At 44.7% G+C, this 236,124-nt stretch overlaps 8 protein-coding genes and 4 pseudogenes across 23 annotated transcripts; 5 read left to right on the forward strand and 7 right to left on the reverse strand.

Moving 5' to 3' along the window:
- Positions 1–1,285: 1,285 nt before the first annotated feature.
- On the reverse strand, positions 1,286–17,320 carry MFSD13A (major facilitator superfamily domain containing 13A). The gene is made up of 9 exons (XM_080912708.1): positions 17,272–17,320; positions 8,925–9,167; positions 8,458–8,540; positions 7,579–8,031; positions 7,354–7,477; positions 6,232–6,328; positions 3,850–4,021; positions 3,580–3,773; positions 1,286–2,033 (listed from the first exon to the last, which is right to left on the reverse strand). The coding sequence occupies exons 2-9, from the start codon at positions 9,090–9,092 to the stop codon at positions 1,771–1,773; spliced, it is 1,554 nt and encodes a 517-aa protein (XP_080768834.1). The 5' UTR covers positions 9,093–9,167; positions 17,272–17,320; the 3' UTR covers positions 1,286–1,770.
- Positions 17,321–34,615: 17,295 nt separating this feature from the next.
- On the forward strand, positions 34,616–42,918 carry CUEDC2 (CUE domain containing 2). 3 transcript variants are annotated; one of them, XM_080913178.1, is made up of 9 exons: positions 34,616–34,695; positions 40,783–40,857; positions 41,450–41,593; positions 41,692–41,753; positions 41,836–41,963; positions 42,044–42,223; positions 42,358–42,419; positions 42,492–42,552; positions 42,636–42,918. In XM_080913178.1, exons 2-9 carry the CDS (start codon positions 40,784–40,786, stop codon positions 42,780–42,782), a joined length of 858 nt encoding a protein of 285 aa, XP_080769304.1. In that variant the 5' UTR covers positions 34,616–34,695; position 40,783; the 3' UTR covers positions 42,783–42,918. The 3 variants fall into 3 exon arrangements, with proteins under 3 accessions (XP_080769304.1, XP_080769303.1, XP_080769305.1); XM_080913177.1 differs by having other exon boundaries at positions 34,623–34,695; positions 40,778–40,857; XM_080913179.1 differs by having other exon boundaries at positions 34,623–34,695; positions 40,778–40,857; positions 41,890–41,963.
- Positions 42,919–43,093: 175 nt separating this feature from the next.
- On the reverse strand, positions 43,094–45,221 carry FBXL15 (F-box and leucine rich repeat protein 15). The gene is made up of 4 exons (XM_080911774.1): positions 44,922–45,221; positions 44,603–44,756; positions 43,827–44,332; positions 43,094–43,374 (listed from the first exon to the last, which is right to left on the reverse strand). Exons 1-4 carry the CDS (start codon positions 44,960–44,962, stop codon positions 43,185–43,187), a joined length of 891 nt encoding a protein of 296 aa, XP_080767900.1. The 5' UTR covers positions 44,963–45,221; the 3' UTR covers positions 43,094–43,184.
- A 3,173-nt stretch (positions 45,222–48,394) lies between these two features.
- Positions 48,395–60,458, forward strand: PSD (pleckstrin and Sec7 domain containing; the record flags this gene model as incomplete). Of its 2 annotated transcripts, none has more annotated exons than XM_080912850.1 (16): positions 48,395–49,150; positions 49,413–49,515; positions 49,934–50,288; positions 50,937–51,377; positions 52,480–52,674; positions 52,814–52,894; positions 53,058–53,170; positions 53,686–53,744; positions 53,839–53,928; positions 57,207–57,250; positions 58,416–58,606; positions 58,687–58,757; positions 58,865–59,022; positions 59,424–59,568; positions 59,732–59,875; positions 60,228–60,458. In XM_080912850.1, 16 exons carry the CDS (start codon positions 48,497–48,499, stop codon positions 60,456–60,458), a joined length of 3,075 nt encoding a protein of 1,024 aa, XP_080768976.1. The 2 variants fall into 2 exon arrangements, with proteins under 2 accessions (XP_080768976.1, XP_080768975.1); XM_080912849.1 differs by having other exon boundaries at positions 48,497–49,150; positions 50,916–51,377.
- A 705-nt stretch (positions 60,459–61,163) lies between these two features.
- NFKB2 (nuclear factor kappa B subunit 2) lies at positions 61,164–68,422 on the reverse strand. Its single transcript, XM_080911244.1, has 23 exons — positions 68,328–68,422; positions 67,127–67,221; positions 66,790–66,871; positions 66,628–66,668; positions 66,297–66,395; positions 66,071–66,222; positions 65,673–65,779; positions 65,424–65,582; positions 65,100–65,204; positions 64,881–64,966; positions 64,651–64,789; positions 64,379–64,504; positions 64,060–64,269; positions 63,839–63,980; positions 63,386–63,500; positions 63,089–63,302; positions 62,767–62,936; positions 62,545–62,647; positions 62,266–62,417; positions 62,063–62,132; positions 61,690–61,862; positions 61,479–61,590; positions 61,164–61,399 (listed from the first exon to the last, which is right to left on the reverse strand). The coding sequence occupies exons 2-23, from the start codon at positions 67,145–67,147 to the stop codon at positions 61,278–61,280; spliced, it is 2,700 nt and encodes an 899-aa protein (XP_080767370.1). The 5' UTR covers positions 67,148–67,221; positions 68,328–68,422; the 3' UTR covers positions 61,164–61,277.
- On the forward strand, positions 67,754–73,451 carry LOC308416306 (large ribosomal subunit protein eL31-like; annotated as a pseudogene). The gene is made up of 2 exons (XR_013975680.1): positions 67,754–68,043; positions 73,073–73,451. The product of XR_013975680.1 is annotated as a large ribosomal subunit protein eL31-like (transcript).
- A 6,540-nt stretch (positions 73,452–79,991) lies between these two features.
- Positions 79,992–80,508, reverse strand: LOC308416304 (nucleoside diphosphate kinase B-like; annotated as a pseudogene). Its single transcript has one exon. The product of its transcript is annotated as a nucleoside diphosphate kinase B-like (transcript).
- Positions 80,509–82,654: 2,146 nt separating this feature from the next.
- GBF1 (golgi brefeldin A resistant guanine nucleotide exchange factor 1) lies at positions 82,655–216,070 on the reverse strand. 8 transcript variants are annotated; one of them, XM_080912520.1, is made up of 41 exons: positions 215,836–216,070; positions 198,008–198,113; positions 192,392–192,458; positions 125,189–125,320; positions 121,102–121,220; positions 119,813–119,921; positions 119,283–119,343; positions 118,162–118,216; positions 117,388–117,486; positions 114,723–114,870; positions 114,180–114,403; positions 113,251–113,416; positions 112,342–112,553; positions 111,611–111,709; positions 104,423–104,617; positions 104,015–104,204; positions 103,613–103,753; positions 103,227–103,315; positions 102,010–102,212; positions 100,279–100,402; positions 99,892–100,017; positions 99,547–99,629; positions 98,440–98,676; positions 98,069–98,162; positions 97,562–97,738; positions 96,839–96,903; positions 96,628–96,751; positions 96,366–96,437; positions 96,167–96,261; positions 95,779–95,932; positions 89,587–89,812; positions 88,951–89,111; positions 88,600–88,846; positions 88,292–88,485; positions 85,928–86,078; positions 85,695–85,825; positions 85,427–85,528; positions 84,832–84,945; positions 84,521–84,701; positions 84,079–84,207; positions 82,655–83,488 (listed from the first exon to the last, which is right to left on the reverse strand). In XM_080912520.1, the coding sequence occupies exons 2-41, from the start codon at positions 198,101–198,103 to the stop codon at positions 83,208–83,210; spliced, it is 5,673 nt and encodes a 1,890-aa protein (XP_080768646.1). In that variant the 5' UTR covers positions 198,104–198,113; positions 215,836–216,070; the 3' UTR covers positions 82,655–83,207. The 8 variants fall into 8 exon arrangements, with proteins under 8 accessions (XP_080768646.1, XP_080768644.1, XP_080768645.1 ...); XM_080912518.1 differs by having other exon boundaries at positions 88,280–88,485; XM_080912519.1 differs by having other exon boundaries at positions 113,251–113,419.
- LOC308416921 (vasculin-like) lies at positions 106,574–109,795 on the reverse strand (annotated as a pseudogene). The gene is made up of 2 exons: positions 109,776–109,795; positions 106,574–107,267 (listed from the first exon to the last, which is right to left on the reverse strand). The product of its transcript is annotated as a vasculin-like (transcript).
- Positions 159,669–160,498, forward strand: LOC308416924 (E3 ubiquitin-protein ligase CCNB1IP1-like; annotated as a pseudogene). Its single transcript has one exon. The product of its transcript is annotated as an E3 ubiquitin-protein ligase CCNB1IP1-like (transcript).
- Positions 216,071–219,490: 3,420 nt separating the features above from the next.
- Positions 219,491–232,533, forward strand: PITX3 (paired like homeodomain 3). Of its 2 annotated transcripts, XM_080913153.1 has the most exons (5): positions 219,491–219,514; positions 219,991–220,133; positions 230,433–230,564; positions 230,718–230,920; positions 231,314–232,533. In XM_080913153.1, exons 3-5 carry the CDS (start codon positions 230,447–230,449, stop codon positions 231,899–231,901), a joined length of 909 nt encoding a protein of 302 aa, XP_080769279.1. In that variant the 5' UTR covers positions 219,491–219,514; positions 219,991–220,133; positions 230,433–230,446; the 3' UTR covers positions 231,902–232,533. The 2 variants fall into 2 exon arrangements, with proteins under 2 accessions (XP_080769279.1, XP_080769278.1); XM_080913152.1 differs by lacking the exon at positions 219,491–219,514 and having other exon boundaries at positions 219,903–220,133.
- A 256-nt stretch (positions 232,534–232,789) lies between these two features.
- On the reverse strand, positions 232,790–235,838 carry ELOVL3 (ELOVL fatty acid elongase 3). Its single transcript, XM_080911282.1, has 4 exons — positions 235,580–235,838; positions 234,632–234,763; positions 233,758–233,909; positions 232,790–233,547 (listed from the first exon to the last, which is right to left on the reverse strand). Exons 1-4 carry the CDS (start codon positions 235,681–235,683, stop codon positions 233,120–233,122), a joined length of 816 nt encoding a protein of 271 aa, XP_080767408.1. The 5' UTR covers positions 235,684–235,838; the 3' UTR covers positions 232,790–233,119.
- Between the last annotated feature and the right edge of the window lie 286 nt (positions 235,839–236,124).

Consider the following 236,124-nt stretch of genomic DNA (forward strand, 5'->3'; position numbering starts at 1 on the left):
TTCTTAAAACTAATTTAAGACATTTGAACCAGGCCTGTAATCCTAGCTACTCGGGTGACCACGGCAAGAGACACATGTTTAAGAGCTGTGTTGGTCACAGACTGAGTTTTGAGCCGGTCTCCACAACTTAATGAGATCCTGTCTCAAAGTGAAGAGAGCTGGGGTTTATAGTAGCAGAGCACTTGCCTAGCAAGCATGAAGCCCTGCTTTCAACCTCAGTACCCATCACCCACCACAAGTCATTCGGGAATGGAAGATGGAAGAGCTTGGTCTAGTGAGATGACTGCAGACAGAGGGCAGATACCAACAAGTCTGACTCCCAGACCCACATAGAACTGACCATGCAGCAAGCTGACCTTTGACCTCCAGTCTACATACAAATAAATGAGATAAGGAATTCCTCTTTAAGTTAAGGGAGCTGGGTGCAGTGGTAATTGCCTTTTTATCCCAGCACTCAGGATGCAGAAGCAGATGGATCCCTGATTTTGAGGCCAGTCTGGTCTACAGAGTAAGTTCCAGGACAGCCAGGGCTACACTAAGAAGAAACCCCCGTCTCAAAAAAAACAAATTCCTATATCTAAAAGGAAGTTGCCAAATACCTAAACAAATGTTTACACTCCCCAAATAACTATACAACATGGGTGTATTGATTCATTTCATAAAAGACTTGCAGAACCACAGAAAGAGAACCACTGCTCTAGAAAGTCTGCTCCCCTGTGCAGACCCTCAGAACCCACACGGAGGCCTTCAGTGTATATAAGGGCTATACCACTGTTAAGACCTATCCAACCAGAATGTTGGCGGAGGCTCAGGCACTGGTGTTTTGGAAGCTGCTCAGGTGATTTCTGGGCTGAGAGGTCCTAGGCAGCAGAGGCTTCTTTTTGCAACTGTTCTGCAATGGTGTGTGGGAAGTGTGCTGAGGTAACTGGTTCAGGGCCTGATCACCCAGCAGTCTGCAGGATTCATTTGATGGTGGTGTCAGTAGTTTTTTGTGGGGTCTGTTGGTTGCTTTTTAGGGTAGCTTTGAACTTGAGGCAATCCTGCCTCAGCTCTCCAAATGTTGGTATTATAGGCACAAGTCACCAATTCAGCTTGCGATTTTCAATTTTATCCTAGTATCTCTAAGAAAATTATCTTGGGGAACTTTTCCTGTTTCCCAACCCTCCCCCCCACAACCCTGCCCGCCTGCCTCCCACACAACAGCTCAGACTCAAAGAATCGGAATGACTGGCTTTACTTGATTTGAAATGAGATGAGCCTTTTTAGCATTTAGAGGCCTGCTGGGCTTTGGGGGCCTACAGTAGGGAGGACATGTCACTTCAAGCTCAGATGAAGTAGATAGAGAATCCTCTGAGAGAAACTACTAGAAGAAGAATAGTGGCACTTTGAGTCAGCTTCACCTGAGTGGGCAAAAGGGGCGGTCACAGCTTCAGAAGCTCCTGAGCCCACCAAGTGGCCATCCCCAGCTACAGGAAGCTCCTGGGCACCGCACCCACCCCTACCCTTTCTGGTCCTCCTTTCTTCCTGCCCCACAGGAGTCCCAGGTACCTGAACACATATGACCCAGCCCCTGCACAAGCTGAGTCACATGACTAAAGGGCAGACCTTGGTGATGTTCCTGGTTCAGTCCCAGGAGCTCCCGACGCCATCCTGACGCCATCGTTCCTCTGGGCTGAACCCAGAGGAGGCAAAGATGCAGGATGCTAGCTGGCAAGAGAGGCTACTGCTGGGACTAGGGCAATGCTCCCAGCGCAGGCCCTGCCAGACCTCTCACACCATCTTAACGTCCAGTGTATGGATCTGGGCCAGGTTCTGACGCTGGGCCTTGACCATGCGTAGGCGCCGTCCGTGCAGCGTGAACTGGGACCAGGTGAAAAGCTGCAGCAGTGCACAGGTGATGGGGACAAGGACCAGCAGGTAGAAGCAGCCCTGGCGGAGGGTGGGAGCCTGCGCTGGGGCTGGGGCTGGCGGCTCTGGCCATGGCCGAACACTCCCCACAGAAGTCATTGGGGGCTGGTGAAAAAGGTCATGACCTAAAGCAAGAGCACACGGAAGGAGCGTGGTCAGCGAGTTAACCCTCCAAAGCCCACAGAATGGCATCCGAAACATTGCAAGGGTCCTACACCACAACTAAAAATTTAAGACAGGCCAGGTATAGTGGTGCACTTTTAATCCCAACACTCAGAGGGCAGAGGCTGATGGATTTCTGTGAATTCGAGGCCAGCCTGGGCTACAGAGTGAGTTCCGGGACAGCCAGGTCTATACAAAGAGCCCTGTCTCAAAATAAAAAAAATAAAAAAACAAAAACTTTTTAAACTGTCGTCATTGGCTGGCTTCAATCTTGCAGTCTCCTGCCTCAGTCTTAACTGAGCTGGGCATTATAGGTATATACCACAATTCCTAACTACAAATCTATTGTCTATATTTAATTAAAAATATTTTTTTTTGAGACGGGGTCTCTCTAGTAATCCTGGCTTTCCTGGAACTCACTATGTAGACCAAATTGGTCTCAAATTCACAAAATTCACTTGCTGACTCTGCCTCCCAAGTTCTGGAATTAAAGGTATATTGCCACCATCTCTGGCTGTGGCTGCTGCAACTGCTAGTCTTCCATCACCCTCCTCCCCTCCTCCCTCTCCCCCCTCCTCCTTCTCCCCCCTCCTCCTCCTTCTTGTCAGGGTATATAGTCCAGACTAGTTCTAAATTCCTTTTTTGTTTTTTAAGATTTATTTAATGTATATGAGCACACTGTAGCTGTCTTCAGACACATCAGAAGATCCCATTACAGATGGTTGTGAGCCACCATGTGGATGCTGGGAATTGAACTCAGGTCCTCTGGAAGAGCAATCAGTGCTCTTAACGTCTGAGCCATCTCTCCAGCCCTCTAAATTCCTTTATGTACTCAAGGATGACGTCAGTTTCTGATCCGCCCGCCTCCACTTCCCGAGTGCTGGGACTGCAAAGGCTTCACACACTGGCAAGTGCTCTTCCGCTAAGGTACATCCCAGCACATTTTTGTTTACTGAGACAGTGTCATGCACCCTAGGTTGTTCTCAGTCCATTGTAGCTGAAGGTAACCTTTGACCTCCTCATCCTCCTGCCTCTATCTCTTAGATGTTAGAATTACTAGTCTCTTCCATCTTCCCAATCCCTAGCATATTCCTTTTTCTATTTGTTTGGTTTGCTTTCCCTCCCCCTTTAATCATTTAATTTTATGTGAATAGGTGTGAGGGTGTCATATCCCTGTGTAGCCCTGGCTATACTGGAATTCACTCTGTAGCACGCTGGCTTCAGACTCACAGATCTGTCTGCCTTGCCTTCTGAGTGCTAGGATTAAAGGCATGCACCACCAATGCCTATCTAGAATCTAAGCTCCAAGACGGCTAAGATTTCACACACCTTACCATGTTACTTCTCTTACACATAGGACCCAGTCTATACAGGTCTATGCTGATTTGTTGAATGAATCAATTCACTTATGAAAAAATGGAGGGGTGGGCCAGCAAGGCTTAGCATCCCAAGGTAGCACAGGCCTAGACCCAGAGCTGGTACAAGCAAGCTATGCTCCACAAACCTCACCTGTGTAGAAGCAGAGAAGCCAAGTGCCCAGCAGTGGGGCAAAGGTCTGGCCAGGTTTGGTCACCAGGGCAACCATGCCAAAGAGGAGCGCCGAGGCTGCCTGTTTCCGATGGTTCAACACCAGGTCCTCATCCACCAGGTCAGTGACCACGAGGGTCAGCAGCTTACAGGTACCCTCAGTGAAGACACGGTTGCTGCTCAGAGCGAGAGAGAAGCAAGAGTAAAACAAGTGGACACAGAGGTGTGGGGGCAAGGGTAGGCAGGGCGTACCTGGCAATGAAGAAGCAAAGCAGGCCAGGGCGGTCTGGGCCAGCCAGCAGCATGAGGAGGCTTAGGCTCAGCTTGAGCAGGAAGAGCCCCCGCACCACTGCATAGACACCCCAGCGCCGGCACAGGGGCAGGAAGTACAGGTTGTTGAGATGAGGAGCAACATAGGAGATGCCTGGGGAGGGAAGAGGGTCCCACTTCTTCAGGAGCAATGCCACAGCCTCAACAGTGGTTGGCAACTAACGTAATAATCGGAAGTACAATTTGCCTTCATTGCAAACCGACAGCGTCTGTACTTTCTGAACTTTATTATCATATTTTAAGTGTACACATTTTGGTTGCATGTATGTTTTATGTGTACTCGTTTAGATTGCGTGTATATATACATATATACATGTCTATTTTATGAGTACGCATGTGTTGGTTGCATGTATATCTGTGCAGAGGTCAGAAGTGGGCACTGGACCTCTTGGAACTGGAGTTACAGACAGCTGTGAGCCACCATGTGGGTAAATGGAAATCAAACTCAGGTCCTCTGGAAGAGCAGCCAGTGCTCCTAACCACTGAGCCATCCCTCCAGTTTGCTTCTCTCCCCATAATTTTCACAAGTCCTCAGGGTAGGCACTGTAGTCCCCTGGGACCATGGCCATTGACTCTGGGACATTTCGTGGACAGCAAAGTCTATGGATTTTCGAGATCAAATGGCATCGAATCTGCAGAGGCTCTATATACTTACCCCATATACGGTCATTTTGTTTGCTTCTCAGTTTAGTGTCAAGCAGTTCTACATGGCCTTAAACTCGTTTGTTTGTTTGTTCGAGACAGGTGTCTCTCTGTGTGGCCCTGGGTATCCTGGGGAACTCCCTCTGTAGACCAGGCTATCCTCAAATTCACAGAAACCTACCTCCTCTGTCTCCTGGTGCTGGGATTAAGGGCACGTAATGACACTCAGCCTATTTTGTTTTATTTTGTTTTTTTGTTTGGAAACAGGATCTCAGTATGTAGCCCTGGCTGGCTTGAAACTCATAATGCAGACCAGGCTGGCCTCAAACTCACAGAAATTGGTCTGCTTCTTTCTTCTATGTGCTGGGATTTAAAGGCCTACACTGCCATAATCAACTTCATTTTATTAAAATAAAATTTTAATTTCTTTTTTCTTTTTTTTTGACACGGAGTTTCGGATACACAAGGCTAACCTCAAAATTGCTACATGGCCCAGGCTGACCTTGAATTTCTGGTCCTAACCATACCTCCCAAGTACATTAATTACAGATGCGGACCTCCGTGCCATGTTTGTGTGGTGCTGGGGAATCCAGCTCAGCAGGGCATTCTCCAGGTTCTAACAAGTGAGCTACGTCCTCAAGCCCTCTCATAGACTTTAAATTACCTTTAGTTGTTGTTCCTTTAAAAAAAAAAAAAAAGTATTTGCTGTTTGAAGTTTTTTTTTTTTACTGTTACTGTTTATTTATTAATTAACCTATTTATTTATTTATTTATTAGATACAGGATGACATCAAACTCTCCTCAATCCTGCCTCAGTTTTTATAAGGCTGAAATGACACAGGTGTGTGTCATCAAGCCCGGCATAAGTGATGTCTTGATTATAATATTCAGTACCATATAAATGCTGTGCAGATAGCTTTATAGTGTATCAATTAGGAGACAAGGACACTAAAGAACAGGGTCAGTGAGATGGCTCAGCTTGCCACCAAGCCAGATGACCTGAGTTTGATCCCTGGGTCCCACCATTTCCTGAAAGTTATCCTCTGACCTCCAGACATGCGGCACGGCATTCGGGCATCCACACTCTCTCCACACAAACAGTAGATTAAAAAACATGTTTAATGGAGTCACAGACTTTTCTCCTAATACTTTGGATCCATGGCTGGCTGAATCCATGGATACGGAACAGGCTAATACAGGGGGCGCTGTGCTATTGTTACCCTCCAGTTACAATTGGGAGTTGGGGGGGGGGGACAAAAAAAGCTGGGCTGTGGTGGCGCACACTTTAATTCCAGCACTCAGGAGGCAGAGGTAGGCGGATCTCTGTGAGTTTGAGGCCTTGCGTGGTCTACAGAGCAAATTCTACAACAGTCAAGACTACACAGAGAAACCCTCTCTCAATGAAGAAAAAAACAAACAAGTGGCTCAGGAAGATTACAAAACATAGCGGAATCCACTCAGAGAAAAGCACAGCGGCCTCGAGCTACACTTTGTCACATTCCCTCTTAGTTCACCATCCCTCCTGACTGAAGTGAGGCCCACTAACCTTCACCCCAGGAGAACAGATCTGGGGCAGCATGAGCGAGCTGCTGGCAGGGGGGGGGTAGGGGGTGGGGGGTGGGGGGGTGGGAGGGGTGGGGGGTGGGGGGGGTGCCTACTCACCCAACAGGAAGGAGCCAGTGGAGAGGGAGATGTGGTCAGACAGCAGGTGCTCCAGGAAGAGGGGGAAGAAGTTACTGTTGAAATGGCAGTGGAACACCTGCAGGACAGATGGGTGGGGGTGGGGTGGAGGACAGGACAGTTCACAGGCCATTGGGGAAGCAGTAGCCCTGGTCCTCTCCCCATGCCACCAAACACGGAATATGCCCAAACAAACCTAAATGACAATCCCTTTAGGCCTGTGGAATTTTAGTTTGAAGGCATGGTAAAGTTAGCAAATAGAACATTTTTTTTAAGTTTTCATGGCATAAAAATAATTTATTTTTAAGTCTGGCTAACTTATATACCTATGTTTTAAATGTGGCTCTTGATGTTTAAAAAAAAAAAAAGACTGTTTCAGGGGCTGGAGAGAGATGGCTCAGTGATTAGGAGCACTGGCTGCTCTTCCAGAGGACCTGAGACCAATTCCTTAAACCCACATGGTGGCTCACAGCCTTCTTTTTTTTTTTTTTTTTTTTTTTAAGATTTATTTATTTCATGTGTGTGAGTACACTGTAGCTGTCCTCAGACACACCAGAAGAGGACATCAGATCCCATTACAGATGGTTGTGAGCCACCATGTGGTTGCTGGGAATTGAACTCAGGACCTCTGGAAGAACGGTCAGTGCTCTTAACTGCTGAGCCATCTCTCCAGCCTGACTCACGTCTTCTTAACTCTAGTTCCGGGAGATCTGACAGATTTACCCTCCCTGGGCACCAGGCACACACTTGTACACAAACAGACATTCAGGCAAAAAACACCCATATACATGAAAGAAGAATTAAAAAAAAAAAAGAATCTTCAGTCTTTTGGATGAAGACAGGCCTAACCTTGGAGGCTCAAATCTACCTAAGCCCACACAGTGAGCCGGGCTGTAGCTTACTTGGAGAGTGACTCCCTAATAATACACAAAGCTCTGGATTCAACAATTCCAGGCACTGTGGGAACTGGGATGGGGGTGGGGGGCAGCGATGACACAAGGGAGCGAGGAACACAGAAAATGCTAGAACCTAGGTCTCCTGACTTCCCGAATTTCCAGCTTTAGAAGTACTCTTGAAGAAGGGCCGAGGAATGATTTCTCATACCTGTACCAGGTCCATGCCCACGAACCACAGGAAGTTTTGGTGGCGTGCCAGCTGTCGGAGGTACTGACCCAGGGTGATGCTGCCTGCTTCCTCAGCAGCCACCAGGGGCTCCTCTTCACACACGCTGTGGGCAGAGGGGAAGGGAAGACGTGGGGTTATGTCAGAGCGGACCAGGAGTGGGTGTTAAAATCAGGCTGTGACCTTAGAGAGCCAAGGCTTACTTACCCACCGTCCGCGACCAGGCCTGGGCGACCCCTGTCCCTTCTGGTCACCTCAATCCGCCGCTTCAGCAATTGCGTGGCCCCCAGAAAGCCCAGCCCAGAGCCGGCAGCTAGTACCACACAGAAGGCACGGAAGGAGGAGAAGTCCTCCTTGTTCCAAAAGGCGTAGGAGGCAAAGACAGACATGGAGCCAGCCGCACTGAAGAGGGAACAGTAAAAGTTGAGGTGGGTGCGGTCGTGGGCTGAGAGCGCCAGGTCGGCCAACAAGGCATGATGGTGGAGATCCACGAGTGTCAGGAAGCCATCATAAAGGCACAGGCACAGTAAGAACTGTAAGCCAGCAGGGGCCCAGGGCACCCAGAATGCCAGGAAGGACAGTGCCAAGAGTGGCCCGTGCCAGCCCAGAGCCCGGACCCGGGTCAGCACCACGTCTCTGGAGGAGAGCCCCGTTCCTGACCTGTCGGGGAGAGGAAGGTGTTAGGAGGTAACCTTTAAGCCAGAGCAGACCCTAGTTCCCCTGCCTGGGTCCGAAAGGCAGATGGAGGAATTCACAGGCCCTCTCCTCAGCCCCACTGCCCTACCATCAGCCTACAGGGCTGATGACCAAAGGGCTATGGGATGCTGATTCTCAGGGTTGGGGGTAGAAAGGGGCCCAAACAGGGAAAGGGAAGAAAATGCCTAAGAAGCATGGAGAAAATGTGGTTCAGAGCAGTGAGTAGCCCCTCATGTCACACTAGGGTCAACCCCTTCCCCTGGCTGGGCCATACCACGGCTGGCCTCCCTTCTTCCCCACCCCCACCCCTAAATATGAGCAGCAGTCTTTCATTTGGGGGGATCATCAGAACAGGACTGGGGCAGTGATGGGCCATCCCCTAAGACACACCAGGGCTGGGAGCTGAGGAACTGGCGGTCACTGAGCCAACCAAACAGGGGATCGTTGAAGCTGTTCCAGAGGAGAAAGACGGTCTGCAAGAAGAGAGAGATGGGCAGGTGGGGTGTACAGGGCTGGATGGCAGTTGCTTCCTGGCAGCAAGCTTTTCAGGTTCTTCTGCCAGAACCCCTCTCACGGCTGGTACGCACATCAAACTCCAGCAACCCGAGGTAAGCGTACCCAGCTGGCTGATATTACATACGAACATACAAACGGTGGAGAGCCAAGGCAGTGGCCAGGGGTGCTTCTAGATTCCTCCTGAATAGTCCTTAAGACCCTACTGGCTTTTCTGGCTGAGTCTTACTGAACAGCACAGCCTGCCCCAAGAGCCCAACACTGGGGCAGGACTCAGCCCCTGTCAGCCTGGAAAGCAGACGCCCAGTCTCTCACCTACACTAGCTGCCCCATGTTTGGCCTACCTCTCCAACCCAGAAGGACACTTTGTTGATCTTATACACGGAGACGAAGGTGTCCACGTAGTACAGCAGGAACACATTATGAAGGACCGAGGTGAAGAGAGCCAAGGAGCCATACACCAGAGCGGTGGGCAGGCCCAACAGCCGGGCTCGGGGCCAGTCTAGCCCCATGGCTGCTGGTGGAGCCTCAGCCCCAGGGGCACTGAGGGGGACTCACAGACATTGCCAGGCCGAACATTCTCATCTCTGGGGAAGAAGAAGCCAGTAAGCAACAAGGGTCAGAGCTAACCCTCAACCCAGCTCTCTGAGACCTTCAACAACCCATAAAATGAATAACTCCCTCCAGGCTAGGGTCTGTAGATCCGTGGTTGCCTACTAGTCTAGCTCCCACATTTAATCCCTGACGCTGAAAAAAAAAATTTTTTTTTTCTTAAATTCACTTCCTTTGGGAGGGAGCTTTTCGTGTAAGACAAAGCTGGTGAAGTACAGCAGAAAAATCCAAGAGAGACACTCTGGAAAAGCTACGGGAAACTGAGACGACCATGGGAAGTGAAGGCAGGCGTCCTAGTACTGGGCCGGGTTACCTTCTCAGTCTGGATACTTAGCCTGCTGTCCAACTTAAATGGTCTAGCTGTGACCTCGGTGGCTTTGGGCACAGTGTGCTTATGGGGTAGGCAGCACTGATAAAGTTAACCTTGGTTTCTTTTTCTCAAAAAAAGGTCAAAGGGAACCATTTGTGTGAAAGACCAGATAGGTTAAATGGAAAAGCTCACAGAAAATGCTCTGAGTCAGGTATGACGGCACACACCTCTAATCCCAGCCCTAGGAAGGCCAAGACAGGAAGACCACTAATTTCACGTCAGCCTGGGACACACAGTTCGGGCCTTGGTTATGTGATGAAACCTTGCTGATAGAGGTGTCTAATCGGTGCACATTGGTATAATTATTATTGTCACAAAAATCCCTAGGAGGCACTATTATGATCTTATAGAACAACTCAAAATTTAAAATGCTGAGGACCTTAGCCAATGTCACACAGCAAAAAAAAAAAAAAAAAAGCAATAGATTTGAATCCGGACTTTATATATCCCCTGGTTTCCCATCAAATCATATAAATGTTCCTCTTTCTTGAATCCGAGTTTATCTGATGCTACAGCCTTTCTAACTGACCTCCGAAATCAGATTTCTGTGCACCGCTGGAGCAAATGGGAAAAGCATGTGAGAAGTCTATTCTGTAAGAACAAAAGGAGAGACTAGGCATAGTGAGTTAGTTGTACATGCCTTTGATCTCGGCACGTAAGCAGATCTCTATGAGCTGAAGGTCAGCCTGGTCTACACAGTGAGTCCCAGGCCAGCCAGGGCTACATATTGGGATGGCTGTGAGAATGAAGCCTGTAATTGCTATTAACACAACCACGAGCCAAGGAGTGCTGACATCACCACCGGACTTCCAAAAGCTGGACAGAGAAAGGACTTCCCTAGCGCTTCCATCGGAAACAGGACTCTGCTCAGGCCTGAAATGTGGACTTTTACCCTCCAGCTACAAGCACATACTCAGTTGCTTTAAGCCATCGGGTTGTGTCATCTGTGATGGTAGCCCAATGACACTGACAGTGACTCTCAGAGAGCCTCTGACTTTTTCCCCCCCGAGGCTGCACGGCTCAGAGGCTGCACAAACTCCCCCAGTCATATCCTGTTTGCCCTCTGCCCTAGTCCAACAGAAGGAACAAAGCCTCCAAGAGCTGTCCTTGCCAAAACCTAGCCTCCCAGCCTCCCCATCTTGCCTGCACGTCTCTAGGATGTGGCCACTCCCAGCCCAGCCCCCCTTTCCTTTGACTGGGCACTTGTGCTTGCTAGTTCTTTTCATGAACAGGATCATTCTAGTCTGCACCTGCCATTCCAAGAGCTAGCAGAGAGTCCAGACTTCTCACTCTCCGTAGCGACTGCTGGCAGAATCCTGTAATTCTGGATCCTCAGGAAGCTAAAGCAGGGGGATTGAAAATTCACAGCCAGCTTGGACAACCTAGTGAGATCCTGTCTTAAAGAGTAGTAATTTCTTACCACTGCACTTGACTAGTCTGGGGAGAAAAAATAAAAATCAAAAGATAAATAAAGAAAGAATAAAAAGAAAGCTGGGGGCAGGAGAGAGGGCTCAGAGGTTTAGAGCACTGACTACTCTTCCAGAGGTTCTGAGTTTAATTCCCAGCAACCACCTGGTGGCTCACAACCATCTGTAATGAGATCTGATGCCCTCTTCTGGTGTGTCTGAAGACAGCTACACTGTACTCATATATATTAAATAAATAAATCTTTAAATTAAAAAAAAAAAGAGGTTTGGATGGGCAGCTTTTAATCCCAGCACTCAGGAGGCAGAGGCAGGCAGATCTCTGCATTCAAGGCCCAGCCTGGTCTACAGAGTGAGTTCCAGGACAGCCAGGGCTACACAGAAAAATCCTATCTTGAATCGAATAAACAAACAAACAACCCCCTCCCCGGGGGTGGGGGGGGGAAGAAGACTGAATTGTGGTGATCCATGCCTTCAATTACAAGACTCAGGTTGATAATCTCTGTGAGCTCAGTAACAGCCTAGTCTACCTAGTAAGACCCTGTCCTAATAGACATGCATACATACACACACACAAACACACACACACACACACAGAGAGAGAGAGAGAGAGAGAGAGAGAGAACAGACAAATTAGACAAATTGAGTACAGGACCTTTTGGACTACAAAGCAAACGTTTCTTTTAGCCCACCACCCACCAGAGGTAGTGGAAAAGAAAGGATACGGGGTGGGGATGGGGGTGGGGGGGGGGAATGAACCTGTTTAGAAAGGTTCTTGGGAGCAACTCCCTTTTGCGTTGTCTGGAAATCAGCAGTTTAGTTTACAAGTTAGTAGCATCAGCTCTGTCCACTCACAAACACTTCATGAACACACCTTAGGCTTAAGTCAGCAGGAAGGACCAGAGGAACATCAGAAGTTCTCAGCGGTGCCTCTCTCAGTGAAGTAAAGATCAGCAAAGACGTGAGGCCAACAAGCATTGCACAGCTAGCTCTGTAAGCCAGCCTAGCTCAGCCTCCACCACTGTCCGTTTCAGTCTTATTTATACCCTCCGGACATCACGTGTCCTCCACCTGTCTTGCTTCACGCTGCCAATCAGCCCAAGCTGATTGAAGAAACTGCAGCACACCTTCAGAAGTTTTTTGGTGTGTTCCTCTCCATGGAGTCCTGACAAACGCAGCTCAAGTATGCAGTGTAAGGCGGACCAATACATGCGTGTTGACAGCAAAGAATCCTTCATCATGTGTCCTTTCCCGTGTTTGCTTTAGCCTTTTACACCTGTGTCCACTTCAGCTAAGTGTTCCTATACATGTTTGCCCCAGACTTTACACAGGATGCTTAAGTTTCCACTTCAGTGGTGGTTTGAATAGTAATGGTCCCCAAAGACTCATCATATATTTGAATGCTCAGTTGCCAGGGAATAGAACTGTTTAAAAGGATTAAAAGGACCAGGAGGTGTGGCTTGTTAGAGGCGGAGTGTCACTGTGGTGGCCCATGCTCTCTCTCTGCCTGTGGACCAGGCTGTAGCTTTCAGCTACTACTCCGGTGCGTGCCTACATGCCGCCATGCCCCCTGCCATGATGACAATGGACAAACCGCCTAAAATTTTAAGTAAGCCCCAGTTAAATGCTTTCCTTTATAAGTGTTGTCTTAGTCACAGTGTCTCTGCACAGCAACAAGACAATAACAAGGACAGCCACCCCACTGCCTCTACCACCCTCTTAACTCCCCCATGACCTGAATAAACTCTACTCTGTACTAAGGAAAAAAAATGGGGAGGGTTCAAATCACTACTTCCTCCCACAGGTGTACCTTGATCTAGTCAGTTACTACTGCTGAACCTGCAAGATGGGAAATAAGAGCAGTCCATACAAGAATATAGCACTAGGGGGCTGGAGAGATGGCTCAGCGGTTAAGAGCACTGACTGTTCTTCCAGAGGTCCTGAGTTCAAATCCCAGCAACCACATGGTGGCTCACAACCATATGTATCAGGATCTGATTCCCTCTTCTTGTGTGTCTGACGACAGCAACAATGTACTCATATAAAATAAATAAATCTTTAAAAAAAAAAAAAGAATATACACTAAACTAACAGGAAACCCAGAGCACCAGGCAGATGCTTAAAAACCAGCTTTTCCAGGCTGGAGAGATGGCTCAGTGGCTAAGAGTACTGGCTGCCCTTCTAGAGGTCTTGAGTTCAAATCCCAGCAACCACATGGTGGCTCACAACCATCTGTAATAAGATCTGATGCTCTCCTCTGGTGTGTCTGAAGACAGCAACCGTGTACTTATATATACTAAATAAATAAATCTTAAAAAACAAAACAAAATAGCTTTTTCTTTCTTGAGGCGGCACAACCTGTTACTTTAGGCCAGGATGGCCTGGAACTTACAGAAATCTGCCTGTCTCTATTACCAACTTTCTCTTAAAGATTGGGCCAGGGCTGGGGGAATAGCCTAGTAAGAGAATAGAGAAAATAGAAGTAATAGAAGTAGAGAAAAAACTTGGGACAGAGGAGGAGCTAGAGAGGAAGCCTGCCAACCTGAACACCCAGGAAGAACTGCAGAGATAAACCCCTATCCCAGGACTCAGGTAGGGACTTTCCATACAGGTGAGCCAGTGCTGGGCTTGCTGGATGGGGGTGTGATGCTGCTTTGCAGCCTGTGTCGCCAGATCCTACTCCAGCAGTAAACAGCCTTCCTCCTCTCAACCCACTCCACAAGAGAACAGAAGCCTCGCCAAGGAATACCACAGAGCCCACGATGTTCTCATTGCATAAGCTGCATTTCCTGTAACCTGCAACCAAGCTCTCCACTCCTGTGCACACATCACCTTGCACAAGCGCTGGAGGCGGTCCTGGGAATAGCCGAGTTGGTGGCCTTGGGCCAGCTACTTCCTTTCCCTGGGCCAGTAGAGAGGTTAATACCAACTCTCTCTCTCTCTCTCTCTCTCTCTCTCTCTCTTAAATGATTTATTTATTTATTATATGTGACTACACTGTAGCTGTCTTCAGACACATCAGAAGAGGGCATCAGATCTCATGACAGATGGTTGTGAGCTACCATGTAGTTGCTGGGATTTGAACTTAGGACCTCTAGAAGAGCAGTCAGTGCTCTTAACCGCTGAGCCATCTCTCCAGCCCTAATACCAACTCTCTTAAAGTGGGGCTCAAATGTAAAAGGACAGAAAGCACCAAGCACAGGACAGGACATACAGGACATTCCATAAACAATAGCTCTTACTGGGTTTCATGACTTTTAAAAATTGGCTGGGAGTTGGGGATATGGTTTAGAGTATAAAATGAGCCCTAAGATCCTGCGCTGGATCCATGCAATCCATATAAAAATAAAAGGTGAGGGGCTGGAGAGATGGTTCAGTGGTTAGGAGCGTTATTGTTCTCGCATAGGGCTAACATTTAGTTCCCAACAGCAACATGGCAGCTCACAGATACCTAGAGCTCCAGTTCCGGGGACCGCTGCCTCCTTATGACCTCCAGGGGCTCCTGCATGCAGGAGACGAGCATGCAGACACTCAAGCAACACACGCAAATAAAAGTAAATAGATCTAGATAATGTCCTAGTCAGGCACTCAGTAGACAACTCAGGCAGACCTTTGAGAGTTCAAGACCAGCCTGGTCTACATACTGAGTTCCAGGCCAGCCAGCATTACATAGTGAGATCTTGTCTTAAAAAACATTTTTTTAAATGGGGCTGGAGAGATGGCTCAGTGGTTAAGAGCACCAACTGCTCACCCATAGGTCCTGAGTTCAATTCTCAGCAACCACATGGTGGCTCACAACCATCTGTGATAAGATCTAATGCTGCTTTCTGGTGTCTGAAGACAGATACAGAACTCATAAAATAAATATATTTTAAAAAATAATTTTTTAAAAAAAAGTTAAAGACTAAAGGCAAGGACCCACACCTGAGGTTGTCCTCTGCTTTCTACACACTCACTATGACTCATTCACAAATATCCTTAAGTGCAAACATACATGTACATATGCACACACACGATATATACCAAAAATATACATTTTTAAAAAATCAGTTAGGGACCCCTCTAATACATGTCTTTATTTGTGGTGGGATTTCAATGTATCTTTTGCTGGCCTGAAACTCCCTAGGTAGACAAGAGCCGGCTGGCCTCAAACTTCTGCCTCCCCAGTGCTGGAATTACAGGTGTGTGTCAAAACACCCAGCTAAGCTACCATTGCACCGTTGCATTCAATATGGATGCCTCCCACTGCTTGCAACATCCCAGACCTTCCCATGTGTGAGCCTCCAAATTCTGTTTTAAATGCCGCCTCCACACTCGGCTCATGTGCTGCCTTCCAGAAGCCCTAGATGTGACTGTGTGCTGGCTCTGAGACCTTTGGGACAGGCCTGGCTTCCACATCCATGGCCGTGAACCCTTCCCAGTGCATTTACTATTCCCATCTGCATTCTATAGAAGCAAGCAAGGCCCGGAAGTCAATTAATAACTGGCCCACAGTCACAAGCTAAGAGGTGCTGGAACCAAGGTTCAAAATAGGTTCTGACTACAAACCTCGGCACCTCTCACTTCACTGTACACCCACTTCCACAATCTTAACAAACCTCACTCCCTCAGTGCCCAGGCCAGGGTCCTCATACCATCCAGGTTCGCACAGTCAGGTACTGTCTACCTTCTCTGTCCCTCTGAGCCAGAGAACAAACGCTTCCCTTATTTTCCACTCCGCTCACAAGCTCCTTAAGAGCAAGGCTAGGCCGGTCCTACTGCAGATCTCTCCACCAGCGCCAGCTCAATTAACACCTGCTGAGTCCATTGTCCCAAAAAGGCCAATGTGGATGTCCTGTCAAAGGGCAGAGGAAAACAAACTCCTGGAGCCCCACACTAGGTGCTGATTGAAGCAACCTGGAACCCTACAGTCCCTTTATTGAGGCTGCAAGATGTTCAGAGGGAAGTGTTGGTAAAAGCCAGAGTAACATTTATAACACTTTCACCAAGGACAAGCACCAAGCTAAGAAAACAATATGGGCAGAATGTGACCCAGGCAGTAAAAGGGGCCAGACGTTAAAAAAGAAAGGGGGGGGGGTTGTAAGCCTCCAACAAGATTCTATCAAGATGGAAGGCACCAGCTGAGGGTAGGAGACAAGAAGCATTTCCCGGTTGAGCGCCTGCAGAAACTTCTGGTACCTGTGAGTACAGTTGGAGGAGGAAACCAAGAAGTGACAGGCAGGGCCTGGAAGGAAGACTATCCAGGAGGAGGGTGGGCGGTTCACACTCCCTTCAGGAGGGAGCCTGTAGAAACTACGGGGGGGGGGGGGGGGGGACCCACTAAGTAATATGGTATCAGCAGTGTCTGGGTCAAGGCTGAACATTACTCCCAAGTAGCCATAGCGCTTACTCGCCTATCTGTGGAAAAAAGCAAATCTATTTCCTGCCTGTCCTGGGGGGTATCAAATGAGCAGGTGGAATTTCAAGTCATAATAACAAATGCTAGGCGTGTCATTTTCTCAGCAGGCAGCTGACTGGATTGTTTGCTTTAGTTCACAGTCTCTCCACAGCAAGACGGAGCCCCAGGGGCCCTGCTCTCTCCCCCGAGGTAACAGGTTCACCCTCCTCGAATGGAAAATGGGGCTTTCACCCACTGCGAGAGGGATTTTATTTTTTCCGGTCCTTCACAGAATTTTTTTGGTGGCACGAAAGTGTCAGCCTACTCACCTCAGAATCGCAGGCCATCTACGTCCCCTGAGGAACTGGGAATCAACTCAGGGGCTTTCTACTCAGAAACACGTGTAGTGGTTTTCATTACGTTTGCACATTAAAATCACCTGAAGAGCTAGTTATTCTAGAACGCCTAGGCTTGGACCTCACTTAGACCATTAAAACTGGAATCTCTGGAGGTGATGCGCAGCTTTCAAGCTTCCCAAGTGGTTCCTACTGTGCCACCAGGAGCTAAGAGCTACTAGGTCAATGAGTGAATACCGGCCTGAACCTGTGCATCCGCGGACTCAGATTCCTCCGGGGACAACCTAGATGGTGCATCCCCTTTCCTTACCCCAACAGAGCCCTTCTGCGGGGATTCTACGCTTGCCCCTTGGTCCCAATTTCCTCCTGACCCCAGAATTTTTCGATCCATAATCTGACACCTCAAGGAACCCCGCAAACTGTCCCAATGACTCTCACAACGCAACGCATTTCCCGCCCCACCCTCGCGCTGGTCCTCTGTCTCAGATCGGCCCCGGGTCCGGCAGCTCCTCCCGGACCGGAGAGGTCCCGGGCCGCGGGCCAGCAGCTCACCGCAATCCTGGCAGACGATGGCTAATTCCGCGGCTGCCGGGTGCCAGGTGCCAGCCAGTGCGCCTGCGCGCTAGCACCCCCGGGCTTCCCCGGTCTCTCCCTCCGCCCCTTCCCAGCTATTGGCTCCGCACAGCTCTCCCGATAGCAGCTCCGGCAGGTGACCGCGCCTGAGGCTGTCGCTGCCATGTTTGTCATGGGCTCTTTCCTTTAGGGCCCCAAAAGAAAACGGGCATCAGCCAACAGGGGCAGGTTGCCTGGATTCCTGACCTCCTTATCTTCATTTACCTCCACAAAAATTGTCACTTCAGCTCAAATCAAGTTTCTCTTGGGGACGCTCCTCTTCACTGATCCTAATTTCAGAAGATGAGAATTTAGCAGGGACTAACTACGGCTGGATTGTGAGCCTTGAGTGCGCAAGGCCCAGTTTGAGCTGTGGGCATGAGGAATCGGAGGAATCTGGAGCCAGGGCAGGAGATGTTAGACACAGGCACTCGGCCATCAACCCACAACCCACGCAGCCCGACCTCTTTGTAGTAATAGTAATACGAATTAGAAGAGGAAATCATGCCTGGTTGTGCCTTTCTGAAATTCCTTTTGTTGTTGTTGTTTTGTTTTATGAGACAGGGTTTCTCCATGTAGCTCTGGCTCGTCTGGAACTATGTAGACCAGGCTGGCCTCGAACTCACAAAGATCTGCTAATCTCTGCCTTCTGAGTGCTGAAATTAAGGAAGGTATAGTCTGTAATTTTGTCACACAGAAGGCTAGCCTGTGCTAAATACAGAGCAAATTATGGTCAATCCGAGCAATGTAAGCCCTATCTCAAACTAAAAATAAAAACAGGGCTAGGGATATACACACGGCCTCCTACCATTATGCATCTCGCAAGATAGGTGCACTGTTCCAAGTGCCTCTTCCTCAGATTATACGTGAGAAGTAGATGCTATTATTTCCTCTTACAGACGAAAATAACCACCATGTGCTGGTGGCAGCTGCACATACCTTTAGTCTCAGCACTAGGGAGGCAGAGACAGATGGATTTCTGCTCTCAAGGCCAGCCTGGCCTACAAAGCAAGTTCCAGGACAGCTAGGGCTATACAGAGAAATCCCATCTCAAAAACCAACCAACCAACCAACCAACCAAAACCCCTGAAGTTCAGAGAAACAGTCAATGGAGAGTTGTTTTCAAGACAGGGTTTCTCTGTTTAACTGCAACAGCTACCCTAGAACTCATTTCCTACACGCTGTGGTCTTGAACTCAGAGATCCGCCTGCCTCTGCCTTCTAAATGCTGGGATTAAAGATGCCCAGCCCCTGCTGAGCCTTCAACAAATCTCATACAACCAGATACCCAACCAGGCTAGACCTGACTTCTCCTGAATCCCAGGGGAGTCCTTCCTCTTCCACACTTGCTAGACCTTTAAAATCAAGTTTGTAAGGCTCAGTCCAGTTTCTAAGTAATAGGACACACTGCTCACCTGTTCAGCTTCCCTACCCTGAGCTATAACGCAAGGAGTGCCTCTTTAGACTTCTCTGCTAAGAACCTTCTTTTTGTTGAAACTGCTCCATTGCTTATGGGGATTTTGTAGGCATACAAGGAGAACTAGATGAACATGGTGGAGCCCATCTGTAGAAAGCTGGAGGCAGTGCGATCACAGTTTGAGACCAGCCAAGGCTGCAGAGCTAGACCCTGTCAAGAAGAAAAGGAAAGAAAGCAGGGGGTTGGGGTGGGGGGACTATGAATCTAGCTAAATTTGGAAGAGTTCTTGCTGAGCACACCTGAGTCTCTGGTTCCGTCCTCAGTGTTGGATAAAGTGGCTGTGGATATTCACTATAGTCATAGCACTTGGCAGACACAGGCATCAGGATCAGTTCAAGGCCATCCCTAGCAACAGTTTCAGGAGTTACAGAAGACTGTTTCCAAGGGACCAGGGGAACATGCTAGAGGTTAGGTACTCCTGACTCTTGGGCCTTGTTACCAGTAATTTTTGTGCAACAGGAATACTGTCCTGTTTTTACTTTGTGCCAAGACAGCAGTGGATTTATCACAGCGAATGGTCCCAAAAGACCCTGCTCAACCCAGTCCTCAGGGATCCCATAGACACTGTCCCAGCACACCTACGTTCTACTAGGTTTTCCCCTTCCTTTCCTCCTTCAAGTCCTCCTCTACCTTCCTATGCCCCTTGTTCTGGAATAACCCCATCTGAATATATAAAGACATGTCCCAAGGTGCTCTGAGATGGAAGAAAAATAAACGAACAAATACAATATTGCAGAGTGAAATTTATTCCAGGATACATGAAGACCGGATCCATCCAGTGTGAGTGAGTGTATACTGGTTAGGACAAAAAGTCACTTCATCTAGATCAGAATGTCCCTTCTCTTTCTTTCTTTTTTGTTTGCTTGTTTTTGAGACAGGGTTTCTCTGTGTAGCCCTGGCTGTCCTGAAACTTGCTTTGTAGACCAGGTTGGCCTTGAACTCAGAAATCTGCCTGCCTCTGCCTCCTGGGACTAAAGGCATAAGCCGCCGTCACCTATCTCTATCTTTAAAAATACTTTTCTATTTATTTTATTATTGTATGAGTGTTTTGCCTGCATGTATGTGTACCATGTTCATGCTTAGTGCCCATAGAGGACAGAAGAGGGCATCAGATCTCATGGGACAGAAGTTACAGTTGTGAACCACCATGTTGGTGCTAGGAGTTGAACTTGGATCCTCTGTAAATGTTCTTTAACCACTAAACCAAGTCTCTGGCGTGCACGCACACATGCACACACACACACACACACACACACCAGTTGCTCTTTAGCTAGCACAGAGTCCAGCACATTGCTAGCAGCAGGGTCTGGTTGCAAAGCTCCACCTGCCATTATAACAGTCCATCTATTTTAATGTGCTGGGAAACTATTGGAAAAAACTTTCTAGAACAATCATCAGTTACAATCCAAGATGGCTGCAGTCAGGTCCAGTACAACCTGCTCACCCTGCCTAAGCCACATACATTTATCTCTTCTAGATTTAAACAACTGCTATACACACACACACATTTCTATTCTAGACTTTAACAACCATTAACCTCCCCGCCCCCCTGCTCCAGAATACAGTCCTGATCAGGAAAATGGTCATCTCTCTTCTCCCGTGCCCACCACTTCTCTCCGTGGATGTTCTCCCAGTTGTGAGACCGACATCCAGTACTCAGACCTTTGTGAATCTACTACAGGTTTCCTCCATCTTTGCTCAGTGCACACTTTCTCTTCAAAGCACACCTTGAGTCTTTCCTTAAACATCCTCAGGATGACAGGATGAGAAGGGCTGGCAAGACCAGCTCTGAAAAGTGACCTAGCAGGAACCACCATGAGTCCTTCTCGCTGAGCTTCATGCCCCACAGTTACCCTCTGGCCCGCAGCCTTCAAATGCTGGAGACAGTAATCGGCTGCTGCGGTACTGTGGTGCCGGAGGTCAAATTCCCTGCCAGACTCCTCCAGTCCTTGAACCTAAGAGAAATGATCTGCAGAGAAGCGTTCTTGAAATTCTCTCCTAGGCTTCCTGGGGTTCTAGGCCACACCGTATTCTTCTATTCTTTAAGGGTTCCCCGTTCTTGTTAGTGGCCCATTTCTTCCAGGGCTTCTACTTTGCCCATTAGTGAAGCTTTGATCATCAGGCTCCCTGACCAAAACTACTAAAGTTGCTGTATTTTCAAATGTTTCACAAGATGCTGAGAGGAAATACTGAAGTGTGCATCACTGGGGTGGGGTGGAAGCAACAGTAGGACATTCAAACCAGCTTAAGCAAAAAGGAATGTATTGGTCTGGATAACTGTAAAGATAGATTATGATTCACACATACCATCATCAAAAAGGAAGTTCTGTCTCTCGGCTTCATGTCTTCTACGACTGTGTATTTATTCAGTGACTAAGGCCTTCCCACACCCCCAACCTGCAATCCTTTCAGATTTCTGTCTTGGGGAAAGAAAACGTTTTCTTCCAACAGACAAGAAAACAGAGCCAGAAAAACGGTTCCAGAGTTAGGAGTGCATGCTTCAACAGGGCATGGTGGTATACTCCTTTGGTCCTAGCATTCTGAGTTCAAGACCAGCCTGGTCTACAGAGATCATTCCAGGATAGCCAGAGCCACACAGAGAAACCCTGTCTCAAAAAATAAAGTGTAATCTGAGGCTCTTACAAAGGACCTGTGTTTTCTTCCCACAACCCACATCAGGCAGCTCAAAAGTGCCTGTAACCTCAGTCAGACCCAGGGAATGTGATACTGTCTTCTAGTCTCCCTGGCCACCTGTACATGTGCATATACCTCCCTCCACGCATCCATACAATTAAGAAAATAAATCTTCAAATGGGGCTGGAGAGATAGCTCAGTAATTGAGAGTACTTGCAGGAAGAATTCATGGCTCACATCTGATTGAAGCTCCAGCTCCAGGGACAGCAATCCTCCTGCCTCCTATAGAGTGGAAGGATTACAGATAAACCACTACTTCCAGTAAGACCTCGACTTTAAATCAAAATAAAACAAAACAGAATGGACCAGAGAGATGTCTCACTGGTTAAGAGGATGTGCTGTTCTTACAGAGGACCACTGGGTTCAGTTCCCAGTACTTATATGGCAGCTCACAGCCATCTGAAACTCCAGTTCCAGGAAATCTAGCACCATTTTCTGGCCTCTGTAGGTACTAAACATGCATGTGATACATGTACATACATACAAGCAAAACATCCACACTTGTAAAATATAAATAAATAAATCAATCTAAACCAACAATTCAGAGGGAAGGACCCCAAGACCAAGTTCTCTACACAAAGGAGATTTATTTGCCCCAGGGAGACAAAGAGAGTAAGTGACAAAAACAGGAGAGGAGAGGATGAAGGGGAAGGGAACAAAGAGGGGTAATTATCAGGGGCCCTGGGAGGGGGGTGGCTGACACAAAGGACTGTCTCTGGATAGAGTGGAGATAGCTGTCCAAATAAGGAAATGGGCCTTAGTGGCTAGCTTTAGGAATGTAATCTAATGTTTTTTTTTTAGCAAGGCAGAGAGAATAGGGGCGAAGGACAAGGCCTGTCAGAGCCATGCTTGCCATGCTAGAGTTGGCTAGAGTCACTTCAACCAGGTATGGCCCAGCACTCAGACCCCAGCCCTTGGGAGGCTGATGTGGGAGATCCTAAGTTTGAGGCCAACCTGTGCTACAGAGTTCTAGGGGAGCCTAAGTTATATAATGTGCCTCAGTTTCACTACACCCCCAAAGACATGTTTATACCCGGAAGATCTTTTTCTTCTCTTTTTATATTGTTACAACATGTACACACAGACACACACTCACACATGCACATACATGTACATGTGTACACATGTGGGTGCTTTGAGACTTATTTTTATTTACGTGTGTGTGTGTGTGTGTGTGTATGTGTCAGAGAGATCTGAACATAAGTATGCATATATACATATAGACACACAAACTAAAAAATCATAGACTTCAGGTCAGCCTCACAGCTAGACACTGTCTCTAAAGGAGGGGAAGGGCACTGGAGAGCAGTTCAGCAATTAAGAGCACTGCCTGTCCTTCAGGAGGACCCATGTTCAGTTCCCAGCACCCACATGACCACTTACAACTATCCATCTGTAACTCTAGTCCCAGGGACTGAACCTCCTTGTACCTAAAACCTCCCTAGACCAGAGACGCATGAAGGTGTTGGTTGGGTTCAGTTCCTCTCTGCAGGCTTTTGTGGTTGAATCTATTTTTTTAATTTGTTTATGTATATGAGTACACTGTAGCTGTCTTCATACACACCAGATGAGGGTATTGAATCCTATTACAGATGGCTGTAAGTCACCAAGTGGTTGCTGGGATTTGAACTCAGGACCTGTGGAAGAGCAACCAGTGCTCTTAGCTGCTGAGCCACCTCTCCAGTCCGTGGTTGAATCTATTGTCTCCCGATTTCTGATTTCCAGACACTGCCTGTACTCCTTGCTCATGATACCCCTCCATCTATGAAGCCAACAATGGTGGGTAGTGTTTTCTGGGTAGCATCAGTATGACTCGGGACCTCTTTCATGTTTGAAGTCCTTATAATTACATTGGGTTCATATGTAATCCAAAATGCTCTTTTACAATTTAGTATTTATTTTATTCATAAGTTTGCCTCCATGAATCTGTGCACTGCATGCATGTAGGATCCCTTAGAGACCAGATCTCTAAGTGGAGTTGCAAGCAGCTGAGAGTCACCATGTAGGTGCTGGTTCTTGATTAGAAAGAGCAGCAACTGCCTCTAGCTTGGAGCCACTGTGCTTTAGTTTCTTCTCAGGACAGACAGGCAGGCTCCAAGCCAGCTCAAGGTGTTTGTCTCTGCCTAGTAACAGGGAGGTGTGGCTGACACTGGGCATGGAAGGGGAAAACAACTAAAAAAACAGTGGGGAGAAACTCCATTCTGGACTGTTCTGGCTCTCCCAAAGGCCGGAGAGTAATCCCACTAGGATGAAGGAGGCAAGTGAATGGACCGTTAAAAGGGGAAAGATAATAAGGGCTTGGAGTGGGATTGTGTTGTGTTTTATGAAAAAGAAGCCAGGGATATGTTTGTTAGAGGAGCGGTAACGGGGGGGGGGGGGGGGGGGGGGGGGGGGGGCTCTGTGGGGCCATGCTAAGGCAGCCCTTCCCCCCGGAAGTACCAGGTAATAAAGAATAGCTTATTTAGAGCCTGGGGAGGGAGTTGAGGGGGTAGTAGAGACAGAGAAAGGCAGGTGGGGAGAAAGGAGAGAGGAGGTCGGCAGTGAGCAAGCTGAGGGGAGAGGGAAAAGAGGGGAAGAGAGCAAAGTGAGGAGGGGGCAAGCAGTCCCTTTTATATTGAGTCTGGCATACCTGGTTATTGCCAGATAACTGTAGGGGTGGAGCCTAAAAGGAATGCTAACAGATCATTTCTTTTGCGACCCAAACCGGATGACCTGAATTCCTGGTCTGCTAGGAGTCCTGGGATTACAGGCAGGAGCCACCGTTTATGTGGTGCTGGGGACCGGACCCAGGGGTTTGTGCATGTCAGAATCTTTATTAACAGACCTACATTCCCAGCCCGGGAATAACTGATGAGGAGGTGGGGAGCAGAACCCCTGACCCAGAAAAGGTTTCTCAAAGCCGGGGGTGGAGGAGAACCAGCGACTCCTGCTTGTTAGGAATTATGTAGCCATACCCATCCCCCATAGGTCTGGACCCAGTAAAAATGCTCGCCATCTGAGTTCCAGGTCATGTACTCCTACGTCTGCCTGCCGCCCGGAGAGGGTTTCTGGCCTCAGCTGCAGACTCTCACCTACACCTACCTGCCCGCCCCTCTGCTGCTACCACCCATCCAGACCCACAACTTCTGCAGCCGGCCGGTGGGCCTTGAGGCCCCGCGAGAACTCCACTGTTTCCATGGTGCGGGCGCGGCCCTGGCCTCCTCCACGCCGCCCTGGTGGGCCTTCCGGCCCCCGGGTGCCGCAGCCCCTGGCTCGTCGTTCCCCGCCTCCGGCTCGTCGCCGCCCTCCCAGCCCGCTCGCGACGCCGCGTGGCCCGAGGGCAGCAGCCTGCAGCTGCAGCTGCGCTGGGGCCGCGTGGAGCGCGTGCGGGGACCGCCCCTGCCGCTGCCGGACGCCGTGCGCCGGGACTTGCGGCGCGTCTACGGCACCTACCCGCGCACCGACGTGCGCGTCACCCACCGCGGCGGCCAGTTCTTGGTGCGGGCCGCGCCGCACGTGGGCGAGCCCGAATACAAGGTGGCCCGGCGAGTGGTGCGCAGAATAGCCAGCGGCGACGATGAGGACAGCGGGGACCGCCCGGCCGCTCCGGAGGCGGTGCAGCGTAGCCGCCCCAAGAAAAAGCAAGGACCAAGATGAGCGTTTCAGCGCGCCTGCGCGTCCTTAGGTCCGCGCTCGCCCTCTCTGCAGGACCGTGCAGGGAGAGAAAGGTGTTCTGTCCAGAGGGTTTTGAGGTGAAAGCAGCGCCTGGGCTGCTGCTTCTCTCCCTCCTTAGCCCTCTGTGTGGGTCCCACTTGCCTTTCTCTCTCCCTTGCACCACAACACCCCTCTTCACAAAGCGGAGGGAGCCACAGCAGCCCCCAGCTTGGAAAAGGAAGTAATAAATGAGTGAACTTCAGCATCTACTGCAAGATAGAGAAGTGGACATTTTGCCATCTGTGTAATGCGAGTCTTGCCCGACTCCCGGGGCTAAACAGCACCTCCACAGTTTGCAGTGGGCAATCTTCTAGATGCCAGCCTGGACTCACTATCCAAACATCATCTGAAGACCTAGGGTAGTTTTGGGATGTGGGAAAGTTGCCTATAAGCTAGCTAGGTTTAGAGCTGGTTCTGACCTTTTCCTAGCCATGTATCCTTAGCCTCTCTGAACCCCTTAACTATCACATCTCTAAAACATAAAATTAAATGTTCAGAGCGATGTCATTCGGTTTTGTTCTTTTGTTTGTTTTGTTTTGTTTTGTTTTTTTTTTTTTTTTTCCATACAGGGTTTCTCTCTGTATCCCTGGCTGTTCTGGAACTAATTCTCTAGACCAGGCTGTCCTCAAACTCAAGAGATCCATCTGCCTTTGCCTCTGGAATGCTGGGATTAAAGGTGTGCACTACCATGCCCAGGCTGAATGTCTTTCTGCTTGTTTGTTGAGACAGATCTTTGTAGCTTGTCTTTGGCTACTTTGTGGGTTCTTTTTCCTCCCACCCTTTTCTGCCCTTTCAAGCCCCTAACATTAGGAGAGAAGAAAGGATAAAAAGGAAAGGTACTACAACATTATTCTTAGACTTCTTCCTGCTTAGAGGCTTTGAGTTCCTTAAGGCAAGTTTAAGCTTCACTGTGAGACTATCTGATTACTTCTTGTTTCTTTTCCCTGGACTACTTAACAACCCACCACCCCGGTGGGCCTCTGGCATTTATATATAACCTCGGTAAAGTCCCCAGAATTCCAAACATTACACAATTGCAGAAACCATCTGCACCTGGCAAAATCATGCCCCTGCTAGAGCACGAGGCAAATCATAGTCACCTGCTGTGGACAAGCTGTCTCTGATGTAATGGCATTAGGGTCTCCCCCAACCCAACCCTGACACAGCAAGACAGGAAGGGACGGCAGAGCAGCCTTGAACCCTCAGCAAAAGGTTTTATAGGGGACGTAAGTAATCGAGGGGGTGTCTAGCCTGGCAAGTATCTAACTGAATGTCTATTGTAAGCCAACAGGTGGGTGTTCTGAAGCAAGACTATGAACAATCACAAAAGGTCTGAAAGTACCTCTGAAACAATCAAACTAATCTTTGATTAACTGTTGCTAGGAAGTAGCTAGGGAGTAACTCTGAAGTATGGGCCAAGGACAAGCCCTGGGGTCCTTCCTGGTACTTGGGTGGAGCTTGGGTTCTGTTGTAGGTCAAATTCTCAGGTTTTTTTTTTTTTTCCTTTAAGACTGAGGCTGGCTGGGCCCAAGATGGAATAGGTTTGGCCTCTCAAGCATATTGGGGTCATACATGGGCACCACATGTGACTAGTCTTTTTCTCATAAGTATAGCTGGAAAGTTCCGTATTTCAATACAGTGTTGTTGATGGGCTTGGTAGGGCACCCCTTTAATCCTAGCACTCAAGAACCAGAGTTAGGAGGATACTGATCTCTGTGAGTTGCAGACCAGAGCCAGACCCCATCTTAATGTGTGTGTGTGTGTGTGTGAGAGAGAGAGAGAGAGAGAGAGAGAGAGAGAGAGTGAGTGTTGAATTAATTAGTACAGCCTTCCTTCCCCTCACCACTCTCTGCATGTGTGTGCCTGTTCCTGTGTGCACAGGTACACACCACCATCTTTTTAAGATTTATTTTTAATGCTAATTAGTAGTGTCACATACCTTTAATCCCAGCACTCAGGAGGCAAAGGCCAGCCTGGTCTACAGAGCAAGTTCCAGAACAGAGAAACCCTGCCTAGAAAAACAAAAGAAAACAGAAAAAGAACTTTTTTTTCTTTTTTAAAAGAAGATTTATTTATTTATTTTTATAGATTTATTTATTATGTATACAGCATTCTACCTGCATGTTTGACTGCAGGCCAGTAAAGGGCACCAGATCTCATTACAGATGGTTGTTGCTGGGAATTAAAACTCAGGACCTCTGGAAGAGCAGTCAGTGCTCTTAACCTCTGAGCCATCTCTCCACCCCAATTTTATTATTTTTAACTATATGTTTGTGTGTCTGTGGATTGTGTGTGCATGTAAGTGTAGATTATAGGTGCCTGAGGATACAGGGGTGTTGTTAGGTCCCTCCTGGAATTAGACTACATTTGAGAGCCACCTCTGGAAGAGCACTCATGGTATCGTACAGGCCCCACTTCTCAGCCCACCTTTTTTTTTTTTTAAAGATTTATTTATTTATTATATATGAGTACACTGTAGCTGTCTTCAGACACACCAGAAGAGGGCATCAGATCCCATTACAGATGGTTGTGAGCCACCATGTGGTTGCTGGGAATTGAACTCAGGACCTCTGGAAGAGCAGTCAGTGCTCTTAACCGCTGAGCCATCTCTCCAGCCCGCCCACCTTGTTTTTTGATACAAGGTTTCTCTTAGGGACCTGGCTCTTGTACCTGTCTCCTCCCTCTTCCTCTTCTTCCCACATCCAGTGGTCACAAGCATGCACCATTGTACCCAGCTATTTATGTGGGGGTTAACACACACATATTAAATAAATGAACAAGAATAAGTAAAATACCAAGACAAAACAAACCTCTGGCATAAAGCCAGGCATGGTGGTACACACCTTAGATTCCAGCATTCAATAGGCAGAGGCAGGCAGATCTCTGAGTTCAAGGCCAGCCTGGTCTAGAGAGTGAGTTCCAGGACAGTCAGGGCTATAAAGAGAAACCCTGTCTTGAAAAAAACAATTAAAAAGTTAAAAAAAATTTTTAAGTGGAACTAATAGAAGGGGTTTGGAAAAGAAAAAAGTACAATTTTTATTTTACTTTATAGAATGAATAGCTATTTTAAAGTATTAATAATTGATTAATTAATTAGGTTTTTAAAGACAAGGTTTCTCTGTATAGCCTTGGCTGTCCTAAATCTTGCTCTGTAGACTAGTCTGGCCTCAAACTCACAGAGATCTGCCTGCCTCTGTCTCCTGAGTGCTATGTATTGATGTCATTTTTTAAAAAAGAGTTATTTGTTTTATGAGGGCACTGTCTCTGACTTCAGACACACCAGAAGAGGACATCAGATCCCATGACAGATGGTTGTGAGCCACCATATGGTTGCTGGGAATTGAACTCAGGACCTCAGAAAGAGCAGTCAGTGCTCTTAGCCACTGAGCCATCTCTCTGGCTCCCAGCCTCTGATTTTATCTGTTCTGACTTCATGTGTATGAGGGTTTTGCCGGAATGCATATATGTACACCATATGTATGCCTAGTGCCCTCCAATACCAGAAGATGGCATAGAATCCCCTGTCTCACTGTGCATCCCTGGTTAGCCTAGAACACAGATGTCTGGCTCCTGAGTACTGTTATTAAAGGCATGAGTCACTACAGCCAGCTCAGATCACCCTTAGAAACAAAGGCAGTCTTGAAGTAAGTGATGAACCCCACATCAACACAACATGTTGTCTGTGTTCTCAGTCTTGTTGGGCTCAGACGCTTTAGTCTTTCAACTTTCTTCCTTGCTGATCTGCCCTGTTCATAAACATGCCTTCCTGTGGCTTTCATTTATGACTGTAATTGGCTTTCCACAGGTTACTCCTACCTAGCCTATGACCAGCATATGAAAGGAGGAAGAACCCTATACTAGGCTTTTAGAGACAGATGTTGCTACTCCTTCGAGCCCAGCATCATTACACTCCACTCCCAGCCCTACAGGGAGTTGATTGCTTCCTTGTTTGAACTCTCCTTTGAACTTAACTCTTAAAGAACAGGACTTATGAAACACCCAGACTGCCTGAGACCTGACCTTTGTGGGTTGTCCGGTGCTGTTTGTATTCTGATGTTAACTCTGCTTCCTCAAGATGAGGTTCCTGGGCTAGGAGTTAACCACACATGGACTCGGGTGATTCCATGTGAATCTTCTCCACATTTTAACTGGTCAAACAAAGGCTAGAGCCTGTGATCGGGCAGTGGAAGGGAAAGGTGGGGCTGGAGTTCTTAGAGAGTTGGGGGAAAAGAGGGAGAGAGAGGAAGAAGGATGGAGGAAGAGGAGGTAGAAGAAAGATGGAGCAGAACCACGTAGCAAAGGATCTCATTGCTGGGAAATGGAATAGCGTAGTGGTAGATCTGCCCGATCTAGGTGTGCAGTTTATAAATATTGTAACTGGGTTGTGTATTTTTGCATGGGCTTATTGGGGTTGGAGATTTACTGCAACACCTGACAGTTCATCTGTTCTTCAAGGCTCCTTGCCCCAATTCACATTCTGTCAGGACTCCAGGGTTACAAGAAGATACTTGTCCCAGTTCACATAGTAGGTGAAAACACAGAACTCCCAGCTCCCAGGAGGACCTGAGCAAATGATCCCTGATCCTCAGACCTGAGCAAACAATCCCTGATCCTCAGACCTGCATCTCCTGCCCTTGCAGGATCAGGTCTGGAGCCCATCGTGCAGGAAGGCCTAGAAGATAAATTTCAATTCCCACTCCACTCAGCAACTGTCCTTACCGTTGAATCCATGCTACCTAAAACCAACAAAGCACTAGCAAGATGGTTCAGCCAGGAAAGGTGCTTGAGGCCTACCCTGATGACCTAAGTTCAGTTCCTGGGACCCACATGACAGGAGAGAACCAATTCCTCCAAGTTGTCTTCTGACTCCACAAGCATGTTATAGCATGCATACACTACACACACACACACACACACACACACACACACACACACACATTGAGTAAATATATTTCCCAAGGAAAAGAATAAGAGCCAACATCTCCCAGGTATCCTGGGGGCTTACTGTGTGCTTCATACTCTTCTAAATCCCTGTGCAGACAGTTAGCAACTCACTGAAGTGTGTGCTCACAAAACTCCGATGTGGACATAATTATTATTCCCACTTACACACAAGGAAGGTTAGCCTGACACAGTCCTATGTGAATCCAACAACTTGTCTGAGGTTACAAAATGAGAATGTGATCTGAATGATTTTAATCTCGAGGTCAAACTTCCTCTTTCTACATGAGACACACGCAACAACATGTAAGGGATGTGTGCTGAGGAACTGTGCTGTGCAGAACACTGGGTTAGACGCTACCAGGGTAAAGAGCTTATGAATCCATCCCACAATGGGGATGAGGTAACCAAAGAAGAGCTGAGCAGAACACAGCAGGAGTGAAAGCAGGTCTGCAGGAGGAGGAAGCTGCAGTTATCACTGACAAGAGAGCAGCAAAGATCAGCCGAGAGCTAAGTGGACATCATCCTGGAGAACTGACAGCAAACAGATCGAGGGCAGATAAAGTGGGACATGTCTGTAAACACTTGGGAGGTAGAGGCAGAAAAAGGAGTAGTTCCAGGTTATTCTTTATTAGATAGGTATCCTGGGTTACGTAGGTATCCTGGGTTATACAGGTATCTTGGGTTATGTGGATATTCTGGGTTATGTAGGTATCCTGGGTTTTATAGGTACTCTAAGTTATATAGGTATCCTGTCTCAGAGGTGACTCCCTCCTAGATTTGGTTAGGAAACACTGAAGCCTTTGAGCAGAAGAATGTTCCAAGTCAGTATTATTAATAATGCTTGGACTCTGGAGGTGGTGGCACATGCCTTTAATCTCAGCACTTGGGAGGCAGAGGAAGGCAGATCTGTGAATTCAAGGACAGCTTGGTCTACAAAACAAGTTCCAGGACAGCCAGAGTCACACAGAGAAACCCCATCTCAAAGAACCAAAATTAAACAAACAAACAAACAAAAGGTTTGGTCAAGGTGTCCCCAGGAATACCTGCTGGGCAGCTGAGAGAGAGCCATCTGTTTTCCTAGGGCCTTGGTATTGATGGTCTGGCACAGCCGGGCACCAGAACTGAGTCCCTAGGGCGTCTGCTAGAGCTCACAGCCTATGGAATTCAGTTCTCAGGGCCAGGTGGCCAAAGTTCTCTCAGCCTGCATGCTGCCTGCCTTCCAGAGCTCTCTTCTGTGGACAGTTCTTACATTTATTTAGTGTGTGCCTCGGCGTGTGAGTATGTGTGTGTGTGTGTGTGTGTGTGTGTGTGTGTCTCAAGTACACACGCACACAGGGCATGTGAGATCAGATGGTTTTTTCATCCCAACATGTGGGCTTTGGGGTGTCCGGTTTTGTGGTAAACATCTTGAACCATCTCATTGGTCTCCCTTCTGTAAATGTTCTCCAAATCCCAACATGGACAAATGGAGATTCAGATCTAGCCTGGGATCTCAGATTACTGCCCACTCTCTCAGTAGTGGCGTGGCGTACTGAGCTTGGAGCTTAAAAAAAAAAAAAAAAGGGATCCCACAGCTAAAGTAATGGACAAGAACTGGGTAAGAACAAGAGTGTGAGGAGAGGGGCTCAGAGGATGACAGGGATTGGGTGTTGCTCTGGGTCCCATTGCCTGCTCCATGTGTTCTTGGTGGGCCAGGTATAGGGGCAAGAGACTGGGGGAAAAGCCAAAATTTGTACCTGATGATGGCATATATCTGCAGTTGGAGGAGCTTCCTCAACTGCAGGGGGTCTCCAAGACAGCAGCTCAGGAGTGTCAGCCCCTGGAGAAATCTCCTGATTGGCCAGAGATCATGAGCGTTTGGGATCACTGAATGGAGAAGGAAGGCTTCCCTGAAATTTCCTGGAGAGTTGAAGTGACAGCTGGGTGCTGTCCTCACACTTCCCTGGAGAGAGAAAGCAAAAACAACTACTCAAGAGTCACCCTCCCCTACTGAATCCCCGGAAAGAAGCAACACTTACCCACAAAGCCTCTTCTCTGGCATCCCGAAGGCTGGATCTGCAATAAGCAACTTCATGGAACAGAGCGCCTTAAATAGGCCCCCATGCTGCCCCAGCATAGCCCCACCCACCCATACTGGCTCTTCTGAGAAAGGAGGAAGGTGTGGGAGGACCGGGCATGTTGCCGGCTGCCCAGAGAGCCCTTTCTGACCTCAAGCCAGAGCTGGGGACACCCCCCCACCCATTCTTCCAAGTGTCTCCTTCCTTATTTCATTGCCTGACAAGTCCCCCACCCCACCCCCAGAGACCAGCCCTCTGGTTCTTTCGTTGTTTCTAATGCCAGGAACCTCTTGATCTGATGATTAACTCAACCCTAGTTCCAGGTTCTGAGACAGGGGCCTGGGGAATTACAAACCAGAATCTTTACGGCATATGTTCCTAGTCTTTTTCTGTCGGTTGAAGATAACCCTGCAGCCTACAAAAGTCACCTAAGGGAATAGGAGAAAGCAGGTAACACTTGGCTTCCCCACCCCTGTGCCAGGGGCTTCAGGCAGTAGTCAGTGAAGTTGGCTCCCACCTTGGGGATGGAGAAAGTAAGAGTTTAGGGGACAGAAAACCAAGAACTATGGGCATGGCCACTTTATGGATGTCTAGCAGATAGTCTTCTAGAGCCATGGCTCTCGACCTGTGGATCACAAACCCCTTGGGGATCAAAGGACCCTTTCACTGGGGTCATCACCTAAGACTATCAGAAAACACAGACATTTTCATTATGATTCATAACAATAAAGATTACACTCATGAGGTAGCAGTAAAGATAATTTTATGGGAACTGTATTAAAGGGCCTCAGTCTTTGGAAGGTTGAGAACCCCCATTGTAGAGATTCATGGAAATGCCACCTGACACTTCTGTCTGTAGTAGTCCCTTCCCTCAGCCCACCTTCTGTTCTGGAGCCCCAGATGCTGACCAATCCCAGATGCACAGAGTTAGGTCTCCCCAGAGTCTGAGTTAGGAAAGGGGCGGGGGGGGGCTCCCCCTAGAAATCTTTGGCATTGTTTTTCCCTGAGAGTTCAGGATTATCTTTTCAGATATCTAGCTACACCCATTAGTAAACCACACAAGAATGGGAGATGTGAGGGGAAAGGTACAGCTTTGGGGATGGCTGCAGGAGTCTGGGGTCAGAACTAGAGGCAGCCCTGCTGAGGAAACCTGTAGGTTCCGGGAATGGGGGCGGTAAAGAATAAACAGTCATCTGTATTGTGCAATGGGTAAAGAGGAGGAGGAAAGGGAACCCAGAAGGGAGGGCAGGCAGGAGCCTGGGGCTGATGGGGGAGACCATTGGTCCCTTTCCAGAGGCCTGCTTGGCCAGAGTTCAAAGTGGCTGTCACCCACCTCTTATTAACCCTAGCAGCACCAGTCTGGCAGAAACAGTACTTTTATAGGAGAAGCCAAGCCTGTCCCTCCCTCTCCTCCTTCCTTCTCCTTCTCAGCAGCCACCCGCCCTGTTGGAGAGGAGGGAGCCCATGGTGAGGGACATGGAGGAAGAGAGAGCAGAAATCTCTTTTCTCCATGTCCCGAAACTGCTTCAGTCCCTAGGAGTTGGGGCTTGGGGAATGAGTTTTTAGAAGCTAGCAGCAGCAGCTCCTGGGTCCGTGGCATTGAAAGGAGGTTCCTCCTTAAAGACTGGGGTTGGCTGCTCGACTTCTGCTGAAGGGGATTGCTGGCATCTATTTTAGTTCAAAAGAAGGCATGCCTGTGTGCTTCCCCACAGGGCAGTGTGGGGAAGCTGAGGTAGCTGGAAGAGAAAGCAGAAGCTTTCTCTTTTACTAGGTCCCGTCTCTTTTAGATTATTAGCACTGCCAGCGTTGGCAAGAGGGCACCAGGGTTGGAGGGAGGTCTGCAGGCTGTCTTGGACCCAGGTTCAGTTCTAGCCCCACTTCAAGCATTTAACGTTCATCACCTTCCAAAGACCCTGTAAGCCACCTTAATCAAGAAAGGACAAAGGGAACACATAAGGTCCTGGGAATCAGACCACAAGAGCAGACTGAGTGACAGGGCTGAAGCCAGATTGAACACATGCTGGATTATGGGGGAGACCGTTAGATATTGCAATAGGAGACCAACATCCAGTTGGTGAGCCACAGAGATTGAAGAAGGACCGGAAAGACAAGGAAGAGGAAAGGGAAATCTATAGGATTTGCAGGTGGAGGTTCTGAGGGCGAGGAAATAAGGCAGGCAAGGAAATCCTAGGATCTGTCAGGAATAAATGCCAAAAGGTTCGGGACCTCTAGCGGACAAAAAGGGAACAAGTCAAGTCATGCCTCTCGACCCAAAACAAAAATGGCCGCCGGAGGAGCAGGGCAAAAAGCACTAGGACATTTGAAAATGTGGAAAGAAGCCCCGCCCTTGTAAGGGCAAATTGCCCTTCTCAAAAATGGCCACCATGGCATCCTCCAGAAGGGAACTACTCTGGGCCCCGCCTTTGATCTCGTTGGTGGGACTAGGGGGATAAGAACTGCACGGCGCGGGACAAGTCGCGGGCGGCGCCTGACGGAGCAGGTGATTTCCCCTCCAGCCTTAGAAGAGTCGCAGAGAGCATTGACACAGGGTACCCCTCCTGGCGTTCCCTTACGGTATTCCCCCTCCCCGTGTCGGCCGGACCCCTTTCTCTAATTGTCTCCGTGGCTTGTATGGAGGAACGTCTAGCTTGTTCAGGCCTATCTCGTCATGTGACTCACCCCTCCCGACGCGGCTGCTGCATCCCTGTGTCCTCAGGCCAGCTATTCTAAAGGCTTAGGAGTGCCCTGCTAACGGTTATAAAAAGCTCTTGCTTCAAGGGTCAGCCATCAAGGGGGCCCCACTTTCCGTGCTTCACCTCCTGGGGTTTGTGCACTCTCCTGACTTTGGATGGTGTGATCCCTTGTTCCCCACAATGTCCTTGGTACCTCTAAGACCTGACATGGGGATCAGTGTGAAATAGTATTTGCTAGGGCCTTCATTACGTTTCATCCTGTCTTTATTAAAGGGCACAGAAGAAGTAGTGAAGACCTCTGGGTTAAGGACCCCCCCCCCCCCCCCCCGCTACTCCCTTAGCTCCCCAGGACTCCTTCCCACATTGCTTCCCAGGGATTCTCCATCCACATGGCCTGCTGTCAATCGCTACTTAGTGCCCCTCCACTCCAAGGGAGCGGCATGACACTACTTCTCTAATCTAAGCTGCCCAGAGGATCCCTCTACCCTGCCCCGTCTAATAAGAGTGTCTGAAGGTGCAGGCCGGTACCTAGTCCTTTGGGAGGCTCTGGAGCCATTCTGGGCCAGTGAGGATGGGTAGCTAGCTGAGTTAGTTGGGTGTAGAGAGGAAGTGATTCCTGAAAAATCATGTTTGTAGAGGCACAGGGAAAGATGGGGACAGGGAGATGGGGTGGACAAGCAGAGATTCTGATGTAGGCAAAACTGATGGCCAAGAGAGGCCACACCACTGGCATCTTGAGAGGTGGTGCAGTATTTAGCAGAGGCTTCTGATGCTAGGCTTTCTTTTCCTGTGTGAATCTGCCCTTAACCTACGCTGTGACCTTAGGAAAGTTTTTCAAATTTCCAGTGCCTTCATTTCCTTTCAGGTAACAGGCATAATAGAATCATCCACGTTTTAAATGCTATGAGGATTAAGAAAGTTAATGCAGTCAGTAGACGGTGCTTTTTACCATCATCAGACATGTTTTCCCTAGGTGTTTAATTTAATCAAATTATACACATGTATATTACTCTTTTGCTTGCTGAGTACTACATGCATGTCTGGTGCCCTTGGAGCTCAAAGAGTACTGTATACCCAGGGACTGGAGTTCTGGACAGCTGTAAGCTATGTGAGTGCTGGGAGTCAAACTTAGGTCTAATGCAGGAACAAGTGCTCTTAACTGTTGATCAGTCTCTCCAGCCTTCGACAGAGCTATTTTAGCAGGACTCATGACACAATGGTTGCCACATTTCATAGGTACCACCAAACATTAATCTCTGATTGGGTTTCTCAAGAAGTGATGGGATTCTGTGGGCTGTTATCTGGAATTTGAAAAGTCTCATAGAGATCCTGATTTTATTCCAGAACAAAAACAAGATGCTCAGATTGACCCAGGAAGCCATTTCAGTAGTTCAAGCCTTCCCCAGCTCAGGGGAGAAAAATATTAGGAGGTGCTCTCAAGCAGGAAAGACATATCTGGGAAGCAGGGAGGATAGAGAAGTGTAGGAAGAGAGATGTGGCAAACACTAAAGTCTGGGCCATGTTTGATCAGCCCAAGAACAAGAGAAGTGATGGTCCTTTAGCAGAAAAGCCATAGAACTTTGAAGGAGGAAAGAAGTGAGGAGCTCCCCAGTAACAACTTTGCAGCCCCTACATCACATGTATCTCTGAAAAACACTTACCCAGAAGCTGGGCTTTCTTTTCTTTTTTTTTTTTTCTTTTGTTTTTAAGATTTATTTTATTTTATTTATAAGTACACCGTAGCTGTCTTCAGACACACCAGAAGAGGGCATCACATCTCATTACAGATGGTCATGAGCCACCATGTGGTTGCTGGGAATTGAACTTAGGACCTCTGGAAGAGCAGTCAGTTCTTTGAGCCATCTCTCCAGCCCCAAAGCGGGGTTTTCATAGACAGTCAAGTTTCTTTTTCCCTGCAGAGGTTCCTAGGCCACTCTCAACAGTGAGGATGTGAGGTGAGGTGGGTCTCTGGAGGTGGGACCTTTTCAGGGGAGTTGCATGGTGGAGGCTAGAATGTCTGGGCTGAGGTTCTGCCCCTGCATAGAGACCCATGGCTAAGGGCAGTGGGTGGTCATCTCCTTGGGAGATGGGAGTCACTCAGTCCTGCTTCCCAGAGTGACTTGTTCTGTCACAACCACATCGCTGAGAGGATCAGATTCTGCGGGAATGTTGATATCCCTCATCCTCAGAGTTGACCCTAACTTGACTCTGAAGAGTTGCTGAGGATCCAGCTGAGGGCCTGGCACATGCAGGCATTTTGTGAACTGGGCAGTTCGCTCAGGTGACTCTGGCTGCTCCATTAAGCGCTGGGCTTCACTCATCATCTATGCAGACAGGAGTCACTGAGTTTTGAGTGCCTAGCTCCTAAGGATGTTGAGTGTGCATTGGTGAATATGCTAGGGTTGGAACAAGGTGCGAGGGGAGGAGAAAAACAGCAGAGTTGTCTTTGACTTCATGAAACAACCGGAAAAAAGCATTAAACATGGTCCAAATCATTTATTAACTAGAGCTGTGAAAAGCCCTGGTAAGTAAGGAGAAGTCCACTCTGTCTGGAGAGTACTGTGTAGCGGTAGACTGGCCCTAAAAGTGTACCCTTTGAATGCTGACAAACGGAAAGCAAGCCAGGATGGAGAGGAGTGGTCCAGGGATGATGTGATAAGGCTGAAGAAGCTGGAGAAAAATAGGTGGGGCCAAGGCCCTAACTCGGAGGCCACAAAAAGATTCTGAATTTTTCTGGAAACATCATAGAAAATCATTAAGTTTAATATTAATTAATTTATGAAACAGGGTCTCACTTTGTAGCTCTTACTGACCTGGAACTCACTCTGGAGACCAGGCTGGCCTTAACTCACAGAGATCCACCTGCTTCTGCTTGCTGAGTGCTGGGATTAAAGGTGTGAACCATCACATTACCATTTTAAAAGCTGTATTGTGTTGGGGTGGGACCAAAAGTGATGGCAGACCCTATTGGGAGCCTCCTGGTGTGGATGCTGCTGTACAAACTCTGGTACTCTGATACAGCAGTAAGTACTCTTCACTGATGAGTCATCTCTTCAGCCCCAACTATTGGACTTTAAGTAGCTCATCCAGCTCTGGTGTGGAGAAGATGTTGCTGGGGAAGAGATGGTAGCAGGGGGAGAGAAAGAGCCAGGAAGCTCCTGTATATAGGCGAGAAATGGCACAACGTGGATTCAGAGAAGGAACTAAGATGTAGGGGCTAGGGAGATGCTTCAGTGGGTAACGTACATACTGTACAGGCATGAGCACCTGAGTTCAACAACAAAAACAGGCATAGCTTGATAGAGTGGTACCCACCTTTAATCCAAAGCAGAGGCAGGTAGATCTGTGAGTTCAAGACCATCCAGGAGTAAATAGTAAGTCCCAAGATAGCCAAGACTAAATAAGAGATCTTGTCTCAAACAAAAACAAAACAAAAAGCCCAAAATCAAACAGACAGGTGTGGTAGCACAAATCTATAAGTCCAGCACTACAGGAACGCTCAGGCCAAAGCCAAAATGGAATGCTCTAGGTTCATCAAGAAAGAGATACTGCCTCAAACAGGGCAGTGGTGGTGCATGCCTTTAATCCCAGCACTTGGGAAGCAGAGACAGGCAAGATTGCCGAGTTCTAGACCATTCTGGTCTGCATAGAGTTCCAGGACAGCCAGTACTAAATAGAGAGACCTTGTCTTAAACATGAAAAGGTAGGTAAGCAACTGCAGCAGACAGTCTGTTGTCACCCTCTGGTGTCCACACACACACACCCCGTTAGCAAGTCCAACTATGCCCCCACAGCCCACTGCACCACACTACACAACACTCTACACACATAAAAGCACATGTGTTAAAGAATAGTCAGGATTTGGTAACTAATTGGTTGATGGAAAGTAAGGGATAGGGTGTTGTCACCGCTGGTTCCTAGACTTGTAGCTGAAGTAGCTGTGTTTGTACGTTCATTTAGGGAGGCTGAGAGGATATGCCTTTGAGGCATGTACAGCATGACAAGCCTGTGAGGTCCCCTTATAGGGTGTCAGTGAAGTATATGCAAGCAGCTCACAGACTGAACCAGAAGATTGAGCATTTGGGACTTGGGGACATGCAGTTGTGCATAAGGATGGGCCCAGATGAGTTACTGCTGAGAGAAAGTAGCTGGAGGGCAGCTGAGAAGGGGACAGAAGCAGGGAGCTAGGGAAGAAATCCCTGCAGAGGGGGAGGACACCAGGAGCTGTGATCTAGGAGACCTAGGTGGTGGTGCTGAAAGGAGAAATATTGAGCAAAACTATACATAAAGTGTTCAAAACAAGGTTGGGGAATTATATGGTTCAACCTCAGTAGGCCAAAACCTGACAATAATTAGTAACCTCAGCCTGAGAAATGCTAGCAGAGATGGAGAAACAGTAGCTGTGTGGGGGAGAAATCAGCAGGAGGGAAAAAAAGGACTTGGTTTGATCATTTGGGTCCAGGGAAGGGTGAGAGAGGGCGAGATGGAGGGTATCCCAAGTTTCATGTGAGATAGCTGAGTGAATGGTATGTGTTTGCCAGTGGATGTGGAGCTGTGGAGATGAGTTTGGGGTAGGTGGATTTTGAGACAACGCTAGACTAGAGCTTTCCATATGACAGGACTGGCTGACATTTGGCTCTCTGAGTCTCGAGCCATTCCTACCATCTGTGCATTCCAGACTCCCATACAGAGCTCAGGGGAGTCAGAAGCATGGAAATGGGGCTGGAGATCTGACTTGGCAGTTAAGAGCATTTGCTGCTTTTACAAAGGACACAGGTTCAGTTCCTAACACCCACATGGTGGCTTAAAACCTTTGGAAACTCCAGTTTTAACGGATCTGGAGCCCTCTTCTGACCTCCATGAACACCAGGCATGTACCTCTGTTCTCATACATACATGCAGGCAGACACTCATACACAGAAAGTAAAAATAATAAATCTTGGGGCTGGAGGGATGGCTTAGCAGTTAAGAGCACTGATTGCTCTTCCAGGGAATCTTGGGTTCAAATCCCAGTAATCACTTGGTGGCTCACAACCACCTGTAATGGGATCTGATGCCCTCTTCTGCTGTATCTGAAGACAGCAACGGTGTACGCACATACATAAAATAAATGAATCTTTAAAATAAACAAATTAATCTGTTTTTAAAGCATGGACATGAATAAAGTCAGCAAGTATTTACCTAGACTTGCTGAATGCAGACCTTTTTGTGGTTGCTAGGACCCACCAACGAACAAGACACCAAGCTGGTGCAAGGAACAGCAAGGGCCTGGAATAGTGTGAGTGAGGAGGGGGTGTGAGATTGAAGGAGGCAAGGACCACACTGTGTGGTACTCTATAGACTGGAAGATGACAAAGGTCTCTCATGGCCCAGGCTATTGGAAAGGCAGGGACTTGGCAAGAGGAGAGAATCCATGCAGGAATTCCCCTTTATATAGGCTTCAGAGGGTGGAGGAAAAAAAAAGAAGTCCCTTTGTGCAAAGAGTGGGTGGCCTCTCCTGGACGGGGGAAGGGCTGTGCTTGGTCCTGAGACCTCCTTCTTTACAGGGCTGGACAATGGGGTCCCTTGTGATTGGAGTTGGCCATGCAGCCCCTTCAGTGATGAGATTCCTTAACCAGGAAGCATGTGACCCCAAGACCTCAGCTGCTAGCCCCAGAAGATGGGGAGAGGCACAACTCCCTCTGGAAGCTTTCTAGAGACAGTGTTACCCTGTCTGGGGCTGAAGGAGGTGGCAGTGGATGGCCACGGGAGTGGCTCTGCTTGCAGGAGCTGGGAGGGCAATATCAACAGCAGCCTCAGCCTTGGAAGGGAGAGCAGGGGTTGCTGCTCTGTGGCCCAGTGGGTAGAGGCAGGCCAGAGACTTGGCAATTCTGTCTTGTGTATCTTCAGAACAGCATGGAGTTGGAGAGGATCGTCAGTTCAGCCCTCCTTGCCTTTGTTCAGGCACACCTTCCAGAAGCAGACCTCAGGTAAGGGCAGCTTCTTCTGAAGGAACAGGCCAAGTTCAGAGAGGGTATTGACAGATAATACCATGGGCACTAGCCAATGAAAAGGTGATTAGGAAACTTTCATCCCTGTTCTCAGGTGGGAACTGAGCCCCAGTCCTCTGCAGGAACAGCAAGCACTCTTAACCACTGGGCCATCTTGCTAACCCGCTTTTGTTTTCAAGATTATTTATGTTTCTGTGTGTGTGCAGGTGCCCATGGAGGCCAGAAGAGGGTGTCAGACACCCTGGAGCTGGCAGTGTAGGCAGCTGTGAAGACATGGGTGCAGGAATTAAACCTGGGTCCTCTGAAGAGCAGTCGGAACTCTTAACGACTGAGCCATCTCTACAGCCCTGGAGAGCTGATTTGTATTTGCTTAGATGGTCTTATCTCTCTGATCATGTCTATCACCTACATGGGACTGACAGAACTAAAGCTGAAGGAGCTGGGGGGAGGCAGGCCTCAAGGATTGAGATAACTTGTGAGCCCCCATGAAACTGAGGAGTGAAGTCTTAGACTCGGTAGGGCTGCTGCACATATCCAGAGTGCTGCCCCACAGACTTGTTCTTTCCTACAGTGGCTTGGATGAAGTCATCTTCTCCTATGTTCTTGGGGTCCTGGAGGACCTGGGCCCCTCAGGGCCATCAGAGGAGAACTTTGATATGGAAGCCTTCATGGAGATGATGGAGGCTTATGTGCCTGGCTTTGCCCATATCCCCAGGTAAGGCTTGGCTCTAGGACAGAAAGGAGGGGGCTGGCTGGCTGGGGTTGGGGCAGAGTGGTCCCTCTCACTACCTTTCCCTACCTCTGCCCTTTCAGGGATATAATAGGAGACATGATGCAGAAGCTCTCGGTGCAGCTGAGCGATGCTAGGAACAAAGGTGAGTTTGGGGACCTGGAGTTTGGAGGCTGCACACCCCAGTCCAAGCCCTGGCAAATCCATTACCTCTCTGCCTCTTGAAGAGAACCTGCACCCACAGAACTCCTGTGTCCAAGGTCAGGTGCCCATTTTTCCAGAGACCCTGAGGCAACCTGAAAAGCTCAAAGAAGAGAACAGGCCTCCTGCTGCTACTGGGAACACCCAGGATAAGGTACTGCTAGAGAACACCCATCAAGGACCTGGGGTGGGAAAGGAAGAAGCAGAGCCCACAGTTAACATTTGTGTCCACAGGCAGCTGCTGCTGAGGAAGAACTGTCAGGAGTCGATGTACTCTTGGAAGTATTCCCTACCTGTTCTATGGAGCAGGCTCAGTGGGTGCTGGCCAAAGCTCGGGGGGACTTGGAAGAAGCCGTGCAGATGCTGGTAGAAGGCAAGGAAGAGGGGCCTCCAGGCTGGGATGGCCCAAATCAGGTATCGTCTTTCAGCTCCTCCCCCACAGCAACATCAGCTCTCTTAGGCCTTCTTGTTAAGTGCACACCCTACCTATCCTCATCTCTTCCCCTGCTGTTACCACTGGGCCTAGAATAGGTCTCCTATATCTGCAGGACTTGCCCAGGCGCCTCAGAGGCCCCCAGAAGGATGAGTTGAAGTCTTTCATCCTTCAGAAGTAAGTCTGGGCTGGGCTGGGCCTTGGAGGGTCTCCCAGGGTGGCCAGAGCTGCATCCAGCCCATTTGGCAGGTACATGATGGTGGACAGGGCAGAGGACCAGAAGACTCACCGACCTATGGCTCCCAAGGAGGTAAGAGGGGTATAAGGTTGGGGATGTGGAATGAGCATTACCAACCCCTGGTTTTAGTCATTCATTGCCTGATTGCCTGACAGGCCCCCAAGAAGCTGATCCGATACATTGACAACCAAGTAGTGAGCACCAAAGGAGAGCGATTCAAAGATGTACGGAACCCTGAAGCTGAGGAGATGAAGGCCACATACATCAACCTCAAGCCAGCCAGGAAGTACCGCTTCCACTGAGGCATTGGCTGGACTCTGCCCAGCATTGCAGATCCCAGAGGGATGCAGAAACCCTCCCATCTACCCTATCCCTTCTTTATGTCCCTGCTCTAGTGTTAATCTATTCTTGGAGCTTCCTTCAAGAGCACAGTAAAGGTGGTCCAAGAAATGTGTATGTGCATTCTAGTCATTTCTGCCCGCCCCCCAGGGCAGGAAAATATGTCTGTCTGACCTGTTCCCAGCTTCACCTCCCCTATGCACCAGGCAAGAAGGGGTAAAAAGCTCTTTATTTGAAATTCCAGGGTGGGACAGGGCATATCACAGGCCTCTCAACCACAGGCCCCCACAGTTCAGTTTCCCTATGGCTCAGTATCAAGCCCCAGCTACACAGTCCAGCTGTGCTCCCACCCCACGGAAAGTCAGTCAGACCTGTAGGTTGAAAAAGGGTGCGAAGCCTGCCATGTCCTGGAGTAGCACCAAGGCCTGGTGCAGGGGTGGCTCCACGTCGATGTCCACACCACGCTTCCGCAAGCGGCTCAGGCTGGGCTCGGCCACATGGTGGCAGTGCCGCACCCGCAGAGAGCGCAGTGCCGGGCAGTACTCCGCCAGTGTCCTGAGGGAGGAGCGGGGTGATGCTAGGTGCTGAAGGCTTTCTCACGGTCTGTAGGGCCAGCTCACTAAACCTGCAGCTGGCTCCAGCAAATTCTAGGTTTCCCTCCATCTCAGGGTCTGCTCTTTTTTTTACTGAACCTAAGAGAAGGGGCCAGGATGCAATTACAGACTCCAGGCCCACCTCATTTGGGGCTTCTGATGCTTATTACCAACCCATAGTTCTTTGCAGTGTTTTAAGATTACCGCCCCCCCCTTGTTGCAGAAATGCCAGAAATTAACTTTATGTGACACCTTTCTGTGTGTCTATCTTGACTCGGAAGTTTTGTTTGTTTGTTTTGTTTTTAATTGTACAATTTCTAGCCTAAAAAATTCTAGAGGTCTTTCTGATGGGTCTTTGACAGCCCGCCTCCCTATCCCCAAAGTGGCTACCATACCGCCCCCATTCCCAGGCACCTGACACCGTCGCTTCCGACCCGAAGGCAGCCGGTGAGATCTAGGTGCTCGAGTTGCGGGCAGTTTCGAGCCAACTCTTGGACCGCGGTGTCCCCCACATTGGCGTTGACTGCTAACGAGAGGCTGCGGAGGCCCGCGCCGCGTCTCTGCGCCAGGTACACGATGGCCTCGTCCTTGAGTTGGCGACAGGCGGTGAGGTCTAGCTCCTCCAGAGCGGGGCAGCGGTCAGCGAGGCCACGCAGTGCCAGCCCGTCCACCCAGTCACAGTGAGCGAGCGAAAGGCGCTGCAGACGCGGGCAGCCCTCGGCCAGCGCCCCGAGCGCTCGGCGACTCAGTTGGCCGCAGCCCGCCAGTGCTACGCTCCGGAGCTGTGGATTCCGTGCCAGCACCGGCACCAGGTCCTCGTCCGACAGCCATTCGTGACACGGAGCCAGCGCCAGCTCCTGCAGCCCCTCAGCATCCCGCAGTAGCCGGACTAGTGCGGCCCGTGGAATTTGTGGACCCACCTGCGGACGGGAGGCACGGAGACTCAGTCTGTCCCCGGGGCGGGCCACTGCCTGGCAGCAGCCTAACTTCGTGACTTTTGCCACCTGCCCTCCCAGAAGAGACACTAAGCTCCCTCCGAGTCGCTGCCCAGCACTCGCCCACTGGAGTCCTCCGCGTTGCACCCGGGGTCGCCAAGGGTTTACGGCTCAGCTGGGGCTGGCCTGGAGGCGGGGCGGCGGTGGTACCCACGCGGGGGCGGGGCGGGGGCGGGGCTCCGGTCCCCGGCTCACCTGAGCGGCGTCGAAGCGGCGCAGCCTCGCCAGGTGCAGCTGAACGAGCGCCCGAAAGGCGCGACTGACGCGCTGCAGCCGGAGCAGCTGGCGCAGCGGGACCCAGTTCAGGACGTGCGGGAGCAGCACGTCTTCCCAGGGCAGGTCCAGGAGCCTGAGGGGAAAGAGGCGTTGACGTCCCCGGGTCGCTGTTACGTGCGAGTCCTTCTGTTATACTCCAAAGTCCCGGCTGGCAAGAGGGGTCCGGATCCTGCCCGGACTCAACTGCCTTCCCGCGGGTCTCTTTTTCCCCTCCTTAGGCCCCTCCAGTGCTCGGTACCTGACAGCTCCTGGTTCTTGCTCCCCTCCGGACTGCTCCATCGGTGGCTCCGTCGCTGTCTACTGCGCCTGCGCAGTAAGCTCTACTAGCTTTGGCCTTGAAGCGGCTGCGGCGAACCCGCCTCCTTGGTCTGAAGAGACAGACCGATTTAATCGAGTGCGGTCTCACTGAGAATCCTTATCGGGAAGCTTTCCGGATGGACCCCGAAACTGAGGCAGAACAGACCAATGATGTACCATTAGGTGTCTTCTTAGCTACAGGGCTTGAAGCCCGAGGCTGGAGTAGCGGCGAGCGAAGACTGCTTTCGGTCTTCGTTGCAGGCCAGTAGCCGCCTCTGAGTGGTGATGGGAGGAGCAGACAAGTCCAAAGGCAGAAGGGGCGGAGCTAGGACTCCTAGGTTACCGAGTGCCTCCTTCTGTCCTCTGGTCGCGTTTAAGCGACTTTGGAAAAATAAAAGGGGGAAAGACTACCCAGACTATAACTAACTGGTATGTAGTAGGTGCTCAATAAGCAGTTGTCAAAAGAATGGATTCAATGGGCGACGCTAGGGCTTTTATTATCAAGCAAACTTGTTTAAACCTGACATTCCCTGTGAACTGTGAAGTGCACAATCAGGACATCCATCTCTTTCCACTTCAGAACAGCGTGGGCCGGCTCTTTGCCTAAAGAGAAAAGACTATATAGGACCAGACAGGCCTCCTTTCCAGAGGTCCAGAGTCCGAGAGGAGTACATGCTCAGTACAGCCCACTAGCTGTACTGCTTCTTAATTGGCCCTGGATTAATTGTAGGGAGTGACTTCCCAAAGCTCAATCACTAGGCTTCCCTTTCACTGCGCCCCGAAATGCTAAGCCCAAGTCCCTCTCTAGGGAACCCCTGGCGTAATATTTTCCTCCAGCGTCTGATGTGGGTGGGGCGCCGTAGGGCCGCAGCATCTTACATGGTTGCGTGCCCCAGTGCAAACATTTCAGCCGTTTCATAACGAAAGCTACTTCTCATTCGTTAGCTCATCAGGGGTTTGGGTACATCAGCAAAGGTAGGAAAGTCCGTCCATTTTAAAGACGGGCAAACCGAGGTTCTAGCGAGGAAGCTCCTTAACCAGAATCAAATGAAGCAAGGATAAAGAACGCAGAAATCCTGGTTTTCCCAGAATTCCTTCTACACTACCTCATTATTCAGTGTAGCAGAAAGTCAACCAGCCCCGGAAAGACAGAAGAGGGTGAAGGTGGATGAGGGGTTTGCTTCCTCATCTCAGCCTACTTGGGGAAGGGGTGGCCTGGAAGGATCTCTGCAAGATACATGTGGGCGCGCACCACCTCCGGGCGCGCGCCTCCTTTCCCACCCCCCCCAACCCCCCGCTTTGTTCGCGCCTCTGCGCTTGCGCATTACGACAAATCTGGCGCTGTCCCCTTCAGCACCTCGCGGAACTCGCGCCACCCCTCCCCGCGGTGAGCCCCGCGCACCCCCAGGCTTCGAACATCCTCGCACCCTCCGGCCACCCGAATCGACCCTCTCTTCCTTCCCAGGTCATAACCTGCTGGTCTTGGCCTTCCAAAGGAGAATAGTTACCATAGTAACTCGTGTGGCGTTTTCCTAAAATAGCTAGACCCTTTTCCACCCTGGCCAAGGGCACAAGGTTTGCCTGTGCTTCTTGTCCCAGGCTTGGGGTCAACCCTTCTAAACTCTCGCCCCTGAAAAGGCGGGACGATTAACCTAGGCAGCAAGGAAGTTCTTCCTGGAGTCTGACTTATCCTTCCTCTGGACTTCGGGTTGGGATTCAGGACAGGACTCCTGGGTCTAAGGTTCAGAACCCCAAAGTGTTTAATACTGCGTTTGCTTGATGTCCCTTCCATGGTCTTCTGGTTTTAGGGGGCGGGTCCGATCTACTCCGTACCGTGTGCTTTGCGTGGCCGCGTGCTTGTGGGGGCGGGAGCGCGTGTGGCATGTAACAGGTCATGTGGCAGCCTCCTAGGGACACGCGTGGGGTCTGGAGCAGGACAGGCGTATGCAGCTGGACCCTACGTGTGGTTCAGGAGATGATGGACGAGAGAGAACTGAACACGAGTGGGGTGGGGCATATGAGGGTTTAGGGAACAGAACCGGGGTTTTCTACATTCTCCCTTTCCTCTGGTGTGAGTCTTAGATAGTGACTAGGTGGTGGCATTCTTTGGGACTTAGGGCCCTGGGAAAGGAGAGATTGGGGTGGGGGGGATTAGCGTTGCTTGAGCAGAGCGTGGGGAGGGGTGGAGGAGGGACTGAGAGGCGGGCGGGCCTGGAGCAAGCGGGAGCGTGCTGCTTTTACAGCTGAGCGGGGCCCAGCCTCTCTGCCTCTTCTCGATCCCAGCTCCTGACGAGCAGCGGTGAGTACTGGGGTGCCTTGGAGGAGGGCCTGCACAGGGGAGGGCCAGGCTCCTGTTGAGCTTCAAGAACCTGTCTGGCAGGGGTGCTGCTTCTGACAGCGTTCTCTTCCCTGCTTTGCCATCAGAGGCCCGGTTTTCCTTTATGATCCCTCCTGGGCTGGACAAGATATTTCATACCCCTTGTGGTTGGGGGGGGAGGGAGGAGGGATGTGGTGCAATGCCCCCCTCCCTCACGAAGACTTGGTTACTGGTGGGGGGAGGAGAGAATGTGCGTTTCTGATTCTGTGTGCAAATATGCATCTGTGTTTATGATTGTGACGAGGAGGTCTCTGATACACCTGTTTCTGTGTGCATCGGAGGATGAGAGTCTGAATTTTGGGAACCTCTTTGTGTGCTCCTGTTTGGTGATCGGTGTGTGTGTAAAACAAGCATGTGCTTTTCCGTCATACACAAATTTGTTATGACTGTGATTGTATGAGGGTGTGTCTATGAGCAGCACTGCGTGTGTGGACTAGAGGGTGTTGCCTATGAATGTGCAAACTGTACTGTACTTTGTCCTTCTGCATGTGTGCATACGAATTCATGTGTGTGTTTGTACATGTGTGTGTGTGTGTGTGCATGCATGAACTGGCATGGAAAATAGGATGTCTCGTCCCCATTTAGCAATCTAGAGGTTAAGGCCTCTTCAGACCCTCCTTCTCAATTCTTCCCTCTCAAGACCTCAGCATCCCCATGCAACCCCCTCACATCCCTATTCTAAGTGAGGGTCCCCATAAGTGGAACTATAGAGAACCCATGGCCTCTATGATCCAGAAGATGGGATACCAGCCTCCAGCCAAGAGTTCCCAACCTCCCCAGAACTGAACTCGAACTGAATTAGCTTGTTCTTTCATCGTAAACTAATGCTCAGGGCTCTCAGACAGGAGAAGAGCTGGAGGGACCACTGAGTAGATGGTCCTTTCCCTGTAAGCTTTTCAAAGCAGGAGCCCCTCCAGGTTAGGATGGGCAATCCCATATTCCCAGGATGGGTCTCTGGACCTTAGGAGGCCCAGCCTACCTTCCCATCTCTGTCTCTGCTGCCCTGCCTGTCTGACTCCAGTGCACTCCACCCATGCTTCCCTTCCTGTTTTGCAGGCCTGTCTGAAGAGCATGCAGCCCCCTTACTCCCTGCCTGGCCTCGCCATCCCTGCCCCCCCAGCCTGACCCCAGGCTCCAGCATGGCCCAGGGTGCCATGCGCTTCTGCTCAGAAGGCGACTGTGCCATCTCCCCACCACGATGTCCTCGTCGCTGGCTCCCCGAAGGCCCAGTGCCCCAAAGTCCCCCAGCCAGCATGTATGGCAGCACAGGATCCCTAATAAGACGAGTGGTAGGTCCAGGTCCTCGAGGCCGGGATCTGGGACGCGTGACAGCACCTTGTACCCCTCTGCGAGCCCCTCCCTCACCCCATATAGCTCCCTCACACTGGGGTCCCTCTTCACCCACTGGGAAGCCCCCACCAGGGGCACAGAGTTCCGTGGTCATCTTCCGTTTTGTGGAGAAGGCCAGTGTGAGGCCACTGAATGGCCTACCTGCTTCTGGAGGCTTGAGTCGGAGCTGGGACCTGGGCGGGATTTCTCCCCCCAGGCCCACCCTAGCCCTTGGACCTGGCTGCAACCGGAAGTTGCGGCTAGAGGCATCCACATCGGACCCACTCCCAGCTGGAGGAGGCTCTGTTCTTCCTGGCAGCAGGGACCCCTCACGTGGGCCATTGGTCCCACCCCAGATTGGGGCAGATGGCCTTTACTCCTCCCTCCCCAATGGGCTGGGGGGGAACCCTGAGCACCTGGCCATGCACTTCCGAGGACCTGCAGACACCGGAATCCTAAACCAGGTACGAAATCTGCCTTGGACTGCCTGGGGCCCTAATGCCCCAGCTAAAGGACAAAGCTCAGTCCCTGTTGGACTGAGGTTTGTCTCATAGTCACCCAAATCCTTTAATGTCCTAAATCAGCTTTTTTGCCCTCTGTCACTGTGTCCCTGCACCGTCATCACTGTCCCGTGTGGTTTTTCTTTCGCTGCTCCATATTCTTGTATCCTTGTATGTCTGGCTCTCATTTTGGGGTCCTGTACCTTTCGATCCCTCTTTGGCTCAGGGGGACACCTGGTCCTTCCCCCGGGAAGTCTCCTCTCATGCCCAGAGAATCGCTCGAGCCAAGTGGGAATTCTTCTATGGTTCCTTGGACCCCCCCAGCTCAGGTAAGGCTTGGACTTAGCCTAGGGGAGGAGGGCAGGACCTTCTCTACCACAGCTGAGGCCTGGCAAAGAGGCATCCTTTAATCCTTCCTCCTGTTTGGTTTTCCTGGGCTCCTAAGTCAGCCAAAGTCTCTCCAGGCTCCAGTCTTTTTCACCTGTGTCATGAGGGTTGGGCTGGGCTCTGGAGGAAGCTGGATAGTAGAGCAAGGGATGGTCAGATATCAAGGGTTACTCCTAGGACTAGAATACTATCTGCTTTCCTTCATAATTATCTGTCAGGGGCTTGATCTGAGATGAGTTTCGCAGGCATTTGGATCAAGTAAAGGGTGTGGTAGATGATGGAGAGTTTCCAGCCTATGCAAGACCGTGGGGAAGCTATCCAACATGACTTACCTCCTGCTATTGATATCTGTGCATACAGGTGCTAAGCCCCCAGAGCAGGTCCTCCCATCACATGGGGTGGGCTCCAAGCAAGGCTCTGGGGTGGCTGTGGGGCGAGCAGCCAAGTACTCCGAGACAGACCTGGACAAGGTGCCCCTGAGGTGCTACCGAGAGACTGACATCGATGAGGTGCTGGCTGAGCGGGAGGAAGCTGACTCGGCCATCGAGAGTCAGCCCAGCTCTGAGGCCCCCCCTGGCGCTGCCCAACCACCTCCCTTACGACCTAGCCCATGCCCTGGCCCTTCTTCCAGTATGGGCAGTGGCAACGAAGATGATGAGGCAGGGGGTGAAGAGGATGTGGATGATGAGGTGTTTGAGGCCTCAGAGGGGGCCCGGTGAGTGGGACTACTTTGGGGAAAGTGACTTGCTCTCTTTTTACTGACCCCAGCGAGAACCTGGGTAGAGAAGACAGACTGTGAGAACCAGGGGATCCCAGACAGAGCCCCGAGGCCTGGAAGGATATTAGGGATGTATGGGCATTGGTCAGGCTGGGAGTCAGGATGGCCACATGGACCAGACAGGGTTCTGGATTATCAGGTGCCAAAAGCCAGAGGCCACACTGGGGGCATGGGAGCAAGCCTGAGGACAGGGAAGGATGGGTTGGATCCTGGGTCCTGGCAGGAGAGCGTGGAAATGTGGGGGCTTTTCCTTTCTGTCTCACGCCCCGCTGCAGCTTGGAGCTGCATCTCCTAAGATGTTGCCAGAAATAGAAAAAGGATGGCAGGAGGGAAGCGGATCAGGGAAAGGAGGGGAGAGGGAGATTAGTGTGGAGGGGGAAGAGGGGACTGGGTGCTGTGGATGGGCAGGGCTGGGACACCGCAGAAAGACTGTTTCATGGGCCCTCTACTCTAGTCACTTTCCTTATGGGGTTTGGGTCTGTGGAAAGGGGGTGATAACCCTTGTACCAGTCAGCAAGAGTTCAATGAAATCCTGCCAAATCCTGATCCTGGGGAGCTGATCAGACATTCTCCCTGCCTCTGCAGGCCAGGGGACCACATGCCTCACTCTGGGCTTCTCAAATCACCAGTACCCTTTCTGCCTGGGACCAGCCCCTCAGCCGACGGGCCTGACTCTTTCAGTTGTGTGTTTGAGGCCATTTTGGAGTCACACCGGGCCAAGGGTACCTCCTATAGTAGCCTTGCCTCCCTGGAGGCCCTGGCCTCACCTGCCCCAACCCAGAGCCCTTTCTTCACCTTTGAGATGCCTCCCCAACCCCCAGCTCCCCGGCCTGATCCACCTGCACCGGCCCCACTTGCCCCCCTTGAACCGGATTCTGGTACCAGCTCTGCTGCTGAAGGTCCATGGACCCAGAGAAGGGAGGTGGAAGAGTCAGATGCTGAGGCCACACTGGCCCCAAAGAAGGAGCTTACTAGTCCCTCCCACTCTGAGGATAGCTTTGGGCTAGGGGCAGCACCCCTGGGCAGGTGAGTATTTTCTTTGACTGGTCAGCCTCAATCCCTGCCCCACCCCCAGGAACTGCTGATTAAGGGACAGAGCCCCAGGAACGAGGAAGTCATTTATATATTCCTGACCAAGGGCGGGTGGTTAGGTTAACAGATGTCTGTTTTCCCATTTGGAGGCCTCCTGCCATTGGCCCCCTGCAGCTCCTTCCCTGGGCTCAGATCCAGTGACTAGAGAAACCATGATTCAGGATGGAAGAATCCCCAGAGAACATCCTCTTTCTCTCCTGGAGGGCCCTCTCCTTCCCAGACAGAGCCTCTCACCCCCACCCAGCTAGACCCACAACCAGCGGCCCCTCCCTTCCTCTCACTCCACCCTCCTCCAAGAGGCTGTGTCTCATCCTGCTCTAGGAATGTCCTTTCATAACCTAACCTCTGTGCTCTCCCCTCTGCTGCTACCCTCCCAGTCATGGAAGCCATGGCAACAGGAGGGGGGGTGGCCAGGGAGACAGGGTTGCCTAGCAACCAGGAGTTTCCGGCCTCTGTCTCTGGGGTGACAGGTGGCTTTGCGAGTAGAGCAGCTGGGGTGAGGAAGGAAGGAGAAGAAGAGGATAAGTACAATCTGACCCCCCAAACTGTAACTCCAGAGACTGTTTCTCTATGGGTAGCAGGGAGGGTCAAGGAGAGTTCTCTGTAAGGCGGGAAATGAAGGGAGCAGGATGTATCTGTCCCTGATGCTCTCAGATCTTTGACCTTACCCAGCACCCCATTTATACCTGGATGACTCTCCAGGAATATGTGCAAAGAGAAGACTGTCTTGAGGGGGGCAGGAATGGAGATGGAGACTCATTCAAAGAGTAAACTTAGGCCCCTGGTAGCTTTGGGGAGCAGACAGGATTCCCGCAGCAGTAAGACTGACATGGGTTAGATTTGAAGCAGAACTTCCATGGAGAAAAGTGGAAAGTGGAGAGAAAGCTAACCAAATTGTTTAAGACCAAAACAAAAAGACAAGACCTTTCCATGTCCCTCTAGCCATTCCCCAACTTCTGGGGGTTGAGCAAGGGGAGGGTCTGGATGACTCCCAAGGTCTCTGTCCCAACTCTCAGCTGCTGATCTACCCCGGCAGTGAACCACCCCTAAGCCAACTGGTGTCCGACTCAGACTCAGAGCTGGACAGCACAGAGCGGCTGGCCCTGGGAAGCACGGACACCTTGTCCAATGGACAGAAAGCAGATCTGGAGGCTGCACAGCGCCTAGCCAAGAGGCTATACCGACTTGATGGCTTCAGGAAGGCCGATGTGGCCCGGCATCTGGGCAAGAAGTAATGCCCCGGGCTGGGACTAAGGCTAGGGTCAAGGAATGCATCCTGGGGCAGCCCCTCACCCTCTCCAGTTAATACCCACAGTCTCTAGGCCCACCGAAGTGACCTTGTGACCTCTACCTATCTGCCCTGCCCACAGCAATGACTTCAGCAAATTGGTGGCTGGCGAATATCTCAAGTTTTTTGTCTTCACGGGCATGACTCTGGATCAAGCTCTCAGGTGGGTGTAGAGCCCTCTAAGGATAATCCTGCTGACCAGGCTGGGCATTTAGGGTTCTAGCTATGTGTCTTCTAAGTTGTCTCTGCTAACATTCTGCAGAGACCAGGATTTCCTGGTAAGGAGCTCTTGAGTGGAAGGTGACATCATCTTCCTCCTACCTTAGGGTGTTTCTAAAGGAGCTGGCCTTAATGGGTGAGACCCAGGAGCGGGAGCGTGTACTGGCCCACTTCTCCCAGCGGTATTTCCAGTGTAATCCTGAAGCCCTGTCCTCAGAGGGTGAGCAGGTTGGGAACAGGATTGTGCCATCTGGCCACAGAGGCACATATATGCAGGAGCAAGTGTTTGTGGAAGAGGGAACAAATATCCATGTGTGTAAGGCATGTGTACATGAATCCGTGTGAAATGCTGCTACATGCATGTGGAGCTGTCCAGGTAGCAGGTGCTTTGAGAGGCAGGTTTGCATGAAGTTCTTCCATATGTACGTGCTGGACCAGGTTTGGCTTCAGTGCCGACTGGCTTTGCTCTGCAGATGTGTGATGGCTACTACTCGCTTTTGGGTAGTACACTGAGCATGTGGAGTGTTGGGGGCAGACAATGAGCAATTGCCCCAGCAACCTGGGGGAGTGAGGAGGGGAGTCCCTGCGGAGGAAATGGCCTGGAGGAGAGATGGTTTCATGGCATTCCGGTGGTAAGAAAGTGTAGGCTGAAAGGGTGCAAAAGGAGGTAGATGATTGACTGCTGTGGGAAGAACCCCAGGGGGTGGCTGAGGCTGACAATCAGTTCTCCCCTAGACGGCGCTCACACGCTGACCTGTGCCCTCATGCTCCTCAACACAGATCTCCATGGCCACGTGAGTTGGGGGCATGGTGAGTGGGAGGCCAGAAACTGAGAATCTTAAAGGCTTTGGGAAGTTAGCCTCATAGACCTCTGTTTTCCTCCCTTAGAACATTGGGAAGCGCATGACCTGTGGGGATTTCATCGGAAACCTGGAGGGCCTCAATGATGGTGGCGACTTCCCCAGGGAGCTGCTCAAGGTTGTGGGGGGAGGGGGGCGACTCAGAAGGCCATGACAGGGTACCTGCTCAGGAGCAGAGTTGTAGGAAAGGAAGAGCTGGGACTTGGGACTTGTTGGGTAGCTCAGACAGCAGGAACCTAGGCTGTGGTGACTCAGCTTAGGGACCGCCCCCTCGCCCAGCCCCCATAGGCAGTCTCTTACAGCACATGCGCACATGCATGCAGTCCTGAGGTAGAGGAAAGGGGGGGGCAGCTTTGGAGAGCACGTGAGCAGGCATCCCTGGACTGTGCATTTGCTCTCTTTGGTTCCCTTCCAGTGGTCACAGAGGATGGAAGGGAGGTGTCTGCTGGCGCGCGGTGGTGGGGTGGGCATGGGGATATTGCTCTCCAACGTAGTGTAAAGGAACCACAAAGATCCTCCTGGCACCACTATTCAGGAGGGAGCCTAAGGTAGAGAGGGATCAGAGAAGGAGCAAAGTTTTCCCCCGGGGTTTTTGCATCCAAAACACAACGCGGAGATTAGATACTGCTCTTCTGGCTCCCTTGGAAGGAGGTCCTGCACCCAGGTGCCAAGGACACAGCTGCCAATGGAGGGGGCCCGACTGACTCTTGCAGTTCCCTCCTCCCCATGGCTCTGGAGGTCTGGACTAACTTGAAGGGGGTGATGTCTTTGGACTACATGTGACAACACAGGACAGATCCTGGGTTGGGATGTATTGGACACCTGAGTTTGAGCATGTATGTGAGATGAGGTGTCAGTGAATTGGCGTGTTTGCGTGAGTTTGTGTTTAGCAATATCTGTGAATCAAAGGGACCTATGTGATTTGAGGTGTTTGTGCTTTGGATGTAGTCTGGGTATTTGTGTGTGGTACGGTGTGGTCTGCTGATTCCAGTTGGCCCTGTCTGCTTTGACAGTAGAGGGTAGTCAGCTGTCATCAGCTGTAGGTGGTACCTTTCGAGGTGTACATCTGTGAATGGGAATCGGTGCGTCTGAAGTTGGTTTGTCTGACCTTGGTGGCATATGGACTTTTTCTTGGACATCGGAAGATCTGCCTAAGGGTTGGGCGAGGTCATCATGACTGTTTGAAGGCCGGCCAGCGAGTCTCAGACAGGGTCAGGGGGGAGGGGGTGAGGAGAGTAGGGGAGCAGGTCGTCTAGTCCCTTTAGTCCTCAATTCTGACAAGCTGAAGGGTGCTCTGGACGCCTCCCGCAGCCGCCTACCGTGAGCGCTAGCTCGGCCCCCTGGCGAGACCCCACGCATGCGCCCCCGCTGGCCGCCGGCCCTCCCCACGGCGCCGGGCTCGCGCCGTGCTGCTCCGTCGCGCGACGTCCCCGCCCCAGCCCGCGCCCTCCCCTCCCGCCGGCGCCCCCTCCTTCTGCGGAGCTGCGGAGCCCACGGCGCCGCCGCCGAGCGCTCGGTGCGTCGGTGGGAGCCGGCGGGCTCGGGCCGGGCGCTCGCGCTGGCTGTCGGGGAGCCGTCCGCGGCCGTCCGGGCGGGCCGGGGCCGAGGGCGGGCGGGGGCATGGCCGGGGGCCGCGGCGGGGCGGGCGGGCCAGCATGATCGGCGTCAACAGCATCCACAGCAGCGCCGGGCGGCTGCGCTCGCGCTCGCTCTGCTCCGTGCGCTACGGGCGCACCCACCGCGGCGCGGAGACCCTATGCTACGGCTGGCCGCAGCGCTCGCGCAGTCTCAAGCCCGTGCTCTACACCGACCTGGTGGTCAGCCGCCTGCAGAGCCGCAAGAAGAAAAAGGCGGTGAGGGCGTGGGGCCCGCGGCCCACGCCAGGCCGGGCGGCGAGCGAGGGGGCGGCTTGAGGGAGGTGCGGAGGGCAGCAGAGCCAGCGTTCGTTCGAGGAGGGCATGGGTGAGGATGAAGGTGGCTGGAGGGCTCAACAAGGATAGAATTCCAGGGAAGCTAGAAATGGGCATGGGCTGTGGGGGAGGGTCGAGGTGGACCTGCCTCACCAACCATGCTCTTCTGGGTGCAGAGGGTTTTCTAGATGGGAACGGGACCTTCAGAGGAAGGAAGGTGTGGTTGTAGGCAGAGGTAGTGTTGAGGAGGGCCAAATGCCAGAGACAAGGGCTGCAGGTTGGATCTTAATAGTTACTCCAGCCTCCTGGCTAGATCATTGGGAGGTAAGAGTGTTCAGGGTCTGCGCCCTCCTGGGTTTGGCCCAGTTGTTTGGGAGCGGTGCGTTGTTGATTAGCCTGGTTTGTGTTGTGTAGGGTGGAGGCTTTGGGGGTGCGCCTACCTGCAGACAGGATGTTCAGGAATGGAATGACTTGTGGCTGGGCATGACTATGGGTAGAAAGAGTCAGAGCCTATGGTGTGTTGGGAGGATGAGGGGGTGCTGTGTCCCAGCATCGGGAAGGCACCGACGTCACCACTGCACCCAACTCACGCGCAGGCAGCATCACAGCCCCACAGCAAAACACGCACATGCTGGGGACACACCCACTCACAGACAGGCTGGCAGAAGCGCCCCCACAGTTGAAGTTGCTGGTATATTCTAAGCCATTCCCAAGTACAGGGGTCTCGTACGCCACTCCTAAAGGCCGTTCTCTCTCGTGTCACTGCATGGCCCTCAGGTTCCTAGGCCAACTTTGCAGAGGGCAAGTGTTTGGTTCAGGGCCCCCGGTTTGAGATGGACAGTAAGTAACTGGAAGCTGGAACTACGGTTTCAGTCTTTGGTTGACACACCAGCCACATGAAGGGTGGCTGTGGATAGAGTGCTGAGCCCCTTGGCATCAGGCTTGATGGAGCTGGGGGAAGACTCACTTTGTCCTGAAGCTGGGAGCCAAATAGGGTTAAAGGATGAATACGACGTATCGTGGAGCCTCAGTTTCCCCATTTGCTCTGTGTGGGTTTATGCTGTGAAATCTGGCCAGAACACATGGTTGGGGGAAGGAGGATTTCTTTGGCTTCCTCTCAGATTCTATTTAAGGCTGGACTTCTCCTACCAGACCCTGAGCAGGAGAGTCCCTTGATGACAGGCAACAGCACCTGGCAGTTACTATGTACCAGCTGTGGCTCAGGGTTCCTTGTGCTGACTAGCCAGTCGCCCCTACGTGTTGCTTTGCGTGTTCTCCCTGTAGAAACCAGCCCAAGTCAGGCAGCTTCAAAGCCAGAGACAGGCCTGGGTCTTGGTGTTTTTATTCCAGAGCCGGATTGTGGCCATTACATCCCTAGTTCCATTTCCTCTTGAGAGTCAACAGGAAGGCTCAGAGCTCTGACACTGGTGTGCATTGGGTACCACCCACAGGATTAATCCACATGCCTTGATTTGTCTCTCTCCAGGCCTTGTACAGCTCCATCAAGAATGAGAAATTGCAATGGGCCATGTGAGTGCTGGAGCCCTTTGCTAAGGGTTAGGGTTGGAGCATGAAGAAGCGGGAGCCGTGGGTACAGGGAAGGGATGGGAGGCCCCAAGAAGCGGGAAGGCTACCTTACTTCCTTCTTTGGAAATGCCTGCCTAGACTTGGGGTCTGTCTTGTGTCTAGGTCTGTTGTTATGACAAGCTGGGCTGAAGCAGTGGGGGTGTGTGTGTGTTGAAACATAAAGGGAGATTCCTGGCAGCCCGAGGAGAAAGCAGACTAACTCTGGGGGTAGATGAGGTTACCTTGGAGTCTCATAGAACAAGGAAGCAAGTTGTCCTGAAAGAGTTCTGTCTGAAGGAGAAGGTCCAGCTTAATCTTTGGGGCCCCAGGCTGGAAGAGCCTTTCTAAACACCAGCAGACACAGTGCTTGCTGTCTGGTGAGCCAGACTCAGATCCATGCCCCTCAAGGAGGGGACCGAGAATGGCTTCCTGGAGGCAAGCCTTGAAGTCCACAGTGCCTTGGAGGAAATGAGGGGGAAGTTGGTATTAAGGGGAGATAAAGTTGTGACTGGTTAGTGTGGAAGTGGGATACAAGGTCACAGGTCTGGCCGGGGTGATTGGAAAGAGAGGGCTGGGAAAGAAGTAACGGAGATTTGATGTAGGAAGCAATGGGGAGTTTTCCGTGGTGACAGGATTTATGAAGGAAGATGTTGGGAGGGGGCATCCAAGGAAGCCACCTTTAGCTTTTAGATTTTTGAGACAGGGTCTCAAGATATGCTGGCTTGGACTTGTGGCAATCCTGCTGTGACCTCTCCAGTGGTCCGAGCCTGTTCATCTCTTCCTTTTGGTTCCACACAACTGTGAGCAAAGCCAGGTGTTAGGTATGGTTAGGACAGAGCTGAGTCACACGTGTCTGTCCAGGAGAAGAGTGTGAGGACTGAGTGTGTGCAGAAACAGAGACATGGGAATAGTCCACATGGTGGTGGGGAGGGAAGGCCCATGTGGTCCTACCCCAGGGAGCTCACATACCAGGGAGGACACAGACCTATAGCCTGTGGAGCCTTCTTCAGAGACAGCAGAGCCTCCCTGACAACTCCTAACCTCTCAAGAGGCATTCCTTGGCATAGACTTGGGCTGAAGGTGTGTGTGGCAGTGTGGCCAGCACCCTCTGAAACAGTCACACCTGCAGAGATGAGGAGGAGCTTCGACGATCTCTGTCTGAGTTGGCCGACCCCAACCCCAAGGTCATCAAGAGGGTCAGCGGAGGCAGTGGCAGCAGTTCCAGCCCCTTTCTGGACCTGACTCCTGAGCCTGGGGCGGCTGTCTACAAGCACGGGGCCCTGGTGCGAAAGGTGCACGCAGACCCTGACTGCAGGAAGAGTATGTGGCTGTGTAGGGGCCTGAGGGATGGATGGGACTGGGCCTTCCTCAGGCCACCCTGACCTGCCTTCCCTCCCTAGCACCTCGCGGCAAGCGGGGCTGGAAGAGCTTCCATGGGATCCTCAAGGGCATGATCCTCTACCTGCAGAAGGTGCGGGGGGCCAAGGGTGGGTGGTGGGGCTGGCTTGGTAGAGGGGTATAGGTGGCTGGAGATGGCCAGGCCAGGACTGGGGAAGGACAAGATGGGCACCCCCATAGGAGGAGTATCAGCCTGGGAAGGCCCTTTCTGAGGCAGAGCTGAAGAACGCCATTAGCATCCACCACGCTCTGGCCACCCGCGCCAGCGATTACAGCAAGAGACCACACGTCTTCTACCTGCGCACAGCTGACTGGCGGGTCTTCCTCTTCCAGGCTCCGTGAGTGCTTTCCCCTCTTAACCTATTCCAGACCCTGCTCCCTGGATTCCTCTTTCCTCGTCAGACCTCACTCCATGGACAGGAGGCATAGCTTAGTTGGTAGAGAAATTGTGTAGCACGCAGAAGGCCCTGAGTTCAATGCCCAGCCCTCCCTCTACATACCAGACCTGGTGGCACACACCTATAGTTCCAGTACTTAGGAGGTGGAGGTAAAAAAAAAAAAAAGAAAAAGAAAAAGAAAAAAAAATTCAAGGTGTCCTTTGACAACATAGCCAGTTTGAGTCTAGCCTGGCATACTTAAGACCCAACCCCCAAACAAACAACAAATGACCAAGACCAGACTCCAGATCGGGACTGGCATTTCTGGATAGGAGCCTGGGGTCCCTTTGCTGTCCCCCTAGGAGCCTGGAGCAAATGCAGTCCTGGATCACTCGCATCAATGTGGTGGCGGCCATGTTTTCGGCACCCCCCTTCCCAGCTGCCGTTAGTTCCCAGAAGAAATTCAGCCGTCCTCTGCTGCCCAGCGCTGCCACCCGCCTCTCCCAGGTAGTCCCACACGGCTCAGTCCCCCTGTTGGAAGGGGGCAGGGTGCTAAGCTGCACCCCAGGGTGCATGTGTGCTTACGTGGGTGGGTCGCAAGAGGGAGGTAGCCCCTTGATAAAATGCGCACAAAGGGCCTGTACACTGACCAAGCATCCCTGGCTGTTAGGAGGAGCAGGTAAGGACCCATGAGGCCAAGCTGAAGGCCATGGCAAGCGAGTTGCGGGAGCACCGGGCTGTACATCTGGGAAAGAAGGCCCGAGGCAAGGAGGCTGATGAGCAGCGGCAGAAGGAAGCCTACCTGGAGTTTGAGGTGAGCCTCCTTGCCGGGTGGCTTGGTATCTCCCACAGGACCAGGCTAGGGTTAAAGGCATGATATCCAAGCATAGAACCCAGCTAGGTGCTGGGCAGATCTCTAAGTCTTCATTTTCTCTTCTGGGGATCGAGGCTAAATTCCACACCCACTAGGCTCAACTGACATGCCTGTTACGTAGTCCATGTCTCCAGCCCTAGTCAAAGCTACAAAAATGGTACCTGTCTCTATAGGAGAGGGCCACTCTCTCAAAAGTGTTTTTTTTCAGGACCCAGAATCACTTTGCTGGGTGGTGGGGTGGAAGGGGCCGGAGAAGCGGGGCAGGTTTTCATCGCTCTGGCCTCTGTCTCAGAAATCCCGCTACGGCACCTACGCAGCGCTGCTTCGAGTCAAGATGAAGGCAGCCAGCGAGGAGCTGGACGCCATCGAAGCAGTACTGGCCCAGGCTGGGAGCACGGAGGATGGGTGCCCTCCACCTCACTCCAGTCCTTCCCTGCAGCCCAACCCCACCAGCCAGCCCCGGGCTCAGCGTCCTGGCTCAGAAGCCCGGGCTGGGGCAGGCAGTACAAGGCCAAAGCCCTGAGCAGGGAGTAGGAGCAATGGGGGCAGTGCCTGCCGGGCACCCGCATGATGACACGGCCCTGCGTGAGCTCAGCTAGCCTCGGGCCAGCCACGAGGGCCTCCTGGTCCAGGGCCCGACCGCGCCGGACGCGGTGTCCGGGGCAGGGCAGGGCTGAGCCGGGCCTCAGAGCCTAGGCTGAGGGCCTCTCAGAGACCCCCTTTTTGTGATAATGTTTTGCACTTTTTCGTACAGGAAGGGTGGGTAGGGTGGGAGGGGCCCACGCCCCTAATTTTTGATGGGGGTTTCCTTTTCTTTCTTTTCTTTCTTTCTTTTTTTTTTTTTTTTTTTTTTTTTTTTTTTTTTGTGGGGGAGGCCTGATAAAGTTTCTGCTTTCTGCTGAGACTACCCCACCCTTACACCAGCAATGCCTCTCCATCCTGGGGCCTGGCTCAGACAGAGGCCAGGAGTTGGGGCTGAGCTGGTCCCCCTCTTTTTCCCCAAGGGCTCACCTCTCTCTCTTTGCAGAGACAGAGGAAGGGTGTCCATGTTGAGGCCCCGTCCACAGGCTGGGGTGGCACGCCTGCCTGCTTCCCTCCTTCGGTGGGCCCTACCCTTTGTACAGCCTCCACCCTCATTAAAACTGCTCTGAATTGCTGGCCTCCTTCTCTGTTCTCACCCAGGGACAGGGACAGGCATCATGTTGGGGTTGCCGTACCGTACGTTGGGAAGGTGTTCCCCTTTATTTGGCCCACTGAGCTGTGGGGTCCAGGTTTAAATAAGAGGTCAACGAGGCAGGGATGCTGTACAGAGGGATCCAGGTGGAAGGAGGCTGGGCAGCATTCAGTGCACCTGAGGCTGAGGGTGCCCGTGGCACAGCCCTCCTGGAGGCTCAGGGGGTGGACACAGCTTCTCTGCCTCCTGCTCCACTGACTGGCTCCCATAGGCACTGTCTTCTTTCACCTCTGCTAGGGAACATCGGGGAGTCAAGCCTCAGGCCTCCTACCCACAGCCCAGACACACCTTCCGAGCTGGTGCCTTTACCTGTACTGGGCAGCTTGTCTCTGGTCTCGGGACCTTTCAGCAGTCTTACTCCCTCGTGAAGACCCATGTCGGACAAAGCCTCCAACAGACCCACCAAGTCCCCGCCAGCCAGCTGATGAGAAAAGGAGGCAGGGGTCTGAGTGATGTTTAGGGTGTGGTGCAGGAAGTCTTGGGGGGGAGGGGACTCTGGCCAGGATACAGGCTACCTCACCTTGTAACTACGAAGGAGACTGCCACTGGGGGAGGGGGTCTTCCTGTACGTGTCCACCAGGCTCCTCAGCCCCAGCCTCTCCGCCAGTTCCGCCCAGCTGCCCTGGGCTTCTGGCCCATCGAGCAGTTGCTCCAGGTCCTGCAGGGCTGTATCCCCCAGTGACAGCCCTGGCCCTGAGGGGACAAAGACAGACCTGTGAGTTAGCTAGGAGGTGTGTACCTGGGACACAGCTTTTCTCCCTGATAACCTGACAGACACAGCAGACAGGTCAACAGGACATGGACGGAAGAGGGGCTAGAGAAAGGAAGTGCCTGCCAAAGTCCCTGAGGAGATCATCTCTGGAAGGAGGTGCCTAAGGCCACTACCACCTCACCTGCAGGGCTGGGTGGGGCCAAGGGTGGCTCCGAGATGTTCTGAGCAGCATTTAGCAGCAGAGTCTTCACCTGGGGAGATGGTGTTGACTGTCATCTGGACCTTAAGCCCAGCTTTCCCTAAGTCCATGATCTGGCCCACATCCTCACTCTCAGAAGGTCCCTGGTCCCCACCTCAGGACGTCCATTGCAGCGATGGCCTCACCTTGGTACTGCAAGTGAGGTCAAGAGGGGTGTGGCCTCGGAAGTTTCTTTGGGTGTCCCTCTCAGGCCCTTCGGAGTCCGAGTCACTCCCAGAGGTGGGGGGTGAGGGCAGTGGGCATACAGGCTCTTCGTTCTCAGCGTGGATGTCAGCACCTGGAGGAGGGAGGCAGTCCTCAGGAGAGACTAGTGGAGGTTCTTACATTGAAGACTGAACAGTGAGGAGCTGGGAGGTGCCCCTTTCTCTCTCTTGCCCTGTTCATACACCAAGGGTGAAACTGACCAGCCTTTAGGAGGAGGCGGGTGAGGGTTGGGGATCCAAGTCCGGCTGCCAGGTGGAGGGGTGTGTTTCCAGCAAAGGTCCGGGCATTCACATTAGCATGGAGCTGTATACAGGGCACAAGTAGTGACCAGCATGGTCCAGCTAGACAAGCCCCACACACTTCATCATTCCTGGTCTTCCCACAGTCCATGTCCCCATCCCTTCCATAGTCCTCATTCCCACCTTGGTGACCAGATGGGTGACCAACCCCAGCTCTTCCATCTCTGTGGCCAGATGCAGCGGGGTTCGGCCCCCTTGCCTCTCTGCTGCCTCCACTTCAGCTCCACAGTCAACTAACAGGTCCAAGCACTCAGGGCTTCGGGCATGGACTGCCAGGTGTACTGGGTACAGTCCTAAAGAGACAGCACACTCAGCCTGCAGCTTTGACCCTCAAAATGGCCTCCAGACGAGCTCCGACCAGGCACACACCACTCACGTTTATTGATCACATACAGTCCTCGGTTCCTACCCTTGTCCCCAGGACTGGAGGAGGTCGAAAACTTACCCTCAAAATCAGGCATGTGCAATACTTGGGGCACAGCACGGGCTCCACTGTGTAACAGTGTCTGCAACAGGGCTGGGGCTGCAGCACCTGCCCGGAGAGCCAAGTGGATAGCTGAGTCTCCGTGCCGATCCAGCAGGGTGGGGTCTGCTCCCACCTGCAGCAGGAAGCTCACCACCCTTGTCTGCCCAGTGATCACTGCCAGGTGCAGAGGCGTCTGGTGAGAAAGGCGGAGTGAGCCGAGCCTACTCCAGCTTCGGACTCCCTGCCTTCAGCCTCTCACCGGAGGCTTCCCCTTACCTGGTGCAGGTGGTTGGTGAGGTTGATAACCCCGAGGTACTGAGCATGATACATGACATGGGCTATCTGCTCAATGACACCCGTCTGCCCGTGGATAATGGCCAGGTGCAGTGGCCTAGGGATTGGAGAGTGAGACTTTGACCTCAGAAACCCAGCCACCTAGAGCATCATCTGCCCTCAAAACTCCGCACCTCCTCTGTCTTCTTTACTGTGGCCCTGAATGCCACCATCTTAATCTTTTGTTCCGCCTTGCTCCTTCACAGCTAATAACATTGAAGGTCAGAGAGAGTAAATATCTTGAACAGAACTAGAAAACAGGGAGGGCCTGAGATCAGATCTGTCCAAATCTAGGGTTTGGCTCTTTGCAGATTCCTCTATCTGAACCTCTAGACCTGGTAGAAGAAGACCCCAGCCCCTGGAGGTCCCACAGACGCCAGTCCTGTGGTGGCTTACGTGTCTCCGTTCTCGTCCTGTGCCATCAGCAGGTGGCGCTGTCCCGCTAGCAGAGCACGCGCGTCCGCGGTGATGCCGTAGTCCAGCAACGCTCGGGCGCTGCGCTGCGCCAGACCGAACAGGCGCGCGTTGTACTCGCGAGCTAGGGGCGACAGGGCGTGTGGGTGCGGGTCAGATCCCCAGCCTGGCGCCCGCCCGCCCCCAGCGTTCCCGAGACGCACCTCGCTGCAACGTGTTGAGGGCCTGCGGTTCGCCCTGGGGGGCTTCGGGGGGCGCTCTGGGCTGCTCCGCCTCCTCACTAGCATCTGTGTCCCGTTCAGAGCTGGCCATCTGAGCCCCACCTCCCCCACCGGGGTAGCAGACCATTGGGGCTGCACCGGATTGGTAGGGGCTGTAGGCCAAGGAGGAGGAGAAAAAGCCGAGGCTGCCACCTGTGGGCATGGTGAAGTCTGTGAGGTGCCAGCCAGGACTCTCCTAGATTTCTCTCCTAACTTCGCCTTATCTCCTCCACCTCTCTCCCTGCCACGGGCACCTGCTCACCTCCTCCAGCGCCTCCATAACCCCCAGCGGAGCCCCCAGAACCTCCACCCATGTGGGATCCACCTCCGAAGGGCTGGGAGAAGGTGGGCAAAGCCTTTCTCCGCTTCCTCTGCACTTCCTCCTTGTCTGGAAGGAAAAGGGAAACGGGGTGCTAAAACCCAATATGGGTCGGACCCTACATTCCTCAAGCCGGCTCCCGGGAGCCAACTCTAGGCCACCTCCAGGACCACCTCTCTCCGTCCAGCCTTTGGGAATGCTGAAGCCCAACCCACCTTCCACCAGAGGATAATACGTGAACTGTTTGGAGTCGGAGACATCGCCCCCACGCTTGCGTTTCAGCTGCAGGAACACAGTTACAGGCCTCTCAATCTTCATCTTGTGATAGGGCGGCGTCCGGAACACAATGGCATACTGGGGTGGAGGGTGGGGAGAGGGACATCGAGTCAGTGAGGCCTCTTCATGGCTGGGTCTCCCAGACAGACAGGCCCTAGTCCCTCGGTACCTGTTTATGAACGTCAGTGGGAGAGAAGTCCCCAAAGGCTTGCCATCCGTTCTCATCATCCTCATAGAACCGAACTTCAATGTCATCTAGAGAGACAAGTGAAGCTTCCTTAGCCACAGGGAGAGAGAACCTGCAGGCCCAGTGCGTTTGTTCCGAAACTGCCCTGGCCCTTAAGCCTTCCAGCCAAGGTTTCCCCGCCCGGAGAGGGCTCTGTCTTACCTTTCTGCACCTTATCACAGAGCAAATAAACTTCATCTCCACCACGCACCGAACCTGCTGTCTTGTCCATTCGGGAAATCTTCAGGTTTGAGGCCCCTGGAGACTCTACAAGGTGGGGAATGGGTTAGGGACACATCGATGGGATCGGGGACTCAACAGGGTCATTCTCAAACTTCAGGAAATGCGGTGTTGTCATTTACCAATTCAGAGGCCACACTTACACTCATGCACGCACGCAGCAGGGCCAGGTTCAAACCCCAGAGCTTGAAGGTATCTCAAGTGCTCTTTTGGGTACCCACACTGGACACCCCGAAGAATACTCACTGCTGTCATGGATGGGCTGGGAGATCACAGGCTTCAAGGGCAAGGAGAAGGAGCCATCGCTAGCTCGAAGGAAAGCTGTGAAGCGTAGCCGTACAATACTCAGATCCATGACTTTCTTCAGTTCCTTGGCCTCCTGCTCCAGTTCCTGCCTCTCGGCCTCTGGATGGGCAACACGGTGTTAGCTCTGAGCTCCTTTTTCCGGGCTCCTCTCAAAACACCTCTGGGACCACCCCGTGGTACCGTACGTACCTGTGAGGCCCTGAGGCTTGGAGCGGAGCCGCTGCCTCTGAAGTTTTTGAATCATAATCTCCATCATGTTCTTTTTGGTGACATGCAGGACACCCAGATTATTAAATCTGGAGAGGACAAGGAGGAGGGCTTTGACCACTGAGCTCTTTCCTCCTGAGTCCTGAGACAATAAATACCCCCTGGCCCCTTCCCTCCCAGCACCCCCCCCCCCCCCCGCCATGGCCAGGCTCATTCTGGCTCTATTCTCCAAGGAAACTGTTCTTTATAGTCGAGCCCTGGGGTTCTGGGGCCAAAGGAAATCTCCCCGCTTTGTGTGCTAGTCACACAGATGGGTCGAGACCTAAGACTGGCAGGCAGTGGGCATCCCAGGGGGGGGGTGCAGAGGTAGGGACACCTACTGAGCAGTCATGTCCTTGGGTCCTACAGACACTGCACATACTCCTAGCTCTGAACACTGCTTGCCCACCAGGCTATGGGCATGCGCACGGGGTGGGTCACTGTGTGTCACCAGGTCCACCTCAATCTTGGCCGGCCCCTCGTAGTTACAGATCTGAGAAGGGCAGAGGGTCATCAGGAGTAGCCCTGGATACACTCTCCCTACCCACCATTGTCATCTGAGCTCACCTTAACAGTAGGGTAGGTCTTCCGGCCCTTCTCACTGGAGGCACCGGGCAGACCCCCATGGGAGGGGCCTTCACAGCCATATCGAAATCTGAAGCCTCGCTGAAGGTTTCATGGCAGAGACGTTGTGATCAGGAGAGGTAACTCCCCCCTGCCACCCACACTTGGCAACCACTGCCCAACACTGACCACAATGACCAGCAGTTCTCTCCTGTATATTTCCTCATAACCCCCCAACACATCAGCAGCAATCAACCGTCCGATTGGCAGTTGTCCCCACTACATCACTTGTCCCCACAGCTGAAGCCACCGAATCTCGGGTTACCTCACTCACCTGTTTGGGCTGTTCCACAATCACCAGATAGGGACCATCAGCTGGAAATAGAGGGGCCTTGCTGAGCCAGGGTCTCTAAGACCGTCCCTCAGTGGGGTCTCCAGGGGACATACTCACCCTCCTCTAGGTTTCAAGACACTGGGAGGCCAAAGACTTACTGACCTGTCTCTGGGGTTGAATCCTTGGGCTCCACAATGGAGGGACTGAATTCAAAATCATCATATTCGGGAATGCCATTCAGACCCTGGTGTCCAGATAGAGAAGGTGGTAGCTGAATCAAGCGTCCACCACCCCCAAGCCCCAAGCCCTCTTGCAGTCACTCCCTGGGCTCATTCTCAAGCTATGAGGAAGCTCCTTTCTGGGCAGGGTTTGCAGACAGCACAGACTGACAGACTAGGACCATTTGAAGCCGTGCAGAAGTAGGGGAGTGGAGAAGCGTCCAATAGACAATCAGACACAGGCGGCACCAGCCACTTTCAGGGTCAGGAATGTGACTCACTGGATCGTAGCAACTGTCCATATTTCTGGGCTAGGCCCTGCTGTGTCTTGTGGCTTCGGCCCCCGGTTCAGCTTCCCAGAGTTTCAGACGCCCGCCTAAAGTGAAGAGAGGTGTGGAAGGGGGAAGAGATCAGGATTTTGGGGTGGACAGGAGGATAGGGGTGGGCAGGAGATAAGGGTTCAGATCTGGGGGAAGGTCTGATCTCCTCCAGCCGCCCGTCCGGGCGTGGCGGGTAAGATCCGGTGGAGGTCGAGATCCGGAGCGGGGATGGGCCGGGGAAGGGGCAGAAAGTTAGTGCTGCTTAGGAAAGTCCCGAAAATACCAGGGGGAGGCGGAGCCGGAGGGGGCGGGCCTGGAAATGACGCCGGGGCCCCGCCCCCGCGGCGGGAGGGGCGGGAGGCCCGGGCTGTTCCTGGTTCCCCAGCAGCCGCTGCAGCCCCTGGGGCTCAGTCCGGGCCTAGCCCGCCTCGCCCCCTCTCCGCAGCCTGGAGCAACCTTGGGATTTTCAGCCTATGTGGAGGACACGGCTGATTCACCCAGGGGCTTTTGTGGGGACATTCCTGCCGTCGGAGGCCCCTTTTCCGAATAGCCCGTAGGCGGGGGCTCTTCCAGTGGGGCCTCCGGGGGTTCTGCCCAGAGAAAGTGATTCGGGCCGCTGGGTGGAGGGAAGGAGTTTCCCCCTCCACGGTCTCTAGCGACTCCGGAACGTCTTAGCTTCCCGGATTCCCCCGCTGCACCTGCTCCGGGTGGCCGAGCAACCGGCCGCATCCCCCTCCCCGGCGACCCCAGCCCCAAAGCCATGTGTAACGCGCGTGCGTCCGCTCCAGGAATATGCCTTTCAGCCCTAGTGTCTTGTGTGCCTGGTGAGAGCGAGTGGTGGCAACGTGGCACGTGCAAGTGGGCACTCGTCTACGCAGGTGAGTCCTTGAGCTGCTCAGTGTGGGCACACGTCCGTGCACGTCTGGATGTCCGGGTGCAGGCGCCGGTGCACAGGCGCGCTTCTGCCGGCGAGTGCGGGGCTGACACCGGCCGGCTGTACGCAGGCCAGCTAAGGGCAGGCATACGTGTCGACGATGTGTAGCAAGGTGTCCTATTCCTGTGTGCGCTGGACGTGGCGTCCAGCCCCAGCCTGTCACCTAAAGTCCTCCTTCCCTCCCTCTCCAGTCCCTGGACACTCAGGGGTCTGAACCCGGCCACTCACCGTGGTGGCGGCTCTGGTTCCGACTTCTTTCCGAGCCCTTCCCTGGACCGGTCGTTGCTCCTCTCCAGCCAAAGGGCTCCAGCCGGGAAAGCCCCTTTCGGCCCCCCGAGGGGGGGGAATTCCCGTGACGTTCCCGTGCGTCACTCCCCATCCCCTTTTTTATTGGCCGAAAGTTTAACTCCAGAACTCTTGTAGCCAACCCGGAGCGACGTAGGCGTGCCCCTTTCGGGGAAGGCTGGCCCCGGACTGGCCGCGGGGTGTCACCAAGCGCCAGTTCTGCTTGGGACTGGCGAGGCGGGACGGCGGGCCCAAAGCAGGGTGCGGCTCGATCTTTGAGCCCTTCCAGGCTTGCCCGGGACCGCTACGGAGTCCATTGGGCCGCTTGGCTCGTGCTGTGCATGCCTAGAACTTGGCTATCTCTGAAACAGGGGAAACCCAGGGAAACCGGGTCATCCTGACACTCCAGTCACCCTCCCGGAGAGGGACCTCTTATCTGGGAAGGGGAAGAGGAAGGAGTCGGATCTTGCGGTCAGCCCCAGATCGCCATCTAGCGGCCTTTCTGGAGCCGCAAGGAAACTCTGGGGTCAACAGTTGTAGTTTCCTGTCTTCAGGAGGAGACTCTTGATGTTTATTCTGTAAGTGGAGATCACAAGGGCCAAGGCTTTTAGAAGACCCGCTGGAGAAGCAATGCGCTGGGGGGCAGCAAAGAAGAAGGAAGAGAAGAAAGATGTTTGGCTGGGAGTCTTTACCCACCACAGATGTCTCAGCTATTTGAGTTGAAAGGCATCCAACCGGGTGTGGTGACACGCACCTGCAGTCCCAGCTTTCTTGAAACCGAGACAGGAAGATCCCAAGTTTGACACCACCCTGTGTCAACACACATGCACACAAAGATGCCAGAAGTGTATTTCAAACTTCCTCCTCTGTGGAAAATTGCTAGCAGTGTGCTTTGCATGGGTGAGACCCAGCTATTGCTGTTGTAAAGGGGGTGGGAGGCTGGGGAGACAGCTCAGCACATAAGCACTTCTGCTCTTCCAGAGGATGTATCCAAGTGGGACAGCTCACACATGTCTAAAATCAGGAACTCCCATCCCCTAAACCCATGTAATGATAAATAAGAAATACAATCTTCTCTATAAGTCTCCCTAAACTGACATTTGGCTGCCTTCCCCCCAGAACACTTTCACTGACAGGTCAGACAAGAGTTTCCAGCATGCACTTTGTCTGGGCCTCGGGTCGTCACCTTTCCTGGTGGGGGCTGTGTGCACACTGCATCTCTGTTCCTGAGCCCTCCTCCCTTGGGCTTGTAAAGCAGCACAGGGCTCTCCTACAGCTGGCCCTACGGTTCTGAGGACTTGTACTAGCACCAGGTGAAGGGAAAGCCCTTCATCAACATCTCCCCCACCCTTATACTAAATGCTTTGACAAGCAGTTTAGATTTAAAAAAAAAATAGGGTATTTGCATAGACTACAGGTTGGGTTTCACTAGCCTGAAAACCTGAACTCTCCCAACTGAGATTGTCCATTTATTTCCGATTATGGGCACCAACTATGTTCCCCTTAACCTGTTGGTGAAGGTAAGGTTCAAAGAGGCCTAACACAACCAAACATTAGCTAGGAAGGAGAGAGAGCAGATGATCTCCTGATTCTGAGATGACGCTCCTCTCCCTGAACTTAATGGAAGTAAGGCAACCTTTCCATTCCCAGTGGGTTTTCTCAAGCAACTGTGAGACCCTGTCAATGGTGTTCTCAAACCCAGCCATCTACTTCCTTCGGACTCCTTAAGAAGGGTTTGTTTGATTTATTTTTGAGACAGGTCTCTCTGAGCTGTCTCAGCTCTGGCTGACCTGGGATTCACCATGTAAACTAGGCTGGCTTCAAACAAGGAAACTATAGTGTGTAAATCTGGCTTTTCTACACCCGCTCCGACTCCCTTCTAAGCTTCAGCACTGCAGCTGGGCAGATACTCATCGACTCTAACCCTATTCTAACCCATCTATGGCTGCCCAGTGCCCAGCCACATGCCCCAATTACTTGCCAGCTTCATCTTGCTCTGGCTGCTTGTGCCCCATCAGTGTCCTCGTGGTGACACCCCTGCCACCTGCTCACCCCCATGCATCTCCCATGGCAAATCCCTTCTCTCAGTCGCTGGTCCTCATTAGAGATCCTCTCTGGGATCAGAAGTCCACCTCCTCCTCTCCTGCCCAGCTATGGGCGGGTCAGCTCTTTTTTAACCAAGCAGAGGTGATGGGAATCAATTTTCACACAACATCGAGACAGAAGATGCTTGACAATCAAACATCTGGACTGCAACCAGACCTCTGGGCACAACGATCAGCATCTGAATACACAGTGCACAGAATCATTCCCTGACATTTTTGCATTTTAGTCCAATACAGGCTCTTTCTCATATTGATAAACTATATACAATAATAGCAGTTATAAAAACTATCAGGTAAAAATAACATTCACAATGTCCAGTCAACTGTGGAGAAAGCACTTTATTATCTATCCCATTTTGGTGAGTTCAAAGTTCTATATTTAAATCCTAAATAACTTAAGCTTAGTTTTGAGACTAACTATCTAGTCTTCAGCTCCACCACAGATCTGAGGAGTAAATATGCCTGAGTAGATAGGACATACAGAGCAAGCAGATTCCAAGACTATAGAAACGACAGAGGGCCGGATGCCTGGACAGTCAGTCAAGGTTTCTCTGCATTGTTGGAGCATTTTCTCTGGCCTCCTGTCCCAACATCTGACAGACTTTTTTGTGAAGCAGGAATTATGAAAGATTTGCCTACCTTGTCCTGGCAAAGCTTGGCAGTCAGCGTCTTCCGTGGCCTGCTCGTCCACAGCTTAGAACGCATGCTGACTGCAGCTGAGGCAAGAGCAGATTCCTGCCCAGTGGCAGCCTGAAGCAAATTCTACATGAAGGGTCTTCTATGCTCATCACCTTTGTTGAGATGGGATGGGGCTGCTGTGTCTCCTTGTCAAAAAGCAAACAAACAAAAACATTTTATCAATAAAACATTTTTAAAGATTTATTTATTTTATGTATGAGTACACTGTCGCTGTCTTCAGACACACCAGAAGAGGATATCAGAATCCATTACAGACAGCTGTGAGCCACCATGCGGTTGCTGGGAATTGAACTCAGGACCTCTGGAAGAACAGCCATTGCTCTTAACCACTGAGTCATCTCTCCAGCCCTCAGTAAAACATTTTAAAATGCCATATTCTGTAGATCTCTGAGGGCTTTGAAGACCATCTATCTGTAGTGTATTTGAATAGGCAAACATTGCTTGTTTCTAGCTGTTCAATATCTATTCAACCTAGGAAACATATTTCTGTAATTAATCATACTAGTGTCTGATATCATCATAAGCTTGAATGACTAACTACTAGCTTGAATTTTATAATTATCCTCAACATTTTCTAATGGCAGCTTTCAAAAGAACTAGAGCTTCCCATTGCCTTTTTAAGGGAGTTGTACAGGCACAGGTTCAGTATTTATACAAGAGTTGAAACATATATACAGTATGTAGTAGCAAAGGTAACCTCAAATTCATATCAATATATAAAATCCATACTGATATAAAATATTTGTCTAGTCGGTGCTCTTTAGTTCATATATTACCCCATTTTCTTTTCATCCCCTTTCCCTTCTTTTCTCCTAACATTAGATACGAGAGAAAGGATAAAGGGGAAAAAAAAAAAAAAAAGAAAGAGAAACCCATGAATCTGATCTCCTTGACTTTGTATCCTTCCTGACCAAGACCATTAACAACTAGCTAGCTGTTACATTTGTTGTCCGGTCTCTGTGTGCTAAGGTTCAGGGCCTAACTGAAGTTCTGTCTGGAACTGTCTGAGGGGCTGGTTTAACAGGAGTTGACCTTGACCATTTTGAAGCTGTCCTGGAAACAAGTTTTGATGAGACAGCAACTAAGGCAGTCTGAGGCTGGATCAAACAGGATGCTGGAATAAATATGTCTCAGCATCTCAGCATCCTTGAGGGTCAATCCTGTTGCTGCTTTAACTCGCTGGTGTCTGGCTGTTTTTCTCGGTGAACACGTAAACTCTTAAAGGTAATACACATTTCTGCATTAACACTTGTATGGAATGTTGCCGAGGGCCATGCAGGAAACCTTAGAACTCATGGAATGTTGCCCAATGGTTAGCACACCCATTATGGGTGTACCTCAGAGAGGCATGGCCCCAAGGACCCTGTGTCCTGAGACTTCAAGCTGTTATGGAGTTCTGTTCTGTTTGTTGCCCTCACAACCCTCTTAATCTAAGAATTGTATAAAAACTCTAAGGGGGCTTTTAGCCCCTCACTGGGCAGCATCATTGGCAGTCACAATTTCAGTGGAAATTTTTGGTTTCTTTGGAGACTCAGTTGTGTCAGGGGAAGTTTTTCTGGAAGCTGTCTTATAAGGGGATGCTTTGTAGAAGCAGACACAGGCAAGGATGTTTTGCTGAGAACAGACACATTGTGTTTTTCTGGAAGCTGCCTGGGAAAAGGGCATGTGATGTTTTGATGGAGTGGACGGAGTGGACGCTTGAGGGGACACGTGATTTTTGGAAAGAATATAAGTATATCCCAGCAGACAGTGGATGGCACTTTGGTATTGGTTCACCTTGCTGGACTTCCTTGGGCCTCTGTGACACTGGTCTTTGCTGATGATACTCTGTCACTGAAGCATTTAAGAATCCTTATTAAAGCTTTTCCTGTTTGGGCCCGGTAGAGTGAATGGCTCCCGCAAAGAAGGCTGGCGAGAAGAAAGGCCGTTCTGCCATTAACGGGGTGGTGACCCGGGAATCCACCATCAGCATTCACAAGCGCATCCATGGAGTGGCTTCAAGAAGCGTGCTCCTCGGGCACTGAAAGAAATTCGGAAATTTGCCATGAAGGAAATGGGGACTCCATATGTGCGCATTGATACCCGACTCAATAAAGCTGTCTGGGCCAAAGGAATAAGGAATGTTCCATATCGCATCCGAGTACGTTTGTCCAGAAAACATAATGAAGATGAGGATTCACCAAACAAGCTCTACACATTGGTAACATATGTGCCTGTTACCACATTCAAAAATCTACAGACAGTCAATGTGGATGAGAACTAACCTGCTGAATGTCAAATAAAAATGCAGCATTGCCTCCAAAAAAAAAAAAAAAAAAGAATCCTTATTAAAGTAGGTTTTGAAAAACAGAAGCCTACACACAACAATAGTGCTTGATCTTTTTCAGACATTGCTGCTGGAACAGATTAATGACTCAGTCACTACCGTAGGAAAGAATTTAAAGACATAGATCATCCGCAATGACCACCACCCTTAGAAAGCATTTGGAAAAATAGTGAAGCTAGGTTAAGATGTTCTTGCTACTCACTCTGATGTAGGAAACTTTAGGGAACAATGTGAAGTTCAGACAGGCACACTCTTATTAGTTAAGCTAGGAACTTTGTCCCAGAACAAAAACAATGGCAGTACTAGCTGACGTGACTGTCACCGAGGCTGGGCTGGTGAGGATTAATTTCTTATACCCATTTTTACCCGCAGCTTCCTGATAATGATTTCATGAGAATTGCTGATGAGCAGATGTACATTCTGAGGATTTAAAACAGATATGACAGATTTTTATATAAAAGATTCATGATTCTTTAAAGATTCTCATAAGATTACTTTTAAAGATAAATAATAATTAATCCTTTCTTTGTGACTGCCACTGCTGTCTGCCTGTAAGAGCAACGAGCCGAGAAAACTCCCGAGTTTGCTCAGACTTTATTTATCTCTAATAGTTGCTTAGTTACAAATGTACGTGGGTTCTTGGGGAATAATTTGTTTTCTTTACCTGTACTAAGTAATGTTTTTTTCTTGTAAAGGTATTAGGGAACATACTGTTTCTCATAGTCATTCACTAAAAGAAAACTAGAACATAATCATATTGCAATTTCATGCTGCTGGAGAGATTTTTGCTGGGAGATAAAAGCTATGGGAGAACAAATAAGTTGTTTGAAAATTGTTCTTTCATCAATCAGATCTGTATGTATATGAAGCTTCTGCAGGTATGTTTGAACTTTGTTCCATTCATCAGAAAATTACATATATGTATATATATACCGTGTAGAGGGGTGAGTGTTCATGTTCCCTGTTTTGTGGTTGTTCTTGTTTTCTTTTTTTTTTTTTTCCTTCATGTCTGCAGCCAGGATTTTTCAGGAGGTCTCGCCTGGTCAAATATAATCCTTATTAATTTTGTTGGAATCCATATTTTTCTTTTCCTATTGAAACAAAGGCAAAACCTCTTCTTTAACACAACACATTTCCTTCCTTCCATTCTGAAGTTAAGGCATCTTTAAAACAGATAGGGTGGTCTAATTCCCCAGTAATTTTCCCCATAATCCATTGTCTTTCAACAGCTGTTGTTCTTGCTCATTAGCATTTGGAAAACTTAAAGTTAATAAAGCATTATGTAGTCTGTCTCTGCTTTGTTACCCCTTCTGTTTGTCAAGCGTCTCCTTTAATGTATCCAGATGTCTCTACAACTGCTTGTCCTGTAGGATTCTGTGTATATCTTTAATATACTTTATATATTTTTAAAATTTTTCAAATTTTATTTTTTATTTTATGTTCGTTGTCTCTGCAAAGGTGTCAGAGCTCCTGAAACTGGAGTTACAGACAGTTGTGAGCTGCCATGTGGGTTCTGGGAATTGAACTAGGGTCCTCTGGAGGAGCAGACAGTGCTCTTAATCCTCGAGCCATCACTCTACCCCCAATACGTTCTATATTATAATATGTAAAAAAATTTCATTTTTATGACAGACATAAACTGTAGCATTGTCAGTCTTAGTTTATACAGGTAAGGCCATGACAGTCAGACTTCTAATAAACGTCTAATTACAGAAACAGCCTTTACAGAACATAAAGCAGTTGCCCATTGAAATCCTGAATATGTTTTTATGGTATGGTGCACAAACCTTAATTTTCCAAGCTTTGCAAAACGAAACACATCGATTTGTCAAATATTATCTTTTTGGGTACCTTGTGTTACTCCCTGCAAGTAATGGAGTTTGGTTATACAAAGAATCAGTAGGATATTTCCTTATAATTTCCTTGGCTTGTTTCCAAGAGATAGAACAAAATTTCCTTATACCTTTGCTGTTAACATGTGTTTTTTTTTTTTTTAAAAAAAAAAAACAAATAAAATTCGGACTGGAGAGGTGGCTCAGTGGTTAAGAGCACTGACTGCTCTTCCAGAGGTCCTGAGTTCAATTTCCAGCAACTACATGATGGCTCACAACCATCTGTAATGGAATCTGATGCCCTTTTCTGGTGTGTATGAAGACAGCTTCAGTGTACTCATATAAATAAAATAAATTTTTAAAAGAAATGGTCATTTGTATTTCAGCTTACTTGTTGTAGATGAATAAATAGTGGAGTTAATTCTGAATCATCCAGAATAAATTTAGCAGTTTCTATATGTAAAATAATGCTTTCTGCTTTTTGAGAGTCAGTAACTATATTAAAAGAGTCTGGTAAATCTAATAATACCATAAGAACAGTATGCAACTCTGGTTTTAATTTATATAGTTTACAACTTATAACTTGTTTCCTTATTTATTTGCATCAGTATAGAATGTAGGGGCTCCAGAAGTTGGTGTCCTTTTCATTCTATGAGGGAGAATCCAATAATTTCTTTTCACATACTTGAAGTCATTTACTTTTAGCATATTTGTTGTTAGTTTCTTCCAAAAAAATTACTGCAAGCTATTTACCCCTGTTTATCTTTTGCTCATAATGAGGTAATTTCTGCATTAGTAAAAGGTATCACAATTTTTGCTGGATCTATTCCTGCTAATTGATAAAGACTTGCTTTTCCTTTCAGAATCAATTCAGAAACCTTTTTTGACATAGGTCTTTAATTTTTTTTTTACTCTGTGTGCTAAAAATAACCATTCTAAGATATGATCTTCTCTCTGCATAAGAATTCCAGAGTAGAGTACAATAGAAGATGCAGGCTATCTGTGGACCAATATGATCTAGATGTACATCTCTAGTTTTCTTCCTTTTTTTTTTTTTTTTTCAAAAGGATTTATTTATTATCTATAAGGACACTGTAGCTGTCCTCAAACACACCAGAAGAAGGCATCAGATATTATTATAGGTGGTTGTGAGCCACCATGTGGTTAATGGGATTTGAACTCAGGACCTCTGGAGAGCAGTCAGTGCTCTTAATCACTGAGCCATCTATCCAGCCCCCTGTAGTTTCCTTTCTATCACAGCCAACTCCTTTTCAGTCTCAGTTAATAGTTTTTTTTTTTTTTTTTTTTTTTTTTTGGGGATATTTAAATCTTTATCATCTTGTAAGGTTTTAAATAAATTACTCAGCTCTTGAGTAGCCAAGCCAATCATAGGCCTAAACTAGTTAATATCTCCCAATAATTTCTGGAAATCATTAAGAGTTATTTTTTTTTCTTTTGAAGATTTATTTTTTTAATGTATATGAGTACACTGTAGCTATCTTCAGACACACCAGAAGAGGACATCAGATCCCACTACAGATGGTTGTGAGCCACCATGTGTTCTCTAGAATTTGAACTCAGGACCTCTGGAAGAGCAGTCAGTGCTATTAACCACTGAGCCATCTCTACAGCCTTCATTAAGAGTTCTTAATTAGTTTCTCCTAACTTTTGTGGTGTAACCTTTTGTAGGCTTATTTATTTTCTAGATAATTAAAAGAATCTCCTGTTTATAATTTTTTCAGGGCCAATTTGTAACCCACAATAAGGCAACGTTTATTTTTTAGTTCATCAAGTATTCTTTCCAAGGTATTTGTATATGAATCAGCCAATAAGATATCATCCATATATTGGTAAATTATAGATTACTGTTTATGAGTAATCTCCAATGACTGTTGTATAAAATATTGGTATAAGGTAGGGTTATTCAACATTGCTTGAGGAAGCACTTTCCAATGATATCTTTTTGTTGGCATGGAATGGTTAAATATGGGCACAGTGAAAGCAAATTTTTAGCATACTCTTGCAAAAAGATTGTAAAAAGGAAAATTTTAAAATAAATCACTATAGTAGGCCATGTCTTAGGTAACAAGGCAGGTAATGGGATTCTAGAATGTAAAGAGCCCATTGGCTGAGGGATTTTATTGATTTACTCAGATCTGTTAATAGCCTCATTTTTCAGATTTTTTAAAATGACAAATGAGGAGAATTCCAAGGGCTGGTGGACTTCTCTATATGTGGCACCTCCAGCTGTTCTTGGACGAGTTGCACTAGTGCCTGTAATTTTTCTTTATCATAGGCCATTGTTCTACCCAAATTGGTTGTTCAGTCATCCACCGTAGTGGTTAGGCCATTGGTGTTCTGCCAACAATGGCTCCCGCAGATAAAATGGGAGAACCAGTCTCCATTGTATCCTATTTATGGACACCTTGGGTACTCTGTGGCTGTTCTTGATAATTTTTCCCAATACTTCATCAAGAATATCTCATGTGTAAAGTTTGTCTCTGATGCTGGAGAAATGCTAATCTGTGCTTCCCATGTTTAAATAGATCTCTCCATAAATTCATGTCTATATCAGCCACATCTGGCTTTAATTTCCCCATTTGCCCTTTAAGCCCTGCACATTTTAGCCATTCATACTTTGCTTCATCTGGGATCAAGTTTCATTCCCTTGAAATAGAATATCTCCCTCTTGAAGAGCCCAATCTGGAGGCCAAGATTTTGGTGAGATTATGGTTACGTCCTTTCAATAGTCTACTACTATTCCCTCAGTTTCAATATTATTTATAAGTACCTTAGTTTTGACTTCTGATCATCTATAGAAATTTGCCAAAATACTTTTTTTTTGTTTTTTTTTTTTTTTGTTTGTTTTTTGTTTTTGGTTTCTTCTGGGTTTTCTGCTTTATCTATTTAAGTTGTTCTGACTTTGATAACTGGGTTTTTAATGTCTATCTTCAGACAGTGTTGCTTAAGTGTTCTGTGGATGAGTTTCGCTGCTGCTGACCTGAGATGGCTGATTTGATTCTGATATTGGGGCCTGTAAGAGTTCCCACTGGGTGTTTCCTGACAAGGAGTTTCTGTGCTTGTCTCTTGTTGATCTACATTTATTAGTCCAATGCCGGCCTTTGCCATATCTTTTGTGTATTCCAGAAGACTTAGACCTCCTTTCAGAATTAGCTTGGTTCTGCCTATAATTCTTTTCCATGACAATGACTTTGCTTACCATACTTAAGATATTTGACAGTTTGGATTTTCTCAAAACTAGGAGATCGCTTCTCCTAATAAAATTATATTGTACGAATGAGATCCAAAATAAGGTGTAGTTCTAATCCATTCATCTATCAGTGCCAATGAAGTGGAAACTTCTGGTTTATTTGGAAAGTCAGTTTTGTCAAAACATGTGAAAGGATGTTTTGCTATAATAGATGTATGAAGATTTGCTTAAGAAGGTGGGGGGTGTGACATAGGATGAACAAAACAATGTCACAGCGTTTGGACCCTTAGTGGCTTAAAGTTAGAAATAGAAGTGGAAAAGATAAATAACGTAACTTAAACTGGCACAATACAGATTTTTAATAAAAGGTTTATTATATATAAAGACACTATAGCTGTCCTCAGACACACCAGACGAAGGCACCAGATCCCATTACAGATGGTTGTGAGCCACAATGTGGTTGCTGGGATTTGAACTCAGGATCTCTGGAAGGCAGTCAGTGCTCTTAACCACTGAGCCATCTCTCTAGCCCCACAAGACAGATTATAATTATTACCATGCCGCTAATTCTTATTCTTGTCTCCATAGCCATGGTGGCTTTTCTGACTTCTCAAGGGCTTTATAGATACAAGAGAAGGAGAAAAGTGAAAAATGGGGACAGCTTTAGGATAAAAAGTAGAAAAACTTATAAATAAGAATCAGAAAAATACTCAGAAACATTAAGAGCTGAGCCTACTGAGCCACCATAATTAAATTAAAGAAAGCCAGCCAAAGGCTGTTAAAAAATCAACCTTAGCTTATCTGGTACAAGAGCCAACAGATGCTGGACATACCCAAGGTTATAAAGTAATTGGGAGCACCCCATAGATGTGCTAGATTTAATAAAATCCATAACAAGATCATAAACACCCCCTCCCAAAGAACAGGCAGGAGATAACCACAAAAACAGGAAAGTATCTCAGAATGGGCCATCTGTGCTGGGTAACATGGTTAAACGTTCATGACATAGGAATGTAGACCACTGATCACCTGTGACCCATGCCCCTCCATGTCCCCAGCACACACCAGATAAATTTTGGATTACCTAATCCTTCTAGAGTGTTCCCCCCAGCTCCCTATAAGAAGGCCTGTGTGCCTTTGTCTGGGGTCATCATTTTGGAGAATGCTTGACCTCCACATGCTGGTTGTTTCTGCAGAATAAATGCTCTTTGTCTTTGCATTCTGAGTCTGGGGTCTTCCTTCAATGATTTGCAGACCCTTACAATTGGATCTCTAGGAGCAGGAGTTAGAGGAGGGTCTGGGTGCTAGAAGCCAAAAAGGTCCTCTTTAAGAGCAGCAAACACCCTTAACTGCTGGGCCAGATTCTGCACCCCTGAACTTTCTTTTTTTTTCACAGTCTTTATTGTTTTAGAAAAGATGATCCATCCAGGCAGTGGGATGTGTCCAGGAACCCCATCAGTAGTGCCAAAAAGGACTCGGGTTTCTCCATGTCTACTCGTACAACCAGTCGTGGGCGCAAGACTTATAGTCAATCGGTTCTTCTGGCTTACACCACAGACGGATCTCTTTCTCAGCACTCTTCACTGAATCGCTGCCATGAATAATGTTCCTGCCAACTTGAATGCAGAAATCCCCGCGAATGGTGCCTGGTTTCAAATCGGCTGGATTCGTCTCCTCCAGCATCACCCGGCCAATTTTCACCACATTGCACCCCTCCCAGACCATGGCCACCACAGGCCCTGAGTTCATGTACTTCACTAGCCCTGGGAAGAAAGGACGGTCTTTCAGGTCAATGTAATGCTGTTTCAGGTGTTCTTCAGAAGCCCGAAGGAACTTCATGGCCACCAGGTGGAACCCTTTCTGTTCAAATCGCTTGATGATCTCGCCCACCAGGCCGCGCTGCACACCATCTGGTTTGATGGGAATGAAGGTTATGTTCGAGGTTGGCCATGGTCCTAAAGTTGGTGGGTCTGCTGGTGTCCGAGATGACCGATGGGAGCCACCCCTGAACTTTCTATTATAGAAACTTTCAGACATGTATCACGAAGAGAGACCAAGTACAGTGAACCTGCATTTGTATGCACCTGTAGCAATCCCTGTGCATACGGCCTGGAGATGTCAGTTTCTGTCATCTCATCTCTCTGGATCTAAGAAGTATGTCCACTGTCCCTCCCACTCCCAACATAAGGAGTTCTGCTTCTGTACCAAGCCCTGGTGTAATGTCTGGTCCAGAGAAGATGCATCAGAATATGCCCATCCATTTGCCAAGCAACAATGCGGACCTGCTCTGGAAAAACAATGTCCTGGCTTGCAGATGAAAATCACGTAAAAATTGCTGAAGGAAACTGAGTATGCAGGATGCTGAACATGAATGACCAGGGTTTTCAGATAGTCAGGGAGAGCCACTCTTTCATCCCAGCATTCCAGAGGCAAACACATGTGGATCTCTGAGTCTGAAGCCGGGTAGGATGGTATAGAAAGACTTTGTCTCAAACAAACAAACAAAAATAAACAGAAAAGATGGTGCCTTGAAATAAGTTAGGGAGTGTGATGTATTGTATCTAGAGGGAGAGCTGAACACTGCAAAGGCTCCACTTGATTGTGTGAGCATAGCTAAACAACAGTGCGCCTGTGCAGATGAAATGAAGCGAGGACTTTGGGGTGCGGCTATAGATTAGAAGTAGAGCATTTCCCCAGCTTGGACAAGGCTCTGAGTTCAATTTCTAGGACTGTGTCTCCAAAAGGGGCAAGAAGCAGGGGCCCAGGGGCAGGATGCAGGAGGGGAGGGAGGGACAGAGCCTCAGCTGAGGGTCCAGCTACCACTTCCCATCTGCCTGTGCACAATCTTGCCCCAGCTGCTCATGGGCTTTGTAAGAGGTAAAAGGTTGACTAGGATTGGGACCACAGCGAATGAAGTTTCCATGAACGCCACCCATGCTGGGCTGGGGCTTTCAGAAGAAGCAGATGTCTGAGTCACTGTGCTCCTGGAAGTCACCCCAATAAACTAATTTGTTTACCAAGCTGGACTTGGGTGGAATAATTTCTTTGGTTTATCAGTGAATAGATAGTTCTGTATATTGATCTGGGAAAACAACAGATGGACTCTAGGTGTCTTGCTCTCTCCACAGGGAAGCAAGGTGCTTTCATGGGGCTCAGAAGGGAGAAGAGATACTGGGGCTGAGATGAGGGGTTCAGTGTCCAGCTTGCTGTGGACTCTGGGTTTTTTTTTATATCAGCCATTGAGTACTTACTTGCCCCTGATTTTCTCAGGGGCAGGGTTGGGCAAGACTTCCGATTCATGTGGAAACTAGGCCTGGTCTGGACCTGGATGAGATAAACTAGTTCAGGTTTTATAAGTATTTCCCCACAGAAGGTGGTTCACATTTCTCAGGTGCTCTTTCTATACCCAAGTGGGATAGTTACAGGCTCCAAAGTCTGGCAATGTGCAAGTGCCAAACAAAGGGGGGCCTAGGCACCATATAGACAGCTGGGCATCAATGCCAGATGGAAAGCCTCAGGTGCTACAAGAGCAAGGTTAGCTGGTCTCCTGAAGCTCCCAGGCTGCTGTTCTCCCCCAGGACTGGCTGGAGATGGATCCCAAGAAAATCAGGTAACTAGGTAAACTCTGCCTGAGGCATGCTGCCATCCCCAGAATCCCAACCCTGTGCCTTGGTCCTTCAATCACATTGGATTAAGTGAGGAAGATGGTAGAATGAGGCTGTGGGGCAGGGTCCAACTTGTTTGGGGTCAGACTGACGACAGCCTGTGTGAAACCCATGACTGCATCTGTACAGTCTGACGACTCCTAGTACTCTCAGGTCACGAGGCTCATCGTAAAGAAAACTGGGCAACTGCAAGGGTCTCTCTTGAAGCAGTTATGAAACAGCCTAAGCCCCTGACACAGGTCCTTTATGGCAGTGGGGAGAGAGCCACTCTGGCTGATGGCTGGAGTCAGGTAGGTTAGGCCTCATCTGTGATAGGCTCAGCTTTACCTGTTTCTCTAAGGCCCAAACAAGGCTTGGGCAGTATATCCCAATAACACAGTGCCTGACACAGATGCAAAAGAAGACCAGAGGGGCAGGAAACGTGTTGGCGCTAAGACATTTATTATATCATAAAAATCCACTGTTATTTTCCATATGTACATGCTCCTGTGGGCACACCCCCGTTTCCTACCTGTCCACCCTTCATGGTGCCAAGCAACTCCAAACTGACCAACTATTTAATGAAGGAAAAAGAATTGGAGGGGGTGGCCCAGGACTGATGGGACTGGATAGAGAGGAACAAAGTGCAGAGTGGTTGGGCTTGGCTCCTAGTGCCCAACCTGGCAGGGGGCGCATGGCAGGCACTGCAGGGTTGGCACAGCAGGTTGGCTCTATGCGCACCCCCAGGGCTGCCAGGCTGGAGGCAGAGGCTACAGGTTCTGTGTGCATTCACTCTCAGCTTGGAAGCTCAGGGATGAACAGCAGAGGAGAGTCTCACAGCCTGGAGTGGATCCCAGCAGGGACTTTAAACGTTGTCACCTCCCCTGTCAAGCAGTAGGAACAGCAGCTTGCTTTGGGCCTAAAAATTTCTGTGGCCCCTGAGACTGAAAGCAGGGCCTTGAATGCCTGACAGGAAGGAATGGTCCTGATCTCTGAGGGACCTGCCTTAGTTGACCTCAGAGGTGGGGATGGGGTCTGTAGGGCGGGGTGTGGCTAAGAGAGGAACTGGAGAGGTGGCTTCAATGAGTGCAGGGTTGAGGATGATGGGCAGAGTCATGGGTGGTACCCCCACCTGCAGTGGGGAGGTCAAGGGCTGTAGGATTAGTGGGGGCTGGGCCAGTGGGGGAGGTCCCTCTGGGGCAGGACTCAGTTTGTTGGGGCTAGAGGCCACCGGTGATCCGGGGGAGCTGCTGCTGGTGACTCGGGCACTCTCAGGCTTCTCTGGGTCTGTAAAGAAAGCAGCAGTGGTTGTAGTCAGACTTCTGGTTGGCATGAGACAACTCTCAAGCTTCTTAGTGGACTTACCAAATCTATGTTCCGCCCTACTCTTCTCCCAGGCTATCATGTTGAAAGCTTCCCCTTATAATTCATGTTGTGTAGAAAAATACATTAAAACATAAATAAAAAAATAAAGCTTAAGTCTTAATTTTGCCTCTATTTATAAACTGGTTACCAAACAATAACGGTATAACAAAGTGCATTCATCCATCAGTATAAAGACAAACTCCTTCAGTGTTTAGCTGCCTTGTCTCTACCTTTTACCTCCATCACAGTTCTTGGTCTGGACGTTACCTGCATCCCAGACAGGCAGCCTTTGTGTGCTCACTATAGGCCTGACTCAGCCCTCTCTCCACGAAAACCTCAGCAGGCATCTCATCAGAGTGTATTTGGTCCTGCCATTTCCCGCAGGAAGAGCAGGCAAATAGAGTTCTCACTGTGACTCCTTCCCAGTCTCCCAGCCCCCTCCTGGCAGTAATCCTAAACTACACTGGGCATTGCGTAGGCTTTTTCCAGATGGCCAGTTCTGAGAAACTCACCAGAAGCCCCCACTTCTGAGGGTATCTCTGGGGAAGGTGGATGGCCAGGCATCCTGGGGTCACCAGCAGCAGGTGTCAGGTGAGTAGAAGCCAGAGGTTTTTGACTGTGAGGTTCCATGGGCACAGGGTCTGAGGCAGAGAATGTAACGGAGGCAGATGGTAACTCTCAGTGTTTTTTTCCCTGCAGGATCCTGGCTACCCACCAGGCTTAATTTTTCCACTCTCTGAGACAGAGTCTCAGAGTAGTCAAGGCTAGCCTCACATTCACAGTGTACCTGGAGATAGCCTAAGTCTGTATTGTCCTACATTCGTCTCCTAAATACTGGGGACCACAGGCATGTACTACAATGACCAATGGGAAATCAGCACTCTGTCCACCCTCCAGTGAACAAAGAAAATTGAGGTTTGAGGATTCCTTGTAAGATTAGACCAGGCTGCCTACCCTGGATGACAGTCTGCTTGAAGAGCTCATCACGTAAGTATGGTAAGAAGCAATCGATGCGCTCCCAGGTGATCTCCCAGAGAGCAGAGGGGCTGCCTCCTCTTGCATCTGAGCTGTGGAAAATCTCTGCTGTGTCCATCACCAGGAGCATGTTCTTCAGAGACTCAGGGATAGCTTCTGACTGCAAGCAGTGACAGGACGGGAGAGGAGCAGAGTTAAGACAGAGGCAGCCACCAAGGGGCAAACAGCAAGGCTCCGCAGCGTGTGGAAGAGGACGTGGTCCATGGGAGATGGGCGAAGGCAGAACATACCAGTAGGTCGCTGGAGCCTGCGTGCATGTACTTGTCCATGAAGTCCAGAATGGTAAGCCACAGGGCGGCAAAGGTGGACAGCGACAGCAGTGGGGACAGGTGCTGCAGGAAGACCTAGAGCCCACCAGACAGACACTTTTAGCCAAGGTAGTGGAAGAACCTTCCAAGCTGTCTCCGAAGCGGAGAGAAGCTGGCCCCATCTTGCAAGTAAGTATTCAATCAGAAGTTACTCTGAAGTCCAGAACCCTCCTCAATCCCTGGGCTGTCTCTACAGCTGGGGGTTCTGAGCGCTTATATTTCGTCCTTTTTTTTTTTTTTAAAGATTTTATTTATTTTATATATATGAGTACACTGTCACTGTCTTCAGACACATCAGAAGAGGACATCAGATTCCACTACAGATGGTTGTGAGCCACCATGTGGTTACTGGGAATTGAACTCAGAACCTCTGGAAGAGCAGTCAGTGCTCTTAACCATTGAGCCATCTCTCCAGCCCTTATATTTCGTCTTTAGGCCCCATGAGAAGACCTGGCTTCTCTCTGTGGGAAAAGGCAGGAATGGGGTGAATAGGTATAGGCAGTGTGGTGAGCAGTACCTTTGAGAGCAGTGTGGAAGCCCGCATCCGGGTCTCCTCCATCCCGCCCACATCTGCAGGGCTGATATTTTCTAAAAGCTTGGTCAGTAGAGGAAACAGCACCTGGTAGGTAAATGTCCAGTGTCACATTAGCCCAGTCAGTTGGGCCTGGGCAGATGGACACAGGACAGCAGAGATCTGATGCAGGTGGACAGCAGGAACACTAGGTATTCTTACTCTTTCTGCCTTGTGATCTGAACTTCCTCTTAAGAGCAGTAAGAAGTCCTACCTTGTTAAAACAGGACTCCCATTCCAGGGCATCTAGCTTTTGTAGGTCATGTACCAGAAGGGCTCGCTGCAGATATGTCAGGGCCTGCATCCGCACCTGGCGCCGGGCGTCACAGCATAAGCAGGCGATACCTGAGGGAGAGCAGGGTTAGGATCTTCCAGACATTTGGTCTGGTGCTCCTCGAGCTTCAATGTCACCTGTCCGACCCTGCATACTTCCCCAGGTTTATTTACCTTGTAATAAAGGGCACCAGCAGTGGGCCCAGAGGGTGCGTGAGTCAGCTTCAATCTTCTGGCCACCTGTCTCCAGGTGGCGTTGCTCCTCTGCCCAGGAACTGTAGATAGAGGCTGCCCGTGTGTGCAGAGTGTGCATCAGGTCTAGCAACTGGGATCAGAAAATGTGCAGATGTGAATAAGGCTGTTCAGTCATTTTCCTCCCTCCCCTGCTATCCCTGCCTGAGTCTTCAAGGGCCCTCAGCATGAGCTATGCTGTACCTACCCCTCTCATGAATTCCTCTCTTCAACTTGAGCTCATTGTTCTAGCCCTAGCAGTTTCCCAAGGACATCAAGAGTTACTTATAGCAGAGAACACTTTAGAAGACATGTGATTAATACCACAAAACTTAATACCACAAGATCATAGTGAGAAAGGCACTTTCCACTTTTTATAAAAGTTAAGCTATTATTTTTATGTGTATGGGTGTTTGCCTACACACTGGTTTTGTTTATGCACCATGAGCATGCTGTGTGACTGTGGAAGTCATAAGAGGACACTGGACCCCCGGGACTGGGGGTTGTGAGCTGCCATGTGGGTACTGGGAATAGAATCCAGGTCCTCTGGGAAAGCACCCAGTGTTCTTAAACTACTGAGCCATCTCTCTGGCTCTGAGAAAGACACTTTGAATCCTATTTCACACCTGCTGATATAGTTATTTTATTAATCTCATTATAACCAAAACCAAAATACTTATTTTGTTTTTGTGTATGTGCCGTGTGTGTGGGGATAGTAGTAGGAATTGGTTTTCTCCTCCCACTGTTGGGTTCCTGTGTGGACTTCAGGTCACAGGCTTGGCAGTGAGCATCTTTACCCACTGGAGTCATCTGAGTCATGGCAGCTGCCCGTGTTAAGCTCATTTCTACAACAAGCAAGCAGGGCTAGGGAGATGCTTAGCAGGTAGGCACTTGCCATGCAAGCCTGGCAGCCTGAGTTCGATCCTGGAACTTGGGACCTAGTAGGAGAGAACAGACTCACAAAGTCATCCTCTGACCTTCACACTCACGTACGCGGCTTCCTCAGGCAACAGTGTCTGGACAGATTTAACACATTTTTCCCATCAGTTTTCTTTTTTAAAAAATTAGTACAGGATTTGTCTGTATAGCTCTGGCTGTCCTGGAACTCGCTCTAGAGATCTGCCTGCCTATGACTCCTGACTGTATTTATTCTATTTTTGAAAAGACTTAATTATTTTTATTTTATACTGTATGGGTGTTTTACCTGCATTTATGTCTGTGCACCATGTACATGAGTGCCTATAGAGGTTAGAAGAAGGCATCAGAGCCCCTGAACCTGGAGTTACAGATGGTTGTGAGCTGCCATGTGGGTGATGGGAATAGAACCTAGGTCCTCTGGAAAGCAATCAGTGCTCTTAACTGCAGAGACATCTCTCCATCCCCCAGATTAACTTATCTTAGAAACTTATGTGTATGTGTGTGCACCCATGTGACTTCAGGTATACTGTATACACACAGGTGACTGCAGAGGTCAGAGGGCACAGAGTCCCTGGAAATGGAGTTATAAGCAGCTATAGCCACCTGATATGGTTGCTAGGAAACTGAAGCTGGGTATTTATGCCCTCTGCAAGAGCAGCAAGCACTCTTAACTGCTGTGTTAGCTCTCTTGCCCTTCCATCCTTTCTAAGGCTATTCTGAAAGGCAACTGTTTCTCCATTTATCTAGTCAGATAAAGTCAGCCTGAATAGACTTAATAGCTATGGAAGGACAAGACAAAATGCTAGAGATGTAGCTGCCTCTAGGAATGAATGGAAATTCAATTTTAATCAGTCTATTCTTTTATATCTTCTGAATTTTATATCATGCACTCATATTACAGATAAAATACATTAGTCTTTATATATGTGTGTGTATGTATATATATATGTGTGTATATGTATGTATGTATGTGTGTGTGTGTGTGTGTGTGTGTACTAGGAATTGAACTCAATGTATTGCACATGCTAGGCAAGAACTCTACCACTGAGATAAATCCTGAGCCCAATAAATTAATGTAATTTAATGCCAGGCCTGATGGTACTCGGGAGGCAGAGGTAAGTAGGTCTCTGAGTAGATCTTAGCCTGGTGGTCTATGCAGGAGAGTCAGGTGAACTAGAGCCACATAGTGAGACCCTGTCTCCAAACAAACAAACTGTAAGCAAAGACTCAGAGCTGCTTTCAGGGAACCCTGTGGAGGTGGTGGTTCAGGGATGGGCAGTACACAGTGGATATTTCTTCTGACTTCTGACTTTCCCTGGTCCCACCCAAGTTTTGAGCCTTTGGTACAGGAGAAGAAGTAAAGGGTGCCGTACTTACGTCCTGACTGACCTGTAAAGACACCGTGTGGTAGCTGGCAGGCACGCCTTCATCCTCCTCTTCATCACTGTGACCAGCCCGAGTGGCATGCTGGTTGGACACCCGGGGCCGCCGGAGCATCGAGCCCTCCTTGGGCTTTTTCTTGAAGCGGTTCCCTTTGCTGTCATATTTATGACTCTTGCCACGTTTATCCTGGGACTTGCACCCTGAGCAGAGCCAGAATAAGGTCACATTCCCACAGCCTTTGGGCAAAGATTCCCAACCTTTCTCCCCTCTCCACTTGACCCACTCCCCAACTGCCCCTTCAACAGGTAACTTACCACCATTCAGACTGGCTTCTACAAAGATGCGGAGAGTCTTGACACAGAGTTCAAAGTTGTCAGGGGTGATGTGAGCAGCATCACGAACAATGAAGGACAGAGACTCCACACACTTAAGCAGGGACTTAGTGTCATGTGGTCCCAGGTCCAGGCCCACTGTAAGGCTGTACTGATTGACTAGGGGTGAAGGGCCTGGCCTGCTGAGCCCTGATCCTGGTTTGGAGTTATCAATGTCATCCTTCCCCACCTATAAAATACACATGGATAAGTTGGGACCCCATTCTAAGTCAGACATCCTCTCTGAGAACTAAGAACCCTTTTTTAACATGTCCAGGATGGTAGTAGACTCACCACTAACCAACCACTGTTGACCATGTCAGCATCTGTGGCTGATCGATGTATCTTGCCAGGCCTGCCGTGGTCAGTGTAGACTTCTGAGTCCGAAGTGTACCCTCGGTCCAGGCTGACATCATTTTGATGGTAGGATGGGAGCTCACTGTCGGACTGTGCTCCTGAGCCAGGCAGGGAAAAGGCAGAGTAAGAGCTGAGATGGGACATGGAACAGGAAAACACTTAGAAGGAAGGTGCTGAGGCCTAGTGTCTTCTCTCATGTCTGGCTTACTTTGGCCCAATCACCAATCGGTTGAGGCCTGGACAACATCTTGCTTGACCAACTAAGGCAGTAAGCTAATTTGGGCTTCTGATAGCAATTAGTAGCAGCTGTTAGGGAAAGGTGCTGGTGTAAGGACATAAAGGTTCTGTAACATGATCTTCATGATAGTGGAAACTTGGCTTGATAGCCTTCTTGCATGGTCTACTTGTCTTTATGCTATCTAGCCTATGGGATAGCCAATGGGCACAGGAAGATCTAGAAGCAGATGGCAGAAATCAGGTGTATTTAATTTGCGGAATGGTAATAACCTGTGTTTTGTTTTCCCATAGCAGCTGCTGGGTCCTAACTGTTTATTTCCTTGGGAAAGGGCATACCAGCATCAGGAGCATCAGTCCTGGCTGTGGCTTGTAGAGCATCTGGAGGCTTCACGCCTGAGCCAATGCACTCCAGCAATGTGAAGAGAGTGGCCCAGTCATCACCCGAGTGGATGTTGGCAGCATTGGTCTTGAGGAGTTCATGTAGCCCATATGCAACCTGGTGGCTGACTCTGGACAGCACGCTGGGCTTCATCAGTAACAAGATGCGCAGAGAGAGCAGGACCTGAGTTGGGATGGAAGTAGGAAGTGGGATGGACACAGAATCAGTTTCCTCCCTAATCATCTCCATTAGCCATTTAGACGAGTGAGGAGAGTTTGCCTCAGACTCAGGTGTTCCTGGTCTGGCCTTGGCTTCTCTTCTTTTGGAGTAGTGAGACTTAAACCCAGGGCTTTGTATGTGTTAGGTAACACTCTACAGCTGAACTTCATTCTCGGCTATGCTTCACTTTCTTTATGTTGGTATAGTTATGACAATGCATAAAGAGGTTCTTTATATAAAGTATGCATCTGTTTATCCCAGTTTATCTCAAAGGCAATATGATGCAGAACTAAGTATAACATGGCAACAAAGACAGAATTCACAGCCCACTGGTTTTCATAGGTGCTCTGTAATTCTACGTGAACTCATGTGTACTATGTGTGTATTGCATTCTACACAATTTTATCACCTGTGTATGGTTGTCTATCCACAAGGTCTTACACCCTGGGATCCTGCTGCCATTTCATAGCTACTTTCTCAATCCTGTTGTCCTGTCCCATTCCTAACCCTACCCTTTGCAATTTGTCCTCAACTGCTAAAATATACCCAAATGTTATTTAGATGGAATTATTTATCTTTTGAGACTGAATTCTCTACTTGGGCATCTATCCATGTCTTTACACATTGGGTCTGTTGTCGTAAGTGGCTGAACAGTATTGTACGGTACGCTGTACAATAGTTTGCTCTCTTATTGGAAGTCAACAGGGCTGACTCCAGCTTTTGGCTTTGATGAATACAGCTTCAATGAATATTTACATACATAGTTTAAAGTTAAACCTTTATTTTTTTCTGGGATAAATGCCCAAAAGTATATTTGATGGGCTGTATGGTACGTGAATATTCAGTTTTATAATGAAGTGCCAACAGAGTAGCTGTGTTTTTCTCCCACCAGAAGTATATGAATAACCCAGCTTCTCTGCACTTGCAAGCATCGGGCAATATTACTTTAAATTTCAGCTACTCTAAGTGTGTCACCTTGAATTTTCCTAATGGCTAATGCTACTTCATGGGCTTACTGGCCATTGGGATACTACCTGTGAAATATCTGTTGTTGTCTTTTACCATTTTGCATTCTGATACTGGATTTTTCTCAAATATGTGACTTGCAAACATTTTCTATTGCTCCATCTTTTTATTTTTCTCAAGTAAGCCTTCATACATTAAATGTTCTGAGCATTAGAGAAGTCTGACTTATCAATCCTTCCTCTTATGGACTATGTGTATATTGAGTTAAAAATGAAAAAAAATGTATTGGACTGGGTGAGAACACACACCTTTAAATCCAGCAGCTGGGAGGTAGAGACAGGCAAATCTCTATATAAATTTGAGTCCAGCCTGATCTACATAGAGAATGTAGGCCAGTCAGGGCTATCCAGTAAGACCCTGTCTCAAACAAAACAAAACAAAACAAAACAAAACACCCCCCCCACAAAAAAAAAACCTAATACCTAACTGGCTAAATAAGTCTTCCATGAATTCCTGCACCATGGCCTTCTAGACCTAATCTGAGGGTGTGTGTGCCAATTACAACAGAGACCACCACTGGCTGGTGGGGCAGGCATCCTCATCTTTGCTGTTACTGTCAAGGCTCTGTAGTCACTTCAGAAGCTCCTACATAACAGATGCTGTTTAGAGGGCAGGAAGAGCTCACTTGTCTTTCCATATCCTTAGCAGCTCCACTTTGTAGCTGGTGTGCAATTACTGAGGGAAAAGAATAATTTAGGATCATGCAGAGAAGCAAAATTAGCCTGGTTTGGTTTTAAAAAGATTTGTTTATTTAATGTATCTGAGTACTCCGTGCTCATCCATGCCAGAAGAGGGAGGGACCAGATCTCATTACAGATGGTTGTGAGCCACCATGTGGTTGCTGGGAATTGAACTCAGGACCTCTGGAAGAGCAGTCAGTGCTCTTAACCATTGAGCCATCTCTCCAGCATATTAGATGATGATCAGGTCTAAAGTGAGAGATCTGAGCTCAGATCCTCCTGCTGGTGGAGTATCTGTGTTCAGGCTTTTGATTGTTTTTGTTGTTGTTGCTATTTTTTTCTTTTGTTTTCTTCTTCTTTCTTTCTTTCTTTTCTTTTCTTTTTTTTTTTTTGAGATAGGGTTTCTGAGTGTAGTTCCAGCTGTCCCAGTACTTACTCTGTAGACTAGGCTGGCCTGGAACTCAGAGATTTATCTGCCTCTGCCTCCCAAGTGCTGGGATTAAAGGTGTGTGCCACCACTGCCTGGTAGCTTTTGATTTTTTAGTATGTATAATGAAGTATATAATAAACTAATAAACCACATTAAAATCTTAAGTTTTAGATCTTAAGATTTTCTCTTATGTGTATAAAGGTTTTATAATATATATTTAATTTTAATTTATTTTTATGTTTATGAGTGTTTTCCTGTATGTATGTTATATGTACCATGTACATGCTTGCTACCCACAGAGTTCAGAAGGCACCGTATCCTCTGGAACTGGAGTTACTACTATGTGGTTCTCGGTACCAAACCCATGTCTTTTTCAAGACAGCCAGTATTCTCTACTACTGAGCCCCTTTACTACTCTCTAGCCCCTTCAGTATGCATTTAAATTTATCATCAGTTTAATTTTTCTGTAAAATAAAGGTTTGAGTCAAAGTTCACTTGGGAGACTGAGACAAGATGAACAACTTAGGCTACATAAAAAGACCTTGTCTCAAAACCAAAACCAACTGGCTTAGTTAAGGTTTTATTGCTGTGAACCATGCCAACTCTTGTAAAGGATAACATTTAATTGGGGCTGGCTCACAGTTCGAGGTTTGGTTCATTATCATCATGGTGGGAAGCATAGCAGCCTGCAGGCAGACATGGTGCTGGAGAAGGAGCTCAGAGTTCTACATTGAGACAGGCAGGCAGCAGGAATCGGACTGGCCTGAGCTTCTGAGATCTCAAAACCACCCCCTAGTGACACACCTCTTCCAACATATTCCAACAGGCCACACCTCCTAATAGTGCCACCCCCTATGGGCCAAGCATTGAAACACAAGAGTCTATGGGGGCCATTCCTATTTAAATCACAACACCCAAATTAAAACAACAACCAAAAGTCATCCAGTTGAATATATTTGTGTGAGTCTATTTCTGGATCAGCTCTTTTGTTCAATAGCTTTATCTATCTATCTATCTATCTATCTATCTATCTATCTATCTATCTATCTTACATAATTTTAAAAATTATTTATTATTTGTATGGGTGTTTTGCCTGTATGTATTGACTGTTGTCTGTGCATCAATGCAATATTTATGGAGACCAGAAGAGGGCACCAGATGCCTGGAATTGGGAGCTCCAGAGGGTTGATAGCTATTGCATGTGTGCTGGGGGTCTAACCACAGCCTGCTGGTAGAGGAGCCAGTGCTCTCAGTCTTGGGAAAATCTCTCTAGCCCCCAATCCTACATAACTGTGACTACCATGAAGTTTAATATTGGCTAGAGTGGCAGAGTCTGAGGCGTACAACTGTAACCCCAGCTTAGAGAGGCTATCCTGAGGTACACATGAGACCCTCAGTCAAAACAATAAATCAGGCCAGGGCTACACATTAGACTGTTTCAAAAGCAACAACAAACCCAATCAATAATAAACCCCAGGCTGGTGAGATGGCTAAGCAGGTAAAGGCACTTGCTGCCAAGCTTAAGAACTTCAATTCGAATCCCAGGATTGCCAGTTGTTTTCTGCCTTCCACATGTATACCTAAGGTACACACCTACTTACTCATCCATGCAAAATAATTAAAACTATAACACAAAAAACAAGGTAGAATATTATTCTCATTTTACTCTTTGTCAAAATGTTTGGCTATTGCAGGGCCTATGCCTTTTATTCTATTTTAGAATAAGTTTTCTATGTCCGCCAACATCTTTGCTGAGAAATTTTAGAAAGCGGCACTAATTTATATGTTGAATGAAGGAAAAAATTCACATCTTAATTGTGTTGAGTCGTCTTCTTCTTCTTCTTTTTTTTTTTTTTTTTTTTTTTGTGTTGAGTCTTCTAATCCATGATATGGCCTCTTGATTTAGGGGTCTTTGATTAACATTTTGCTATTTATTTGTAAGCCAGGATCTCACTATTCCCTAGCAGGCCTGGAATTTGCAGAGATCTGCCTATCTCTGCTTCCTGAGTCCTGGGATTAAAGGCCCTTGTCACCATGCCCAGCTGTACTTCCTAGTTTTTAGTATTCACTTTATTTGGAGTACTTGTAAGTGGCACTGCTTTTATGTTTGTTTGAGACTGGGTCTTTTTTTTTCCTTTTTTCCCCCAAGACAGGGTTTCTCTGTGTAGCCCTGGCTGTCGTGGAGCTCACTCAGTAGACCAGGCTGGCCTCAAACTCAGTGATCCTTCCTCTTCCTCCTGAGATTTGAGGTTAAAGGCATTTATCACCACCTCAGTAAGACAGGGTCTTAGTTTTCCCTTGAATTGACTATGGAGCTAAGGATGGCCTTGAACTCTGCCTCCATCTCCCAACTACGAGGGTTAAAAACTTGTGCTGTCAGGATTTCTAAAAGTTTGAGGCTGGCCTTATCTACATAGTAAGTTCTAAGACAGCAGAGATACATAGTGAGACCCTGTCCTGAAACAAAGCAATAAGGAAATAAATCTGCGCTTCCAAACCTGGCCTTTTCTTTCTTTGAGACAGCTCTGGTAGTTCACCTTAGAACTCATGAAGTAGTCCAGATTGGTCATGATCTCCTGGTGCTCTGTCGGTCTCTATCTCCTGAATGCTGCTGTTATTATATGAGTGAGTCACCATGCCTGATTATCTAGTGTGAAACTGCAGCTCTGTTTACTTATTTACTTATTTATTATGGCAGAATTTCTTTGCAAGTTCATTGCTGTCCTGCTTTGCAATTAAAGTTGTCTACCACAATAATACTAGGTGTATGTATGTATGTATGTATGTATGTATGTATGTATGTATGTATGCATGTATGTCCTGGAACTTGATTTGTAGACCAGGCTGGCCTTGAAATCACAAAGAACCATTTGCCTTTGCCTCCTGACTGCTGGGATTAAAGGTGTGTTTGAACATGCCCAGCCTGGAATTACTCTTTTTAAAGACAGGGTCTCATTATGTGACTAGCTAGCCTCAAATTCAGAGATCTGGATTTAACTGTCTCTGTCTCTTTCATGCTGGGATGCCCCACTATGCCCGGCTAAAACTATATCTTCATCTTCCTCTTCTTTTTTTTAATCCCCAAAAGAATTTCTTTGTTCAGTCCTGGCTGTCCTAGAAACTTTCTCTGTAAACCAAGCTGGCTTGAAACTCAGAGATGCCTTCTGAGTGTTAGGATTAAAGGCGTGTGCCAGCACTGCCCTGTCTCCTTTTATATGTTTAGCTCACATGTTTGTATATGCAACATATGCATGCCTGGAACCTGCAGAAGTCAGAAGAGGGCATTAGATCTTCTGAAACAAGAGCATGGATAATTGGAGCCACCATGTGGGTGCTGGGGACTGAACCCAGGTCCTTTGCAAGAGAAGCAAGTGTTATAAATGGTTGAGCCATCTCTTCAGCCTGAAATTCCATATGTCCATAGTATCATTTAGAAATATGGCTTTTGTCATGTCTTAAGTCTTATGACTTTTGTGCCTAACTGTCGTTCAGTGCTTATTTTCCGTACTTGAACCCTGAGATCTTCCCCTTACAGTTCTAAATGTAAGAATAAGCAGCAGCCCAACCCTATCAGTAGACTTCAAAGAGCCTAGATGGGTGCTACTAGCTTAATGCATAAGACCACTCTAGGCTCGCCCTCAGTGCCACCTGTGAGACTGTACTAGCCCTGAGTTAGTCACTGGCTAAAGTTACATTACACTTAATGTCCTTTCTGCCTCAGGGCATAGCCATAGCTGATACTGTGGCCTCAGTTCTTTGCATACTCGCCCACCTTCTTACATGCGCATGCTTACCTGGCCACTAATCTCTTCTCTCCGAAGTAGCCGAATGGCTAGGCGTAGCAGCCCTACCACTGCTCGCTCCACAAGGAAGCAGAAATCTTGTGCCTGAACACACAGATGGTATAGATGATCACGAACGGTCTGCCATACACAGCCCACACGGTCTCTAAAATCATAAAGGGTAAGGATAGTCTCAATGGGACAAGCCACCAAGCCAAACGTCTGCTAGGCCTTTCACAGCCCATGGGTATTATGCCTTAAGGAGTCATGCACAGGCTCCCTAGCACTGCCCATAGCTTCACTTGTTTCTTATTCCCACTCAGCAAGATGGCTCTCAGCCTTGCAGCACAAGCTCAGTATGGGGTCTGCCTAAACACTGCTTTGACCTGCCCTCTCCTACCTGTTCTCTAACACAATCCTTAGCAGCATCTCCAGACAGAAAGCAGCATCTTCTTCATCATATGTCTCTTCATCTGGTGTCACTGAGACCAGAGCCTAGAGGACACCAGCAGGGAAAATAGGAATGGAAGAGAAGCCACTAGCTTTGTGAAGGCCACACCACCACCCTGTTGCCTTTCTCAGACCTCTTCACCTCATACCTTCATGAGTTCCTGTAGTGACTCCAGCTGAAGGAACTTGCTTTCTGTGATCATTTTTTCTGGGTCACATTGCTAGAGGATGTGAAGAAAGAAAAAAGGATCTATAACAAAGGAAGAACCAGGGATAGTGGGCAGAACCGTCCTCGATACAATCCTTAGATGATTATACGCTTCAGCTCACAGGATCCCATCTGCTTCAGCTCACAGGGTCCCATCTGTTTAGGAGTATGTAACTCTTTATGAGAGGTAGACAGGAAGTTACCTTGATACAGTCCAAGGCCACTCTCTTGGCCTCTTGGTTCTCTGTAGATGGGCCCCGTACACTAGACTGCTCAGGACCACTCAATGTCAGCCAGCTTACAAAACTAAGGACTGTTGACTCTCCTCTGGAGGAAAAGGATACATGTCCTGGTCAGCACCAACATTCTGAGTACTTCCTCTCCCTAGGCTCTTAGCCACTGTTCTAATCTTACCGGTTTGATGGTGTCTCCTCCCGCTGTAGAGAGATCTTGCCATTGGGATCCACAAAATCTTCTACCTGGAAAAAAGTAGAACAAGAGTAATTTATTTCTAGGGTCTGGAAGATGGCTCGGTCGTTAAGAGTACTTGTGACTATTGCAGAGGACCTGTGTTTAGTTCCCAGCACCCACATGGTGGATTACACTCATCTATAACTCCAGTTCCAGGGAATCTGGAACCTGATGCCCTCCTCTAGCCTCCACTGGCACTAGGTATGCACATCATGCACATATGTATATTCAGGAAAAATGCCCATACACACATAAATCTAAAAAATAACTAAAAGAAAATATCTGGCCTTGATGGAATAGGCCTGGAGTCTCAACACTGAGGAGGCTGAGACAGGAGTCACAGAGCAAGTTCAAGGCCAACCTAGTCAGCTAAGTGAAAATTTGTCTCAAAAAAAAAAAAAAAAAAATCATTGTGTATATCATTTGCATTCATGTGCTTCTTGGCCAAGCAAAGTTCTCTGAATTTCTTACTGTCAACAGTCCATGTACTACTGTGTCCCTTTTAAGAGGTGATGGGCTGTGGCTTCTACCAGCCTCTCTGTGTAGCATTACATTTGAGGTGCTCTTAGTGAGCATTGGCAAGCATCAGGTGTAATGCTATTCTAGAAACAGTACAGAAGGCTAGGCATTTGACTTGTTAATGCTGAATGTTCTATCAAGAATTACCTCTACCATAGCCTTGGGTAAAAGCTGGGCTCGGAAGAGCTGCAGCATGGCCTCCATGATATTCTTCCAGCCCTCCCGAAGGATGTCACCATGACGATGGGCCAAATGGAATACAGTTTTGGCTGCAATGTGGGCTTTAGGGTTGCTTCCAAATACACTGGGCAAGTTCTCAATAGACTGGAAAAGAGGTTGTAAAGAGATAGGGTTGTTTCATGTCTGCAAAGAAAAGTCCTTCAGATCTCTCTGCCTATTGTTCCCGAGAATCTTTCTGTTGGATTTGTTTCAAATCCCCTACAATATTAGTGGGGAAGGTCAACTTGATGAAGGTCTTTCCTGTGGTATCTCCTCCCCCATCCCATTACATGAGGTGATGCTATTCTCATTCCAGACCTTATAAAGTAGAACTGGCCTAAGCTTGTTCAAGAGGGTAGATATGGTGGATGCAGCTTCCATGGCTGAGGCTCACTCTCCTTTGGGACTCTAAGCACAGTGCCTGCTCCAACTCACCTCACTACTTAGAGCTGTGAATTTGCACAGAGAGATGATGAGATTGTCAAACACATCGCTGAGGCCATAGTGGGCGGAGATCATGGCACACTTCCTGTAATGTCACCCCATCACAGAAACAGTCACTGAAAGGCCACTCAACCCTTCTAAGTTCCTAAGCAGCCTTCCATTGGTTCTTTTCCAATGGGTCACAGAAAGAAACCTTTAACTTCAGCCTGTTTAAGACTGAGATTTCCCAGGCTCCAGCCTCCCTCCAGAAAATCAGGAGAAATCCCTGAGGAAAGTAAATGAGGAGTCAGAGAGGCATGGGGCAACCCACATTAGCTTAGTGAGATGCAAGGGTATGAAGACCAAGGCTAAAGCTGGGCTACCTGAAGCCTGAGATGGCTTTCTGGATGATGGTCTCCTCAAGGCTTTTATCGAAGACATAAGAGAGAGCAGCAATAGTGGGGCCCCAGGTCATAGTGAAGAGGTCAAGATCGTAGCTGCCAGGAGGTACACGAAGGAATATGCCCTCAGGGGTAGCACCTCGATGAAGCAGCACACTCCACACATAGTTCTCACGAACCAGACCTGTCTGCTCTTCAGGCATCACAATCTCCTCATTCCTGTCAGAGAGAAGGGAAAAGCTAGGCACACTTCTGTGAATACACTGCTTCCAAACTAAGAAAAGGGGTTTCACCAGTAGAGGCATCTTGCACTCATATGAGGTCATCACAGCTGCAGCCGAGTGACCTGTTTCTACCCTAGGACAGGGGCTAGGGAGAGTGTGAAAAGATTCATAATCTCAAAGTCTCATTTCAAACCTCCGGATCTGCTGAGATCTCACATTCTTTCTGGGTGGGAGAATAACTTCCATTTTTCTTGACTTATTATAAGGAATAAGCTGAGGGAAGTGGCATATACCTATAATTCTAGCACTTAGTACTCAAAGCAAGGAGATGACTCAGATACATGGCAAGTCTGAGGCAAATACAGAAGTGTATAAGGCTCTGACTCAAGATAGTAACAAAACTAAGTATTCTATCTCTGACTCAACCTTACCCTCTAGTGCTGATCTTTATCTCTCTACCAACTAGAAAATGAATTTTGTGAGCTCTCTAGGAAGCTCAGGGAACAAGACCATGATACCTCATATAAGAGAAATAGTTTGGACTGGAGATGGATGGAGTTCTGCAATGAAACACATTCTTAGCCTACGTGAGGACCTGGGTTTAATCCCTAGTACCAAACACATATTTAAACATTTAGCACGAGAGGGCCAATGTGTATAGACCCTATGCTTGGAATATTGGAATCCATCATTGTTCAGGCTTCCTTAAATAAGAAATGAGCTATCACAGATAAGGATTCCAAGGTAAGGCTCAAAGCTCAATCCAGAACATGTGAGTCACTGCAGTCTGATGTGACTCTAAAAGCAGGAAGAGGGAGCAATACATTTCTCTTCAACAGAGACATTACTCTCCATATATACTCACTTGATGGCATGGTACATGTCTTCCAGGATGTCTTGTTCAAAGTCCTTGCCTCCATTCACACCTTTCAGGTTTTTTCGAAACTCCTAGAGATAGACCAGTGTGTTTTCCCTAGTGTCAATGCTGCATACCACCCAAGGAACTCCTTACGTCTGTGATAAATAGGACTCTGAAAACAACTAGGTGAAAGAACCCATTCTCCATCCCAGTCCCTCTTGTGAATTGGTCACCCCTCCCTGATTCCATTGACAGAACTCTGTCTCCCTCCACATTGGAAACTTTCCTTATCTTTCTTGCTACTTTTAAAGCCATATTGGATCTTCTGTTTTGGTTGGAACCCCGGCTTACCTCCAGGGTCATGGGTGCATTCTGCTTGCGAACATTGTGGTTATGTTGGTCAGTGTTAAGCATGATGACAGCATAGGCCAGGGCAAAGCAGGCATCGCTATTAGCAAATGGGGAGCCATTACAACTCTGAAAAAGCAAAGACCCCATCTGTGTTAATGTCCTTTTCTAGCCAATTAAATTCTTACTACTACCAACTCATTGGCCAGTGTTTGTATTCAAGGGAGGCACTGCCCAGAAAATGGCCAACTCCTTAATAGAAGGTACTCCATGGAAAGTCCACTGGTGTGGTTCTTAATCTTTGTAGGAGCAATAACTGAGGTTTTTATCTGAGGAAACAAAGAATCCTTCAACCTGATCCTTGACTCAGTCTCTGACACTAAGACTTACCCTCCAGTGCTCAGTGAATACCTCCAGCAACCTGTGAATAACAGGTGCTTCCCCTGGCAAACGGAAGGCTTCCAGGTAGAGTCGGAGAGCTTCATCAAGCCGCAGACCCTGAAAGCTGAAGGTGCTACAGAGAAAGAAAACAGAACGAAGAGGCTGAAGATATTGAAACTGTATAAATTAGATTGTTGGTCACAGTCTTCATAACTTTCTCTGACTAGAACAGAGAAGGCTGATGGCTCTGGCACAGGAGTGGTACATCCTGGCCATTTCTAACATAATCCCTAACTTTAGCACTTACCACATTAGTAAAATTCTCGTCTAGATACCTCACCCCTCAGAACCCTGCCCTATCCTACTCTGCAATGCTTTCCAGTGGAGCACAGGGGTAGGGGTAGGGTACTCCTAAAGCCTGAGTCCCTTTCAGGTCCAACAGATATATAACATAGGAAGAGGCAAGGATAATGTGAGCTGGTCATCAGCAGGAACTGGCAGACTTCCTTTGAGGGAAGAATGCCTTGTCCCTCAGGCATTTCCCTCTTCCTTTCTTCTTTCCCCTGTACTCCCCCATTATCTCTTTCTTTTTTGACACTCATGCATGCTAAAGGAGCACACTAACTGGAAAGAACCCAGATATCCTTCAACAAAGGAATGGATACAGAAAATGTGGTATATTTACACAATGGCGTACTACTCAGCTATTAAAAAATTACTTCATAAAATTTTTAGGCACTAGAAAATACCATCCTGAGTGAGGTAACCCAGTCACAAAAGAACACACATGGTATGCACTCACTGATAAGTGAATATTAGCCCAAAAGCTCCAAATACCTAAGATACAACCCACAGACCACATGAAACTCAAGAAGTTGGAAGACCAAAGAGTGGATACTTCAGTCCTTCTTAAAAGGGGGAACAAAATATTATACAGGAGAAAATACAAGGACAAAGTGTGGAAGGAAAGGCCATCCAGAGATTGCCTCACCTGGGGATCCATCCCAGTTACCAAACCCAGACAATATTGTGGATGCCAAGAAGTGCATTTTGACAAATGCCTGATATAGCTGTCTCCTAAGAGGCTCTGCCAGATCGTGAGAAATACAGAGGTGAATACTCTCAACCAACCATTAGACTGAGAATGGGGTCCCCAATGGAGGAGTTAGAAAAAGGACTAAAGAAGCTGAAGGGGTTTTCAACCCCACAGGAAGAACAACAATATCAACCAACCAGACCCCCACAGAGCTCCCAGAGACTAAACCACCAACCAAAGGGACCCATGGCTCCAGCTGAATATGTAGCAGAGGATGGCATTAGCAGGCATCAATGAGAGGAGAAGCCCTGGCCCTGTGAAGGCTCAATACTCCAGTGTAGGGGAAGGCCAGGGCGGGTAGATGGGAGGGAGTGGGTGGGTGGGGGAACATTCTCATAGAGGTGGAGGTGGGGGGTGAGATGGGGGGGATTCCAGAGGGGAAACTGGGAAAAGGGATAACATTTGAAATGTAAGTAAAGAAAATATCTAATAAAAAAGTAGAACATATTTTCTGACTGATAAGGTCAGTCAGTGATGGTAGTATTAAAAAAACAAATGGTATGAATAACTCTGATTAGGAAGCTCATTGATGTATTATTTTCTCTTGAGCAATTCAGTAAAGTTATACTTAAACAAAAAGCAGCAGCACACTATCAATCACACTATCACACACCCCAGACCTACACTTCTTATTTCTTCCTCACCTCACAAAACTCTCCAACAGGTCCATGTTTTTTCGGTCACTCACAAACTCTCCAATCATTTTTTTGTCTAATCGAGGGTTTTCTCGGAGCCACTGGGCTACCTCTGTGTTATCCATTGGGATGGTGAGGAGGCCTTTCTCCTGCAGAAACTGGATCCCCTTCTTTGGTTTTTGATTGAACTGCTCTGTACCAGTGATCAGCAGCTAGAAGACAAAGACGAGAGGCATCAGACAAGGCCACCGTCTGTCATGGCCTGTAGCTGCTCACCTAGTGAGTTCTCCGAACATGGTTCTTGTTCATTCCATGGCTAAGACTAGGTTGTACTGGCCTTAGCTTTTCCTGTCTTCCATCTCACTGGCAGTGACTGGGAGTGCCTTGCCACTCCTTTTTGAGGGCTACAGACACACAAGGCAACCTCCCCTCCTCTAGTGAGGGACTGAGAAGATGGAGAGGAAGCAGATTAATGAGTTCTTCTCTTCAATGTTATAGCCACCTCTGGCATCTACAGCCAGCCAGCATCATGTCATGGTTGGGTTGAGATGTTGTCCCTTTTCAGATTGCCTTGCTTTAAAGGCAGTCTGTCTTGCTTGGGTTTGAAGGACAAAGTAGACTAAACTGATCTCTTTGTTCCCTGTATATCTAGTCACAGACTTGCAGTCAAATGTATTTATCTGACAATAAGAGAAAGAAAGGATTAACTACAAGTTTTTATGTTAAGAAAACCAAAAACATCCCTCTCCTAATCAAGAATTGATTTACAATTGACACCTGCTGCTGCTGGGAAAGGGAAGGAAAGACAACAGAAAGAAGTAGGGAGGGCAATAATGATTAGACTTTCCAACTGAAGAAAAAACAAACAATACAAACAAACCATTATTTGGGCTTTACTAAAGTACCAGAATAAATATGAATACCTTTCATTACCAGTCATTATGCTGGATCTGGAGATGATCAATAACCTTTGCTGACCCAAATGACAGAAGCTTCTGTCACCACTACTAGGAGTATCTGGCTGTTGGCTGAAATAGCTTTGTTCAGGGGCACAGGTCAGATGTAAGGAAAAGCTGTTCAAGGAGAGGGAGAAGTTGCGCAGTTCCAGAAAAACCTAGAGACTAGTCTTGGGAGCTGTATAAGGAACTGCTAAAATCATCCCATGTGCATCCTCTGTGACAAACCAGTTCCACAGAGGACTCCCACATAAGGGTGGACGCATGTACCTTTTTTTTGTTTTTAATTTCAGTTAGTTCCCGTGTATCTGGCAGAAGACAGGAAAATCGAGGTGGCTTCCTGGTGAACTTTTTGTCAGCTAGGATGGAAGAAGGAGGAAAAGACACATGAGGCCTTTGTAAGGTTATTGATGCTTTCCCCAGCAAAAAGAGGCAATCTCATACATTTTCTTGTCCTTGGCTTCCTACCTGCTGGAAATCCTACCTTATAGGGCTCTAATTGTTTTCTTTCCCTTCTCTGGGGTTTAAAACAAAATGAACTGTTAGGGCCCTTCCAGGAATAGCCTTAGGCCATTGTTTTCCCATTCGTCCCCATGTCCCTTCTCTCTAAACCCTCTAGTTGGAGGAGTTTAGAGTCGTGAACACTAGGTACCTACCCCCAGAGTCACCAGCTTCCTCCAGATCACTGCACGCTGGCTTTCCATGTTCTGTTGACAACCATCCTCCACTTGGAAAATGAAGGCCTTGGGCATCTAAGGCCACGCCTGCAGCTTTCCCATCACTGGCTGCTCTCTCAGCTGGTAAGAGGGGAAGATATGAAGACTTATGGGTAGGAAGTCAAGAAGTATTGTAAAAGGTTGAGTCCCAAGCCAAAAGAACTGCATGTTCTTATACAGGACACTAGCTAGCTATCCCTGATTGGAAAAATTCAAAACAAAGTATACAAAGTATACAGGGCAAAGGAAAGACAAAAGAGAGAGAGAGAGAGAGAGAGAGAGAGAGAGAGAGAGAGAGAGAGAGAGAGAGAGAAGGAGAGAACAATACAAGATGCTTCTTACACTTGTTATTGTCTGGGTTGCCATCCACTGCCTCAAAACCAGGTCTAGCTGCTTCTCTCTTCTCTTGCTGGTTGAGGGTGTTGAGGACTTTGGCCTGACAATGAGCCTCAGTGCTGTCAATAACTGTCAATAGGGCATCAAGAGACAGCAGGTGTGTTGTATAAAGTTGACCAGACACGGGAAAGGCATTCTGGAAAGTAAACAGATCCATTAGACTTGAGGTAGGAATATAGTTCACCTGATTGTTTTTCCAAAAACCCAACAATTAATAATTTCTCACTGTCCTTACGAATGAATGCCTTCCTCACTCCTCTTCCCATCTCTGAAGTGCCCCACTCTCTGTACCCTCATTGCTACCACAGGGAGATTTCCTGACCATTCCTAGAGGCCAGTGACAGTGCTCAGCACCTTGGACAGCAGCTTAGTGAGATCTTCAAAGAGGTTGGAGCAGTAGTAGTCACAATCGTAGTTGATGTAGAGCTCAGTGACAAAGCTGGGGATGCGCCAGAGCTGCACAATAGCCTCCAGAGCCATCTCCTTCATCTCATAAGGCATCTTGGGGTTCTCAACAGTGATGATCTCCATGAGCTTTTTGATGTACATCTGTCAACAGCAACCCAGCAATAGCCATTTGGTTGAGGAAAAGATGGGAAGAGAAAATTGGATAGGAACAACACTAAACAGGAAAAGCCCACACAGAGGCATGTATTGAAAGATACCAAAAGATCCTCTCTCCTCAATAATATATTTTCCCCTTTATCTCCCATAAGGCTCAAAAAAGTTGTCTACTGTCCTTTTTTAATGTGTTGTCTATAAAGCCTACCCTAGACTTATTTAGACTTCCTTTTGACAATTTAGCAGCAGTGCTGGTTTGACTTATAAGAACTTCTAGGCAGAAAAGCTAGTGGTAAGATCATTTGCTAGTCTGCATATTTAGATTCTTCACCCACCCCTTTTTTGAGACAGCTTTGCTCTGTAGCCCAGACTGGCCTTCAACTCACAGGAATCCTCTTACCTCAGCCTCCTAAGCACTTGGATTACTGGCATGAGCTGCCATGCCCAGTTATAGGCTCTCCTACATTATAGTCAAACATTTTTGTCTAGGATCCTCTTAACTATTCTACTATGAAGGCTAGGCAATGATACAAAGTATGGAAGCCAAAAATACCTTCTCCAGGAAGCTCATAAAAATCTAAATCTTGAGATAGACCACCTCATTCTCTCAAAGTCCCCCACCCTATCTCTAATAACCCTTCCCCTCCTCAACATGGTGTTCCCAATGTGGGCAGAGATTCCTTGCTCAACCGGAGAATATTCCAGCCACCAGAAGTCCAGGTAGGGTGCCTGTCCTTGGATCCTGCCCACTAACTTCTCAGTGGTCCTCCCACCCTCTACTCAATTCCCCACCTCTCCTTGTCCCAGCCTCTGCTTGAACCAGAGGCTATGCTAGCTCCCAGAAGTCCAGCCCACAACTCTGTTGGGGACCCCTGCTCAACATCAGGCCCCTCTGGCCAGAAAACCTGAGAGGAAACAGAAACCAAGGAATAAAACACCTATTCAACAAAGACGAACTCAGAAATCAGCACCTAGAGTTATAATCACCACAAACCCAGAAGGCTAGATAACAGCATAAAACACAATCAACAACAGCCAAGGCAATATGTCACCACCAGAACACAGCTAGTCTACTACAGCAAGCCCTGAATATTCCAACACAGCTGAAGCATAAGAAAAGATCTTAAAGCTATCTTTATGAAGATGATAAAGGTCTCTAGTGAGAAAATTATTAAATCTCTTTTAAAAATTGAGAGTAAGACAAAAAATTAGATTGGGGAAAAAAATAAATCCCTTAAAGAAAGCCAAGAAAAAATAGTTGAAGGAAAATACTCAATAAAATACTTGCAAACTGAATCCAAGAACACATCAAAAAGATCATCCACCATGAGCAAGTAGGCTCCATCCCAGAGATTCAGGGATAGTCCAACATATGAAAATCAATGTAATCCACCATATAAACAAACTGAAAGGAAGAAAAAAAAAAAAAACCCTACACGATCATCTCATTAGATGCTGAGAAAGCCTTTGACAAAATCCAACACTCCTTTGAGACAAAAATCTTGGAGAGATCAAAGATACAAGGAACATACCTGAACATAATAAAGGCAATTTATTTAAATAATGAAAAGTCTAGAGCAAACATCAAAATTAAAAAAAATTTTGCAAAACATTACACAATTTTTTATTATTAAATGAGAAAATCTCACTGTTACATCGTCACATTGCTAGTCAAGAGAAATGCTGCAGTGATGAAGAAAGTCAATGTTGGATCAACCAAAGTCCTCATTTCTACAACATTCATTTACAGAGAAATCATGCTTAACACAGCCAACACAACATTCTTGGTTTTCTTCATAATGAAGTCCCCCTCCCCCCGCCACCAACAAATCTTCTAATGGCGTAGGTTCAGTACATAAATTATAGTTCTTCATTTTTACAATTCACCCCAAACTGCATGAGAGATGGGTCACATGAGTTTGTCTCTAGCTGTGAGGAAACCCTTCACACACCGTTGTCATCTGATGTGTCACTGCTGCTGTCCCCGTGTCAGCATTCTCAGTTGTGGTATGAAAGTGCTGGTTTGCCAGAGTCCAAACTTGAAGTCACAGAACAGGCCATTTTTAAAAATACCATTTTTTTCCCTCAGACTATCCTGTAACTGTTCACTAATAACTTGGAACTCTCTCATCATCCTCAGTTAAGGGAGCACATGTTTCATCATTTTCACTGTCTTCCTGCCAGCCCATCTCTTACAACAATCTGTGTTCTGCCTCCAGTGAACTGGAAAGGACATCAGTTTGTGGAAAAGCTGAAGAATGAATGATCTGTTGAGAAATCACCGAGGCATTGCCGTTCTCCTGTGAAATTTCACTTTCATCAGTTTCTGTTTATCTCTTTCCTGGTGCATACTGTTGCTTCTCTGAGCCAGCGTGGCTTTTATCTTCATGTTCTTCTTCTACTCTGTCCCTTTGCAATGCTTTAAAAAGTTCACTCTTTTTATCAGAGCATTCGTGTCAGTTTAGTTGAATGAAGCTGCTGATTAAGTTTGTCAATAGGCGAAGAAGAATTTGAATGATTATACTCTTTCACTGAATTTGTTGATGAGATAAAATTCTTGGCCACTGACTTAAAAGTATTAAAGTTGCCACCATTATATGTAGATTCATGAGGAAAAGAAGTCCCAACTTCTGAAGAACTGTGTCGTTGTGACTCACATCATAACAATTTTCTGCCTATGAAAAAATTTCAGAATGCTTCTCAAAGTTCCATGATGACTTTGTTGATAATGGAGGAGTAAGGAAATTAAGCCAGGCTGGAGCAAAGTCATGCTGCACCATTTAGGTCCAGTCTCCAGTTCAGTGAAAGAGGCTTCAACACCTCACGGCAAGTCCAAATTCCAAGAGGACTGAACAGGAAGATGTTGATTTTTATTCTCTATAAGCTTTATGTTTTCTAGTTTTTTAATTTTGTATCCTCTGAAATATACAAGTTCTTTGAAGATACTTAACCTATGACTATTTGACATAGAGTTACTTGAAGTCAGCTACCCATATTTATTTTGAAGTTTCCATATGGCTAGATCCAGAATTAGCCAAGTTCCTTGGACTCAAATAGATCTTCTTTACTATTCCATGTATTTACTATTGTACTTATCCACTCCAGATGAAATATCCAACTTATGTGCCAAAAAGCAGAAACAAAAAGAACTTCACATCTGAAGATTACTTCTAACCATCAGCATATATAGACACACAAACAGCCATCTCAATACCACCATGCTGGTGGGACATCTTACACTCCCAAGTAAATAAAAGATAAAAACTCTGTATTCTTTCAATGTCTTCATTAAGAAAAAATGTCCCATTGTAATACGAAGTCACAAATTACTAACTTTTTAATAAAGATAAAAAGAACTGCCACAAACTTCAGCAATATTTAAACAGTAATCTGAAACTGTGAAACTACTCAGTACACAAATCAAGCATATCTTACAGTTCTGACTGAAGAACACCAACAGGAGAGGAGCAAGAGACAAAAATAACAGCAGACGAAATACTTAAACCACTTATACTATCCGTCTGAACCAATACTGAAGAGATGACTGGGTCTTTTAGTAGCTCGTTCATTACTATCAATTCACTTCAGAGGTGATTCTTGTTAATTTTAATAAACTTCTGGGGCAAGATTACCCAAAACAAAAACAAACTGTATTTCCAAAATGGTCTTTTAAACAAAACCTATATGATGATCTTCATATCTACCAAATCCAATCACTGCACTGTGAACCCATATGAGCTGTCTGACCTGGGTGCTGCTATAGAGCTTCAATTCTTGGAAAGAGCAGCTCGTGCTCATAACCCCCGAGCCAGTTCTCCAACCACATATGTATATATTTTAAAGTGGAACACCACGCCTTCTGCCCTCATTGACCAATCCTGATAACTGCCCGTTTATTTCTATGAGATCAATTTGTCTAGCTTCCATAAGGAAGAGATGTCATAAGTTTTCCTGTGTCTGGAGTATTTTACTTAGCCTGATAGTCTCCAACCCTGTTGCCTTGATGGACAGGATTTTGTTCTTCCTCGAACATCAAATTAAATGGAGAGAAACTTAAAGCAATTCCACTAAAATCAGGAACAAGACAAGGCCATCCACTTTCTTCATATCTATTTAAGACAGTACTTGAAGTTGAAGCTAGAGCAAGAAGACAACTAAAGGAGAGCAAGGGATACAAGTTAGAAAGGAAGATGTCAAAATAGCATTATTTGAAGATGATATGATGGAGACCCCCAAAAATTCTACCAGGGAATTCCTACAGTTGATAAAATATCTTCAGCAAAGTGGCTGAATACAAGACTAACTAACACACAAACAAACAAAAACCCTATATATAAACAACAAATGGGCTGAGAAAGAAATGACAGAAATAACACTCTTCACAATAGCTACAAATAATATAAAACATCTTGAGGGAACTCTAACCAAACAAGTGAAAGACTTGAATGACGATAACTTCAAGTCTTTGAAAAAGAAAAAACCTGAAAAAGACAGATTTCCCATGCCCATAGATAGGTAGGATTAACACAGCAAAAATGGATGTCCTATGAAAAGCAATCTACAGATTCAACAAAATTCTTATCAAAATTCTAATACAATTCTTTACAGACCTTGAAAGAACAATATTTAACTTCATTTGGAAAAACAAAAACCCAGGATAGCCAAAATAATTCCAAACAATAAAAGAACTTCAGGAGTTATTACCATCACTGATTTCAAGCTGTACTCCACGGCTATAGTAATAAAAACCGCATGGTATTTGCATAAAAATAAACAGTTGTCAATGGAATTGTATTGAAGACCCAGTCTTAGATCCACACACCTATAAACATCAGATCTTTAATAAAGAAGCCAGAAATACACAATGAAAGAAAGCATCTTCAACAAATGATGCTAAAGTAATTAGATATCTGCATATAGAAGAATGCAAATAGATCCATATTTATCACCCTGAACAAAACTCAAGTCCAAGTGGATCAAAGACCTCAATATAAAACCAGATCTACTGAACCTGATAGAAGAGAAAGTAGGGAACAGCCTTGAATGTATTGGCACAGGAGACAATTCCTGAACAGAACACAGATAGTGCAGGCAATAAGATCAACAATTAGTAAACGGGACCTCATGAGACTGAAACACTTCTTACTGTAAGGCAAAGAACACCATCAATACGACAAAGCAGCAGCCTACAGAATGGGAAAAAGTTTCCACCAACTCCATATCTGACAGAGGACTAGTACACAAAATAAGAAACTTAAGAAACTAGACATAAACAAACCAAATAACCCAATTAAAAAATAGGCTACAGATCTAGACAGAATTCTCAATAGAGGAGACCTAAAATGACTGAGAAACACTTAAATGTTTAATATCCTCAGCCATCAGGGAACTGCAAATCAAAATGACTGAGATTCCATCTTATACCTGTCAGAATGGCTAAAATCAAAACTACAAGTGACAGCTCGCACTAGTGAGGATGTGAGCAAAGGGGATGGGAGCAAGCACTTCTGTTGCTAGAGGGAGTGCAAACTTGTACAGTCACTTAGGAAATCAGTTTGGTGGTTTCTCAGAAAACTGGGAACTGTCTACCTCAAGACCCAGGTCTAACATGCTTGGGCGTATATCCAAAGGACTCTTCATCCTAGGACACTTGTTCAACTATATGCAGAGCAGCATTATTCATAACTGCCAGAAACTGGAAACAACCTCAACTGAAGAATGGATAAAGAAAATGTTGTACACTTACACAGTGAAATATTACTCAGCTGTTAAAAACAATGGCATGAAATCTGCAGGCAAAACTAGAAAAAGAAATTTTTCTGAGTGAGGTAACTCAGACCCAGAAAGACAAACATGGTAGTACTCACATATAAGTGAACATTAGCTGTTAAGTAAAGGATGCAGAGAGGCGAAGTAACAAAGAGGGCTCTGGGGTGGGAGTGTGTGTGAGGGAGGGCGCAAATGGATCTCTCTGGGAAGTGGAAATAGTTTGTGAGTGGACTGGGGGCAGGTGGGGATATGGAGGAGACAATGTGGGGAGACATGACTGGAGCTGGAGGGCATTGTGGGGTGATATGGGAACCCAGTGTAGTAAAAAAACTCCCTGGAATCTACAGGAGTGACCTTAGAGAGGACCCCTAGTAATGCAGGACACAGGACCTGAACTGTCATCTTCTGTAACCAGGCAAGGAAGGCTTCTAGTGCTGGAACCCAGCCACAAAATCTTCCACGTACAATCTGTCCTACCTACAAGATATGCAGGGCAATCACGGCATAGAACTTGTGAGAATGGCCTACCAATGAATGGCTTGTGTAATTTGAGGCCTATCTCATGAGGGGGAGCCCATACTCAATACAGCCTAGATGATCAGAATTGGAGGCTGGAAAGTTCAGAGACCTTCGGTAGAACTAAACACTGGCAAAAAAAAAAAAAAAAAAAGAAAGAAAGAAAAAAGAAAAAAAAATCCCTCCCCTGAGATGCAGTGGAAGAGGGGAGGAGGAACTGTGGGAGTCAGAGAGGTAGAGGACACCAGGAGATCATGGCCTTTGGAACTAACTCAGCAGGACACACAGGGGCTCACAGAGACTGAAGCAGCAATCTTGAAGCCTGCATAGGTTTGTACTGGACCCTCTGCATATATGGTCGTTGGCTCTGTGTTTTGGGAGGACTCCTGTCTCTTTTGTTTTCTTTTGGGACCCTTCTCTCCTAGTGGGTTAGCTCGCCCAGCCTTGTAACTGGCGTATTGTATATTGTGCCATGTTCAGTTGATGTCCCTGGGAGCCCTGCTCTTTCTGAGATGGGAGTGGAGAGGTGGGGAGAATGGATCTCAGGGAGAGGGAAAGTGAGGGGGACTAGGAGGTACGAAGGAAGGGAATAGATAAATAAAAATCTATCTTAAGCATGATTCATTGAGCTGGTCCCATTGATGATGCCATGTAGTTTCCTGGTTTTGTTTTACTTTCTAAGGTCAAGAAACTCACCTCTAACTGGAACTTGAGGTGTTCCCGCATGCTCTCAAAGAGTAAGAAGCACACTCGTAGGGAAGCAGCATAAAGGTTCAGTCGCTCTACGCTGAGGAGCTGGGGATCAGAGAGTGGGAAACCATGAGGTTCCTGAGATTGAATATAATTCAACCAACAAAGATATAGTAGTGCAGACTTGGGAGGCTGCTTCAGAAGGCCTGCGTTTTAAGGAAACTCTTTTTTTCCTTGTTATTTGTTTTAAAAAAAAACAAACCTTATTTTACATTTATTTATTTATGTGTAGGAGGGGAGCAGGGACACACATGAAAAGGTGTATCCCAAGGGAGCTATTCCTCTTTCCACCTTCTAGGTGCCAGGGATCAAATTCAGCATGTCATCAGGTGGTACATTCTTTTACTCACCAAGCTATTTTGTTGGCTTTTTTTTTTTTGTTTGTTTGTTTGTTTGTTTTGTTTTTCCTGAGATAGGAGTTTATGTAGCTGGTCTTGATCTCACTACACAGCTGAAAATTAAGTTGGATTCCTTATAGTCTTGCCTCTCCCTCTGGATTACAGATATATACCACCGAAACTGAGTTTTGATTTACCCATTTCTTCCTCAAGTCCTTGGAGAGCTACTGGAACCCCTTTACGATGGCTTCTAGCCAACTGAAAGGAAGCTAATCATGGTATTCTAGTGGCTTCTCAATCTCAAAAAACAACCATGGTCTCTGGGCAATCTAGTCTTACCTGGAATAAGTGTCGGCACATCTCATCCTTGATGAGACCCAAGAGGGTCTGGCACTGGGCCACAGGGGCTGACTCAAGAGCCACTGTCAGCAAATGCAGTCCCATGTGGATCATAACCTCAGAGTTATGGCGGTCATGTGGATTTGTGAGGGAGATAAGGAATCGGAAGAGCTCACGGATGCAAGGAAGACCATAAGGAACCAAAGCTGTGCCTGAAAAGGTGGGAAAAGAACATGAAGATTAAGATATAGCTCAGCAGCTTGATAACATATGGATCTGAGTTATCCATGGCAAAAACTTGTATGTATGTGCAGGTGTATGTGCCTGAGAATGTGCATATGGAAGTCACAAAAGAGGTCAGACACATTCCTCTTATTGCTCTGTTTTATTCACTTAAACAGGTCTTTCATTGACCTGGAAACTCATTTCAGTAAACTCTCTAGACCCACATGTCTGCACACCCCAGTGATGGGATTACAGGTACATGCAACCATGTCTAGCTCTTTACATGGGTATGAGGGATTTGAACTCAGGTCCTCATGATTGCAAAGAAGCAATCTTACCCACTGAGCCATCTTCCAGCCTTATCTGTGGCAATTTCAGGAAATTAATTTCCTCCAAGGAAAAGGATCCATTACCTATCTCTTAACGGATGAAATCAGAACCAAGGCTTTTTCTTAAAAGTCCTAAGCTCTATATTATTCCCTCTTTCCTCCTATAGTCTAACTCTCGAAACGATTTAGGGCAAAGTTCTATCTATGCCAATAGTTTTATAGCTTGATTCTATTTCCTGTCTAGAAAATGGACTCACAGGTGATAGTTGCCTTCATCCAGGCTGCTCTAGGCTCAGATAGAATATCTGGTAGTATGGGGTAGATGAATGGGCAGAATCTTCCAAAGAGTACCTACCTTCTTTCTGGGAGGACTGGGTAAAGCGCACGCCCCGAGGATTGACATAATCCATGTCATGAACAGAGGCAGAGTCAGAGTGGTCTGTAGGGGACGTGCACTCCTCTAACACTTCAGGGATAGATTCCACCGATGCTGACTGGGCCTTTTCTACATGGGCCCCTTCCTGCTATGACCAACAGCAGTCAGACATATGAACAAAAGCAAGGCAAAAACAACTTAGAATTTATTCCCCTGAAGTTTATGGCTTCCAAGCTGTCTTCAGTGGACTACAGCTCCACATTGATTTATACATCAATATAAGATGGCCCAGGGCCACCTGAGGAACCATCGTCTAGGATGACAGAACTCTACAAGTGCAAAGCTCTCACAAGGCTTAGAATTTAGATGATTACCTTCCTGTAAAAGTGCCACCTCCCTTTTTTCAGATGCTACCTATATTGACACAGATAAATCTCATGAGCTCCTTTTCACAGCAAGTCATAGTGTATGTTTTCTGGTCAGCAAAAAATAATTCTAGGAACCAGGATGCAGTGGATTGAATATGCTTGGCCCAGGGAGTGGCACTATTAGGTGTGGGTTGTTGAAGTAAGTGTGTCACTGTGGGGTGGTCTTTGAGACCTTTCTTCTAGCTGCCTGTGAGAGTCTTTTGGTTGCCTTTGAAACAAGATGTAAAATTCTCAGTTCCTCCAGTGCCATGCCTGCCTGGATGTTGCATGTTGCCCTCCTTAAAGAGAATGTACGGAACCTCTAAACCTGTAAGCCGTCCTCAATTAAATGTTGTCCTTATAAGAGTTGCCTTGGTCATGGTGTCTCTTTACAGCAATGGAAACCCTAACTCAGACATGGGGAAGAACTACCTTTACCAACCTTTCTTCTTTTTCATCTTAAAAAAAAATTATATATATAATTTTAGAAATCAGTCATACCTGAGGGTCAAGCTGATCAGAAACTCCCATCTCATTGCTCCTGGGCTCTGTGGTTGTGATTTCCCTTGGGGAGCCAGCTTGCTCCAGGTCAGTGAGGTCCTCCTTGGAGGTAGTCTGGGAGGATAATTCCAGGCCACTGTCTGTACAGGGACTGACCACTGTTGAGGCAGCTTCTGAACTTGCAGAGGAGATGGATGCAGGTGCATCAATGAAGGGCATGCCACCTGACAAGGAAAAGAATGAAACTTGAGGCTAAGAGAGCCTTTATGAGTAAAGCAACCTTTACAGCACCAGGGTCTTACTTAGAGTGAAGGCTCATATATAAATGCCTCTAGAGTAGTAAGACTCATGAAAAGAGAACAAACTGAAGTTATTTAACACAGGGTTACTAATGGTCATAGTTTGGTTTGATTTGGAGTTTCCCTTTCTGTTCTCTGAAAAAAAGACCAAAACCCCTCAGTTAACCAGCTTTCCATTTCAAATCCCTGAAAAAGAAAGGATCTTCTCTATGTGTTTTAATAAGAAACAACCTAGGGCACTCACCAGTAAGGTTAGAGGATAAGGTGGCTCCATTTGGGGTGGGCAGCTCTGAACCTGGTATGACTTTGGTTGTATGACGTGGAGGTCGAGGGGACCTTTTCTGTTTTTTCCACTTGGATGAGTCACTCATGCCTCCTGCTCTCATTTTCAGCTGGAAATATCATACATCATTAGTAGCCAGACTAAAAGAGTATTAAACTAAGATGTTATTCCTAGAAATATCTCATTACTCAGTCTGCTGGTCTCTAGAAAACAGCTTACACCCCACATCAGTATTAAACAAACTAGGTCATCAGAGTATACACTTATGCCTCTCTATTTACATTTGTATTGGCACAGAGAAGAGGTAACATTTTGTGCTTGGACTGGTCACTGACCTAACCCAGCTGCCACACTCTGCTTCCTGCCTGAGTCCCTGGTGCTGTACATGATGCATGAGCCTCTTGCTGAAAAGGTGAGGCAAGCTTTGCCCAGAGCCTCAGGCAACAGACCGTGCACCGACTTTCTCCCATAGCCAACTGCAGGGCAGGTCCTAGTTCAGTTCTCATCTAGGTATGAGCACCTCCCCTTCCTACCTAGAGTTAAAGCTTTTCCACTATGGCTGGGACTGGGACTTGGACCATAAGAACAACTCTTTTTCTGGAGATTCTACATTAAAATGGATGGTCAAAGTTAATTTTTTAGAGAAAAGAATAATTTGTTGATTTGTGGAGTTAAGAATGGAGGGCTGTGCCATGCAGCAGCTCCCAATTTTGATACAGCAGTAAAACCTCTTGTTCTTACAGTTGTTCTTTCTAGATACACTTTATTTATTTTATTATGTTACTACTTTTGTACCCTGAGCAGGTCTCAAACTCACTGTATCCAAGGATGACCTTGAGCTTTGCATTCTGCTTCTACTTCCCAAGACCTGGGATCACAGGCAGGTGCCCCCACACTCCACTTATGGGGCACTGGGGCTCAATCCCAGGGCTTTGTATATGCTAGGCAAGGTCTCTTGTAACTGAGCTACAGCCCTAACACCACTAGATACAATTTTAAAGGGTCTACTCAATTTCTTCTGATATTTGGAGATAAAATTCCTTCTTCAAGCTCCCTCACTCTCAAAGCTTTGATAGCCTCTGATCACCTGCTGAGATAATTCTTCCTTCCTTCCTCAAATCTTCTCCTAATAAGGGAGGCCACCACACTGAACCTTTCTCCCAGTTCTTAACACAGTACCAGCTTCTCATTGCATTCATATTCTTGTTCTTCCATCTCCAAAACACCTGCAGTTACATGCCTAAACACGAGCTTCTGTGACTAAACAGGAACCAGGATGCTCTTGTCAGTAAGTAACCTTGAGTTCAGGTAGATCACACTCACAGTAGAAAATGGTTTAAGAGAACAAGCCAAACAGGAGGCAAGAAACCCAAAAGACCAATGAAAGAAAACAAGGACCATTTGGCTTTATTGGTCATTGTCACTGAGCTTCAAAAAGTCCGAACAACTAAAGGTTTATAAGAGAACTCTCCTTCCCAGGAGGCTCCACTATATGAGTCCCACGTCTACCAAGAGGGGCAGGGCAGTTAGTAATGGACATCCTTTCCATAGGTATTTGGTATTTCCTATCTTCTGCTTTATGTTTTGCAAATCTAGCTTCAACTAGGTTATTTCAGTGAGTGTGCCTGGCCATCTGACTGGTACAGAAAACTGAAGGCTGGCATTTTTCATGAAGGCTTCACTGTTGCTACGTTCTGTGTCCTAAGGCTCTAGGGTGAATAGTAGGTGGCAAGTGTCCATAAAACCCTATACCACTTTATCTGTACAATTCTATATTCCAAAAGACAACAGTAGCTTTATAAAAACAGTGCAGGTCTTAGGCTGACAGTCATGACAACATGCAGGCTAGTCACTGAAGAGAGCTGAAATTGGTAACTATGCAAACACAAAAATGTGCAAAAATGCAATCAGACTGGACAGAGACCCCTTTGCTAGGAACACATGCTCACAGAGTTAATTCATCTGCAGTGACAGGAATGCTCACAATCACATCTCTGGCATGACACCCTTGTGATGGATAACGTGGACATCCTTTAATTATTTCTTGTCTCATCTTTCAAAGACAAGAATACCTCAAGGGTCCGGCAATCTTTAGCTTATACTGCTTCCCTAAACTCACCTACATTTTGAATTTTAAAGAGCAGATTCTAGAAAATCCCCAGTGTCCTGGTCCCTAGTTCCTTTCAACCAACCTAGAGACCTAAACTTTGCAATAATCCCTTTTATATAACAACAAAAAAGACTCTCACAGGATGAAACACCTTTCTTTCCCCACCAACATAGCCATGTCTCCAGATTTACACAAGAACTATGCTCTCTACTCCAACTCTGGGACAGGGGAGGGAAGAAAGATCTGGCTTGAGGCCCCTGTAGTTTTCCTAGAAATGGTGGGTCTTAAGCATCTCCACAAAATGACAGCAGGGCCCATGTTCTTCTAGGCTGAAATCCCAGGAGAACCACAGTGCTAGGAAGCTGCAAACACATGCGAATTTTGAAAGCCAAGCTGTTCTCTTAGAGCGGGTAAGCTGTGTTCTGAACAACAGATGGGACCCAGTGCCACACATACAAAATAAACACTTAAATAAATAAGTCAAAAGGGGGAAAGGAGAGGGAGAGGGAGAGAGACCTTGAGGTTCTTAAAGAGTAGTACCCTCTCTAACTGGTTCAGGGCTTTGGTCTGCTCCCCACTACTTAGCTCCAGTTTGTTGAGGAGACATGGAGAAATCTGTGAAAGACAGGCAAATGCACGATTTAAACAGTAAAATAAACTCAAACACACTCCAACAGGGCATAGGGCAGGAATGGGAATGAGTGGGAGGGAACAGGACAGGTCAGGTGCATACACCAAATAGCCAAGGGTCATTTCCACAGGCAGAACCTCATTAGAGGTCTGAGAAGTCCAGGGTTTCAGCTCAAGACAGAAAGAGGCCATCCTGATCACCGTTCTTTTCTTAGCAATATGAGAACCTTTGATCTGGTACAGCTTCATTTGATCTCTTCAACACAGACTATCACAGGTACAAGCCCAGTCTTATTCAGCATGGGGGGGGGGGTATTTGGGGCACAGCCTCTGTGGGACTCTTACTTGCTGACAAGACTGACCCAAATGGGAGAGCCAGATTTTCATCTCTGTCAACATGCATCTTTACCCCAGCTTGGTAGGCCTTATCCAGTTTCCTTAAAGACTGACTCTCTAACATCAAAGACAGGTAGGAGAGGAAAGGTGGAAGAAGGAAAGGTGCATGGGACGTATATTTTGTAAGAGTGACAGTTATTTGTAGATTACAAGTAGACCCATCTAAGCAAAATCATGTCTTTGCTACTAAGCATTACATAGTACTGAAATTTGGAAGTTAAGGTGGTTTGGACAAGGGATGGCAGATGAACTTTCAGACCCCACCTTCTTCATGTTGGTTCCCACATAGCTCTTGGGTTCTTCTTTAAACTGAGGTAACCTATAAGATAGAGAATAGTATGACTGTTATTGAGGACAATGACAATGTTCTTCTCTATACTTGTTATAGCAACAGTGTATTGGCACACAGTATCCTTGTCTCTTAGTTTACTCTTATGAGAAGCTAGTTAGAAAAAAGCTAATCTCATCCCCTTTAGAGCTTTAGAGCTATAGGAGTTGGAATATGTAAGATACAGACAAAGTAGTCACTGGGACAGGGTGACTAAGCAGCCTTGGAGTATGACGGTTCTTTTCATCCTTGAAAAGTACTGCTGAAAGCCAAGAGATAGTCAGTCACATAACATAGTAAAAGCAGGTTGGTGTTTTAAAGGCAGTAAATCCATGGAGTAAGAAACTCTCAGTAGCAGAATCTAAGAACAGTCTAATGTACAGATCATAGGACTTAAGCCTGAAAGTAAAAAGAAATCTCATTGATTTAAAAGTCATTGCTTCAATTCTTCCCTAAGTGCATCTTTTGAAAGGAAGTATAAAATAGGCAATGTGATCTAGAACAAAAAGGTTTCTTGGGCTCTAAATGAGGAAGTCCTTCTTAGGAAAATCAAAGATCAAGGTTTCCCTGTCAGGATATGGAACTTTTAAGTGTTAAAATCAGGAAGTCCCAGGCAAGCCAAGATAAAAACCGTTTTTTTTTTTTTTTTTTTTTTTTGTTGTTGTTTTGTTTTGTTCAGCTTTTACAGTTGTTGGTTACCCTAGCCTTGGCCTTCTTGTACAGAAATCAGGCTACGTTTAGGCAGCTCAGCAACCTGTTCCAAGCTGCTTAAATTTGGCATCTTCTCTGCGCTCCCTTTCCCAGATGCTACCTGTACAGAAACAGACACAAGTTTGGGAAGCAGAGATTAAATACCCCTCTGGCTCCCTGAGGCCACAGAGTTCTCTCTCCCTTCTCCCTGCTCAGTACCCTGGGCCCAGAGAACTACTGCTATCTATAGTACCAGTGGCCTCTGGGATGGCTGTGGGGTTGGCCAGGTCCCTAACGTGGCTGTGTGGAAGCAGGCAGACTCAAGAGGCCTGGGCAGCCGGGCAGAAGCAAACAGCAGCAGGTTTACCTTGTGAAGAGCAGCTGCACCATGTCTACGAGAGTGTGCTCTGCGGATTTTCTCAATAACTCTGCACAGGCAAAAACAAATAACACAGGTGTCATTACTTGCTGTGCTATTATCAGGAGACCTCTCAGAGCAGACTCCCCTCCAAACTGTGTTTACCAAGGATTATGCCAAACTTATTAAAACCAGCTCCAGCTCAGCCTGGAGCAATAACTATACCAGACCACTAGGTGGTACTAAGGAGTCAGGAAAAAGGAGATAAACTAGATGGGTTTTCTTGGGTTATCAATTGGTGTCAATTCCAGAAACCCTAGGGGAGAAGATTTGGTTCTGGAAGTAAGTCCATCTAAGATTCATCCCAACTACTGCCCTGCAGTAGTGGATTGAGAATTCTATTCTAGCTTCAGAACAAACTCCCTAAGGTTATCCAAGGAGGATAAATCCTGTTTCTCTGGGCTTCAGAGACAGCACTCTGTATACCTGTTCATATACCGGCCCCAGGAGGATGAAAGACTTAGTATTCAAGCACCTACCACTAAGCCTCATTTCAAAGCAAATCCGGAAGCAAGACTGCATAATCTCACATACAGATTCATTTGTTAAGTGGGTACCCACTGGGGTTAGCAACAGAGTTCGGAGAACCTACAAGGAAGAAAGAGAAAACACTGTGATGCACAAAGCAGGGTAAGTAGAGCTTACTTGAAGGTAGAAAACACACCTAGAGAGCTGTGCTCTCCTTGGGAGGCAGAGGCAGGTGGATCTCTGAGTTGGAAGCCAGTCTGGTCTATAGAGCAAGTTTTAGGACAGCCAGGGCTAGACAGAGAAACCCTGTCTTGAGAAATCAAACAACCAAACAACCAAACAAAACAACCAAACAAAATAACAACAAAAATGGGCCTAGCAAGAGCCATGCCCAGCTTAGGGGTGAGGTTCTCCTTTCCTCCCGTTTTGTTTGAGATAAGACCATGCTATTTAGTCTAGATTGGGTTGGAGCTTGTGGCCTTTCTGCCTCAGTCTTCTACGAGCTCCAATTACAAGTATGTGTGACCATGTCCGATTTCAGGGTTCTTCTTCTTCTTTTTTCTTTTTCTTTTCTTTTTTTTCTTTTAAGTTAGCAAGAATTTAGCTGGCCTTAAAGCTAAGTAAAATATCACATGCTTGTAATATTAGCACTTGGGAGATCAAAACAGGAATAAGAATTCAAGGTCTTTCTTAATTATATGAGACCCCATCCCCACCAAAACAAAGTTTAAAAAAAAACTAAAAAAAAAAAAAAAAAAAAAAAAAGCTAAGTTTGGTGGTGCACACCTTTAATCCCAGCACTCAGGAGGCAAAGGCAGGTAGATCTCTTAGTTTGAGGGCAGACTGGTCTACAGAGTGAGTTCCTGGACAGCTAGGGCCACAAAGATAAACCCCGACTCAAAACAACAACAACAAACACCCAAAAATAAAAACTCAAAATAGAGACTCCCATGTGCCTGGCTTGGGAGTCCTTCCTTTGTTTTGCATAGTCCTGATATAGTTCATAACTCACTGGAACTCTAGCCCACAGACCTAACAGATGGACAACACAGATACAGTCTACCAGAGGTACAAGATATTATTAAGAGCTTCAGGTATTTGATACCCATTCATTTAAAGCTCTAATTATTTTCCCTAGAAAAAGCTTTTACTTTGGGTACCTGAGCTCCTTGTTTGGAAACACAGTCTCTAAAGCCTCATGGAACAAGAACACAGCTTCATGCTGCTGCTGGCAAACCTGAAGTAGAACCCGTGGACCAGCCCATGGCCATTAGCCTGATTGTTCTTCCCTCCCACTTACCTGAAGGATTTTCATCAGGACAACTTCATCACTGGCAGGATCTGTGCCCACAAAACGGGCGTGAGTGACAGCATCTGCCATGTTCTCCATGCCCTCTGCTGTGCCCTCATGAGTTGGATCTGCTCCAGCAAAAGGGAGAGATTAAATTATGTCAACAAGATGGGAAAGGGAAGATGACTTGTCTATAAATTGCTTGGAGAAGACACTGGCTTTCTCATGAGTCTAACCTACTGTTTTGATTTGTTTTTGGTTTTTTGTTTGTTTTTTAGCAACCTAAGAATTTTACCCATAATACCAGTGGTGGTAGTATATGTTTTTAGTTCCAGCACTTGGGAGGTAGAGGCAGGTGGGTCTCTGTGAGTTCAAGGCCAGCCAGATCTAACCTTAAACTCAAAGGTTACCCGCCTCTGCTCCAGAGTGCTGGGCTTTAAAGGTGTATGTCATGACACCTGGCAATTTTCCCTTTTTTGATTCCTAAAATTAACAGAGTTCCTAAGCCTAAAGCTTGGGGGATTGCCAAGAAGCCTGAGCATTTTTCTAGCAACAATGAGCCAGAAGATGTTCATCAAATGTGAATATTTTTGTTTTCTTTTCTCTTGTGTCTTCTCTGCACTAGTCTTTGACATGTCCAAGTTTTTCCTACCGTCCTACCTGCAGCACCTCTCTTCTAAGGACCAAGAGGCTTCTACAGAAACATGCTCAGGGAAAATGTTTGAGGACTCAGAGCACAAGGAGGCCCTCCTCCAACATCCTCCCATCTCTCAATCAGCAGAGAAAAATCCCATTCTTTATGGCCCCTGCTTTAACACTCTTGCTTGACAGTCCTTATGTTGTCCTTCAGGGCCACAGGAAAGCTAGTCTTTCTTAGTGTTGACTGGCATGGTCAGCAAACAGAAGCCTTGCTCACATCTCAGGGCTCTTGGGAGTTTGTTTCTTCCCCTCTTTCAGTAATTTCTTGATAAAGTGGTTTAAATTCTTTTGATCTTCTTGTATTCTCATTCCTTCACCTTGAACAAATTGGCAAAGTCCATTTTCCAAGAAAGCAGGTAATAGTGACAGGTCCTTAGACTCACAGGCAGAGCCTGCCAGTAAGCTGGAGAGTCAGTGCTACAACTCCTGACCTGGCAGGTGCATGGGACCAAACTAAAGGCCAGTCTGTGGAGCAGAAAATAATCTCAGAAGCCTTGGGCTGCAGGATCCAGAGTGCAGTGGGTGGTTTCTGCTAGGAGGTCACAGAAATGAAGGATTCCTTGGCTTGAGCTCATTAGACCTTGTATCCTACCTTTTCTAGTCACTTGGTAGCCAGCTTCAGAGAGACTCGCCAACCTCATGTTTTTGCTTTATGGCTCTTGTCCATTCCTTCCGCTCCTTTTCGCATGCCTATAGCGATCATCACCTCCAACATTCTCCTTCCCCACCACAGGAAACTCTATCGACCAGCTGGCCTGAGGTCTCCAATGACCAGCCTCTTTGCCAAGTCCAGGAAGGGGACAGAGGAAGGAGAAAAGATCAAAGGAAAAGACCCAGAAGGGCAGCCGCTGGAGGCTGTGAAGAGGCATGACCTGCAGGTGGTGCTCAGGTCAAGGCTGGCAGCTCCTGGGCCTGACTCCCTCCAGGGAAACAAAGAGTAAAGCTGAGGCTCATGTGCCTGGAAAGGGTGAGACCTTACCCACTCAGAACCTGGCTGACACCCAAGACCCTGTTAGCTAAGCAAATCCACTTTTCTAGAAAAGATAGTCTTCTTGCCCTGAACTTAAAGGTCATTCATTTGCTTCTGGCTGGCTTGAACCTGAGCCTTATCACACCTTGTCTCTCTGTTTTGGAACAAAATGGCTGCCTGTTTTCTTTGCTCTTCACTTTTTCAAATGGGTTTGCAACGGGGGTGGGGGGGGGTGGGGGGGGTGGGGTGAGGGAGTGGGGAGATTAAATTCTAAGTGACAAGATCAACTCAAAAAAGAAATTCAAATGCACATCTTACACAAACTGACTGAGGGAGTCACTACTCAGTGGTGGAATCCTTGCTTATTAGCAAGTGTGAAGCCGAGTTCAAGACCTACTACTGGAAAAAAAAAAGAAAAAAAAAAAAAAAACAAAAACCAAAAAAACCAGAGATTCATTTTAGAATGAGAACAAAACTTTACAATACATAGATAAAGGGCTCTTATCCGGACCATAGAAAGAGCTTTTACAACTGTTAAAACAATTCCAAAAGGGAGACAAAAACAAAACAAAACAAAACAAAACAAAAAACAAAAACAAACAAACAAACAAAAAACCCTCAATGGTTCAATCTCAAGGAAAAAAAAAAAACAACATAGATTTTTGCCCATAAAAGTGGCACACACACAAAACAGAAAGCAGGCAATGCTCAGGGCTGAAGACAGGAAGGAGAAATAAAAACTCCCAGAGCATTGCTGGTAGGAATGTAAATGCTTTAACCTACTGGGGAAGTAATCTATAAAATGTAGTACTTATAACATGTCACACACAACTAAAATTAGTAAATAAGGCCATAGGAACACAGATGCTTAATTTCGGCTTATTTATAATGGCTTCAAAAAGAGAATAATGTAAACATTAAATAAAAAATACCATTATATCAAGGATGAATGAGGAGGAGAAACAGGAGTTATTTCATAATTAAGGTTTGTTTGCGCATGAAGAAGTTTGAGGAGCATTTGTTAGAAATAGCTGTACAATGCTGTGGACATAACTAAAACTGTTGGACATTTACTTCAATGTGAGTTGTGTCTGTGGATGTAGACTGCTCTCCTAGAAAGCACAAAGCCACTGTTTTGATCCTAACACTTCCTAAGACTGGATATGGTAGCAAAAGGGTTATCATCCAAGAATGGGAAGGTAAAGGCAGGAAGACCTGATAGTCATAGTATCCTTTCTACATAATAAATCTGAGGCCACCTTGTGCTACATGAGACTCTGTCTTTAAAAAAAAGGTTAAAAGGTAAAATTTTGTGTGTGTGTGTGTGTGTATGTGTGTGTGTACATTTTTCTACAATGAAAAGAATAAATCAGCTATATATGTACATCAAATAAACACTACTAAGTGAAATACAGAAAATACAAATCCCCTCCCTCCTACTTAAAAGGGAGGGGAGCAAATATCAGGCTGGAGAGATGGCTTATCAGTTAAGAATACTCTGTTCTTCCAGAAAACTCAGGTTCAGTTCCCAGCACCTAGATGGGGCTGCTCATAAATGCCTGTAACTACAGGGTCAGGAGAATCTGACACCCTCTTCTGGCCTCTGTGGGTACCTGTATACTTGTGGTACCCATATCTACACTCAGGTACATGCACATGCACATAAAATGAATAAATAAATCTTTAAAAGAAGATAATAACTGCCTATATCCAGTACTTCAGAGGCTAAGGCAGAAAAACTTCAAGTTCCAGGCTACACAGAAAGACCCATCCTAAGATGAATGTGTGCATGTAGATGGGGTATGGGTTCATATTTATATGTATCAAGAAAAAAATAAAAGCAAAAAAGCTATGTCATTAACACCATTTACTTAAAGAAGAGATTTTGGCTCTAAGATAGAGGAGAGACTTCTTTCAGACGTCTCTAATATAGTTTTCTTACAATAAGCACAAATTGGAAAATAAGGAAAATTATGGGAGGGGTGGATGGCTCAGTGTATAAAGGAACTTGCTGTCAAGCCTAATGACTGAGTTTTATTCTTGGGACCCACATGACGGGAGAAGAATACCTATGCCACAAATTGTCCTCTGACCTCCATGTGCATACCTTTCTGTGTTCATGTCCCTTTCCCTGCTTCCCTGTTGTTAGTAACATACTTGCTCCTTTGCATACAAATAAAGGTAATTTTCAAAAAAGGCAAACTAAACCATCAAGGGCACCACACTCTTAACTCTCTAAAGTGTGGTGGAAACTAGAGTCCCAGGCAATCTCCTCTCCTCTCTCTGTCCATGGACAACCTAGTCAATTAGCATGATGAGGAATAAGTAAGCCTATGTTTCTACTAGGAAAGGTAAAACCAGCTGGTCTAAGGCCTGTGCAGCAGGAAATGAAGTGTTGCCCATGTCCAACAAAGCCCAAGTGCTTACCTATAAGTGCGTAGGACAGGAACTTGTTGACAGAGGTGAGTGCCAGACCGGTGATAGGACCAGTGGTATCTTCAGAGCGAATGACTTCCAGAAATGGACGAAGGAATACATTTGGCTCAATCTCTGAGAGTTCTGCAAGTAAAACAAACAAACACAAATCAAAAATGAAAAGACTAACAAAAGTTAATCCTGGAAAAAGGTCATTTTTGTCTGCTGAATGAAGTTAGAGGTCTTCTTGTCTGGGTCAACCTTCTTTCCCCTAAAATAAAGGGATTATTAAAATGGTGAGTTTTCTGTCATAAAGAATACTATTTCACTACTGTTGTGTGTGTGCGTGAGATTAAGTCCAGGACACTGTGTATGCTATGCAACTATTCTGCCAGTGAGCTACATTCTCAGCCTTTGAGCACCATAAAAAAAAAATAGCTGGGCATCAGGTGTGACAGTTCATATTCTAATCCTAGTTTTCAGGAGGCAGAAGTGGGAAAATCACTACACGTTTGACAGAAGCCTCGTCTACAAAGCAAGCTCCAGGTCAGCCACAGCTACATAACAGTCTACTCTGTTTCAAAAACACAAACAAAAATAAAAAAGGAAAGAAACTAATAATACTTATTTAATATAACCAAATAGTATGAGTCAGTTTTCTACATTCATTTCATCATTTCTTCAGTGACTCACAGGTGAGATTTACCTTGTTACAGGTGACATAACTAAAGAAATTCCCGGGAGAGGAAAACCTGGTTTCAGTCCCCTGGTGAAAAGGAAGCCTGTAATAAGCAAAAGGCCAAGCAGCCTCCAGGCCTCCAGTTACAATGACAGTTTGTAATCCTGGAAGGTCCTAACCACTCTCTCTCCTTTCCTCCCTCCCTCCTTCCTTCCTTCCTTCCTTCCTTCTTCCCTCCCTCCTTCCTTCCTTCTGTCTTTCTCAGAGCACACAGGAAGCTAATTGTCTTGAAATGAAGGAACATCACAGTCTGAGAAAAGTAAGATTTTAGATAAGATATGCAGAGTTGGGATCTGCATGGTTCTACAGTTCCCAAACCACACATCTACCCTACCTCACTGCCAGCACAAACTTCTACTGTAGCAGATTTCATCCCAGGTCAAGACACTACTCTACTTCCTGCCTACCTGGCTTTGCTGAGGGTTGAAGTCGATTTTTTATATTCTGCTGTAGTTTGAGCTTTCAGAGCTAGTTCCCTTTCAATTTTCCTGAACTGGCGAGAGTCTTAGAGGGATATGATCAAGGCTATCCCACCTTAGAGACTGAGGGGAGGGAAAGTAGGTGTGTGTGTGTGTGTGTGTGTGTGTGTGTATGTTCATCCTTATGAACCTTCATTTTCATGCAAATGTAGGGCACTCCCTACTCCGTCCCTACCTTTCCTTCTTTCTGAGTAAACATTTTCTGGGCCGGCTGCTTCCCAGATTAACGCTTTAATTAACTGGCAGATTGGGTAGTATTTTCCAAGGCTGTCTGTACAATGATCACATCAGCTGTACAAAATCTGCTTCTCATTCCCCACTGGATCTACCTAGAGAGAGATTGACGACTTACAGAAAAAAAAGAGAACTGTGTGTGTGCGCATGCACACATGTGTTAACAGACATTAAGGTATATTAATTTAGAACATATTTAGAAAGGGTAAAATGTATAACACTTTTTAAAGGCTCGTTAATAAAATGAACAATTAAATGGGGAAATGGCTGCACAAGCACAAGGACCGGAGTTCAGAGCTCCAGCACCTGGGTAAAAGCCTCTAACTCCAGTATGAAGGGCAGAGACAGGAGTCCTGTGGGCTGGCTTGCTGGCCAGCGTGCCTAGCTGAAAAGGTGAATTCTAGGTTCAATGAGAAACTCTATCCCCCAAAGTAAAGAAGACCGAAATAGAGGATGATGTATGATGTGATGTTTGGTATGCATATCTGTATGCACAGGTGACCACATACACACAAATTAAAACCATCTTCTCTTGCTACTTTAGGAACACAAATGTACCATGTTTACCTTGGCCTGTCAGTCATCTAAAACATGATCAGGTTTGGTATACATGAGATATTTACCCTAGCTATTGCGTATCAGTGGTTTGTCCCTATTTACTGCTGAATATTATTCTATTCTCCATGTATGTTCTACAGTTTCTTTATTCATCCACTGGCTGAAAGGCATCAGGTTCTCCAGTTTACTACCACCTGTCCATTCAGAGCAATGGTTCTCAACCTGTAGGTTGTGACCCCTTTACAGGTAGAACAACCCTTTCACAGGGGTTGCCTAGGACCATTAGAAAACACAGATATTTATATTACAATTCATAACAGTAGCAAAATTACAGTTACAAAGTAACACAGAAGATAATTTTGTGGGGGGTCAGCACAGCATGAGGAACTTAACTGTATTAAAGGGGCAAGGTGAGGGCAAGTTGAGCACCACTGCTCTAGAGACTCCCACTGAATCCCAGTCTTTACTGAGGATGCAATTATCTCCATTCTTTACATATTTATATAGCAGACATATTTTCTTTTATTTATTTATTTTGAGCAGGGTTTCTCTGTATAACCCTGACTATTCTAGAATTTACTCTGGTAGACTAGACTAGTCCCAAACTCACTCAGAGCCCTACCTTCTGAGTGCTGAAATTAAAGGTATGTACCATCCTGTGAAACCCAATAATCAATATTTTATGGATTGTATTTTGGTGTGATGCTTTGAGTTACTTTATTGAACCTTAGATGCTTTCAGATTTTTTTCCCCCCTTGAAACAAGTTTTTTGTAGCCTAGACTATCCTTAAACCCCTTATTCTCCTGTTTCTAACTCCTAAGTGCTAGACTGTCAGGGGTGTGAAACCACATCTGGCTATCTTTTGTCTGTTTTTTTGTTTTTTGTTTTTGCTTCTTAGAAAGGGTCTCATTAGACAAACTGGAACTAAAAACACTTTTTAATACTTTGGATGATCTTACTGTATGAGAGTTTTGCCTGTGTGCATACCTGCAGCAGTGCATGCCTGGTACCTATGGAGGTAAGAAACTGGTATCAGGTCCCTTGAAACTGGAGTTAGGGATGGTTGTGACCACTATGTGGGTGTTGGGAACAGAACTGGGTCCTCTGCAAGAGAGACAAATACTCTTTCCTCTGAGCCACCTCTCTAGGCCCAAACAAAGAATTTTCTTTAAAAGTCATTATCTGTCACATGTAGCTGTCAAAAATATTAACAGTACACTTTGGGCTGGAATGCAACATTGCCAGAGAAACACAGCTCTGTATTGCAGACAGAGTTGGGATAAGAGAGACAGACAGATGGACACTGTTGATGAGACATGCACTGGCAGCCTAGCTACTGCTCCTTGTTTCATGGCATTGTTCCCCAAACCTTTCAAGATTGTATGTTCCTGCTCAGCTGTCCCAGAAGTTTGTCTGAGCACTTTCAGAGTAACATGACTATTCAAAAGGCGCTGCTTCCACGGACTGTTTACTATTTCCTCAGAGACACGTGTAAGCTCATGTATTATAGTCTTGATGTTTTTGTCTCCCCACAGGTAAAATGGAAATGTCCCTTTATCACAGAGTTCTTGCATAAGGGTAGCTAGCAGAAGAACTCAAGACTCCTCGGTACTGGTATCACTAAGAACTCATGATGCCCTGCTGTAGTAACATTGCTGGTTGTTCAGGAGAAGGGAGGAAGTGGGATTTCTCAAGCTTAATGGAGATGGACAGGTTGCTTAGTAGTTCTGACACTCTAGTTCTTTTTAGCTTGGGCTACCAACCTCTTGGGCTCATTAGCTAGAGATTTTGCTAATATCAGCTTGGAGTTTTCTTTTTGTATTTCCTATTTAAGTCCTCTGTAGATACCTGACAGGGTAGTAATTGATAATAAACTTATAAAGTATCTTCTCCTCTTGCTGCTATTGAAGAATAAAGCTTTTTACTAGATAGAGAAATTTTGATTGAAAAAGCTATTCCAAGTACAACAGCTGCATAAAGCTGGGGTGCACCAGCATCCTATGAAGTAGGGCAACACAAGTTTTTAATTTCTCCTGGGTTTTGAAACTGCTTGCTTGAGAGTGAGCTTGGTGGTAATAGTGCATGCAGAGTAAGGACAACAGCAGCTTTAGCTTGCCTGTATGTCACAGACGAATTGCTCACCGGTTCCCTCTAGAAGAAAAAACCATCACAAAAAAAAAAAAAAAAAAAAAAAAAAAAAAAAAAAAAAAAAAGTGTTTAAAGCTCACACATCAAACTTGTGCTCCAGGGAGGAGATGGCTCAGTCTGTCCTCAAGCTGATATTTGAGGACAGTCCCTATGGGCCTCATTTAGACTGCTGGCCTTGTTAAAGGGGCCTTGCTTTCCCTCCTGGATTAGGAGTGAACCTGGACAAACCTAAGGCTTAATTTAGAGGGCAGTACTCCAATCAATAGTAGTGTATAGCCAGTGGCAGGAGAAGAGGAATGGAAGAAACTAAATCCTAGGATAGTCTGAGCTATAAAATTTTATTTGTCATTTTAGTCATACTTAGTCATCCTATAGAAATAACTTAGTATTGGGGCTGGAGAGATAGCTCAGCAGTTAGGAGCACTGCCTGCTCTTCCAAGGGATCTGGGTTCAATTCCCAGCATCTACAGAGCAGATCATAACTGTGCACCCAAACAGTCAGACATGGAGGCAAAACATCAATGTACATTAAATAAAAATAAATAAATCCTTTAAAAATTGTTCCTTTGAAAAAAGAAATAGCTTTATATACTTTTAAAGAATGTAACGCAGAGTTTATGCACCCTGGCTTTGGAGTTAACAAGACCTACATTCAAATTCTGTTTTCCTTTTATTGTATGACCTTGGGTATCACAATCTGTAGAAGTCTTCACTTTCTTATTAGTGAAAAATGGAGATAGTGGTATTGTGTCTTAGTTACTGAGAGAATAAAATGATCTAAATATGACCTGTCTCACTCATGTTGCCCAGACTGGTCTCAAACTCCTGTCCAGAAGCTCAGATTATAGGACAACACCACAATTATCTTCAAAAATATTTAATAACCTATGTAGTTTGCTGTTGATGTCAGAAGCATTGAAGTTCTTTCCCAGACAATGGAATAGGACTTGCATGAAGTGATAGGTAGCGCTTCTAGTAGCAAACTACCCTTGTCGTCTAGCGGGGATGCCCTCAGTGACCCAACCTTTACTGCTGCCCCAACCAGGATTTATGCACTGTACTGACAAACAGTATTTTCCTTGTGTACCCTACCCTTAAGCTCTTGTCTTATCATTTTAATTTTTCAAGGTTACTCTCATTTTTCTATATAAGTTTTTGCCTACATGCATGACCATGCATGTGTGAGCCTGGTGCCTTCAGAGGTCTGAAGAGGGAATCGGATCCCGTCACTGGAATTACAGATGGCTTTGATCCATTATATGTGTTATGGAAACTGAGCTTCTGCAAGAGAAACCACAGAGTCATTTCTCCAGCTTGTTTTACCTTTTTAAAGGGGAAGTTAAATGTGATCTCAAGCAGGACAGGGTAGCCCTACTTAACTGCAGAAAATAGTATAAGTACCTCAGGCACAGAGGTTTACCAAAAGCAGTCTGTTGTTTGGCCCATGTGTAGTTGGACTTTGTTTTACATACTCTAATCTCCACATAAAAAAAGTTGTGCTGAAAGGGCAGAAAGATGGTTGAGGCTTGTCTGACAAGGTGGTCCAGCCAGAGAGTGCATACAAGAGCCCTTTTCCTTACTGGTTATCTTGAAACTTTTTGTGGCAGATATCTATGAAGGACAAGTTTTTATATAATTTCTGACTCTATCACTTCTGGGGACTTGTGAACATGGTCTGTAAATTATCAATGACAGAAGGAAATATAAATTTATGATTTCTAATCCTCAGACTTTTGGACATTAACCCTTAAATGAGCAAGTTGAGGAATCACTTCTGTTTAATCAGAGTCTATCCGCTCAACCAAATTGGAGGTAGATGTGATGGCTCATGCCTGTAATCTCAGTTACTTAAGAGATGGAGACAAGAGGTTTATAAATTCAAAGCCTGATTGAGCTTCAAATTCATAGAGAAGCAGCATGCACCACAACCACCCAGCATATCTTCACTTTTTAAAAATTATAGTTATTACTTCTTTTTCAGGACAGGGTTTCTCTGTTTAGTCCTGGCTTTCCTGGAACTCGGTCTGTAGGCTAGGCTAACCTCAAACTCACAGAGACCCACCTGCCTCTGGCTCCCAAGTGCTGGGATTAAAGATGTGTGCTTATTTTACTATTATTAATTATGTGTAGGTATGTGTAGCTACGTGTGAATATGTGTAAGTGAGCACAGTTATCTTCTGGGCCAGAAGTGTTAGAGCAACTGGAATTGGAGTTACAGACAGTTGTAAGATACCTAATGTGACTGGTGAGAACCAAGAGCAAGTGTTCTTAACCACTAAGTCATCTCTCCAGCCCCGTGGTTTCACTCCTAAATAATCATAATGCCGAAGATAATCACCAGCTCTTTTCTGCCCTCAACCTCCCAAGTCTAGTGCCCCATAAGCACTGGATTGAAAAGTGGACATATGCTAGGCAAACTAGTAGGTGAGAGCTGGGAGAAAAAAACAAAACAGGCCACTGTCAGAACTTAAATGGGACTTGCTTTCTCCTTCAGCTGACTGATAGAACTTGCACAATGTGCATTTACTAAAAAAATTATACTTTACTTTGCATATATAATCTTAAGTTTTAGCTTTTTAAGGAGCCTTTTAAAAACTCAAGTTAAATTACTACTCCTGCCTTCATTAGAAAACCCCTGTAGATGAAGACACTATGGAACAGAAAAGTGAAACATTTTTGTACAAGGTTCCAGGGTTAGTACTGGAACCAAGAGTTGGCCCAGTGCATTTCTTTGTTTCATTTCTCTTATAGAATAGGGAAATGCTGCAAGGTCTGTCTAGGTTTGATTTATCAGATTAGGAGTAGGAATTACAGATTAGTGAATGCTGCCTTTGGCAAGTTTTTTTTCCCCCCTGGAATTAACTAGTTTCTAAAATCAATCTCATATGCTCACCTGACTACTCACAGGTCTGGAAATTTTTAAAGTTAATAAAATAATCAGAGGTAAAGACAATATATGGCTCCTCCTTTACCATTATGTTGTTTGTTTGGTTTTGTGTGTGTGTTTCTGTTTTGTTTTAAAGACAGAATTGCTCTTGTGCTTGCTTTAGCAGCACACATCCTGAAGACAGGGGCATCCTGTATGGCTAAGGCTGGCCTTATGCTTGTTATATACCACCACAAGGCAGGGTCCTCTTGAGCATTAGAGTGGACCACTTTTTTTTTTTTTTTTAACTATTGTGCCACCTGGGTTGGTGTGCTTGCTGGCCTTGATCTCATGGCAACCTGCTATTTCAGCTTCCCTCCTGCAGCCGCACAGGTATGTACCATCATGCCCAGCTTTGGAACACATCTCTGTTTGTTTTTGAGATGGGGTTTCTCTGTGTAGCCCTGGCTGTCCTAGAACTCGCTCTATAGACCAAGCTCACAGAGATCCACCTCCTCTGTCTCCCAGTGCTGGGATTAAAGGCATATGTCATCACTGCCCAGTGCCTGTCCCCACACCTCTTTTTTTAAAAGATAGTTTACCAGGTTTAGACCACTACTCTTTATGTCCCCCGGAGACCAAAAACCTCATGGCTCCTAACTACTAAACTTCCAGCACCTCAGAAATTTCATTTGTAGACTAGCCACAAGCTCTGACTTTCAAAAGAAATATAATCTTGAAAAAAAATACACACACACACACACACACACACACACACACATATATATATATATATATATATATATATATATATATATATATATATATATATATATATATATATATATACACACACACATATATATATACATTTATATCATAGTGAGAAAAGTAGAACATGGTAACCTAAAAATCCCTGCTAAGTTTGAATGTGTCAGCAGAGACAGAAAAACCAAACAGAAGTTGTGCTCAAATAATTTTGCCCTATGCCTCTGGATATAGAAACGTCAAGAGGGTTAAATGAACAACTTGTTTCTATCATGGGATGATGTACAGGTTTCCTCAATGTGATCCATCTTGTGAATGATTCTGCCTCTAGAAACCTAGGTCAATATTTGCAGGATGACAAGCTATGATGAAGGCAGGCTGATGACCCTATAGAAAGCAAGAAGAGAGAAGTAGACTCTAAGGGCAAAAGGGTTGAGACAGGCTTTCTGAAGCTAAATGGTGTTGAAATAACATACCCCAGGCCTTTTTCCTTGTCAGCGTAATCCAATTGAGAATGCCCAACTGCCCCTGATAAGAGTCACTCAGGAGTGAAGAGCTTCATGACCAGGGAAAGCAGCTTATGTGTGCATTTTGGTTCAGGAATGTGTCAGCCCGATGCTGGCCAAATGAGAAAAGGCTACTGCAGCTGAGAACACCCTTCCTGGGAGGGCTGTGTGCACCAGGAAAGCAGGCTGGGAGTGTCCTCTTTTTGTCGAAGGGCAATGCTTGAAGCCACATGCTCTGACCTGAGAAAACAGTGTCAGATTCATCTCTCCTTTGGTCAGGTTACCCATTATTTGAAAAGACAGAGTTGATAGACAAGGGCAGATTCTCAGATTTATACTAGAGGCAAAATGTGACTTCTCTGTTTTAATGTCCTAACACCAGTAGCCAAGCTTCCTGTTCACTGTGTTGAGCAAGTTATAAGGACAATATAGTAAGTCACCTCAAGAAGTTTGCCTTCTGCCCTGGGTTAATCTGACCTTTGAGACTATAATTTGTAGCCTTGACTAGTCAGAAATTGAACCTGTAGCTGATTTTAAGAGAAACCACAGCTTCTTTCACCAGCAGGGCTTGGATTTTCCTCCTTAAAACTGTTTCCCCAATCCAAGAATATGCACCAGTCACCTTCAGAGAACCCTCCACCTACTCCACACTCTTTGTTTATTGGCCTGTTTGTGCCTTAAGGTTAAGACTTTCCAGGGCTGGAATTCTGGCTGCTCTCTATGGTGTCACATATCTCCGTGGTTGTGAAATTATTCAGTGTGCCTACTATGAGCAGCATCATGACGCTGTTCTTCTGAAAGACTCTAAAAAATATCCAAGTAAATCCCATCTTCAGGAAGGCAACCTCAAAAGCAGACCACCAAAAACCTTTCTTTTGCTGTAGTTTCATAGGAGGCAATAAAGTTGAGTGACTAGGTGGCATAGATAGCTTTTGGAGTCAGATGGACCTGGATTTGACTCGAGCTTTTGACACTCACTAGTTTTATGATCTTAACTGTAATGTCTCCTTATTCTTCTGGAGTTTCATTTTTTTTAATCTACAAAAACGAAGATTTCAAAGAGAAAAAGATAGGTTATTGGGTAGGTATAAGGTGTGTGGCATGGCACAAGGTACTAAATAAAAGGCCATGAACCATCTAATCAAGAAGGTGCCATAAACAGCTCTGGAAACATTAGATACAGCTCTCACATTAAATAAATCCTGCCAAGGAGTAAGAAATCACTATTCTCCCAAGACTAATGATCTAGAAAAGAAACAAAGAAAAAAAAAAAACCAGCTCCTTTCTTTGATATATGTATAACTTGGAATGGATATGAATTAAAAGAGCCACAAATTATCTGGTAATCTTGGAATTTATCTTTAACTTCTATTCCTTTTAAAATCTAGAAGTCTGAAATTCCAGGGCTCTCCATAAGAATATGGAGTTCAGGGATAGAATGAACTGCATAATAAAACCCTATATAATAAAATAACAAACAAACACAACATTAAGTTAATTAAAAGTACATGATGCCAGCTATATCTATTATAAATATTACAGCGTACTGGGCCTTCGGCTAGACAAGCTGTACTCATTTCCCACTCTGTGTGTATACATGGTGCAGTACAGTAAATAAGGTGTACAGTAAGTACAATAGGATATTATTAGTTAGGGTTTAGCCCTAGTCCAAAGTTCTCCACTGTTAAATAGCTTGTTTTAAAAGTTATAAGTAAGTATAAAAAAATTGGGCAGTGGTAGTGTATATCTTTAATCCCAGCACTCAGGAGGCAGAGGTAGACAGATCTCTATGAATTTGAGGCCAGCCTAGTCGGCAGAGCTTGTTCCAGGTCACTCCAGGGATACACAAAAAAACCTTGTCTCAAAAAACAAAACAAAACAAAACAAAATAAATAAATAAACCTGTAAATAATTTTAAAAATTTGCTATTATCAGGATGGTGGCAGTGCATGCCTTTAGTTTCATCACTTCGGAGGCAGAGGCAGGCAGATCTCCAAGTTTAAGCCCTGCCTGATTTACAGAGTGAGTTCCAGTGTTGTGCCAGGAAGTGTTCACAATCCTAAAAGATCACCAAGAAGCCAACTCCCATGCAACTGCATTAGGGTCTTTATTTACAAGCTTGAGCTTGGATCACATAGCTGTCTCTAATGCAGTAGAATGGGAGGGTGTAGCCCTGGGCTTTCAGTGGGACAAAGCTTTAGAGGAAATGGCAAGCAAGCAAGGGGGTTTGTAAATGGACAGGTGGGTGTTCTGAAGTAAAACCCTGAACAATCACAAAGCTTCTGAAAGCGCATCTGAAACAACCAAAATAATCTTTGATTGACAGTTGCTAGGAAGTAGCTAGGGAGTAACTCTGGAGTATGGGCCAAGGAGAAGCTATGGGGACCTTCCTGATACTTGGGTGCAGCCTGGGTTCAGCTTTAGGTGAAGTTTCCCTTAAGGTGGAGGCCTGCCCCAAGATGGAGTAGGTCTGACCTCTCACCAGGACAGCCTGAGCTACACAAGAAATCTGTCTTAAAAAAACAAAACAGTTTGACAAAAATGTATTTGCATAATTTTATGCATACATGCTTAAAATCTGTACATTTATCTTTGTTTTTTAAAGTAAAGTTGTAAAAAAAAAAGGATAAATGTTACTGCTGAGGTCTAAAAGCAAAATAATCTGCTCAGCTATAAAATTTTATATCTATATATACAGATATATAGATACAGGTATCTAGATATCTATATATCTATACTATATATCTTCTAAACATATATCTATGTATCTATATATATATATTTGTGTGTGTGTGTGTGTGTGTATATAAATTTGAAAGCCATCAAGGGATCGGCCTGTCTGGGATACTCTGATGTTTGGCCCTAACATTTTGGCCTATGAACTGTTTTCTGCATATTTTCACAGAACTTTTAATTAATTGGTATTTGTTTCACTGCAATTCTTCATTGAATATTCAGTGATATTTAAACTGGAACTATACTTATTTACTCACATGTGTATCCTTAATAACAAACATAATAATTATTGGTAATGCTACTGTTGAGTTATAATGTAGAAATAAAATCTAAAATAAAAAAAATTTAAAAAGTAGCCTTTTCTACCTTTCCTAAATCTGTGTTATTTTTGTGTATTAAAAAAAACACATATTGTTGTTTTTGTTTATGTGTGAGTATATGCATATATGCTCACAGAGGAGAGAAGAAAGCATCAGAGCCTGTGGAGCTGGAGATCCAGGTTGTTCTAAGCTGCCTGATTTGGATGTCAGGAACCAAACTTAAGTCCTCTAGAAGAGCAGCAAGTGCCCTTAACCAATGAGCCATATTTCCAGCCCCATGAATTTGAAATGTTTTTTCTTTTTTCTTTTTAAATTGAATATTTTCTTTATTTACCTTTCAAATGTTAACTCCTTTCCTGGTTTCCCCTCTGGAATCCCTCATCCCATCCTCCCTCCCCCTGCCTCTATGAGGGTGCTCTTCCATCCACTCACCCACACCCTCCCTCCTCCCTGCCCTGGCATTCCCCTACACTGGGGTATTGAGCCTTCACAGGACCAAGTGCCTCTCCTCCTGCTGATGCCCAATAAAGGCATCCTCTGCTACATATGTTGCTGGAGCCATGGCTCACTTCATGGATGGGACCATGGGGTCTTTCTTTGGATGGTGGTTTAGTTTCTAGGAGCTCTAGGGGAGGAGTCTGGTTGGTTGATATTATTGTTCTTCCTATAGGGTTACAAACCTCTTCAACTCCTTCAGTTCTTTCTCTAACTCCTCCATTGGGGACCCCATTCTCAGTCCAATGGTTGGCTTCGAGCATCCACTTCTATATTGGTCAGGCTCTGGGAGAGCCTCTCAGGAGACAGCTATATCATGCTCCTGTCAGCACGAACTTCTTGGCATCCAAAATATTGTCTGAGTTTGGTGACAGTGTATGGGATGGATCCCCAGGTGGGGCAGTCTCTAAGATAGTCTCATTATAGATCCTTGGCTGGCTTGGAATACACTATGTAGACCAGGCTGGCCTCTAATTCAGAGATCCATTTGCTTTTGTCTCCTGAGTGCTAGAATTAAAGGTTTACACTACCGCCTCTTGTCATGTCAACTTATAAAGAAAGGTATCTGACAAAACATAGCCTCCATTTATCATAATTAATACCCACAAAAAACTTCAGAGTGAAATACGGAATGCATTCAGCCTAAAGTGAGAATAGTATGTTGTCCACTTTCATAGATTTAAAAGTACCAGACTATGCAACAAGAAAAGCAAATAAAATATAATTTAAGAACAAAGAAATAAAACCCTTTTTAGGACACACACACACACACACACACACACACACACACACATCCCTCAGAATAAGCAAGTTGAGCATGGTGACAGGATATGAGATCAACATAACAAAACTAGACCTTGTTTCTACATGCCAACAATTAACTAAATACTCCATATATAAACACTTAGAGCCAGGTATGGTAGTGCCCACCTTTTGTCTCAACCCCTGTAAGACAGCCAGAACTAATTGGTGAAACTCTGTTTTTAAAAAACAAAGAAAAAAAATAAAGGAAACAGCAAATATTTCAGTGGAAGTCTAATAGTAAGTGTGAGTTCAAAAACCATTAAAAAACCCTTAACGCTGAACCCACAGTAGACTGATGAGGAAATAAGACTCTAAACACATGGACCACCATGCTGTGCTCATACATGGGAAGGTGCAGTGTGGAAAAGATGCCGTTCCCCAATTTCATCTACATAGTCACTGCATTTCTTTGAAATTCCAAAACAGATTATTTGTAAATATAAACAAGGGTATATTAAAATTGAACTATAAAGACTAAAGAACTAAAATACTGAATAATACTAAAAAAGAAAAAGTTGGGGAAATCATACTACAGAATAGAAATATGTAGCAGTAGGGGATGGGGAACTGGGATAGCCACTAGAAAGTCTCAGACTCCAGGGCTCCCAGGACCCAATGGCAATAACTTTAGCCAAAATACCCAACAAAGGGGAGATAGAACCTGTAGAGACCTCGTTCAAAAGATAGGCATGGCCCCTGATTGAGAGATGGGGCCACCCACCCATCTCAAATTGTTAACCCAGAAATGTTCCTGTCCAAGGAAAAATATCAACAAAAAACGAAACAGAGACTGAAGGAAAGGCCATCTGGGGACCGCCCCACCTAAGGATCCATCCTATCTGCAGACACCAAGCCCCCACACTATTGCTGATGCCACGAAGCTTGCAGCCAATTGTCCAACTGAACCAGGGGACCCCAAGGGAAGACTTAAGGAAAGGACTGAAGGAGGGTTTGCAACCCCATAGGAAGAACAATATCAACTAATTGAACCACCCAGAGCTTTCAAGGACTAAACCATCAACCAAAGAGCACACATGGAGGGACCCATGGCTCCAGCTAAATATGTAGCAAAGGATGCCCTTATCCGACATCAATGGGAGGGGAGGCCCTTGGACCTGTGGAAGCTTGATGTCCCAGCATAGGGGGATGCTAGAGCGGTGAAGTGGGAATGGGTGAGTGGGTGGAGGAGCACCCTCTTAGAGGCAAAGAGGAGGATGGAGAGGGAGGATGGGATGGAGGTTTGTGGAGGGATAACCGGGAAAAGGGATATCATTTGAAATGTAAAGGAATAAAATGATTAATAAAAAATATATTGCATCAATTAAAAAAAAGACAACTTAATGAGAAATGTTGGAACAATACATCCAAATACAAAATACCTAAACCTTTCATTTCAGCAAAGACCAGTTCAGCAGAGATCTTGGTAAGAATAGAGCATGATGATTTGTGACTATAATCCCAGTACTTGAGAGGCAGAGGCTAAGACTATATAACCAGCATGTGCTATATAGCTAGGTTAAGGCCAGCCCAGATTATATAACAAGAGCCTATCTTTAAAACACAGAAAGATCAAAAGTTAAAAATTACACATCTATACATCTTTCAAAAAAAGAAAAAGGGATGGGGGAAAGGCCAAAAAATAGTCTTTGCATTTAATTTCTGAGTTCAAGACCCAGTTGGTCTATATAGAGAGTTCCAGGTCAGCCAAAGCTACATAGAAAGACCCTGTCTTGAAACAAACAAACAAACAGAAAGATGAATATTCACAAACTGAACTTGGTCATAAATAAAAACAGCTGGATGTGGTGGTGCTCACTTTTATTCCCAGGACTGGGAGGTAGAGGCAAGCAAATGTCTGTAAGTTTTGGACCAACCTAGTCTATACAGTAAATTCCAGGCCTACTAGGGCTACATTAGAAGACCCTGTCTCAAAGCAAACAAACAAACACAAAACCAAAAAAAAAAAAAAAAAAAAAAAAAAACCAGAAAAACAGAGGATAAAGAGATGGCTCAGTTAGTAAAACACTTTCTATGCAAGGTGAGGACCTAAGTTCAGACATCCACAGGTCTGTAATGTCAGCACTCAATAGTGCTAAAACAGGAGGATGTCAGGTTCATCCAAGCTAGTGTGGGCTACACAGCAAGACCTTTTTTCAAACACAGCCCACATCAAATGTTCGTAGCAATTCTATTAGTAAACTGGAGAGCCCAAGTATCCTTGCTGGGTGGATAATGTATGCTACATACACAGAATGGATTATTGCTCAGCAATAAAAAGGGATGGACTACTGACACACAGCAGCTCATGTAAATCCCAAAGGCATCAGGGTAAGTGAATGAAGCCAGTTTCAGATTACACATTGTATAACATGATTCCCTTCATATGAGCTTATTGATAAAAAAAACATGTTAAGGACAACAAATTAGAGGCTGCAGAGTGTGATTATAAAGGGAAGGCAGAGGAAATCTATTAAAGTACTTTATATCTTGTCTAAAGTGGCAGTTACAAATCTACTGTTAAATTTCACAGACATATGTATCAAAAAAGTCTTGCTTACTATAATTCAACAAAAATAATAAGGCTTAAATCATTTTAGCCTTTTAACCCTTGCTTAGTGTCCAAGACCAGCATCTACATGATATGGCCAAGTAGCAAGCTCTGAATACATACGTTCTGTGTCAACTCAAGGGAATGAATGTCTACGAAAGTGGGACTTAGTTCATAAATGCTTTTCCTCTCAAGAGTTTGTGGAAGGGCCAGACTGGCATAAATGAAAAGTCTAAATTCCTTTCTTCTTGGGCTTTTCTAATCAAGTATAAGAAAAGATTCAAAGCCAGAAACTTTCTTTTGAAATCTTCAGTTGAAGCTGCCCTTGAAGACACCAGTTACTGGAAGCAGTGGTACACACACCTTTAATCCAGGCACTTGGCAGGCACAGGCAAGTGGATCTCTATGAGTTTGAGGCCATCCTGGTCTACATTTTGAGTTCCAGAACAGACAGAGATATAGAGAAAACCTGACTGGAAAAACAAACAAAACCAAACACAAGCAAGCAGATTACAAATTCAGCACTTAAAAGGCAGAGGCAGGTGAGTCTCTGTGAGTTCCAGGCCAGCCTGGTCTACAGAGTTCAGTTGCATGCAGGTCAGCCAAAGCTACACAGAAGAGATCTGTTGAAAGGAAAAGGGATGAGAGGAGAAAGGGAGGGAAAGACAGAGAGAGGAAGTAAGAAAATACTTGTACTGGTTTCAGCTCGACTGAACACAGTATATTAAATCACCTAGCTTAAGAAATTATGACTCTACTTCCAGTTTCCTGCTTTAATTGCTAGCATATGAGGATTAAATCCTAAGGCTTAGCTAAAATGAAACTATCAAAAAAAAAAAAAAAAAAAAAAAAAAAAAAAAAAAAAGGAATTGGGCCAAGACTGGTGGTGTATATCCTTAATTCCAGTACTCAAGAGGCAGGAGAAACTCTGTTGAAGGCTAGCCTAGTCTACATATCAAGTTCCAGGACAGCCAGAGAGCTATATAGTCTCAAAAAGGAAACAAAACAAATTTACAGAGCATAATGTAGCCCCATGTTTGACACACAGGGCACCAAATCTACCTGGCTAAGGGCCTTTGGCAATATAAACTTAACTAAGGAACGTGCTGACTCAATTGCACACAGCTTGAAAGATAAAAAGGTACAGAGGTAGAAGCAACTATAAGGTAAGATTTTTTTTTTTACCTGCACATAGCCTCCTGCCCTTCACTAGATAGTATTTGCTACATAAAAATATTTTTTAACCAGCCTTAAACAAAACAGGCTACTATATATACACACTTAGCGTCCTAGTCTCATAAAAGCCTCTAATCCAGCATACATTTGATTCGCCCTGAGTTCTCCTGGCAAAGCCTCAGCCTCTCAGGGGGTTGGCATCAAATGCAGAAGCTGGAGTAGGGTTTCAAACACCTGTTTCAGTTTTTTAAGTGTCCAGTTTAGGCCACTGTGCTCTGGCAACAGGGACCCTGGTGATGTGGCTGCTTCTCTCCTGCCAAGTCCTCAAATTAAAGCGCCTACTCCCTCAGGGAAGAAAAGGAAGAGCTGGGAGGGGAGGGAACCATGAAGAACTGTTTCTTTTTTAACTTAAACAGATGCTCCTTATGATGTGATGATTCTACTCTTAGCTGTTTTAAGTTTCTCTTGGGTAAACAGGTAACAAAGATACAAAGAAATATTTATAGTGATAATAATCCTAAACTGGAAACAATGAACAAGTCTTTCAATGGGAGATTAGATATACTTTCTTTTGGCATATCTAGCCATATAGTTACTAAATACTGTCTAGGGGAAAAGGAAAAGAAATACTGATCTAATAACAGGCCTGAAGTCTAAAACTATGCTAACCTTGAAGAAATGAAATACAAGCCACCCCATCTGCATGAAATCTCAAAACAAAATTAATCTATTGTGACAGGACATAGATTTTTTTTAAAATACAGATTGTAGAGTGTGAAACAAAGGGGGTGGGAGGGAACCTTGGGGAGTGATGAAAGTGTTCTATGTCTTTTTTCTGATACTATTTTTGAGTCAAAGTCTCTTTATGTTGCTAAGACTAGCCAGGAATTCACTATTAGCTTAAGCTCATCTCAAACTTGGAGTCCTGCCGCTTCAGTCTCCCCAGTGCTGTAATTACAGGCCTGCATCATCACGTTCAGCTCTATCTTTTCTTAAAATTATTAAACTGTAGTTATATGGTTTATACAATACCAAAACTTATTAACTAAATATTGAAAAGTTGCACATTTCAGTGTATGTTAATTACACCTTAAAAAGTGGTATGTGTTTGTATGTGTGTGTCTGTGGGTATATGTGACTGTGTGCATGCATGAGTGCGTACGTGCACGCATGTTGGTAGAGAACTTGTCTAACATGAGTTAGATTTTGGTTTGCCCTTCCCCCAACAACAACAAATTCATTAATTAATTAGTCTCAGGAACATTGGGCTGAATCTCCCTAGTTGGAATAAGAATGAAGACAGAAGAGAGACAAATGTGCTCCCATCCACTACTCTGGTAGCACAGACTCAAGAGCTGGCTGGGCTGCCACCTCAGCGACCCTTTAACATTTTTGGGAAAATAAGTGATTTTCTTTCTCTTTAAAATTTATTTTTAATTGCACAGGTGCCCATGAAGGCCAGAAGAAAGCTTTGAATCCCTTGGACTAGTAACTTATCTTTTGTCTAAAGTAGCCCAGGAGGCCTCCAGCTGCCTAAAGCACAACCCTGAGCCTTCAGTTTCTGCCTCAAGAGTGATTGGGATTACAGGCCTGTGTGCCTGATTTTAGGTTCAGTGAGTAAGGTACTTGCTACTAAGACTAATGACTTCAGTACTATCCTTGGTACCCATCTGGAAGGTGAATCAACCCTAGCAAGCTTTCCTCTCACCTCAGCATGCATGCCTAACACCTGTACACACAATAAGTAAATGTAATTAAAAACATCTTTAAAAAAAAGAAAAGGCCTAGTTTACAGCCATAGCACTGATGGATGAACAAGTCACAGCTCTGGCCCCAGAGCTGCCACTGCTTTGCTCTGACAGCCTGCACTGATGTGACCTTGGAACCAAAACCAAAATGTATTAAGTAGCCAAGTGACATGTACTCCTATATTGCCAACATTTGGGAGGCTGAGGCTGAGGGAGACTGAAAGTTCAATATCAGCCTGGGATACACATAACAAGACTATCTGAAAAAATTCCAGAAGGCAGACTGTAGATGAGTCAAGTATTCACTTTGTGCAAAGTATATACTGTGGTAGGTATTTTATACATTATCTCATTTAACTCTCAAAAGAACTGTGTAAAGCATGTTTGCTAGAGATTGGATTTGAACCTATGACTACCTGACTTCAAAGTCTATACCTTTTTCTACTTTTTCTTTCTTATATGTAACTCATTTTATGTTTTTAGGTAGCTCTTGGCATTAAACAAAAGAAAGGGTTAAACCTACAGTTAGGAAGAGGAAATTCCCTGGAAAATTGAAACACATGCTCTGGCTCTGACTCAATTTCACACCATTTGGTTGAGCAACATCCATAGTGCGTGTGAGAAAAAAACTCCTCCCCTCACAGCCTCCCACCCCCATGCTTTATGCATTCCCTCACCTGCTGCCTTCCTTCAGAATAAGTGAGGGACAGGAAAGGAAGAAGACTATACATCTGCACTTGGTGCATATTTAAGCTGAAGGTTAGCAAGCTCAGGGTAGGAAAAAGAACTATGTGGAAAAAGAAAAAGTATATATGCTCTCATTTCTACTTGGAGTAGCACAGGATAGAAATCTTATGGTGATCTGTAATGAAGGAAGGGGAGAGACTTCTGCTGGGGAGGTGAGGAGGAGGCTGTCTTCCTGGAGAGTAGGCAGAACTCACAACAAAGCCCATCTACACCTGTTTCCTTGCCTGCTATTTTATGCTCAAATGTCCAGGATAGCAAATGGGAAGATGGATACACTAAAAAGGTTCTCCTTTGCTACCTTTTACAAACAGATTTTTGCTCATAACAATAAATATAGCTATTTGGTACTAAAAATTGGCCAGATGAAAGATTCTTACAGGAATCTAGCCTATGGCAGGATCTATGCAGATACCAAGAAAAATAAAAGGAAGAAGGAAAGGGCAAATTAACAGATGCTATTTTAGGAGTTTCCAAAGCCTAATCTATATTATGATACCCAACAAGAAGCAGACATTGAATCTGGAAATTACAGGATTTAGGATTTTCATGCCTATGCACTAAAAAAGCCTTGAAACTTTGCTCCCCCATTTTGGAGATATAAATTATCATGTGCAAAGTTGACCTGCAGGAAAAAGACATCATAAAGGGAAAAAGCCCCAAAGACTGAAGTATCATCAAAAAAAAAAGACAAACCGTAGATAATATCTTACTCTAAAAGGACCCAAAAAAGACAATTAGAAAAACTGTCCAAATTAAGTTCTAGACATCCTAAAAGAATTGCAAGACAAAATGGTTGCAGTTTTCAGATACAAATTTTAGAGTCATTTGTGCTTTATTAAAAACAAAGCTAGTAGTACTTTTGTCCTGAGCATTTAATAAAACAACTTCAGGAATGCAGGAGAAGGATAAAGCATGAAGTAATTTAGCTGAAAGTAATCATCTAAAATTAAACGAATAAAATTATAATGGAGAAAATGTTATTCATGTTAGCCACCAAAATTACACACACACACACACACACACACACACACACACACACACACAGATGGCTCAGCAGTTACAAGTGCTTCCTGCTCTTCCAATGACCTGAGTTTGATTCCCAGCACCCACATCAGATAGCTCACAACAGCCTGTCACTCCAGTTCCATGAGATCTGATGCCCTCTGCCAGACTCTGTGGGCACCTTCACTCATATGTACAAGCATGATAACATACAGAACATATAAGCACATATGTATATATTTAAATAAGCTTAATTAGAAATTGACATAAATGGGGAAGAACTTAAAAACTCCACTGAAAAAAAATCACAAAACAAGTCTTTATGTAGATAAGGGTAAATATATGCAAATGAAGGGAAAAATATAAAACTATCAACTCTTCCTATATTTACTTAAGCTTTAAAAAATTATTTTAAAACTTGTTAGTCTGGGGGAGGAGGCACATGTGCATATATGTGAAGGCCAGAAGTCAAGCTCTGGAGTGATTCCTCAGGAGCTGCCACCTTGGAGGTTTTTTGTTTGTTTGTTTGTTGTTTTTGAGACAGTCTCTCACGGGGACCTGGGTTCACAGATCAAGGCTAGGCTGGCTGAACAGAAAGCTTCTGGGATTTGCTTGTCTGTGCCTCCCCAGCACCAGGATTACAAGAGCGTAGCACCATGCCAAGCTTTTTATATCACTGCTGCCGACTGAACTCAGGTCTTAATGTTTAGGCATCAAGTACAGGACTGACCGGGCCACTTTAGTCACTTTCCCAACCTCTAGAATGACCTTCTACCTCTGAAATTCAGTGACTAAGATTTCTTACATACCAAGTGTTGCCATTTGTTAACCGGTACTCAGATTTCTTGTTTTATTAAAACTGTTGCCCAGGCTGGGCCTCCACTCACGTGACTCTCTTGTCTCAATCTCACAAATATCTGGTGAAGGCTGTGCCTCCTTATTTGGCTAAAACTACTATGGCTTTGAAGTTTTGAATTTTGCTTGGTGCTTGTGTGTCCACAGCATTTGCCCTGACACTGAGCTACATCCCCAGTCCCACAGTTTTAAAACTCTGGCTCACTCATGACCTACCTAATGGCTCTATTTCTAATACTTTTTGAATACTCACTAACAATGTAATAAAAATGTAAGAGAAAGAAGTAAAATTACTACATATAACTTGTATATGTTTTTAGTCAAAAAACTAAAGAACTTAAAAACAAACAAAAATCCAGAGGGAAGGGAAAAAGGATTGAATTTAATTTTAAGAGTATTATCGAAACACACAAGCTGGCTACAGTGGTGCACACTTGTAATCTCAGCACTTGGGAGAGGGAACCAAGATTAGAGGTTCAAGTCCAGTCTAGGCTGCATGACAATTTCACCACCAAACTGAACTAGATGAGATTCTGCCTCAAGAAAAATAAATAAATAAATAAAACCACAAGAAACAAACAAACAAAACACAAAACCAACAAGGAACATTGTCTTTGAATGAAGTAGATAGGAAGAATAAAGAAAAGTAAAACAGGACATACTATTGTTACTATAATGTGCCATCACCCCTATAGTAAATTAGTCCCTAATCGCTGGTTCATGGTACAAAGGTTTATATTGATGTGAATGAAAAACACAGTTTCATTTGTTGACTGCTTGGTCCCCAGGACAGTTCTTCTCTGAAAAGTTCAGGAGGTGGGACATTGCTGGAGGAAGCAGTGAGGCAGGTCTTTGAATTTATCTAATTCTCAATCTCTTATTTCCTCTCTGGCTATTATCAGCTATTAGGTGAATAGTTTTCCTCCACTACATCTCCCCACAGCTGTGATGTTCTACTTAAGTATGGAGTCAAAGACAAGGGCTAGAAATCTTTACAACAAAAATAAATGCTTTTTCCCTTTATGATCTTCTCCTTTTTTAAAAAAAGATGTATTTCTTTATCTTATATATGTGAGTACACTGTAGTTCTCTTCAGACACACCAGAAGGAGGCATCAGATCCCATTACAGATGGTTGTGAGCCACCATGTGGTTGCTGGGAATTGAACTCAGGACCTCTGGAAGATCTCTCCAGCCCCCTAAGATCTTCTCTTAGGTATCTTGGTCAAGCTATGAAAAAGTAATTAACACACCAGGTCTTGTTTCCATGGTAATAAAACTGATGGCCTTAGAATCTAAGGCTTTCCTACAGCTCATGCTCTCAGTTTCAATGAAGGGACCAGCCTTGACTTCTTACTTTCAGTATTAATCTCTTTTTTCTTGTATTTCCATATAATGCTCTTGCTTTAGTCTAGAATACTACAGCATATTCTAATTTGTAGCTAATTGATGTTTATAAGCTCCTGGAAGACAAAAAGGGGCAGAGAAAGCTTCTTTGCTTTTGTTAGCTAGAGTGTGGTACATAATGCTACGAACACAGCAGCATTCAACTAGTGCTTCTGAATTAGTTGAAAAAGGAAACATGGAAGTACTGAAGAAATAAGCACCCGATTTCATATATATATGAAATATATATATATAATCTTGTTTTATATGTATATATAAATATATAAAGTCTTGTTAAACTGGTACAAAGCAATATTTACAAAGAATAGGGCAGCACCTGGACAGAACGACCCCACATATGTGACCAGTGGCTGTTGGCCAGAAATGAGAATTTCAGGAAGTAACATCTCTGAGAGCTGCCTGCCAATGGCTATGGAAAGCAGCCTAAACTTTGAGGTGGCTGTATACTGACAGGAGGCCATTTTGTGCTCTTTGGGGAAAATGTTAATGAGAGGTTTCACAAATGTCAGACTTGCCTGATTAAACGAAGCCAGCTAGGTAGATGTTTTCCATATTAATGCCATCTCTGCTGAAAGAGCAAAGAGGGGGAAGAAAAGGAGGTTTGAGAAAGGAAAATGATAAACCTCAATTATTTACAAAAGAAATTATGATTCTGCTAGCTTGGGCAAGGATATCAGAGAGAGAATTGTTATCATAAAGCAGGACTGGTTCTTCTACTTTCTTGCTCCTTTCAAAAACAAAAAAAAAAACCAAAAAAACAAACAAAAAACCCTGCAATCTTTGAAGCTATAAAAGGTGAAAGACTAGGTAAGCCCAGTGTGAACAGTGCCTGAGCCTACTACTACTAAGAACTTAGAAGTTATAGAAAACTCATTTGAATAGTTACCTTTATAGTAGCACATACCTTTGATTCCAGCACTCAGGAGGCAGAGACAGGCAGATTATTGCGTTTGAAGCCACCTTGAGCTACACAGCAAGTTGTAGACCAGCCAGGGCAAACAAAACAAAACAACAGCAACAGAAAACAAAAAATGATTTTTTTCCAGATTTATGTGTATAAGTGTTTTATCTGGATATCTCTAAGTGCACCATGCATGTGCCTGGTGCTTGAGAAGGTCAGAATATGGCATCAGATCTTCTAGAACTGGAATTTTGGATACTTGTGTGGAGAATATTATTATATGGATGTATTATCTGTCAATCAAAAACAATGTGTGGCCTATAGGAAAGAGTAAAATAAAAGGTGGGACATCAAGAGGCAGAAAGAATTTTGGAATACAGCCAGGCTTGGGAGATCCACCCAGGAAGGCAGACATATGGTACCTGAGTATAGTCACATGGCAGAATATAGACTAGAGTAAATGGGATAATTTAAGTTATGATCTAATATGAAAAAAAGCCAACAATATAGCCAAGGTATTTGTAAATATACTCTGAGTTTGAGTCGTATTTCTGAGAGCATGGGACTGGGAGAAAGTACCAGGCATAACTTCTAGAAATGGCGCCTAATGTAGGCGTCAAACTGTTGTAGTAAAAATTAATTGGAGTTTCTACCTCATCTTTGGTCATTCAATTTCCAAATGAGAGGCACAAAACCCTTATATTTATGACTAGTCCTAAATGCACTAGAGCTGGGCAGATATCTACCCTCTAAGCTATTTTTTCTATTTCTCTCTATAACCCTAAGTTATTATTTGCCATGTTCTGCTTGGGCTCTTACTCCAACAGCCCTCATGGTCATGTTCTCCCAATTCACCTATCCCATGGTATCTTCTCCTCTCTTCACCTCTCTCCTGGTCTCTCCCTCAGACCCCAATCTTCTACTTCTCTTCTGCCCAGCTCCAGGCCCTTGGCATCGTTATTTGACCAATAGTTTTAAACTAAGGTGAAAGGGCACATAGTGTCACTAGGTGAATGAGGATCTCCTTGTCCCTGAGGCATCCAGAACCAGTATTTACCATTACAATACATTGCAACCAACCAAACTGCAAAACTTGTGAGCACCATATGGTGCTGGGAATTGAACTAGGATCCTTTTAAGATCAACAAATGTTCTTAGCTACTATGCCATCTTACTAGTCTGCCTATGTTAGCTTATGCTGACTTCAAACTCAGGATCCTTTTTGCTTCCTATGCTGGAAGTACAATCCTGTACTACCAGCACTGAGTTCTGACTTGAATAGTCACTCTTAAAATGTTAAAAGAAGCCAAAAGTGATGACCCACACCTGTACTTCTAGCACTTAAGAAGATGAAGAAGAAAAATTATGAATTTGAAGCCAGCCAGGACTACAGAGACAGCTTGGGACACACACAGAAAGAGAGAGAGAGAGAGAGAGAGAGAGAGAGAGAGAGAGAGAGAGAGAGAGGGAGACAGACAGACAGACAGACAGACAGAGACACAGAGACACAGAGACACAGAGAGGGAGGAGGAGGAACAGCAACATATAAATCATTTCAATAATTAGGTTTAAGGAATTTTTTTTTCTTAATTTAAGCCTGTCTTTAAATTTTTTCAAGTATTTATGTAGGATTTTCCCTTCTTTGATTTTAGATTCACAGAATTAATTAAAAATCCCTGTTACTGATACTGACCCTCTTGTATATGAGTTTATATCAATTTTGCTATGTAAATATGAAGGGGTAACTACTACTGCTTCTGAGAGTCCAGGTTCCTTTTGCCCTGTTTCTCCCCAGCCAGACTGCAACTATGCCCCAATCAACCAGCATTTTAAAAAAAGATTTATTTTATTTATATAAGTACACTGTAGCTGTCTCCAGACACACCAGAAGAGGGCACTGGATCCCATTACAGATGGTTGTGAGCCACCATGTGGTTGCTGGGAAGTGAACTTGGACCTCTGGTAGAACAGTCAGTGCTCTTAACCATGGAGACATCTCTCCAGCCCCCTAATCAACCATCATTAATACAGATGCACAGAGGTTTTTATTTGCTGCTGATTCTGCCTAGCTGTATTCAGACTGAATCTCTTTGTGTATTTAATAAATCACACTAGTTAGGAGAATAGGATTAGTTCCAAGTCACCTAATGACTATATCATGAACTATGGCATTAAAGGGATTAATATTAATCTGAGCCATTGCAGCTCAGTAGAAAAGACCAATCCATTCTTCAATAGCAGCTCCACTCAGCAAGAAATCCTCAACAAGACCAAGAAGATTAATGAGGGTTTCTACATTCTGCTTGCAAATCTTCACCTACCAGAATGGAGAGTACTGAATGCCAGTCCAGAGGAGCTCATAAATAACCTTCAATATCATAAGTATTTGGGGCAGCTGGGCCCAAGTGAAGGAGGGCCAGCCAGCCTGCTTGTCTTCTTGTTGTAAACCACACCACTGAGATGGCACAGGAATTTTATGGGCCCACACAGCAACCGGTTTTGTTTTCTTTCATGTAAGAGCCCATACCTTATAAATCACTTTCCTATTTCAGGAAAAGAGTACTAACTGCAATATGGATTTACTTGTGTACTCAGAACACAAAGCTTTTCACAGTAGGAACCCTTCCATAAAAGTGGATAAATAACCAACTTATATCATACATGGAATGTGCTTTAGAGTTATGAAATCTTTCTGCTGTTCACTGCTCAGTTCTTTGTTAGTATACACAAAATGCTAAGCCAGCTCTGTCACTCTTTGGTCCACATTCACAACTGCTTTTTTGGTGTGCCAAAGTGAGCACACACTAGGAAAAACTGTATCAGTGAGACACCACAGAACCAACCAAACTTTCTTCATACCTTGGCCCTTATTTCACCATTTAGAAACTACCAAAGCAAATCCAGGCAAGCTTGAGATCCCTAGAGGACAAGGCATAGCTTAGAATTTAATCTGGCTCAGAAGCAAATTTAAGTGCCAGTATAATATGCAGATTAAGCAAGCATTAGGATGCAACTAAGTCACATCACTGGAAGACTCCCTTTCTCTGTGATTTTGGGGATAAATACCAGGCACAGGGCTGCATGGACAGAGGTGAAGCTGCCAGGGAAGCTAAACTGAAACAGCTGTCTCTACTTAACAGCACCAGCATCATAATTTGGGAGCACAATAAGTTTATTCCGAATCAGACCCTTAAACATGCATGGACTACAGGTCAGTTACCAAGATTCCCTTGTAATGGATGCAAGAGTGAAGCAAAATAGTTTTCTTAACAGAAAAAAAAGGCTGTCTCTTCACTTATTTCCTGTAACTCTTCCTTCACTTCCCACCTCCTACTGCTTCCCCCACCCCAACCCCCGCCCCGGTTCTAAGGAAATCAATCATCTCACATGTGAGTCCAAAGCCTGTCATCTTACCAGAGTTAACCCTCAGGACAAGTTGGAACTATATCAAAGTGTTACCATGCTAAAGTCGTGTGAATACACCACAACAATCTGCTTGAAGTTCAAGCCTCACTAGGTGACTAGGAGTATTTATAGTATGTATGAGATCCCTTGTCTCTTGCCAGACATTCCAGTCCTTCTAACAAGATAGGCCTCTTACCATCAGAGGAAAGATGTTCCCTGATGGGGGGCAATTTGTGTTACATAACTCTATGTAAAGAAGTCTTCTAGCAAAAAGCTTTTTTTCCCAAAGTACCTTCCAAAGGAGAGTGCCCTGCCATCGTGTCCATGAGACGGGGCCATCCAGCAGGATGCATCAGGCCCTAGGAATGCTGAAGTCCACATATTTGCCATTCAACACCAAAATGGCTTTTCAAGTTCAATCAGCTATAAATGTTGCTTTGTTTTAATTTTCCACTGAACTTCCTGGAACCTATTATCCAACTGTCAGGGATGTATATTTAGCAAGAGCAACATGTCCTCTTTGCCACTGCCCCACTGCCCATGTCACCTCTAATAAACAGAAAATCAGCTCCTTCCTCAATCTCACTGCAAATGTGGCTTGGGGTTAGTAAAGAAAAGTTTTGGTTTAAAGACCACAAGCTGAACAGTAACTCCCTACCGTTACATGCAAATCTCCAACATCCTCTAGACTAATGCTACTGGAAGGGTTTATTAGTCCTGGGTAAATCTTCTGTGCCCACTGGAACACAAATCTGCATGCATACCTCTATTTGGGGGATGCCAGTAATAGAAATAACCTACCAGAGAAACCTAACACAGATTAATAGGAATCTCAGCTAATACAGGCATGGCAGACAGGCAATACTAATGCAGTATATCATATTAACAGGAAGATCTAAACAACAAAAATGAGGGCTAAGGAAAAAACAAAACAAAACAGGCAGATGGATGGCTTCAGTTTCATCCTAGAAAGCTAGCTTGAAAATGTAACCTCTGGGGAACAAAAAGCATGAAACACACCTTTTCCCAGTTTGTCAAAGTTCTTTTTAGCCATTGACACTTTTTATTCTGACATCAAAAAACAAAAGTAGATTCCATCTGAATGAAGAACGCAGACACACCATTACCTTTCCAGTTCAATACTTCTATCAGCTAAAAATCCCCCTAAAGCCTAACTAGCCACATGGTGTCCTTTTCCTTCCACAGTCTTCAATATAAATTCTTCAAGCTCAACAGAAAAGATGAGGCCCTAAATGCTGTATGTAAAATACAGTTAGTCTTATTTCTCCTAAATCAAACAAATAGAAATCAAGAACCAGAAATAGGAAGTTCTCTCATAATCTAGAAACATAAAATTAATTAAACTAGAATTTTAAAATAATTTCTTAGCTGGGAGTGAGGGTATTTTCTGAGACAGGGTCTTGTTCTGGAACCCGGCTTAGCCTGGAGCTCACTGTCACTAATAACCTTTAACCATGAGCAGTACTCTAGCTAGTGAGTGAGGTCAGCTCAAAATCTCCAAATTAGTCCTTCCCTAACTTTTTAAGAAAAAGAGGGTTCGTTTTTGTTTTGTTTTGAACAGAGAAAACATAAAGAGCTCCTAAGGGGGACATCAAGAAATAAATATACTTTTTAAGAAAAAATTTTCCTCTCAAGATGTATTTTGTGTGTATGTATATATGTATATGTATGTATGAATATGTGTACTATGTATTGTGTATGCATATGTATTGTGAATTTGTATATGTATGTACAAATGTATGTGTGTATGAATGTATATTTTTGTGTGTATGTGTGTATGCCTGCATATATCACACTTAATATAGTTTCTTACAATTTGTTTTTGGTTTGGTTTTCTTTCACTCCATGCTAGAAACATTTGCCAACATATGTATTAAATATAATACAGTCCATATTAATTCTTATTGCTATAAAAGTATTCTACTGTAAGAATCTATTGCATTTTATTTATTTCTGATGGACATTTGGATAATTTACTTATTGAAGCTCTGATGGAAAACACTGCGATAAACACTCCCATACACATCTTTTGGTGAACAAGATTACAAATTACTACTGGGCACACTCTTAGACACAGAATAGAAGTAGCCAACTTACAATTTACTTTCCAATTTTCACCCTCAGAATGTGAGCATCTCAGCGGGCCATCCACATTTTGTTACCACTTAGTACTGTTTGTCTTTTCTGTGAGTCTAGCTTTTAACAGCTGAGCCATCTCTCCAGCCCAAAACATTGATATACACAATTTCTATGGGGACAGTTTTGCTTGCTAAGTGTTGTATAACAATTTCCTATGAGATTGAAATGTTGCATCCTGCAGGGAAGCTCCTTAAGGACAGTAAATACTCAAAGAAACTTCAGGAAGTCCCTGAACCTGAATAGATTCACTCAGCCACTACCTGCCAGAGTTAGCAATAAAAGCGGAGAGTCCCTCTGAGAAAAAGAGACGCTGAGTAGCACAAGCTCCGAAGAAGACTCTCAGACTAGGCCAGCTGCTCAGAAGAAGCAGAACCCAGCTGAGGTGCCTAGAAGAAGTTTGGACCAACTGAGGCACCAGGAAAGAACACTCTCCAACCCATTGGGCTACTGCAGGGTATGAAGTGTGCTCCAGTTTGTATGAACCCGTGCTTGGTTGCACTTTGTGATGCAGCTGTCTTTGAGTCAGTTCTGCTCCTATAAATAACCCCTCACCCACATTTCTATAAGTAACCCCTCACCCACATTCCTGTAAGTGACTCTAATAAAACTCATTGGTTTACTAAATTGAACACTGCTGGTGTCTTAGTTTAGGGTTACCATTGCTGTGATGAAATACCATGACCAAAAGCAACTTGGGGAGGTTTACTTGGCTTACACTTCCACATAGTAGTCCATTAATGAAGGAAGTCAAAACAGGAACTCAAACAGGGCAGGAACCAGGAAGCACCATAGTGGGGTGCTGCTTACTGGCTTGCTTATCATGGCACACTCAGACTGCTTTCTTAGAGGAACAGGACCACCAGCCCTTGATAGTAGCACCCACAATGGGTTGGACCCTCCCCCATCAAATCACTAATTAAGAAATGCCCTACAGCCAGATCTTATGGAGGCATTTCTTCAATTGAGGTTCCCTCCTTTCAGATGATTCTACTTTGTGTCAAGTTGACACAAAACTAGCCAGGGCAGGTGATAATCCATACTATCATGGGATCCCTATAGTAGATGGTGTGTGTTGGGTTTTCTCCAGGAAAAGTTGTCACACAACACCAAGTTTGTGACTGTCACTAGACTCCCTCTTTCTTTCTCTCCTCTCCCTCCCTTGCTCCCTTCCTTCCTTTGAAGGACAAATTTTCACCAAATAAACCTTTAATTCTGGTCAGTCCAGGCTGCCTGGGAACTTGCAATCCTGCTTCAGTCTCCTTCTCTGTCTATCTCTGTCTCCCTCTATCCCTCCTTCCTCCCTCCCTCCTCCTCCTTCTCTCCTTCCTTTACTAGGCTGGAAATTGAACTACAGCTCACATGCTAGTCAAGTAACCACTGAGCAATATTTCCACACCTCTCCTTTCATTTTTTGTTCACAGTTTTGTTTCATATTTTTGGGTATTAAATCCAGGGCATCTGCATGCTGCACAAGTGCTCTAACACTCGGCTATACTCCCAGTTCTCCTATTCCTCTCAAAAATCAAAACTGTTATATTTCATATATTTTCCTAGCATACTCTGGATACAAACTCAAATGAAGCTTGAATTCTGATTTACAAACAGCAATTTAACACCTGAATCTTTTATATGCTACACATTTTTGGGTGTTTTATGGAACACTATATATTCACATGTAGTGAGTGCCAAACAGCTCAGGATGAGTAAAAGGTAGGAAACCAGTGGAACAGAGAAACATGTAGGTGGAGTGTCATTAGGTATGTTAAGACATCTGAGGTACTAAGATTATAGACCAGACTTTGTCATGGATGTATGTATTACTTTGGGTAAGTGAGGCTTTGATACCTAACACCAACAGGAACTACTAATGTTCAGGTCCTAATAGAGCTATAGTAACTGTATTATATAATATAGTAGCTATACTGGGAAAATAGATTAGATTTTATATAATTTCTATATATTATTTATAATTTCTATGTATTTCTACTATATTGGGAAAATATAGTAGTTATATTTTCTATATTTATACTATATAGGGAAAACATAGCAACTATATATATTTTATACATATATATTTTCCCAATATAGTAGAAAAATATGTAAGAAAAGAAGAGAGATGGTAATTCATTTTCTAGGACAAAAACACCTACAGCACATGCGCCTGATTCTAAATGAAAATCCTACATAGCCTCCGAGGAGAATCCATTTCCACCTTTCAAATAATTTATAGCTAAATGTCAGCTAAACTTAGTAACATCTCCCATTTGTCCATGGCAAGGAGATTCTTGGCTAACTTTGTGTGGTCATTACAGGCCTTCTCATAGATCCTTGAAATATGATGTGGCCATCAAAATGTCAGCACTTACCTGCTGTCCACACTTCAGACATGTGGTCCAGTTTGCAGGTCAGTGACTTACTAATGAAGGAACAAGACCAGCTTTAGATCTAATTCAAGAACATAAGCCTGGGGGCTGGACGGGTTCAGAGGACTGGGTTCAATTCCCAGCACCCACATAGTAGACTGAAACAGTCTGTAACTCTAGTTTCATGGGATCCAACACTCTTCTCATTTCCAAGGACAGCAGGTAAATATGTGGTACACATACATATATGCAGGCAAACACCCAAACACATAAAAATAAATACTTTAGGGAAAAAAATAACCTGGGCTACTGAGAAGGCTCAGCAAATAAAGGTATGTGCTGCCAAGCTGGATGGCCTGGGTTTGATCCCTGGGATCTGCATGGTAGAAGGAGAAAACTGTGGCCTTCATATTCATGCCTTGGTATGCAATCCATCCCTACCCCCACAACATAAATAACTTAAAATTTAAAATATGTCACAAAGATGATCTTGAATTACAATGTTCTAAAACTTTTCTGATTCTCTGACATTTATTTTCAGGTTTTTAAATGTTGTGGTACAGAGGAATCAAATCTATGCTAGGCAAACCTTCTATCACTCACTGAGCTACATTTCCAGATCAAAAATTTTCAAAGTAAAAAAAAAAAAAATTCCAGGTAAAAAGTTTCTAGCTAGAACTAGACCCATACACCATAGTCAAGATGGGGAAGGGAGGTTGTGTGTACATGTTTTGTTTTTGTTTTTTTTTTTAGATTTTTGAGACAGGGTTTCTCAAGAATACAGAGATTAAAGTCAGGTACCATAGCACCTGCCCAGCTTTTTGTTTCTTTGTTTTTTTTTTGTTTTTTTTTTTTTTTTGTTTTTGTTTTTGTTTTTCTATATATATAGCTCTGGCTGTTTTGGAACTCATTCTGTAGCCTCCAACTCAGAGATCTGCCCACCTCTGCTTCTGAGTGCTGGGATTGAAAGTGTGTACCACACCACCACCCAGCAATAGTCAAAGTCTTAATAGTAATAGTCAATAGTAGTCAAGGTCTTCTTTGCCAGGAGAATTTGGGGGTTTCGTTTGTTTTGTTTCTTGTTTTTAGATAGGGTCTCATACAGTAGCCCAGGCTGGCTTTTAATTCATTATGTAGTACAGACGGACATTTAACTTGAAGCAATCCTCTTGCTTCAGCCTTTCTAGTGCTGCAGTTACAGATGTGTGTTACCATACAAAGCTATAATTTTTATTCTTACTTTTGGCAATCCTATGATTTTATCTTCTAAAGTCCCATATGATAATGACTATGATTGTGAAGCTATTAGTTGTAAAGCAAGTATTCAGAAAATAGTGGATATCCCCTTTCTAGGTTGGAATATATACTAGGAAAAGCCAAATCTGAAATATAGCTTAAGACTCTACCCTCAAATATATATTGGCCTAACCTTGGTGTTCTTTGAATATATTTACAATCAGTTTATTTCTTTTTCAAAAATTATTATTTTAATTTTATGTATAGGAGCATTTTGGCTGGTGTCATGGAAGCCAGAAGAGGGTATTATATCCCCTTAGGACTAGAATTACAGACAGGTACAAAGCACCATGTGGATGCTGAGAATTGAATCAAAGTCCTCTGTAAAAACGGCCAGTGTCCTTAATTAATCTGTAAGCTATCTATCTCTCCAGTCCCACAGTTTCTTTATCACTCAATCATACCCAGAGGACCCCACCTGCTCAGGGGAAGAGGGGATGTAGGAAGGATTCTGGGAGGGGTGACTGGGAGGAGGCAATGAGTGGGATATAAACTGAATAGGTTAAAAAATAAATAAAATTAAATAAAAAAGAACTCAATTGAATATTCAGGTGGAGATCTAATTATATTCTCTAAAGGTAGTGACTTAGAAGTCAGAAAAACTAAATTCAAATCTTAGTTCTAATGTGATCATAGGAAATTAAAAACTTTAAGCCTCTAGTTCCACATCTGTAACATAAAGAAAAGGTCCAACCCTACCTCATAAACTTATTTAATAACTATGTAACACAAGTAGAAAATATTCAGGTTTAGTAACATACGTTTTTTTAAATGGTTGAACACCACCCACCTGGTCTACAGAGCAAGTCTTAGGACAGCCAGGGCTACACAGAGAAACCCTATCTTTAAAACAAAAAACAAAACTAAACAAAAACAGAAAGAAAGAAAAAGGTTGCTGGGGCCTTGAGTTCCATATCTGGTACCACAAAATGGTATCATAAAACAAAGTTGGTCAGAATTCAGAATACTGGGTATAGAGTTCAGTGAGCTCATTACTGAATTCACTAATGACCTACTAGCTGAGGATCTAGGTTTCTGCATGCTATGAGCTGCCGAAGTGTATGCTAAAAGGAGTCTTAGAGGCACCTTAAAGCTTGGCATGTTCTTCCTCAGGCACAGCAGCATCCATATGGAAACACTCTGAATTATTCTTTAGGGAGCTACAACAGCAGAGAGCCATCAGAATTTTCTAGCCAGGAAGCCAGGTGTACAGCACTTTGGTAATCCCAAACCTGAAAGGTCAAGGCAGGAGGACCAACTCATCCTTGGCTTACTAGTTAGTGTGAGGCCAGCCTGGACTGTATGAAGCCCATGTCAAACAAACAAGGAAACAAACATAAGATTTTCATCCAGGCATGGTAGCTCACTCCTACAATACCAGAACTTAAGAGGCTGAGGCAGGAAAAGTCAAGTTGCAGGCCAGCCTTGTATACACAGTGAGACTATGTCACAAGTACAGCAGTCTCACAACAGAGTCACCATGGTCAACTGATTCTGAAAAAGATACTAAGACTGTCCAAAGAGAGAAGTGAAAATATTTTCAATAAAGAGCAAGAAGCAACTAGATATTCATGTGCAAGAGAAGGACATTACAGGAATGATCCTCCACATCTCCCTGGATTTTCTATATAAACAGTGATCAAGACACAATTTGTGGCTGGAGTGATGGCTCAGCAGTTAAGAGAACTAAGTGCTTTTCCAGAGAACCTGGGTTCGATTCCCAGTACCTACCACATGGTAACTCACAATCATCTGTACCTCCAGTTCCAAAGGATCAAATGCTGTGTTCTAGTTTTTTAGGATACTACACATGCATGCAGTGCACAGACATATAGCAGGTAAAGCACTTCCACATACAAAACGATAAAATTAAAAAAAAATTAAAGATACAATTTAGAAAATAATTTCATAGAATTTTATAAATTCAACAGTAAAGATATCAAAATTAACTCAAAATGGGTAAAAGATCAAAATGTAGAAATTAAAACTATCACTCTATCTCTAGCTTCTGGTGGTCTGATGATGGTAAGCAGTTGCTCTGGTATTTCAGTTTGGGTCCTAGATTAAACTGGATTCATCACTTGGCAACAGAAAGGAAGGATGAAATACAAGAAGTAAAATATTTAACATTCAAGAGAGAACACCAGGTTGATACCAATCAATCACATTTCCTGTATGGACCTTCATGTTGTAAATCATGGTTGTATGAAAAATGATAGTTACATCGTTTAATGGACTCTCTGTGTGAAGACATGTTGCTTTGCAATTATCGGAAGTGTCGGATCAAGCTCTCTGGCTATGCTTGGGTCACTGCCTGCTCTCACTTCTTCTGTGATCAGCACGGCAGTGGTGAGTTCAGTCACTCACCGGCAGTCTGCCCTGCTTGCAACAGCACTCTTTCTAAAAAGCTAGATATTGTCCAGACAGAATTCAGTCCATCAGAGGAGTACAAAGCTATGGTACTGGCAGGGCTTCGACCAGAGGTTGTTTTGGACATTAGCTCCCAGGCATTGGCCTTCTGGACATACCAGGTACACCAGGAACGTCTCTATCAATAATATAATTTCAGCAAAGCCAAGAACTACTTAAAGCAGATGGAGAAGATATATACACAGCAAATACAGAGCAAGAATGTAGAACTGACCTCTATGAAGGGGAGGTCACCTCCATGAAAAATGTTCTAGAAGAATACAAGAAAACATTTATTGATGTCTCTGAAAAACTTATGGAGCGCAATCACCAGTACCAAAAGCTCCAAGGCCTTTATGATAGCCTTAGGCTCAGAAATATCACTATTGCTAGCCAAGAAGGCTCCCTGGAACCAGCTATGATCCCACAGTCTGGAGTCTTTGCTTCCAATCAGGGAATAGCTCAAAGTTTTCTTTGGACCGTTCACCAGTTGGAAATCAAGGTGGTGGTGATGAAGATGTTCAGTTCAGATCATTTTTTGGTGTGTTCTCCCACAGTACCTGAACCCATTAACAACTTCTTTAGTTTTTCATCTCCAAACCATGAAGCAGAGCAAATCTGCAGCAGGGTCTTTAAAGCAGAAAGAATTTAGCTCATTTTTTATTTCAATACTGAGTTCTCTTTACATTTGACTTAGAAGAAGCTGGCTTGCAGTAGGGTGTATGGCTTCCTGTTTGGTTTCTTCACTGTTTGCTTAGGGCATGGGCATTTCTTGAATCTCATTGCTCACACAATCACATTGTTGCACAGATCCTGTTTCAGACCAAGCTGTGTTTATGCTTATATAAGCACCAGTGTTATAGTTACATGGTGCTTTGGATTCTAGTATGTATATGTTAAGTGTGTGCATTGAGTTTTCCCTGCTAGTATATTACTGTAAAAATTATGGTCTTGGAAAATGGTGGCTTGCTATTAACATATATTTTACAGTCATGTACTTTCATTTATGTTACTTTGTTTTGGAGGTGTGCTTATATCAGTGAATGAAAGTGCAATTTGATGCATAAGTGTTCTGTTTATATTAAAAAAATATATACTGATAAAGTTATTTGTTGATTTTATTGGTATTTGTTTTTAAAATAAAACTGCTTTACCTTTTAAAAAATTTAAACTATCAAGTTCTTGAAAAAAAATGTTTTATGCTGCGTTGAAGGACAGAACTGGCTCCTGTGCTTTTTTTTCTGACTACACACACATATGTGTCACATGTGGACTCATATACTTCTGGAGTTGTGACAACAAAAATTGTCTACAGATAATGCTGGGTATTCTGTTGGGTGGATGGAAGCAAAAATCACCCTGTTGAGATAAATTTTTGGTTTTTGTTTTGTTTGTTTGCTTGTTTGTCTTATTTTTGATTCTTTGGGTTTTTCCTGGCATAGGGGGAGGGGGGTTGCTCACTATTTAGCCTAGGCTGGCTGGCCTCAAACTCAGAGATCTGCCTACTTTTGCCTTCAGAGGATACACCACTTTACCTGGCTTGGACTGTGTTTAAATTAAGTGATGTCCTGACTCTGAACCTCCTATCTGGCAGAATTACTGATGATCTTATTTCCTTAGCAGAGAAATACTATGATTTTTTCAGATACATTAACTAATCTATCATTTGAGGATAATCTTAAGCCTTGCCTATCAGCCAACAAAACCATTCAAGAAAGTTTATTTATTTTTCTTGTGTGTTGGTGGGTGGAAAAGACAATTCTCTGACACTGGTTTTCTCCTTCCACCTTGAGGGTTCTGAGGATCAACCACAAGTTGCCAGTCTTTGCAGCAAGCATCTTCAACTGCTGAGCCACTTTTCAGGCTCCCTTCTTAAAGGTGAAGCCCAGGAGAGCCTCAAACTTGGGACCCTTCTCCTTCTGCCTCCTCAGCATATCCCATTGGCGTGGGCCACCACAACCAATAGAATAATAGTCGACAACAATTTCATGTCTTTAATTCAGCTCCTTCCATTAAAAGGTCATATATATTAACATCATTCTCTTTGGCATGCATTTCCTTTTTTATATAATAAATTCTGATTATGGTCTCCCCCTGCCCAGCTCCTACCAGATCCTCACTCAGTAACTCTCCACCCACCCAAATCCATATTCTTTCTTTTAGAATACAGATATTTATCTAATAATAATTTTAATAATAATTATCTAATAATAATTTTTAAAATAAGATTACACAAAAATAAACTGGAATACAATGAAACAAAAAGAAAAAAAAAGCCAAAGAAAAAGCACAAGAAAAACAGGGACGCTCGTGTTCACACACAGAGAGATCCCATAACAATACAGCACTGGAAAACATAATATATATGCAGGGCATGTGAGGAAAAAATAAAAATAAATAATGCCCAGGCAAAGCATATCCCCCAAAGTGTGCTACAGCAGATACTTGATTCTATAACTCACATGCTGTTAGTTCAGCTTGTTTTGATTCAGAATCTGAGCTTATATATAAGACAACCATCCTAGTAGATGAATAAGTCAAGATTTTACTTTATGAGATTGGAGAGATGGCTCCATGGTTACTGCAAAGGACCCATGTTCAGTTCCCAGCACCTACACTGAGTGGCTATCAACTGTCTGTAACTCCAACTCCAGGAGACTTAACTGCCTCTCATCTCAGAGGGTGCCATGTGCTCATGCCCCACACAGATAGATATACATATACAGACATAATAAAAAATCAAGAGTAAATACTTTAAAATGTACCTTACAATCTTCTTTTTCATTGCTGCTATAAATATAATGTTACCATGACCTTAACTTAAAAACAACAACAAACGGGAGACAGCGCTGAGAAATGCTTGCCTACTGTTATCCCATCTGATTCCAAGGCTGTGGCTACAGAAAGGCACAGCTGGTGGAGCTACAGCTGTCATATAAGCCAGATACACCTTCTGTGGATGAGAATCACTTCTGGCTCCTTCCTTAATCAGTTTGTTCAATCTAGACCTCAGACTAATCTGAAGCCAGGGAAAGAAGCTGAAGTTTCTAAGACCAAAATATGTTACTATTTTGTTGAAGAACAATGAGAAGCCAACTGTCATTCCAGAAACACTCCATGTGACCTTCAGACCTTAAGGCCTTTGCCAAGTCATGTGAAAACATCTGACTCACCGTTACTCGGTTTTCTGTTTACTGACTATACTCATGTGGATGGGATGGAATGTTATTTCCCCATCCTCTCAATGAATGTCACTACAGTAAAATACTTTTGATAATGTCAAAAATAACAAAAATATTTAATATATACTAGATAGGTACTGTGATACTATTCTACTTACATTATCTAATTTTTTATAATGATCTTATAAAAATGTAACTATAAAACAAATAGATCTAAAATTTTTTTGTTTTGTTTTTAAAGATTTATTTTATTTATATGAACACACTTGTGACTGTCTTCAGACACACCAGAAGAGGGCATCAGATCTCATTATTGATGGTTGTGAGCCACCATGTGGTTGCTGAGAATTGAACTCAGGACCTCTAGAAGAGCAGTCAGTGCTCTTAACCACTGAGCTACTTTTCCAGCCCTAAAATGTTTTTTAAAAAGTAAATAAACATAAAGGCTAGAGATGAGACTGCAGTTTAGAGCACTTGGTGCTCTTGCAAAGGGTCCAGGTCCCCAGTACCCACATGATGGCTCATAACCATTTGTAGCTCCAGTTAATTCCAGGGGATCTAACACCTTCTTCTGACCTGCACAGGTATTAGGCACCCACATGGTACATAGCATACATACTGTCAAAACATATATACAAATAAAATAATAAATCTCAAAAATTAAAAATTTTATCACTATTTTAATATACTCATTTTTGTGGATAGGTGGATTATTTTATATTTTTAAAAAATTTAGAACAAGCCCCAAACTTTCTATATAGCCAACGATGACTTTGAACTTCTGATCCACCAGTCTACCTCCCCCCAAGTGCTAGGATTACAGACTAACACCTCCAAATCTAATTTGTCTTATTAAGAATTGAAGTCAGAACTTCAAGCTCCAGCCCTTTCTTGATTTTTGGGTTTTTTTTGTTTTTTTTGTTTTTTGTTTTTTTGATTTTGTTTGTTTGTTTTTTGAGACCTGCTCTCAAGTAACTTAGGCTGGCTTTGAACTCACTATTGTAACCAAGGATAACTCTGAGTTTTTCATCTTTCTACCTCCACCATCTGAGAGCTGCAATTACAGATGAACACTAACACATCCAGCTACTTATTTAATGAGACGAGATCTCACTGTTTCCTAGACGAGTTTCAAATTCCTGGAATCAAGAGATCTTCCCCTCTCTTGTTTGTTCTTGCCCTCTTACTCTCGTTCCCCTTGTCCTCCCTCTCTCCACATGCTCATGGCCAGCCTCTACTTCTCTACTCTCTTCCTCCACTACTACCCTCTTTACTCCCCTCCCCATGCCCAGAATAAACTCGGGGGGGGGGGAGAGAGACAGAGAGAGAGAGAGACAGAGAGAGACAGAGAGACAGAGAGGCAGAGAGAGAGAGAGAGAGAGAGAGAGAGAGAGAGAGAGAGAGAGATCCTCCGATCTTAGCCACTTGAGTATCTGGGATTACACTACCACATCTTGCTTAATTTGCTTTATAAATTAACACACAGTAAATTGATTTGAAGGGTGGAACAGATTTTCTGTTAATTTTAACACATATACAGTTTCATGTAAACACTACCAAAATGAAGCTGTAGAAAAGTTTTGTTACCTCAAAAGCCCTTCATCATCCCTTGGTAGTCATTATCTTACCTATCTTTATTCTATAGCTATCAAAACACAGTCTGAGGTTAAAGTTGAGTTAGTGCATGAACATCAGGGTTTATGGAGAGTCCCATCATAAGAAAGAATCACATTAGGTCTCACTTCTACATCTGTGCAGGCAGGAAGTCATTGAGGAGACCGTTACTCAACACCAGCTCTGCACGCCTCTGGTTTAGAATCTATACTCTTACTTGCTCTGCCAGTTTGCACTTACTCTCCTAGGCTCTCAGAAGAGAGACAGCAGCCTAGGATCTCCATTGAAATATCAAGAATTCTTGTGGAACCACAGAATGAGTTTTATATTTGCCAAAAATAAGGCTGAGACTAGTTTGTCTTCTGCCAATAATTCCAGGCCCTCAAGAGAAGGAGGCAAGTGCAGGAACTGTATCAGTGCAAAGGCCCATACTTAGAGTTCCCACTCTGCCACTTACTAAGTATGTTACCTACAGGTTCTCCCTGCTTTGGACCCTACTATAAAATGTTTGTTCACAGTATTGCCTTGAAATACCTTCTTTGTAAACAAATGTGGTTGTTGAGGAGGGTGTGGAGACAAAGCTTGAGCATAGAAGTCAGAAGACAACTTTTGGGAGTCAATCACTTCCTTCAATCATGAACCAATGTGACCACTCAGCCTGCCAGGGTTACATGTTTTTACTTGTTAAGCAGCCTTGCTGGTCATTGAAATATTCTTGAAAGGCTTAAATAAGATGATATATGTAAACTGCCTGACATACAATATTGACATCTATATTACATAAGACCAATAAAATCTTGACAAATGAAGTACCTACTAAAAATATGTCAGTACTTAATTAAGTTATTAGATGGCCTGATCCCTGCCAAAAGTATAAAAGACATTTTATTATAAAGAAGTTTGATGCTATTATACAACATGATACCAACCTGTATAGCTGGATCTATAAATAATAGAGATAAACTAATAGTTAATTTTAGATAATAGGTTTAACTTTCTATTTTTGAGACAGAGTCTCCCCAAGACAATCCAGACTGGGCTTGAACTCATTCCCCTGTCTCTTATCTCTTAAATCACAGGATTACTGGTATATGTTACCATGTTGTTTTGTTTTTGAGACAGGGTTTCTCTGTGTAGCTCTCTAGCTATCGTGGAACTTGATCTGTAGACCAGGCTAGCCTCAAATCATGGATCCACCTGTCTCTATCCTTGAGTGCTGGTAATGAAAGGTATCCACTACCACTATCAGGCTTTAAAAAATTAAGACGTTCTTTAGGGAAACAGAATATAGTTCCAAAAGGTTATCAAATTCCAAATTAACTCCAAATTCTCCACACAAAGGAATTTTTTAAAGGTAATTTCTTTTTCTTTAACATCCTTTTGGTCTAAATAGGGAAATATATGAATATTTAGGAGGAAAAGAGGAAGGTTAAAAAAAAAGGAAGAGAATGGTATTATAGAAAGACTATTCAAATCTACCCTCAAGATTCAATCTACTTTCTTCTGGTGCTTTCTACAAATCTTGCTTCAAATGATATTTACTCTGTGAACCTATGTCAGTACAGAACTAGCTCTTTGATAGGTCTAATTTAGTAGGTATTACAGATTGGCTCCGTATTTCTCAAACCTTCATATGTGATGAAGACTTTGTCCTCAGCTGGGGTGTTAATGAGGGGTAACTGGACCATAAGGGGTGAACCTCAGCAATCGATTAGTCCACTACTGAGTTCACAGCTACATGGACTGTTAGGAGGTGGGCCCTGGTTAAAGGAATTAAGTCGCTGAGAAATGCCTTGAAAGATGGAGTGTCTGGTCCACAGGTTCCTCCTCACTTTCTCTGCTTACTAGCTGCCACAGACAGTTCTGCTCTCCCACACTCTCCACTATGATGCTTTGCCTCAGTACAGGCTCAGAAACACAAAAGCCAACTGACCATAGCCTGAAATCTTTGGAACTATGAGTCAAGATGAATATTTCCTCCTGTTCTGGCTTCTTTGGAGTAATTTGTCACAGAAATACAAAGCCAACTTTTAAATTAAGGCTGCAAATAAAAATCAATGAGATGAAACTGCTCAAATCCTGATTTTTCAACTTGCCCTGGAAGCGAAACCTTGGCATAGCTTCCAAAGGCTCTGTCATGGGAGCAAGGACGGCCTAGTTGATAAGGTGCTTGCCAGGCAAGTGAAAACCTGAGTTTGGATCCCCAGAACTAATGTAAAGTATAAGTGCAGTGATATATTTCTCTAACCCTAGTGTTGGTTAAACACAGACAGAATCTTGGAGTTCACTGAACCAGCCAGTCTAGTCCAATCAATGAGTTTCCAAGTTCAGTGAGAGCCCTGTTTCAAAGAATAAAGTGAAAAAGAACTGGCAAGATGACTCAACTGGTAAGAACACAGACTGCTCCAAGAGGACTAAGTTCAGTTCCCAACATCCATACCAGGTGGCTCACACCCACCTGTAACTCTAGCTCCAAGGGTCAACACCCTCTTTCCTCCGTGGACCCTTGCACTTATACACAGACCAATAAACATAAATACACACACTCAGTTTTTTTTTAATCTTAAAACAAAACAAAAATGAACAAAACAAAAACAAAAACCAAGGACCAGAATGGTAGCACACATCTTTAATCCCAGGACTCAGGAGGCAGAAACAAAAAGATCTCTGTTGAATTTGAAGCCAGCTTGGTCTAAACATAGTCCCAGGCCATCCAGGAGATACAGTAAAAGCCAATAGACAGACAGACAGATAAAATTGAGGATGGCACTTGGTGTCTGCCTTTAGCCTGTACATATATGTACATACACATGCACACATATGCACAAACAGAACCATAAGAACAACACACACATACACAAACAACTGTTCTGCATAGCTGGCAAGTCTGTAAATTATGCTGCTTGCTTAGTACTTTGGAATTGGAAAAAAAAATGAAAATTTTAAACAAAGGTAAAGCCCACAGGCACTCAGAGGGCTGGGAATGTAACTGAGTTCATACTGTACTTTCCTAGTATACTCAAAGCCCTGAGTCTGATTTCCAGTACCACAGAAATGAGACATAAAGACATGCACCTGTAATCTCAGGACATGAGATTAAGAGCAGTGGTTCTCAATCTCAATCCCCTTTAGGATCAGACAACCCTTTCACAGGGATCATGCCTATGGCCATCACAAAACACAGATATTTACATTATGATTCATAACAGTTGCAAAATTACAGTTATAAAGTAGCAACAAAATAATTTTTCTTATTCTTCTTTCATATATTACATTCCAAGAACAGTTTCCCCGCCCTTCTCCACTCCTAGATACTCTCTCCCCATCCATTCCTCCTCCTTTCCCTTCAGAAAAGGGAAGGCCTCCCAGGGATATCAGCTAAACATGGCATATCAAGCTGCAATAAGACTAGGCACCTCCCCTCATATTAAGGCTGAACAAGGCAACCCAAAAGGAGGAAAAGAATCCCCAAAGTAGACACAGACCTTGCTCCCACTGTTAGAGGAGGACCACAAGAAGACCAAGCTACACAACCATAACATATATGCAGAGGACCTAGGTCAGATCCATGCAGGGTCCCTGGTCACTGGTTCAGTCTCAGGAAGACTCTATGAGACCAGGTTAGTTGATTCTGTGGGTCTCTTGTGGTGTTCTTATGGTTGGGGTCACCACAACCTAAGGAGCTGTATTAAAGGCTCATAGCGTTAGGAAGGCTGAAAGCCACTGACTTAGATGGAGGAGGATCACTTGGCTGCCTGGTAAGTTCAAGACTACACTGGGATACATGAGACTGTCTACAAAAGAGTAGTAGAGGGTGGAGAGAAGCCCCTAGAAAGAGAGCTCAGTCAACAAAGTACTTGCTTTGCAAACATGAAGACTTGGTTTGATCCCTGGAGCCCATGTAAAGGAAGGTGGGTATGCTGGCATGTGGCTATAACCCCAAGCCTAAGGAGGCAGAGACACATAGAGCCCTAGAGACACACTGGCCAGCCAACTTACATGACACATTTCAAACCTGTGAGAGACCCTATCTCAAAAAACAATATGGTAGAGCCCATCTCCAGCAGAAAGACAGGGCATCAGGTGAGGAATGGGGTTGCCATCCCATAGTCAAAACTCTGACCCATAATTGTTCCTGTCTGAAGGAACTGCAGGGATGGGAATGGAGAGGAGCCTGAGGAAAAGATGGTCCAGCAGCAGGCTCAAAGGGGACCTAGCTCACGGGGAGGCCCCAAGCCTGACACCATTATGGAGGTTATGGGACACTCAAAAAAAGGGGGGACCTGTCATGACTGCTCTTTAAAAGACCCAACAAGCAGCTCAAAGAGTCAGGTGCAGATATTAGCACCCAACCAATGCACAGAAGCTGCTGACCCCTGTGGTTGAATTAGGGGAAAGCTGGAGGAAGCTGAGGAGGAGGGTGACATTTTAAAAGGACCAGCAGTCTCAACTAACCTGGACCTCCAAGATCTCTCAGACACTGGATTACCAGCAGACAGCATACACCAGCTGATATGAGGCCCTGAACACTGGGGTTCAGTCAGAGAAGATGTAGCAACTAACCCTCAAGAGACTGGAGGCCCCAGGGAGTTTAGAAATCTGGAGGGGTGGGTGGGGTGGGGACGTCCTTGTGAATGGAATAAAATCTTAAGTGTAAAAATAAAAATTAAAAAGGAAAGAAAGAAAGAAAGGAAGAAAGGAAGGAAGGAAGGAAGGAAGGAAGGAAGAAAGACTTTGGAAATTTTTTAAATGTTCAATAAATTATATATTATCATGCTATTATCTTTTATATAATAAAAGCTACCTTGATCTAAAAAAAAAAAACAACAACAACAACAACAATATGGATTGCCTAAGGAACACCCAGGTTTCCCTTTTGCCTCCATATACATGCATATACATTTGTATGCATGTATACAAACACACACAAATCTTAGCCTAACTTTACCTTTTATACGTAAAACTTACCCAGACTCAACAATTCTTTGTTCTCTGAAGAAATAAAGCCATCACTAGGCTGGGATTTCTACTAGGCTTTAAAACTGAAATGTCTTATCCCCATCACCTTACAAAATATGAGAAAAACCAAATTTCTAGCCAGGGTTCTAAAAACAAGGATAGGCTGGGGATGTAGCTCAATGGTACAGCATGAGAAAGATTCACTGGCTTTGTCCCTAGAACCACTCAAACAAACAGCAACGTTTAAAATACCTATTTGGTATGTATTTACTTTTTTTTAATAGCAATACATGAGTTTATTGAGAATAAAACCATACTTTGAAGCATTATCACACATTGAATACCTTTTATTCAAATTATTTGAGACTAGAAATCTTTCAATTTTTTTTTCAGATTTTGGAATATTTTATTGACATAGTAAGATACCTTGGGGATGGGACACACATCTAAACTAAAAATTCAGTTGTGTTCTAATATAATATATATATATATGTATATACTGTATCTAATTTTATACAACATTTATAACACTTTACATATTTTTACCGCAACCTATTACATGAAATGAGGTAGATACTTTTCTATATGAAGCATGTCATTGCTCAAACATTTTTAGATTTCATAGCATTTTTATTTTCTATTTCTTGGTTCAGGATACTCAACATGCACAACAGAAATACAAAAGGAAATTGTGGGTTTTAGGCTGCCTCCAAATGCAGAGAAGCACAGACCATACATATTTTCTCCTTTAAATTACACTCTGTAATATTTCAACAGCAAAAATTTTATTATAAGTATATCATAATGGCATTCATATGGAATAGAATCCTCTTGAAAATATTTTACAAGTTGTATGAGAGAGGACAACTGAGCCTAAGAATCTTACAGCTTTAGAAATTTTAGAAATAATTTGGTCAAATATTCTTATTTTAGAGAAGAAAACAAGAAGACCCTTAGCCTTTTCCCACTTCCCCCAAAAAAAGAATATTAGACACTAGGACCTCATTTTTTAAAAACCTAAGAGAGACTGGAGAAATGGATCAGCAGTTTGGAACTTTTGCAGAAGATTCAGGTTCAGTCCCAAGTACCCATGTCCTGTGGCTGTCAACCACCTACAACTAACCCTAGCTCCAGGGGATCTAAGGACCCTTCTGGACTCTGACGACTCCTACACTCATGTGTACTTACAGAAAAGATATATACATATAATTTTTTTTTTTAATTTTAAGGAAAACAATCCAGGAGTGGAGTGTGACAGGCGGCCTACTGGTGCTGTACGGTGAGGAGAACCATCAGTATGTCACCAGCTCCTCTTCCACTAGTCACTCCATCAGTAAGGTGCCATGACAAAGTCAGGTCCTTTCACTGTTTAGAATTCCACTTTCTTGCTTAGAAAGCTGGATATTATCTCCAGCTAAGTCCCAACACTCAGCGTTTTACACCTTGTCGACTGACTGTAAAAAAAAACTGTTTTGTGTCTGTAACAGGCAGAACAGAACTATGCTTGGTAGTACAAGCCTGTAATCCTAGCACCTGGGAAGCTATGGCTAGCTGAGGTAGAGGCTAGTCTGACCACATAATAAGACCTGTCTCAATAAACAAAAATAAAACTAACAAAAAAGAGAAAGCTGACCAAAATCTGCACGTTTTAGATTGGGGCAGAGAATGATGTATCCCAGACTGACTCTAAATTTGCTATGCAGCAGAAAATGACCTTGAACTCCCAACCTCCTGCCTCCTCCATCTCCAGCTTCTGAGTGCTGGGATTAAAAGCAAACTGCACATCCGTGTGCACACCAGGAAAGCACTCTACTACCTGAGCTGCATCCCAGCCCTCTATCCAGTCTCTGGAGTCACCAACAGTATAATGTCTTGTCTTCAGAGCCAACCAATAAATAACTTGGAGAAGACAATAAAAATGACCTAATTACTATTTCAAAGCACTAAATGAGACCTTAAGGTATTTATAGGTCTGTGTCAGCCTTGTCCTCATCTACCCTTCTTACATCTTGGATTGCCTATTCTCCACACATACTGCTACCATGAGTACTCTGAGCAAAAGACAAGACTTATCTGTGACCTGTTATTTCTATACTTCAATAAACTAGATGATACATGTAAGAACCCAAACATCCCCATGGCAGGCTGAAGGTAAAGCTCAACTTGTATAGTGCTTACCAGGCATAAATGAGGCCCTAGATTCAATTCCTGGGGTAGTGCACACGTGCTCACATGCTCGCACACACACATATACATATACATTGGGAACATTTAGCACTTCCAACTACTTTGTGGTAGAGGCCAGCCTGGGCTATGTAGTTAGATTCTGTCTCAAGAAGAAGAAAAAAAAAAAAGAAAGAGGAAGAAGAGAAGGAGAAAAAAAACTTTAATGTTTATTATACAGCTCTGAGATAATATCCAAAAAGAATTCATGTTGGGCTGAGCATATACCTCATTGGAAGAGTACTTGCCTTGCATGCACAAAGCCCTAGGTTTGATCCTCAGCACAGCATAATGAGAACAAGGTGAGGGAAACAACTGTCAATTCACTACTTTGGAGGCAGAGGAAGAAGGATGTCTTTTGTTGGTTACATAAGGTTTAAAGCAAGCCTTGGTTATGAGACACTCTCCTCCAGTTTTTTAAAATACGGGGCTGGGAGATGGCTCACTGGGGAAACTGTCTGCTGAACAAGTATGAGTGTCTGAGCCAAGAGTGGTTCCATGTGCACCTGCAACTCCAGCACTATCAGGATGGAGACACAATTACTATCGCCAAGGCTTGCTAGCTGCTAGCCTAGCTCCAGGTTCAACAAGAAACCTTACCTTACAGTGGAAAATGGTGTTCATATTCACACATACATGTGGATATACAACATACACAACAGATACACACACAATCAAGGAAGGCAACTGAAGTCAACCTCTGGCTTCCATTATATACAAACACATATATGTAAACATATGCACACCTCAAAATGGGTACATACACCATACACAGACACAAAATTTCAAGGTTAGCTCAGCTACAAATTGAGCTCAAGGGCAGATAGGGATACATGAGCCTGTCTCAAAAACAAACAAACAAAACTGTCATATCTATCTTAGACTAAAAGAGCCACAGTGTCCCCATAACTGTTTAGTTTACTTCATTTGCACCAAAATCTAAACGCTCAGTGGCAAATGGTTTGAAGAAGTGCTAAGGATTACATAAATCCAAATGTCCAGCTCTTAGGAGCTGAAGGTTCCTTTGACTAGTTGCCATAAAAGTCCTACCAAAAGGGAGGAAGAAGTGGACAGATCATGTTTATTAGTCTTACTTTAAAGAACAAGAGGCTGAAATTACAAAAGGGATGAAGCACCTGACACATGATGCAATATTTACATACACATTTACAATAAGCAGCATGGCTAATGTTAGAGACATGAGAGGGTGGAAGAGGCACAGAAAGAAGAAAATGCAAGGTGGATGTAACTTTCATATAATAAAAACTCCAGGGCCTGCAAGAAGGTTCACTGGTAAAGTGTTGCCAAGCTGGGTGACCCTGAGATGCACATGATGGAAAGACAGAACTGACTCCTTCAACTGTCTCCACACACACCTACCATAGCACACGTGCATCCATATACAGACACACACTAAATAAATAAATACTCCGCAAAATACACCAATCTTTAAATCCCAGTAAACATAGATACACTCAGGCACACACCCAGACACATGAAACAAAAATAAATCTTTTTAAAAAGAACACACAGACCAGGTATGGTAGAATAGCCTTTAATCCCAGCACATGGCAAGTGTACCTCTGTAAATTCCAGATTATCCAGGACTACATAGTAAGACCTTGTGTCAAAAACAAACAATGAAAGAACATAAAGATAGGAGGGAAAAGTAGTGGGAAATAAGGGAAAAACTGGGGGTGGAGGGATTTAATAAGAACATTATATGTGTGTGTGAAGTTATCAAACAATAAAAAGTATGGCTTCTGGACAGGGATTATAGCTTAGTGATAAAGCATGTACTTAGCATGGAAGCATCAGGCTCTAAGTATGACTTCCTGTGACAAAACATATATGTATGTTTTTAAGTTTCTGTTTTCACTCTGTCACTCCTAGACTATATACTGAGGGGGAAGCCAGCTTCCATAGGTTAGCAGTCCTGAGCAACCTACATTATGAAGAACTGAGTCCTCTGGCAAATGGCCATGGTGAGCTTGGAAACAGGCCTTCCAGTTCAATTCTGCCTTCAAGTGACTATCTTCCCTAACTGCTATCTTAAAAGAATCTACCTACTAGCTAAGTAGCCCCCAGATTCCTGACTCCAAGAAACTTTTTGAAAAAAGTTTTTTTAAAAAAACTGCCATATGGGGGCTGGTGAGATGGCTCAGCAGTTAAGAGCACTGACTGCTCTTCCAGAGGTCCTGAGTTCAAATCCCAGCAACCACATGGTGGCTCACAACCATCTGCAATGGGATCCAGTGTTCTCTTCTAGTGTGCTGAAGACAGAAACAGTGTACTCATATAAAAATAAATAAATTTTTTTTTTTAAAAACTGCCATATTTTTGAGTAATTTGCTATACAGCAATAGACAACATAATATTAAACTAAAGTTTGATAGAAAACTATACTGTATGATATGACTTTTTATTATCATAATGTAATATAATAATAATTAATGAACTATTAGTTAAGAAAGACTTGGACTGGGGAGATACTTCAGCAGGTAAGTGCCTGCCTCCAAGCCTAACAACCTGAGTTCAATTCTTGGAACTGTATCTCACAAGTCGCCTTTTGACCATGCATATACTTTTGCAAACACACACACACACACACACACACACACACACACACAAATAAATGGAATAAGAAATAATCATCTTCAAACTAAAAATGAGCAATGCCTAAGGTATCACTAAAAGTTAAGTAAGAATAAAGAAATGGCTTCATTGGAAGGAATTACCTATCTTTTCCAATACTAATCTAAGCATTGTCAGAGTCAAAGAGACTCTATGAGAAAAGCCCAAAACAATATCCTCCTGCTAATTAGATTACCCATCTTCTACCTCTCCAGACATGGGATTAATCAAAGATAGGTTTTGCATACAAGGAAGCCACATTGAGAAGGCTGTCTCTTATCAGATCAGTTATGGGTTAAAGTTGAGGCAGCAAATTTATCCCCAGAGACATATGCTGACACTAAGTTGAGATTCACAAGATTCTCCCTGAGTTTTCCTTACCTCTAAATGCTGTATAACTCATGCTCACTGAATTCTGATATTTGTATGAATAAAAATGAAGGGATTTAGCAAATCTTGCTCCTGCACACAGTTGTCAAAAAAAATCTGACCTTTAGAACAGGAAAAAGAGGGGGATTTACAGCTTTAAAGAAGAGGCAGTAGCTGTCTGCTGTATAACAAACCTTTGAAAAATTATGAAGCAGTGAAAATCCCCTACAGGTCCCAACAAAATGTGTCCAATTTGCATTCCAGCAAAGCTTTCCATACACACCGCTTGGCTCCTGTGTATACTTCCAGGCAAATAAAGCCCACGGAATAATCCCACTGGGACCCAAGTCTGATCTCTGATATATTACAGCTACGTAACTCAGAACCTAGCTCCACGAACTGCCTTTCTGGTTCCAAATAACTAAATCAAACTCATCCTGATAAGCTTTGAAAACAGGGAATGTGAGGAGTGGTTTAATGAACGTTACAACTCAACCTATTACAGACCACAGCACATTACAGAAGGGGGTAGTGGTTCTTATGCTTTCCACATCCCAAATCTCTCAAGACCAAATCCAGACGTACCTGTCATTCACCACACCTGACTCATTCAAAGCCCGACTTTGATCAAATGGTTAGAGTGCACTCGTAACCCAACACCAAATGTACTGATGGTGGAGGGGTGTTACAGTGACTGCTATCTATGTACTTTGAAACTGACAAATTTACTGAACAACAAAAAAAGCAACCGACAGTGTTATTAAATATGTGAATATTTTTGATTTTCAGTATTTTAAGGAAGTATATAACAAACACTAGGTACTTTAAAAACATCTTTCTAAAGGTTAAAAAAATCTATCACTCAACATGTAAATTGGAAAGAACACTGCTAAGAAAAAAAAAAAAGGAAAAACATATTTCTAAAAAAAGGCAAGGAACCAGTTCTACATCTTGATCCAAAAGCAGCAGTTCTAGAATGCCCCCCTTCCTTCCTTCCTTCCTTCCTTCCTTCCTTCCTTCCTTCCTTTCTTCCTTCCTTCTTCTCTTTCTCTCTTTTTGGAGATACTATGGTTTCACTATGTAGCCCTGACTAGCCTAAATCAGGCTAGCCTTGAACTTGTTACAATCTTCTTCCCTCAGCTTCCCAAGTGCTAGAATTATAGGCATGCAACACTACACCTGGCTAAAGTTTTAATATAAGTAGTGGTGGAAGGAATGATGATGACCTTCGACAACACCCACCATCCCCACCTCCACCACCACCCCACCCAAACAGTAGTAACAACTGAAATATGATAACAATCACACTTCAGAAAAGAAGTTAACTCCCTCTTTAGGTTATTCTAGGGCCAAGACAGTGCATGTTAGTTCTGTACATGTGCAAGACCCTGAGTTTGATCCCTATCACTACTGACAATAAGAAAAAGAGATTGATTTTATAAGCAGGTAGATAAAATAGCAATCTATCTCCAAGCAAACTGAGACTGTAGTATAGCAAGATTTGACCTATGATGTGGTCAAAGAATCTAATGGCAGAATAAACTAGAACTAACACCTTGCCCCATCCCAAGACACAAACTATAACTGTCACCTTTTTTTTTTTTTTTTTTTTTCGTTTTTTGAAACAGGCTCTCGCTATGTAGACCTGGCCTGGAAATCATATTTAGACCAGGCTGCCCTTAAACTTACAGAGATCCACCTGCCCCTGCCTCCCAAGTGCTGGGATCAAAAGGGTGGGCCATCAATTCCAGTAACTTTTTCTGGCTTTTGCAAGTCAGATTTCAACCAGCTCAGGACATTTCATCTAAGCTATGATCACTATATTTGTTGCAAATTGTGGGAAAGTCTTTTGTTGTGATTGTTTTTCAGTGCAAGAGATTGAATCCATGGCCTCAAGCATAACAGGCAAGTGCTCCATCAAATGAGTTATAGCCCTAACTCAAAAGACACATTCTTAATTCTTAAAAACTAAAACCTTAAAACACTGAGTCCCAAAGAACAGCCCACTTACTTCAAAAAAGATGCTGCCAAGAGAAACAAAACTGGAAAAATCTTTATTGTCAAAGTCCAATCAGGTCTCAAAAGCTTTTGAAGTTATCAAAATAATTTTTTAAAAAACAGGGCAGGGATATAACTCAGGGTTAGAGTGCTTGTCTATTGTCTTAGGGTTTTGTTGCTGTGAAGTGTCCCGCGCAACCGTCTCGCCAGCAAGAACGACGCGGCACACGAAATAGGATTCTTCTGCGGTATAGCTTTAATGCTCTCGAGAGGCAGAGCATAAGCTTGCAACACGTGAAGACGAAGACCCCGAACTATCTAGCCCATCCCCTTATAAAGGGATCAGTCCTCGCCTTGGACGTGGAGCCCCCTGATTGGTTGAAACTCATCAGGCCCTATGACACCACGGGAGAGGCAGAGCTCAAGGAGTGGAAAGTTACCCAGCGCGTGCGCACATGACTTGTTTACTGCTAACTCCAGCCGGATGTCAGCGCCATCTTGTAATGGAGAATGTGCAGGCAGCGCCCCACAGTGAAGAGACATCATGACCAAGGCAACTCTTAGTAAAGGAAAACATTTAATTTGGGTTGGCTTATAGTTTCTTAAGTTTATTAGTCCATTATTATCACGGTGGAAAGCATGGCAGCATCCAGGAAAACATGGTACTAGAGGAGCCAAGAGTTTTACATCTTGATCCAAAGGCAGCAGAAGGGGACTATGTGCCACAATAGCTGTAGCCCAAGCAAAAGAGACCTCAAAGCCCACCCCCACAGTGACACACTTCCTCCAAAACTACATAATTCCAACAAGGCCTAACCTCCTAATAACACTGTTTCCTATGGAACAAGTATCCAAACACATGAATCTATGAGAGCCATACCTATTCAAACCACCACATCTATCATACTTAAAATAAAAAGTATTAGTGAAAATATAGAGAAATTGTACTTATGAGACTGTAAATAAAAAGAAGAAAAATCGTTTGGCAAGCATAGAATTGCCACATGACCTAGCAATTTCATTCCTAAGTAATTACCCAAAGAACTGAAAACAGGCACTAAAACACATATACACACATTCTTAGCAACACCATATATAAATTTTGTGGTTTTTGTCTTGAGGCAAGGGTTCGTTCCCACAGCCCAGGTTGGCCGTGAATTTACTATTATAGCAAAGGATGACTTCGAACTTCTGACCCTCTTACCTTCACCTCCCAAGCATTAGGATTATAGGGGTGTGCCAATTTTTTAGTTCTGAGAATGGAAACAAGGGTTCAATGCATGCTAGGTAAACACTCTACCAAGCTCTGTCCCCCAGTCAAAAAACTTTTAAATGCAAAAATTATTTATAATTCATGAAATTCTATTTAATTGTAATATATAATCTCTCATAGATTTAGTTGTTTTATGCAGAGTGTTGGTAGGTAGGCAGCCTTCTTAGCAGCTCAGATAACAAAGAGCCTGGAGAGTTACGGTCTGTGGTAGAGTCTAGCTCCCAGAAACACCCCAGCTGTTTCCTGCCAGCTGCTGCTTCATGTCTGACTTTCAATAGAGTTCATTTTCTTTGTATGGTTATTTTTGCTTCTCAATCTGTCCGGTTTGAGGAAAGAATGGTTACTTTTTAAAAGAGACTTTAAGCAGGTAAGGGCTTATAAGACTGTAAAAAAATAAAATTGAAGTCATGGATTTGGCTATTTATTGGGTCTATTTCCTAATGTTTGAAATAGATCTGATTTTTCACCCAACTTCAAATGTAGGAAGGGACAGACAACCAGAGACAGAATTCAGCAAGTGTATCCAACCCTTGCCAACTCCTCTTCTGCCCTCAGAGGGAAAAAGAAGAAGAAAGCAAAGGTCCCAGAAGTACAGGAAATTGTTTCTCAGAGGAAAGACAACACTTCCTTTCCCAGAACAATCCATCTCCCACACTGACATCCTGCTCCTACTATATTTACCCAACCCAAATGTGCCGGGATAGACTTCCCGCTGCACTCCTGCCTGCCACATGGTCCTGTCACTCAGCTGGAGCTCTCAAAGGGGAATTCGTCCAGAGGACAGAGCCTAGAAATCACTACACACTAATCCATGCTTCCTCTATTGCTAGCCTTCAGAGTAAAGTGAGACAAAATACGGACAGTATTACTCCCTGTTTATTTTGGAAGTGACTGGGGAGACGAGGGGAACTTTATATAGTGGCTAATTTTCACTGCTCTCATAGTAGCTGGTGAGGGAGTATGAACAATGAAAAGACTGAAAAGGAAAGTTAAGAATAGCCTTGTTGATGTCAGCCAGCCAAGACACATCACTTAATATTTTCTCTCACCTTCACCCACTAGGATCAGTCTGTCAAGTCACCTCATAGAGGGATCTCTTCGGTTCTGAGTAGGCAGATCCAGTGAATAAAGCATGGGAATGATGTATGTGCCCCACTTCATCCTACCATAGAACACACACTCCAAAAGGGAAAACCCAAACTAGACCTGACTCCTGTGCCCTACTTTCGTGGCTCTGTATGCTCAGTACTTCTCTCCCACTGCAGGTCCCGTATCCCAAGTTCTTTGCTTTTACCTCTTCCTATCTGTTCTCTCTTACTATCTGCCTTTCTGGCTGCTTTTCTTTCCTTATTTATCTCTTTGCTTTTAAATGGTCAAGGTTTTCTTAACAAAATATGACCAATACCTAATAAGGTTTACAAAAGTAATGCTCCTATCTGTAGCCCATTTTTAATAACAAAGATACTCAAAAGCAATACTTTGTCTCTTTTCTAAGATAGTACATACAGTTAAGCATATTAATGAGATCCATAAAAGCAATGTAAGAAAGTAAAGAAAAAATGTAGGCAAATGGGAAGGAAAGTTGACAAAAAAAGAGAATAAAAATGATTTTCTAATCATTTCTCTTCAAGTTCAAGGGACAGGGGTATTTCCAAACCTTATAGATCTTTAAAAGCTTATGTTCATTTTCTCACTCCTATAAATGGCTTATTAGTTCTAAGTAGCAAGTAGTACCCATATAATAAAGAAGCCATGTAACATTTAAATGATTAACACTATCACTTATAAGTGGCAATTATGAATATGACAACATAAAAGAGTCACTGTATTAGCAGTGATATGTAAATTTATGCCAAATATACATAACCCAAATTTAATTATGAGTAAACATTAAAAAAATGAGAAATATCAAAAGAGAGAAAGTGAGAGGGAAGAGCAAACAGAGTAGATGAACAATAGATATATGAACCTGATCTGTAATTATAGAAAATATCAATGTCATAGCTAGTGTAGTAGCATGCGTATTTAATCCCAACACTTGAGAAACAGAGCCAAGAGAATCTCTTATTAGTTTGAGGCCAGCCTGCCCACCTTTTAAAGTGCCACCCCTGGGCAGCTGGTCCAGGATAGTATAAGAAATACCTATTACAGCTCTGGCTGAGCAAACCAATATTTCCTCCACAGCTTCTACTTGGTTCCTGTCTTAAGTTCCTGCCCTGACTTCCCTCAGTGACTGACCAAGACCTGAGAGCTGCAAGATTAAGATGCGCCTTTTCTCCCCAGTTGCTTTTGGTCTGAGGCTTCATCATAACAATAGAAATGTAACTGATACATAATTCAACACCAGGAGGGAGCAGCGCTGTGAGAGAGCTGAACAGGTTGTTTGGGGGTGATTATGGAGGAGTTCAGAACTTTGAGCTAGAAAATTCACTAAATGAGTGTTCAAAGTTTAATGAGATGTTGTTGGAAATAAATAAAGTCTGCAGACAATGGAGCCTGGCTTGTGAAATTTTAATGAGAATTTTCACAGGTCCTTAAAGACTCTATTTGAGAAACTGATATATTTGAATTAAGAATCTGTTGTTCTGGTCATCTGAGGCTGAAGACTGGACTGTGACTAAATGAGACAAAAACAACTAAAATAAAATCTTTGTTTTGCTGGACAATTGATAACAGTCATCTGGGGCTGAAGAATCAGCTGTGATTAAAAAGAGACCAGCATTATTGAAGTGAAATCTTCTGGAAAGCATTTCTTCAGGACCCGTGTACAGCTGGGAGCTGAACTTGGTAATATACTATGTAAGAGTTTTCCAGGTGGTACTGCATGTGAAGCTATGAAGGGGTCATGGAGAGTAACTGAGACTTGACACTGAATGTACAGGCTCAGCTGAAGTAGAAGTATCAGGTATGAAGCGGTCATGGAGAGAAACTAAGGCTTGGCAGCCTGTGGCAGGGTCAAAGTCCCTGAACAGAGCTCAGAGAAACCTATTAGTGAAAGCTCAGCACAGCTGCATCATTTTGGAGATGTCAGTACCACAGGAGGAACACCAAGGACAGCAGCCATTGTGGAGCAGAGCCATCCTTAACCTAGGAGACAAGCTGTATATGCTGTGGATGACAGAGCTGGAGAAGTAGACTTACCAAGACTGTGGAGCCCAGAGATCTTGACTGGGTCCCAGAAATCAAGCACTGAACTTTTCACACTGTTGAATTTGGAGTTTTGCTTTGATTTGAATGTAGTTGTATCCTGGTTCTTAAGTCTTGGAGTAAGAAAACATATAACTTATTTATTTTACAGGAGCCCATAGTTGAGAAACTGTGAACTTTTAGAGTCTCTCTGAAAACTGTGGAGCTTTAGGGAGATGTTGGATTTTTTTATTTATCATCATCATCATCACCATCATCGCCATTATCAGACATAGTTTCTCTATATAGCCCTGGCTGTCCTAGAACTCACTCTGTAGACCAGGCTGGCCTCAAACTCAGAGATCTGCCTGCCTCTCCCCATCAAGTGCTGGGATTAAAAAGGTGTGTTCCACTACCACCAGGTAACTTTGAATATTTTAGAGAGACTGAATTTTCAAAGTGAATTTTTAAAGTGGAACTTTTAAAAGTTGGAATTTTTATATTGTAATATTAATATAAACATGACATCTTAGAGACAAATAAAGAAGGAAAAAAGTTAATAGTAATGTGCTTGTGTGTCAAATTGATAAGTGATCAACTGTCCTGGTTGTTTTCTGTCAACTGGGAAGAAGAAATCTTAATTCAGAAAATGGCTCCATAGGATTTCCTGGAGGCAAATCTGTGGGACATTTTTCTTTATTAATACTGACATAGGAAGGCCTAGCCCACGGTGGGCAATGGTCTTGAAAAAGCCACCAGGAGCAAACCAATAAAGAACCTTCTTTCATGGCCTCTGCTTCAGTTCTTATCTCCAAGTTCCTACCCTTATTCTTACAATGATGGAGTGTGGCCTGAGAGCTACAAGATGAAATAACCCCTTCCTCCCTGGTTTGCTTTTGGTCACAGTGCTTTATCACAGCAAAAGAATCCTTAACTTAGACAAATATTAAGGGTAAATTATTCAATCACTAAATCTCTCTTTTTTTTAAAGATTTATTTATTTATATGAGTTCACTGTAGCTGTCTTCACACACACTAGAAGAGGCATCAGATCTCATTACAGATGGTTGTGAGCCACCATGTGGTTGCTGGAAATTGAACTCAGGACCTCTGGAAGAGCAGCCAGTGCTCCAAACCACTGAGCCATTTTTTCAGCCTGACTAAATTTCTTGAACTTCATCATTTTACTTAGATTAAATGAAATATTTTTGTTCTTAGAAAACATATACTGAAGTATCAAGGTGTATATGATTAATTTCTCAAATAATTTAGAAAAAATAACTATAACTATAAACACACATATATAGTAAGAAAGAAGACAGTAAAATCAACTAGCAAAAGGGTATATAAGAGACCTCAGTATTAATTTTACAACTTTTTTGCAAGTTTGAAATTACTAGTTGGGTATGGTGGTACAAGCCTATTATCCCAACATTGGGAAGGGTGAGGCAGGAGGATTGCTAAGAATTTAAGGCCAGCCTAAACTACTGACTAAGTTCCAGGACTGCATTAAGTACAATAAGTCTGAATAAACAACAAAAACAAACAAACAAAAATTTCAAAACAAGACTCCAAAAACTACATATTACTATCACTTAGTCTGATAAAAATGTCTTAAAAACATCAATTAGGTAAATAGGGGTGAAATAATCTCTGGTGTAGAAACAAGCCAACTTCTTTACCTCTGGTTTTTGGAGATAAACTATACCGACATAAACAAACATTTCCCTTATCTTCCTCAGTCTACACACAATCCAGTTTTACAATATTACTTGAGTCTGTAGTCTACCTAGGACCCTAGTAATATCTCCCATTCCCTACATATGTAACAACTCCATCAAAGCAGGCACTATTCATTTCTTCTTCATAGAATCTAGAAGACAGAATGAGTCTTTAAGCCCTGAAAGGAGACTGATTAAGATGCTAAGCTGGTGCTCAACTGGGAGGATTAATGAGCCTTATTTGGATTCTAACAACAGAAGTCCATTTTCCCTCAAATGTTTTCCCTACAATCTCTGTCCAGGTGAGCTGACTTTTCTTCCTGGGCAGAGGGAACTAGGATCCTCCACCAAAGTCATCAGGCCTGCTCATAGAACATGTTTACCTATAGTGAGTATTAACAATGAACCAAGGATGTAGATTTATACGGGGGTGGGGTGGGGAGGGGGGCTGCAGAGGGAGTAGAAAAAAATAGAAGAAGGAAGAGAAAGAGAAGGAAGAAGAGGAAAAGGAGGAGGAAATAAATAAATAGTAGGAGGGACACTAACAAACAACACTCTTTTCGATTCCTTGGCCAAGAAATAACACTGCAAATCCAAAGCAGTTCTGGGATAAGGATGAATCAAACTCTCTACCAGGCTTCTAAACATCTTTGAGTATTATCAACAAAATACAGCTTGAACTATAACCCTTTCTTCCTTTCTTTCTATTTTTGTTTGAACGTGTGTGTGTGTGTGTGTGTGTGTGTGTGTGTGTGTGTGTGTGTGTTTGTGTGTATGTACATGTGGTAGAGGGTGCACATGTATGGAGGTCAGAAGTAGACACTAGGTATCTTCCTTGATGTCTTTATTTTCTGGGAAAAGGTCTCTCACTGAACCTGAAGCTCACCCACTAGCTAAACTGGCTGGTCTTTACACCCCATGCTTCCTGTTTCCACATCTCTAGAGCTGGGATTACTGACTCATGCTACTGTGTCTAGCTTTCTGCTTGGATCTTAGGGATCCAAGCTCAGATCCTCAGACCTGTAAGGCAAGCACTTTACCAAATGAGTCCTCTCCTTAGACCCATAACCCAGGCTCTAAATGAAATAAAATAATATTAATCCTTATTAATAACATGTGATACATCAGTAGCATCTACTTTATCATCCCACCTCCCCATTAATGTTACCTGCTTATGTTAAAAGAACAAATTAACCAGTCTAAAGATGGTTTCACTGGTCAAACTTGAAACAATTTAAACACTAGTAATACCTGATTAATTATAAGCTTTGACTAATATTTATAAATCAAATAAGTAAGAAACCAAATTTGACATCAATAATGGTCATTATTTATATGAACTTCCTGTTCTGAACACTTACTTAAACCAAAAATTGTTTGTCATGCCTTTCTAGAGAAAATTTCTAGTTAGAGAAAAGCAATTGTTCACAGAAAATGCCAACTAGTAAATGCAAAATAAATGATGGTTTAAAGTCATAACTATCTATGACATACTAAATAAATATAAATTAAAACAATTTTAATAAAATAAATAGTAATAATTGAGAGGTGAGCTAGAAAAATGAACCACTCAGTAAGGAGCACTTGCTACAAACCCTGAAAACTTGCATTTGGTCCCTGGAACCCAGGTGAAAGTATAAAGAAAAAAAATTACTCCACATCTACACAGAATAACAACAAAAATAATTAATTAATTAAAACTGGGGATGAAATGTCACACACCTCATTGTCACATTATAATTCACTATGGGAAGCAATCTGAAAATACTGCTCTAGCTCTCAGTAAGACAGTCATGATGTCATTTCAGTTTCTGTTTTGTTAAGTAAACTTGGTGCCAGCTTTTTTTAAGATTATTTTTATTTTTTATGTGTATGTTATTTTGCCTGCATACATACATATGTGCACCATGTGAGTGCTTAGTGCCATGGATCCCCTGGAACTGGAGTTACGGACAGTTGTGAGTGGCCATGTGGGTGCAGGAAATTGAGTTCTAGAGAACAGTAGTGGCCAGTACTCTTAACCGCTGAGGCACTTCTGCAGCTTCAAGTGCCAGTTTTCTTAAACCTGCTGTTTACTCAAAGAAAATGAGCATTCATGTGGAATGAGCTTTTTTCCAGTTTTGTTTTATTTTTCTGCCAATAAATTAACTTAAAAATAAAAATAACTAAAGAAAAAACACCAATATCAGGGAGATCTTATTTGTTCCTATTTTCAAAGGACTTTCGCCAATCCAAGACCAATCTTAGATAACACTGACACTCTCTTGGTCCTTTACCTATCCCATCATGTCCCCAACTACTCTTATCTTCCGGTTCATAAGCTGCTTTCTGGGATATGGGACATGTGGAAGCAACTGCATGGGTGACTACAAAAAGTCCTTCCTCCTACACGACATCTGGCTCTTCCCACCAAATCAAATGATGATTTATAGACCTCTGATGTACAGTCTGAGACTACTTCCAAAATACCTACAGTTCACACTGGGCAAGAACCTGGAGGCAATAATGTGAATTCCACAGCTGACAAATAATTGCTCAATAAGCATGAAACAAGGGAATGTCAGTGTGCTCTGTGCACATGTTACAGGCCTTCAGAGCTTGATCTACAGTCGCAGCAGTGGTTAACAGAAGACTGGTGTTCCAGGAGAGGCTCTCCATGAGAAGCTAGCCAGCAAGCATCCAGGAGCACTTGTCCATCTAAGTCCAAAGATTCTAAAACAAACAAAGGCTCCAAAAGAAGGGTAATAGCAGCCTGTTGACTTCCTGACACAAAAGTAAGACCATAAGGAGTCAGAGCTCCTTTCCTACCACACATTTCTGACATGCTCTGAGCTAAAGGGTTCTAATTTGTATTTTGCTATATATCTAACTCTCTTTTAATGGCTATAAGGAGAGGGAGAAAGGTATTCATTCTTTCCATAAACATACCCTATATGATTTCAGAAACTAGGGTGGCTAATTAAGGTCCTGTGAACATTAGGCAGGGAAAGAGGAGTAGGATTCAAACAAACTTTTTCGTTATCTTTCCTGCTTACAAATACACACTGATTGGATGTCAAACATCTGGCTCTCTCTAAATCCTTTTGGCATTTGCCCAGAGTTTGAGTGGGTATGGAAGAAAAAGAGTTTACTACCTCCTTGTTAAAAAAGAAAAGAGCAGCTGGCTCTCCCTCCTTTACGTAACTGACTGCTGACACAGCAAGTTGGGCATATAACCAGGGAGACACATGAGACCTCAAGAGAAAGAGCACTAAAAAAGACAAAGACAATGAAAGCAACCCCAATGACTGACACCTAACACTCTGAGGCCATCCTGCTACAATGCCTACAGACTATGCTAGAAAGTAGTCAGGTACCTTTGCCTCTGTTTTTGAGATCTAAGATATTAACAATACCCTTTGAATTATTATTATTATTATTATTATGATGATGATGATGATGATGATCATTTCTCTTTATAATTAGACATAGTAAAAAACATGCATTCCTACAAGCCAGACTTGATTCTGAAGGCTGTGTGACTGGGTATTACAGAGAGTAAGGGCAGAGCTATACCCACAAGAAGCAAGACTATACAAAGCTCTCTCTTTTCCCTTCCGTTCTTCCTTCTGAGACAGGTTCTCATTATGAATCCATCCTTTCCTGAAACTGTATAATCCAGGCTGGCCTCAAACTCATGATCCAGCTATTTCATTTTCCCATGTTATAATAGGCATCCCCTAGCTATTTATCCTCAGGAGTCTTTAATACTCCCACCATGTATGTTCCTGTCTACATGAGCTTATGGTGACATGAACAGGCCCTCGGAGGCCAAAAGTCACTACTGGGCATCTTCTGTTGTTTTCCACCTTATTTTTGGACAGAATCTCATACCCTTTTTAAACAGGGTCTTATTTTGTTGCTCAATCATGATTTGAACTGCTGAGCCTCAGCAATCCTACCTCTACTTCACAAACAGCTGGGAATCTAGTTTTGTGCCCAGCTATCGAGCCACATTCTAACATGCTCATCAATCTTGTTTTGTATCTGTTTATATGTACTCATGTATGTAAATGATTTTATGCTTTATTATAAACTAAGAAAGTAAATAAGTGATATAGGAAATACATACATTTGGCCAACTTTGCCCCTTCTAATATTCAGTCGTTTATATATATTTGTCAGACAAACTTGGTTTTTATAACTTCCTCTATAAAGAAACAAAATAGTTTTCTGTTATACCTTGGACAATTTAAAAGTTCAATTCTTGCCAGGCATAATGATACACACCTTTAATCTCAGCGCTCAGAAGACAGAGGTAGAAAGACATCTGCATTCCAGAGCAGCCTGAGCTACATAATGAATCCCACCAGCCAAGGCTGCACAGTGAGACCCTGCCTCAAAACAAAACAAAAGGCTTACTTCAGTTCCAAGTGAAAGAACATCAATGGCTCACTTACTGCTCTTCATATGCTGCCTAATGATGTATTTTTCTGCTACTCCCCAAACGATAGACACTTATAGAAAAAAATGAATATATACATTCAATCCATACAGAAAATAAATCTAGTGATTTTTAAGTATAATATATTCAATCTTTTCCCTGACAATTACTCCTAAGGTAATTAGGCATCCTTGAACAGTTCTTTTCTACCTAGGCAGCTATTTCTAAGAGGCCTGGGCCAGACAGGTGTTAAGTCATAGTTCCTCCCAGATTGGCTTCCAGACTCTGTTTAAATGTTCTCGGAAACCTCTGGAGGGTAGATGTACTCAAACCTCCTAGCTCAGATTCTGAATTCAAAAAGCTTGAGACAGACTGTACCCTACAGGTGTGTTTGTCCAAGATAAACTATATTTAAATAAACTCCGAACACATTCACTTTCTCCAGGCACCTGCTTCTCCCTCTTAAACTCAAGTATGTCACAGTTCCTGCTATCCAGTTAGCTCAGTAAGGAAATACCCTATCCCTAAGATGTATTCTATGCAATCCTTTAGAAACATCTAAATTTTGCCTATAACAGCTTTACATGAGAAAGCCAACTTGAAAAAACACAACTTTTATCCCTTCTTGACTTGTTACTCAAATGAACAACAACAAAAAAAAAAAAAAAAAAAAAAAAAAAAAAAAAAAATGGCAGCCAGCTAGACATGGCAACACAAATCTGTAATCATAACACACTGGAAAAATCACCCTGTGCTAAATAGTAAGACCAAGTTAAAGAGAGGAAGAGAAGGAGGGAAAGATGGCCACCAACTGTCCTCGTTCACTGTCCTCTCCACACCTCATAAGCATGATTATACAGAATATTTCAGAGACCACAGTCATTTCAGAATGGGTCTGACAGCCAGTCTTGTAACACTAGCAGCTACAAAAACACAACATTTGGTTCACCATACACAAGCACCTTGGTTCTCACTCTCAGTTTTCTTTTCTTTTCTTTTTTTTTAATATATATAAAGTCTTCCTCAAGCCTGGCCCTAAAGGCTTTAATGCCATTAAGAGGTGGTCCCAGATGGGTATGGTAGCAAACACCTATATTCCATCTCTTGGGAAGTGGTGGTAAGAAAATTCTGATTTTGAAGCCAGCCTGAGCTATAAACTTTGTCAAAATAAACTAATAAATAAAATAAAAACAAGGCTGGGATGCACCTCAGTGATAGAATACTTCTATAAAATGTACAAGGCCATAAGCATAATCCCTAGCACCAAAATAAAATTTTAAAAATCCTGTAAAAATTTTGTTATGATAGTTTTAGAATATTTCTTTCTGATGAAAATCCAAGATTTTTCTAGCAAAGAATCCATTTGTAAAGATACAAATTTACAAATGTGTGGACACACATGAAGACAAATATATGAGGGAGGTGCTTGAAGACCAAGAAAAGGGGTAACCTAAATCTGGATACAAATAAGCTCAGCCAAACACCACAAATCATAACTGAATAAAGCTCATTCCATAAAAGTATACTAAATGAGAGTATTAAGACTTGCAAAAACTTATCTAGTCTGGCAAAAAACACATCCAGAGATCACAAACCATGCCCAGCTAGAATCATTCCTCTCAACCGTCATCTCTCTTCAGACCTAAAACCAAGAACAGTATCGGAAGCCCTGATACCTGACCTTTCAGGTATGGCCCATTCCATGCCATACATCTTACCACAGGTTCCAGCTTGAACATAACTCTAGTATTTTGCCAGAGCCCCAACAGATTACTAGAATGGTGGAAGGCAATATAGCACTGGAATGTGGAGCTATGGCAGGGTTTGGACAGATATAAAGGCCACTTAGGGGGAAAAGGCCACTACCACTCCCACAGTGGCCCTTTTGCCCCTAAGCCCAGGATACCCCAGCCCTGCAGGCAGCACAGAGTTAACTACCCACCCGTTCTAAGAAGCACAAAGGTACATCACTGCAACATGTCTAACATTTACATTGCCTCTCTCTGCTCATTAAACAGGTTTTGGTTAAATAATGAACAAACTGTATTACAGACTCCGATGAGAATTCCAAAATTATAAATCAACTGGGAAAGCCCAAAGGAGCAGACAGACAGGGAGGGGGGAGAAGGATAATATTGACTAATATAAAGGGCGCAGCTTGACAGTGGATATTCCTGCCACACCTGATCAAACATACTCTGTGGGGGGAGGGGAAAGAGAGCAAGAGAGGGGAGATGGGACAAGACAGCCTGAAATTTGCATCCGGAAAAGATTAAAAGGGATTCTTTGGGGATAGAGAAAATACATAATATATATTACTATAAATGCAAAACTGTACTAAAAGCTAACTCAAATGTCAAAGATTACAGCTTGAATAAATTTAAATATAAAAGCCATGTGCTTCCTTGAGTTAATGAGAGAGACATAAAAGGACAAAGTGGGCCAAGAAGCTGAACAGAGAGAGCCTTATGCTGCCTTTGCTGGGCAATGGGTCCAAAGCCCGGCCATGACTGTACTCAAAGGCTTTCTCCCAGCATTCTGAGCCCTCAGAAATGTGAATTTCTCAATTTTGTAGCTTACGTTTAATTATTTTTAAATGAACTATATAAAGCTATACATGGGTGGTACACACTCATAGTCCCAGCTACTGAGGAAGTTAACAAAAGCATCACTTGAGTCCAGATATTCAAGGCAAGCCTGGTAAGCACAGCCAAACCCTACACATTAAAGAAAAACAAGTTTTGAGCTATAATTCACATACTATAAAATTTAGCCTTGTAAAATATACAATTCAGCATATAACTTCAGAGTTATACAACCATAAAACATTTTCTTTGCCCCCAAAGAAACCCTTCACAGCCCTAGAAAGCACACATCTGTTTTAATCCCTTCAGAAGAACCTTCTGAAACCACCCCAAGAGCCTGTAATGACTGAGGGGGAACAATCAGGTCCCCCTTACTGATAGATATTTTTTTAGTCAAAGTAACAATATAGTACTTTTAATCATAGGGCATGCAGTTATCCCAGTGTGTATGAATCCTGAGTACAGATATTTGTAAAGATACATATCTGTGAGAATAAGTGGTATGGAGACATGGTTCTTATTTCCTTGTACAGGAAACGTACATTCGTCATATATATGCAAAAGTTTCTCTGCTTACAAAAAAAAAAGGAAAGTTTTGAGCCAGGCCTGGAAATGTCACATGGCCGTAATGTCATCACTCAAAAATTACATGTGACCTTGAGCAGCTTGACACGAGTACTGGGAATAGAACTCAGGTTAACCACTAAGCCACTGCCTATATTTGATATTTCTAGATCATTCCTTTGGGTTTTTTGTTTGTTTGTTTGCCACTAGGGATTGAACCCAGGGCCTTGTGAATGTGAAGCAAGCCACTGCCATTGAGCTGTCTCTCTGATAAATTGGAATTTTTTTTGTTTTGAGACAGGGTCTCTGCTGGCCCTGAACTCATTCTATGGCCCAGACAGGTCTTAAATTTTCAATCCTCCTACCCCAGGCCTATACCACCATGCCTGAATTTTATTTGCTTGCTTGCTTAAGACAGGACCTCATGTTGTGGCCCAGACTCTCCCAGAATTCAGTGTATCCACAAAGTCTCTTGTACTGTGCATGTGAGACAACAGAGGAAGAGAGTCTCCACTCCATGTATGCTTGTCATTGTTTACTATGTGACTCAACCTTGCCTTGAACTCACTCCTGTCTCAGCCTCCTGAGTACTTGGATTTACAGGTGTAAGCCACCAGACCTGGCTTATAAATTTAAAGCCTTTTCAAAGTGAAAATTGTTCCTTCATAGTTAATTTCAATCCATGTTTGGAAAAACAACTAAAACATGTTCTCTAAACTTTCTCCTATGTTTCTCATAAAATGAGAACATTATTCATTTATTGTTTGTTTAATTTGTTGAAGTCTAAATACTATTCAACTGTGGTCTAAAATATACCACCAGCTGACAGAATTCCAGGACTACAATTACAAGAACACAGTTCTAAAACATTCCCTTTTAATCTATATTGCAAAAAAACAAAACAAAAAAAGCCACAAGAGTAAAATAAGAACAATACCTAACAACAACAAAATCACAGGAATTGATTTTTTCCTTTCATTACCCTCTTCTCCCACACACAATAAAAGGTACTTTATATAGTCTCCTCTGATTAAATGCACCAAAGCAATGCAATAAAACATGGGAAAGAGCACTAAACCAGGTGTCAGCAGCCTAAAATTTACTCAGTTCCACCTCTAAGAATGAACTAGTTAGATCACTTTAGGTGTATTGTTTGTCTGTCCATCTGTTTTATTTGAGATAGGTCTCTTACTGCTTAGGCTGACCTAAAAATGGTATGTAGCTAAAGGATGATCTTGAATTTCCAAACCTCTTGACTCCTCTCAAGACCTGAGATCACAGGTCCATCCTGGATATGGACATCCTCCATGCCCAGTTTTATGGGGCATCAGGACTGAATCTAGGGCTTATTTGTGAGAGACGCACTCTCCAAACTGAGCTACACCACTAGCCCTTCCTCTACATCACTTTGCTTTCTTTCATAAAGGGACAACATTATGTATGCCTTCTTCATACACCTGAGGAAAACTTAGCAAAGATAATTAATATTAAAGTGGCTTTGAAAACTCTAAATGTTAATATTTCACAAAGTTGATTCATTTAGGGAACGTGAGAACATAGGAAGACTAAAAGATTGGCAAGTTTTATCTGTGAGCCAAATCTGATGTGCATATTATATTTTAAAAGAAAATATATACTTCTCCTATACATCTTACCTATAATTGGTGAGCAACTGCAGAGCCGCATACAGCCTACAAGCCTGAAGTGTTTACTATGTGGTCTTTTCCTTGTTTCATTTATTTGTCCCATATGATCCTTTATATGAAAACTTTGTATATCCCTGCAGTAAATCAAACACATGTATTTCTTACTAGGCCAAGTCATTCTGCCTACATGTGGGACCTTCCTTGTCACTGTTTCCACTGGAACCTTACCTGTCACACTGTTTAAGACCTCCTTTAGATGACTGAAACTGTGCAGAAGGGGATCCCGTTCTTCATCCTAGAGAATCATAGGTCAAAAAAAAAAAAAAAAAAAAAGATTAGTTCAAGATAGAAAAGAAAAAACAAAACATCAAAACTAAGTTTTCCTTCTGAGGAAAGAAATTTAGCCATGGCTCCTTACTCACTTATCTCAGAGGCACCAGGAGTTTACCAAAAATAAGTCTTTCAGTGCTCACCTACAACCCAGTTTCTTTTATTCTCCTTAACATTTCTTACATTTCATTTATTTTGTGTGCATGTGCATGTGGGGGGGGGGGGTGGCATGCCATGGTCTACATGTGATGGTGAGAGGACAGCCCGTGGAGTCAGGTCTCTTCCACCATGTAGTCCTGGGGATCAAACACAAGTCCTCAGGCCTGGTGACAGATGCTTGCCCACTGAGCCATCTCGTCGGCCTCAACCCAGCTTCTCCTGTGAATCACATCCCATATGGGAGTCACATAACTAAATGTACAGGGTCTTGAAATTTTTAGCATCAGCAAAATGTTTCTGAATACAAAAAGATCAAAATTTAACTTAAAATCCCATCAGTAATGAGCCCATGGTGTTTCAGCAGTATACCCCATGCTTCCTACTTCATCACTAGCAGTCACTGTTCTAAACAACATATACATTGCATTGTACATGCCATGCCTTGGATTACAATGAGCATGCCTGAAACACATCACCTCAGATTTCAAGCTGGTATGTTTCAAGTGCAGTCCTCTCACTATACATTATAAAACTTTCTGCTCTTCTAGAGGAATAATGTAAGTTTAGTTATGAAAAAAATTCTAAAGATATTTTCTACTGTTACTCCTCAGTATGTAGGTATCAGATTAGTTTGTCTTTGTATTGTATTATGTTAGAATGTTTGGTTTTAAAATTGCTGTTTGTGTTACTGACAAGCTTCAATAAAAAAAAAAAAAAAAGAAATTTAGAAAGCACACCTTTCAGTTCCAGTGCTCCAGAGACAGAGGCAGTCAGATCTCTGTGAGTTCAAGGCCATCCTGGTCTACAAAATAAGGTCAGCCAGGCTGGACTGTTTTGAAAACCAGAAAAACAACAACAACAACAAAAAAAATCATGAAATGAATCTTGGCTTAAGATTACAAAAAGATTTCCAACCATTTCTGAAATGTTCTTAAACATACTTCTGTCTTTGTATACTACATATTTATGCAAAATAGCATTGTTAGCATTAAAAATTACAAAATAAAAATAACTATCAACTCTGAAAAACAGTGATAGCATTCTACAACCTGCTGTACCAAAGATTCAGCCATGGTTTAATTCTTTACGTAAGAATATGTAAGTATATATACCTCATTAGTATGCAAATGCTTTCATCTTTTAATAAACAGTAACATTATATGTATATCAGAGAATGTTTTTAAAACATTTGTTTTGTTCATGTATTTATACATACAGACACTCATGCCTTGATGTAAGTGTGAAAGTCAGAGCCCAGCTTGCAAGAGTTGCTTCTCTCCTTCCACTATGTTCTGTGGATCAAACTTGGGTCATCAGGATGGTGGCAAGCAATTCTACATTCTAAGCCATCTCAGTGGCTCCCAAAGAATTATTTTTAAATACCTGTGGTGATTTAACTGAGACCATCTCTCAAAAGCTCAGATATTTAAACACTTAGTCCCCAGTTAGTGGAACTTTTTGGTAAAATAGTGTAGCCTTGTTGTAGGAAGTTAGTCACTAGGGATAGCTTCCTGTCCTGGTCACCTATTGCCACCCCCAACACCACCATATGGACTTTTCCCCTGGAACCGTAAGACAAAGTAGACTCCTTCCTAAGTCTTTTTTGGTTTTTTGTTTTTATTTTACTCTGTGTGTGACAGTGTGTCTTGCTTGCACATATGTATGTGCACCACTTGTGCCCTCAGTGACCTCAAAGTCAGAAGAGGGCATCAGGGGCTGGAGAGATGGTCCAGCCATCTACAGGGCAGTTCAAAACCATCTCTGAGTTCCAAGAGATATGGTATTTTCTTCTTATCATAGAAGGTAATCTTTCTGATGTTTCTAGGTATGCTAAAGTCCCAAATGTCAACTTAATTTACAAAAATATCAGGCACATTTGTAGCACATAGACATATAAGCAGACAAATATCCATTTACATAATAGTTTTTCTAATTTTAAAAAGAAGAGTATTGGATTCCTAAAATTGGAGTTACAGACAGCTGTAAGCCTCAATATGGTTGCTGGGAATCTCAGCCAGGTCCTCTGGAAGAGCAGACAGTGCTCTTAACCCTTCAGCCATCTCTCCAGTCCCTAGACATGGGCTTTTAGTTTTTTTGCTTTTCTGTTTCAGATTTTTATTGTATGTATATGGGTATTTTGCCTGCATGTATATCTGTCTATGTGCACAAGTACATGGTGCCATGAGATCAGAAGAGGGCAGAAGATTCTCTGGAACTGGAACTGGTGTGAGTGCTAGAAATCAATTTGGGTCCTCTAAAAAAGCAACAACTGTTCTTATACACGAACCATTTCTACATCCCCTGGTTAGTGCTCTATCACAGCAACAGAAAAGTAACTAAAGCACTAGCTCACTCTTATTATCAAGAGTGTCATGCCTCTAATCTCAGCACTTGAGAGGCAGAGGCAAGTGGATTTCTGTGAGTTTGAGGCCAGCCTGCTTAACAAAGCAAGTTACAAGACAGTCAGAGCTTCACAAAGAAACCTGTCTCCAGGAGGGGGAAAAAGTGGTTTCCCTTTCTTAATAAATGATCTCTATTTTTACTTCATATATGTGTACACACACACACACACACATATACATACATAGAAGAATGAGATTACCTTTTGGGTTGAGCCTGTAAATCTGATGCCAGCTGGAATAAATCTGAATTCCTATTACTTTCATTATTATTGGAAACATGTTTTATTATTTTAATGGGGGGATTTTTCATGTTTATCTGTATGTATGTATATGTAAAGGCACACTCATATAGTAGTCAGACAACAACCTGGGAGAGTCAGTTCTTTTCTTCCGTCATATGGGTTCCAGGGATCTGTCCCCAGGTGGTCAGGTGTGGTGATCTGAATGAAAAGGCCCAGTGTCTCTGCTGTCTAACGATCAGGATGTAGCCCTCAGCTACTGCTCTAGCAGCGTGTATGCTACAAAGCTACTGCCATGATGTAACAGACTAACTGTATACTCCCGATTAAATGCTTTCTTTCATAAGAGCTGCTTTGCTCATGATTTCTCCTCACAGCAATACAACAGGGACTCATATATCAGGCTTTAGCCACTCACCCACCTTGCCAGCCTTAGGGTGTTGTTAGCCTACTAACGTTTTTAAGATAGCTTACAAAATAATGGATTTCAACTAGAGGATTGTGGTGGCACATACCTGCAATCCTAACACTTGGGAAATGGAGGCAAGATCAGTCTAAAGTCAGCCTCACCTACGTATTAATCCCCCGCTATCTCCTACCCTCCTAGCCATTCTAGCTAGTCCTCTACTCCCCTCAAGGAGATTGCCTCCACTTTCCTTTTAGCTTGGTTTGTTTGTTTACCATACATAGCATGTATACTTCACATGCACATGTCAAAGTCAGAGAACATTGCAGAATTGTTTCTCTGTCCATTTTTATCTAGGTTTCAGGAATCAAACTCAGGTTATCAGGATTTCATCCCCTAAGCCATCTTACCAGTCACTGTTTTTATGGCTGTTATTTTTAATTCTCCTTTTTCATCTGGATAGGTGTGTGGTATGTGTGTACATATATTCACAGACATGTGGAGGCCTGAAGTTAACATTGGGCATCCACCTCCATCACTCTTCCCCTTATCCTCAGGCTGAGCTCTCAAACAACCTCAGAGATCACTGATGCGGCTAGTCTACTAGCAATCTTGTTCCAGGTATTCCTGTCTCTGCCTTCCAAGGCTCAAATTACAAAGCTTTGCCTACTCAGCCACTTCACCAGCTCTGGATAACCACCAATCCTTTATATGAATTCTGGGGATCCAACCTCTAGGCTATTGCTTGTGCAGCAAATTTTTAACTGCTGAGCCATCTCCCTAGCCCATGCCCTTTTAAGATTTATTTTTATTCAGTGTATGTGTGTATGTCTTCATGAGTATATATATGGTATATGTGTGCAGGTACTCAAGGAGGCTAGAAGAAGGTATAGAATCACCCTCACCCAGAACTGAAGACAGAGGTTTGATTGCCTAATATGAGTGCTCTGAACCAAACTTGGTCTACTGGAAAATTAGCAAGTACTCTTAACTGCTGAGCTATTTCTACAGACCGTTGGCTTTGAGCTCACTATGCAGCCAAAGCTAGCCTTGAATGTATGATCCTACCTGTAAGTGCTAGAATTACAAGAAGACACCACTACAGTCAGCTTGTTCCCTGTGTGCTTTCATGTCACATGGATTTTATTGTTCTCTTCTCTCCCTCCTCCTTCTTTTTTTTTTTTTTTTTTTTTTTTTTGTGCTTAGCATTTGGACCACAGCGTTTTTAATAGAGCATGTGGCTAGAGGGCCCACAAAACCTCCGAGTTGGGGACAGCAGCAGACTGAGGTGGTGCTACTTGGATCCTGGAGCGGTTATGGGGGAAACCTTAGGCGTGTCTGCCTAGGAATTGGGTAAATTCTCATTTCAATTTGAAAAGCATGTGACAATGGCTTGGTGGTGACGCAGTGCACGCAAGCCAGAGGGTGATCAAAGTGGGGATCTTGTCTCTGCAATCACAAGACAGGAAAACCTAAAAACGTCCTTGGGTCATCCGGACACGCCAGCTTGGAAGCCACCCGGGGACAAGCGCATTCTCAAACGCCAGCGAGGCTGCCTTGCTGTATGCTCTGGGGTCTCTGACCAAGACAATTTCGCTGTCCTCGGTCACCACTGCTTTCGTGCTGAGTAATGCTATGGGTCAGCAGCGCGTGCTTTTCGAGAAACTTTGTCACTTAGATCCCGGGTGCCGAGGTCGCCAGGGAAGGCGAGAGAAGCCTCCCTCCTCCTTCTATCAGGACCTGTCTTATTAGGGTTTCATTGGTGTGAAGAGACAACCAAGGCAATTCTTATAAAGGAAAACATTTCATTGGGGCTGGTTTACAGTTTCCGAGGTTCAGTCCATAATCATGGTGGGAAGCATGGCAGTGTGCAGGCAGAAACGGTGCTGGAGGAACCAAGAGTTCTACATCTCGATCCACAGGCAGCAGAAGACCGTCACACTGGGCGTAACTTGAGCTTATATGAGACCTCAAAGTCTCATACAATGAGACACTCCACAGTGACATACTTCCTCCAACAAGGCCACACCTAATCCAACTAAACCATAGCTCCTAATTGGGCCACACCCTATGAACCAAGCATTCAAACATATGAGTCTTGAAGGTCATACCTATTCAATTCAATCCACCACCAGACCTACCCCATTTCTTTGCTCACATGCGCATGTGCGCACACATGCACATAGTCTCTCTCTCTCTTTCTGTGTGTGTGTGTGTGTGTGTGTGTGTGCGTGTGTGTTGACTGTTTTAACCAAGGATGAGATGTCTATAACTCAGTGACCTGACTGTCTGCCCATTCCCCACTTACCAGTGGTATATGGGTGCTCCATCGGGCATTTCGTTTGATGGCACCAACAACAATGTTAATTTCTCCTTGAATGATGTAAATATTCTTATCCACCATCCTGACAAACCTACCAGAACAGTTGAAGAGAAAAGATTGGTTAATGTTTTTCCCTTTCAGATTTATTTATTTAGTTGGTTGGTTAGTTTCATTTTGAGACAGGATTTCTCTATGTAGCCCTGGCTGTCCCAGAACTCTCTGTGTAGACCAGGTTGGCCTCAAACTCAGAGATCCACCTGCATCTGCATCCCAGGTGCTGTGATTAAGAATTCACATGACAACACTTGCCTTTTCCCTTCTACTTTATGTACACAAATGTTTAGCCTGCACATGCATCTGTGTACCATGAGCACAACTAATACCAGCATACAGAAGAGGGCATAAGATCTACTGGGACTGGAGTTACAGATGGCTATGGTCATGAGCCACCATGTGGGGGCTGGAAATCAAACCTGGGTCCTCTAGAAAAGCAACCAGTTCTTTTAACCACTGAGCAATCTCTTCAACCCCAAGACAGGATTATTTAAATGCCAGCCATGTATGGTGCCATATACCTGTAATTCTAGCCACAAGAGAGGCTGAGGCAGAAAAACTAATTTATGGTAACTGCTCCTGAAGCAACTACTACAGGATTGTCTTTGCTGCCAAAAATAGCACTTAGAAAAGATATTTAATTATTTCCCCAGGTGAAAATGTTGAAAATGGCATTTCTCTTGGAAGACTAGGGATGTAGTTCATATGGGAGAGTGTTAGCCTAGCATGCACAGAGCTCTAAGTTCAATCCCTAGCACCACTTCCATAAGACAGGCATAGTGGTGAACACCCTAATCTAAGCACCACAGTAAGTAAAGGCAGATGGGGAAGAAAAGGTAAAGCCATTCTTCACAATACAGCAAATTGGAGTCAACCTGGATACAACAGACTCTTTCCCAGAAAACATTTTTTTTCTTAGCATAGTATATATCCTAGGAGTATGTAACAACAAATTTCCTACTTTCCATTATTTAAAAACTCCTTAGAGCTAGTATAGTAGTCAACCTAAGTTACACTAGTACTCATGAATGAGTTTGAAGCCACCCTTATCTATGTAGTGAGTCTCTCTCAAAAACAAAGAAACAAACAAAAAGACAAACAAAGGAAAAAAAAGAAAATAGTTCACAACTACTACAAAGTGAAATAAGGTATTATAGTGTATGACTACTTACCTATCTACTTCTGTGTATATAAACAAAAAAACAAACCACCCATGCAAAACATGACATTTTATTTTATAAATATGTAATATTTAGCATAAAAGGATACAAAGTCACCTAATAGTCAGCATCCAGATTAGTGGGTACAACTGAAGACTCACAAGTACACAAGCAAACATGTAGGCAAAAGACTCAGACACATATAATTAAATAAACAAATTTAAATTTTTTGTTTTGTTTTTTGAGACAGGGTTTCTCTGTGTAGTCCTGAGTAGTGAGTTTATAGAACTCATTCTATAAACCAGGCTGGCCTTAAACTAAGAGATCCACTTGACTCTGTATCCTCAGTGCTGGGATTAAAGGCATAAATCATGATGCCCAGCAATTATTTTAATTTTAATCCAAATAAATAAAGGATCTAGGAAGGTATATCCAAACTCATAGTCAGCTACCTAAAGAGAAAGTGCTATGAAATTAGGGTATAATCAAACCTTTATCTGTACTGCTTTAATTTTTTTAAAAAGATATATTTTCAATATAATTAAACACTAGAAATAATAAACAGAGATCTACTACTTCTATTGAGGAATTTTACAGTTCAAATATATACCTCTGACACAGAAAATCATTGAGGAAAAATATGCTCTTAAAGGAGCTCAGCTTGGGGTGCTGGAAACCTGGCTCAGCAGTTCACAGCACCGGCTCCTCACCCAGAGAACACAGGTTTAATTCCCAGCACCCATATGGCAGCTCACAACCATCTATAACTCAAATCCCTGCGGATCTGGTACTCTCTTCTGGCCTCCAAGGACACAGAATAGTTATGGCATACATGTATGGAAAACACCCACACACATAAAATGAACTTTTAAAAGTAGCTAAATTAGGATGGAATCAGGTCTACTTTTTTTTTCTGGTATTATAGATTTTTATTTTTAATAACTTTTTTAACTTAATTTTTAAAAAGCAAAATTAAAGAACAAATTTTTTTGCATAAATGTATACGAATACATTTTTGTCAGTGCTTGGTTTTTTTTGTTTTTTTTTTTTTTTAAGGTTTGATATTCTGCATTAAGGTCTTACTGGTAACAATGAGCAAAAAGTACATGTAAAACAGGATGTAACCCAGAATTAGTCAACGTGTTCTTGGTGTGTAAGGATTGAGTATAATGTTTTTTTTTCCTTGAACTTCACACAGTCTGTGAGTTGTTTCTGGGGTAGGCCGAGCTTTCTGGGGTTAGTATCCCATTATCAGTGACTGCATATTATGTCTGTTCTTTTGTGACTGGGTTATCTCACTCAGGATGATATTCTCTAGATGCAACCATTTTCTTAAGAATTTGGTTAAGTCGTTGTTTCTGATAGCTGAGTAGTACTCCATTGTGTAAATGTACCACAATTTTTGTATCCATTCATCTACTGAAGGACATCTGGGTTCTTTCCAGCTTCTGGCTATTATAAATAGAGTTGCTATGAACATTGTGATGCATGTGTCTTTGTTGTATATTGGAGTGTCTCTGGGGTATATGCCCAGAAGTGGAATAGCTGGATCTTCAGGTAGTACTATGTCCAATTTTCTGAGGAATCGCCAGACTGATTTCCAGAGTGCTTGTATCAGTTTACAACCCCACCAACAGTGGAGAAGTGTTCCTCTTTCTCCACAGTCTCGCCAGCATCTGCTGTCATCTGAGTTTTGGATCTTGGCCAATCTGACTGGTGTGAGGTGGAATCTCAGGGTTGTTTTGATTTGCATTTCCCTGATGACTAAAAGTGTCAAGCACTTCCTTAGATGTTTCTCAGCCATTCGATATTCCTCAATTGACAACATTTTGTTTAGCTCTGTACCTCATTTTTTGATAGGGTTGTTTGATTCTCTGGTGTCTAGCTTTTTGAGTTCTTTGTATACCTTGGATATTAGGCCTCTATCTGATGTGGAGTTGGTAAAGATCTTTTCCCATTCTGTTGGCTGCCGTTTTGTTTTCTTGACCGTGTCCTTAGCCTTACAGAAACTTTGCAATCTCATTAAGTCCCATTTGTTAATCTTTGACCTTAGAGCACGAGCCATTGGTGTTTTGTTCAGAAAATTTTCTCCTGTGCCTATGTGTTCTAAGGTTTTCCCTACTTTCTCATCTAATAGTTTCAGTGTATCCAGTTTAATGTGGAGATCTTTGATCCACTTACACTTGAGCTTTGTACAAGGAGATAAGAAAGGGTCTATTTTCATTCTTCTGCATGCTGAGTGCCAGTTGGACCAACACCATTTGTTGAATAGGGTGTCCTTTTTCCAATGAATGTTTACAGCTCCTTTGTCAAAAATCAGGTGACCATATACGTGGGGGCTCATTTCTGGGTCTTCTATTCTATTCCATTGATCCACGTGCCTAGTTCTGTACCAGTACCATGCAGTTTTCAGCACAATTGCCTTGTAATGTAGCTTGAGGTCAGGGATAGTGATTCCCACAGATGTTTTCTTGTTGTTGAGGATGGATTTTGCTATTCTAGGTCTTTTGATATTCCAGATAAAATTGCACATTGCTCTTTCCAACTCAATGAAGAACTGGGTTGGAATTTTGATGGGGATTGCATTGAATCTGTAGATTGCTTTTGGTAAGATGGCCATTTTTAGAATCAGGTCTACTTAGAAGCAAATCAAATGAAAAAGTTGACCTTTAAAACATTTTTTTAAAGTAGCTAAATTTCCATGTTTTATGTAAGATGGGAGTCCTCAATAAAGAGAGTCATGAAAACCACCAAGTTAAGCATAGTGACAAGCCTTGAGAGTCAGAGGCAGGAAGATCTCTGAGTTTGAGGCTAGCCTGATCTATAGAGTGAGCCATGGCTACTCAAGAGAATCCCTGTCTTGGGAAGGAAAAAAAGAAAGAAAAAAATAGAAGAGAAGAAAGCCAACCAAATATCCACAGGAAGGAAGGCAAAAGAAAGGAAAGAAGAAAGAAAGGGAGAAAGGGAGGAAGAGAGAGAAAGAAAACAAACCACATATCTACATACAAAATAATAAAACAAAAACCCCATCTCCCATATCCCAAAAAAAGAAACACTCACCACCCAACTTCAAACAGACTAAAACCTTAACATAATGCCTCAAACTCTAAAACTGTTAGAGGAAAAGAGTTCAAGGAGTATGTATACACAGAAACTTTTCAATGGGATTCTAGTCACACAAGAAATAAGGCCAATAACAGATGTGACCTCATGAAATTGAAAAAGCCTCTGGGGCTGGAGAGATGGCTCATCAGTTAAAAGCACTGACTGTTCTTCCAGAGGTCCTGAGTTCAATTCCCAGCAACCACATGGTGGCTCACATCCATCTATAATGAGATCTGGTGTCCCCTTCTGGCGTGCAGGCATAACACTATACATAATAAATAAATAAAGGTTAATTTAAAAAAAAAAAAAAGAACATCATCATCAGCCAAAGCACTGAGGTGGAAAGAGTGATTGGGAGAAGGAGCACCTTCAATGTAAATACATAGAATATCCAATAAATTTTTTAAAAATCTAAAAAAGAAAAAAAAAGAACAAAAAAATAGGGCTTGATATTAAAAAAGATGAAGATGAAGATGAAGAAGAAGAAGAAGGAGAAGGAGAAGGAGAAGAAAGGAAAGAAAGAAAGAAAGAAAGAAAGAAAGAAAGAAAAAAAGAAAGAGCATCTGAACAGCAAAGGAACCAGTTAACTGAGTAAAGATACAGCCTACAGACTAAGAATATTTACTAGCTAGACATCTGTCAAAGGACTACATCTAAAATATACAAGAAATAAACAGCCCAGAGCCAGGGAGATGGCACAAGCAGAAAAGCATGACGAATTGAGTTCAGATTCACAGATAAGGGCTGGAGAGATGGCTCAGTGGTTAAGAACACTGACTGCTCTTCCAGAGGTCCTGAGTTCAATTTCCAGCACCCACATGGTGACTCACAATCATCTATAACAGATTCACAGACAAAATGCAAATAAAATAAAATAAAAACAATGTCAAATAAAAGGCATGGCAGCAGATATCTGTAACCTGAGTGCTGGGAAAGAGAACAGGAAGACCCCTAGAGCTTGATGTCCAAGCTAGTCTAGTTAAATAGGTACAGTGAAAGACCCTCATCAAAAAGCAAGGTGAAGAGAGATGGAGAAGGACACTTGACACTGACCTATGCTCTCCAAAAGATACTTGTGCCTAGGTACTCACCAAAAAAAAAAATGTATAACACACAAAGAAGAAAAATACAGTCTCAAACAATCCAATAAATAGGCAGACAGTTCTTAAAAGATGAACTACAAGGGGTCAATAAAAATGCTCCTTTGATGAGTATGAAGTGCCCTTCCTTATCTTTTTTGATAACTTTTGATTGAAAGTCAATTTTATTTGATATTAGAATAGCCATTCCAGCTTGTTTCTTGAGACCATTTGCTTGGAAATTTTTTCCCCAGCCTTTTACTCTCAAGTACTGTCTGTCTTTGTCACTGAGATGTGTTACCTGTATGCAGCAAAATGCTGAATCCTGTTTATGTATCCAGTCTGTTAGTCTGTGCCTTTTTATTGGAGAATTAAGTTCATGGATGTTAAGATACATTAAGGAATAATGGTTGTTGTTTCCTGTTACTTTTGTTGTTAGAGGTGAAATTATGTTTGTGTGGCTATCTTCTTTTGTGTTTGTTGCAAGAATATTACTTTCTTACTTTTCCTAGAATGTACTTTCCCTCTTTGTGTTGGAGATTTCCATTTATTATCCTTTGTAGGACTGGATTTGTGGAAAGATATTGTGTAAATTTATTTTCGTCATAGAATATCTTGGTTTCTCCGCCTATGGTAATTAAGAGTTTTGCTGAGTATAGGAGCCTGGGCTAGCATTTGTTCTCTTAGGGTCTGAATGACATCTGTCCAGGATCTTCTAGCTTTCATGGTCTCTGTTGAAAAGTCTGGTGTAATTCTGATAAGATACTGCCTTTACATGTTATTTGACCTTTTCTCCTTACTGCTTTTAATAGTCTTTCTTTGTTTTGTGCATTTGGTGTTTTGACTATTATGTGTTGGGAAGAATTTCTTTTCTAGTTCAGTATATCAAAGAAAAAAAAATCTACCAAGATAAACTCTCAATTCTGAACATCTATGTTCCAAATGCAAGGACACCCACATTCATTAAAAAAAAAAAAAAAAAACTTTATTAAGGCTCAAAGCACATATTGCACCTCACACAATAATACTGGGGGACTTCAACAGTCCACTCTCAGCAATCGGCAGATTATGGAAACAGAAACTAAACAGAAACACAATGAAACTAGCAGAAGTTATGAACCAAATGGATTTAACAGATATCTATAGAACATTTCATCCTAAAACAAAAGAATATACCTCCTTCTCAGCACTTCATGGTACCTTCTCCAAAACTGACCATATAACTGGCCACAAAACAGGCCTCAACAGATACAAAAAGATTGAAATAATCCCATGCATCTTATCAGATCTGCATGAACTAAGGCTAGTCTTCAATAAGAACAAAAACAACAGAAAAGCCACATACACATGGAAGCTGAACAATGCTACTCAATGATAACTTGGCCAAGGAAGAAATATAGAAAGAAATTAAAGACTTTTTAGAATGAAGGCACAACATGCCCAAACGTATGGTACACAATGAAAGCAGTGCTAAGAGGAAAACTCATAGTTCTGAGTGCCTCCAAAAAGAAACTGAAGAGAGCATACACTAGCAGCTTGACAGCACACCTGAAGTTCTAGAACAAAAAGAATCAAATACACCCAAAAGCAGTAGAAGGCAGGAAATAATCAAACTCAGGGCTGAAGTCAACCAAGTAGAAACAAAAAGAACTATACAAAAAAAAAAAAAAAAAAAAAAAAAAAATCAACAAAACCAGGAGATGGTTCTTTGAAACAAAATCAACAAGACAGATAAACTCCCTAGCCAGACTAACCAGAGGGCACAGGGACGATATCCAAATTAGCAAAATCAGAAATGAAAAGGGAGACATAACAACAGAAAAGGAGAAAATTCAAAAAAAATCATCAGATCCTACAAAAGCCTATACTCAACAAAACTAGAAAATATGGAGGAAACACATGATTTTCTAGACAAATACCAGGTACCAAAGTTAAATCAGGGTCATCAGATAAACCATCTAAATAGTCTCATGACCCCTAAAGAAATAGAAGCAGTCATTAAAAGTCTCCCAACCAAAACAAAGCCCAGAACCAGATGGACTCGGTGCAAAATTCTATCAGACCTTCAAAGAAGACCTAATACCAATATTCTTCAAACTATTCACAAAATAGAAACAGAAGGAACACTACCCAATTCATTCTATGAAGCTACAATTACACTTATACTTAAACCACATGAAGACCCAACAAAGAAAGAGAACTTCAAACCAATCTCCCTTATGAACATCAATGCAAAAATACTCAATAAAATTCTCGCAAACAGAATCCAAGAACACATCAACATGATCATCCATCATGATCAAGTAGGCTTCATCCCAAGGATGCAGAGATGGTTCAATATATGAAAATGCATCAGTGTAATCCACTATATAAACAAACTCAAAGAAAAAGTCACATGATCATCTATCTCATTAGATGCTGAGAAAGCATTTGACAAAATTTAACACTCTTCATGTTAAAAGTCTTGGAAAGATCAGGAATTGAATGAAGGTCCATACCTAAACATTGTAAAAGCAATATACATCAAACCAGTAGCCAGGAACAAACTAAATGGAGAGAAACTTGAAGCAACCCCACTAAAATCAGGAACTAGGCAAGGCTGCCCACTCTCTCCCTACCTATTCAATATAGTACTCCAAGTCCTGGCCAGAGCAATTAGACAAGAAAAAGAGGTCAAAAGGATACAAATTAGAAAGGAGGAAGTCAAAATATCACTATTTACAGATGATATGATAGTATACTTAAGTGACCCCAAAAATTCCACCAGAGAACTCCTAAACCTGATAAACAACTTCAGCAAAGTGGCTGGATATAAAATTAACTCAAATTAACTCAAACAATCAGTAGCCTTCCTCTGATAAGCAGGAAGGAGAAGGCAGGCTGAGAAAAAAAGATTAGGGAAACGACACCCTTTACAATAGTCACAAACAATATAAAATACTTTGCTGTGACTCTAACCAAGGAAGTAAAAGATCTGTATGCCACAAACTTCAAGTCTCTGAAGAAAAAAATCAAAGATCTCAGAAAATGAAAAGATCTTCCATTGGCAAAATTAATATAGTAAAAATTGCCCATCTTGCCAAAAGCAATCTACAGATTCAATGCAATCCCCATCAAAATTCCAACTCAATTCTGTATAGAGTTGGAAAGAGAAATTCGCAAATTCATTTGGAATAATAAAAAACCCAGGATATTGAAAATTATTTTCAACAATAAGAGAACTGCTGGAAGAATCATAATCTCCAACCTTACGCTGTATTACAGAACAGTCGAGATAAAAACTGTTCAGTATTGGTAGAGACAGGCAGGTAGATCGATGGAATAAAACTGAAGACCCAGAAATGAACCCACACACCTATGGTCACTTGATCTTTGACAAAGGACCTAAAACTATCCAGTGGAAAAGAGCATTTTCAACAAATGGTGCTGGTAGAAGAATGCAAATAGATCCATTTTTACCACCTTGTACAAAGCTCAAGTTCAAGTGGATCAAGGACCTCCACATAAAATCCAATACACTGAAAATAATAGAAGAGAAAGTGGGGAAGAGCCTTGAACACATAGTCACAGGGGAAATTTTTCTGAACAGAACACCAATCAATGGCTTATGCTCTAAGATCAAGAATCAACAAATGGGACCTCATGAAATTGTAAAGCTTCTGTAAGGCCAAGGACATTATCAATAGAACAAAATGGCAACCAACCAATTGGGAAAAGATCTTTACCAATCCTACATCTGATAGAGGGCTAATATCCAATATATGCAAAGATCTCAAAAAGTTAGACTCCAAGGAATCAAATTGCCCTGTTAAAAAATGGGGGACAACTGCGCTCACTTTTCTCCCACCTTGAGAAGAGCCTATACCCAAAGGATGCTCCAACATATAACAAGGACACATGCTCCACCATGATCATAGCAGCCTTATTTATAATAGCCAGAAGCTGGAAAGAACCCAGATGTCCTTCAACAGAGGAATGGATACAGAAAATGTGGTACATTTACACAATGGAGTACTACTCGGCTATTAAAAACAATGGCTTTATGAAATTCTTAGACAAATGAATGGCACTAGAAAATACCATCCTGAATGAGGTAACCCAATCACAAAAAAACACATATGATATGCACTCACTGATAAGTGAATATTAGCCCAAAAGCTCCAAATATCCAAGATACAAGCCACAGATCACGTGAAACTCAAGAAGTTGGAAGACCAAAGAGTGGATGCTTCAATCCTTCTTAAAAGGGGGAACAAAATAGTAACAGGAGAAAATAAAGAGACAAAGTGTGAGGCAGAGACTGAAGGAAAGGATATCCAGAGACTGCCCGGCCTGGGAATCCATCCCATATACAATCATCAAACCCAGACAATATTGTGAATGCCAAGAAATGCATGCTGACAAATGCCTGATATAGCTGTCTCCTAAGAGGCTCTGCCAGATCTTGAGAAATACAGAGGTGGATACTCTCAACCAACCACTAGACTGAGAATGGGGTCCCCAATGGAGGAGTTAGAAAAAGGACTGAAGAAGCTGAAGGGGTTTTCAACCCCACAGGAAGAACAACAATATCAACCAACCAGACCCTACAGAGCTCCCAGAGACTAAACCACCAACCAAAGGGACCCATGGCTCCAGCTGAATATGTAGCAGAGAATGGCCTTAGCAGGCATCAATGAGAGGAGAAGCCCTTGGCCCTGTGAAGGCTCAATACTCCAGTGTAGGGGAAGGCCAGGGCGGGCAGATGGGAGGGAGTGGGTGAGTGGGGGAACATTCTCATAGAGGCGGGGAGAAGGGAGAAGGGGGGTGAGATAGGGGGATTCCAGAGGGGAAACCAGGAAAGGGGATAACATTTGAAATGTAAGTAAATATCCTGTGTGCAGAATAGTCCACTGATAATTTTTGCTGAGCCAAAATTATCAGCCCTTCAAGATTTCTGCATCTAAAGGTCTGTCAGTGATCTTGGGCTAGAAGGCCAAAGACTGACTCTAACATGTTGCTAACAGGGGGCTGCTGGTGGAGATTTATCTCTGCAATCTCTCTAAGCTCTGGAAATAGTGTTGGGCTTCCTGTGTTTTTAGATATTTGGCCATTCTCAGATTTCTGACGGAGTTGAAGACTAATTTGGTTTTACAGCCTATCCAAGATAATTAACTTTGAGAAAACATAGTCATTTAGAATATTTTCAAGTGATAATAGTCATACACAGCTTACATAATAGTCATGTACAGCTTAAAGGCAAAGGTTTTTTGGTTTTTGTTTTTTAAATTAAACAAAAAGAGTGATATGTAGATTAATGTTAATCCAATACATGATTGGACAGGAAAGGAGGTGAGGAAAAGGAGAGGAAACAGAAAAGGAGGAGTCAGGGAGTAAAAGGGAAAAGGAAAAGTCAGAGGAGGAACAGGAACAGGAGGACAACTAATGGCAAGTAAGAAGGGATCTCCTAGGAGGGGAATAGAGAGTATAGTGGTAAATCTGCCCAAAATAGATGGGCAGCTTGTTTTCCTAATTACCGAGTTGTGCTTCAATTGAATGGGTTTATTTGGGTTGAAGAAGATATTGCAACAAATTGGCAATTTGGGTTGAAAAGGATATTGCAACAATATCCAATACTAATAATAAAAGAAAAACACTCAACTTTGCCACCCATAGGAGAAATGCAAATCAAAACTACACTGAGAATGCATCTCCAATCAGAAGGGCAATCATTAAGAAAACAAATAATGAAAAATGCTAATCAGAACATGGTCAAAAGGAATTTCTTACTTATGCCTTGCTGATAATATGTATACTAATTCAGCTATATAGAAGTCAATATGGAGGTTCTCAAAACACTAAGAACAGATCACCCATGTGACTTGCTCTGTCACTCCTGGGTATTTAACCTTAAGAACTACTTCAAGCTACCAACCTGACAAGTTGCCAAACATTTACATAGTCAAACCAGAGAACCAGCTTCTGAAGTTGTTCTCTGACCTCCCCATATGCACCACAGCACATATACACAAATACACAAAATAAATCTTTTTTTTTCACTAGCAAGAGAGGACTAGGAAGATGGATAGGTACTTGAAGCATATGCCATGCAGGTGTGAAGTCCTGAGTTCAGACCCTTGACTCCATATAAATGCCAGGTGGGCATGGTAACCCACCTGTATAATTCCAGCCTCGAGGGCAGAACAGGATCCTTAAAACAAGATGGCCAGCAATACTCGAGGCAAGCTCTAGAATTGATTGAGAAACCCTGCCTTAGTAACAAGATGGAAGATTGTGGATGATTACAAATATCAACCTTGGAATTCCACATACACCCACATACATGTGCACATGTACAAACATAAAAACATACACATACACCATGCACACATGAAAATGGAAAGAGTTAGGCTTTGGCATGGTGGCACACATCTTCAATCTCAGCACTCAGAAGGCAGAGGTAGGAGGATCTCTGTAAATTAAAAGCCAGCCTGGTCTATAAATTGAGTTCAGGACAGGCAGGGCTGTTACACAGAGAAACCCTATCTCAAAACAAAAAACAAAAAAAAAGTTAAGAAAAAAATAGAAAAAGTTAGCCAGAAATAGGAGAACAAGCATTTTATGAAATAGAAAATACAAATAACAACTTAATAGGAAAAATTATTAGCTTCATTTATAATCAGCAAAAGGACCAGATTATAATAAACCAGGGATGGTGATGCACACCTTTGATCCCAGCACTTCAGAGGCAGAGGCAGGCGAATCTCTGTGAGTTTGAAGCCAATCTGATCTACACAGTAAGTTCTAGGCCAACCAGAACAACATGGTGAGATCCTGTCTAAAAAATTAAGTTTAAAAAGATTATAATGAGATACCAATTTAGACCTCCAAAATAGTAATAATGACAACAGATAATCATTTAAAAATAATAAAATGTAATTCCAGCACTTAGGAGGCTGGGTCAAAAGGTCTGTCAGGGGTACTAGGCCAGCTTGAGCTACATACTGAGTTATAAATCAAACTGGACTAACTAGAGAATAAGATACACCTCACAACACAAAACAATAATATCAATGAAATTTAAATCTGGCAATACTTTAGTAAAGACCAAAAGGCTATTGAGTACCTAAACAGATACAATCAATATGAATAACAATTCAAGATCATCATGCCAAGTTAAAGAACTTATCCTTCATCTCAGCAATTCTACTTCTGAGTCTAGATCTCAGAGAAATAAAAATATCTGGCAAGGAGGAAGGGTGGTGAGACTAGTAAATTATCCAGAAGGTGGATAAATGCAAATTTACTTTGGGTGACAGACAGTCTTGAGTTGTTAGTTAGTTAGTTGGTCAGTATTTTGCTTGTTTTTAATGAGGATCTTGCTGTATAACCCAGACAGCCTGGAACTCAAATTTTGATGCCTCAAGTGTTCCAAGTGATGATGGTATTTACAAGTGTGCAAACACACCAAGCTCAAAGTCATGGTTTGCTCCCTCTTTGCCTTTGAAAATGCTACCCCATTCTTTGCTGAATGTTCTTCTCTTTTCTTGTCCAATTTTGTAAACTCTTGCTCATTTCACATTAAAAGTTAATAGTGGAGCAAGACATGGTGATGCCCACGTTTAATCTCAGCACTTGGGATGCAGAGGTAGGCAGATCTCTGTAAGTTTAAGACTAGTTTGATCTACAAAGCAAGTTCCAAGACCAAAAAAAAAAAAAAAAAAAAAAAAAAAAAAAAAAAAGTCAATAGTTAGTTATACAAGACAGACTTGACTGAGTTCCTTACTTCTAACTGAATAATTATAGTTAAGACTTTTTCTTTCTTTCTTTTTTCCCCTCTCACCCCCAGTGTTGGAGATTACACCCAGAGCTACATGCAGGCTAAGTAAGCACTATACCACAAAAGTATAACTCTTAACCAAGTTTCCTAATCTTTCTGAGCCTTGGTTTACAGTTTTCCACAGTAGCTCTATGTTGTAATAGATTGGAGAATAAATTATTCAGAGCTGGCTTGAGCTACACATTGAGATCTTGTCCAAAAGCAAAACAAAAACAAAAAAAAAAAAAACAGAATAACAAAAACAATTTTCCTTTGCAAAATGAATACGTCTGCCCTGGGGTTTGCTGTGAGGCACCCAGCATGGCACTGAATGTTGTCAACATCTCCTGAACACTATTTTTACAAGTGTCTCCTCATGAAGTCTTCCTTAGCAAACTCACTCTCCTACACAGTATGAGCACACCTCTTTGGTCAGCACATAACACTGTGTTCACAGCTCTTTTTAAACAAACCTCAGCTGAACATTGATACACACCAGTATTCTAAGTGATCGGAGGCCAAGGCTAGAAAACCAAATAAGAATGGTCTCAAGGCCATTCTGGGCAATACAGTTGAGACCCTCTCTCAAAAAAAGGAGGTGCTAAAGAGATAGCTCAATGGTAAAGAGCACTTGTTGCTCTTACAGAAGACTCAGGTTTGGTCCCCAGAGCCCACACTGTGGTTCGAAATCATTTGTAACACCAGTTTCAGGGGATCCAACTCCCTCTTCTAACTTCCACCTGCACCAGGCACAGTAGAACATACACACATGCAAACGGAAAGCACTATGTGGGGGAGGGCACACAAAAACCTTACTAAACACAAGAAATTACAGAAAGAGTAGGAGTTAAAGTAGAACCAGGAAAAAGCTGCTACTCTGATCTGACCAGCTTCAGCTGGAAAATCCTCTCAAACCTGCTAATCAGGTGACCATGTACCTTAGCTCTGTACACCACCTCCTCCTTTGTGAAGATTTCTGAGACTGTCTCTAGAACCATATGTAGGGTAAGCCACTGACCTGTCCAAACCTGCCATCTTAGGGATGAAAATGAAGCAAAGCTTCTCTCTATCCCACACCACTGCCCATTCAGAGCACCCAGCTATAAGGGTGATCAGTGACAAAGTGGGACAAAGAAAACAGCTTGAGTGATGGCTCATTGGGAGCAGCAGTGACGGTCCCATACATCATGCCTATCTTCTTTTTGAGGGATCATGCTCAGGTCTTCAAACAGTTACCACCTATGGAGTAAGAAGTAGCTGTCCCTTCCATCTGACTCACTTCAGGCATTTACAGTAACTACCTGACATGCATTCCAACTTACAATCCTTGCTTGTAAGACTTGCTCTCACACTTCCACAATTTATACTACTGATGCTATGATCACATCCACTATTGGGAATAAATCATTACTTTCATGACCATTTCCACTGCTAACAGAGCTCCATTCTGCTCCACTGTATCTTCCTTTAGTTAAACAAATACAGGTGAAATGTTAAGAAAGAGAAGCAATAAAAGATGAACAACAATTTATTATTTATTTCACAGCTTTTCCAGCATAAAGGTAAAATGAATCTCTCCTCCCTTCAACCCAACCCCACCATGAACCCAACATTCAATCACTAGAGTGTGATCAATCAGTCTTTCCAATGATGCTATATATAAATAGTATCTCCTCACAAGCAAGAGCTATGTCTTCTTCCTCTCTAGCTGCCTGCTGCAGCCAGAATAAACAACTTATCTGAGAATGATGATTTTAAAGCAGCAGTCATCCTGACTTCTAGAACATAAGGGAGGGAAAGAGTGTGTTAAGCTGAAACTGGAACAGACACCAGCTATTAAAATGTGCCCACAACTTTAATTCCTACTGTCCCAATGAGCATCACTGTTAAGACTAGAACATACTATTTACTTACAGACACTATTAAAACGAAGTTTGAAAACAACCTTAAAGAACATTTATATTAATGAAATTATTCCTATGCAGAAATTTACATTTCTGCCCTCCCCCCACCCCAATCACTGAAGATCAAATCTAGGGCCTCCTCTCACATCTAGGTAAATGCTTTATCATTGAGATATAATTACTAATTTTGACTTAAGTACAAAAAAAAAAAAAAAAAGTTACTCTCTGTAGTTACCTTTAGGCCCCAAACTGAAAAGATGCTGTGTCACAGAGCTACAGGCACCTAACCTAGGTGCTTGCTGGGATACCATTCCACCTGTCAAATTAACTATTTTCTGGAAGATTCTGCATTTTACAAAAACCACTATTAGCAGAGCAGTGGTGATTTGTGCCTTTAATTCCAGCACTAGGGAGGCAGAGGCAGTCAGATCTCTGTGAGCTCAAGGCTAGGCTAGTCTACAAATCAAGTTCTATGACAGCCAGGGCTACACAGAGAAACCCTGTGTCAAAAATGGACCTTCCCCACCCCACCCCCCAAAAACCAGTGTCCTGTACCATTCCCATCTATTTGTTTTAAGTCTATATATATATATCATAAACACTATTACTTCTCTTCCTAACACACACACATACACAGAGGTTACATACTCTAACATACCCATTCTGAGGAGGGCAGAGAGAATTAAGTAAGAGAAATTTGGTTCAAGTAGTATCATCTTAGATGATCTGCCTTCCAATACCTGAGAGAGTGCCTCCACCTTGCAAATGTGCAGCTGACTGCCCAGGCCAGACCAGGACACAAAAGCTAACCACACACTAAACTAACCCCAGAGATGGACAGCACATGCTGGGCCCCATCACTGCTGAAAGGAATTAGGCACACTCTACTTTTAACTTTGCTACTTTTTTTTTTTTTTTTTTTTTGAGACAGGATCTCACTATGTAAGAAAGCTTGTCTTAAACTTAAAATGTTCTTCTTCAACCCTGAAAGTACTGATATTACAAATGTCTATCACTACACCTAGCATATGTCACTACTTTTCAGAAATAGATAGGGAGATCTAAGACTGCAGGCCTGTAAATTCAGCAACTCGGGAAGGATTACAAGTTCAAGGGTTACAGAGTAATTAGGACAACTCAGAGATTGTGCCTCTAAATAAATAAACAAATAAATAAATAAATGAATGAATAATCAAACAAGAAAGCAAGCTAGCTAGCTAGCTAGTTATAAATATGGCTCAGTGGTAGATTGCTTGACTATACTATATGGGACCCTAGGGTTCCATCCCCACTGCTGCAAGACTATGTTGTAAACTGAGTAACCCCAAAGCAGATTTTCCCATTTATATACTCCACGAGGCTTACTAGTACCTAGTATTCTTGATATGAGTTTCTGCACTAAAAAAAAACACTACATTGTCTCTCATCTCTAAAGTAATCTTTACCTTTGATGGACTTCCACCAGTTTATAACACGGCAATGTCAAAGGTCATTACTGGGTCATAAACTACACTCTGAGGTTGTGCCCCATCATTCACTCTGCTTCCCTGACCCTACCACAAGAAGCAAAACATCTCTCAGGACGTGTCTGTTTGTTAAAGACAGTGTCTCACTTGGACCAGGCTGGCCCCTAAATCAAGAAGTAGCCGAGGATAAACCTGAATGTCAGGTCTGACCCTCATGTTTCTATCTCCCAAGTAAAGAATAATTACAGATGTGTACTAACATGCCCAGTTAATGAAGTGCTGGGAACTGAACTCAAGGATTCCACACATGCAAGGCAAACACTCAACCAGCTTATATCTCCAGGCCTTTTCGTGTTTTTTTTCACCTACTAAAAATAAATAGACCAACAGTACCAAGCACCAGTACTACGCACCAGTACCAAGCTTTATCAGTATTCAAATCTCTCTTAACTCTCAGTCAAATGTGTCACAAAAGAGTGGCTGGCTTCCTTGGGATTAAACCTCATATCGTTAAAGTAAATAGAAAGGAATCACAGGTAAATGCCTACACACACCAAAAGAAAGGGCTTAAGGCAGAAGCAGGTGGATCTTTGTAAATTCGAGGCCAGCCTGGTCTACAGAGTGAGTTAGTTCCAGAACAACCAAAACCACATAGAAAGAACCTGACTCAAAAAGAAAGTGCTTACATACAGCCCCACGGTGACAGCTGAGCTATCCAGTAAAAGAAAAATCTTATAGGCTAGTTCCCCGGACTGCTGGCCTCAAGTCTTCTAGACCTTCTGACTACCTAATCCATACTGCACAGAATTAATAGAACGCTTCAGTTGTATAAGGACGCAATCGCCCAGAAGTGACAGTTCTGCGGAATCTGAAAAGATTATCTAAAGCCTGAAACCATCCTTAATTTTGCTTTCAGACTTTGAGGACTGTCTTTAGGGTGCAGAAAGGTCTGAAAAAGAAGAGCTGGAGGCCAGATGACGCCTAGAGAGAAAACAAAAACAAAAACTGATTCTGGCACCCACAGAGTCACAAGTAGAGCTGAAACACCCCTTGGGGACAAGGGTCTGACCTTTGGCCCCTGCACACCCCCCCAACTCCTCTCACATCAGTCCTCTGGGTTTATTTCTTCCCACTAAGCCCTTCGCCCAGGCCGCTTCGCTCAAGTGAAGGACCCTTCCTCCTTATTCTTTGTGGCAACGTCAGACGGCCCTCACGACGCTGGAACTCTAAGAAGGGACTTCGCTGACCTGTCAGCGGATCCAAAATGGCGGGGCCTAGTCCCAGGACCGGCAGCCGCAGCTCATGTCCAGCCTGGTCCCGGAGGCGTCTCCCAGCCGCTCTCTTGGCACCGGCGGCGAGTGAGAGAAGGGAAGGAACCTGTCTTCTGGAAGTCGACCCTAACTTCAGGATGAGACCTCACTGCAGGCCGGAATAAGTGGGCCGGGACAGTCGGTGGTACCGGCTACCTTCCCTGTCAGCTCACTGACGTGGTAACTAGCCTCAGTCTAGCCCGCTGCCTGGTAACTGCGCGAGTCCTGCTGCGCTCAGCCAATCAGAGCGTGGCACTCTGAAAAGTGGCATTCCGACTATCCAATCGAAGAAAGCCATTAGCTCTAGAAGGCGTGTAATGCCCAAAGAGACCGGATTACTAAGGAAAGAAGAGTACGTAGGGGACAGCCAACGGATTCGAGGATTCTCTGACTGACAGTTACAGAAGCCAATAAACAATGACAAATTGTGTTGGGCGGTTGGAGAGGTGGGGTCAGATAATGTTCGGTTGCAGTGCGCTTGTTTAGCAGTGGCTGCTGGGCATCCATCCTGGGGAGAAAGGCTATGATTTGCTGGAAAGGGGGCGGGGTCCGTTTTGAGAGCTTTAGCGGGCGCCCCTACTTACCCAACTTCATCCTACCAAAGTCAGCTGGGCTTTACTCCTTTAGGGATCACTCCCTTTCCAGGCAGGTCTGGGGTTGAAACGCGTTCCTAAATCCAGCCCATGCAAGCTTTCCTACACCCTCCTGTCTTCTGTGCCCCACTTTGGTTTCTCAAAAGTATGTGTGCCTGTCTCATCCCAACTCTGATTTTGAATTTTCTACTCCATTCCTACCATCCAGAAATAGGGAAAATGATAGCAGAAATCTTGGTTATCTAATTAAAGTATCCTCATTTTCCAGAACTGAGAAGAGTTCTACCGAGGAAAGCTGGTTCCATGAATAGCAGAGAAAAACTTACAACTACCCCAGCCAGTTCGGGGCGGGGAGTAGGGGGATGGGGGTATTTAATACTTCTTTTAAAAAAACAAAAAAGAAGAAGAAATTTGTTTGTCTATCTTAAGATAATGTGCTCTTAGATCTCTCCAGCCTCTCTCAATACCTTACTCCGTATGGCCATGACTCTCAGTTCACTCCTTCCTATTAAGCCTTGGAGAAATCTTAATGAACACTTGGTGGAGGTGCATGAGGCTCAAGTCAGAGGGCATAATCTCATACCATTAGTACACATCATTAACAGAAAAATGGAGATTTCCCATTTTCCTTAGCAATGCTGACAGGTGAAACTTGAGAGAAAGCTTAGCAGTTAAGTGTGTTTGCTGCTCTTCCAGAAGACCTGAGTTCAGGTCCCAACATGTACAAATCACTCTGTCTACTGTAACTCCAGCTCCAGAGGTATCCAACACTTGGGGTACATACACACTGATACTTGTGGGTGTGTGTGTGTGTGAGAGAGAGAGAGACACTCTTTCAGTAACCCTGACTGTTCTTGAACTCATTTTATAGCCCAGGCTGGCTTCAACCTCACAGGGATCTACCTGCCACTGCCTCCCAAGTGCTACACCATTTTGCCAGGCATGGACACATAATTTCAAATAATAAAAATAAATCTTTTGTTTGTTTTCTTCAAGACAGAATCTCTATGTAGCAGCCTTGGCTGTCCTGGAACTGACTTTATAGACCAGACTGACCTCGAACTCACAGTGATCTGCCTGCCTCTGCCTCTCAAGTGCTGGGATTAAAGGCATGTCCATGCCCAGCAAAAGAAATCATTTTTAAAAGAATTAACAAGCCTTTCTTTTCGAATGACAGCTTGCTGAGATAACAGAAGTATCTTCAGAAGGGATTATGTGAGAGGAAGGCATGAGGGTGGGGTCTCTGCTTGCAGATGAGATGATGGAGTCCCCAGCCAATCAGCTGGTGGAACCCAGGTTTGCTGGGAATCACTGGAAAAGCATCTCTCTCCACTTCTTCCCATTTATGGATGACACAAGTCCAAGGAAGTACCATATCTAAGGCCATAGGACTGTCGTCTTGAAACAGGCACCCAAAGGCATTCCATGGGTCATAAACCTCTAATTTAAAAAAATCAGAACCAAAGTCTGATATGAAGAGTCCCCCAATATCTCCCTGTACCTATACATTGGTCTTGGTCTCTAGGTCCAGCTAAAAACCTAAAGGAAGTCAGATGAAGATAATACATCACCAAAGTGTTTCATTCTATGATACCTCTGACCCATTTTTCTCTCCATTTAAAAACTAGAGCTTGGTCTTTTGTGCTTCTCTCTGGTTGGAAAGCAAATAGAAAAACCCTGAAAGTAAACTAAAACTTCCTATTCTCTCCTCCCTACCTAGATATGCCTCCAGACATTAGACATCTTAAAAGTATGTGATTGTCAATTAAAGATGGAAACAGACAGACAGACAGACAGACAGATAGAGATATGACAATCTCCAGCCCCTCACAGGTATGCATCTAATTTAACAAATAAAATTCCTTCTTTCTAGATTTCAGTACATTTATTGAGTTTCTATATACCTGTGAATAGAAAAGGAACAAAGAAATGGTTCTTGTTCTCCTAAATTTTATTTTATAGAAGTGAATACATCAGTTGGTCCCTTAAATATGGAGGATGAGGTGATATCAAATATATACATAAGGGGGTCACGAGAGCAAGAAGCTACACCTCTGACAAGCCTGGAAGTTCAGGCAAAGCTTTTCAGATAAAACGGGACCTAAGTGTAATTCAGAAATTAGCATCAGCAATATAGCAACTGGTTGTTGTCAGGAAAAATTGGAGGTGTTCAGGACGAACAAGACTGAAGATGAGGACAAATCAGAGCACACCTGTAAACACTGCACTCGGTACGGGCAGAGGTGGGATAACAGCTGAACGTTTAGGGCCAGCCAAAACCAGAAAGCTACAGAGCAAGACACTATTGAAAGAGGGCTGGGAAGCTCAGGTCCTGGAGATCTAATATGGCACATTAGGAAACGTGACTTTTCTCCTGAAGGCAGTAAAGAGAAGTAATTTATTTTAAACATTGATATGTAGACTTAGAACCATCTTAGGAGCATACTACGCACAGAATAGGACTCTCAGAGGCACCAAGTAACCTATCACACTCCTTGGACACCAGTCCTGTCCCTTGTAAATAACTAACCCAAAAACACCAACGCTACCCCTTACCTCAGGACCAAACCTGGTGTTGTGAGAAACAGAATTGCTGAGGCTGGAAAAGCACAGCCCAGGCAAATTGATGTTTCAGACTGAGAGGCCAAGTGCTCACACCTTTGAAGAGCACAATGCCAGACAGCCACTGGAAGCTTTCTTTTATTTTTAGCCAGGTAAACAAGTAATCTTTGTTACTTGTCTAAGGATGAGTGAGAGAAGGTGCTGTATACCACTTTGATTTCTCTCGTTCCAAACCCTGCTTTCTCCAAGTTATCTTCTTTTTTTTAGGGGGGGGGGGGGAGAGAAAGATGTGATGGAAAGGAGGGGTGGTCTTTAAAAGAGAAAGCCTTTCGAAGTGACAGAGTAGGGAGCAAAGCGGCGGTCAGAAGAGGAAGGCGCACAAGGACTGGAATAGAGACAAAAGAGTGGAAAGACAGACAGCGACAAGTGGAGAAAATCGGCGAAACGAGCAGCAGCAAAGGGTAAGCGCTGAGACCCGACGGGCGGGTTCGCTGTCCCGCCTGGCGCTCCTATAGCCTTCTCCCCCCGCATGGCTTCATGTACTCCGGGGAGAGCCCAAGCCCCCAATTCGCCACAAATCGGGCTGGACTCTGGCCGCGATTCCGACCACCGTACTTTCGCCGAACCAGAGCGTCCCAGCTGGAGCGCAGTCCGGGCCACGTGGGGAGGGGGCGTTGCTCAGTTGATGACGAACTCTTCTGATTGGCCATAGGGCGGAGTTTTTGGCTGCCCGCCGACAGGACCCCTCCCCACTAAGGCGGAGTCTGAAGATCCACAGCTGGAAAAGGCGGGGTCAGGGCGGCGCAGCTGGAAAGGGGCGGGGCCTGGGGCTCGCGGCACGCCGCGGAGAGCTGGGGGCGCCCTGGGCTGACATAAAGTGAATGGGCGCCGGCGGGGGGTGGCACTGCACGGTGAGGCTCACTCTCTCCTTCGCTAGCCTGGGAGAGTCCAGCGGAGCAGCCGCCCCGGAGCAGGGGGGCGGCCCCCACCCTGCAGGGTGCCTGGCCCCTGGCCCCTGCCTGCGCTCCAGAACGCCGCCGCTGCTGCCACCACCGGAGCCTGCCTGCTGCGGGACACACTGTGAGTACTTGACCATGCGGGGGACAGGGGCTCTGGTAGCCGAGGGGCCAAGGCTGGCCCTAGGACTCCTAAAAGGGTACCTAGGGCGATTGAAGTCTGGTGCTTGGGGAATCGGTCAAGAGAGGAAAGGCATACAGCAGCCCCGGGGCTGGGACAAGGGAGAAGGGAAACTCTGAGTACGGACCTGGGGGACCGAGAAGAAGAGATTTAGGGGACACGTAGAGAAGCCGAAGAACTGCACGAATCACAGAGTGGGTAATCTGGAAACCTTTACCAAAAAGCACCCTGGAATCTAGGGGCAAGCGGCAAGGACCAGAAGGTGATAGGGATAGCAGAGACTGTGGCCAGCTGAGCGGAGGGCAGCGGTCGCCCAGAGTAAGGGCAACAGGCAGCTCCCAGCGCCACTTGACCCAGGCTTAGACAGACTCCAGCGGCTGGAAGTAAGGGTGCGCGTAGTAGCTCATGCTTTTCTTCCCAGCTGCTCCGCATTTGGAATTGGAGCCGTGTTACGAGAGTCGCTACTGGGTCAGATGGCCGCTGCGAGCTACAGGGCCCAAGCTGCCAGCCCAACGCGACAGACTGGCAGGTCTGTCGCGGGGCGTCTGGATCTGGAAAGGTCCAGATCTGGAGCCACCTCAGAATCGGACAGAATGTCAGTGGCACGTGGGGTTTGAAGCGGAGAGAATGTTTGGGATGGCAAAGTGGGTCTCTCCGGAGCAGACGATGTGTCCAGTAGTGGTGGACGGAATGTCCCTGGCCGACTGGCATGTCCACTTATCCAGCAGCGCCTGCTCAGCTGCATTCTGTGCAATGGGGTCGGCTCGGTGGACCCCCTGAAGTCCCAGCTCCCAATTTTCCAACTTAATTCTGCCTCTCCTTCCTGTTGGGCCTGGAGGGCACGGGGAGAGAAAAGGATGCAGCCTGGCCTTGGAGCAGGGTGCCTCTGCGAGACAACCCCGATCCAGCTCAGATAGATCGGGGCATCAGTAGACCTCCATAATCGAAACTGAGGAAAGACTAAAGATCTACGAAGGGAAGACTAAACTACAGGGTGCCGCCGTAGCAGCAGGCCACCCACAAGCCTCACAAACTCGGAGTCAACTGTTAGGCCTTCTTTCTTTCCTTCTAACCCTAATTCTAGCACAGGCGACCAGGTACCTTCAAATTCCTAATCTGGTTGTTAACCCCTTGACCAGCAAGAACCTCCCAGACAAGAAAATTGTAGCCCTTTCTTTCATAAAGCAGAGCCTGTGGTCTTGAGACTAGGGGAACAGGGAAAGGGGAAGATGAAATTCCGACCCTGTGGTCCAACATGGTGCCTTTACCATCCTCTCAGCCTGGCCAGGAAAAAAATGTCTCAGTTGCCCCGCTTGCTTTCTTCCCGGCTGAGGGAGGACTCTGACTCCTTTGGACCAATACAATGACCACCCTCCCTGCCCACCAACTCTAACTAGAGCCCAGTTAAGCAGAAGAGGATAGAGTAGAGGGAACTCTAAATCTATACTCAGAAACATGACAGCTCAGCCAGGGAGTGAGTTTTCAGGGGGCCAAATGCAAGGCGCTGTTTAACAATTTAGTTGTATTTTTTTTAAAGGAGGGGGGCTGCTTTTCTCCTCCTCCACCCAAGAGTAAAATAGAATTCTTATTTCCTACACTCCTACATCTACTCCTCAGTCCTAAAGTTTTCTTAGGTACTGGCTAAGACCTTGCTCCTCATCTTTTATTTATCCCTTGCTCCCCTTGATAGGTAGAGAACTACACCCCAATTGTTCCCATCACATTGTCATACACATCTCAGGGGCTCATGTTCCCACTGCTCTTGAAAAAAAAAAAAAATCACAGACACTCCCCCAAGAAACGAAGGACTCCATGTCAGGGAAAGGAGAAGGCATTACAGTTGGCTTTTTTGAAAACACAAAGTTCTGCTTTCACCAAAGAGACAATAAATAAGTAAATATATAAAAATAAATAACAACATCGTAACAAAGATGACTGGTAAGAGAATCGTCCACCCTTGAATGAAACCTCGTAGCTGAGTGTGGAAGGGAGCAGCCACTCTTGGGGAGGATGTTATAGAGAAGTCAGAGAGGGGAGATGGGAATATAGCTTAGGGAGAGAGTATTCGCACAGCATACACAAGGTCCTGGGGTTCCAAAGGCAGGCAGACAGACAGACAGACAGTAGTTGACATGGGGAACCAGGAGGGCTTCTGGGAAAGAGTATTGGCAAGTTTAGGTGCAACAGGATGAAAATCTACAACACAAGAAGACCTAAATGACTTTGCTTGCTGAAATCCTGAAACTGGAGAAGGCATTGGGAGTGGGTGGCTTTTAAAACTGGAGACTTGCAAGCTTAGGCTCTGGAGGAAACTCCTTTGGGTGCTGTGGACAGCTAACTTCCAGAGCTCATTCTTTCAGAGAAGCAGTAGAGGCAGGAAGTAGAACTGATTGGGTCTTCAGGGGACCTGTGCTTGTCAGTCACTGATGGCTGCGGTGTGGAGCGTAAGACCAGAAAAGGAGCAGAGCTCTGCTCAAACCTCTTGGTTCTGTGCAACCCGGGATATTTCCTGCCTTCTTGGAGATAAGCAGGGATGGACATCCCTGCCACTCAGGGGCCTGTGAGTTAAACGAAACATATCAATCACATATAGAAGGAAAGCTCTTTGTAAACAGAGAAACACTGGATAGTCTCACTGCTATTATTCTGCCCACACTGCGGTCCCTGTGACCATAAAATCTTTCTTTGAAAGGTGGGGGATTTTGCCTTAGAATAGCCTGATCATACCCTTGATTCGCTACAGCCAGACTCTTAAGGAGAGGAGGAACATCTTCCCTGGGGTTCCAGTGTCAGCCATCACCCTGTCCCTCTCTGAGAACAGGACAAGTTCCCCCCACATATCTTAACTTCTCCACCCAATAGCCTGATCTAAACTCTACCTGCCCACTCATCAGGAATGTCAAGGAGAACCTAGGATCTAGGTCCAGGAAGGGAGAGCAGGGGGCAAAGGCTGAAGCTGGGCTATAGTGAGCAAGGCATGAGAACAGGTCGAATCTTTTCTTCCCCGTTTTTAACTGATGCTTGCTAGGGTATGGGAGAGAGGGATGAGAGCCAACCAAAAGGATGTATTAGAATCTGAGCTTTAGAGAACCTATTGTGTGCACAGTAATTGACAGTGACCTGTAAGCATAACGGGGGGGGGGAGGAAAAGTATGGAAAGAGACGTAAGTGAAGTACAAGACTCCCCCCACCCTCCAACCTCAAGACCATCTTTAACTTTTTGATTGCTTGTAACAGGGTCTGGTAACTTACAGAGCCCAGGCTGGCCTAGAACTGCCAGCCTCAGGTCCCCCAGCGCTACCAGGCATAGTTTACACCTTCTTTACAAATCTGTTTCCCAGCCTGATTCATTCTAGTTACCACTGAGCATAAAGGTCACGAAGATGTTACTTTTGCTTGTCTTCTGCAGCCAGCCCTAAAGTAGTCCTTGGGCTCATAGCAGTGCTTCTTAGTGGGGAGCTGGGAAGGCAGTACAGGACTAGGGCAGTGATGAGCTGGCCATGCTCTGTGCAGTCCCCAGTACATTGTAGTAAACATGCAGGTTAAATAAAACCGAGCTAGAGATCTCAAAGATATTTTACATTAGCTGCGGCCATTTCACATCTGCCTCTATTTTCATATATGGGTTTCCTATATAGCTGGATTTGAGCTCTTGAACTTTCTGCCTCAGCCTCCTGTGTGCTGGGGTTAAAGGTGTACACCCTGAATGCAGGATATTTTCTTTTCAACAGAAAGGCCAAGAACAATCCAGCCTTGACTGTACCAAACCTGGATTAGCTCTTGTCTCTCATTCCAGACCCTCAGTCGAAGCCCTTTTTTCTTGCTGGACTCCATGACCCACATTAAGCCTCCGATCAAATGAGGCTCCGCATTGCCCTTTGAATACTCCCAGAAGTTCTGGGATATTTAGAAGACTCTGCCCTCCTCTTTCTCCTCAACCCCTATATCAATGATGTACCTGCATTCTCTGAACCCCCCAACACTTGATATGGGCTTCCATATCTGATCTCCCACAACCTGAGAGTAAGACTCATGAACTCCATTTCTCATCCTATATTCTGTTTGCCTCCCTAGACTGTGGCAAGTTAAAGTTAGTGAATTTCAGTTCCCTGTGAACCTCTCTTAGCACACATATAGCACCTTATCAAAGATGAACACCGAGAAGCATGTATAATTGCTGCTCTGATCCCCAATTCATCCCTTTGATAACTTGAACACATCAAATCCTGCCTCCACCTGAGGCGCGGGTTTTCATCCTGATGCTATGAGCAAATTAAGACATATCTGTTCCCCGTTGCACACTGAAGTTCAGCAAACCGGAGTCTGGACACTGTGTACCTCAAGCGAATAGAAGGTCATATGTGTTCCAGGGTTTCCCTTCTGCCTCGGGATTGTGGCGTGGCACTGAACTTGTTTAGGACCTTGGTTTTCACCTGTTCCCAGTTTACTTTTTCGCAGAGCAGAGCCATAAATCACAACCTAGGTTCCACTTCTCCAAGATGAGGATTCTCTCCCATTTCTTCCTTGCTTGTTCCTCCTGCTTCAGGCATTGTTTCAATTTGTCTTGGATTCTTCCTGTGGCCTTGATTCACTCATTTGGCCTATAAGTGGGTCCTATGACAGCTGTCTTTTTACCATGAGCTTTGCATCCCCTGGGAAACACAGTCTCCCCACTGTGACCCCTCTGGCCTATGATCTGGTCCTTGCCTTAATATCTTGTGTTCTTGCTTGTCCATAATAGACCTTTTGTACTTTGAAATCAAAACATACCTGAAGATGTTCTATTTCCCCTAGGTTAGCCACCACGATGCCAGTAAAGTTTGGACCTTACATTCCCCCCCCCCCACCGCACAATATGACAAAAAGAATAGGGGTGGCCAGACAAACCCTCTTGGAGCTAGATACATCACCACAGTTATCTTTTGGTTATGTTTGGCCCTGCCAGCATCATCCAGTCATGTAGCTTCCACACTACTCTTTATCCCTGACTATCCACTGAGTAAGATGAAGTCCCTGGCCCCTGGCCCAACTCCCCAGCTTCCTGACCTCTCCCAGTTTGGGGGAGCTTAATCCTCAGCCAGCCTGTCTCCAACTCAGATAACAACTTGGCGCCCCCATCCTTTGCCTGACCAGCCCACCCGGACATGAAGCTGCCTGCCTGAGTTCTGTGCCCTCCCTTTTGTCTCTTCCTATTCTGACCTTAGTGCACACTTCTCTCTGAAGTGTCACAGAGAGCCCTTTCCAGCCCCTCAGCCTGTAAAGAACTCAGTCAAGAGTCAGAAGGCTTCAATCTCCCTTCAGCAGTCTCTGATCCCCAAAGTGGCTCCCTGCTTATGTTCCTTACCCCGCTCTGCTGTTACTCTGTGAGCTCTAAGTTCAGGACTATGTGCCGTATCACCCACTGAAAAGTTTTTCGTCTCCATTCTAGCACAGTGGCTGACTCAGTGCTCAGCTCCTAGAGGGAGCTAGAAAAACATTCTGATTATATATATATATATATATATATATATATATATATATATATATATATATATATATATATATATGTTATTTGAACCTTATAACAAAACTGGCCAATTGTGGTGGTGCTTGCCAGTAGCCAAATGCTAAAGAGGATAAGTACAAGAAAACCAAGAGACAGGAGGCAGCCCAACCTATACTTTAGAGCTAGGGATGTAGCTCAGTTTGTAGAGTGCTTGCCTAAAGTGAATTAAGCCCTGAGTTCGATCTCCAGCATAAACTGTTTCTGGTGGAACGACTTGCCTTTAATCCCAGCACTCAGGATAGGGACGGGATAGAAGCAGAGGACCAAAGGTTCAAGGCCATCCTTAGCTATAAGTGAGCCCAAGGCCATCCTGGGCTACGTAAGACTTGATCTCAAATAAATATGAACAAATAAACAATCTAGTAATGAAGGCAGAGTCGTGGGCAGTCATCTGTAATTCTAACACGTGGCAGGAAGGTCAGAAGTTTGAAGGCATCTTGAACAACAGCAGTACCCATCTGAAGGAGAGAGAAAAGCCACAGACATGAAGACAAGCAGAGGAGGGATTATGATCTCACTCTTAATGATGAAATGTGTACTATGCCCAAAAGAAAGTGACTAGTCAAAGACACACAGCTAGTAAGTTGGGGGTTATCAGGTCCTGAACCTAGTAGATCTTTTGACTCCAAACCTTATTCCTTTGGCCCATAACAAATTATCTCCCCACCTGATCCCCAAGCTTCACCCTTCTCCCTTTGTTTCTTTGTTTGTTTGTGTGTGTGTGTCATTGCTTCTTTGTTGAAAAGATTTATTTTTTTTATTTATGAGTACACTGTAGCTGTCTTCAGACACACCAGAAGAGGGCATCAGATGGTTGTGAGCCATCATGTGGTTGCTGGGAATTGAACTCAGGACCTCTGGAAGAGCAGTCAGTGCTCTTAACCACTGAGCCATCTCTCCAGCATCCTCCTGCCTCCTTTTCACTCAGCCAAGCAGCCTCTCTCCAAGAGCCACTAAGTGAGGAAATTATTCTTTTCTCCCCTTGGCCTCCTCCTCCCCCACACAGAGTTCTGAACTCCTGGGACTGAGAGAGAGCTGAAGTTCAGAGGGGCCAGGGAGAGGAAGGGAGGGGGAGGGGAATGGCTAGCTCCAAAACAGCCCAGGCAGCTGTCCCTGTCAGAGAGAGACAGAGGAGAGCCTATGACTGAGTATGTCTGTCTGCCTGACTGTGGGAGCGCACGTGTGGGAGAGAGTGTGTTTTGTGCCTCCAGCTTCAAGTCCAAGTGCTCACTGTGCCTAAGTGGGGGCCTGTGTGTGTCTGCACATGTGTCGTCTGTCTCTGAGAGTGCACAGCTTGAACTCTGTCTGTCTCTTGTTCTGGCTGCTATCCTCTTCCCTGGCCCCCTTCTACTGAAATAGAGGATGAAATCAAGCCACAGGTATGGAATGCCAGGGGAAGGGGAGCTTGGAAAACTAAAAGTCTGCTGCCAGAACACACTGGATGGTGGATGACAATAGGAGGGACGTAGCTTTTCCTGCAGGCAAACCTCACGGTCTCCTTCGCCCAATTCTGTGTTGCTTCTGTGGCTCCTGGATAAGTCAGGAGCATGGTTTAAATTTCAAGGTCATCTGGAGTCTGAAGGAAGGGCTGGCGACAGAGCACCTCAATTTCCAGTTCTAACTTCCTCCCACATCTTCCCAGAAAATTTGAAGAAGTGCTGGTCAGATTGTCACAGTTCCTTGCAAGGCCGTCTCCACTACAGTGGACAGTTGTTGGGTCTAGGTTTTCCAATTTCAAGCTTCTGCCCTGAGATCTGGAAAGGAAAGTAAACTCAGTGCCTCCACCCTTGGCCCAACTTCTTCCTTATTGGGTTCCCTCCTGCCTTACCTCTCTAACCCCAGGAAGAGTCCAAGAGAAAGACCCATCTGCCAGTGGAAAGAGCAAGAATTGTATCCGACCTGGGACCTACTGTCAGCTTGGCTGGATGTGGGGCTGTGCTCTCGTTGCTGGTTGAAGAGGGTACCACACACAAACACAGGCCATTGTCCAGCCTCACATTCTTCAGAAAGGTTCTTAATAAATTTGGATCAGTTAAGAGATGTACATCACCATCTTGGCTAATCCAGCCCACTAACGCCCACCCCATCTAAGTTGCACTACATCCCTGATAATGGAGAGATGGTGCTGGAGACAGAGACTCCCCCACCTAGCTCTCTTCATCTGTCCCTAGTTTCTGATTTCTGCCCAAGAGGCTCCTGGGAGTCAAGAGTCCCATTACTGTCCCTTTTCTTTCCTCCCATGGGAGGTATTGGGAAAGTCAACCAGAAAGGGGAGCAACCAGGGAAACCTTCCACAGGGACCCAGGCAGACTCCTTGAGAATATCAGGCTAGGTTTGAGATAGGAATAATGGCAAGAAATGGTGTGTGTGTGTATGTGTGTGTGTGTTTGTGTGTGTGTGTGTGTTTTGGGGGAACGTGTGTAAAGGAATCCATACATACTGCTTGGAATGGTGTGATAGGTCAGACATGAGGTGGAGAGATGACTGGTAAGAGGTAAGACATGTTTTGGACAAGCAAAAGAATAGAAGGAGCCTCTGTGCCTTGTGGTTTTCTTTTCTTTCTTATTATCTTTTTAATTTTCAGATGTTTTTAAAAAATTTATTTGTGTGGCTATTTTACCTTCATGGGGCCGAGATGGGGGTACGGGATCCCCGAGTTACTGATAGTGAGGGTTATAAGCTACCATGTGGGTCCTGGGAACAGCTTACTCAAACAAACCATTTCATAAGTATAAATAACCCAGACAAGCAGAGTCAATCTACCCTGAAGCCGACCTAAGGAGACCCAAGCTGGAGTTCTAGTAAAATCCCTGGTAAGACTTCTTTCTACAGAAGTCTCCAAGAAACACAATTTGGAAAAGCCTCGTTAGGAGCCCACAGATTGACCTCAGGTCCTAATTATATGAGTGGCTTAGTTGAGTTGCTTTGAATCTCAGGTTCTGACTACAAAATGGGCGGGCCAGGCTGGTCATCCCTAACCTCGACATCTGAAATCTGAAATTCTCTGAAATCCAAAAGCTGAGGTGGGGGGTACATCCAGTTTCGGGGTCTTAAATTGTATTTTATTTATGTACATGAGTATTTTATCTGCATGCATGCACACCAGAAAAGGGCATCAGACCCCACAGGACTACAGCTATAGATGGTTGTGAGCCACCATGTGGTTGTTGGGAATTGAACTCAGGACCTCTGGAAGAGCAAGTGCTCTTAACCACTGAGCCATCTCTCCAGTCTGCAGTTTTAGAGCTTTTGGATTAGAGATGCTCTACTGGAAATCCAAACAAATATTCTTTGAGGATATGTGTACAAGTTTGTGTGAAGATGCGCGAGCACATATGGAGGCCAGAGGTTAACATCTGGAGTCTTCCTCAGTCATTCTACCTCTTGGGGTTTTCATTTTTGTTTTATTTTGTTTTTGTTTTGTTTGAGGCAGAATTTTTGGCTGAATTTGGAGCATGACTGGCTGACCTGGGATCCTCCTGTTTCTGTCTTCCCCAGTGCTAGGACTACAGGGTGGTGTGTTATGGTTGCTAAAATAAATCAAACTCAAGTCCTTATGCTTGTATGACAAGTATTTCACTGGCTGAGTCACTGCTTGTATTTTGAGTCAGGGTCTCTCGTAGTCAAGCTTAAGCTCCTGGTCTACCTTCCAAGGGTACTAGAATCACCGATCTACATTTCCACACCTGGCTCAAAAACAAATACTGTATTTTTGAAAAGTAAAACTGGAAAGGAAAAAGATTAACCTTTTAAAGCTGAGATAGTGTCAGCAGCACATGCCTTTAATGCCAGCACTTGGGCCACAGAGGCGGGCAGATCTCTAAGCTGGAGTCCATCTTGGTGCACAGAGTGAGTTCCCGGACAGCCAGAGATACACAGAGAAACCAACTCTGTCTAGAAAAGACAGACAGACAGACTGATAGATTGATAGATGATAGGACTGAAACTTAGCTGGGCATGGCAACCCAGGCCTATAACTCCAGCGTTCAAACGTAGAGGCAGGAAGGAAGATCATAAATGAAGGCTAACCTGAGCTAAATGAGATGCTGCCTCAAATAAACAAAATGGAGCAGCTGGGGTGCTAGGAATAGGCCAGACAGTTAATGAGTCTACTGTACATATGTGTTCATAAAACCTCCCAGTGCACATATACCTTTGTCTCACTTGGTTTCTCTTTCTCAAATCTTTTTTTCCCCCAGTGTATGGGTGTCTTCCCTTGTATATATACGTTTGCTCACCAACGTGCCTAGTCCCTGGGGAGACCAGACAGCAGCTTTGGATCTCCTGGAACTGGAGTTTGAGATTGTTGTGAGAAGCCAGTCATGAGGGTGCTGGGAACTGAAGTCGCACCCTTGCCTTTAAGCATTGCGCCATCTCTTCTGCCCTGCCACACTCTATTCTATAGGACATCATTCAGAATCGCTTTATGTCAGTGGATAAGAAAAGAGGCAAGGATGTTGTGAGAAAACCCTATTAGGAGCCTGATAAATCGATGGTTTGTTGTTGTTTTGTTTGTTTGTTTGAGACGGTCTTACCGTGTGTTCTTGGCTAACGTGGTGCTTATACTGTAGGATGAAAATCGAACTCACGGACGATCTTCCTGCTTCCGTCTCTTGAGTACTAGGACCACAGGCACGCACCAGAACCCCCTGATTTTTACCTCTATTAACCTGACATGTGTCTTCTCTTTCCTCTAGAGCCCCCCCCCCCCATGGAGTTTGGGCTGCTCGGTGAGGCAGAGGCTCGAAGCCCTGCGCTGTCACTGTCAGATGCTGGCACTCCACACCCTCCGCTTCCAGAACATGGCTGCAAGGGGCAGGAGCACAGTGGTGAGCGCGCCCCCTTCTGGGGGTGGAGGAGAAAACAGTTTAGCCTTGATACTGGGTGGGCTCTAAGTGACAAACCTGAGAGGGAGCCAGCCAGAGGCTGAGGAATTCTTTGAGGCCCTAGCGCCCTATGACCTGCCTCATTCTGGTCCCTAGACTCCGAGAAGGCCTCGGCCTCGCTACCGGGGGGCTCCCCTGAGGATGGCTCCCTGAAGAAGAAGCAGCGGCGGCAGCGCACGCACTTCACCAGCCAGCAGCTGCAGGAGCTGGAGGCCACCTTCCAGAGGAATCGCTACCCGGACATGAGCACGCGCGAAGAGATCGCCGTGTGGACCAACCTCACCGAGGCCCGCGTGCGGGTATGGCCCTCACCTGACCCGCAGTCCTCACCTGCACGCACCTCGCTGTCGCATCCCCAGCTCCAAGTAGCTGGTGACTCTGCGGGGCGGGTTCCACGTCGGGTCCAGTTCCCTCCCCGGGACCCCCCACCCTCCTGCTACCTTGCCTGCCACCCCCTATCACGCGATGCCTCGGCTGGGACCAGGGCTCACCACCTTCCCCTCATCTCTCTTTGATCCCGAGCGGCTCCCCCGGACCCTGCGGCCGCTGGCTTCTCTTCTCGGGCTTGGTGCGCTCCTCTAGCGTGCATCCACCGTGCACCTCTGATCTTCCCCGCCCGGGCTCCAGCCTACTGTGGGTGGCCCACCCCCCAGCCACTCCGCCTCCTGACAGCCTTTCTCCGACGCCCGCAGGTGTGGTTCAAGAACCGGCGCGCCAAGTGGCGGAAGCGGGAGCGCAGCCAGCAGGCGGAGCTGTGCAAGGGTGGCTTCGCAGCCCCGCTCGGGGGCCTGGTGCCACCCTACGAGGAGGTGTACCCGGGCTACTCGTACGGCAACTGGCCGCCCAAGGCGCTCGCCCCGCCGCTCGCCGCCAAGACCTTCCCGTTCGCCTTCAACTCGGTCAACGTGGGGCCTCTGGCTTCACAGCCTGTTTTCTCACCGCCCAGCTCCATCGCCGCCTCCATGGTGCCCTCCGCCGCCGCTGCCCCGGGCACCGTACCAGGTCCCGGAGCCTTGCAGGGCCTGGGCGGGGCACCCCCCGGGCTGGCTCCAGCCGCCGTGTCCTCCGGGGCTGTGTCCTGCCCTTACGCCTCGGCCGCCGCAGCCGCCGCTGCAGCCGCCTCCTCCCCCTACGTATACCGGGACCCGTGTAACTCGAGCCTGGCTAGCCTGCGGCTCAAAGCCAAGCAGCACGCCTCTTTCAGCTACCCCGCCGTGCCCGGGCCGCCGCCGGCCGCTAACCTTAGTCCCTGCCAGTACGCCGTGGAACGGCCAGTGTGAACCGCAGGTCTGTGGATCCATCCCCGAGGGCGGGGCAGTAATTCACAGCCTCTCTGGACAGGGGTCGCCTAGATTGGCTTGCCCTGGTCCCAGGGTCTGAAAGGGATGCCAGAGCACCCGGGAAGAGGCGGCTCCGAAGAGGACCTTTTCCCTCACAGCCCCCGAGGGGTGGTCTGACCCCTATACGGAGACCGCGCCCCTGGGACTAAGGCCAGGAACAGGGACCAGCTCCCCTAGGGCCAATTCACCCTTGGCTCACCCCGCCTTCTCCAGACTCCCCTTATCCCGTTTTCAAAGATCAATGAAATAAACGTGCGCGGACTGTCAAAGGCCTGATGATTCAGACTTGCTGTTGAGCCCTCCTTCCCTTCATCCTTCCCATTGTCCAAAAGGACAGCTGGATGTACAGGGACGGAGCGAGCGTCCAGGCTTCTAAGGCTTCCGTCTCACTCCTTTCCTCCAGGATGGGGAAGCAGGGTCTCCTGGAGGAAAGGAATGTGAAGCTTGGTGTGACCAGCTAGTTGACAGGGAACGTCCTCTGCTGGTGCTGCGACGCCACCTGGTGGTCTCGGGGAGGACAGCTGGTAGGTCTGGTCTCCAGTGCTTCCTTGCAGAGATCTATTTTTCAGTTTAGCCCAATTTTCAGTTCAATCTATTTTGATCTTAGGACTTGTTTCTCACTGTTCCTCTCAGAGGCTTGGGTCTCTAACAGCAATAAACTTCTAGTCTGTAACAGACATTTATTAAGCGCCTACCAGGCCTAGGATTCTTGTTTGTGTGTGCCTCTATCCTTTTACACACCCCCAGGCTCCCCACCTACAGACCACTCCTGTCAGCAGCCTCCTACTACCACAGAGTTTACTCTCCCCCCTCCAAGTCCACAAATCCCCAAAAGCACGTTGGCCTCTTTAATTTAAAAAATAGAGCAAGAAGAGAAAGATTTCTACATATAAATATAAATACCTCAATTTTAAAGACCTCAGTCCTGTCCCCTTCCTAGGGCTTGGTTTTCCTTCACATTAAAGACAGAAACATCAAAGTGCCAGACCACACCCCTATCCCAAGGGTGACATTTCTTGGTTGTCATAGCTTCCTGCCACTTTGAGGGCACATATCCCATGGGGGAAACCATACAGGGGAGGTACCCTAATCCTTCTCCCACACCTAACCCTTAGTGCCATGGAGGAACGGCTGAGGCTCCATCTTTCTTTCCGACTCTCATTGGCTCTTGGACATAGCTTTGCCCTTGGGCCTGAGGTAGGTTCGGTGGAAGAAGTGAGCAAACAAGATGAAATACGTCCCATAAAGCATAAAGGACCAGAAGAAGTGTTCCATTGTTGTGTGGCATCCTTGCTCCTGCCTCCAGACATAATTCAGTATGCCAAAGATGGTCCCCAAAACCATCTGCAGGATCTGCAAGCTGGTGATGATCATGGGAAGGATGTTGGGATGCTTCACTTTGGCGGCTTTCATGGTGTAGTAGGTGTACATGACAGAATGCACGGCCAAGTTCATGGTCATGAACCAGCCGCCTGAAGGCACTTTGTTCTTGTATCCGAAGCTTGTAAACAGCAGCACTGTGCTGTGGTGGTACCAGTGGACGAAGATGAGTGGACGCTTACGCAGGATGATGAAGGCCGTGTCTCCTGAGAGATGAGGGGACCATAGCTGGCATGCCACCCAGTGCTGGGACCACCCACTGCCCAGGTGTGTGTGAACACATCAAGGAATCTCAGGGCGGGGAAGGGGGAGAGATATGTCACTGAGGCCCAGGAGTAGGGAAGGGGCTCTCCATGTGATGGATAAGGGAGGAGCTCTGGGGAAGAATGTGAGTCACTGGGCACCAGTTCACTCACCGAGTTCGACAACCTTGCTGAGAAGAAAGACACAGGACCAGAATTTGACTATGGAGTCATCAATGTAGATGGAAAAGCACACAGTTTGCTTGAGACCCACTGTAAGCATCACAGTTCCCATAAACTTCCACATCCTCAGTGTACCCAGGATACTGAAGTGAGACAGTATGCAAAGATATAAAGGCATACGATAATACCCAGGTGAGAACCTGACTCCACCACATCCCCATCCGAACCAACTTTCCATCACCCTCTTCCATCCCCATTCCAAGGGGAGTGGCTACAGCTTTTGAGATCCTGAGGCCAATCTGGTAGATCTAACAGGTATTCTCCATAAGGTAAGAAAAAGTCAATCAATACAGGGCAGGGAGAGAAAGTAAAACTTAATGAACTTTTCTCTAACTTCTTCAAGTAGGATGTGAGTCAGAAGAAAAATGTGGTAAGATACCGAGGAACAGGATAAGGAGAGGCTAGAGATGCTGACACCCTTCAGTTGCTTTGAAAGAGCAATTTGGGAACAGATATTTAAGGTTAGAGAATTTCGTTGGTCATATAGATTTCATGAGCAAATGAGAAATGGTGTAGAGCCTAGCATCTGTATTCCCAGAACTCAAGAGACTGGGGCAGGGCGGTTGTGGTATTTGAGGCTAACCTGGGTTACACCGTGGCCATTAGAGCAGTCTGAAATACAGTGAGAGACTGTCTTTTAACATAAACATTTTGAAGGGGGATAGAACAGAACAGAAACCATAGTCTTGGGTCCAAGAAAATGAGGCAGTATGGGAAAGAAGCTGATGCAGCTGAAAACCCTTGGGATAAAACAGAAATGTAAGGACTAAAGAACAGGAGAGCACAGGGTGGGGGACCACCTTACCTGAATATTGCCAGACAGAAAGACCAGAGAATGAGAGGCCTCTGCAAGCCGAAGCTCTTCCGAGTTCTCATGTAGTGTTGGCCAACAATGATGAGCAACAGATAGATGAGCACTATGAGAAAGGAACTTACCCTGGAGGGCAGAAAGAAGATGGATTCACAGTGGGCATCGCTTAAAAGAGCGCCCATTCATCTCCCCTAAGGGGCTCCTCTAGAGAGTTCCAGCAGTATGATATTTTTGGTTTCCTTATTATTATGGGGAGGTGGGGATGGGGAGGTCGGGATGGAGGTACCTTGGCAGTTTTCAGAGATATAGAATACCTAGCACAGGGCACAATGGAGATTTCTGGGATTATTACTTTCCTAATGAAGATGACAGTTGTCTGCGCCCAGCCAAGAACTACTCTATCCAGATCTGTGGCGTAATAAGAGTGTGGCAACATCTGTCTGGCCTATGGCAAGATGATTGACCGACAAAGTCACCCCACAAAGCAGGTCTGGGACACTCTAGGGCTAAGACAGAAAGCCTCAGGAGAACTTTGACAGGGTTCCCAACTTTGTGCCATCGTTACATCAGAGGAAATAGGACATGTGAACATGATAATTGTGTGGGACAGGCTGATTCTAAGTGAGAGCTGACACAGGCTCGTCCCCCCCCCCCCGTCCCTCCCCCGTCTCTCTCTGTCTCTCTGCGAGTCACCTAACAACGCTTCATTCAGGTCAATCTCTCCTCACCTATAGTTTCCTTTTTTTTTTCCCCTTTGCTTTTGTCTCCTCCCACATCAGTATCCCCAACTTCTCATTTCTGTATCTTTTCTTCTATCGCTAATCTCTTGGAGCGGTATCTTAAAAGAGGGGGAGGGGCGGGCCGGGAATCAGTACCCAAGCAGCACTGGAAACTTCACAGGCCTTCACTCCCTGTCTCCACTTCCCCATCACCAGGTCTCACCAATACTCCTCCAAAAAGGGCCTTAAGTCGTGCGACATCTCGAAGTCATAGGGTTGGATCAGCATCGTTTTTAACCCACGTGAGAAATTCATGGATGTGTCCATTTCGATTTGGCAGACGACACGCTTCAGAGCGTAGGGTAGGGGCTGGGTGAGAGCCAAGGGAGGAGAAGATAGAGTGGATCTCAGGGAAAGAAACCCAGGACAGAAAGAACTTCTGTGTACGCAGAAGGGCCCCAGAGCCTGGCGCGTGCGCTGCAAACCTGCCCGCTCGCGCTGCAGCGAAGGCGCCTGCCGTATATATACCCAATTACTAAACCGGGGGACCCAGGCGGTGCAAAGCCAGCTCCCGCCCTCACCAGTTGTCCAATCTTAGCCCAGAGTCATCTCTGTCCCTCCCCTGGGCCTCCTCCTCTCTGACTGATCATCCTCAGGGGCACCTCCCCTAGGAACTAAGCACGCCCCCAAATCCGTTCCTCCTCTTTTCTTTTCTTTTCTTTTCTTTTAATTCGATCAGTTGCTCCAGGTTGGCTCACAACCACACCC

This window comes from Micromys minutus, assembly GCF_963924665.1.
Source record: "Micromys minutus genome assembly, chromosome: 2".
Lineage (NCBI taxonomy): Eukaryota > Metazoa > Chordata > Mammalia > Rodentia > Muridae > Micromys > Micromys minutus.

What these genes read in the sequence shown, in the direction of transcription:
- MFSD13A (XM_080912708.1), bottom strand. Translation starts at nt 9,092, where the DNA reads ATGGGGCTAGACTGGCCCCGAGCCCGGCTGTTGGGCCTGCCCACCGCT. An exon ending in TGGGCATGGACCTGGTACAG is followed by an intron (nt 6,329 to 7,353) that starts GTATGAGAAATC and finishes TCTGTCCTGCAG; the next exon opens with GTGTTCCACTGCCATTTCAA. An exon ending in GCTTCTCTGCTTCTACACAG is followed by an intron (nt 2,034 to 3,579) that starts GTGAGGTTTGTG and finishes CTCTTGCTTTAG; the next exon opens with GTCATGACCTTTTTCACCAG.
- CUEDC2 (XM_080913178.1), top strand. Translation starts at nt 40,784, where the DNA reads ATGGAGTTGGAGAGGATCGTCAGTTCAGCCCTCCTTGCCTTTGTTCAG. An exon ending in CTTCCAGAAGCAGACCTCAG is followed by an intron (nt 40,858 to 41,449) that starts GTAAGGGCAGCT and finishes TCTTTCCTACAG; the next exon opens with TGGCTTGGATGAAGTCATCT. An exon ending in GCTGGGATGGCCCAAATCAG is followed by an intron (nt 42,224 to 42,357) that starts GTATCGTCTTTC and finishes CTATATCTGCAG; the next exon opens with GACTTGCCCAGGCGCCTCAG.
- FBXL15 (XM_080911774.1), bottom strand. Translation starts at nt 44,962, where the DNA reads ATGGAGCAGTCCGGAGGGGAGCAAGAACCAGGAGCTGTCAG. An exon ending in CAAGAACCAGGAGCTGTCAG is followed by an intron (nt 44,757 to 44,921) that starts GTACCGAGCACT and finishes CTTTCCCCTCAG; the next exon opens with GCTCCTGGACCTGCCCTGGG. An exon ending in GTCGGAAGCGACGGTGTCAG is followed by an intron (nt 43,375 to 43,826) that starts GTGCCTGGGAAT and finishes CTCCTCCCTCAG; the next exon opens with GACACTGGCGGAGTACTGCC.
- NFKB2 (XM_080911244.1), bottom strand. Translation starts at nt 67,147, where the DNA reads ATGGACAGTTGCTACGATCCA. An exon ending in CCCAAGGACATGACTGCTCA is followed by an intron (nt 65,780 to 66,070) that starts GTAGGTGTCCCT and finishes TGTCCTCTCCAG; the next exon opens with ATTTAATAATCTGGGTGTCC. An exon ending in TCACCAACCACCTGCACCAG is followed by an intron (nt 63,303 to 63,385) that starts GTAAGGGGAAGC and finishes CTTTCTCACCAG; the next exon opens with ACGCCTCTGCACCTGGCAGT.
- GBF1 (XM_080912517.1), bottom strand. Translation starts at nt 198,103, where the DNA reads ATGGTGGATAAGAATATTTACATCATTCAAGGAGAAATTAACATTGTT. An exon ending in CACTACAGGAACTCATGAAG is followed by an intron (nt 96,262 to 96,365) that starts GTATGAGGTGAA and finishes GGTGTCCTCTAG; the next exon opens with GCTCTGGTCTCAGTGACACC. An exon ending in GGGAGTCCTGTTTTAACAAG is followed by an intron (nt 85,529 to 85,694) that starts GTAGGACTTCTT and finishes TTTACCTACCAG; the next exon opens with GTGCTGTTTCCTCTACTGAC.
- PITX3 (XM_080913153.1), top strand. Translation starts at nt 230,447, where the DNA reads ATGGAGTTTGGGCTGCTCGGTGAGGCAGAGGCTCGAAGCCCTGCGCTG. An exon ending in CAAGGGGCAGGAGCACAGTG is followed by an intron (nt 230,565 to 230,717) that starts GTGAGCGCGCCC and finishes TCTGGTCCCTAG; the next exon opens with ACTCCGAGAAGGCCTCGGCC. An exon ending in TCACCGAGGCCCGCGTGCGG is followed by an intron (nt 230,921 to 231,313) that starts GTATGGCCCTCA and finishes CGACGCCCGCAG; the next exon opens with GTGTGGTTCAAGAACCGGCG.
- ELOVL3 (XM_080911282.1), bottom strand. Translation starts at nt 235,683, where the DNA reads ATGGACACATCCATGAATTTCTCACGTGGGTTAAAAACGATGCTGATC. An exon ending in CCCTTTTTGGAGGAGTATTG is followed by an intron (nt 234,764 to 235,579) that starts GTGAGACCTGGT and finishes TCTGCCCTCCAG; the next exon opens with GGTAAGTTCCTTTCTCATAG. An exon ending in CAGCAAGGTTGTCGAACTCG is followed by an intron (nt 233,548 to 233,757) that starts GTGAGTGAACTG and finishes CTCATCTCTCAG; the next exon opens with GAGACACGGCCTTCATCATC.